We start from the raw sequence: 286,568 nt of genomic DNA on the forward strand, positions 1-286,568 counted from the left end.
TACTAGAAGTAGGACAGATAATTAAAATAATAGCTATTTGTAAAAAAGGATAATCTTGAGGCTTTTATAAGTAAATGGAGGCAATTTGAAGTCTCGACTATACTTATAAGTGAAATAAATCAGACTCATATTTGTAAGTATTGTATCGTCTCTCTAGTGTAAAAAATAAATAATAATAATAAACTGAAAGAGTAATAATATTCAAAATGTACAACAGATACTGCAATAATGAAAGAGAAAGAAAGTGCTCAAAAGAAAAGAACAACCTGTAGGTATCTACATATAGCTGTATGCATAAGCGTGCAAGATAGATAACCATACTATGAATTCTCTGTTAGTTTATCAAAAAAGAATAGTTTATGCTGTCATTGTTTGATTATCTGTTCACTTTTTATGCTTAGATTTTGTAACTTGAACAATCACTTCTCAGAACAATATGTAACATTAGTGTTAATTTCTTTATTTTTTGAAATTCGGTATTTACTCTTTTTTCTATTTTGCTTTTAAAAAATAAAAAATTAACAAAGATCAATTGGAAAAGAAAAAAATAGCTATGATTTATTACTGATTTTAGTTTGGCTACTGTACTAATGATATAAAACATTTCAGATGATATCTATTACTGTCCTATAAATTGATGCTAACATTGTCCCCCTTTTAGAAATGAGCATTAAGAGAAGGTAAACAGAAAACTTAAGTATCATCCAGGGGACCTGCTCTCCAGGTGTTTTCATCTGAAACAGGCACATCTATTGGAAGTGAGTTAATTTAAGTGTCAGTCAACTAAAAAACAACAGTGGAACTGAGCACACACCATAAAGGAGCATCATGCTGGGCGCTGTGGGGAAAAACACAGGAATTAAAATGTAGATCCTAACCTTGAGGAATTTGCTGTGATAGAGAGGAAATAAGGCATGGAAACATTCTGCTCTGCGACTTGTGATTTTCTCCATCACTCAAAAACTTGAGCTATTTCTAAATCACAGTTCTTTTTGGTACATTTCCAAGAATAAAATGAAAGGAAAGGCATACTTGATGATAAAAATAAACACAGAATAAGTAATATTCACTTAGGGAAAATTTTTCCCATACCCTTAAAAATTTGTTTGATACAATCTTGGTTTTTGGTTTTTTTGCCTATATTTTGGGGATCTTAGCCAAGAAATGACTGGCCATACAAATATTGTAGCACTTTTTCTCAAAATTTTCTTTATAATTTTTATAGATTCAGGTTTGTTTGTGTTTTTAATTCACTTTGACTTTAATTTTATATGCAGGATTACATGGGGGCCTGATTTCTTCTGCCTAGGGAGATCAATGAAGACAGTGAAAAGAGAGCTTGCAAACTGAAATAAAATGTTGGCAATCAGTGTCTGTGATATGGAGTTACTTCCTAAATACACAGACATTTAGAAATATCATACTCAACAGCCAGATAACCTCATTAATGCATGGACAAAGATGCAATAAGATATTTCTCAAAAGAAAACCATAAAAATGATTTAAGGTACACAAAAAATTCTAAATAGTGCTATTCATTACAATAACACAGTCAGGAACACAATTAGATATCACCAGTTTGTACTATCAGAATGGATAGGGTCAAAAAAACACAACACAGCACAACGAAACACAACAAACACCAGAAAGAGTGAGCATTGGCAAGGTTGCAGAGGCAAATGGACCATTCTTCACTAGAAGTGGGAAAGTCAAGTATTAAAATCCTTAGGAAAACAAAACCTGGAATTACCATGCGCTCCCACCATCTGAACAACCTGAATTTTGGATGTTTAGCCAAAGTATTTGAAATTCATGTGTGGAGGAGAACTCGGTATGCCCATGTCCATTGCAACCCTGATTTCATGGAAAAGGAATAGAACCAATATTGGGCATCAGCAGGTGGATCATGAAAGAATGTGTGCTGCTGCGTCTGCACAAATGGGACACTGCTCAGCCTGAAAGGGAAAGGGGTACCATCATTTGCAATGGTAAGGATGGAACCAGAGAAAGTTATAAAAATAAGTGAGACACTAAAAGACAGTACTGCCTAATGTCACTCAGATCTGAGACCCAGCACTTTTCAAATCATAGAGTAAGATGGTGTTTATAGAAATATAGAGTGGACAAAAAGCACAAAATCTCAAGTAAGAGGAACAAGAGTTTTTAAATTCTTTTCCACAGTGTGATGAATATAATTAATAATACAATAGTGCACATTTCATATTTGCTAGGAAATTTCAAGTTTTCTCTCAGTAAAAAAGGAAGCAAAGTCCTCATAATAAATATGTGATAGAATAAACATTAAGTAGCACTATACATCTTTCTTACTGTTCTGGGCAACTCTGCACATAAACAGGAATGATGGGGTTGATGACTTTGGTAAACCTTGTACATGAACCTAAGCTGAACCTTCTCAGTGATCACCAGCTTCCTTTTGGAAGAACTGTGCTTTTTGAACCCGCTTTGAACATTCCCACTTATTCATGGCACATACCATTCAATTTAATTGACTTGAACTGAACCATCTGCTGTCTAATTGCCTCATAGCCAGTGGGATTTATATAAGTAAATGAATATCAGAAGTAGAAAGAATACTAATGTGAAATTTATGTTTCATTAAGCAAGCCTTCTTGTTCATCGACAAAAATTAAATGTTGTAATTTATGCAAAGTAAAGGAGCCACTTTTAAGATTTCCAGTCCTAAGATGGAATGACAAAGAGAGATTTACTTGCCTAAGACATTTAACAAGTAAAAGGAATATATGAAGAAAAAGCTTTCAAGACAGTGGACATCAGCCAGAGACAGCGATCCAATGATTGAGAGATAGAAATAAGGAGGACCAGCCTCTGACTGCCTGCTTTGCTGTTGGAAGAGCCTTCCAGGTGACAGAGAGGAGAAAGCAGTGGAGCCCTGGGCTTGAGGAGACGTGAGGGTGGGGTCTCTAGAGACTGCAGTGCAGAGTCCCAGAGATTGGGCACTCCCTGAGCTGTGAAATGGGTGCTGCTCAGCCCATGAGCCTGAGAAGACATCATGAGACCATGAAAGATCAGAGGCCACTAACCTTTGCATTACACAGGGCTGATAACAAACGCCCACCTCGTAATCACCATGGAAACCCCAGAAATTCATGCAGTACCATGTAGTATACTCAGAAATGTTTTACCTGCACTCTGGAGCAAGCTTAGGCATAGGCCAAGTTTTGCCCTTGTCCTACCTAACAAAATTTAAAGGCAATAAGCAAACTTGAACTGTGAGAGAAGATAAAGCAAATCTTTTAGTGAAAAGTACAATAAAACCAGAGGAGGATGAGGACTCTCAGAAAGGAATTAAAATGCTTCAATTTAAATTATATTTTTCTGCTTCTTTTGCCTTGGATTTTGTACTATTTGTTAGATATTGCAAATAATTTGTGCTTTTTGGGGGGTTCTGGCTTCTTTGCCATTCTATGAAGGTTCCTGAGCTTTGTTCTGGAGTGTGATTAAATTTCTTGGAAATACTTTAATCCTTCTATATCTTACTTTAGCATATGCTAAAATTCATAGAGAAAGATAATAGTACAAAATTTCTCCTAGGAACATTTCTCTGCTCTTGTTTCCAGTGGTGAATTTGTCTTTACTATGATGAGCCATCCTTTGACATATTTTATCAGATGTCTATTTAAAACTGTCTGATGTTGTTCTGTTACAGAAAAACCAATATCAAACCAAATGAAAGACTGCATCTGGGAGTTAGAAGGCAGCTGTTTATTTAGCTAGCGGGCTAGTGGGACCAAACCCAAATTGCTAAGGAAGAGCCAGCTTTGAGTCCAGTTTAAATATGGTTTACAAGCAAGTAGTACAAGGCATTACATGATTGGTTATTTGGGTTTAATGAAGTCATAGATTATCTGGGAAATTAACTCTAAATATATTTGCTTAAAAGGAAAATTTTATCATAACACAGGAACATCCTGGGGATGAGATGAGAGGGTTTAAGAGGAACAAGCAGAGTTTGGAAGTATCTTTGACTGACAAAGACAAAGTTCTTGAAGTCAGTTAGAAGCAATATATTTTCTTAATTAAGCGAAGCATAAGCTGAGAAGAGTCAAATTGGTCCAGCACATTATCAGAAGGAAAGCAGCTGGACCCAGACAGTCAAGGCTGATGGCATTTAGCAGGATGTCTACATGACAACATAGACAGAATCTACTGTTTGATTTTTAACACTGTAACATGTCTATAAGTTTTTTATTCTATATGCCTTTCCTAATCATCTTACTGTGCTCTTGCAGGTATGCAGTCACGATGACTTTTTCCATCATGTTCTCATAGGTTTTATGAGCTGAAAATTTCTGTAGGTCCTTTATAGAACTAGGAAGCGAATTTTGTGCACCTGAGACAGATTCCTGAACTCTTTTGTGGAGTCCCACTCTCTTTAAGGAGATCTTGGAATTTAACCAGGAATAATGCAATATAAAACCCAAAATATTTTTTAAAAAAGAACATTTGGTACTGGATTATCGATAATATTGGTTCTGGGCATGGGTATTTTTCAAACTAAAGAAGCCCAACTCTCAAATCGCATTCCCCAGCGAGGGTATTGTAATGTTGCAACAAAGAAAGCTCTTGTACTTTAATCCATATTGCACTGCATGTGAAATGAGGAAAGTATTATAAGTTATGTTTGATAAGTTTGTCCAAGACCACAATTGCTCTGCAGCAAGGATTGTTCCTGGTTACTGAACAACAGAGTAGACGAATGCCAGATTCACTCTGCTCTGCACCATGGCCTTATAATTTCTTGTACAAAGAAAAGAAGGTTTATGATATCCTGTAAAGAATCAGTTTGGACTCATCAGTGTATAAACATGCTACTTTCATATACTTACATCATTTTAAAATCTTTGACTATATATGAAAACAAAATGTTATGATATTCTGAGAGGAATCAATCTCTATTCTTACAACTCCTCTCCAAATATGGTAGTACCTCAGTTAACAAAGTTAATTTTTCCCATGTTTCTGGTCACAGAATTCATTCAACAATTCTGGTTGCAACCAAGTTTAAGTGTAGCATAGGGAAAGAATTAATATTTTTGAACCGAGGTACCACTGTATTGTGAAATTTCTATTCATGTGGGTTTTTTATTAATACTCAGTTCTTGTATACCATGTAGGTAGGGTTTTATCTACCCCAATTATAAATAATCAGACTGTGTTGATATTTAATTATTCTAAAAATAATCCTTGCATGGTACATTTTGTCTAGAAGCTCTATGTCCAAAATAGGTCAGCATGTAGAAAAGTTGTATGCTGTATGTAATAGAAATTAAAGGAATTTCCTCTGATAAGGTTTACAAATAAACAATTACAGAAAAAGATATTGGAAAAGACTAAAGAGTCTTAGGAATATTTGATATTTTGTGCATTCTCTATAAACCAAAGCAAATAAAGTTCATCTCATCTTGAGGATTCATTTTTATATTCTAGTCTCAAGTTTTACATTCTCAATATCTTCCTTCATTTCGGGTACCGTCAGGCAGCTTTATTTTATCTGGAGGGCACACATCAGTTTCCATTTCTAGCTGGCTTTATGTTCTTCTAAGTCTCTGGAATATGCAGTCACATTTGGAAGTTTATAGATTGGCAACTTCTTTTTCCAGTTTATATTTTCTATATTCTTAGGTCTGTAAACATTTAATAGAGGGCACGGATCCTTTTATGCTGACTTTAACAGTAGTTCAAAATACTCTCAAAATACTCTAAAGCCCATTCTCTTATCTTTTTTCACATTTAAAAATGTTTCTAAAGTATTTATTATAAGGAACGACAGCGTTACATTGAGGATATTTAATTTTTTTCTTGTCTATCAAGGTCATTTTTGTATTATGCACTTCTGAGTTATTTGAATCACTTTTTCCATCATAGATTAATGGGAAAATGAACATGCTGATACAGATTTGACTGTCCACAAGATTTTTTTAAAATCTATAACTTACAGCTCTTAATGTGATTTTTAGACTAGGATATTAAAACCATGTGTGACTTCAATCTGTAATAAATTCTTTAAAACTTTTAAGAATTGTATTTGTCTTCTTATCATTAAAATAAAATAATGATAAAACAAACAAAGAAGATGCAGAAAAAACTCTCACAGCTCTGTAAAAGACATCTCAGGACTGATCTCTGGGAGAAGGGAAATAATGAGAAGCCAGCTGCATAACTGTTCTGGCTTGGTGCCTAGATCCCAGTCAAAGAACATTTGGGCAGAGAGGTAAACCCAAAAGGACCTTGGCAATCAAAGTCAAAGGGAGATGTAAATAAAGGATTGGGAATACTAAGAGAGCTGGGAGTTTTAAAAGCAGCGTTCTGGAGACTAGGCGACAAACAAACAAAGCTCCAGATTAGGAAACAACAACAAAAAATAAATTTAAAAAAATTTTTTAAAAAACTCCAGGAATTGTAAATAAAGGGACCTTATCTTTGCTGAAGACTCAGGTGGGTAAATATAGAGTAAAGGTCCATAATGCCAGGAAAGGAATAGCCAGGAATCTATAAGGGAGAATTTCCAGAGCCCTCATAAGGCACAGGCTGTGAAAACAACCTGAGCTCAAGCTAGCCAGAGAATGGCGCTCCTGATGGCCCCTTGGCATATTCTTAGGAATATGGGCAAACTGTCAATGGAATAAAGACAAGACTGTGTTAACCTCAGCTTCAGCAAAAGACTCAAATAGATGACATTGACCTGCGAGTACCTCAGTCCTTGGGCAATACAAAGCCTAATGCTTTTTAAAGGAAGCAAAAAATTCAAACTTCTGCCAACATCAAATTTATTACACAACATATAAAACTGACTTTTTATACTGAGCAAAAAGATGTAATCCTAAACAAACTCAGAAAAAAAACTTTAAGAAAAACATCACTGAATATATCTCTATATTAAGAGCAAACACAATTTGCAGTTTATAAATATTACCTGAAAGAACACCCAGTTCCACATACATTCACAACTAAATTCTATAAATTGTTGAAGCAGCTGTGGCTCGGGCAAGCTGAGACCACTCCAGGGAAAGAACCATCCAGCATCTCCCAAGATCTGCACCATGTTGGAACATAGTGAGCTGGGAAACCAAGCAACCCACTCACCTCCCTGGTAAGCTGTGTGAGCCTACCAGTACGTAGGCTGAGAATCAAACATCCCACCCCTCCTCCATTAGCAATGGGAGCCAGAGGTCTGAGGGTCTGAGCATCTCTTGGGAGGTTGACCGCATGCAATATGGCAAATAGGGGGAATTTACTTCTACCATCTCTTTGAAGGCAAATATTGTTATCACTGTTTTGCTTCGTTCTGATTAATTGTATTGCTCTATTCAATATTCTGTTCTGATAAGTTCTACAATGTTCTGTGTTTTGTTTGATTTTGCTATACCTGATTGAAAGAACAGGTATTGTGAAGATAACGAGATATACTGTGGTACCTATTACTATTATCTGGTAACCTGCTGTGATGTTGTGTACCAATTTCACTGCACTGACTCAATTGGCTTTGTTCTGTTGTATTTTAGTACCTTCAAAATAATAAAAAAAAATTAAAATTCTATAAATTGTTTAACAAAGTGTCGCTATAATTCTTGCACTTTTACTTTAAAACACAGGTTAACAGTTCAGCATTACCATGATAAACTTAGCCAAAATAATTTTCAGGAAAATACAAGTGAAACTAACATATGCATGAAATGACATACAAACTGTTTAGCAAAATATTAGCATAAATGCCTTTTCGTGACCAAGTCAGTTTTATAGCAGGAATACAAGCTTTATTAAACATTTAAATATCACCCTATGTAATTTTCCATACCAAAAGATTTCTTTTAAAAACTGAAAAATGCAAAAACATTTTGAGAAAATTCAGTGCCCATTCAAAATTCTTTTTTTTTTTTAAATTTTATTTAAGGAGAAAAGAAAAAAAAAAAGCAGGGAAAGGGTACAAGTTATACAGATTTACAGAAAAAAAATGAACAGTAGGAAATCACTAGTTAATGGATTACATATTGTCATCTTAGAAATAATTGTTCAAGTCACAAAATTAAAGCTTGTAAAGTGGACATTCCATCAATGATACTGCAAACAGTTCTGTTCATTGATCCAATAAAACTCTGTGATATCATTTTCTATCTTATACACTTAAATATACATGCAGTTATATAGTTTAGAGCACTTTCTTTTCCTCTCTTTTGTACCATGACTATTACACATTTTGGGTTTCATTGCTCCCACGGTTCTTATTACTTTTTTGGAAGAGAGTAAAACCAAATGTGACATAACAGAACAGAATCGGTCAAGTCAAAAGGGTGGACATAATAGATAATGTAAAAACATAATACAGGTGATCAACAATGGTTACCATAATGTCTCCCGCTATCTCTAATAGAATTGCCTATATCATTAGTTATAATACAATTGAACAAAACAGTAAAGAATAAAACCGACAAAACCAAAACATTGGAGACATTGTAGGTCTTCAAAAGTAGCTAAAAGTCAACAAGAATGGGCGTCATAATGAATCTCATTATCTTCACAGCTGATGCCTAAACTTTCGAACCTGATACTATCCAGCAAAACAGAATAGGGGAACATCAGTTAAAAACCAGATGGTGAGAGTAATACAGGGCTTTAAATCAAGGTAATGAAAAGTCAAAATGGGTTACTATAATATATCCTGCTATTTTTTCCTTTAATTAAAAGGATAAAGATAAAAAAGTAAATAATGGAGTGGAGACTGAGATAAAAGAGGGCATAACAACAAAACAGCGCAGATCAAAACATAACCATTTAAGCAGAATAGTGTTTCACCACCAGATAATCCTAACCTAAAAGTAGTTACCATATTGTTTCTTTCTTTGAAATCCTTGAGTACAACTTCGTATACTGTAGCATTAAGTATATCAAAACAATGTAAAACCATTCAAGAGAATGACAGCATTACAGAGTATTTAGAATCGACTAACAGAAAATGAACAATGGTTTCTGTATAATCTCCTTGTCTTTAAAAGGTTTTTGCTTATACTATCGTACATAATAAAATCCAATAAGATACAGCCTATTTAGACCATTGGAGACAGAAGGACAAAAGCTAGATGAGACTTCAAAACAAGATGATACTAAATCAGTATTACCTATTAAGATGTCATTTTCTCCAAAATAGCTGTTCCTATCATCCAATCTTCTCTGCCTCATTTCTGTTAAGCTCTTTTTCTGTCAGTAGCTGTCAGTTTGTCTTCTTCATTTTGTTCTCTGCTCCATTTGTTGTGGCCTCCCCGCCACTATTTCTGGGTTCTTTGTATTTTTCTTTTTTTAGAATATCCTGCAATACTTTCTGTAGAGTTGAATTGGTGGTTGCAAATTCCCCCAGTTCCTCTTTATCCTGGAAGCACCTTGTTTTTCCATCAATTTCCAGGGACAGTTGTGCAGGATATCTCAATCTTGGCTGGAGATTATTATCTTTCAAAGCTTGAATTATTTCCCCCCACACTCTTCGTGATTTGATGGTTTGTGCAGAGAAATCTGCTGTAATTCTGATGGGTGTTCCCTTGTAAGTGGTCTGTTTCTTGTCTCTTACAGCTTTTAATATTCTGTTCTTGTATTGAATTTCTGGAATTTTTATTATTATATGCCTGGGTGTTGCTCTGTTTGGGTTGTAGGTAGCTGGGGTCCTGTATGCCTCATACATCTCAGTATCTTTACCTTTTGCTAAATTAGGAAAATTCTCCTGGATTATTTCTGTGAGTAGCTTTTGTAGTTCACTTGTTTGCATCCCTACTTCTTCTTTTATGTTCTTAATCCTTAAGTTATGGATCCTCTTATCATCTTCTTATCTTTGTATTATTGCTGTTTGTTTCTTTGTTATTTTTAATAAGTTTTTCATTTCATTCTCCCATATTACAAGTCTGCCCTCCAGTTCAGATAGTCTGTCCTTAGTTTCTTTCAAGCTGTTATGCCAGTCTTCGATAGACTTCTTAGTATCTTGGTAGTCCCTTTGAACCTGCTTCACGTATTCTATGCTTTCTCTGTTTTCTCCATCAAACAATTCTCCCCTTTTTTTCTGTTCTTCCATTCCACCACCTGTTTTTTCTTGGGTGGTGCTTAGCATTTCTCTAACTATTCTGCATACTTCTAGCTTCAGGTCGTTGATAACTTCATTCCTGAATTGGTCTATGAGGCTCTCTATATGGTGCCTTATGTGTATTGGTGCGGTGTCTGCTATTGCCTGTTTCTCAGAATTGGGGGCCGAGGAGCCTTTCTTGTTGCTGCCTCTTCCCATGCTGCCTCTTCTTCTCTGTTCCTTATATATGCAAGCTTATATAAGAGGCCCAGCTTCTCGACTAGTCAGCCACAGCCTGATCGAATTGCACCAGTTAGGTGTTCCCGCTCACCGCTGCGCACCAGGGAGTTACGGACCAGGCAGCCTACGCGTCTCCCCTCCCAGCCACCGTCAGGCTCTGGGATCTGGGTTGGGACAGTCTACCAGGTCCGCCGGTCACGCAGGCCAGGCACTTTTCACCAATCCCGCCCGAGAGGGGGATGTGTGGCTGGAGTCGCCACCGCGCCCTGCTCCCGCAGGACTGCTCGGGCCCAGAAAGTCCTCTGCTGGAGTCAAACTGTGGTAGAGTGTCAGTTTCTCTCACTCACCTCACCATAAGTCAGTGCACGCCTCCCTGCCGTTCGCAGATTGCCGTTCTCAGAGCTTCTGCGTGTCTCTCCCCTTGCCGAGCCGCTGTAGAGGCAGCCAGCCGCTGCGCGGCGGGAAACCCAAATCGCGGCTTACAATGGCGCGGTTCCAGCCTCCACACCGAGTCTTTTCTGTTCCTGTTTTAGCACCAGGACTGCATTCCAAGTTGGCTTCTCTCAGCCCAGTTCGTTCCTGAGTCAGCAGAGCATATCTCCACCTGCTTATGTCTCCTTAGTCCGCACCATTCCTGGCTTCTGAGCCGAGTCTTTCAGAGAGCCACCGGTAGTTGCTGTTATCTGTCCGCCATGTTCTCCCGGAAGAGTCAAATGGCAACTTAATTGTGTGTACTGAGCAATTGGCTAGATCTTACATCTTTGACATCCTCCATAATATATTAAAAGATCACTGTGTGTCTTTCCGGTCTGCAAGAGTCCTTCCATGAGGCCTGTAGGCCGTAGAAGTCTCAGTAAGCAGTCTAGCCGGGACAGAAATTCTCAGCACTACGTTGTGGTCAGGGCAGCCATGACACCCCCATTCAAAATTCTTAAAAATTCTCAACAAGTTAGTAATAGCAGAGAGTGTCCTCAACATGATCAAGGGATTCTGTGAGAAACTATAAATTCATATTTAATGGTTCAAATTTGAAAGTTTCCTATTAATCTCTGCAACAAGGAAATGATTTCACTTTTCTTTTGAGCACATTCAATAAGTCAAAATGCAGAAATGTATGAACATCATAAAAAACAATTAAAAATTTTCTCTATTCACATGCAATCCATGCAAAAATGTTTATGCACATAAAATCAGAGGTCTATACAAAACTACTATAATTTGTGAGTTAGCAAATGCTACAAGAGTCCAATTGTATAAATTATATTTCAATAGCTAGTAATAAATAGAAAGTAAAACTTTAAAAATATCAGTCAAAATAGCATAAAAACTGTGACAGGTGATATATTTAACAAAATATGTGTAAAGCCAATATAATGTAAACTAAATGATGGTGCTAAAAGAATTGTGTCTTAGCATCATCCTCAAAGTCCCAGAGGGCTTAGTTGTTGAAATTGACACTCTTATTCTAAAATATACGGTATACTCAGGGTTTACAAGAGAAAAGATTTAATATAGTATACATAATTTATAAGTTTATTTTATAATATTCAGTCAAAGAGTCAAATGAAAAGGTGCAGGAGCTCTGTCCACACACTAGAGACTCAAAGAATTCAGCTGAGGGCCTTGATTCCACAGCAGTGTCCTTCACAAGGCCATCTGGAGGCCTATAGCCCATGGCAATGTCTCATGCAAGTCTGTGTCAATGATCTGCACTGGGAAGGCCTAAAGGTCAGTGAAAGAAGCTAGAAAGTCTGCACCAGCAGGATGAAGGATCTGTGCCAGCAGGCTGAGGGATCTGCACTGGAGCCAGGAAGTGACACTCAAGGTAAGGACCAGAGCTCTCCTGAAAAGAACTGCAGTCATCTTCAGTGACAGCGAGGATCCAAGTTGCTCCAAGGTGAATAACTGAGTTCATGTCCCGAAAGCCAGCTTGATAGTTTCTCCAGGGGAATCAACAGCACCCCATCATCACCTCCAATTCTCCTTTTTTATGCTGTTGGCAACAATCCTCAGGTGGGCCATCCACACCCAGCACCGTGCTGATTCAGCCATAACTGACCATTATTTAATCCACTATATGATAATGGAAACACAATAAATAGATAGTTAACTTTTAACCACTATCCAGTCCAGTTATTTAAATGCTGAATAACCAAAAAATTGCATTTTTGTTAATTTTTATAAGATCATATAACAGGAAATATTAGAATGATCGTTTCATCAAGTTTATTAAATAATTTTTCTGTATATGGTATATTTTAAAACATAATATGTAATATTACAGTCTAGACAAAAGTATCCAGTCTCTTTCTAAATTCTTTTTGCACTACTGTTTTTTGCTGACCAACACATTTTGTGCTTTCCTTTTTTTCTGTAAGTGGTATAATTTCAATAAACTGCCTACCCACTAACTATAATGGTAAAGACTTCGATGATACAGACATCCTGGTGGGCATTTCACCATCCTTTAATTTTTAATTGTTTGGCCTATTGCACATAATCTAAATTGTAAATGACTTTTTAAACCTCCTTATTCTGAATAAATGACAAACAAGTTCCATATTGTTTGGTCCAGAAGGTACATAAATATTTCATAATAATATTTTTCCTCATTTTTTGATTATAGGTTAGCTTGTTAGATGTTGGTCAATTCTGTAAATTCCACCCATTTAATTATTATAACCTTGACCACTACTGGATGTTTTTTAGTTTCATTTCTTCTTCTAAGTTCTACCATTTCTGTGCTATGAATAGTTGACAATAAAGAGACATGTTTTTTTTTTTCTTTTCATTTCATAACACTGACATTTCCTCTCTGATATGCTAACATTTCTTCCTTTTTTAGTTTGTTCTTTTGCATATCTTTTGGAACTTCTCTATTCAGTCTCAGTGTCTCAGTGTATTGTAAAATAAATCACTGAGTTCTGGAGAAGTACAAGCATTCTATGTAAGGTACTTACAATAAGAGTTTTTATAGATTGTAGCACAAAATTTAGGTTATTTTTCACAAAGAAAATAAACACAAATTAGTAAGAGAAAATAACCCGGACATATTATTAAAATTCACAAGATACAAATGTCAAAGGCAAATATAATATTCTAAATTTTTAAAAGTTTGCAAAAAATAATCAATATGGAACAATTAAAGCAATGTATGAGTATATCTCTTGTAAACAAGAATCGACTGGTAGCAATGATACCTGCCCAGGCTGTGCTCAGGATGGTCAGCATGTTAACAACCATGTGGAGTAACACTTGAGGTAAACTGTTCAGTGGTTAAGACTAATTAATCATCATCTTATCTATCAAACTTTGGAATATTGTTATCACAACTATGTAAGTCGTGCATAAAAAGCAGCATAAATACCCCACCAAAATTATATTGACCAAGATAAAGCAAAGATATCTATTAGTGGGTAGAGAGATATGCCTAGAGAATTCCTGTTTTGGTTCAAGTATATAGAGAAGTCTGGAAATGTAGATTCATTTGATTGGAAAGTCCATACATGTTTCAATGAGCTCAATCCTGGGACATTATGTCCAAATACTTTGTCCAACTATGAATCTTCAATTTGGCTACTGAGACACACTGTCCAAATTTTGCTTGAGCTAAGAGAAATGTCAAAGCTTTCTTAGCCACAATTGAGGTATATCATTCCTATGATGCATCCCTCAAAATTTCGTGCACTGCACACTTAATTTCCAAGTTGCTGTCTTCATGATAGGTAGACATGGGGCCATTGGGAGATAACTGGGATTAGAGGAACGCCATGGATTAGAGGAAGAAAGACCTGAGGCTCATGCTGGCTCTACCCGACAGGGTGATGTCCATTACATGTCACGAAGCCCTCACCAAATGATAGGTAGATGCTGGTGCAATGCTCTTAAACTTCCTAATCCTACACACTGAGAGCCAAATAAACTTTTATACTTGATAGATTACCTGTATATTGTCACAACAATGGAAACTATTTAAGCAACACACCACAAAACTGATTCTATATAACTCAAAAGTGCGCACGCTAAGGCAGGAATCTTGTGCCACATAAAAACATTAAACTGCCTAATGGACTGGGACAGATCCCTCAGCTTTGATTTCTCCCTCCAGTCAAACTGAAATAGAAAGCATTATTACAATGTGATGTTCTGCACAGAAGAAAAGCCCAATCTACACCCAGTTTCATCCAAGCTTAAAAGAAAGCCCCAAAGCATTAATTTTGCAACATGTAGAGAATACTAGATTCAGCAGTCTTATATGCTTTGTTAAAGCTAATTTACACCCTTAAAATTACATCTTACCCAGGAATCCCCTTTGGGCATTTTGGTTGCACCTACTTTTCTATAAAATAGCTCCCCTCACCCGTCATACCCTGAGGAATTGTCAGTCTTACATGCTTTAGAAAATTTGCCTGTGAGTAGCTCTCGGTGCCTTTCACATTTCTGAGCTATTCTTCCTGTAAAGCACATGCATTATGACATTCAGTAGGGAGCAGAAATGTTCCCTTTCCTGGGCCTCTGTCACAACGCAGAAACAAACAAATAAACAAACAAACAAAACTAATAAAATAAGCAAGAACTTGCCATCCAAAATCCACCCATAAAACTAGACTTGCAAGAGAAACAAACATCTGTTTTCTATTGCATGGTCCAATCCTAAAAGGCATATTTTGGGATATTTCAGGAGAATTCTGATCATTTTATCCCTAATCCTTCTTAATGCTTCCATTTCCACAATTAAATACTCAGAGGTTTTCTTCATCTTGAGTCTTTGATCTAAGTAAAAATGCAAATATCTCAAAGAAAAGTTCAAGTTCATGGTTATGGTGCATCTGGCCTGCAGTCCACTAAAGCCGGAGGATATGGATGAGATTTGAGGGGGAGAGTTCCCCTGAACCAGGGCCACTGAAGTCCGGGAGTCACGGAGCTCTAATGCTTCAACAATGCAGATGTTTGAGCTGCTCATTACCATGGCACAACCAAGACTGCAAAACTTGCTGCCAAAAGAACCAGAAAAACACTAAACTGAAAGAAAGTGGAAAAAAATGAATATAAATAGTATAATAGGAAACAAAACCCTATAAATGCACATATTGACAAACAATAGTTGATTCTCTGAAAAGACTGATAAACATGTAAGACACTGGCAAAGCTGACTCACCCAATGAATTGATTGTCTTCATTTCAGGTAACACTACAAATGTGTTTATGCATCTAGGGTTTGAACACAGCTTTGCGGGCGTGCGTGCAGGACAAGTTCATTCTAGTTTTCTTCAGTTTTTTCTTGACAGTTTCCCATTAAAACGCCACTTTCCACATTTACTCATTTCCTGTCTTGCTTTTATCACAATAAACCTCTGGGCATTACAGGTTTATTCTTTCCACAGCCACCTCCTGAATTACTCTTGATGCACATATAACAACTGAAAAAGAGCTTTCAGGAAGATTGATTGCCCTATGATGTTTTCCCTCGGAATACTATGTTCTTAAGGGGATTAAAACTTAATGGCATGTTCTGACTCGTTAATTTTACATGTTGTGAACCTTTCCCAGTTTTCAACAAGCAGCAACTTTAAGTAAATACTGTATTTCGCCCTTCTTCCAGGGATGGAGAAACCAAAGTGCTCACAGTTAGGGGCAGATGCAATTTAGGAAGCTGACAGAGAAGGATTTTGTCAGTGCGTCTTGGACCGACATCCTCTTCCAAATTAGATTTGCTCATCATTTTGTTTCACTTCTCTAAAGGTGGAAGTGCTCATGAGAGGAAGCCAGCCCCATTAGCAATGTTCTGAGTTTTAACCTGCAAATTCTCATGCAGCTTTCTCACCAGCAGATATGGTGACGCTTAGAGGTCACAGCCAATGACCCAGCTCTCACTCCCCCAAAGAGAGAGAGGGCAGTTTAGGGAATGTGTGAGGTGTCCAAAAGGATTCCAGGCTGAGTTAAAATTAACTGAAGCAAATGTTTATATCTTGACTTCCTCTTGTTTTAATGTTGCTCTTTAAATAGACACTAATTGAATTATAATAGCCCTCTGAAACCAAGCAGCAGGAGAAGGAGTCTGAGTTTTACCTCTGGAGCGTCAGGGAATGACCTGATATTTTAACATGAGTAAGAGCATATAGGTGTGGACAGAAATCTGCGACTTTCCAAAAATAAACACACCCATCTTCAAAGCTCTTGAGAGTATGTTTTTTTTTTTTCTAAGAAAGGACAGGAAATTTTTAATTTTTCTCCTTTACCTTTTTTTTTAATTTTAAAAAGCAAAGCAGAAAAAAAGACAGAAATGATGCAGAATTTCAAAAATAGTGGGAAATTAACACTAGTTAATATATTGCATATTATTATCTTAGAAGTAGATGTTCAGGTTATAAGATTTAAGCATGAAAAAAAATGATCAAACAAACAATGAAAAAAAAACCGACAGAGTAGTAAAATTTAAAATGTACAATAGATACTGTGATAATGAATGGGGATGAAAATACTCTAAAGGAAAGAACTGGGATGGGGGAAAGCAGAAATGGAAGAAGGGAAAAATTATATATATAAAATGATAGATAACTATACTACTAATCTCTGTTAGTTCATCAAAGGGAACTGTTTGTGCTCTTCCTTACCTTTTAATTTTAAAATGTACCACTGCCAATATTAATATAAACTGCCAATATTAATCATTTAAACAGATACCTGACAGCTCACTTACAAACTGAGAACCACGTTAAGTGTGGCTTGGTACACACATTGCTTTTCAGAGCTTCAGAGCTTAAGCTAAACTTTAGAAAAGGAATACATGGTTATTATGCAATATTGCATGGCTTTGTGAGAATTTTAACACAATTAAATGATATTTAATGAGTTTAAATCATAACTCTCACACAAATGTAAAATAGATACATTCCAAGATTTTATTTAATTTATTAAATAGCGAATGGACACACAAAATCCAGTGATGATTTCAAAGAACAATTTCTGGAACATATACTTAGAGTCAATTAGAAAACTGATTTGTGCCAGGTGGAAAACCACAAGACAATAGTGTAAGGATCTTCACCACAGACTGGATGTATTCCAGTGGGCAAGAAAGGTTCCCATTTGTGTCAGCTTACTATAATCTATGGAGCTATAAAGTAATTCTATGACAAAGAAAGGCAGAGATAAACAAAACGAGTATACTAAAACACACACACATGCAACCTGGTAATGTGTTCTCAAGATTGATCAAGTTTTTATTTTACAACACAAAGAGAAACTTCTTCACAACCATTCCTTTACGGTCTCTACCAGGCATTGCAGCAGTATTGCGTTTCTGGGATCTGTTGCTGAAGTTTTTGTATTCTTCTCCCTAATGGTGAGTCAGTGCTGTACCAGTTGACAACCTTTCCCTACTGTTCACTCCATGCTGCTTTCCTTAGATTCTGGTAATTTCTGTTTTACTCTCAAATTCTATGAGATCAAACTTTTAAGAGTCCACTTATGAGTTACATAAGGCAGTATTTGTCTTTCTGTGCCTAGTTTATATAATTCAACATAATACTCCCATAATTTTATCCCTGCTAGCAGAATGATAGGATGTTACCCTTTTTACGGCTGAATAGTATTCTATTGTGTGCCTGTACCACATGTTCTTTATCTGGTCAGCATCTAATGAACACTTAATTTGTTTCCATTTCTCAGCTATTGTAAATAGTCCAGGTGTGAACATGTTTATTTGTGCAGATATTTATCTGATGTGTTATCACCTTAAATGTGTACACAGTAGTGGTATTGCCCATTTTAAAATCAGTGGATTTGTAGTTTTTTCGCTATTGATATATCTTTTGAATGTTACAAAAATAAGTAAACAACTCAGGCAACTCTGTGCAATCTCAGTCTCTCAAAGCTAGTACTTCCATTTTTACTATTCAGTTACTACTTTTGTAAATAACTTACATTATTATGTCTCTAGTTTCATTAATTGTAGATTCACTGGATTCATATTTTGATGAGAATACGTTTTCCAACATCATCTTTGCCCCTCACTCCTAACAGCAAAGTTCTTTCCCCCCAAGTCCCTAATGCAGAATGTATCTCATGGTCAGCCTGGCCTTACTTCTCCACAGCAGTCCACAAATTAATAGCATTTCTGTGCAGGTCACCTGTCTAACCTGGGTCTGATCATCTCCTTCTTTTCCACTCTCTCGCAGGACTTGCTAAGTTAAATACACCGCACTTACAGTTTATCATTGGCCTTTTACTTGTTTATAATTATTTTATAGTTGCTTAGTTGTTGTTATTGTTATAATTTCCCCTACAAGATGGTAAGCTAGGCCAGAATCATGAAAATTATGGAAATTAGTGATGGATTAGAAACCCTCACTCTTAGTAAGTTTCTTCCCTAATAGAAATTAGATGTATAAATATTTTTATAAAAGGTATATTTTAAATGTTTAAAATTGTACACATTGTTTTTAGACCCTAGTTATCACACCAATAAAATAAACGGAAGTCACTTTTCATGAAATTAAATTTTGTCTTTAATATTATAAGTACTAGAAAAAAAATTAGCAAGCAACCATGGTAAGTTACCTTAGGAAGATGCTGAGATCTAGAAATCCTTAGTGATAAATTACAGGAAAACTATGAAACATCTGTAACACATTTTAAAAAATAGCTATACCAGTCTGAAGTAGCTTTGCCTACGGACCAAATGAAAGAGTTAAATAATAAATGTTTCTGAGTTAAATAGATAGTGAAGCCACTTATTTCAGAGTGTAAACAGTTCTTGAGTTGGAAACCTCTATGATTTGCCTTAAATATGGACCCAGAGAGGCTGGGGCATCTTACAAACCATGTGGTGTGTTTCATTCCCAGTAAATGAATGGTTTGTCTGTGCCCACGCAGAAACATGAAAGAAGATCCATCTGGATACCGCATTCAACCTAACTGGGTCACAAGATTTTCCTTCACTTGTGTGACTGCTCTGTTGAGTTCTATGCCTCCCTAAGCCAGTGAAGATACAGTGCTTACTCTAGGGAAGTTACAGTAGTTGGTTTGTATGAAAAATAACACAGTGAATCACAATGAAGAGGGGAAATGCATCAATGCATAAAAATAGCGTTGACTATCTTCCAGCTCTACATGGTTGGGAGGATCTGGGGTTATGGAGGGCTGTTTGATGGAACACATGGGCACAGTTTAGTCCATCTTCATTAACTGTGCATTGCAAATCAGCATTTTCATAATGAATTTTTAGATTATTTTTCTCACTGCTGCAGTGTGAGAATTACCGAGGCCAGGCTCTCCTCTCCGTAATTATGGGTGGTTTTTTACCCCTGCTTTTCAGCTTCTAGCAGGGAAAGCCATGGAAGGTAACAAGGCTGGCTTTGTTATTTCCTTTTACCTCAGGGGCCAAGAATATCAATTTAATTCAATTAAAATTATGCTCAACCAAAATTGAGCACAGATTTCTGACTTGCAACAGAATGCTTCAATCAAGTTAATTTAAAACTTTTGTAAATGTCTCCAATGCCTTGGGCGCTACCAGCTCCTCTCCCTCAGTGTTCTTTACTCTTTGCCCAGTTATCAAAACAGAGCAATGAAAGACATTCTTTATTCTTTTTTTTTTTTTTTTTTGTCTTTTTTGTTTTTATCGGTACCAGGGATCGAACTCATTGTTTTTGCCCTTGCTTTTCCCCACACACATGGTCACAGCATTCTGCAAATTCCAACAGACTCTCTGGCCTCTGCCCCTTTCCCTCAGGGCAAGCCTGAGTCTGGATACAATTGCTAGTCAGTTTCCCTGCCTCCAGTCTCCTCCCCTGAAATTCTCACTCTGCTCCATTGCTTTGGAATGGCCTCCAACATTTCTATTTGTTCTTCCTTCTTCTCCCCACCTATTCCCATATCCTGATGGAAGTTATCTTTATTAGCATTGATTCCAGTGCCTCAAACACATATATTAATTTTGAACAAATGGAAAACGTTTTCTTCAAAACCATCACTCTTGAGTCCATTTTTATCATAAACTCTTCTTTTGAATTCCATTCCAATTAAACATCTAACCAAAAAAAGATAAAATATAATCAATGCCTTTAGCAGTGAAGACTACAGAAATACATTAAAGTCCTCCTCTGTTTTTAATGTCTAAAGCAATGAAAGAAGATACCAAAATAATTAAATTCTATCTGTGCTAAAATTAAGATCCATATCTCATACTATCATATCAAGGAAAATCAGCTAATAAAATCACATCTGCTTTTCATATCTCTTGGTTAGCATGCATTGGTTACACAGAAAACTGGGTCTCATTTGGACAGATTTGTATATGGGAATAACGTATTTTAATCATTTTCACTCTCACTGGCTTCCTTGATTCACCCTTTCCCTGGTTTCACATTTTTCATGGATTTCAACATATGTAATGTATTTTGATCATGTAAAAAAATCTCCCACCAAATTAGAAGATGATAACATAAATAAAACGCCTTTGAATTTCCTGGGCCCAATGCAATGGCTTCAGAATTAAATTGGGAAAGTGTTCCTAATTCAATAATATTGAGTAAGAGGATGGATGTGGGCGAGGTGTGTGGAGGTCAGGGTTAATCCTACTTGGACTCTGGAAACAAGTGTGGCCCCATCACTCAGGGATGCAGTTGAGCTGGTGTGCAGGTGGCATTGCTGCTCCAGGGTACAGAGTAGGACAGTGAGCTAGGTAGACAGTGTGATGTGGGAGTACAGACCACAGACATCTTTGCAGGTATAAACAAGCAAATATTTGGAGGCTATGAGGATCATTTTAACCTGCTCTCTCATTTGCAGATGGAGAAGCAGATCTTCCTAGAGCAAGTACCTCCCAGAGAGTAGGGTGACTCTCAGGCTTGGGAAAGAGGCTGTCCAAAGAGATTCAGAGATCCATAAAAGAAAAAGGGGAAAGTCTCCTGCACAATAAGATAATCAGAAAACACAATTAGTTTGTCAGTGGTTGCTATTAGTTCTTGTAGACAGAAGTCATATTGCAAATAGCTTTGATGTCAAGTGACATTAATACTGTTGAGTAATAGTAATGAAATAATTCTCAAAATCTATGTTGCTTCCAAATGCTGAGAATTCATCTAAAAGATAGAAGCTAACCCCAATAAGGCAAGTGTGATTAGAATATATGGGCACACAACCTGGGTATTGTGATGTCCATCATGAGATATTTGCTGATTGAGGTTTCGGTAAAGATGGCAAATAGATAAGAGCAGGTTAGAGAGGCTCCCTGAGATAGTCAACTTAGATGTCAAAATAACACAGGATGAGGAGTCTCAGACAGAAGAAGATGGATCCTCTCAACCCAGGAAGAAACAAAGGTGAGAAGAACCAATCAAACACGCAGTCCCAGTGCTACTATTAGAACAGCTAAAGGTTTGGTGTTCCCACTGAAGTGCCAAACTTGCACGGCAGTGATTCTCACTGTTTTGACTCACTGGAATTGAAGTTGCACCGAGATCGGGGGTTGGTGGACCCAACAGAGAGCAGAGCTGGCAGGGGACCTGCAGTGACCTGCAGTGAGTGCCAGGAATAAAACCCTTCCATGGAAAAGGGTGTCATTCCAATGGGATGACATCTGGGAACTGGGCAGGACTGGCAAGAACAAGGAACAACAGTGGCTTCAGTCAGTTGTTCCCTTCCCAGACGGGATTGGTGGGGTATGCTTGGCCTGGGTCACATCCCTGGCTGAGACCCAATAAGTTGTCCAAAACCAATTCCCTACATGCGGAGCACACTAACACAATGGAGGCCTCAGCAGGTTTGATTGTCCTGGAAGGAAGGGGCTAGCATACATTGCCCCTGTTTACACCATAATAGCACACCGAAGGGGACAGTATTATCTAGCCAGCACTTCAGAAGAACCATAGCCAACAAAGAAAGAGACTGGGGCCTCCTCTATACACCTGTATGGCAGAAACAAAAAATATGAGAAGAGGAAGCAAAGAGAAAAAGTCCCCAGGCCCAACCCTGAGAACACTGATCCAGGAAAGGTAAATACAAAGAAGACTGAGGACAAAAAACATTCAATATCAGACACGGCACCAGTGGACATAAAGAGATATCTTTGGGACCTCATAGACGAGTTCAAAAGTGAAATATTTAACCAAGTAAAGCAAGATATAAATAAATTAATAAAAGAAATGCTAAGTACCTGTCAAGAAGACACAGACAGAAGAATGGAGGAACACAAAAAAAGGAGTGAATCATTTGATGAAGAAAATACATGAAGCAGGTTCAAAGAGATTATCAGGAAATTAAAAACTCCATTGAAAGCTGGCAAACTGATTGAAAGAAACTAAGGATAGATTATCCAAACTGGAGGACAGGCTTTGCCATGTGAGATCATAAAGGAAAATTTCTTAAAAATAACAAGGAAAGAAGCAGTAATAACACAAAGGCTAGAAGACTATAAGAGGATCTATAACTTAAGAATAAAGAATATGAATGAAGAAGCAGGGGTATAAACAAAGGAACTACTAAGGCTATTCACAGAAATAATTAAAGAAAACTTCCCAAACATAGGAAAAGGAAATGATAGTCAGATGTATGAGGCATATAGAATTCCAGCTACCTACAACCAAAACAGAGCTATACCCAGGCATATAATAATCAAGATTCCAGAAATTCAATATAAGAACAGAATATTAAAAGGTGTCAGAGACAAGAAACAGATTACTTTATAAGGAAAACCCATCAAAATCATGGCAGACTTCTCAACACAGACCATCAAATCAAGAAGAGCTTGGAGCAAAGTATTCTAATCCCTGAATGAAAATAACCTCCAGCCCAGATTGATGTACTCTGCAAAACCATCTCTAGAAATTAATGGAGAAACAAGATGCTTCCAAGACAAAGAGGAACCGGGGGAATTCGCAACCACCAATCCAACTCTACAGAGAATACTGCAGGACATTCTAGAGAGAGAGAAAAGCACCAGGATTCCTGGAACAGTGGCAGAGAGTCCTCAATGAATAGAGCAGAAAGTGAAATGAAGAAGACAAACAGACAACTAATGGCAGAAAAAGAGCACAACAGAAATGAGGCAGAGAAAGTTGGCTATAATCTCTAATATAGATGGCCTTGATACACTAAATAAAAAAAGAAGAAAATCACAGGCAGAATAGATCAGGAGGTAGATCCACTAAGATACTCCTTGTAGGAAATATAATTAATCTGAAAAAGGATATATGGACTGAGAATCAAATATGAGAAAGCAATACTCTATGTGATAGGGAAGCAGAGAGTAATAGGGGCAGCTAGACCAGTAGCTGTGGATAGGTTGGAAAGAGAGGCTTTAATAAGTAAAGGAATACAACTAGAAGTCAAGTCCAGGAGGGAGAAGGTTTGGAACCACTTAGGTAAATAGCAGGTTGCCCCCCCCAATATAAAACCAAGGGTGTTGGTGAGTCTCAAAAATGCACAGTGCACCCTGAGGTAGTGAAAGGGGAGGGAGAGTCTTAAAAAAGATGGCAGAAGATATTGTTAATAGTGTATCAGGAATTAAAACTCATATTAATTGCACTGCTCTGCTTAGATAGAATTTATTCTGTTCCAGTTTGTCTACATGTGCTAGATCTCAGGGCACAGACAGCTCTCCCCAAAATATCATGATATAGCACAGGAATCATCTTTAACTTCCTATTAACTTAATCTGGAGCCCTGTATAACTTATACTGTTTTATCATGACTGATCTTAGTTAAATCTGGTTTGTTTGATTGCTGTTTGGTATCAACAGATTTTATTCAAAACTGTTATGATTGATAGTATCAAGTCTGAGAGGATAGGCAACTATACTGAAGATGACAAAATTCACTAAGATACCCATCCTGGTTTGATTACTACCTGTTTTTTGTACTTTCACACTATCTACAAGTTTTGTTTTTATTAATACTGTTATATACTGATATATTCAATTATACTATGTCTGATGATATAGCCAATTCTATTGAAGATAACAAGAGACAACCATGGTAGAACTCCTTGTACAGTGGTTTTATGTGTCTTTTTTCATTTTATGTGTTTATAGGAATATGTTTTGTTTTGTCGCTTTGTTTTGTTTCTCCTTCTAATTTAGAAAGGATAAAAATACATGTTAAGACTCATGCATGTGTAGAACCTATAAACAGTTTACAAGAACTGATCTTATGACACATGATGAAATGAACAAATACTTTGAAGAAAAAGAGACACTACAGTACCTAGTGCTGATCCCAGAGTGTCATGATGTGAAATCCAGCAATACTATTATTCTTTGTTAAGAGTGATTTTAGCCTGCTTTGGTTTGTTTAATCTCAATGTAAATGAAGACATAGATAACATACATGGATAACATGTATGTTTAAGTGTATAGGATTGATAACCATATTACTAAGTTTTTGTTGGATAGTTGAACAGAACTGTTTACAGTCTCACTGTTTGAATCCCCACTTTATATGTTCCACTCTTGTGTTTTGAACTATTTGTAAGAGGACAATATATAAATATCAACCAGTGGTTTCTTACTGTTTATTTTTTATTTGAAAGTATATGTTATTTCTACCTGTTTTCTGTTTTGTTTAATCTTTCTTTAAATAAAATTTAAAAAAAGATGTTTTCTGATCTAACAGAAGTACCTCCTAATATGGATCACACAAAAAGAATAAACTTTATAAACAGTGTCCATAGAATAAAATGTAAATCACACCCAAGTAAACCATCCTGAAAGATCTCAATGGAAAATCAAATTATGAAATATGATATTATTTTACCAAAAACCAACATAAACCTAGAAATAACATAAGAATCTCATCACCTTAAAAGCAAAACAATATTTTTTTAAAAATTAAAATATTTCTTTTGAATATTTCTTGAACCAATAATAGAATCCATATCACAATCTAAATTTTACACAATTCCATTAAGATATAATTCTTATGATCTATAATTCATTGATTTAAAGGCTACAGTGAAACATTTTTCAGTGAAATTACAAGATGATTCAATAATCATTGTAATCCAATTTTACAGTACATTCAGCTCCCCTAACAGAAATTCATAACTTATCAGTAGCTGTCATTTTTTCTCCATATCTCATATTTCTCCTTCTCAGTTATTAGTAAGCACTAATCTACTTTCTATCTTCACACTATAACCATTCTAGATTATTTTATACAATGGAATTCCGCAAACCCAGTCTCTTGTGACTACATTCTTTCCCCGAGGGTAACATCTGCAGTATACATCCATGTAGTAGGATTTGCCATTGATTTCCTTTTTATTGCCAAATAATATTTCATGGTATGAGTATACACATTTTGTTTAAGACACACTTAAATTGTTTCTTAAAGTAGCTATAATTTATAGTAAACTTACTTTTCTTGTACTTTGAGAATCCTAAAATATGTCTGAAATTTCATTTAATGCTAAGTTTCTGCCAGCCTCTGCAATATCAGCACTCTGTACTACAACACTTGTAACATTACATCAGTAAGTTTGCCTTCCCCAAGTTTCTCTGGTTGTAAAGCAGAAATCTCTGGAATGGCAAAATTTCAACATTCCACTCAGATTTTCCTTTTATGCAGTACATTCCACTTCCAGCTTCTCTGCTGTAAGTTCATCTTTATTGGTCAGTTATCTGTGTTATTGTCTATGTTTTTAAGTCACATTTATTTACTACTGGGAGATGAGAGATTTATTACTGGATATGCTGGGCTGAGAACTGGGTAGCAGGCAGGTAGTGACTTTGAAAGTAGCTTGTAATTGGTCACAGATCACAGTGCACATCAGCTGTCAGTGATTTGGGACTGAATACCTAGCAATAATGTCTGTATTTGATGGGACCATACCCATAGACATCCTAGCAGCTGAAACTCAAAAGCTTTTCTCTAACTAGATTCAGAAAAATAACAAATTCTTCCGTCTTTCACTGGGTATGATTAGAATAAAACCTACTGAGTCCTCCACACATGCAAATACACCTTAAGACACAATAAAAAAGATGAATATTACAGACCAGAGATTTCCTAAAAGCTCATTGCCAGAATTCAAACAGTATTCTGACAGCTAATGTGTTATCCTGCTTTTCAAGGACTTTTGAATTATAAAACACAAGAGCTTTGTAAAGTGCCTTCCAGCTGAGACATGGTTTCTATGCCACCGTATTTCCTCACGATAATCATTTTCGTCAAGGCCATAAATAAAATTAGCTTTAAGACAAAAGATCAAGTGGGCAAGATTCACTGCTTTTGTGACATTGCTTTCCTGCAGGCAGCCAATCAGAATCTACTTATCACGTGCTTTGCCAACCCTGGCCTCTGGAATGGCCCATGGCTTGAAAATTAAATCCATGAACTAATGTACGGATCTCTGTGTATCATAATCTCTGAAAAATTATCTTCTTCAGAATTTTATTTTATATTTCATTTGTATCTTTGCTTTTAATTTCTTTAAGGTGAAGTCTGTTGCTGAAGCTGCCCTGGGTCCTGCCCAATATTCTGGCGATGGGCAAACCATTCATCCTCATTCCACAGGGACAAAATGTCTTTGGAGAAATTTCATCAGGCTAATGGAAACCACCGCCAAGGCACCAGTAATCTATCTTCCTGAGAATCCACTGAATAAAGCCACTGCGCTTATAAATCCCAATTGTGGTAACAGTGACACAATATTGGACCATCAGCCCCCTCCAGGGTCTTACAGTCACAAGCTTCATTTTGAGTGATCCGCTAAAATTGCCATACAAAATAAAAGTATTTTGTTGCTTGGAAAAAATGACATATTAGCCAGTTCACATATCAGCAGGAAACATTTTATTAGAGAAAGGCTTTACCATTCATTGGTAGGAAAGCATGGGGCATTAATTCACTCCACAAATTTTTTAAATGTCTATATGTGAATCTCTGAGAAGCTAATATTAGAATTGGAAATGAAAGTAGGAAACTGCAGTGATTAACCCTGCAAAATGTGTATAATTTGGTTGTTAATCATTCTGATCCATAGTTAAATCAATTATTCCAAAAGTTTTGCAAATGTGAGGGCAGAGAAGATATTGTTTACTAACTGAATAAATGTGTCCCCTTCCAAAGCACTACTATTTCATCATCTATACACCTTGCTGAAGAGAAAAAAGACAAACTACTTCAGAAGTATATGTATTAATTCCTTTACTTCACACAATATCTGCCTCATTAATTATCAAGATTATAATTAGTTCATTGGTAGGGGTTTGTGATATACACTAGATTATTAAAAGCTCTGCTTTTCAGAATAGTATTGACTATTGCTACAAAACTTTCAGAAATGAATGTTTTCATGGAGAAGGTGATGTAATCATTGAGCTTGACCCATGCCTGGGGAATATGAAACTAATATCAGAAACCAGCATGGTTTCAGAAATAAACAATCAAGAAAAAGTTGGAGATGTCATAATACCTGGCTTCAAAATACACTCTAAAGCCATAATAATCAAAACAAAAAACACTAGAATAAAAATAGACACAGAAATCCATGAAACAGAATACACAGCCTAAAATAAATTGATGCATTTATAGTTTGCCTTGGAAAACCATGGCAGGAAAACATAATGGGGAAAGAAAATATTCTTTGACAAATGTCTTTGGAAAATCCATATGTAGATGGATGACACTGATTCTCTTTTTCACATTACATACAAAAACAACATCAATTGAAGTAGACTTAAGCATAAAAGTATGTGTATCAAAAGCTGTAGTCCTACCAATTAAGATCTAAAATGAATTATGGTTCATCAGAACTGTATACAATGGAAGCCAACATGAAGATATCCTTTTTTATTAGTACATGTTTGCAGCAGGTGATGAATACATTCATTGATGTCAGTTGGGATATGTACATGACAAAACTTAATTCATTTTTAAAGTTTATTGGTACAATTTAAATATACATAGTAATCATCTTCATCATAGGGAGTTTGTACCTGTATGACATATCTTGATTCTTCTGTTTTGCCCAATCCTCTCCCCTACCTTCAACTTCTCTTCCCCTCTTTATCTATAAAGCTTTGCTTCTATTTTGTCCTTTTTTAAATCATTTTTTCCTTTTCCTTTCTTTCCTCCTTTCTTCTCTTTAGTTCTTTCATTTTGAAAAAATATTCATATTTCATAATGTTTATTGTACGTTTTGGGTCTTTGTCTTTTTCCTTTTTATCGGTACCAGGGATCGAACTCACGACTGCCTGCTTGCAAGGCAGGCGCTTAGGCCGCTGAGCTAAATCCCCAGCCCCCTTTTTTACCTTTTTTTTTGGGGGGGGGGTCTTTATTCTTTCAATTTCTCATATCAAGGAGACTACATGATAATTACACTTGTATGTACAATTTATTTCACGTAAAGCGTATGGTCTCAAGGTGCACCCATCTAACTAGAAATGTTTCAAGTTTATCCTTCTTTATGGTTGGGTAGTACTCTATTTTTCCTTTCTCTTCCCTCCTCCATGTCCTGATCCCCTTCCCATTTGAAAACAATTTTTTCCCATTTCCTTTTATCTTTTATTTTGCTTGTTAACTTATTTATACTCTGGGTTTCTTATATAAGAGAAACCAGGTAATATTTAAGCTTGTATATCAGATTTATTTAGCTTAACATACACTGGACAAAGGTGCATTTATTTTCCTACAAATGGCTTGACTTCATCTTTTTTTATAGATTAGTTCTCTACTGTGAATAAATACTACATTTTCTTTATCCATTCATTTGCTGATAGACATACGGGTATCTTCCAAGATTTAGTTGTGAATTGTACTGCAATAAGCATGAAAATTCATGGATCTCTGTGATAATGTCTGTAACTCTTTCTGCAAGTATGAAAATACCCTTGAAGGAAACATTGCATGCAATTAATGTCTCCAATTTCCCTTGATATTTCTATGCTCATTACTGTGTATACTATTAAAACTGTGACATCCTTTAAAACTATGAAAGATGAAAAACTTTGATCACATTTACTTAAAAACCTTAACAGAAATTCAGATGGTACTAGAAAAAGGTGTTTTGAGAAAGGGATCTCCCACCTTGAAATCTTCATGAATCACTTCTATTTTTATAATTAGGAATAAAATTTTATTTTTTAAAGTTTTTTTTTACTTTGGCCTAAAGGGTTAAAAATGACTGATTTCTTTAAACAATTCATTCAGCTCAGACTCTAAGATTAAAATCCTAAGAATCTTTCATAGTACTTTTTTCTGTTGGGTTCCTGGTGACCTCCATCTGCCCAGTTTCCTGCTGCTACATTGGTCTGCAGACCTCAAGTGACTTCTCTTGTCTGTCCAAGAAAGGTGACCTGAGGCAACCTGGTTACTTTACCTCATTCTTGTTCGCTATAATTTGGATCATCTGTGCTATAATTTTTCTGGAAAGGGACATTCAGCTCTCTCCAAAAATGGCATCAGGAAGTTATTCTTCATGTGCTTTTTAAAAGGTCCATTTCTTAGGTCAAAGTTCCATCATTTCAGTCCAGATGCAAAGAATGTCTCTCCATGCTAGATTACATTGTTATCAATGAACCAAAGAGGTCCTCAAATATAAACAACTCCTCTTTCTAGCTTCCAGCTTGGTTCAATGCTCATTTGTAATAGCTTTAAATAAAACAAAGATGACCAGTAAGTTTGCGAGAGAGTATTTTTTTTTTCAAATTATCCAGGTTTGTTTGTTGCTTTTTGTGTTGTTTTTATTTTTGGCTAAAACAAGAGAGCTCCCACTGTCGTGGGATTGTCCTGGTAACTTTGGCCTTTTTCTGTTATTAAGATAATCATCCTTATCTCCTTCTCTAGCTATAGACCTGATTATTTCATTATGAACAAAGATGATCCATCCAAAACTGCAGTGAAAACCACAATCATAATATGAATGAGAAACTACAAAAAATGGTTTCTATTTGTCAGAACATTGTAAGGAAAGTTTTGAGCAGGGAAAATAGCAGAAGCTAACTGGGTACAGTGTAATACAGATTAAATGGTACATTGTAAGCCTATGCAAGTTAGTTTCCTTATCTGTAAAGTAGGAATAATTTGACCCATGCCTGGGGAATATGAAACTAATATCAGAAACTAACATGGTTTCAGAAATAAACGATCAAGAAAAAAGTTGGAGATGTCATAATACCTGGCTTCAAAATACTCTAAAGCCATAATAATCAAAACAAAAAGCACTAGAATAAAAATAGACACAGAAATCCATGAAACAGAATACACAGCCTAAAATAAATTAGGTCCTCACCACCTTGAAACCTTCATGAATCAGTTCTATTTTTATAATTAGGAATAAAATTTTATTTTTTAAAGTTTTTTTTACTTTGGCCTGAAGTGTTAAAAATGACTGATTCCTGAAGACAGATCATAAGTCAATCCTGAGAGTCTGTGAGGTCCAAATATGTCTTCACACATGCTCCAGAGCTTATCTATGGAAAAGATAGGAAAAGCCATCATCATAGCTAGTTTTAAAAATAACTAAAATGTTCTGATGGTTCATCTAGCCCCTGCCCTCTGCTGTCTTATCCTGAATACACAGAGACCTCATGGTCATAGGATCATCCAAACACAGCACAGAGCTCTTTCACGGTGTTATTCTGGGAGCCAAGCTGCCCTCTCAAACGTCCTGGAATTTTACACACATAAGTCATTGAACTTCTAATGAAAGTCATTTGGAAAAATTTGCCTTGGTATTTAAAGAGGAGTTATTCAATGTAAATATTAATGACCCTTGTGGAAACACTGGTTGCCTTTTCCCTGGCTTCACCCTTTGAGACCTAACAAACAGAAACAGAAAAGGAGGCCATCACAGTTGATAAGGTGACATGTGCATTCGTCAGCCTTTTAACTGGAGTTCAACGTGTCAAAAATGGAAATTTATTTCCTCAAGCAACCCTGAGTAGTATTTAATAGTCTCCCATTTAAATTTAGCTCAATAAGTATCCTGAAGATAGATGCGTGACAGCAGGAAAGAAGCCCTGATTTACAGTGATTTATATGTGTAGTTCATAAGCAAACACCTGGAAAACTAAGTTGGCTTTGATTGTAATTTGGGAAGAGTTCATTTATTTGTGAATTTTCTTACCTTAATACTGTGAACATCTGTGTAACTCAATGTTAAAATGAAATTTCCTAAGCAAGTGCAAAATAACCCAACAGGCATGATTTTAGGTCACTCTGTTATTTTGAATTTTCATTTTACTTCCCTGGGCACATTCTGTGACTAATAATCTAATATAAGTAGAAATGTTCTTAGCATTACTGCTCTACATAGCAGCTAATATTGGATACTGCTACCTTTGCTTCTACTCCAAATTCCGACCCTCACATTTCCCTATACCAATGTTATCAGCATGTGCTGCTATGGCAAAGTCTCTTTTATTCCCTCTTGTGATTTATGCCTACACAAGAATGAAAGTGGTTGTTCTTTGCACACTGGTGTTGCTGTTATGTCTGGGATCAGAGACTCTCCTTCCTGTTATGTATTTGTGTTGTTATTGTTGTTGAAGAATCAACTGAGTCCCTGCTGTACTGTTCTTACAAAACTCCCTGATGTAGAAAAATATTTAGTGCTTTTGTTCACTACTCAGTGTTTGATTTAAAAAATACTGAGAGAAATATATTTTAAAGAGAAAAGTGGAAGACAGTGTTTTTCCCTTTTGGCCTCCTAGTTAGATTTGGAGAGAAAAGTATCTCATCTATCCAATACAGTCTGGTCATGTAGTTAGATTTCTCAAATTCAATAGAGAGAGACAGGGTACTAAATTCCATCCTGAGGATGATTTTTATGGTGAAATTTTTCTCTATGTCAGGAGATAATATGAACCTAAGACCCTGAAACGTATAACTGCATGATTAAGTAGACAAAAAATTAGGAAGAAAGACACCTATGCAGAGATCCTTGCTCTACCAGGGGACAGGATCTCAAAGCAATGAGCTCCACGTCACTAGCACATCTCACACCTCGATCGTGGTTTCTAACTCTACTGCCCAACAAAAGGAGCCAGGGCTTCTCAGAGAACAGCTGGTTCTGGAGCTGAACCAGAAGGAATAGAGAGCATGCAACAGAGCCAGAAAGAAAAGAAATGGCTTGGAAAACAATGCTATAAACAATAGAAATGTATTTATAGTGATAAAAGGGAAAAACTATTGCATGCGTCTCCCACAGCCTTTATCTCTATATACCCACTACTGGATCCATGATTCATAGCCCATGGACTGCATATTTCTCTGCATGGGTTGCAATTCTTATCTGAATGAAGTATAAAGCCCTTTTCTCTAGGCTCATATAAATTAAGGGAAAATCTCATTTCTGTTTTACTGACTCTAAAATTACAGAATAAAAGGGGTCTAATAACTCTGGTTTTAACACGATCCCTTCCCTGTTCCCCGACTAACTGAAGCATTATCTTATTTTATTTTGTGCTTCTGTAACAAAATGCACCACACTGGGTAACTGACAAATGACAGAAGTTTATTTCTCACAGCTCTGAAGCCTGGAGGGCCAACATCAAAGTGCAGTCCTCTGGTCAAGGCCTCCTTGCTGTGTCCTTCCACAGTGAAAGGAAGAAGGGCAAGAGAGAGGGACCCCCCTGTTCACGGACACTTTCAATAGCAGCATTAGGAACTCCTGATACTGGGGCCCTTGTCACCTAAGTATTTCCCCAAGGCCTCACTTCCCAATATCAAATCATTGCCAGGCTTAACTCTCCCTTGGAGAATATACAGGTCATGTGGATGTGGGGTAATGTTTATGGGTCCCAGGATTTTCACCATGGTAAGCAAGCACTGGCTCCTGCCAAAGTCCCAGTGCATTTGCCCCAAGCGAGAGAGCCAGCTTGGGCTGCGAAGCTTTGCATCAGACAATGACTCCTCTCTGGCAAGTGGAGACATAGATGTGTCTTCCAGTAGAAGGTGTCAGGTATGTGTTGAGAGTCTGTTGCACAGGGTCCATCTCTGTCAGTGACCTCAGCCAGGTCTTGTAGAGTGCTACAAAACAAGGTCTGCCTGTATATACACAGGTGCATACACGCTCACCAGGAACACTATGGGAGAACTGAATATTATCATCTGCATTTTATAGATGAGGATCACAGTGAGGGAAGGGACTTCTCAGGTTGCACAGCCTACAGCTAAATGAGCAGAGGGAGCAGGCAGGGAAGGTGAATACAGACACCTTGCTTCCAGCACTGCAGCAGGAGGAGGAAGCAGAGCTGAGACAGGAACCAGCCCACCGAGCCCCTCTCTTTCCCACAGCATAGCATTTACAGCACTGGACACAATTACAGGATCTTATATATTTCCAGAAAGCTTTCTAATGCTGACTTAAAATTCTGCTAAAACTTTCTTACTGACATAGCACACAGCTGCTTAGTCTTTTGTTACCCATGTAAATTTTAACTACAAAATATTTTTAATGCAAACAGTGTGTTTGTTTTAAATTTATCTACTTCTAAAAAGTTCTTTGACTTCCTGAGGGCTACTAATTCTTGAAATTCATAATGAGTTCCACAGTAGCTGATGGTAATTATACAAATCTACAATTATAACCCTGTGTGGGGAATAAGATGCAGGAAGAAATGAAAATGAAAATTTATAAAAAGTCATTTTTGTGATGATTATTTGTAATGAGCACTAAGGCAAGAAGAAGCAGTGGAGACATATACTAAAAATAAATGCATCATTGAAATCTTTCGAGGGGCATCAATAGCGGTTTAAGAAAATAAAAGCACTGAAAGAATTTATCTCCATACATTCATCTTGCTTTCATAAAGAAACCAATATTCAGGGAGCATATTAACACTACAGATGCTTCTCCAAAATGTCATAATAGCAACCATATCTTTAATAATTGAAGAAGATGGGTCTGTACAGGAAACTGAAGAGGAGAGTATCAAATTACTTTGGTGATATTTGTGTATGTTTCAATAAATTCTTGAAATGCTGTTAAGGCAGTATTCGCAGAGCAAAAAGAAATGCTTTTGAAGTTTATGAATAGGAAATAAGTCACGGAAGAGAATGTGAGATAATGACAAGATAGCCCAAATCCTGAGTAATGGTAGGAATAACAAAACAGTGATGGAAAGAGAAATGAAATTTCTTCCAGTCTTTAATATCTGAGCTCCTAATGGAAGCAGTCACTCTTGAAACAACACAGCCCAGGTCTTTTCTGTATGTTGAATGACCACTGCCCTCAGGGTGCCTCTCAATGCACCTGTCTGATTCTTCCTGACCTGGTAATAATCCACTTGTCACATCCCCAGCTGCTTATAAGAGAGGACACTGATGAGTGGCTGTGTGCCAAACACTTGTGGGCATTTTTGACATTCTTAACATATTATGGGAAATAAACTTGTACTGACATCTTTGCTTTTAAGGAAACTAAGGAGCACCATCCTTGACCCACGCTATGCACTTGTCCAAGTCGCCTACTAAGTTAATTTAAACTTAATTAACACACAACTGAACTTATACTTGTGTTCTCTTGAAGTCAGGACTTTTTCTCCTTGGCTCAGCACCGAGCTCTGCCTCCACAGTGTCTGGAGGAATATCAATGGGCTTTTATTTAATTGAAGCAGATGATATACTATAATACCTTCTAAGTACAACTGGACTAGGAACCAAGAGCTTTGGGATCTAATCACTGATTGTGAATTATTCTTGAGTTTGTTCTCTCTGCCTGTTTTCATACTGTATTGCATCAACTGTGAAGCTGTGATGCAAAGATTGTTTGGAGGGAATATGCAGATTCTCAAGCCTGTGTGAGGTTGACCTTCACTGGTGATGCTTGCCACCCTCACCAGACACAAGTCCATGTGGAATCATCACTCTGTCACTGGTCAATGGTTTGAGCCTCATGCAGTACAACCATACTCTTTTGTGGTCCTATCCTTTACAGGGTAGTAGCCACAGGAAATTTCCTTCAAGAATGCTAAGAGGAAATCTAAATTTTTCAACCTAAAGTTTAGGATACAAACAAGATCAAGCTTGGGGTCCCTTCTTGTTCACAGCCTTTCTTTCTGTGAGTTCATTTACTCATAGTCAACCATTATTCATTAAGTAGAATAGTCTAGAAATATGCAGCTCATAGTTTTTAATAGCATGCTGCTCTGAGAAGCATGATGAAATCTTGCACTATGCTGCCCTTCCTGCCCTGGACTCACTCTCCTCCCCCAGCGTGCCCAGCTGTCTGTACTTTCTGCCTCTTGGTCACCTTTCAGCTGTCAAATCAGTTTTGCAGCCTCACAGAGCTGTGTCCAAATCACCCTTAAGCTACATCATTGTGGCCCCTAGGTGCAGGAGTCATGATGACAGCGACTCAGCTTGCAAAAGAGAAGCTGTAAGTGAAAAAGTAGAAGTCCCTGACTTACAAAGAAAGAACAAAGCAAGCTGAGGTCACTATGGTCTGTAATACAATGACATTAAAAGTTCCGTCCTTGAAATTGAAAAGAAAAAAAAAATGTGTGCTACTCTTAACAGTAAAGTCTGTGTGGAAAGTGCTTAGTTACAATGGAAAGAGCATTAAATGTATGTATGGGAAAACATAGTACGTAGAATTTGGTATTATCTATGATTTCATTTACCTACTGGGAATCTTAATACACTCCCCTGCGGATGAGGGGGCCATTGTAATTCACTTCTTTTTATTAGCTAATCTTCATTATATATTTTAAATTCATCAATACATTAAATTAGCTGGTAATTTTATGAAATTGTCACACAGGTATTTACTATGTTGTGGATGTCCTAAAAGTAACAATAGTCCTTTACAGTTATCACTTTCTGTAACACTCTGAAGTGCCTATACTGAGTTTTTCTAGTTCAGGACTTAGTTTGGAGTAGGATGGTCCTTTTCCAATAGCATGGAAGGCATAAGATAAGAACAGCATAAACCACTGACACTCCAAAGTTGCTTTTGAAAGTGGTCCAAAGTTGAATTTGCACATATTTTACAGCAGTATGAACCTGGCCGATAGCATCTTCTTCCCCGATCTTTCCCATCCCTTCTTCCAAGATGAACTCCATCTAGAGCATGTAGTGGGTTTAAAATCCATTTTAGGAGACATAGCTGGAGAGGATAAGCCACTGTATTAAAATGTACTTTTCTTGAAAGTTTGATATTTCCACCACAGCCTAAGCTTTCACATACTTGGATGTCATACGAATGTTGGAAATAAATGAGCTGAAAAATGGAAGTGTTAACATTTTAGGTTCAATCAATCAGGAAAACACTTTGTGCACATGAAATAGAAATTTTATGTATGAATATCTAGGCAAATGCTGGGAACTTTGGTTCAGTAGTGTTAAAGTTCAATAGCTTTAAATTTTAGGATCTGAAACAACTTCCAGGTGATACTGGAAGGTTGCCCAGTTCTCTTGCAGAGGTAGATTTGCCTTTGAGGACAGAATTCTCCTTTGTTTTGATCTTCTTTTCCTTTGGATTGGTGTGAGCTAAGACTGAGCCACTGGGGTCTATCAAGATACCAGCTTAGCTTGGTTGCTAGGAAGTATGTGTTATCTTTGGGTATTGGTTCAACTTCCATGGTGGAACATTCTAGTTTTAATTCTCTTCCTCCAGAGCTACACATTTTAGACCGCTGTGACATATAATGGTACTATAATTTTATTTTAGAAGATTTGTTGCCTTCTTAGCAGGGAAGGATTGCTGCCATGGGTAAGCAAATGCAAACATAAAAATGCACTAAAAATGAATAAGCTATTTGGGCTATTTTAACCCCTGGCTCACAAATATCATGAAGTTATAGTGAAAAATATAAATGAAAAGAGCAAGATCTGGTGAGAAAGTCTGTGTTAATCTGGGTAGTTTGTGCTGTCTTCATGGATTCAAAATAAAGAAATCTAAACAACTGAGCCATTTAAGCAAAAACTCATTTTGCCTAAGTTGATAAATCCATCCCATATTTGCAGGATGCATGTTTGCATCCTCTGGGAAGGATGGAGTGGACCCTCTTTTCTGTAGTTTGTTTCTCAGAAACAGTAAATTCTACTTGAGGACAAACAGCCTTGATCAGCCCTATCAAGGGTTTCTTCACAGCTCTGCACACTGAGCCATTTCTGTGCCGAATATGGGAGTTCAAAAAGGTAACAGGCAAGTAAAGACCCTAATCAAGATTAATCTGCTATGTTCAAATTATTTCAGTACAGATCAGAACCTTTCTGTCTCTATCATAAGAGAATATAATTTTCAATCAACAATATTATTAGCTTTTCAATACCAATTCTGGCTAGCTTCAGTCATCTCCTAGACACTTGATTAAAGGTTAGAATTGGATAAATATTAGAATTGTTTTGCTCTGATGTTAATTGTATAAATCCAGCCTTTACCACATCATGGTGCCTTTTAGATGCGAGGATGTTTCATTTTGTATATAAAAACTCTGTTCAGATAGTTAAGAAAATTTCTTAAGATGAAAAGCTTAAAGATGTTTGGGAGAAAAGGGAACACAGTGTATCTTACAACACATCAATAATGAACATTCTGATAAAAAATTATAAAAAAAGATCTCATGTAGGATAGTTTCAAGTTAGCTAGGGATAAATTTAACTAAGAAAGTGAATAACCCCTGTAAGAAAATTACAAAATGCCAATGAAGGAAATTAAAAGGATGAAAGAAATTGAAGATGACATTTTTATGGATTCAATCTGTAAATCACTTGGGGTAGTATGGACCCTTTAGCAATATTAACAATTTTAATTCTTCACAGACCTGGAATGGCCTTTATTTTAAGACCAGAAAATATAACCCTAAACTTGTTACAGAAATAAAAAAGACCCTGAGTATGTAAAGCAAACTTAAATAAGAGGCATCATCACAAAACCATATTTCAAGACACACATTAAAAATTTAGTCATCAAAACAAGATGGTATTGGCATAAAAAAGAGATACCTAGACCAATAAAACAGAATGCAGATATCTGAAATAAACTCATTCATTTAGAACAACTACTTTTTGACAAAGGTGTCAAAACCTACACAGAAATAATTGTTGCTAAGAAAACTGGAAATGCACAGACAAACTATTGAAACTTGATTCTTATCCCTCACATTATACAAAAATAATCTCAAACACTTATCTGTAGGAACTGAAGTATGAAATGCTAGAAGAAAATATAGGAGAAACATTTTAAGACACCAGCATAGGCAATGATTATTCTTCCCTAAAACTCCATAACCACGAGCAAAAAAAGCTAAAATAAATAAATTGAATTGCATCAAACTGGAAAGCATATGGGCATCAAAGAAAATAAGAAAGAGTAAAGAGAGGAGATAATATTTACATCTATTTACGTGAGAAAGGATGAAAATCTAGAACATATAAGGAATTTAACAAAAAATACAAGCAGTCTGATTTTAAAATCAGCAAGTGATCTGAATAGATATATCTCAAAACCAGAAATGCAGAAAGTCAATAAATATATTAAAATGTTCAGTATTTTTAACCATCAGGAAAAGACAAATCAAAACAACAAGATATTACCTCACTTCAATAAGAATGGTTATTATCAAAAATAAAAACAAAATTCTGATGTTACATAACACAAAAGAAAGACTGCAGTGAACATAACATGTATTTTCTAGGAGACGAGTTCAAAGACCCAGAATATAATGACAAAAATGAAAGGAAATGTTAATTATATTGAGTTGATAAATGTTGTGCTGAACTCCATCAAATATGTGCAATTAATAAATGTCAACAATATATACACATATAAATATGTGATACTTAACAGTTTTTAATTTAATAGATAAAAATCACAAGCCATAAAAATTCATTTAATCCTATGAACTAGAAAAAGAGTTGGTTTTGAGTTAGTGAAGCTGATTTGACAAACTAAATTAGTTCTTCCGATCTTTCTCTGAGTTTTTGGGGTCACAGCATCAGTTACACTGAATGTCATTAAGCAAACAAGATTGATTCTTTCTGTTATCCCTGGCAATACATTCAATGTGACATTGCACTATAGGACAAGCAGACACAATCCTTCTCCTCCTAGAGTTTTTAACTTAGAAGCAAAACTAGGAGCTCAAATGCATTTTGCCAAAATTCAAATCTCAGGTTTATTATACAACAAAAACGTGAAAATTGTTATTTTGTGCCTTTAGTAACTTAAAAGTCTGAACATTTTGTAAATTCAACCATCAGTTCAGATCTTTTCAAACTTTCACTGTTCTTGTTTTGAGGCAGAAATCTACCACTTCCCAACTAATAATAGTGATAATACTTGAACTTTTTAAGTATATTTATTGACCTTCTCTATTTCCGGTTTTGAGATATACCTATTCAGATCTCTTGCTGATTTTAAAATCAGACTGCTTGTGTTTTTTGTTAAATTCCTTACACATCTACTGTAAAACTGGTCACCTTTTTACTCAGTGTAAGCAGTCCAAAACTGCCAGCTCTATGTGGCATGGCAAACATCTGTTACCTGCTTGGAACACGTAGTAAGTGGGTGGTATTGTATAAATGAAAGTCAAACTCTGAGTAGAGCCCATCAGTCTATTATTAAAGTTTAAAGAGAATAAGGTTCTAATAAAATAAGTGCTGTGCCTGACACCTGTAATCTAGGCCTCCATCAGTTCGGGCCCCACAGGCAGAAGCCAGTAATTTCTGCAAAGCGGAAGCCAGAACCTAATGAAGACATGAGCTTCTCCTCTGCTGATTCATCCCACAAACACTCACTGGCTGGGTGAGGGGCAGCCAGAGGTGGAGACGGAATTGAGGGCAGCCTGGGGTGGAGACTGGGCTGGGCCCTCGCCTTCCCACACAGGGCCAGCTGTCATGATAAGAGACACTGCTAAACCGTGGAGGCCTTCAAGGGAAAGAAGGAGACTTTCACCCTATTAATCCTGTCTTCAAAAGAGAAATCATTTCTCCTGATTTGAAAAGCAGCCTGTTTCTAAGCCCCTTGTGGCCCAAGTTGTAAAGAGTTGTCAAAACACTTTCTTCATCAGGCTATAAATGCCAAATGACCATGACATCCTCCTACTGCCTGTTAAAGCAACAGAATTAAGCAATTAATCTCAGAGTCCTCCAACTGGCACCTGTTTCTCCTAAGAAGAAGAAGTAACATCAGCTACATGTATACCAAAAAGCTGGAGAGAATGCAAAGGTGAAATGACTAGACGGGCAGTGCCAACACCTTCTGCCTGATTTTCATTTCGTAAATCAGCAGTGCCAGGCTCAGGTGGTACTTCTCAAATAGCTGTTTGGTCAGTGTAGAGCCATTTTCGTTCCTCTGAACATTAAATATTGATGCCTTCGTATAGTGGGGCAAGGCAAGGCCTTCCTCTTCACATGTGTGTTAACTTCATTGCATCTCAGTTATCACTAGATGTTTTCTCATAAGGTTTTCGTTTTTGTCTCTAACTTCTGATCAATTGAGAAATCTAATAAATCATCATGGAAAAACATGATCAGCTTAAACCTCACGGCCTGCTAATTTCTTATTCAGTCTTCCTTAGTAGCAAATGATATTAATAATAATGGTCGTTTTCTATTTTATTCAGGCTTACCAGGCTCTTGATAATAGTGTCAAATAGAAGCAAGACAGGTAGAGGACAAAACCTATTTGATGTACTTGCTGCTATAGAAGAACAAGTTGAAAGTCAAATCAAAATAAAGTCGAAGGATTGATCCACAGCGATCACTGTTTCACACAGTTTTTTTTTTTTTTTAATAATTGGCCCTCAGGCCTACTTTTCAATCTATTTTTTCTATCCTCTTCCAATGACTTCTAGCAACAAAAGTACACTATACATCACAGAGTGGCAGCTTGAGCACACTAATACACTTACCCGATATCCTTTGGGATCATTTATTCTTCTTTAACAAACTTATTTTAATAAATATGTTCATAACATTACATGAACACTTATGTATCTCAAATATGGAAGAGAAGTTATACAAGAATTATAAGAAAGCTAGACTAGTAAAATTAGGTCCTTTTGTGGCTGATTCTTTACTTTGATGTTCTTTAATGGCTGGATTCCTGTTCACTCTACTACTTACCTTTGTATGGCTCATTAACTACTTAAACTGAGTTATTATTTCTGCTTAAGTGGAAACTAAAGAATATACTTGAATTTTCTTCCTGATAACTTTTTAACACCTGGATGGATGTTTGTCTGCTTTAGACTTCATAATGAAAGTTTTAAGGGCCACATCTGATATATCCTGGGAAACAGTGGGATAGAATTTCCAGCTGAATTGGGTATGGAAGGAGAAACACCACTCTGACTTGGTGCCTCTCCTGTATTTATTCAGATCTTTATATTTATGTTCAAGTGATCATCATGGCTATCTATTTTAATTCATAAAATGGAAACTGTGTTGACATTTATACTAAATTTTCATACATGTTTACCTTCAAGGACTGGTCTTAAGAAATGCCCAATTACAAACTCAAGCCTCTAAATATATGGGCAGAAGTTGAGTTTCCAGTAGTTGTTACAGAACTGAAGCTATATAAGATTGTCGTTGGCCTTTGGGAAGTAACATAACCCTGACACCAATCACCAGATGCTGGACACAGCACAGAGTAAAGGGGTCGTGATGTCTCTCCCAATGTCTGAGGTGACAACATGCTGAGCTCTCTGTGATAACCAGAGGCAAAGTGAAGAGACGGAGAGACTCAGCACCCATTCGTTATTCAGAGCACCACAGTCTGAAACTTTCAGAACAAAGACAGCTCTTACTATTCCTGCCACTAATGTCCACGCAGTAATAAGCAGAAGTTTGGTTTATCACTGTGAAAAAAAAACCCTGAAGAAAGTCTGTTTAATGTTTACATTCCATTTCAAAAATTAAGTGGATTTAAAGTCAACATCTATGCACTTTGTTTTACTCACTCCTGTAGGCTTACTTAGGTACATACCAATACTGCTAATATTTTAAAAAATAAAATTGAGAGGTCGTACTAATTCAGGATAGATTAATTTCCATAGGACCACTGCTATTTCTTCTAAACTCTACCCTGTAGAGGATGCCAGGCAGGGCTGTGTATGATGAGTTTGTGTTTTCATGTTCCTAATTTTGATGTTTAAGGTAGCACTCCCTGGAGGAGGGTCTGAATTTCTAAAGCATCTCTTAACTAGATCTATTCTCTTTCTTTCATTAGGATTATTTGCCTCACTTCAAAGTGGCATACACTTTGTATGTAGTCCCTCCGAAACTACGTTCCATTGTCTTTCTGTTATTTATAAGATTCTCCAAGAAGTAAATTATTCCAGTAAGATTAAATTTCAGGAACTTTCCCCCAGATGAAGAGAATAAGATTGTATCGTAATGTTAACAAGTTTTATTCCTCAGGTCCTTCTGTCTTAGGCTTTTCTCTCTTAATTAATCCCAATTCATTTATTTCTTGTCATATTACTCAGACACACATGCATGCAAACACTCCCTCGCATACACATACGTGTACACATGTGCACGCACACACACACGCACACACACACACACACACACACACACACACACACACACACAATGACTCTTACTTCTCCAACAAGTTCCAGTGGCTCAATAGACATGCAGGAGAAGCCAACGTAGAGTGGGGCTACATATAGAGGTTTTCGTCAAATATTTCTGTGGCACGATCTCTCCACAAATAGAGACAGCTGGTCTCTAGATTAATGTACGATTTTTTTTCATCGAGTCCAGCTTGTGATTTGCTAGGTTTGTTCAGTATGTAAACTTATGTATTTTATTAAATTCAAAACTTTGTTAGAGGCACACATATGTTCCCCTAGGACAGTATGGTGAACCTTTTAGAAATAAGTACCTGAACTGCAAGACCAACCCCACTGCCACTAATGTCCACGCAGTAATAAGCAGAAGTTTGGTTTATCATTTATCATTAAGTGCCAACACTGTAATTAAATCTGAATATTGAGGTTTTAGAGTAGAAAAAAAAATCTCATTAACATTTTTGTTTTAAAAGAAAAATAACACACCTGCCATAGGGTCCCCCTGTTGCCATAGGAAATAGTGGCTTCAGCCTCAATCCATCATGTCCTCTAAGAACTTTCACTCATCTTTCATTTATTTAGAGCCCTGACTCTGGATGGTTTTGCCTGTTAAGAACCTTGAAACTGCATGTGTTCTCAACATGTTTTAAAGACAGTGTCACTAGTTCTTCAAAGAAACAGGCCAACAGGCTGGCTGGCTGGATAGAGATGGGTAGGTGAGTGGGTAGATGGGTAGATGATGGATGATGGCATGGTGGGACTATTGTGTCTGGAGAGTAGCCCTGCCACAGGACACCTGTGACTTAGGGATGCCAGTAATAGGGCTCAGTCCAAGTCCAAGGCCTCAGCCCCAAGGAGGTGGATGATGTCATGCACTGAGGCAAAGGTCTGAGACCAGGACAACAGAGGCAAGTCTTGAGTTGCAAGAGCAGAAAGCCTGGAATTCTGACGCCACAGAACAACAGGAGGAGAGAATCTCAGCTCTGGAAGAGAGACAGGAAATCCTTCCCTCTTTTCTTCTGTCCAGCCTCAGCTGAGCAGAAACTCACACTGACAATAGATCACACGTTGATCCACCCAGCATCTGTGCTACATGGGTCTCCAGGTTTTCCTCAATGCAGGTGGGTTGACACCTGACTATCATCACCAGCATCTTGAGTCTGCAAGAATTTCTCTTCTCTTTTTAAGGAAATAGCTTCCTCGTTTACTTTCTCCATCAGTTAGCTTAAAACTTAAGGGGAGGTTATTAAAGAGAAGCATGAGTAAGGAAAGATGAATTTTTATAGAACAAATATTAGAGATTACCCTTATAGAGCTAGTCAGCCATAAGACAAGAAAAATCTAGGCACTAAGAAAAAAGTGTGAAAAATGCACAAATGGAAGAACTGTCCCAAAAAGGAAAGGATGTATTTGGGTTCTCTCCTACTTAGCCTGCAGAATGGAACAAGGTCATAGTGTAAACCTTATTTTGTCTTTTGTTCATTCTCAATAAGAGAATCATGGCCTTTTAAAATTGACCAAGAGTGGAGGGCTTTTCAGGAGTGTCCAATGAACTTGTAGGAATTATTTTTGAGGTAATGTGGAGGAATACTATTCTCCTGTGTCTAATCCTTTTCCTCAGAGGTTTACAAGAAGACAATGAGGTTTGACAGAAGTGGATAGGACTGTTTCAAAGCCGAGTCAAAAAGATAGGACCATGTCCTGACAAACACAAACAGAAACCTGCTATCTAACTGATGAGCTACCTAAAAACCAGGTGCCTTAGCTTCATACAGCATCCAGGTGCCTGTAGCACCGGCAGACATCTGCAATCTTAATGAGACATCAGCCAGAACCACACAGCTTTACGATTTCTGACCCACAGAACTGTGTGAGATAATAAATGTTTATTGTAACAGCACTATTTTGAGGAGGGACAATTTGTTACACAGCAAGAGACTAATAATACAAATAACCCACATGGGTATTAGAGAGCAGTTCAGGAGAGGAATGTAAGAGGCAAAGCAAATCCACAGAACACTAGAGCTCCTTTATAGCTGAGCATTATTCTCAACAGTCGTCAGAAGTAGTCCTACCATTTGTATTCTGGGTAACTGAGCATCTGTTTAAAGTCCTTAAACAAATCTGGAAGATGTTATGGTCTCTTTTGCTACCCCTCAAAAAATGGTTTTTTGCTCCACCCTGCATATTTCTTCAGATTTTGGAGCTACATCATTCTCATCTGTACTCAATAAGTTTAACAGTAAGAACCAACTCCATCACTTACAAAATAATTTTCTACTATAATAAAAGCTAAGTCGTCAATAACATTAATACATAGGTCATTGTGGAAGTAAAGAATCCAAGAAAATGCAGGGGGCCAAGGAAAAATAACAAACTTGTCATGACTTGTAAAATGCACAATTTCTCATGCAGCCATTTAGGTCACCATGAATGTTCAGGACATTGGCTTTGAGTTAATATCGTTAGAGACTATGGGTAAGTTTAAGATCCACTCTGAGAAAGAAAGCGTTAGGTATGGCCTTACTAAATATGCTATTGCACTAAAATCAATAAATGATTTTAAGCACTGGAGGAATCACTGAAATAAAACTATAAAAAGTCAGAGTCGTACATAGCCATCTGGTAGACCCTGTAGCACTGAAGGAAAGTTGACTTCCTTCACTCTTCCCTGGCCATGAATATCCCCTCCATCACAGTTTGATGGGACATTTGTACAGATGATCAAAAGCTACACAGTGCCACACAGCACTTTCCTGAGATGTGGAAAACACGTTCAGAAGGTTATAAAAGTTTCAGGGAGGGTAGTCACATAACCAGTCAGGCTAATGATGTGCAGTTGAGGTTAGGGGAAAAGGGAAGGCCAAAATGAGACTTCAAGGCTCACTAGAGCTGAGAATGCAAGGGATGCTTGTTTTTTGTTATGCTTTAAAATTATTTTTATTTCCTTTTTCCAAAACTTTGTGATAAAAGTTTTTGTTAATGATATGTCCTTGAACCACACAATGTCTTTGCAATGATTCTATTCAGTACCAGTGTAGAAATATAGAAACTAAATTATGAAAGTTTATTTAATGATGATAGAGAGAGAAAATGTAGACAAATCTCCTATATTCTGTGTAGATTTTCCTTTAGATAAAAACCTTCAATTATTTTTAATGTATATTTTCTTAAGATTATTAGTAGGCTGGATGAAAACTGACAACATTTTATTGATTGTAGAAAGATTATTTTATCTTTTTGCAAAAAGATAACCACAGGGTATATTTCAATTAGAATGTCTATTGTTTTGATTTAAAAGCTTTTAAACTTTGAATTAAAATGCAAACATTTAGGGAAAATTAATAAAGAAATATTTCTCACATGCTGATATTGACCTTTAATCTGTTCTCTGTATTGACAAAAATATAGAAGGAAAAGCATCAATTGTTGGACAGTCAGGAAACATCTAATATACACATTAAAATTAAGATGTTAAATAGATAGTTGATGGTTAAAAGGTTATAATGTAGTAAGTTTTTCACATAAACAGGCTAGAAAGTGTTTAGTCAAAATAGAAACTGATGATCAGGAATCTCATTCATCAGCAAACCCTTTGAATCACTTGCTGTATTCAAAAAATAATGGAGCATAACAGACCACTCACCTACAAATGAATGCAGTGGACTTCTAGATCTCTGAGGAAGCAGAGACAGAGACATCAAAGAGTACTGGAGAATACAATTTTGCAGTCAATTCATCCCATAACAATGACAACCTCAAAAGTCTCATGATTAGAAAGAACGAGAATCAGCTGGGTGCCCTTGGTTCTTTCTTAGTCTCCTTAAACTGTGTCATATATTTGGAATTCTCAAAGCACTTCTCAGACTGACTCTGCCGTAGCTCTTTCCATTAACTCCTTGGCAAAGGTCTTTAGATGATCTATGACCCCCAAATCATCCCCATCAGTCACGATCATTTTTCTGAGTCCAAACACGTACATGCAATCAGCCATTCACTGTGTCCAGATGCAATGCCCTAAAGGAATTTCAAACTCAGTAGGTCCAAAGAAGAATTCATCACTTTCTCCAAAACTGCTTCTTAGCTAAGACAGCCCTATCTCAGCACAACAGAACAATATCATTTGCTAAAATATAATCATTGTAGTTAACCTGGAAATAGATTGCTGTATACCCCATCTAACAACTTTTAGGTCATTTTTGACTTTGTTCCTAAATCTTTCTAGGATGTCCTTTCCATCTACAATATTTCCAGCATCCTTGTCTAAGTTAGTGTTACATCCCATTGAACTACCACAACAGCCTGATTTCCACCCTCCACAAATGCTCCAGAAATCCATTCCCCAAAAAGTGTGCAGAAGGAACTTTCAAAAATGAAGAACTTATTATTCTGCAGTCCTCAAAAAATTTTACAGAGGCATTTCTTTGTCATTAATATAAAGCCCAAAGTTCTTAAAATAACTGAAAGGCTTATTTTTTTTCTTACCACTTTTCTTCCACCTTAGCCTCATCTTCCCCCAGGTCCAGTGAGGCTATTTTTCCTGCCATTCCAACTTTGGCCCCATCTTCCATCAGTCAGCAAAGCGCTCCTCAGAATCACCTTGCCTGGCCAATTCCAACCCGTCCATCCAGAGGCGATCTCACCCCAGTGGCCCTTCTTCAGGAAAGTCCTGAGCCCTCAGGCTAGACGCATTCCCTACTGTGTTACTCTTTTTCACTCACTGTGCTCATCACATCTCCCTATCATGCATTTGTGGGATTATTTGCTTCCTATCCCTTTGCCACCCCCTTCCCATGCTCCTGGTCCATGAGACAAATCCATGTTTCATCTGATGACCTTGTTCATGGCACAAATAGGCTGAAGGAGGGCAGAAATAAATGAGAAGAGAAGGAACAAAGCACTGTGTACAGAGTTATCTGAAAAAGCCAAGTCAAGCATTGTGAAATTTACAGCATGAAGACTTAATTTTGCCTGAAGTCAACTGACAGGATTACTCTGAGTCATAAAACTAATAAAGACTAAATTAGTTGGGTGAGTAATCTGCATTCAACAAGAAAAGATTAAAAGAAGAAGAAGTAAAAGCAAGACTATTTTGAACAATCTTAAGAATAGTATCAGTTTCCCAATAATAAAGCAATCATTAGATTCAATTTTGAAAATTCATTGATATGAACTCCAGGTTATATCTGATTTTAGAGTCATTTTAAGGACTACTCGGTCGCATCAGCTGAGGACCCACATGTATTATACTTGTATATAGGTTTTTTGTACAGTATTACCTTTGACCACTATAAGGAAGGACACTCATTCTGTCTTCCTCATCATGACAGATGCTACAATTTATACAGTGTGATTTTCTGTCCCTCTAGAGGTACACTGAAACAAATACAAGTAAACTGTTAACTCAGAATATGCAAATTTATCACTCCAAATTTCCATCTAATTCTTCACATTTTCAGTGACTTTTCAGTGATATGTTCTGAAAGAATTTTGCCCCACTTGGGACACTGTAGCCGGTAAAGCCTTGGAGGTGGAACCAAGGGGCTCTATCTTCCTCTCCCCTAGAAATTTACCTCTGGCGCAAAATGAATACCAATGGGCTACTTGTGCATCACTAATGCCCCTTAGGCACCACCCCAAACCTAAGCTACATGTATGCCCCCCCAACGTGTTCCACGGAGAGAATGCCAGCCCCCGGAGACAATGCCAGACCCCAGAGGGTCAGAGGATCTCTCCCCACATTCTTAAAATAAAGGTCATTTATATTTCATAATTCTTTTCAGCTGTGCCAAAATTCTATCATGTTCAATGTCTTTGAAATCTTTCTGACAGAAAGTTACTGAGTGCAAATAAAACAATCAAATTTGGCAAGCAAAAATGTCATTATGAATACCAGGGCTGAGAGAAAGGAGAAAATAGAGTATTGCTTAGTTCATATATATTGTCAGCTTTCCACAAAGAAAAAGTTCTAATCTGTTAGCATAATGTGCATATAGTTTTTTTATTTAAAGAAAAAATCAGAAGGGTAGAAATAATACAAAATTTCAAAAATAAACTAAGAAATCACTAATTGATAATTACATATTGTCCTTTTACAACTAGTTGTTCAAGTTACAAAAGTGAAGCATACAAAGTGGACATATAGTGAGACTGAAAACAGTTCTGTTCAATGATCCAACAAAAACTTAGTAATATGGTTATCAATCATATACACTTATTCATATATGCAGTTATATCCTTTACAGCACTTTCTTTTCCTCTCTTTTTTACAATAGCAAGTACACATTTTGGATATGCATATAGTTTTGAGTGTTGTATTGTGCGTTTAGAAACAATTATGGAAAATTTTGGTATGTGCTTTATTTTCTTTTTTTAGTAAATGTTTGGGATTCATAATGGATACACATCATAGGCAGATGATTCATATACCTATCACATCTTAGAACTATTTATGTCCCTTTTCTGTCCCTTCCCTCTCCTCCTTTCACCCTTCATCCTTAGATCCCCTTCTCATTTGCAAGAGAGTCGCATCAGCTAAGGATCCATGTGTTTCTTATCACCTCTTTTATTTTTCTCTTTAAATTATTTACAATCTGGGTTTCTGACATAAGCAAAAACATAACATTTAACTTTCCATGTCTGATTTGGTTTGCTTAGAATTGTGATTGCAAGATGCTCCCACTTTTTTCCTACAAGTGACTCATATTTATTCTTTATTACAAAAATAGTACTCCATTGTGTATATATGTCATGCTTTTTTCTAATCATCTGTTGGTGGATACAAAGACCATTTCCAAGATTTAGCTACTGTATTGTGAAGTTGTACAGCTATAAACATGTATACATGTGCCAACGAAATATAGTTTTTTAAAAAATTATTTATTTAAAGAAAGAAGGAAAGAAAAAAAATATAAAAAAAGATAGAATAATAGAGAATTCAAAAAATGTTTTCAACCCTTTCAGAAAGATAACTAGAAGGGGAATAGTTAGATCAAGTGGAATTTCTATTTCTTTTTATTTTTTTGAGTACTCTGAAAACCATTTCTATAGTTTATATTCCCACCAACAAATAAGAAATATTCCTTTTCCTCCACAACCTCTCCAGAATTTATTGGCCTTTTGAGTTCATGATCATAGCTAATCTCTCTAGAGTAAGATGGAAACTCAATGTTGTTTTGACTTGTATTTCTTTATTGGTCAAAGATGCTGGATATATTTTCATGTAATTGTTGGTCTTTTAGTTCTTTTGAAAAGGGGCTATTTAAATTGCCCATTTTGATTGGGCCTTTTATTTTAGGGGTAGCTAAATTTTTTTTAGTTCTTTATATATTCTAGATACTAGTTCTCTGTCCAAGATGTACATGATGGATATTTTTCCCTTCTTAGGTTGAGTTTTCACTTTGTTGGCTGTTCCTTCTTGGGAAGAAGATTTTTAATTTGATATAGTCCCATTTGTTTATTCTTCATGTTATTTCTTGTGCAATTGATGTTCTGTTCAGAAAGTCTTTGCGAATTTGTCTTCAAGACTTTTACCTAATTTATCTCCCAGACTTTTATCTAATTTATCTTCCTGCAGATTCAAAATACCACTAGATACCTCACAGATCTATAGAAATCATTCCTAAAATTCATCTGGAACCAGAAAAGACCTAGAATGGCAAAGGTAATTCTGGACAACAAAGGCAAGGCAGGAAGCATATTGATTCTTGATTTGAAATTATACTACAAAGTTACTGAAATAAAATAAGCTTGGTACTGGCAAAAAAATAGACCTGAGGATCAGTGGAACAGAATAGAAGATATAGACACAACTGTAAACACACTCAGCCACCTTATTTTTGACAAAGGGGACAAATGTTCACCGAAAGAAGGATAGCCTCTTTAATGAATGGTGCTGAAAATCTGACTTTCCACATGCTGAAGATTAAAACTAGATCCATGCTTATCATCACACACTAAAGTCAAAATGGATCAAGGTTCTAAATATTAAAACAAAATCTTCAAATCTACTGGAAGACAAAATAGATTGAAATCTTAAAGACATAGTGGCAGGCAGAGAGTTCATGATAAAAACCAAACCACACAGGAAGTACTTCAAAGAATCAGCAACTAGTATCTCCTTGTATTAAAAAGTTTCTACATATCAAATGAAACCAGCAACAGAATGATGCAAGTACTGGGAAATCAGTGTGGAGATTCCTCAAAAAGCCAGGATTGGGTTAAAATTTTTACCAACCATCCCTCAGACAAAAGAATTCTATCTAGAATGCTAAAAAACTGAAAAAAATCAGATGACCCAAATTCAAAGACCGTGTCCAAAAATAGGTATCTGAGTACCCAAATTCTCAGATGAATAAATATAAAAGGTAAATAAATATAAGAAAAATGTTCATCATCATTGGTCATTAGAAAAATGGAAAATAAAATAATACAACAATTTCATCTCTCTTCAGAAAGAATGATCAAGATCAAGAAATCAACCAGTAATAAATGCTATTGGGGTTGTGGGGAAAAAGAAACACTTCTGCATTGTTGGTGGGAGTGTAGACTGGAGCAGCCACTGTGGAAGTCAATGTAGAGATTCCTCAAAAAGCTAGAATTCGATGTTCCATTTGACCAGCTATTCCTCTTCTGGGCATTTTCCCAGAAGAATTAAAAACATTGTACCACAGTGATAAATGTGTACCCATGTTTATAGAAGCATAATTTGTAATATCCAAATCTTGGAACCAACCCAAATGCCTGTCAACTGAAGAATGGATAAAAATGATATATTTTTATACAATGGACTACTATTTAGCTATAAAGAAAGATTGACTCGAGGTTTTTATAGGTAAGTGGATGAGACTTGAGATCATACTCATAAGTCAAATAAATCAGATTCACATGTGCAAATACTGTGTTGTCTCCCTAGTATAAGAAACCGAAGAGTAAATAAGATCCAAAATCTACAGTAGATATTGTGGAAGGGTAAGAAACTGCTCAAAGGGAAAAACACCTAGGATAGGGGAAAGAAGAAAAGAAGGAAGGGAAAAGGAAAAAGATATAAAGTTTTATATATAAATACATAAGATAGCTAAGATAATAATACTACTAAGTCTATTAGATCATGGGAAAGAACAGTTAATATCATACTATTTGATCAATGTTGCATGTCTACATCTGCTAATCTAAGCAACTCTTCTGAAGATAACAGTATGTGATATAATAACCATTGTTATATTCCTGTCATATTGTTTTGAAAGCTATATTGTTACTGTTTTGGATTTTTGTTGTTGTAGCTATTGCTTGTTTGTCTCTTTTGATTTTTTGTTTTCTTTTCTGTTTTTTTCTTTAAAATGAAACTTAAAAAATAAAAGGTCATAGATGATACTCAGTCACAAATTCAGCCTTAACTGAAAGATCACCAGTAGATTCCAAGAGTTACTGAGAGAGAAATTTTTTCCACTGCAACAATTGATTTTGCTTTCTTGTTGCTTGCTTATTTTAATCTAAAATAGTTAATTCAAGAGATCCTTTCTCCTGAATTTTGGAAAGCATCAAATTTCCACAAATAATACTGCATGGGGAATAAAACTACATCCAGTTCTAAATCATGGCTTGATGTAAGAGTCAGAAAATTATTTCTGAAAAAAAACGCAATTAAAACAAAACTGGTTGCTAAAAATCACACAAGACCTGAAATGCAAAAAAAAGGGAAATAGATTTGGGAAATTGAAGAGACATTCATGCTTTAGAAAAACTGGATAAAGAAATTTCCATCTAATTGTTGTGTAGTTATTTTTCCAGTGATGGCAGCCAATTTGCATGTTTAACTGAAAGAAAATAGCAAACATTTGAATGAAAGTAAACGTTTTGGCTTGTTCCTTTTAACAGTCAAGGGAAATAGTTGCATAAAACCCAACATTTAACACAGGAGTAAACTGTCAGCACTCAATTTAACAATGAACCTATTTCTGTGGTAGTTGTCTTTAAATGTGCATATATGTACACAAATACTTTGTAAAAGGCAATACAATATGTCATATGTCTGGATGAGAATCAAAGTAAGGCTGTTGTTATAAATGCAGCTGTCTGATCATTTTGACTGGTTTAATTTTATCCAAAATGTTCTTGCTCATAGCTGCTTAGTTAAACATTATAAACAATTGAATACGCATTGATATTTAGCTGTCAGGTCAAAAAAAGAAAGAACAACTAGAATAAGAATAAGAAGCTCAAGCCAAGATAATTTAGGTTGGTTGGTATTGGTTAGTCACCAAAAGAAATAATTTAGTGACAAGTTAGAAACTTCTGTTATACAGTCTTCCCAACATTTCTGATCAAATTTTCCAAAATGCAGTAATTACTCTTCTAGGTGAGAAGTTGGAGCGGGCAAACACTTTTATTGTGGTATAGAGATGAAAGCATAAAATATATAAAGTAAAGCTGGGATTAAGAAAGAGGACTTTGGTCTTTGGCCATTGGTTTCTGGTCTCTCATTCTGAATTCCTGGCTGGGACATTCCGGCTAACCTTCCCGTGAAACAGGACATCCGTCTAGTCTAGGGTTCCCACCACATTCCAGGCTTTCCTGCTATGTGCTTGTCCTGCTTTACTTCCCTGTCTGTCCTTGCTGCTTAATATTAAACTCTTAAAAGACAAGGTTGTTTTAATTTTTCACTATGTCAAGGAATAGTATCTCTTTTGTATGTTTGTTTGGTTTTACTAAATTTCTGATTTCATTCCATTTTTTTGCCAGCCTAGGAAGTTCCAGATCAATTTCCTCCCTCCTTAATTATGCCCATGTCCATTTCGGAGGTAACTTGCTTGCATAGTGTAATACTTAGCTATGAAACAGCTTAAGGTCTGTCGGGGTCGCTCCCGGCCGGCAGGAAAGACACACGACAAAGTCTGGCGGTGTGCAACCTTGCCTTTATTTGTCTCCGCGTGGGCCCCGCGAGGCCTCCTCTCTGCCACCAGCCCTTTCTCGCCGGTGGACTTTCTCTATCTCTCTCTGTGCTTCCTCTGTGCTTCCCTCTTGTGGCGGGAGAGGCATTTACTTTTATAGGGTAACAGTGGCCAATCAGTTCAAAGCGCGCGATGCGGGCTGATTGGCTAACATCAGTTGTTGCTAGGCAGACTATCTTACAGAGCGGGTTGTTTAAGTCGCCAGCGCAATCAGGGGGCAGGAAGCAGGCGCCAACTTGACTCACTCGATGGGAGGGGCAATCTAGCTCAGGCTCCGCTCCCACCCACAGGCCCTACGTCCGCCAAGTAAGGCGACCGGTGTCGGCGGCTCCCAACAAAGGTCCACACCCGTAACTGCCCTCCAATAGAAGTGTGACCTCCATTTGTGCCAGTGGCCTGACTATAATGAGGAACTAAAGATATTGTACTTTACTGTCATATTCCACAGAACATGACTCTAGCTCTTACACAGCAGTTACTACTATTAAACAGTTGACTCATGTGATTTACAATATTCCTGCAGTTAGGTCCATCAGTAGCATCACATTTAGACAGGGGAAAAGCTGAGAGAACGGAAGTCAGTTTGGCGTAGCTTTTCACCTGGATCTCTACTCTCAGACTCTGCCCTTTTAGATACATTTCTCCACAAGAGGAAAATTCCAGCCACCATTTGCCCACAAGGCTTTTATGGGGAGAAGGCGCAATGAATTTGAATGAAACAGTACATTTTGAGCCCAGAGCTCAAACCCAAGCAACTGAACTTGGTCAGCCACTCTGGGTTGACTGGGATATTTGAGGGTTCCCAGGAGCTGTTCTTTAATATCTACTCACAATATGTGAGCTACTCTTCCATGGGGTGCTTCTGAGACTGTTTGCTTGTCCTACATTTAAACTGAAACTTTCCAGAATCATCACAGCCTGAGAAGTAGAGAGGTGGAGAAAGTCTTAATAAACAAAAGCTAACTGGTGAACACAAATGAAACATAAAGTGCTAAATTGCATTTTTTAAATAAAGGTACACAGGACCAGTTAAAAATGAAACTTTTTCTTGTAAATGTACTTGCCCATTTTATAAAGCGGTTAACATTTAACTACAAAATGCACATTCGAAATCATTTCCATTTCCCTCCCTCTGAATAAGCGTACTCATTTTCATAGAAGCAGTGCAAAAATATTTGCTGTAAGATAAACCAGGAGCAATTGAAGACCAGGTTATGAAAAGAATTCCAAGTCTCAGTGTTCTCTGAATTGATCTGCAGCTGAGAAGGTGTTACTGTGAAATTACCTAATGTTTCAGGCAATACGGTTCTGTTCAATTTTCAGTAACACGTGGATAATAATGCTATTTCTTTCCAAATGTAGTTATGAGATTTTCACAAGGTAAACTATGGAAAGCATCTGGGAAAAGACAGGCCACCATGGGAACATGGCATCTAAAATTGTCATAATATGAACTGATAGGTAAGGAGCATTGTGACCATGATGAAAAAGGAGAGCTCTTTGGAGTGTCATAAATAATATACACACAAGAAAATCTGTCTCCAAATGTTGTGACAGAATGTCATTGCTTGAAAGCTACAAAGACTATTCAGTGAGAAAAATAAATTATATACAGTGGACTTCAAAAGACCTAGACTACTGACTTACTGGTCAGCTTAGAACTAGAGGAGATATTGATGAAGAAACATTTCAATAAGAAAGAGCAAATGAAACAAGGGAAAAGGGGAAATATAAAGTTTTGTTATTTGCAATGGATTTTCTTGCTCTCAGGCAAGAAAAGATTTACATTTACTAAAAGTTTAACGGGGCCTAATATTTCCCAGACAGAACCACAGGTGTGAGGAGACTCTCGTTCTGTGCCAACAGTAAAGGTGAGACCTGGTGGCAGCTTCTTTATATTTATTAAACATGTGATTTTGAAATAGTTATTTCAACTCCCTAGGCATCAGCTCCTTGATGGAGAAAATGGTGATCAGCGATCATAATGATAGCAATAGTGCATCAACACATTGAGGAATGGTGGCTGTAATTCAAGACAGTGTAGATAAAGCCCCTACAAAATGATCGTGATTGTGTTACATGAAAGAAACACAGCAATTGAAGTCCTGTTCCACTCTGAAATGAGTGCATGACCTTGGGAGAGTCACATCACCTCCATCAGGTCTCATTTTATTCGTATGACAGATGAAGTCTGCAACTGGTCACACAGTTTTCTATTTATAGATATTCAGGTGCTCAGTCCTCTGCAGAGGACAGAACTGGGCGAAGCAGCTGCTGTCTCTCAATAGTTAAGAGAAGTTTCAAGTTTTTCAAAGACACGAACGATAGTCCTATCTTTCCCTTAGACTTCTATCCAGGCATTTAGCATTAACTGTCCATGAATGTGCATCTTTAACCAGTGTATATAAGAACAGGAGTCTCAAGGATTTTATTTTGAATGAAGACTTTGTAACATATACCAGGTATTATTGTTGATATGTAGAAATTTTGAGTGTCTCATTCCTTGCTCGGTTTTTACTACATTTTTATGTAGAATTTGCATGCACATATGAAGTTGCAGTATATTAGCAGCTCTTCTCTTCAAATTTCATAACAGAGGATACATAAGACAGTGATTAGATTTATCAGTGATAAATATGACCCAAAACTAGTTCACATTCTCCCCTTCAAAGTGTGCCTTTAGTATTTTTTCTTCCTAATTAGAGCTCCAGTTATACAGAGTAGTGGGTTTAATTTTGGCTTATTTGTATGTGGATAAAACATAATTTGATCATTTCTCCTTCCTTACACTTTTCTACTTTTCTCCTCTTTCTTTAATCCCCTCCCTTTTCTCAAATAATACCTTTTGGGAATAAAAAAAATCTCCTTTAAAGTTTGTGGGGGACAGTTTTTGCTTTATGAGTGTTAGTGTTTTTAACATGTTCTTTTAAAGTAAATGATATTTACAGTTGGTTAGCTAAACATTTTTTGATCCTGTGTCTCACTTTATTCTGAAAGGTCTTGGCAAAGACAAGGTGATAGTCACAGTTCATGGGTAAAGATATCAGTGCAGCACACACAGGATTCAGTGAGGAATGGAAGGAGAGTGTGTGTCTCCTGTAACAAGCTCCTCTTTCTCATCTTGTTTTGGGAAAAGCTATTGCAAGCCTACTCTGATATACGAGGTAGAAAAAGAGGCTCTATTTTTTTAGGATCAAAGCAACTGAATTAATTTTCTTATGCAGTTATTAAATCAACAGACACTGAAAACCTTTTGTTAACATAATAAACATTTCATGGAGTTTAATTTCTTGGGAGTAAGGAGATAGATATTAAATCAGGTATGTTTCCTTCTTTGGGAAAAAAAAAAAAAAAAAAAAAAAACATGTAAAACATGTCTCCCAAAAGAAAACTGTTCTGAGTTTAGAATAGTACTGTTTTTTAAAGAACCAGATGGGACTTTAGTGCAACCGTTGGGATCTTACGTGTCTCCAATGTGTTAAAGGGTTGCTCCCCAGGTGATGGGGCTGAGGGAGGGGGTGAGACTTTTGACATCACTGAGGCTGTCCTGGCAGGAGATGTCACTTCCTCGTCCTCTTTCCTTGGCCCCACGCTTGAGTGGAGTGCTTTTCCTTTGCATGCCCTTCTGCCACAAAGACAGCTATGGACTAAAACTTCCAAAACTGTGACCCCAAATACCCACCCTCACTGCTGCATGATGGAGCTCCAGGCCTCCTGCAAGCTGAGCACAGGTCCTGCTGCTGAGCTACATCCCGTTTTCCTCCATATGAATCCATTACCTAAGATACTGGTTGTAGTGACAAAAAGTTGATTAACACACCTAAACATCTAATTATCTTGTTTTATAGGACATTGACTTAAAGCAAGAAAAATAAAATAAACTTCCTAAATTACAGTTCTAATTAGAGGCAGAACTGGCAACAGAAAATATGTAATTCTTTTTCCTGGGGTGTCATATTCATGTTACAGGACTATTGACTTTGTTATTTCCAATTTCCCTCTAGGGAAGACCAGAAACTCCTGTCTGAACATTTAAAAAGTGTTAGTGCAACTTGCAGTTTCAAATTGTAAAGTCAGATTAAAACGTAGGTATATCTTTTTTTTAAAAAGCCATCACTTCCTCTCAGTAAACACACTGTAACAGAGCTGGATGGATTCTTTGTCCCTCTTTTTTCTTGCAGTTTCATGAACTGATACACTAATTTGTATTTAAGCAAAGTAATTATGGAAGAGTTCCTTTAGACATGCAAATTTAATGGCCTATTTCCATGGTGCATGAAAGAAAACTCTTTGGAGAATTATAATATTAATGTATTTGAAGTTATCTTAAAAGAGTTTGCAATCTGCTTTCCACTTGGAAAAAAAAGAAGCATGAATTTTGAGCCAACTGAAATCTGAAATAAACCACTTCCCTTTCTGAATATTATCCTTGCATTCTGTCATTTTCTTCTCCCAACACAAACTCACACCCACCTGAAGTTCTCTGTTGTCTGCACAGATGCTTTTATTTAGTGACTGGAAACTGGAAACAGACTTGAGTTTCTTTTTTTTTTTTGGTTGTACATGACTGTGAATTAAAAAGTCAAGAAAGATGAAGAAAAGTGGAGAAAAAGTTCAGCCTACCCCACATTGACCTCTCGGTAGGGCTTTGAACTGACAGGAAAGGGACAGTGAGGAGCAGAGGCTGACGATGGGACTTTGGGGGAATTCTGCACATGCAAGAGCTTTTGGGGGGCCAAGAACTGAAGGGTGTGCTGAGAAACACGGAAGGTGTTGCTTCTGCAGACAGTACTACGGGACCAGCATCAGGAATGTCCAGATGTAACCTCATCCTGGGCTCAGCATCCCCATGGATGGGCTGGCTGCCATGAGGTGGCCTGGTTTGTCCCCCAGGTGTGTTCATGAGCCAGGCAAGAAAGACAGAAAAACAAGGCAAAGACAAATTGCTGATGGTTGGATGAGTTGCAAGTGAGATTCACTGTTAGTCCCTTGAGAATGTAACTGGAGATGCTCTGAGACAGGGCATTTCCTATGCTGTGCTGTTTCTCACTTTGAAGACTTTAAGGTGCTGTACTAATGCTGTTAAATACTATTATGACTTATTTTGTGACTTGTTCTTCTCAAACTGAGCTAACCATACACTGGATATGTACCAGAGTTCTATTTTAAGCTCTACACTAATCATAAGCTGAAGAAGATTTGAGGTGGAAAAATTAAGTAATTATAAATTATTTAAAATGTTACTTCCATATTAAAATGATTTTTAAAATTTTATAAAATAAAAAAATCAACATTTTTAGGAAAATATATACAAAAAGTGAAATAGTGTTAGACTGTAATGATGTGGGTTGTATTCCTGGGAGGGGCAGGTGTTGATGGGAACACACATAGCAGGCAAATGACTGAGAACTAAGCATTTATTCACTGATGACCAATCATGCTCTTCTGAGCATATCTAGGACTTCCCATGGGTCAACCAGAAGTGATCTCTATCTCTGACGTCACTTCCTGCTAGACCTCAGATTGCAAGAGGACTCTCCATGCCCAGCATTACCAGCACAGAAAGCAGGACCTCAGTTGTAGGGATTTCACTGCTGGTGGGTGACAGGCACACCCTCAATGAGATGTCTCACAGGGCTTGTACCTTTCTCAGGGAAGCCCTGGCTGATGCTGGTTCACATGAGGACAACAAGGCTCAGACCTCCTGCACAGTTTCTGATGTGTGAGTGGCTCCATGCATCCCATGGCAGGCCATTTCCTCTCTGGGCCCATCCTATATTCATGATTCCTTAGATATTTATCACCAGAGCATGTTCCCCCAACCTCTGCATGTCCCTTTGTTGTCTCAGAGATGCTCCTAAAGAGTCTGAGATATGACAGCTACTGAATTCATTGGGGCTCACAGATTTAATATTAAATATATGTCTGATTACAAGAAGGACTTACTAGGTTGGTTTCCTGTGGCCAACTGTGGTATCAGAGGTAGAGAATACAGAAAACCATCTGCATGCTAGGGAGCTGGAGGAACCGGTGAAAAGAAGGCCAAAGGCACGCAGTTCACTGCAAAGTCTGGTGTGAGTCTGTGTCGAAAGGTGAAGAGTGTGTGTTGGAAACTCAGGCTGCTGAAAGGCAGAATTGCATTACCATATGCAGACAGGCTCAAGAATACAATAACAACATTACGATTTAATAAAAGAAAGGAAAACTCCCCCAGCCCATTATGAACTATTTCTGATATTGTCTTCACTTTGCATCTTACTGTGGATAATAATCCACAGTTGCCTGTGAAGTTCCCATTCTTGCCCTGATCCCTTTGGGTTCCTTTATGTATACCTAATAATAAAAGCCTCAGCATTTCCCAAAAATCCTTCTCAAGGAATAGGAACACTAGAGCCTAGACTGTGAAGCTAGGTTCCCAAAGGAAGCATGAGACTCAAGGACCAGTTCATCTGTGTGCACCCTCTTCCTTCCCTGTAAAATGAAGATAAAAATAATGCCCAGTGGCACAGACTTAATGCTAATCTCAAGAGAGTTATTACACATGAAAATCATCTGCATATACTCACATGTGACAAAAGCCTAACCATTGAACGAGGTTTTAGAAAAGAGTACCAAAGAGTCCAAGACAGTGGTTTAATTCATGCCTCAAGAAAATTAGTAGTAACTACCCCACTGAATAGTACCAGATAAAATGTGAAAGTCACCTTCATGAAAGGTGCATAGAGGTAGGAACCACAAGGCCACCGCAGATGGAAATGTGAAAAAAGCAGAAAATGAACAAATAGAGATGTAGTCGGAGACATTTGTGAATTTTTATTTTAGTGGGTAGCCAGAGCAAGGCAGGCAGAGATCCAAACTGAGCCCCTCCCCTGGGTGGGGACTCTTACAGGACAGGCTGTCCCAGGTAACCCAGAGCAGCTGAGGCCTCATCCTCAGAGTAGAGCTGAGTTTTGCAGTCCAAAAAAAAAGGCGGGGGGTGGGGGTGGATCTAGAGACCACAGTGCTGAGTGAAATAAATCAGAGAAAAAAGGTTATGAGACACTAAAAGAAACAATAATTTAAAGAGCAAAGTAAAAGAAAGATGGTAGGAAACAGTGGAAATGGAAAGGTGATGTGAGGAAGGCATGAGAGGGAATAGAAGGAGTCCAAAAGATCAAAAATGACATAGGCTTCTTCTGGGAAGATGCCCAGAAGGGGAATAGCTGGACTGAATGGGACCTCCAGGCCTAGGTTTCTGAGGACTCTCCACACTGATTTCCAAAGTGATTGCACCAGTCTATAATCTCACCAACGGTGGAAAAATGTTCCTTTTCCCCCACATCCATGCCAAAATTTGTTTGGTTGATTTCTCGATAGCAGCAATCCTTTCTAAAATGAGATGGAATCTCAGTGTTGTTTTAATTTGCATGTCTCAAATGACCATTGATGCTGAAACATTTCTTCATATATTTGTTTGTATTTCTTTATCCAAGAAGTACATGTTCAGATCTCAGATGCCTATTTTTGGATTGGTCTTTGAATTTGGGGGCCTGATGCTTTGCCATTCTTTTTATGGTCTAGATATAAGTCCTTTGTCTGAGGGACAGTTGGCTACATTTTCTTCCATTCTGTGGGCTTTCTTTTCACTCTGTTCGTGATCTCTCTCTCTCTCTCTCTCTCTCTCTCTCTCTCTCTCTGATTTCTTTTGAAGTGCAAAAACTTTTTAACAAGATGAGATCCCAGTTGTTGATTCTTTGAAGTACTTCTTGGGCAGTTTGGGTTTTGTTCATGAACTCTTTACCTACTCTTATTCTTCAAAATTTCTATACACCTTGTATTCCAGTAGATTTAATGTTTCTGTTTTAATATTTAGATCTTTGATCCATTTTGACTTTAGTGCACAGTGATATTTGTGCACTCATGTTTACAACAGCACAATTTGTAATAGCTAAATCTTGGAGGCAACCCAAATGCTCATCAACCAAGGAATGGATAAAGAAGATGTGGTATTTTATACAATGGAATACTGTCCAGCTACAAAGAAAGATAAACTTGAGGCTTTTATAGGTAAATGGATACAACTAGAGACCATACTCATAATGAAGTAAATCAGACTTGCATTTGTAAATATCATATTGTCTCCCTACTGTAAATTTTAAAAAGCATAAATAAGATCCAAAATATACAGGAGATATTGTGAAAGGGAAAGGGAAAGAAACCACTCAAAAGGAAAGAACAACTGGAATAGGAGAAAGGAGAATAGAAAGAAGGAGAAAGATTATATATATATATATATATATATATATGCATACATATATAGATACACATATGTATGGATATATATGTGTGTATATGTAAATATATGTAATATAGATAAGTATACTACTAATCTCTGTTAGTTCATCAAAAAGAAGTTTGTGTTTTCCTTGTCTAATTGTTTAATTGTATTTTTCATGCCTAACTCTTATAAATTGAACAACTACTTTCAAGACAATATGCAACATATTAACTAGTATTAATTTCCTGTTTTTTGAAATTCTGCCTTTTTATCCTTTTTTGTTTGCTTTTAAAATTTTAAAAATGTTATATACATATGCACCAAGTTGCCTAAGTGCAATTATTATGCATTACAAACACATACTACTAATAAAACATTTTAAAAAGAACTCCAGACTTTGAAATGCTTTAAAATGGCTTTGAACAGGTGGCATCCCAGAAACCCAGGAATGGCAGTGACCAGCCTCTCTCGGGACCTCTGTGTACAGCAAAAGGTCAGCACAGGAAGAAACAAAGATGATACAGACACAAGCATAGACTAGAAGGCCTTCAAGTATGAAAATAATCAGGAAAGGACTGAATATCAATATTGCTTGCCATACTTAGATATACAATGAACAGTTTATATTACCTGCAGGAAATAGACAACTATAAATAAAAGAATCATTCTACATTTGAAAAGGAACCAAATGAATCCTAATATATGACACACACCGTATCCAAAAGTGAACTTCCCAAAGGCTCTATCTAAGGATTAGGATTTAAGCACATGAAGTTTAGAAGGACACAAGCATTCAGACTGTAGCAAGTTTCTACTGGGAAAATATCCCAGATCAAAAGAATGGGCTTTGTGTACTTTCTTGATTTGTCTTTTTATTTGGGTAATAATGTAATGTACTTGCAAAATGTAGTGACATTTTTTTACTCACTTCAATATTTATGTAAATTTATTTAAGATTATATTCTAATAATAATAAAGATCATTTATGAGGCACTTCAATGTGGCCATCATTGTTTTAGACTTTTTAAAATGCATGATTCTACTTAGCCATGATAAATTAGATATTATTAAGCTCAATTAAAGATAAGGAAACTTAAGCCAAATATCACACTTCTGGAAAATAACAGAGATAAGATTAAAAGTCTGTTCTTAAACTTCAAAATACACCCTTCAAACTAAACATTAGGCCCTGGGTTTATATTTTTAATTCATTCCTTTCATGCTTCAGAAATCATAGATACCACATAGGAAAAGGGGTCAAAAGACCTGCAGTGAATTACCAGCCATATTAATGAAGCAGTGAGCTATTTCTGCAAATTACTCTACTTTTTCAAAAACAGCAATTTGTAATTTGTTAATTTTTAATCAATTTTAATTAAGTAGTCAATTAGCATTCAGTGGTCAAGATGAGTTTATGTTTAATTTGATTTTTAATAGAAATAACTAACTGCTTCATACATCTTCCTATTAGGAAGATAATAAATACTGACAACATCGATCTATCAGTATTTACTTTTACAGTTTTGAAAAGTTATGTTTGTGCTCTGCAAATCTGGATAGGTTATACTTGCCACTGTAATATTTTTTCACCCACCTCACTGCTGGGTAGGGCAGGAGTTTCCCTTGTCCTTCAAGGCCCAGGGACAGAGTGATGTCTGGGAACTTTCAATCATAGCAATCACTTCCTCCTTTGGCTTCTTATTTGTGCAATGAAATGAGAAAATTTTATAAGCTTGAAAAATGTTTCTAGCTAGAAGAAACACTTCCATAGACAGTTCCCACCTAAAACAATTAATTTAGAAGTCAGGAATTTCTAAGCCTGCATGTCTCCACAGGAAATAATTTTTAATTTATGATCTGTGAACATCTTTCAATCTGGAACTTCCATCTCAGTACCATACTGAGATGGGTTGGGGTTGGCTTATTATAGAGCGTAAGCCAAGTCTCAGGCATGGCTCAAATCAAATAGTTTTTGACTATTAAGGGCTCAGTCCTGGAAAAAGCCAGCAGAAGAAAATTTGAAAAAGCCTTGTTATGTTGTTGTTATGTTGTTGGAAGGACTTTAGAACAGTTCCAGAGTGAAGACTTATCAGTTATCAAGTTGACACGATTCCTCTGGGGGCTCTGCAGAAGCACACCTTAGGTGAGAAAGGCCATCAGAGCTCAGTGAGGTTCTGGAGGCCACAGAGGGAACAGGCAGAGTAGGAGAGATCAACCCAATGGTGCTTTCTAGAAAAACATGAGAAGCTCCTTTCCTGCAACAGCTCATCTCTGGGCTTTGTCAAGCTGAGCAGGCCTTCTTTGCTTTCTTATTAGTTCTTAGAGATCTCGGAATGATGGGATGGGGTGAAATAAGTCTCCTGGGCAGGGAATGGAGTATCCCTCCAGTCTCCCATACCTGTGTGACTCTTCCTCGCCTCTGGAACTGTGGGACTCTGACAGAGGAACCCCTGCTTCATTTTCCTAAACTAGCCTACTTCAGAAATGACCTTCACAATTGACCACACACTGAACTGTAGAGCATCAGCAGTGAGAAAATCGTCACTTCACAATGCAGATTTTTATTCTTCTGTTCATTCTTCCTAACTGATGCTTACTGCTCACTGGGATGCTTAAAGATACGGTGAGACAGAGACCATTGATTGGACATTTCACCATTGAAAAAGTTTACACTGTCTAATCAATCAGACATGCATCACAGTAATTAAATTTCAGTTAAATATGGAAACACTGACAATTAAAGAGGATCACTGCACACACAGAGCAGGTCTTATTAATATAAATTAAAGCTATATGAGCCTTCAGAAGCTATACATCTTTATTTAAAACTATTTGGACATCAGCTTATTGCCTTAAACTCCTGACTCAAAAAATGGCCAATTCTGTCCTTGAGCATGTTTTTAAAATTCATTACACTAGAATATCAACTTTTGGTGAGTGAAACTACACTCAATTTAGAGTCTAGAAAGATGTTTCCATCTTTTTTCTGGCATTGTTTCAATAGTTCCTCTCCCTTTCTCTACATCCGCTTGTTAAGAAAAACAATAATAATATAATAACATTAGAGTCTGCATTGTTTCTCTCAGGTTAACAAAAGTCCATCTTTCTTACAAAGTCTCATCTGGTTCAGATCATGTTCTTGTCTGCTCTTAGTAAACACAGATTCTTTCAGTGTGATGGGCTGCATTCATAGCCCTTCATATCTTCTGAACTTGGACAGCCCCAATCCACTAGCACTGTCTGAGGCATTCTGCTCACACTTACTGTTTAGTGATCGAACAGTCATTGCTGAGTGACAGTGGGGTCACCATGACTGGAAGAGACTCCTTTAATAGACCACTTCCGTGAGCTTTCAATCACACCAGCCTAATTTATCCAGTGAGGTAGACAGTTTGCAATCCATATCCATTATCTGAGTGAGTCATCTTTTAATTTAATACATATTTGAATGGTTTTACTTATGTTGGGTTTTCCAATATCTTTGTTCAGTTTCAAATGCAGCAGAAGCTGTCACACATCTTCATGTCCCCTCATCCACCTTCCAAAGCTTCAGACTGTCTTCAATTTCATTAGCCATACACCAACAATTATTTGCCTGAATAATGCTCTTTTTGCCCCCTTTGGTTTTCTTGGTAGCAATTTTGTCCGGATTTACCTTGCTGCTGAAAAGCATCAACCTAGCAGTGTTGTTGCACGTCCTTAACATGGGAAGTAACAGAAGTTCTTTCGGGAATGTCCAAGGAGATTGTTTGGAGAAAAATGTACTACTGGTAGTACATTTGCACAATAAACATGCACTAGAAACTCTAGCCCTCATCAGTTCTGTGAGTGAGCAAGCCGTACGATGAGTTCTGTTACAAAGCCACAAAGTCAGGAAGCTCAGTTCCCAGCATCACCTAGAAGGTCAGGGACAGCACAGGAGTGCCACAGAACAGACTCTAGAGACCTGTCCTCGACCTCACATCGTCACAGTGCCCTCTGTTGTGAATCTGTAAGTGTCTGGCTTTACTACAGTCAGAAGAATGTTGCTGAATGCAAATCATTTGGTTTAGGTCTGAGATAACTGTAGGGCTCATGCTCAGGATTCATCATTTTTTCTGCTCCAATGGCTTCCATTTCAGCCGACTTGCCTTTCTGTGGATCACACACTGCCATCACCCTGGGGAATTGATGTCTCCCACCCAGGGCATAAAGCAAAATGCAGCGAGCACATTTGAGTTACCATCACAAAGCACAAAATACAAACAGGCATTCTGAAAGTTCCAGAAAAGCAGGAATTCCCAGAGCATCTCAAAAACTTGCTTCTTTTGGAGGCTGCACAAGGCCAGCCATGCTAGCGGCACTGACCTTGGAAGTGGGTATCTCTTTAAGGATTGGGGTTGCACAGACTGGCAAAGGACCTGGAGAACTTGCAATTTCCAAAGCCAGCTCCAACTGCTCATTAGAAATTTGGACCAGCTCGGTGCCTGGCATGCCAACCTCATTATTGCCAGGAAGGAAGTAGCTGCTCAAACGAAAAGGAGATAAATAAGCTTCTTTGTCATACTGGTTCCAGCAAAAATAACTGAAATTCTATTTAACATGAAGCAAATTAGCGTGAGTGTTTAGAATTTGTTGTCATTTAAAGGAGTCTGTATCCAGCTACTTAGGTCTCTGCAAAGAGCACAAGATATGGAATGCTGTTTAGTAAGCAATTTCAATGGCACTATTTGGGCATAGTATTCAATTCTACTTTCAATCTTTAGATACAGCTTAGCTTTGATGGTAGTTCTTATTTCCATTGTGTGAATATTGTTTGCCTTCTAACCACTCAAGTAGGTTGGAGAAGAGACTAGCGTTAGATCCAGAAGAGATTTGTGTTGAAAAGTTTCTGCAAACACCAGGTGGCAATAGATAGTATCAGGCATAAAAAATAATTCTCACAAGGGAAACATTGCTTCTATAGTCATGAAATTCCAGTAACCTTCCTCCCTCCATTCAGCTTGATGCTTTTCACTTTTTTCCCTAGAAGCTAAAATAACTCCTTTGATCACTATTTTGTACATAGTAGCCAAATTCTAGTTCTTCCTGCAGCAGTGTTTTGTTGGGAAACTGTTATTCATGACACATGATGATGCCTTTAGGGATGTTTCCTTCTGAATCTTTTCTGCTACCTGAGAATGTCCTTTGGGTATTTGTGGCTGGCAACTTTGAAAAGGCACATGGGCCATTCTTACAAAGGTTGGAGCATCTGACTGATACGTTGCTACTGACAGATGAACTGAGTTTCTTTATTAATAATCTCTTTCATTTTTTGTTTTTCCCAGCAAATCTAACTGTAGTTTGACTTTCTGCTTGCTACTCCTAAGTTCTATCTCTTTGGATACGCTTTAAGCTTTCAAAGAGGAAAACCTCTCAGGTGCTTATTTCAAATTGCAATTAGACTTTGGTACTATGCACTAGTTGAGGTGTGAAAATCATAGAATACATTCTTTAAAAATAAGGGAGTACTGCACAGTCCAAAAAGACCTATCAAATTTTTCCCTGCTCTTTGAGAAGTTATTTTGTGTTTAAAATTCATTTATAGTTATTACTTTTGCCACTGTGCTTATATTTCTCAAATACATTTAAATTTTACATCTTTATTCCCAAAAGGAAGCTAAATTTAATCAACATTTGTCTAAGAAAACTTCTTGACCTATGATAACATACTAATAGTAAAACTTTAAATTAGATAATAATGAAATATAATCATGAGATCACTAGCTGACAACAATGTATTTAGATTTATGCAGCAGGAATCATTTTAATAGGAAATAAATTTAGGGACTTTTTAAATTTTCACTCCTCTATTCATTTTGGTTTATACAACCTCAGGTTTTTCAGTTGCAAAAATCAAATAGTTCCACAGAATTAGAAAGTGGAGATGGAGACGGAGAAGTGGTTACTGAAGCCTGGGAAGGGAGTGGAGAGCAGAGAGATTAGAGAGGAGATGCTTAATGGAGATACAGAAATTGGAGGGAAATGACGTCCAACGCTGCAGAGCACGGTAGAATATTGATGGCTGACAGCAATGACTGTGTGTTTCCCACTAGCTCATCAGGGAGATATGAGAGCTCTTAACACAAAGATATTACAAATGTCTAAAATGGGAGATATGCCACAATTCTTAATATGATCATTACAAATAGTATACGTATTGAAATAGCACACTGCACCCTCCAAGTATGCATAATTATTATGTCTATCAAATATATAAAAATATATTTTAAAATTCAAATATTTCACCAATTTTTATTTCTAGTGCAATATACATTTATGGTAGCTTTACACTGATTATGTCCTTCAGGATCTGCACATTATCCCAGTCCCTTGATTCAGGTTCTTTGGGGCAGTACCCAGGCCCATCACAGGACTCCGTGCTCCTCTTATACTTGGTGTCTATTCTAAGTATGATAAGCTTCAAAGCATCACCCAGACACTGTATTCCCTTCTCTCTTTTCTCCAGGGGCAGGGTCCATGATTCTTACCCGTGTGCTTACATAATTTCCTTCAAAAAAGCAAAGCAATCACATTTCTTCTACCCACCCCCAGATAGCTCTTTTTCCTTTGCACTTCTGCTCTATGTTTTCATAATATTACTGATGTTTAAAAGTTATGCTATAACTGATTTGTTTATTGTCTATCTATCTATCTATCTATCTATCTATCTATATTTATCTATCTTTATGTACCTGACCATCCTTTTATATCTATCATGAGCTTCTACGGAGAAATGACCATGTCCTATTTGAATCCTCACAGTCTCCTATGATACCAGCAAAAATATTGTAAATATTTCTTAATAAGGACACCTATTTGAAGTCTGAGAAGCATGACAGGTATTCTAACACGTGACCTTCAGGTGATAATTTGAGGGCCAGTTCCTCACACACAGAGTGAATCCAAACCACTGCTGGCTTCAGACAGCATGCATCCTGGCAGTAGAAGCAGGATGTGCCCTACACCACCAACGCAATGCAGAAGCACTGTGTGTTTCGCAGAGAGGCTGTGAAATGGTTGTGTCTTATTTTAAACACTACTAAGGGTTCTTGTCCCACAGGAAAAAGAAGTATCCAGCAAGTCTTTTTTCTTAAGCACTATCCAAGGAAGTATTTATTGAGATTATCAGACATTCTGGGCACAAATAGATTTTCTGTAAGCTACGTTATCTCCATTAAGAAACTGTTTTAATGAAGTATACTTGGAAGTCAGAAAACAGTGTCATATAACTTGCACAATTTGGTAAGTGTTGATACATATCTACCCCTACAAAAAACTATCAAACATCAGGGTGATGAACACGGCTTTAATCTCCAGCAGTTTCTCCATGCTCCTTTATAAAGCAGCCTGTTCCACCTCCATCTTCAAGCAAGCATTCATGTGGACACAGCCTCTTTAGATTAGTTCACCTCTTTTACATGGCTTTATACAAATTCAGCTATACATATGTCTTTGTTTGACTTTTTTATGCATAATCATTTCGAGATTCATCTTTACTGCTGTATGTATCAGTCAGCATCTCTAAAGTCCTGTCCTGTTCTGTCCCAACATGGTTTCAGGGAGGCTGCATGTACTGTGTCTGTAATCTTAAAATATCACCTTCATCTGCTCACATTTATATCATTATTCTAGCTTCCCCTAATTGTCTTCAGGCATCAATCACAATCATAGTCCTTTGTGTGTTTTTTGAGGTATGAATTTCTGGATTCGATGAGATCACCTAGAAAACAAAGGTTTGCAAAGTGACTCCCAGGACCTGGGGAAGAAAAGTCATTGCAGGAGTTGTTCAAATCTCTTTACCTTGCAATGTCCTTAGTGGATTATAACACACAACACTCCGTGGGGTCTTTACAGCTTCCCCATTCTCTTATTCATCTAAGCAGAAAATTTCCTCCAAATGCTTCAAATACGTTCCCTCAGTGGATTCTTCTCATAAATCATGATTCATATTTTCATTTCTTTGCATTATTTCTTCACACATTGGTCCTTTGGCTAGATCAAAACCTTGTCATTCATCCCTGGAACCAAAAAAAGAATATAATGCTTCAGGTAGAATGTGTTCTTTTTCATCTCAAATGCCCTTTCCCTTTTGACCCAATGTTGACAACTATTTTTTCCCTTTGAATTACTTTCCAAATCTTCTCAAATCCATACATTTCAAATTCATTTCTTCTTTTGAGGAGCAATTCTTTATATACTACTGTTCCTAGCCCAGCTATATACTAAGTCCCATTAACTTGAGAATAAATAAGTAGTAGGAACATTTTTTCCTTATCAATGCTATACAACTTTGATTTATTTGAAGTTATCTCTTGTTGTGAATGATGCTAACTCATGATCAGTACATTATTTTATAAAGCAAACCTCTACACACCCACCCTCACACTTAGTTCTATTTGTAAGAAAGATAAAATGTCTCTTCTTGAAACTAGGAAATGGAATTTAAATTTTAATTTCTATGGTACTTAAAATATACTCTATGACTTGGGGTTATTTCCCTAACTGTGACTTCACACTTTTCAAAATAGGACAACTTGGACAGGTCCCTTCACCTTTGGGGATTTTAATTTTTCATAGAAAAATGAAGGGATGTGAAGTCGATGATCTCTGAAGTTCCTTTTATCTCCAAGTCTCCATGTATCTGTGACTCTATAATATGTGCCTTGCAGGAATTCTGCAAGAATTAATGTTTTCGAAATAATTTAAGACTCAAGGATGAAAGGTTTTAAGCTAGTGCCAAAAACTATTTTTATTAAGTGAAGCGTGCCAGGGAAGCCTGCTATGCCTGGGGACAGCTTCTGTCAGCGGCATCCCCAGCACTGCCTGTGCCCAGGACAGCTCCAGAAAGGGGGAGGTGGAGCCAGGATCATGGTGAGTAGGAACACAAACATCCCTGAAGGCCAAACAGGAGAGGTCTGATGGGGATACACAGATAGCAGTGCTCACAGAAAGCAGCTTGTGACAGGCTCTGACCCCTGTGGTCATCCTTGAGGGAAGGGCAGTTGGTGGCTCCCTGTCATCCAATGGGCATCCCTGTGACCATCCTCTGTTCTGAGCCCTGCCTCACCTGGTTCTTCCTGCGTGGTTGTAGCAAACCATGTGGTGCATTCACTTTAGCTACTGTGCACCTGAATTGGAGGCCAAATCATTGATGCTGTTTTTAAGAAAATTGATGCATTATTCATTTAAGTTTTCTTATTCTTGTTTCAGTTAACAGATTCACAAAAGTATAATAAATACATGATTACCCCAGATTAAATTGCTCATCAAGCAATGTTTTTTTTCACCAGAGTTTATTATGTTATTAGGCTCTTAATACCTCTCAGCATTGACTGAGCTAGGGGTAGTGAGTTCTCTAGCTGCACTGACAAAAGGCTTCAATGCTTTAGCCCAAAATTTTGAAGTGTGTCATGCAGGGTTCAGACAAGTCTCACCATGGCATCAGGGTGATGAAAGGGCCAAAGTCAGCCCCAGCTCCCTGCACCCAGACAAGCAGCAGTCACCCCAACAACGCTGCTTCTTCTCAGGTCATGAGTTGTGAGGCCGTGTGTGATACTGGTTACTTACCTTTCAACCTGAAAACAAATGGCCAAAAAGCTACATTGGACTATTTCTGTGAGGGTAGGTACACATCAACAATTTTAGAACAGGAGGCAGAGGTAGAATGTAGTCAGTTCCCCTGTGCGATATCTTCTAAGTCTCCATCTGCTGTGTGTACTAAGCCTGGAGATCTTAGCAAAGAGGAACTGGGCTTCAGTGGGCCTGGGGTCTGAAGACTTCATCCTTATGCAGTAGAACTCTAGGATAAAACTCCTCAAACCCCAGCACCCAGCAGAGTCTGCGGAGAGCTTTGAAAAGGCAGATGGTGGGAAATCCTCCACCCAACCCTAACAAACTCCCAGTGATGCTTGACTGAGTTTCTTGTTTTGAATACCATTGCTGGATGCTCTCCAGTGCCTTGTACAATTTCAGTTTTATTATTACCATCACCAAATGTTGCATAATGAAAATAATACTGCTTCCATTTTAGGATAAAGAGAGTAAAAAATCACAAATATATAAAACCTGAAAGCAACTAGAATATACAGATATTTATCTATCCTACCTCTCCATTCAGTTATTCTAAATCCCATTAGTTTTTGCCTAGAATTACCTGTCCTTGAGATCACCACCTAGAAGGAGATGTTAAGCTTTCCAAAAACAGATACTCTCAAAAATTGTTTACTATGAGATTTTCAAGGAAAATCAAATAGACCAAGGAGTTGTGTCAGGCACTTGTTTATAACTGTGAACCTGAAAACATTGTCATACACTGAAACTGTGGGAAAATGTCTTTCTGAAATATCGCAGAAGCAAAAGATGATTGAACATGCAATTGTCACCTTAGTCTGCCAGGAAAGAGGCAGCTGAACCAGGATTAGAGGGACAATTGAAGTCTGTGACTTCTCTTAGTGACTTCACTGAATGTGGTCCCCACTGCCTATGGACGCTCACCCCACAGCGTGCATTGCTGCACCCCTGAGCGGCAGGATGGAGAACTGACCTCCACTGGTAACTTGATTTTCCCAGGAAATAGTTATTTCCTCTTCCTGAGAATTATTTTTGCATAGTACAGAAAAATCACAAGCGTTGGAATAGGTAGATCTCAGTTCAAATTCTGCCATAGATCAATATTACCAGGAGGAGACCAATGAGCTCACAAAAAATGGCATCAAATATTCCTGCTTGACAGAGGGACTGGAGGCTTAGAGTCAAAGCAAGCTGAGTGCCTCATACGTCAGCAACGGGCCCAGCTGGTAGTAGGTAGTAATGTTTTCATAAGCTTCTCTGGGAATTTCTTTTCCTCCAGACAGATATCCACTGATCAAGTAAAAACAATTGTTAATTTAGAAATATTGACAAACAGATAATAGATAAGTAGACTAAAGAAGCTTGTGCTTATCTAAATACACATTTCCTTGCTATTTTTCATAATTCAGCTTGAGCTTTCTTTCTTTTTTATGGTACTAGTAATTAAATCCAGAAACTTCACACTGATCAGCATCCCCACCTGTTTTTAATTTAAGTCAGGGTCTCGTAAGCTACCTAAGCTGTGTTCCAACATGTGATCCTCCTGCCTCAGCCTCTCAGAGTGCTGGGAGTACACCTGCAGTGCCAGGTCAGCATAACTGACTTTGATTTGGAATTCCTATCATGGAACTTATTACTCAGTCTATAATTTAAACAGTCGTGAATTTTTATAATAGCACAGGTTCTGAATTAACAAAAACAGGGGCTTAATGTATTAGGAAATAACACATGCTTAGTGGAACTGCACTTGGTGAAACTAGTCTAAGAAAACATGGAGAGCAGTGGCAGACATTAAAGGGTAGATTTCAGTGGAGCCCCAACAAGATTCTCCAGCAGGAAGCCAGATAGGAAATGCAGCGGTGCCTTAATTCCAGCTGTTAATTGGTTCTACAAGGTATGAAGAGGACCAAAACCCTCAGAACCAGATTTGGCTGGAAAGGGCAGGAAGGCACAAGGCAATCAACACCAATGGGTTCTAGGTTGCATATAGAATACCAAACAAAGAACAAATACCACAAAAAAATTTTCATATTGAAATGCATTAAGTACCAAATTTGATGAACATTAAAGCTGTGGAGTACCAATGAATGACTGTGCAGAAGAAAAAGAAGAACAAATAGAACTAAAAAAGAGGACTGATTATATGGTGGTCCGGGATGGGGTAATTCACAAACCAGAGTCAGTGCAGAAGGCAAAGATGAGAACACGTGAGACATATGATTCCTGTCCAGAGATGGAAGCGTGATTGTCAGAAGCAACTAACACGTGTGCTGAATGCTGGCGTGATGACAAAGTGTCTTTTAACCCTCTCTATTTATTTATAGGTATGAGAAAAGGAATTGATACTTAAGAGCAAAAATACCTGCAAAATGTATAACGAGAGAGCAATTCCACAGAGTTGTGCCAGTGAGTGTAAGAATGAAGCCAATATTTTACATGTTCACTTTCAAAAGATTTTCAGGACAGTCCCATCATAGCTTATATGAGCACAATTGTCACTTGTCTTTACAATGACAAGATGGTTAAATGCATCAATGTATGTTAATGCATTTTTTAACACTCACTAGACTCTGCTAGAACAAAGATTTAGGTGGACAAGACCAGGTGTGACTCTCCACCCTGTGGTGACAGAATAATAAATTTTGAACCTGGGCGACCACTTCATTAATAACCATAACTTCTGAGGACCTCAGAGTCCAATATTATAGATTGTATTAAATAAACGGTATTTGGGATGTCCCTTTAACGTATGTTTTAATAAAAGTGCATCATGAATGTTATTGTACTTACATCTTATTAGTGTTTTGGGGATTTCTAGCCTTGCTACAATTAGTATCACTCCATATGGTCTCAGGATGCTTTTGTCTTCATTGCGGGCAATTTTTCAACAAGGTGTTGATTATTCATGATTTTTAAACCAGAGATTTGGACAAAGATTATGTGTTGGTAAGACAAGATATAATTTCAACTTTGTGAAATTCTCAGTGACTATTCCAGCCAGTTTTCAGTCTCTCAAACACTCAGTGGTGTTCTCATATGTTGAACTTAGTTGGATGTTTGCTGATTTTTCAGATCACAGCTTGTAAAAGTCACCCTCAAGAATGTACATTCACATTTACAGTCATCCAAATTTATCAATGGTCACTTCAGCCACTGCTTCTGCTGATCTGTTCCATAACCATTTTGAACATAATCCATGAATAGTCATTAGACAGAGACGAAAAGGTCAATTGCTTTTTATGGAGAAAAGGAGCATTTTAAACTCTAAATCACTAACTCATTTTAACAACTGGATTTTTCATTAGAAATATTTTCTTAAATTGAATCAAAATATTTATTGCACAAATTAATCAGTACTGAGAAGACTCACCTTTCCCCTCATGGGGCATACAAAAGGCTGTCAGCGGTAACCTCTAAGAAATACAAGAGCATTATTTTCCATTTTATCAGTTCAGCCGAGCATCGATGTTGCCCATGAACAAGCCCCTTGAAGGAAATGTCAAGGAAATAGTGATATTCAGGCTTTCTGTGTTGATGGCATTGTAACCTAGCATGCTCACTCAAAAATTTATTTGGATTTTTGAAAAAAAAATACGGTTATTGAAAACATGCAATTATTGGTTGTAAGTACAAGTTCTATAGCCAACTGGGAAATATATCATAAAATAAAGTTAATATTCTTATTGATAACTTATTTGTCTTGATGTCAATGTGTCCTGTATACTGCATGCTTTATCTGAAATTTAATTCCTTAAATACTAATATAGAATAACTCCATTGGGAAGAGAAATGCATAGACATTATAATTGACCCTTGTCATAGCTGCCCAATTCATAACAGCTGAGAGATGAAGAAAACAATAGGTCATAGAATAGCAGATCAATTCCTTTTGGATGGTGATGGCCTTTGTATTTATCTTATCTGCTTTCTCTTTTATATCGATATGTATGCTTTGAAGGAAATACATCTGCATTTGAATCCAGGCTCTGCCATCTAGTGGTTACAAGACCTTAGGAAAATTATTCACCCTCTTGAAGCCCCAGTTAATTCTTCTGGAGCCCTATAACAATTAACATTTCCCACCTAGGGCTTCTGTGAGGAGGAGCAAGAAAGTATATGCAAAGGTCCTGGCTCTTAAGTCACATGAATGTTAATTATTATGATTAGCACTATTGATATTTTAATTGTTTTATACCAGCACTTTAATAGACAACTTTGGTTTAACAAATTGTCATTTCATTGTTGAAAAATATAAATAAAGTGGTTTGAGTACCTGTTATAGAGAAAAGAATAATGAATACTAAATGTCAGACTTGGACTCGGGCTATGGGAGATATTGCATAGACCTAGGAGAATACACCAAGAGAAGTCAAAGAAACTGATACTGGATTCCATGTTAGTTTTTCTAGACTGAAGCCAGTCCTGTCCTGATTGCTGTGCCCATCTCAGCATGGGTAAGACCATGGCATGGGAGGGAGAAGAGGGTAGGAGGCAGGGAGTGGAGCAGGCAGCAGCCTCTCTGGCTCCCAGATCAAAGTTTTAAATGCTAGGTGGCTCCATCCCTGCTGGGAAGTCTGCTTTGGAACCATCAGTTCTTTTGTACTTAAGATGTAATTTTGAAAAAGTATACAGGGTGATTCAAATATATGGTCAATGTTTAAAATAAAAAAATATTGCACTTAAAGACACATTACCACGAATCACCCTAAAATCCTTGTCCTCTTTCAGCACACTTGTCCCAAAGTGCTTGCCAGTCTTTGCAGCAGTCCTGAGACTCCTCACACCACAGTGTCTTTTCAGGTCTGATCAAAAAAGTATGTGGAATGTACGGCCACTTGCATCCAAAGAAGAGGTGAACTGATAAAGCCTGACCATGTGTCTCCATCCATCTTATTCCCCAGGACAGGACTGGTGAAACTTTTGACTCTTTCCCAAAATGAAATGATCGTGAAAGGCAAATATTTTGAATAAATTTAGAATATTGAGGCAGCCATAACAGGGCAATGAAAGACACAAAAAAGGACTTTCAGAACTTCTCCAGAAATTGGTCAGAATGATGGAATGAGTTCAGAGCAAGAGGAAGTATTTCCATGGGGATTATTGGCAGTGTTTCTCTTGGTGTTACTTTGCTTAAACTTTTAAACATTCACTGTGCTTTTTATCATACCTCGTAGGAATTAGAGATTTAGACAACTAAGTTCTAGTTACTACACAATAACTAAAAAGATTCTTCTTATTTGCTCTTAGAAATGAACAAGCAAGCTGGGTGTGGCGGGTGTACCTGTAGTTCGAGTTACTGAGGCAGGAGGATCACTTGAGCTCAAGAATTTAAAGCCTGCCTGAGCAATGTCATGAGACCACCATTTTAAAAACCAAGCAAACAAGAATAACAAAAATGCTAGGGTATGTTTTAACACTTTTCAAGATGATCAAAACAGTAAGGAATTACCATAAAGAGTCAAAATGGAAATATCTCATCACCAAGTGTGGTGCTTTTCTCCACATTCTCACTTTATGAATGAGACTGCTTTCTGGATAAAATAAGAAAACCTAAGGGGAAATCATGCAAATGCTATTTCTCATTTGAATTATTCTAATGTCCCTACTTGTAGTGGACATAGAATTCTGAGATCATTTGTAAGCAGATCTCTGAGAAATATGTGAATCTGTGTTTTTCTTTCCACTTGCACAGTTCTCATTCTGTCCTACTCTTTTCTCCTGAGGAGAACAGAGAAAAACCAAAATAGTAAATAGCTGACAGTTTAAGTTTCTTAAAATCATTTTTCACTGAAGGACATACTCCTAGTGTAAGAGCTCTGAAACTTGCAGCCCATGGGCTAAATTCACATTGCTATCTGCTTTCATATGAATTATTAGCTGTGCAGCCTTTTCCTTTTTTAAATTGTTGAAGCAAAATAAAAATAATAATTCATGTCATGTGAAAATGCAAGTGAAATTCCAATCTTAGCATCCATGATTAGAGTTTTAGGAGAGCTCAGCTGTGCTGATTTATCTGCACACATGGCTGTTCCTGTGTCCCTGTCACTGCAGGACTCAGCAGCCGCCACACAGACCATGTCCTGTATTGTCCTGGCTTTGCTCTGCTGTTTGGTCCATTGCAAATCACAGCACACAGCCATTGTTCTATCCCAGATGCTATGGACAATGCCATCCTGTAGCACTTGCGTGACTGTTGCAGTTCATATCCAACGTGAAAAATGTGGACCTTGAATCTTATAGGTATGTGGGATAATGGATTGCAGGTTATTTCATGGAAAAGTTCAATGACAAAATAAATGTTGTAAGCAATGACATTTATTAAAAATACAGTGTTGACAATGCCAACATTAAGCACTCATCACATCTTTAAATCAGAGAATGGCAATATTTGGAAAAAGAAAAGAAGCTTAAATGATACATCTTTGCACAACAGAATTTGTTCACCAAAGCAAAAGGCAAAAGTGAAACTTCTCAGCATTTCTCTAGACATCCAAGCCAGAAAATCTACTTGCCAGTGTTGACATCCTAAACCATGATGGCAGCAGTGGAAGAGGGGGAGCCAGAGCTAATAATTAAGGTTATCAATGTTTTGGCAAGAACAGTTTCTCAGAATTGGAGACAATTGGGGGTTAGTTGTAAAACAAGGCAAATGACCTGGAGTTGTTTCCCTTGGGTCTTGTCAAGTCAACTGTTTGTACTAGTCAGTTGCTGGTAACTAGAGATGTCAATGATGCATTTCAAGTGACTGAGCAGTTCATCTCCATAAGTAGTCTGCATGAAATAAATAAAGATGAGAATAATGAAAGAAAACACTAGTTTAATAGTAGCTGAAGTGGAATCTGCTAGATGTGATTCCATTGATGATACTGAAGAGTCATGAGGACTCCAAAAGAGACTACTGTTTCTAAATTTAGCTTGTGAAGACATAAGGTACTTAAAGCCTAAAGAGGTTGATTGTATTGTTTATCAACAAATTCTTCACAGAAAACATTTGAAACGGTGTTGTGTTACCAAGCCAACAGTGTGAACTGTAAATTTCACTCACTATCGCGAACTTAACCATCAGATGAGTTTGAGCTCAGAGCCCAGATTGCATGGTTTCTGAATGAGTTCTTTCAACCACTGTTATCAAACACTGAATGGTTCTGACATTAGCTTTTTCTGAGGACTCCACCACGGTTCTTAATGAACATTAAGAAAGTCCGACTCATGCCTGTGTTGAAATGTATCCTTCAGTAGTGATTTCCACAATGAGTAAAGTTTTTAAAATAAATTTCAGTGAGTACTTTCTTGATTTTGTCTTGAAATTTTAAAATGACAATTATAACTTTTTCTGATGATAAAAGTAATGAAGTTTATCAGAGATATTTTAAACAAAATAGGCAATATAAAGATTTTTAAAAGGGATCTATCATCCACTGTCCTGAAATGACCTTATTAAGCTTTCAAAAATTTTTCCTTTGGAAATTTACTTACTGAATTTTTATCTGTACTACTTTTCTTTTTTAAATGGAGTTTACATTACCTATCTTTCTTTTCACCAATATGTCATGAATTCCTTTCTGTTGCCAAAGTAGTAGCTATGATAGAAAAGATGATGATGTTTACACTTTAAAAATTTATTACAGAAAAAGACATCATCCTTAACTCCCCTCAGAAATACTCCATCCTGCTCTCACATGCTTCTGCCATCCTTCTGCCACTTTCTAAGCACTTTGTCTTTGGTTGTTCTGCCACGGCTGTCTTGATGTTCTAAATTATTTCCATTATGTAATGTCAAATGCTTCAGATGCTTAATGTCGAAGTTAAAATATCTAGCTAGATCTTCATTCCTATGCAAAATGATAAACTACAGTTCTGGGCTAAAACACACTTACTACAGCATTTTCCTGGTTGTGATGAAAATGTGGAGAAGCTTTTCATATTTCAGCATCAATTTAGCCACATTAAAAGCCAAAAATCAAGAAGATAATCTAAGAGAATATAGAAATGCTTCCAAGACATAAATAAGTTCAACTCAATCCCATGCCTATACATTGCAATCAGTTTTTAGCGATCTCTGTATAAAGACTTTTCAGTGTCATTAAATATGTAAAAGCTCTCTCCAGATCACACTGAGATGAACATTCATGATCAATTTTGATACACAAGACTAAGTCTAAACCTAGTGGGTTTTTTATTATAACGAATTGCTACCAACTTAGTGGCTAAAGATGACTCTTATCTCACAGTTTGGTAGGTCAGAGACCTCAAGTGAAAAATGCCCACCAGAGTCCTCTGTTCAGACTCTACGAAGCCAAGGGTAGGGTGTTAGTAAAGCTGGCTTCATCTCCAGAGATTCTGGAACTGATTTGCCTTATAAACTCACTCAGATTTTGGACAAACCTGAGCAGTGTAGTCCTCACGAAACCACATTTGTATAGCAAGTAGATCATCTCTATGCAATAAGATAAAGACAGCCCTGCTTGACAAAGGAGAGGGGCCCAGAAAAGTAGTGAACTCACAGAAAGAATTGCATCTCCACTTCTGCATCTACTGATTTTGACTTTGTTTTGACAAGAAAACTAAATATCTAAAGGTTTACATGTTTTCTGGACACGTACAGTGCGTTACTGCATGCAAGCAGGTGAAACTTATTTTTGAAATGTTTCCACTCGAATATTAACTCATTTTGCTTACATTGCTTTTCGTGTCAGGAAGGCTATTCCCAAAGGTCACAGCAGAATTCTCCACTTTGTTTGACAGGCTGAAGATCAAATTTTTGAATGTCAAACAGTTTGAGTTTCTCTGTTGTCTAATGACATTTTGCTAGTTTTTTTTCCTACTGAAAAAACTTTTTCCTAGCAAGAAAACTATGTATGAAATAAATCATGTACAAATTCTGTGGCACCAGTTCTTCTGTATCTCCTCTCTCACTTTCTGTACCACCCCAAAGGGAGGAAAAAATCTTCATAAGGGATGGGGAGAAAACCACAAGATCATTTTAACCTTCTCCTCCAACCCTTCTCCAAATCCCCATCCCCATCAAAGCACATATACCGATACAACATAATTATTATGAATATAACTATTATGTGGTGCACACAGATAATAATTAAAATTAATATGAGCAGAGCCATCAGTCCTTCCCTGTTACTATCCCATATTGACTATGAATTCCATCCCCAGCTTCATGTATGTCAGGGTGGGAGTCTGAGCAGGGCAACAGTAGCTCCTGGGGCAGGGTCTTGTCCGAAATCAGGACCACTCCACACATGCATCAGCAATAATGGTAGTGGCATAGACACTTTAAAGAAATGGTGAAATGGACCGAAATCCAGTGTATTTTTTATAGGCAACACATCTTTTGTTTTTAAACAGTATCAGTGGTCCAGCGCTCCTGGTTTAGACCTTGACCTCTGTGTGATCCCCAACAAGGCCCCTCTATGGGCTGCATCTCTCTCCCTCCACACCTTACCTGGTGAGGCTGCCATACCAGAGCCAGGTGCTGAGCTCTCCTGTTGATGCCTGGTGATGCAATAAAAACTAGGGAGCTGCACCTTTACACAAGTCAACACCTTTACACAAGTGAGTCTGCTGCCCAAGAAAGGGCTTCTTAAAATTCTTTATTTTTCTCAGCTCAGATGGGTTCATTTCCATGGTCAAGACTGTGTATGGTAATCAAAGAAAATGCCTCCTTCAGGGGAAGGTTTTTCTCTCTGCACAGAAATACCACCAAAATCCCCTCTTGCTAACCCACAAAAGCACAAGCTCCTTGGAAAATATGTATAATCCCAATGGAATATATATATTTTTTTATGTTTTGTTAGAGACATTTCAGGAAAAAACAGGTCCAGATCAGTTTTCAAGACTTGGCAAGAAGTTTGCCTTTATCTTCACAATACTTTGGACTAAATATTGTTTCATTGTAAATTGGACTTGCAATCATTATCATGTGATTGATACCCACTTAGGTTTTGGTGAAAAGTGACTTTCTGTACATTGATTTGGAAAGATCTCTTCTCCTTAGTGTACAATTATTCTTCCTAATGGATCTTTAATAGTACTTCACATTAGCTTTTCACATGATCAAAATTAAGCAAACATGCTTGTCTTACTTCATTTAATCTATCTAATAAAAAATTAATACACTTTTGATATTGAAGAGCACTTTAAAAATCAACCATGGAGTCAAATTTCCCACTGTTGAGATTGTGAGGTTGCAGGCACTTTAGTGAACTGTGCAGTAAAAGATCAGAGTCAGAGGCATCAATGAACTCTTCTTTGGTCTCTGAGAGTTGTCAGTGCACTTCTTGTGGGATATGTGCACACGCTGATTTGTAAGCACCCTGCTCTGTCAATTGGGAGGGTTCAGAAGCCAAAAAGCCAATAGCAACCAGGAGCTTTTGCCTCCAAATCTTTGTTTCTAATACTCCTCTCATCCAAGTCTCCTCGGGGAAATGGTTCCTTCTAGAGCTGAACCTGGGAAGACAGAAGATGAGCCTGGAATCTCATGCAATACCAGAAAGCAATGAAAGTTTTATAAAAAGGAGAAAAACAAGTACAAAGGTAGGATATGTTGAATGAACACGGAAGTTCACTGAAGGAACTCCCAATGGCTAAACATCTGGACAATGAAAACAGTATTGAATTAGAATCCAAAGGGGAAAAGATATTCCAATGACATGTATGAGTCTGTATCAGTATAAGAATGAATGAAGAGAGCTAGATGTAGTGGCCCATGCTTATAATCTCTCTGAGAGGCTGAGTCAGGAGAAGATTCAGACTAGCCTGAGCAGTACAGTGACTCGTGGCAGTGTCCTTTAACATGAAGAAATGACAAAAGGGATGAGGAGACAGCTCTGCATGAGGGCCTTGGGTTCAATACTCAGTATAACAAAACAATAGCCACAAAGAATGCATGGAATAAAAATCAAAGAATAGAAAAACGCTTGTGCAGAATTAATCTCATTCTAGACTTCAACCCGAAGGAAGAAGATGGGCCTGGATTCCCTCAGTGTAACCTGCACACCGTGATTCTCTCCAAAGAACATGGGAGGGAAGGTGGTGAAAACCCGCAGCCCTCTTCAAGGAGAAGTCTGAGGAGTACTACCCAGGACAGTGGCTGGGTTCAGGGAGGCAGCAGCTCAACAGTGTATCCTTGAGGGTATAAAAATGTCCCTTTACATCTGATTCTTCCCCTCTAAACTCCTGAGCCCACGAGAAACATCATGTAGTTCCTAATTGAGGGAAATGTTACAAAAAATGTTAATACTCCTCAAAACTGTCCAAGTAATCAAAGACAAGGAAAATCTGGGACGCTGTCACACTCAAAAGCGGTGGAAAGACAGGACAGCTGTATGCGATGCGGTGTTCTGGATGGGACCCTGGGATGGGAAGGGGACAGAGACAGAGGCTGAGGAGACTTGAGGAAAGTGTTAAGGATCAGTGTTGCTTTGGTGACTGTAATAAATGCACCATACTAATATTAGATTCACAAGAAGGAGAACTGGATGTGGGTGTGAGGGACCTTTCAATTTTGTCTACAAATTTTCTCCAATCTAAAACTGTTCTGATACTAAGCAGTTCTTTAAAAGTCACCATCGTCCAGTCAACTAGCAATAAACAGAAACATTTTCATGCAGGCTGCATTTTTTTGGATGTGTATAATTTTGTTTTTTAGTGTAGTTTCATACTGTATACAATAATTTTTTTATACCTTTAGTGAATGTGTTTTGGTTTCCCTGTTCTCCTCTCCCAATTTTACTGAATTTGCTGGGGGAAACACGTGCAGGAAATGGAAAGAATAAGAAGACCAAATGATTCTGACATAGCTGTCTGTTGGAAAAAAAAGAGTAGGCCAATTCGCATTTAACAGGGGAAACTCAGGAGCTGAGAAAGAAAACACCCAAGCGAACCCACTTTGTCCAATAATTAGTGCTCTTTTCATAAAAGGGATTAGCTAAGTTATTCAAGCATCCATCCCTTAAATCTCTTACCACATAGTTCATGAAAAGACTACTTAGAAAATTTCATGGAGAGGGTAGGACCTGAAGGACGCCGTAGAAAAACGACATGGAGACCCGGCAGTTGGAGTGAAGGGCACCTCTTGAAGGACAGAAGCCTTGCTTGTGAGTGTGGCCGGGAGACCTGGCACAGCTGAACGGAAGGAGGAGGCTCGCAGAAGAAGGTGCTTCTAAAACACTGGTGTGTTCTTAGGGTTGGGGAGGCTGTGGCTGAGCCAAATGGAGAACCAACAAGGACATCCCAGAAGAGGCCCTGCACTCAGGAACAATTCAAACTGAATGGTCACCAGGTCACTTTCAATTTAGAGGACTGGACAGCTTATTGAATCTACTGATGACAGCATCCTTCAGATTCTTGTCCTCCAGGGTCAGCCCTATCTGTAAGCCTGCTGGCTCTCATTGAAGAGTGAATTCCACCAGTCAGTAATTTAGCAGATGAGTCCTCCAGCTTTTGTACACAGATGGGTTCCTCGCTAAGTCTCCAAAGGATGCAGGTCCTTCCGTGGTTACGAGTACAGTCATTTCAAAAAAGAAAGGAAGCTTTGAAAAGGTCACCTGCTCACAGTCAAACGTCAGGACTGTTCCTCATGATTTCTTCCTATTCCTCGACGCTGTGGAGAACGTTTTTTGAAGCCGATCTGGTCTGCAAGTGAGGTCTCACTGTCACGTGGCCGCCTTCCTCCTAGGTGCAGCGCACACGGGTGTGCAAACCCTGGAGCCCCCACCTGTGATCTTCATGTGGGAGGACCTGGAGTGTGTTCGAAATGCTGGATTCCAGAATTCCTCCCAAGAGAAATCGAGCCTACAGAGAAGGCTGGAAAGGTCCGCAGAGAGAGAGGAGAGGGTGGTGACTCAGAGTCCTATTAAGGACCTCTGTTCTGCAGAGCACAGAACCAGCGGTTGTGTTCATTAACAACACCTTGCTGCGGGTCTCCACGTTGCAACACGCACGCGTGTACACACTTAGGTGCACACACATACTCACACACACTAGCGTACTCGTGCACATAAGCGTGTACACCCGTGCACACGCACATACCCAAGGGCACACGCGGGCACCCAGGCACTCAGCCTCCTCTGCAAGGCGCTCCACGGATCCGGTCCTGGGTGGCCAGGATGCCCGCACTCCCTTGCAGGGAAGCCTCACTTTTCTCTTTCGGTTTCTAGATAGCTGAGTCTGGGCCGGGGACTGCGGCCCTGTGCTCTGTCCCCCTGGCAGCACTCGTGTCCCGCACCCAGGACTGAAGGATTCCCGCGCGAGGACAGCCTTGGCCTCCTGCACCGGGTCACTGCAGCCCGCCTCCGTGACCACGTGTCCCGAGCGCCTCGCTCGGGACCGAACTGACAGCGGAGGAGACCGAACCGGCGGCCGAATGCGGACCAGAAAGTGAACTGCAAGGCTACAGTGCGCTGAGAGCAGGGAGGCCAGAGCTGCGGTTTGGAATTAAGGGTTAGGGGTTGGTGTGACAAGGCGACTGGGCGGGGCTTCCATGGGGCGGGGCGCCCAGGGTTCTGCAAAGTTCTCGGCCGGGCCTCCTGGGGCTCCCTGGCCTTATGGGTGGCGGGTTAAGAAGGGGGGGTGTTGGGGACCTGCGGTGACGGGCCGCCAGGCGTTAGTAGGAGGCACGTGGAGCTTTAGTGTTGGAGGCCTTGGGGACTGGGTCGGCGGGGTGTCCAGGATTAGGGTATCAGAGATTTAGGGGGTGCAGGGTGGGGTGACTCGGTGCCAAGTGCAGGGTGTCTGAATGTCGGGATCTGGGAGACAGGGTATTTGGGTGTCTTGGAGTCGGGGGGCGGGGTATCGGGTTTCGGGGATTTTGGGGCCGAGTGTCTTAGTTTTTTTGGGGGGGACAGAATGTCTTGGTGCCCGCACGAGGACAGATAGTAGGGTGCTGGGGCCCCCGGTATCTTGATGCAGAGGGGGCGAAATGTCTTGGTATCTGGGAAAGGGGTGTCTCGGTGTCAGGGGGCGGGCTGTTGGTGTCGGGGGCGGGGTGTCGGGGTGCCGGAGGCGGGGTGTCTTGGTGTCGGAGGGCGGGGTGTCGGGGTGCCGGGGGCGGGGTGCTTTGGTGCCGGGGGCGCCGCCGGCCGCGTGGGCACCGCGTGGAGTGGAGCGGCGCGGGGCGCGCGGGGCTCGCGGGGGCGCGCGGGGAGCGGCGCGGGCACACGCGCTCGTCCCGGGCGGCCCCGCGGTCCGCACCCGAGAATGCTGCGGCAGGCGCTCCGCGGAGGGCTGCGGGCGTGCGGCCGCGGGCTGGGCGTGTGCGTGGGCCGGCACCCCGTCCTCTTCCTCACCGTGCCAGCCGTGCTGACCATCGCCTGCGGCCTCAGTGCGCTGCGCCGCTTCCAGCCCGAGGGCGACCTGGAGCGCCTGGTGGCCCCCAGCCACAGCCTAGCCAAGATCGAGCGCAGCCTGGCCGGCAGCCTCTTCCCGCTGGACCAGTCCAAAAGCCAGCTCTATTCGGACTTGCACACCCCTGGGAGGTACGGCAGGGTGATCCTCCTCTCGCCACCCGGGGACAATGTTTTGCTCCAGGCCGAGGGGATCCTGCAGACCCACCGAGCCGTGCTGGAAATGAAGGTGAACCACAGGGGCTATAATTATACTTTTTCCCATCTGTGTGTGTTGAGAAATCAGGATAAGAAATGCGTGCTGGATGATATTATTTCAGTGCTAGAGGATCTCAGGCAGGCTGCCGTCTCCAATAAGACAACAGCCAGGGTGCAAGTGAGGTATCCCAACACTAAATTAAAGGTATGCTCCTCCTGCATGCTCCTGCCGATTAAAGAGGCAGCACTTCATTTCTTGCCCTAAACAAGCAAAGAAAATGCAGAGGTCTCATCCTTAAGACTTGGAAGCAGATGCTTCTTTCATTTCTGGGGGGGAAAGATGGGCAACTGAGTGAAGAAAACAGGCAATGAATGGCACGACTAGACATTAAGAAATTCAAAGCCAAATCGAACAAATGCCAAAAAAATGAAAAAAGAAAAAAAAAGAAAAAAGAAAAAAAAAGAACAAAAAAGTTTCTGAGACCCTGCAATTACATCTTTGTTCAGGGTTAATAAATCAGTGAATGGAAGGGGGTGGGGGAATCCTGAACAGTTGGGGGATTTCTTTTCATTCTGGGGCTCACTGTATTTCTTATTACTGATTACACATCCACCCAGTGCCATGTCCACTGTGTACCTCTCCAGCCTGGCTCGACTGTGACATGCAGAGAGTTCGTGTTTGCTGTCCATGAGTGTGTGTGTGAGAGAGATCAATGGGTTATGAATGTATCAGTCATTCCAGGAATTTGTGTGTGTGCGTGTGTGTTTAGCAAAAGCGGTAGAAATCTCTGTGTGAAAACAGGAGCGTGCACCTGACTGATGCATTGGCTTGCTAAGTCCTTTCCCATAACAGATCTAACCCCTAGCAAGATGGTTGTAACAGGCCAATAATAAAAGGAAAGGAAAGAAAAGAAAAAAGAAAAATCTTCAATCTGCAAAAATTTCAAAGAATGATTTGTATCAGCATTCAGTGAAGCAGTGTGTGGTTTGGTCCCTCCATTCAAATCTTGTCCCTCAGATGAATTTTCTAAATTCATTCTACACTGTCAGTCAGGCTGGAGCTGCTGCAGGCAATGAGGCATGCAGTCTCCAGGTGACTGAAGTTTCAGGGACAAATGTGACTTCCAAAAGAGTCACTGCACCATTTGTGTGCTTGACCCTGTGCATGCTCAGAAGCTGCACAACCACAGTCTCCAAGACAGGTGTTTCCCGATGATGATGAGGAGGAGGAGGAGGAAGAGGAGGAGGGCTCTTCCTCCTGGTGTGGGTGAGGACAGGGTGTCTTCCAGGGCTGAACTGGACAAAGAGAGCCCCTAGGCTCAGTAAATTAAGGTCCTAACTTGGAAATACACTCACTGTTTTTTAATTTATTTAACAGAGTGACCATCCATGTTAAATAACTTTCTCAGAATTTTTGAGAGAAACCAAAGCCCTGTTTTTCCCTGAATTAAATAAAGGAGGATTTGGTTCACTTAGGGGACCTCATACACTACCTCTTTTTCAAACGTAGTATCCTTGTTTGAATGGATCCAGAGGCTGATAAAGGTCTCAGCTTCATAAAGCTTCATAAAGCGTGCAGCCCTGGAGATGCAGTGAAACTGGACAGAGGATTCACCAGCTCTCAAGCGAGGGAGGGTTTGGCTGTTTCACACTGACTGATGGGTGCATGATGACTGTGTGCCTGGGTAGCATGCTTCTTGCCTCCTGAATCCTTTGCCATGACCATTACTGCTTGCTCAAGAAAGGATGTGGTGGAGAGGTAATCTTTCTAGCCTGCAGTCTTTCTCTGGGTTCTTTCCTGTGCCAATTATCTGGAGTAGAGAAAGATCGGAAACCATGTCATGTTTAAATCTCAGTGTGCTTTCCCCACTGAGTCAAGTGTGCAGTTCATTACTATGTATGATGAACTGGGTCTCAGCTGCCTGCATTCAGTGGCACTCTGCAGGTGAAAGAGCTGTGTCCAATCAGCATTGTGATCATTCTGATAATCTGGGGAAACCATTTTAATATGTACAATGCAAATCCCTGGGGTATTCATTTTACTCATTGGTTGTATTCATATGCTCTACTGTGTGTTCTTCTAGGCATATGGGACCAAAAAAAGTAAGGTTCGGACTTCCCTATAGTTTATAAATAGATGCCAGCACCCTCACCCAGAGTTACCTGGAGGTGGGAGCTGTATGATCTGGGGTGCATCACTGAGCCAACAGCCTGCTGGGCCTTTAACAGGTGCTTCATCCAAACTTCTGACTGGTTGGCTGGCTGATACCCATCTTGGTAGAAGTCAGTGGGTAATCACAGAAGAGGATTGGTCTATTAAGTGAACAGAAGCATTGCATTTGGGCTGAAAATCCCTATTCTTCTGCCTATTTATATCAGGGTCTCCTTGAATGTGTGTATTTGACTGCACAGTGGTGGTCTTGAGGGATGTGGAGTAAATGGGCCTTTGAGACTCTCAGAGAGTGATAGGCCTCTCAAGTCCAGGCACCATCTCACACATGCTCATGCAGTGTAAAATGTAGTTGAGTAAGAACCATGGGTGCTTAGAATTCTGCCAAGGGGAGTCCAAAGGCTCCCAGGATCAGGGCTCCCTGGTTGGGAGCCAGTGATATGGCATTTTGCTGTGACCCTGTATCATTTGGAAACATTTTAGTTCATGTGTGGTGGTTCTCAGTGTCTCCATGATGCTGATGTATGTTGGCGTCTGATAACTGCTGGTATACAGTCTGTGTATGTCCAGTTTTAGCCCGTTAATTCATTTTGCTTTCCTCCAGCGCACACTGGTCACCATTCTTCTCAACTCTGCCCAAAATTTGGGGACCATAAAATTCTGATAATCTGGGGAAACCACTTTAACATTCATGGTGCAAACCCCTGAGGTATTTATTTTACTCATTTATTACTCGTTGGTTGTATTTGTATGATTTGGTGGAGAGGGGCTGTGAGTTGAGGGAAACGTCAGTGGCAGGATGGTAGGGGAAGGAAAAAGCAATCAGTTCACGAGAGAAGCAGGAGGTCAGTGCTGAGAGAGCGTGTGAAGATTTGAGAGTGATCAGAAACCGGAGTTATGACAGTCAGAGGTCATCTTCTGAGTACCATTAAGCTATCCAGGTCATCCTCAGTACAGACAAGGTTAAGACTTCTGATAGACATGATATCTTGACAAGGTGATTCCGACAAGCAGGGACACAGGAAATTGCCTTCTGTAGGATCTAAACAGAGGCTTAGATAAATCTCGCATCAAAAAGCAGCAGGAAGCTTATACTACAGAAGAATGAATCCTATACAACTTTTCAAGAGCCGTGTAGAAAAGATGCCAAAATCTGAAGTTCCTACACCTGGATACAATACAGATCCTACAAGCTGCCCTTCATTATAACTCTGAATAAGGAGATCGTACTCTCCCTGTTTAAACACAAGGTTTATGTTTTATATTGCTTTTACAGTAATCATTTCCCCCACCCCAACCTTGTCAAGGTTCAGAGTGTTCACAATAGATATTCATTGATGGGCTTTATAGATTAATTTCTGCATTTGTTCTGTAGCATCACAAAATTGTCACTTTTTGAACCTCTGTGGAATACTTTTATTTAAAGATAGTTTTTGTATTCTAGGTTTCTGTGAAGTGCTATTAACCAGGATAATTGAGAACTCTTTTTGTAATCTACTAAGAAAAAACATATATGTACGTATATTTTCACATAAGCAGCCTCAATGTGGCCAGATTGAATTTTTAGGTGAAATATTTAACATACTGCTAAAGTTAGTCTCATTATTAAAGTAAAACAGGCCTTTGAGATCCTTAGGCGAAGACTGCTCTAGATTCCAGTGAGGGTTTCCATTGTCATTCAGGGAGCTCTGGTGGTTACAGGTGACCTTGATCTGCTTCTTCAGTAGCCACGAACCTCACTTTTCCACTGGCAGGTTCCATGAAAGTGACGATCCTCATATATCGCTTTAGCGTCAAGGACAGAGGTAAAGACGCAGCAGACCAAAATGTGGTCTTTGGAAATGGCTTGCTTCCAAGTTTAGATGGCAACATTCTAGCAAACAGGAAGCGGGCAGAGTGATCACCTGTCAGATGCTCTTCTATGAAACCCAATTAATAACAGCACTTCCATGCAGATGTTCAGGGGAAGTCAGGATGGACATCCTTACACTACACTCGAGGACAAGGGTCAAGAGAGAATTCTCTACTTTTTAACAGGAGAGAGTTCCTTTGGGTGCATCCTCCATGTTGGAAGGTGTTGTAGTTAATTCGTTAGCTCTGATTTCAGTAGAAGGACAAGTTCAGTAAACATGAAAGGTCACAGCTGGTATTATTTTTAGAGATTCACAAAATAAGGTATTCTTCATTTCCCCCCAATTTATTATAAAATCTCTTAAATACATACATCAGGATCTTCTGTTACATTTTTATTTACACTTATCTTTCTAGTTCCACCTCTTAAGATGCAAAAACATGAACTCATTGAATATTCATTTCATAGCATAAGTATGTCCAGTATTTTGTATTTTGTATACGGTATGTTATCTTTTTTTTTAATAAGGTTTGGAGTCAAGAGATGCATTTCTGTTCCAGTTTTGTAGATGAAGACCAAAGACCTTAAGTGAATTCCATGAGATTCCAGCAGTACACGGTAGAGCTGGAACTCAAATCTAGAGCTGTCGGTTACCACAATACCATACTAGAAGTGTGATCACTTCTTTCACTGCTCTCCATAACAAACGTGTGTACAAAGAAAGAACGAGGTCCATACTTTCTAAGCCACCTCTGACCCGTGACAGAGGAGGAGACTGCTGCTCTAGAGTGTAGAATCTATACAGAGTGACTGGCTGGTGGAAAGGGCCCAGAACACAGCCTCCACAACTCTACCATCTGCCCAATGTAGAACCTGCAGAAAGAGTGTCGCATACTCATTAGCAAATCGTTTTTCCTTTAGCATCATTTATTATAGAGTCTGAACAAGCTAGAGTAAGGCTCCAGGTTCAGCTGTCCTCTGGCCAAAGGAGTTTATGTGCCACACCCTTGGACAACTTCTGAAATTGGTATTAAGGAGAAGGAATTGATGAGATTGTGTGAGATAGGAAAATGCACCTTAAATTCAGAAATGCTCGGGAGACCTGGTTTCTAGCCTAGATTTTTAAAGACTGGTTGAATGACATTATACAGATCTCATCATTAATTCAGTTATAAGGACTTTCCTCTTGGAACATGACAGAGCCAGGCCAGGAAATTGCAGGAATTTTTATGGAACAGTGAGATTCCATCATTCTTATGTAACATTCTACCGTATAATCCATAAGATCCATGTATAATGACAAATGGATACAAAAATATATCCTAAAATATTTTTCCTCTGGGTAAAATAGATGTACATCATTAGACTTAAATGATACTGTAGAAATGTGTAAACTACACTGTCCTGAATGAGTCACTGTACACTCTTCCTTGTCCTCACACCAAGGCTTGTTTGTTCACTAAATTTTCTGAATCCCCGAAGTGGGTGAAACTTCCTTGGTATGGGGCTTGACTCCTGCTTCTTGACTTCAGCAAAGACCTACTTTAACCCAACTTAATGTTCATAATTGCTTATATATTTCTTTGGAATTCAAGGATTAGGGATTTAAAAAACCAAAAAAGAGCCAGGTGCGGTGGTGCATACTTGTAATCCCAGTAGTCAGGGAGGCTGAGGCAAAGAGGATCACTGCGAATTTAAAGCCGGCCTGGGGTATGCAGTGAGTCCATGGCATCCTCAATTATGTAGTGAGATCCTGTCTCAAAAAAATGAAATTAAGAAAGAAAACCCCAGAAATTCTGTACATTCTTGGTCCAATTTCCTAATGCACTGATCTGATGATGTTTTTCTCAGTGGTTCCGGACTTGCAGGGCTTGGGATGGAAGTGGGGGAAAATCAGAGCCCTGCATGATGCAGGTGTGTGAACAAACAAAGGTCATTCTTCTCTTCAGACAACACTCTTTAACCCCTTCCTAACATTTTAGGCAAGAATCCATTCTAACGGGTGTTTTTAATCTTTTCCACTTAAAAGTTACTATAACTGAAGTGTTTATATATAATATTTTTCAAAATATATGGTGTTCAGAGCATGTTTTATATTTTAACCTCATGGCTGTGACACCCTTCCTGGACCACGTGGCTTTTAATGCTGCCTCAGAGTTGATCAGTGTATGCTCAAGCCTATCTCAGATATGCCCGGATATCTTTTGCATATACTCAATATTATAAACATTGTTAAAAAAGAATGTGAAAATCCCAAACTTCTGGATTGGTCCAAGACACCTTTAGGTGGAACAGCAGGTCAATTTCTTCCTTGTCTTAGTCATACGAATCACCCAGGCCCCCTCAGCAGGATGAACACATAGGCGTGACTCATTTCTGTGGGAGGGAGTCACTGCGAGGGAGCCAGTGGACAAGGTTGCGTTTGTCACAGCCCTGGGAGGGCTCTGTCTTAATTCAAAAGCATGCCAAATTGTATCATAAGCCACAAAATGAGCTATATCTTTGGTTTCTGAGACCTTCCTCCTGAAAATGTTGAGTAGATTGTGGAGTCAGCCTCACTTGGTGGGTTGTTAGAAGTTCAAACTGGCCCGGTCTCCCCAGCATCTGCGTGCTGACCAGTCTCTGTGCAGCTCACATCCACATCAGTGCTGGAGAAGTTCAGGTCTAAAGGTTGAACTCAGTCCCCCTGACTCACAACTGGAGTTTATGGAGCGTGCATTGTTTCAGATTTAACATATCCTAAGAAGACCCGAGTAAGGGAGCCTCTTTCTGTTGAGGCATATGGTGGAAACATGATCTGAGTGTTTGGCAGATTATTGAGGGGCTTTTCCACATCAAAAACCCACATGCCTGTCCTCTATGAGGGACCTGTCACCTGGATAGACTTAGAGCTGATTACTATTGTGTGGTATTTTTCTGAAAATGTCAAAATTAAACCTAACGATCTAAGACAAAATTAAAAATCAGCAGTTTTTTCAAGCTTTTTTGTAGTTATTTCACACTAACTATTAGTCCAATTATGTTATTATATGAGAACATAAGGTATAGGAATCACACATAGGAGCCAGAGTGTGTGTGTGCGTGTGTGTGTGCGTGTATGCGTGTGCGTGTGCGTGTGCGTGTGTGTGTGTGTGTGTGTGTGTGTGTGTGTGTGTGTGCTTGCATGTGGCATGGAATGAAACTCAAAACCACAGTGGAGTATACCTTTAAAGTGACATTGTTACATACTTTAGAGCTGTTACAAATCATTAGAGCTGAGTTGTTCACTGAAATCAAAGCTCATTCTCTGGCACTGAGACAAATCCAGGGGCTCTGGAAGGTACCTGATGAGTGTTACGCAGCACTGGCTGGCCTGTGGTTAGTCACAGGATGTCTGTTGGAACTGTCAGCATCTCCTCTTTGGAGTCCCCTTCTGACACAGAGAAGCCTCACCTGGAGTCCCTGGCTTCCCTGTTGTCTCTGGAGCACAGGGCACAGTGCAGGTGGCCCTCAGGATCCCTAATCCCGACAACCATGGAGTCAAGCAATGGTGAATGGAAAACATTTGAGAATCAAATGCATTAGAACCAAACATGTGGACCTTTTTTTTTTCTTTTCATCATTCCCTAAATAATACAGCATAGAAACCAATTACATAGCGTCTGTATTTTATTAGATATTATACCTAATGTAGGGATAATTTAGGAAGTAGGACTATACCTGTAGTTTAGATGCAGACACACTGCTCTACATTAGAGACACGCGCATTCGTGGATTTCTGACGTCTTTGCAGGCAATGGCCATGTGGGTACAGTGAGCAATGCCCAATTGAGTGGGTGAGATTCCAGGCCTCCCATGTACACTTTCCTACAGATAACTATTGTGTTTGCTGCATGTCAGGCATCCTGTTGGTATTGGCCATTAGAAATTCCATGAGAAACAAAACCCATGTAGTCCTTATTCCCGTGGGCCTTGGATACAGTTTTCAAAAGTTATACATAAAATTCATAATTACCAATGACTGCAATGAACAATTCACTGTACTATGAGAGTAAGGAATCAAGTCTTACTGCATTAAGAGCTGTTTTCCTGAGGGGGTCACTGTGCGCTGCCGACTGACAGGTGCCAAGCAAGACTTGGATGGGGAAGACCTGGCGCCTGGCAGCACTGAATTGGAACCACGGTGGGCTGAAGTCAGAGTGACCAGGTCAGAGCCATGTTGAGAATGTTTTAAGAGTCATTGTAGATGGCCTAAGTTAGATCAGTTTCGTGGATCCAGACTGTCCAGGTTTGCATTTTACACTGCCCTCATTTGCTGGACAACTTTGGGTTCCTTTCTAATCCCTTTGCAACTCAGTTCCCTCCGTTTCTTAGTACTGCATGTATTAAATGGGCTTGTGATACCTAAAACAGTGCTTCTTAAGCCAGTTGTCACCTGAGGATCCTGTTAAAGATACAGTTGTCTTCAGGGTTCAGAGTAGATTAATATTCTGCCTTTCTAGCATGCTTCAAGTGATGCTGTTTCTGTTTCAAGCCCCATATGCTGTGGCTGAAAGATATCAGGCTAAGAACAACATTTGCCTCGCTGTAAATCTGTTAAGTGCCAGTGGTTAACTCTTTGAGCACTGCCATTTTCCATTTTCCAAAGAATTGCCATTAAACTAACTTTCTTATGAGCTTAAAGATAGATATTTTAAAATCCCTTTCATTTCAACTTTGAAAGGTGGAACTGCCACTACTGAATGGAAGTCTTCACCATTTTCTGAGTAAGGGAAAAAGATAGACACAGACTCCTGGATCACCATCCTATTTGCTTTGCTAAGAAAAGGAAAGAGTAGAAAACAAAAGATGGCATCTCTTGTTCTGGGCAGGCACAGTCTGAAAATTCCTCGGAGGGTGTATCTTGACGATATACTCCATAGAGCAAACTTCAGCCACTTACTCGACTCTTGCATTCTGTGATGTTCCTGGTTCTCCTATTTCTCTGGAGATTCCCTGCACTTCGCCAGCTCTTTCTATTCTCCTATGTAGGATTTATTTCCTATAAAATGGTCTTTTGTATTATCTGCTTTCTCAGTATCCTCATCCAGCCAAACATGAGTTATCCTGTCCATGTCTGTAAACCATTTGCAGGGGCGGGGATAGTATCTCATCAGTTAGCACATCCTGATCATGTAGCGCACAAGCTGCAAGTAGACTCCCTGGACCAAAGCCTTGACTTCAGATTGGAACTTGTAAGAAAAGCAGACCTGCGTTCCTTGCTCTTGGTCCGCTACAACTCTAGAGGTGGGGCTGGTGAGCCCTTTCGGTGACTAGTTTCTGCTGAAGTATGAGAACCCTTCCTCCAGGTGCTTAATCATAACCAAGTGTAGGGGACACTGACAGAGCTTAAAAACACTGATTTGTGGGTCTCCTCTCCCAAGATTCAGGGTAATTCATTGAGGAGTGGCTGGGCATTGCGACCTTTGGATTTCTGGTGCAAGATGTGATGAATTGCCAAGGCTGGGGTATAATGCTTCCTCTTTCATTTTCCATCCCCTGAGCCTCTGCCTTGGACCTCATTATGTGTTACCTATTCTATTTATGTCTAGGCTTACACATTACAATTTCTCACAAAACCTAGCCTATGTACAAGCCTGTGAATATCTCCTGTTGTATTTCCCCTAACCAGTATTTACAAAAGCTTCCTATAGCCTGAAGAGGAAATCACACACAGCTTACCACGATCACTGGGGACTTTCCTTGGCTAAGCCCTCGACTTCACTTCTAGTTTCAGATCATACTAAATCAAATGCTGCCACAAACCAAAGCAAACACATTCTAAATGTTCCTGTTTTCACATCTTCATTTGTAACGTTCCTTTTGCTTAGAGTGTCTTTCACGCTGTCAAAATCATACACATCTCTTAAAAGCTGATGCCCAAAAGCCACTTTCTCCAGGGAGCTTCTTGAAGTGTCTCCAGAAAGAGAAAGCACTTTCTTGCACTTCGGGTAGTTCTCTTAATCTCAATGTGACATGGATCGTAGATGTGTGGGGAGTCTGCTAAAATACCACTATGTATGCCTAATGAATTAATAAGGTAGGTAGATTTCTCTGCATAAATTAATTTGCCTAGTGGATCTAGCTGACAGGATGCAGTATATAGGGCAAATTTTGAGAAACATCGTGAAGAAACAAGACAAAGGCCCACTCCAGTCTAACCTGTAACTTGTTCTAGAATGATGTCCTTAAAAGCTGTTTCCATGACTGGTCCTAAAACACCTGAGTCAGAAGCACCATAACTTTGGGTTTAGAGAATGAAGGTCCTCCAGGAAAGGAGGGGAGAGCACTGTGCCTGCACGGTGTCAGCTCAGGAGAGGCTACAAGAGAGCATGACATCCCTCAGACACCAGCAGGGCTGCCAGAATTAGCAAATGAAAACACAGGACACAGAATTCTAGATAGAAGTATGTTTTTGGTGTAAGTATGTAAAAATCCTGCATTCTTAGCTTCACTGAAATTCAGATTTAATTTTCTGTTTGGTACATGATCTGGCCATGCTAGCATTAGGGGATCTCACAGCATCACATCTGGAGTGCTGGCTTCAGAGTTTTGGGAGCAGCCAGTGTTTGTACTCACTCATGGTCAGGGCATCACTGGGGACTGAAGAGAAAGGCCAGGAAAGGTCTAGCTGGAAGCTGGTGGAACATGATAAGGAATCCTCAAAATGCTCGAGGAAAATTTTCACTAACTGGTGTCCTGTTAGAGTGGGCTTGAAAACAAAGGAAGTTTTAATCTTCATCTGACCTTACTGTAGCCTCAGGACTAAGAAACACTAGCTGCACTCATTGTTTTAATGGTACCAAGACTACCGAGATTATGTTGGATAGACTCCACTGAGCCCAAATGCCTTTTGTTTTATATTTTAACAAGAGAATATGGAAACTATATATGGATATGTGAACTGTATAAATATATATTAAAATTATATACATACGTGTATACATATGTATGAGAAAATTTTCACTAAACAGATGATGAGTACATCCACATGAAAATATGTAGGGTAGAAATATTAACAAACAGAAACTCCAAAATCTTGGAAGGATAGGTTCCCCATTTTTTGCATGGAACCTTGCATTAAACACAAAGGCAAAGCAAGCTGCTAACATGTCTACAAAGATGTCTGTGGGGTCTTTAGAACCTGTCTTAAGAACTTGTCTTACTTTCAAGATTGCAAAGTTTATAAGGATGGATGTCATGCCTTGCTTACATGATTATTTAAAGCCAGAATCTTGCATATGTATATATATATTAAACTGCTGCAAAGTGAAGTAAGCACAAAAGTATTTGTTCAAGATGGGGACCATCATCGAGTGCTGGCTTGGGGTAGCTGAGTCTGTTTGATTCAGCATTTTCCATGAAGAGAACACTAGACACCACCTGAACATCCCTATACAGTTCTCAGGTAACTCTCCGTCCTTGTGGGAGAAGCCTCCTCTGTCTCCTCTACTTCCCTTTCCATGCAGGGAGCTGTCAGTCACTGAGCTTGGGCGAGTGATGTGTACCCTGAGGCACCAGCATGAATTCAAGGGTTGTTGGGCACCAGAGAGCATCCCAGAGAGGACTCTGGGCAGGAGCCCCACAGGGAGCCAGAGGAGCTTGAGTCTGAACTAGTTCACTGACTCCCTTTTATAGATAGTGCGCGCCTCTCTGAGCAAATGGCACGAGGCCAGTGTTCTAGCATGGCTCTGACTTTTGTCTCATTCTTTCCAGCCACTTTTTACCTTGGGGATGATTTGTAAGAAACTGAATTTTTTCTAGGCTGTGAGGATGTAGACACATTTGATTAACAGATCCCATCTTATCAGAGGAACTCTTCTAGGAAATGTTCAAATTTTATATTTTTAGAGCTAACTTGTCTTTAAAAGGTTATTATTCACATGAAGATGTCATCTTTTCTACCATCCTCCTGCTGCAAAATCATTTCGGTCACTGATTGCTATGTTGATACGGGCTCCCCATTCTGTCTTTTGCTTGGTTGTTTTCTGGTTGAATTGTAGTATCAAACTTGCCAGGGTTCATGGCAATCTGACCACTGAGGCTAAAGGAACAGCTGTTTTTATCAAGGGGGCCCTGTTTCTTTATGATTTAAGATTAGACAGTTGATTATTGAGTCCCTGTTTTGAATTTTTAAGATAATGATGAGGTAACTAGTAAATAGGAAACAGTCAAATGTATTTGAATTTTCTATTTACTTATGTGACTTCAGGTATATTAAAATTTTTCCTTCAACTCTTCTATAAAAGAACAATTTTGTCAATACCAATCTGCACATTTTCATAACATCTGGTACTTGGTAGTCTGATAACAACATGTAGTTTTTAAGTAATCTAATCTCAAAACCATGACAAAATTACAAAAAGTTAGGAAACCAAAATCGTCACTAACCATTCCACTCCACATGTATATTCCTACTCTTTAACTGTAAAACACGAGGTTGGCATCATAGTTTCAATATCTTTTTTCCTATTTTCATTGTCTAATAAACATATTCATAATTATTCTACTGGTTCCACACAGTTCAGCAAGTAGTTGTGACCCAGATTCTATAAGCCTTCATTTAATGTTATCTCTAGACTGCTTCTGGACAATGTTTTGGGGATGACTTTCACATCCCTAAATGGGCACAAGAAAGAAAATGGACCACCTGTCTTGTCACTAGAGTCTGTAGGAAAAGTGCATTTTTTTTGTGCAGTAGATCCATTTGTAAAAGTAAAATACAAATGTAGGTCAGCAGGTTTCAGGGGAGCAAGCATCCCAAGAAAACCCTTAGATAGAAGTCAGGAGGACCCGAGTTATTTACAAATGAATTCCCACAAGCTGTACACTGCAAAGGACCACATTCAAAAGCAGGGTCATTAAAGTGTAATGCATATTTAAGCCTATAAGAGTACCTGTGTCTTATCAAATTGAGTAAATTTTACTGATTTCAGGTTGGGGATCAACGATTCTCCAAAGAAGCACTTCAAGAACTTTCCTATTACATGATGACCAGGGCTCCTCCCCAAACCAATGAAATAAGAAATCTCTGGGGAAAGGACCTGTTATTTTCAAGCTCCTTGAATGATTCCAGTGGACAACAAGGCTGAGAAACACTGGAGGACCTTCTCTGGTGGAGATTCCTCTGTCCCACCCAGTTCTTTTGTAGACCAGGTGACAGGATAAGGAAAAGCCCTGGTTAGGACCCACACTGTTTCCCTGAAACTTCATTTCACAGTTTCAGGCCTCAGATGATCAAATAATAGGGACTTATGTCACAGATGACATAGAGACCATAGTCCTGTTTCTCCCAGGTAAGCCCCCTCTGTGGGAGCTCTGTGGCAAAGGAAGCAATTTCTCTCCTGTGCTTCTCTCGTCTGTAATTGACTGCCCAGAAATATGATGTCTTCATCAATTTGTTATGCTCCAAAGATGACTCAAATTGCTCATCATTGGAAAAATATATCCCTTGACACTTTTAAAGGCACCCTCACTGAATGTATTTCTGTAAGGAGCTTAATAAAGAAAAAACCTGTAGGCAGATGATAAATATTTATTATTATTATGGTGATAGGGCCAAGTGTAATTAACTTCAATAGCTCAAAGAATGTAATGCCAAGACTTGAAATAGACTTTCAGTTTCTATTAAATTGTTATTAGTTCCTTAATTTCCATCAAGATAACCTAAATTCCAGGGCATGCTGGGAAGGCCAGTGTTTGCTACTTTTTAAAAACCAATCATTATCCATTGTGAACTTCTACTTTTGATAAGGATGGAGGAAAAGGTAAATAAATATGTGTCCAAAGACAGATCAGGAGAAATTCATCTTGGCTTTTTAACTGTAACACTCTGAGTATGAAAAGCATGATAGAAAAGAATTTTAAAATAGTTTAAAACTTATTTGAAAGTCTTCCATCAAATTGTATGTCTTTTGTCTTGTCACTTGCAAAAAAGATAACATAATTATTTTCTAGATGTATCTACTAGTGTTAGCCAGCTTGAAATCTCTAACTTGTTTGTAAATAGATTCAGGCTTCCTCCAATCAGTGTGGCAAGCACCCATATTAAAACAATATTAACAGAATGTCTAATTAAAGAAAAAGTATGTTCATTTAAGTGTAATGAATATTTAAAGTAGTTGCAGCTAAATAGGGACCACAACAATCTAAGTGCCTGTCTTGGGTCACTGGAAATCTTCATTAGCTACCCAGTGGATTCACAAATCATAACACTCTTCATTGTATTTAAATGATGTTTATAAATCATTGTGTACATGAAGTGTAAGGATATTTCCCCTGAATATGGGGTGTACACCGCTGGCTACTAGTAGCTGGAAGTTATACATTGAAGAAAGAGCAGTAAACTTGTAATCTATCACTGTCTTTATATCAAATATCTTTGGCTAAAAGGTAAGAGCACTTTACAATGTAAGTATTTTTTTTCCGAGCTATATAAAACAAAGAATTAACTCTTCTATTTACTGTTCCAAAGAATAGGAAGTGGTCGTGACTACCTTAAATGAGTTCAACATATTTTGTGCATATACTGCTATAAGACTTCATAGAGACAGCCTTCTAGAGGGTTATCTAACCAACACACTTTAGAAAGCTTTGTTATTTTTTAAATCTCTTAGTAACTTGGTAAACTCACTGTTTAATGTCTCTCTAGAAGAAAATCGTTCTTTGTGTCTATTTAAAACAAGATAATTCTATGTGCTCTTTTTCCAATAAAGAGAACCCTGATGGTGCATTTTTTGAAACTTCCTCTACCTGTGACCTTCAAAATGGTAATTATGTCCTCTTAGCCACTTCCTCTCTGACTGAACAGTCATTTACACGTAGACTTCATACTTGAGCTTGAGCTTTTACCATTTTGATTTTAGTAGCTGAAACATAAAACTTTTAAATTCAGGGTATTGATGTATCTCCTAAGTCTCTAACACTTATGATGTGTCATTTATAAAGGTACCAAATGTTTTCCCAGCCCCAGCTTCCCCACTCCTGCCTTTTCCCATCTTAATGAACAGTTTTACTCAATAGACATTTATTCCATGTGTGTGTTGTTTTAGACTCTATGAGAGGCACTGGGTTACCCAAGGCATAGGTGCTTTTCAGAAATCTAAAGTCAGTGGGGAAGGTAAACAAGTAAATGGTAACAGCACATCTTGGAAATGAATTTTAGAGTTTATCCAAAGTGATCCAGAACTCTGAATAATGTAGACTTGGTACTTCATCATATTTAGTTTCCTCAAGAGTTTCCTAATGAGACAATTTTTTAAAAGCATTATTGACATGGGGGAATCTTTCAGTGATGCATATTTCAATTGGTAATAAATGTTTTCTTTTCAAAATTTATTCATTAAATGAGGTCAAGCTGCATTCTGTAGGCAGGGAAATATTTTGCTATGATCAGTTACTCTGAAGGTTATGAAGTCAGCATAAAATCCCAATAATGCTATAGACTTAAAAAATGAATACTAAGCAGGAAAATTTTATGGGTATGGACCAAAAAATACCAAGATAGAAAAAGTGGGTTATTAATCATACCTTGGACCTGGCTAGAAGATTATTAGACAATGAAATTTTCCATGACCCCCAAAATCATCTATCCTTGGTCTTTCTTTCCTACTATGTAGTAAATGCTTAAATGTTTGTAGGATTATCTAGTCAGGAAATGTGAAGTTGTAAACAAGTGCAAAATATCTTTATGAGTCAAAAACCATCCACCAAGAAGATGGTGAAATTGAAGGGACCACCACTAAGATAGGAGCATTTTTTTAAAGGACACAGAATGAAGACTTAATTTATACCTTTGTGTTAGGGAAATCTGGTATAATAAACACCTGACTTAGTGCCCTTTTAAGTGGTAAATTGGTATTTATATTCCCATTAAAAGAGTTTTTTTTATATCTTTGGCAAAGGTCACCTTCAATCTTTCTGGAATAGGATGGATGAAGGTAGTTAACAAAAACATCCCACATTTTACTGATCTGCAGGTTGGCTGATGTGTGTTGCTATTTTTCTACAAATTGTTAGGACCCCAGGTCTCTATGTTATGAAACAGGCCCTGGAAGTGTGCACGTTTTCAGTGTGCTTCTTCACTCCAACACACGTTAGTGTGACATTAAGTGACTGCCCAATAAACTTAATCATCACAAACAGAAAATCTAGACACTGTTACCTGAAGTCCTATGATTACACTTTTACTTGACATATCTTGGTAATTATTTCAGTTCCCTGCTTTTTGTCATTATTTGTTTCTTCTAATGCAGTCATGGTAAGAAGGCAGAATGGGAGGTGTGTTTCTCTGAATATTTTGGGTGCAAACATACCTGGTGTGGACCTGTGAGATCCACCAAGTTATGGTGATGTGAGCTTACCTGGAGTGAGAGGCCCCATCCCTCCTGTGCTCCTGATAGCATGCAGAGGCTTATTTGATTATCTCTAGTGACAACCAGTAAGGACACTACTTCAAATTCCTCTCAGTTTTAACAGCAAAGAAACTGAGATATAGTTAGTTTTAGAAGAACTTGTCAAAGTCCACTCAAACTAAATGGAACCTGTATTCTTACCGCAGCTCTACACTCTTCATTATTAAATCATGGATCATCCAATTAGATCTCTCAGTTTTTAGTTTGGTTGCACATATTATATTTAAGGTTATTCCTAATAATTTTCATGGGAGGAAAATGAAGATTAAAAGTGGAGAAAGATTCGCTGGGTCATCAAACTTATCCTCCTCCAGAACTAATAAAACTATACTCCCTGTAGCATCTTCCCCCAGAAACAATTTAGTCAGTTTTATTAAGTTCAATTTATGTGCATCTCACTTAATTGATGGAATTTCTGCCACTTTTCTTGGAATACTCCTCCAAAGCCCTAATAAACCTGACTAATAACATGACAGTCTCTATTATAAAACTATTTATCTTTATTATGATAGGCTATTGTTCTTTTCTCTATAGGCAATATAGAATGACCTTAAATAATTCATTTTATTCTAATAATTCATACTGATACCTCATTTTTATGAAGGCCAGAAATCAAAGAGCACATCTTGGCTTTGTAGAGTAGGAACCATGGGAAATAAGAACATCTTTGATGTAATTTACAATGAGTTCTTTCTGCCACTGATTTAGATTGGGGAACTCTGGCACCCAAAGTTCTTCTAATTTTATTTAACAGTCACTACTGTGAGGATCCACACACTATCCGAGGACATGGTGAATAAACATTTATGGAGTTCTTACTGTGAGCAAAATAATAATTGTTGTGTGCTTTCCAAGCTTTATGAAATAAAGTCCCAGCCCAGCATGGAATTTACAACTAAATTTTCATGTCACATGTATACAGTGAGTCTGCTCGACAGTAAATGTGTGCTGAGAGATGGAAGCACCACTGCCCCACATGCAGGTGCACCTGACAGGCATGCAGCTGACTGACTGTCACTTTCACTGTCCCCTAAGGCTGTTTGGATGAAGAAGGGTGTGAACTACTTCCAAATGCAAAGGGTAGATTAGAGATGGAGAAATGCAAGGGGTGCACTTTGGGTAAAAGAAGAACTAGTCTTTAGATCACTGTAAATCAGTGTTTTTATCCTCGGTAAAGAAGAGACTAGGTCAGTTTCCTAGATGAGGCCAAGTCTGATTACAATGATAGGAAGCACTATTGAAACCCCCAGGACCCCCAAGTCTGCCATGATTTAAGTGAACTAAAAAAATAAATGTGCAAATTCTCTGGAGCAGGGTTTCTTAACCTTGATGTTGTTGATATTTGAGGTCAGATAGTTCTTTGTTGTGGGGGCTTCCCCATGCATCATTGTATGTTTAGTAGCATCTGTGGCCTCTACTCACCAGATGCCAACAGGATGCCTCTATGTTCCCAGTTGTAAAAAGCCAAAACAGCATTCTGGCCCCAGGGTTAAAACAAATTTCCCCTGCTCCCTTCTGAGAACTACTGTCCTCACCCCATGAACTTTCAGGGTACATGTGCACTCAGAGGTCTACCCTTCTGTCACAGGGGCCATCAGGAACACTATCTTTGTACTGAAATCCCTCCTATCATAGGTTGCCACTGTCCTCTGCAGAAGCCTCAGAGTGTGTGGTATTCAGGCTGCTTGGCAGGAAGCCAGACACTAATCTCTGGAGTTTCTAGGATGGCCAGTGAAAACAACCCTGAGATGCTCACTGGTGCTTCTCAACAGCGGAAAACATCTCCAGGCTTGTTTACTTGTCAAAACTGTGGTCCTATTTAGGTTGGAAACCTATTGCAATTGTAAATCTTGTTGGTGGAGAACACTCAGTGTTCAGGAGAGAACACAGCTGGTGCTTCCTGGATGTTAAATAATTCATCTTCTCTATTTTGGAGTCAGAAACAGTGAGCTGAAATGCTAAATCCTCGAGGTAGTACTGCACAACCCGATCACTGGCACTAGGAGGTGACGGTGTACTGAATCACAGCAACCATCCTTCACAGCTCCAGGAAGGGCCACAGAGGAAACGTTCTTTGCCTACTTGAATTTTTTCCATTATGGTAACATAAAGATGACAGATTATCCCTGAAAATCATATGAATCTCAGCCAAGGAAAATCAGTCTTTTCATTTTGTATAAGGTGACACCTGTGTCACTCATGCACATCGTATGATTCTCAAATGAAATATTTTGATCTTTCTAAAAAAATATTTTCCTCTTGAAATCATAAGGGAATCATGGAAACAAGCAGCCATGTGTTCCACTGCAGTTTGTAGAAAACAGATGATATTTGATCCATCTCCTGATGTTGCATATTGCTCATTTTACTCTCTATTGTCAAAGTTATGTACTGCATGATCCATTTTAGTCCAGATTGCCCTAGTACCCATTCTAGGTTCATCTTGTTTTTATTCCTCTGGAAGCTGAACTGTGTTCTACTCAATGCTCAGCTCTGTAAGTGTTCATTGACAACTCCTCAGGTAACTGCTAACCGTAGCATGTCTGTGTGTGTGTCTTGGAAGGAGGTGACAGTCTCTACAGCATGTCCCTCACAGTGAAACACGCCCTTATCCACAGATGACAGAGCTATAACATATGTGTGCATCTTTCTCAGCATTGCAGTCTGCTGTAGCAAAAACAACATCAGCAGAGTGACATAAGCACTAAATCATTTCACACAGCCCTGGAGGTTGGCAAGGCTCTGATGGAGCTAAGTGGTGTGCAAACTACCTCCACCCTAAGGTCTCTGTTATAAAGGCACAAATTGTATTCATGAAACTCCATCTTCAAGCCCAATTCACCTCCATCCCAAACTCCAAACACTGTCCCAAGACTATACATCCAAACATAGCCTCAAGGAGTTTGGAATCTCAGCATAAATACTCAGTCCACTGAGGAACATTAAAAGCAAGTTTCTTTGGCTGTGAAAGACAGTAGAATTTACAATGGTGAGTGATCTCAGAATCTTTTACATTGCAGTCTCTACTGTTTGACTGGTGGATTCTTTGTGACAGAAACAATCAAATGCCCCCACTCGCCAATCTCTGTCTATTTGCTGAACTCTACTAAGAGTAAATGGAGGACAAGGGAAACAGTAATAGAAGTCTGCTGGCAACAACTACTATTTTCAAGGCAAGGCAAGCTTCTAACCTAAATGATGAATTAATTCTTCATCCACAGGGATATTCTCAGGATTTATCAGAGACAGAAATTGAATTTCCCAACTGGAAACTGACCAAGAAAAGTTGATAACTGCTACAGTCTTTCAGGGAAACAAAAATAATGTAGTCAGAGCAAGGCAGAGGAGAGGAAGGGGGAGTTCTAATAAACAAAATCTCAGTTTTAGTTCATTTATTAAATTCTCCTCCTGAGGATAAAGGGGAGAAAATATCCTGGTGATTGGACTCGTAAGCCAAACAACCCAATATCCAGACTCCGACAGTGAATCCCAAATTCGGCAAGTAATACTGACCAACGGTAGTGATGCCAGGCGAGGCTTTTGAGCACCCACACTTTTCTCCTGCAAGATGTTCTCTTCCTAAGTCACAGATGCATTCTGAGCATTCCCCAAAGAGAGACGGTGCACACAGCTTCCATTCTGTTACATTTCAAACATGTCTTCCTTGGGGAATTGCATTTTAAGTGAATTTACTTTTATTTGAAAAATTAACAAGTTACACCATCAATTAGATATTCTGAATATGGTATATATTATTGAACAAATTACAGGGACTTTTAAGAGTCAAAACAATTGAAAAAGTGGTTCCAATAAAACATTAGTAAATTTAGAAGTCTTTAGTGATGAAATGAATGAATTAAAATAGAAATTTTGAGAGAAGTTTAAGGGTCCTTGTAGATAAGATAGTTAATGCAGTTAATTATATAACTTTACTTAATATTTAATATTATAACTCACAAGTTAAACTATATCAATACATTCTGATTAAATATGTAGTTATTTAAAATAAAATCATGGGGCTGGTATGCAGCTGATATATTAATCTATGTCAGAATTCCCTTCAAAGGAGACAGGGGATTCACTCCAAAAACTGGGCAGGAACACAGCTCCCCAGTACAGCTCTTTCCTCCTCAGTTTTATTTCATAAAGAGTAAAGGAGCAGCTCCAGAGCACACAAATGAGGTTGGATATTTGAACGCCAGTGAATGTCTGGGAGTCACTGATCCAACACAATGGCGTGGAGGCATCACCATGAAGGGAAGACACTGGGAAATTGTTTAAGCTCATCCACTGAGGGCAAGTTTTAGCATGGTTACCGATCCCCCCCCCCAATTTACATTCATCATTTCCATGGAACCCTCTAGTTTACCAGAGTATTTCTTCCTCAGTTTTGCTCTATACTGGTTGGTTGTCCAATTCAAACATCTTGCAAAATAGTGCGAGTAGGTCAGCTGCAGCTTAATCAGAACACAGCTTACATTTGGCCTAAACTCTGATCATCTTGTCAAGGCTTTAGCCATCCATCCATTCAATACGCATTTTAATGAAAAGCTCTTGTATTCCTGTACCTATCCTGGACCTTAAGAAAGCAAAGGTACCTTAATCCCAGACTCCCTCTCTAAAATGCAGAGATGAGCTTACAGAAAGCTTAGTCATAGTATCAGACAGACCAGTCACTGCATCCAGCTTTGTCCTTTCCAAGTTCTGTGGTACTACACAGATGAGATTATCTTGAAGATGTGGCTTCCTCATTTGGAAATGGTTACGATACAAACTTCCATATAGATCACCAGAAGGATTAAAGTTAGACACATTTTTCAATGAATTTAAAGTTATACAGTGAGCACATACTATTATGTCTACAGGGAAGAAAAAACAAATAAATAATAAATGCGGTAAATTCACACAGGTCTCCTAGATGGGAGCACTAAAACTCTCTTGTCACCTTAGCAACAAGAAGAATAAAAATGAGCTGATTATTCCACCAAGTCTACACTAGTTGAGAGATCACTGGAATAATCAAAACCTAAGATTTTAGAAAAATTATAACTCAGACATTTTAGGTGATATTAAAGAATTCCTTTTCATTTCTATCGAGGTAAAAGAGAGAATTATAGAGTAGTAAGGCATTAGGTTTAAGGAAAACTTTCTAACTCCAAAGGTTGTTAGTAAAATTTATCACCTTGCAAAGATATTTTTAGAACTACTACTTGCATTTGTCTCCCAGGGTGATTTGGAGGCAGGGATGAGTGGAACCAGAGGAGTGAGATCGTTTTTGCTCTTCCTCTCCTCCCATGATTGATGCAGGGATGATATGCAGAGTTGACAAGTCATAATAAAACACAGCAGCAGAGATGGAAAGAAGGTGGGGAAAGGTCAGGAGAAATAGGTGGCAGCTCCATTTCTGTAGGGAATGGAGGCACAGTCTGTCATGTGTGGCGATGCGTAGTCTTGATGTGGAAACAATGAGGTTTAAATTCTGTTTCCAAACCCTGCTGAAAACTGCAGCCTCCAAGTCTTGGTGTCATTGCATTGAAGCCCCATAGCATTTCCACTAATAAGATACCAAAATTTGACAGGATTGAAAGAACATCACATATTGGCAAAAATATTTGAAGGTTTAAACCTCTAAATTCCTATGTTCTTTCCCTTTCAAAATTTATATATGATCGTTTCAATAGAAGAGGATACTAAACATGATATAAAGTGGGAGTAAATAAAATCAGAGCATACAGAGGCCTGTTTTTCAATTGCAGATCTGGTGTCAGCAAAATTCTCTGCAAAGACAATCCATGAACAAATGGATATGGCTGTGTACCATTAAGACTACAAGTGTTGATTTGGTTGGGGGGTGAATTAGTTACTTTTTACTCATCACTGAGACAAAATGCCTGATGCCCAAAGTTGAGAAAAGAAATGTTTATTTCTTACAGTTTGGGGAGGTTTCAGTCCATACTCAGTTGGCTCCAAGGCAAGGTGGCATGGCAGGGCTGCAGTTCATGGCGGCTGCAAACAGCAAGAAACAGGCAAGAGGGCAAGACACCCCTTCTTCCTGCCATTACATCACATCCTAGGCGGGTGTAGCACTCACACCCCCAATCCAAGCATGAGATAATAGATCAATCGCAAATGCACAGTGCAAAATGCATGAGGCCTGGGGCCACCAACATAGACCATGACAGGGTGGGTAGCTGTGCATTGCTAATCTTGGCTTTAAATTTAAAAAAAAAAAAACGTTTTTATATGATAAGTGGTATTTTTCTTCTACTGAATGTTCTGTATTCTTAGCCCCTAATGTGGGTTGTTTCCTCCTTGTCTTCAGACTGTATCGGCTAAAGTTATAGTTCCACGAGGAAGACCTTGCTCTATGATGAAATTAAACAAATAAGCATTCAGGTCCCTGTTACGTGCATGAGTCTATTTGAGAGTCATTGATAGTTCATGCAAGGATGGGTGAAAAGATTGCAGTCTCTGATGAAATGAGAGTACCTTCATGGCATGTCAAAATTTTCTAGCAGCAGAGAGTGAAAAATGTTAAGTTTTTCCTTTTTTGTGAAAAAAAATTGTTCCCTTCATGAAACTGCCTCGGGATGTAAGTGAAAAATTAAAATATTAATGAAAGTGCATAAAACAGCAACATTCAGCTCCCCCCTGGGAGAGGGCTCATAAAACACGACTTTCCCTGGGCCCTCTAATGAAGCTTCACAGAGAAAGCAGGATTCCTATTCTTAACTCCTTTCCTCTGCCCTTCTCTTCACATGTCTTCAGTTTTACATTCTAATTCTCAGACATTGCAGGCAATTTTGCTGTAGATTTTGGATCAAGGGTCTAAGCCTGGAAACTCTGCTTCTGCCTCTGGCTTAAGTAGCTTCTCTTCTTTAGACTCAGTAGTGCTCTGCTGACTATGCGTCTATGTCTGACGAGCTTTCTTGCTCCAGGAGAGACAGGATCGCTTTTACAAATATTTGGCATCTGGGAGCATGCTTTGATTTTTTAAATATTGTTATGAGTTGCCACCTATTTTTGGTGCCTTTCTTAGAGTCACTGTGCATAGAATAGCAAGCACAAGCTGTGGAGTTCAAGGAGTGATAACTCCTACAGGTTTCAGAGATTTTATCCATACTTGACTGTCACTTGCTGGGTGTGGTGGTGCGCACCTGAAGTCCCAGCACTCTGGGAGCCTGAGGCAGGAGGATTGCAATTTGAACCTAGCCTGGGTAAATAAGCCACTTAGGGAGACTCTGTCACAAAATAAAAAATTTTTAAAAAGAGCTGGAAATATAGCTCAGTACAAACACTCTGGTTTCAATCCCCAGTATTAGGGGAAAATTGCTGTGTGATAAACTGGTATAAATTATTGCTCTAATAAAAACTAAGGAAATGGTGAGTACAGGCAAATATGCACAAGACAGAGCTTGAGGTTAGAAATTTTTAAAAGTGAGAAAATAGAATCTAAAATCCCAAGTTATAAGCTCCTGCTTTTGAAGGTCAAATAATACCACTTCTTCACATATAAAGAATAATTAAATTCACTCTAGGGAATGAAAAATGTACGTAATTGTGGGAGGCATATTTCACAATGGCTTCTGGAAATTATAAATATTGTTGTGGACAAAAAAGAGAAGTTTGGGCTAGAAAGTTCTAATTGTTGGATATTCACTTTGGGAAATTTTAAAGTTAACATAAAAATGTATGGCAGTGCTTGATGTATTTGTCTATATTAAAGGTCTATGTTTCCTTAGAAGCAAGCATCGTTATCATATGGGTCTGTTTCTTTTCTTTGGTCATTAAAAAGTATACTGTATTTCTTTAGTTTATTTCCACTGGATCTAATATATGTTCTCCTATATTATCAGCTTTGCCACTAATACTTTCTGTCCTGTACCCAGTGGGCAATCAGCAAATACGTTTGTTGCATTGCTGAGGAACTAGACCCAAAATTGCTCACATCTGTCACATCTCAGGGTTGGCAGTGCTGTGGTCATCTTTCTTTCTGGCCAATATCCCTGGAGGAAAAAATTAAGCCAATGGTTGAAGTCAGGCAGCTGTTTAAAGTATCAGATTTTCTTGGCAGTGGCTTCTGTGTAGTCACTGTGTTGCTTGATATAATATTTTGACATTCCCACAATGTCAGCTCTCTGCTTATTATTTTGGGTGAAAGCAAGAACTAGAAACTGCAGAATAGAGGTGCAGGGTAGAAAAACGAAAGGGCAGGACCTGCAGTGCGGTGGTTTGGGGAAGTTGTGTGGAAAGGCAGCTGGCAAACAGGGAAGGAGCCAAGCCAGGGAGCAAACCAAACCAGAGAGTTGTTGGGAAGGGCAGCTGTCCTCCTCCCGGCCCGTTTCGCTGTCCAGAGTGCTGAACTGACAGTGCTGTCCACCTTTCAGCCTCTGGGAGAGTGGCTCCGTGGGAAGCAAGAGCTTTTTAGACAGAAGCCAGAGTTTCCATTTTGATTCATTTGGCACGGAGTGTGTAGTGTGCTGAGTGGCAGTGCCCTGTATCAGTGCCCTTGTTCCAAAAGCTGAAAAAGGCATCTGATTTCTTCAAGGACACAGGCTAGGAAGGAGTGATCAGAACACAAGCCTGCCTCCAGGTTCAGATGTTCACTGCTTGCGCATGCTAAGAGGTTGCATGAGCTTTGTGGGGAAGTTTCATACCCCCTGGTAGTCATCCCCTACTTGGAGGCTTGAATTTGGATCAAAATTTTTCAACACTCATGATGTTAGTGTGAAAGCAGATCGAAGAAATATTGAAGAGTGGCAAATCTTTTATTCTCTGAGTCAGTCAAGGAAAGTAAAGTCTTTACACTAAACAATATATCATTGACTCCTCTTAAGATCCCACCAAGCACAGGCTATAGACTCTGATATGAGAGAAGGCCAGGCTGGCTACTTCCTTACATCTATAACCTTGAGCATCATGATTCTAATTAATCTGTCAAGGTTTCCCTGCGTGTCTTAAACTCTACCAGTCAGCAGAGGAATGTGTAGCCATCTCTTCCAGCACACTAAAGACTTTAAGTGTTTTCCTAACTATATAGAGATTTTAAAATGATTTCAAATAGATACAAAATACAAGAAATGGGGATTGAATGAAAGAGGAGAATAAGGATGTGGCCACACATGTGCCCCACTTGCTGATGATAATGGGTAAGTCACTGCCAAGGTTCAGCTTCAAATTCAGATTAGTTTTCTAGATATCTGATAAGACTAAAAAAGAAACCATGATTTGAAGTTAGGGGAGTCACCAGCTTTTCCCATCAGTGAATCATAAAAATGGATGAGCCAGGGGCTGGGGATTTAGCTCAACAGCATAAGTGCCTGCCTTGCAAGTGCACAGTTGTGAGTTCAATCCCTGGTACTGATTTTAAAAATGGATGAGCTAGACAGTAATATGGTTACATTTTAGTGAGCACAGAGGGAAGTTTTAAAGAGGCATGGCCATTGGTAACCTAAGTTGAAATTGGAACGCTCACATTAAAGCAATTTAATGAGAGGATCTCTGAGAGAGGCTAAACTGGCATCACCAGGTGTATTGACTTCTCACATCCATTGGTGCCAAGCAGCGATCTTAACATATCCTGTGGAGTGAGTGGGCACTGTGTCCTTTAGGAGCCTTTACCAACTTTGCTTTATTTAGCTAAATGTTTGGTAAGAGTTGGATTTCAGTGTCTGAAGTTGGCTCTTTGATAGAGTACCAAGAACTGGTGTCCTATATAAGAGGAGCAATGTGGTCAGAACCAGCAGAGGCAGGAGCAAGATTGGTACTCTGTAATGAAAACTGGGAGTCAAGCTTGAATCTCACCTGGGGCAGGTTTGTGCCCTCTCTACTGTTTGGTAGGAATCAGTTGACCCACTAAGTTGTGCTTGTTACTGCTGAGTTTCCCAGGAAACCCTCTTCAAAACAAAGCTCATTTCATCAAAATACAAAGAAACTTGTACTTTGCAAGTAACAGTATTTGCAAGTAATAAGTAATTGGATTCTAATTAAAATGTGATGTGTTTAGATGGATAGCAGCCCTAATCACCACCACAGATATATATATATATATATATATATATATATATATATATATATATATAAAATGTGCCCAATTATTTTGTTTGATTTTTGTTTTACTTTTAGTTCTGTATTTTTGCAGTGCTAGGGATCAAACCTACAGCTTACACATGCCAGGTGAGTATTTTACCCCTAAACTACATTCTCAGTCCCAAAGATATAGTCTTAAAGATACCTCTGAATGCTTTAAAATCCCTGATGCTTCACCACAGTGAGACTGCCTCTTTCTAGCTGTGTGGTGAGGTGGGTGTGGGGAGCTTCAAGGAGTACCAGATCTTGAATTCAGACAACTGAACTCTAAGCTTGACTTCATCTATTATGTAGGGTACTGTCTTAGCCTTTTGACTTTCTCTATGAACATATTCATGTACATGATAATCATGCCCATCACAGAGTTGCTGAGGTAATTAAAACATTGGAATATCCCAAACTATCTGATATGTACTAGATAATCATTAGGCTCTTTTTCATTCTTACCTATTCTCATCAATGATAAAAAGTTGTCCATGCTCATGGTTTAGAACCATCCCGATGAGCCTCAAACTGATCATTATGACTCAAGCATTATGGGGACCACAAAAGAAGACACAGCCAACTCCTGTCATCCCTTCTTGAACCTCTGAGACAAAACTGACTTACAGTATGAATGTCACAGAAGGAGGGCAAAAATGGCCTGTGACCACAAGGCTGTACTTTTTGCTTCTCTACTGCAAGGAAAAAGTTAGGATGTACACTTTCAGAGGTCCATTATTGCATTTCAGCATGAAAGAAAATAACGTCACTGTAAATAGAGATGAAAGAGTATAAATAAGGATGGAGAGGAGAATGGAATCAAAGGGAAGTCGGACTGTCTGGACTGGGAGACCATTCTTACTGCTGTGACTTCAGAAGTAGGACACTGACTCATGCATGCAACTGAATTAAGAATTGCAACCATAAAATCATTAAGTTTTAGGATCAGGAAAAGGTTTAAAGCCTACCTCTTCTTTCCTACCCAAAGGGATATCCACTCATCTGCAACCTCAGCATCACCTGGAGTGAGTTAAAAGCTCAGTGTCTCAGACCCCAAACCAAACCCATTGAACAGAGCTAGCATCTCCACAAGGTCCCCAGTCTGCTCTTCTGCAGCTCAGCATCCTGCTGGCATCCCTCCCCAGCCACATCCCCTTTCTTCCCCCTACTGACAATATCCAAGAAAGCACGTCTTTCCTGATTGTCTCTCCTTTGGTTTCTCTCTCTTGTTTTTCCACCTAAGCATGCATTACTAAGTAACACGATGGTATTTCAGCTATTTTTGAACATTACATAAGTGGGCTGCTGTGCTCCTTGTGTGTGTGATGGATCCATGTTGATTTGGTAGGCTTTAGCTGACCCTTTTGCTGTGCTGCTGCAGAATTTCACTGAGTGTTAGCCTGAGTGTGTCTCTCCAATTGATCATGGACAACAATGTTTGCTCTTTGAAGCCATTAAAGATTACCTGCCATAAATTCCAAAGTCATGGAATCTCTGCACTTTTGTTTTATTTGATAATGCCAAAGGTTTTCTGAAATAGTTGTATCAGTTTACATTTACTGCCCAAGAATGTTTTCAGATGTGGGCCCCAAAACCAGGGGCATCACGCCCTCTGTGAGCCTTTAGGATATCAGTCTATTAGCCTATTTAAAACCAAAACTAAAACCAACAGTATAAACTGTATTTTCATTATCCCTACATCCTGTCTTAATTTCTCACCCAACATTCCTTAAAATATCAAATCTTCAAATCAACATGAATCCTTACAAGTCTGCATAAGAAATCCATTTCTTTTTTTGAAAAATCCAAATTATATTTGCTGTTTCCAGGCTTCTGATGCCCTCTCAGCTCACTGTGGCTCCACCAGCGTCACATGGGCAGCTCAGGGACTGTGTGTTCCCTGAGAACTGTGGGTGGCAACTGACTCTTGGTCAAGAGATAGCGATGATCCCAAGGCGATGTTCTCTAGAATTTTCATTAGCTTCTACTCTTTGACTTCCGTTCTGTTTTCCCTACATTTCTTCTATTCTCAGTGAAAGAGAAGTTTTAGTCCTCACTTTTTCTTCTGGTCAGCTACCAAAAAAAGCAGTAGATTTATTTTTTCTTAGATCATCTTTTTAAGGAAAAACAAAACAAATCAAACTTTAATAATAACAAACAAAAGGAAATTTTTCTTACTCTTAGGATTTGGTGACTTCTTGCAAATTTAGCTTTCTGAGCACTAGCTTTTAGATCCATAATGATATTTAAAATTGTGTGTTTTTTGTTATTTGGGACCTGTCCTTTTAAGAGTTAAGCTCACTGGACCTATTACCTGCTATCTCATTTTCTATAGATTTTTCCACTTTTCTTTCTGTAGTGGAGAGATGTCTGTTTTCATAGAACAGTATTTCTGAGACATTGCCAACGTGTGATGCTCTTTTTCTAGTATGGAAGTTACCTGTCATAGAATCTGTCAACTTTTCTTTTAAACCTCTGAAATCTTCTTTTCTAAAGTTCATAGTGCATATCTAAGCCTGAGCTTGATCAAAATGAGATTTTATAAAAATAAAAGAGATGACAAGACACAAATCCATCTAAACTTAGTTTAGGATTAAGAAGGACCCTTGACATCTAGATTTTACACATCTTCATGCTTCTTCTAGAGCACATGTCATCTTTCACCACTATGGATTCTCCCTCTTTTCCAGAGCATCAGTCACCCAGAGTCTGTTTCTTTTTTTACATCACATTCCCCCATGTCCTCTTCTCATCATCTTCTCTGCTTTCATGCACGTCCGTAACTTCTCAGTAATGACCACAAAAGTATTACACATCCTACTGTGTTTCTGGTGTGAAAGTTGACTCATTATCATCAAAAAAACATTGCATGTACTCAAGAAAGAATTTTCAGACCAATAGTTCTCAAATTCAAGGGTGCATATTTTAGAGGAAGAATGTGCTTCATGTACTCCTAAAGAATGGCAAGGCAGACTTTCAGGGTTTTAACAAGGTAGGAGCAGGAACCACAGCAGTGGAGTTTTGCAGTGAGGGAGAGAGATTGGTCTCAACTCTAAATACAGGAAGGACAGGGGGGTTTATAGCTGTGTCGGCCAGCTTTCCCATTGCTGAGACAAAATACTTGCCACTTGCAACTGAGTGCAGGTTTATTTGGCTCAAGATTTCAGAGTTTTAGTTAGTGTTTGGCTGGCTCTGCAACAGAGACACTTTAACAGAAGGGTCTGGTAGAACGAAGCTACTCATGTAACGTGGCCAAGAAACAGAACACAGGAGAGAAGCACCAGCAAGAGACGCCCAAAAGCGGTGCCCTGGTAACCACCTCTTCCAACTGAGCCCCACTCTTGGGGCTTTAGTCAAGTCTACAGTGGAGATTAGCTGGGACAATATCCAAGCTGCAGGAGTGTGGTGGTGAACAGGAGTTAGTAAAAGAAAACTTCAGAAACTTGAGAATCTGGCTCACCTGACCCAGCAGGATTCCTGCTGACCGTGGAGGAGGAAGAACATCAGGTATCCAGAATGGTTGTATCACCACATTGGGGAATCCTTGTTCAGCTTATTTAGAACAACCCTTAATAAAATTGGACAAATTCATACATAAACATGAAAGCTCAGAGGTTACGGCCTTTTGAAAATGAGCTTAGCCTAGAGAGTTTAGTTGAGAAGAGATTCTTTGCCATCTTGAACTTGCCTGAGAACTTACTAACATAGATTGGAATGAGGCCCGACTCTTTGTGTTTCTGACTTTGAGACTCAGTGTTGAAAGAATTTGAAATTGTACCAGATTCCCAAGTGAAGTTGTGATTGTGGACTCAGGGAACACACTTTGAAAACCATGGTAATAGAATGAAGTGTCAGCATCTCCTGGAAGACTCATATTCCTAATTTGGAGTAGCCCAACATATCCTCATATTTTATCACAAATGATAAAGTTTGAGCTGTTGGTGTGGGCACCAGTGTTGTCAACCTCTGTATAAGTGTTTCAGTGGTATATATATAAGGAAAAATCATAGCATCTCTGCAATGCATTTTTTCTTTTTTGCAAAATGAAGACCTTCTGTCACACAAATAATGAGGGAAAGACATGATTTAAGGAATAAGAGTGATGTAAACTCATGTACAATTTGCATTTGAAATACATTGTAGTAAACAAGAAAAACAGAGCATCAACACAATGGAATTTGACTTTTGTGAGAAATATGTATCTTTCTCCTTTTGGGGGTGGTGGTGAATGTGGACTAGATTACAAAGAGTGATCCTGGAATGACCGCTCATGCCCAGATACCATTAGCTAATATTTTACTGTTACTAACTTCTTAAAGACATTGTATCTCTTAATCACTGATTGAGGAGTGAGACCACTAAGGACTGAAAACTAAATTCTCACTGAGCAGAAAGAGTTTCCTCTGATAAGGGACAGGTTCTGAGTAAGGATCTCACGGTGGTGGTGCTGCTGATGGTCTGGGAAGTTGTGAGATGCCAGTGTCCGAGTGAATGATGCAGAGATGACAAAGATGTGAGGACTCGGGGATACCCTTTCCTCTACCTCTTGACCTCCCTGCACCCTGCTCTCATTTTCCCTTTTTCCTTCTTTTTTTGCTTCTTTCTTCTTAAGATTTCCAACTTCCTTTCAAGTATCAAAAATACTGTAAATCTCTGATTCTAAAATAAATACGTTTTAATGTTCTCCCACTGTCATTTTAACTAGAAGATCCTTGTATAATCTTTATATTTTTCAAGGAAATCAAAAGAACACAGTGGTCAACCACTAATAATCTCCTCTAGGCCCTCTTTCTTTAAGATGGCCCATACATGATCTCTATATCATTGTACAGGTTCCACTTTGGCACCATGTGTGACCTTCCCTGATGACTGTCCAGAGACACGTCTCCTTCTCTGAGTGAGGCACTTGTGAGCTCTAACCTCCATGGTGAAGCCTGTCATTTTAGGCTGTGTGGAACACACAAGAAGTAGGAAGCTAATTTTAGTCAGAAAAGTACGAAATACTTATGCTCCATTTCTTTTCCTCCAGCACCCATTGACTTCAGGATCCCTAAAACATCATGCCCACCATGCTTCCAGGGAAGCCTCACCTGAGTCCTCAGCACCTGCACTTTAATGGAGGCTACTTCAGGGCTTCACTCTGTGCTTTCCAAAGCAGAAGAGTTTTCTTAGAGCTTCCCCCTAATGAGAAAGAAGCAGCATCCAGGTTAACTAACCCACCCGCCCACTGCCACCCCACATTAATATTACTCAGAGTAATTTCCCTACCTTGTTGTCTAACACATAATCGTAGTACCTAATGTTTCAAATTTCAAACTCAAATTTGAGGTGAATTCAAAGCTGTAGAAACCCATAAAGGTGTTTCAAAGAAGGCAGGAACCATTAAATATAATTGGTGTTGATCTACTTAACATTTTGGTATTACAAAAAGAGCTACTGGGATGTGAGGCCACAAGTCTCCATGGGTCATGGGAAGACTTTCACTAGGTACACCATTTCGTAGTATCTGGCTTCACCACCTGGACACCATGGAAAAGGCTGGGTATAGGGCTGGGTGTTGTTTATGAGAGCTCAGTGCAGACCCCATAGAAAGCAGTAGAGGGCAGGGCCTCAGCACCTTGAGGAGAAGCTTCTAGATCAGCACTCTTAGGGAATTTGGTGATGGAGGCAGATCTCACAGGACTGGACTTGAAAGATGGGGAGAGGAAGGTCCTGACCTTAAAGGGTTGGAAGAAATCAAAGCACCACAGATTCAGAGACTCTTGAGCTTCTCCCTCCTGGATTTCTTAAATCTCCATAAAATTAAATATGTCAGATTCCCCCACTTACAGTATTCCACATGGGATTTCTGTGAGTCGGGGAAGGATCAAGTCTTTTTTTTTTTTTTAATTGGTACCAGGGATCGAACTCAGGACTGCCTGCTTGCAAGGCAGGTGCTTATGCCACTGAGCTAAATCCCCAGCCCTGAGTAAGTCTAAGTAATGTCCCAGGGATGGCTTACTGTAGTGATGAAAACTAATTTCAGACTCAAGAATTTGACATGGAAAGTAGAAGACCAGTTGGCTTTGTTATATAATTACAACCTTGCTTTTTTCTTCAGAAATGACACTTATCAGATAAAGGAAACATTGTAGCTGATGAGGTCCATACCACTCTGTTCACAGGTGCTTTTTAAGAAGCTACTCTGGGCAACTCCACAATAAAGCAAAAGCATTTTTCTGCCTTTTAGAAGTCTCCAGTAAACAAAAGGAGAAACAAAAGCAAATACTATATAATAATTATAAATCACATGAATAGTCCAGAAAATGCCACAAGACTTCATAACAGAGATTTCTCCCAGTTTAAGGTCATTGAAAATTGTGTCCTTTTTAAAAAATTTACTATAAATAGGAAATTATTTTATAAATTAATTGACATCGCAGGGAATAATGAAGTTTCCTCAGAAATACTGTGCATACTGATCCTACTTGAAAATTTGTCAATTGTATTATAGCAAGTAAATGTGTCAAATTTATTCTTAATGCAATATACTATCACTTCACAAATAGAAGTTCATTTCCCGTTATTTCTTTATTATTCAATTTTACATTTACTCCCATCACACACACATACACACACGCACACACACACATACACACACACACACACGCACACAGTGTCTCCTGTTAAAAATACACACCTGACTACTGTAGCCCTGAATAACCAATCTCCCTTAACACATAATTCTTAGCACATTAGCTAATCCAGTCTAATACTAGGTTAGTGAGTAGTTCTGTCCTCACAGACAGATGCTTGCTATGAAATGGGAAATCTGTAATGTTGCCTCTAAGGATTTTCTGTATATTACAGCCCACAGCGAAGAGCCTGATTTCTTCCTGTTCACTTTCTTTATTTTCTTAATGCCCGAGATGTTTTCTGAAGTCTGTCATTACTGTATGTGTTGAGTACACAGTCCAGAGAAGTCCCTGCTTCTGTAGAGATTTAATACCCAAGTCAAGGACAGCGGGTACATCGTTATAATGAAATGCAAATTTCTAATTAAAAGGCGAATCCTTCATCTCAAAAGGTTGAACAGGCTGCAACTTCAGCTTGACTGGTGGGAATTCCCTATTAAAGTACTGAAGAACTGTTCCAGCTAAAGGCATTTCTTAAGATCTGAATTGCTTTCATTTTAATGAATGAGAAAATTTGAGTGCCTTTAAGCTCATGTCCTAAAAATTATTTTGAGATAGCTAAATAAATGTCTGCAAATGGCTTGACAGCCATTATAATTTCTCCCTTGTTTAACATATTTTTTCACCCCATGCTTAATATATTTTTGTTGGCTCTATGGGAGGTGTTATTTTGCAAGGGCTTTTAAAAATGAATTTTCAGAGCTTATTTTCCTTGTTGTGCGACTTCTTGCAAGCCTCTCCTCTGCTTAAATTACTCTCTCTGCACGAATGTTGTCTTAATGGAGTTTGCAAAGTGACGCTCCTATAGCTTTTATGCTCTTTTAAAAACAAGTTATCCGTGACATTTGTAGATGACACTAAGTGATACCCTGTCCAAGGGGGATATCGCAGTAAGCATAAGTACCACTGTGATGACATTTCTTAGATAGGGGGACAGGTTAAAGTCTGAATAGAACAGAGGAAAGTGGGGACTTACATACAAAAGCAGGTTGGATGTTACCAGGAGACCAGTGTGTGAAAAATTACCAAGAGGAACATCAGGTGTAAGGGAGAATTCTGCCTCATGTGACAAAACAGGACTCATGCTGAGGACCGGCCAGCATAGTAAGACTTCACCATGGGGTTCTTGCTAAATTTTTTTAGCAAGATTATTTCTAAAATTGGATTTTATGAAGAAATCAAAAAATGGGTCTCAAAGAAATTTCAAAAGCCTGACAAAATTTTGGGAGTGAAGAATCTTTCCAAGTGTGCAAGTTCATTTTTTCATTCATTTGCCTTTTGTTCATTAAGGACCAGTTGCCAGGGCTTGAGAGAGAGGAGACCGCCGATGGTGCAAACCACCAGACATGGCCAAAGAGAGTTTCTTTGTAAACAAAGCAGGCCAAGGCAGAGCAGTTGGTGGGGAGGAATTCCAAGTGTTAAGTTTAAAGTGTCCTTGTTAGATGCTGCATGACGGTGACAGTCTGATTTCTGATCAGCAGTTAAATGCCTTCCTTGATGTTACCAGGTGTTCTGGTGCCTGTTTTCGGTATCTGCACCACAGAAGACATCAGTCACCTGTGCCTGATTTGTTCTGAAAGTTTCCTCAAAGTTTATATCAGTTTGTTCAATGTCACCTCGCAGGGCTTTGTACAAAGGAGCATTTTAGTTTATAGCAAGGCCAAGTCAGGCAGGAGGAGAGAAAATGGGTATGTTACTTTTGAGAGTTGCACCAGTTATTTATAGAAACTCGAATGTAAATCCATTCCAGCTCACAGATGAGGAACAAAACCTTAGAGACAACAAGCTGCACTAGAATTTCATGTAGACAAAAGGGTTCTCTATTGGAGTACAACATTCTTCTTTCTATAGCCACTCTTTTTCTTTCAAATATAATTATAGTAACACTGAGTTGCCTGTAAAGTAAGTATAAGCTCAATAAATGTGGCCTTGTAGAAATGTAGCACAAATGGTCACTGACTGCAAAGGTACTTTTTTAGTTTGCTATGCTGGAACTTTATGTGAGAAATCTCAGATTAGACTTTTTAAAACCAAGCCAGGAATTTTTATAAATTTGGGGGAAATCCTGATTTTCCTGAGGTTCCCAAGATAACCTGATGTTCCTAAGAACCTGACTTGTACTCACCTATAAAACCAACAACCCTGTAAACTGAATTTAGTTAAATATGTATATTGCCATGAAAATAAACGCACTTGAAAAGACCTCTAAATTCTAGAAGGATCAGGTAAGGTAGAAAAGTAATAGTTTTACCTTTGTTTACAAGGATAGTCTCTTCCTAATTGTTATAATTTATAGGTAGTGTAAAATAAAAAGAGGAATTTCATCTATATCTTTCAAATAAATCCTCAGAGAACTTGCAGTGTTTCAGGCAGAAAAACCATAAAAGTTGCAGTCAGCCTCATAGGTTGACTCGATCTAATATAATTAATCATTGCTTTGCTTAAACTCAGGCTGGAAATTTTATGAATGTATCAGTTTTTCTATTAGTTCTGGAAATTCTCACCCAGTGCACTGGCATGATCGCTAGGCTGTGAAGCTTACATTTCAGGACATCTTTAGAGTCTACTCTGTGAATATTTTGAGGATAAAACATTTGGCCTAAAGTTGATCTCAAATGCTCTAAGAACAGACTGAGCAAAAAATTACCTGTGCATGGCAAAGGACTTAAAATGTCTGAGGTCAGAGATCTGATGAGGTTCATTTGATAAGGGGATTTGGTCACTTTTCTGGTATACAGTGTTTTAAATAATAACTGGAATTATGATGAATAAAATTATACCAGGACATATCATATTGCTAGCAGTTTCAGGAACACATTTGTCAAAAACATACAAAACTATACTGAAAGTAAAGTTTAAAATCACTTCTTCTTTGACAATGCTTCCCATGGAATTTAACACAAACCCAATAATTTTTAACATCTCTTGTTACTAGATGAAAGAACAAGTCCTTTAATGATTTTCCAGGAATCATCTCAGAAGTCTTAAAATTAGTGTAACTCAAAAATATTTTATTTAAGATTTGATTTTGAGAGATTTATAAAAAAGTCAAAAGCGTGAGAAATTTTAGATAGGACCACAGATCACTATGAAACAACACCGAGGATCTCTATAATAATCAAGAATGTGATGTTTATCATAAGACACAGAAAATTACTTTCCCCTGGGAAAAGTATTCACATTTATTTGCTTATTTATTGTTACAGTTTCACATTGACTCTTGGGTTTTGTGTTGTCTTTCTCTTGTGACCATGTTTTTCTTTGTTCTTATTAATGTAAATATATAATAATATAATACATAATAGTGATGTTCATTTGGCAAACTGGCACATACATATAACATGTCTTTATCATCTTTATTTCCTTTAAATTCTTATCTCATCTCAAATGGGAAAAAAACCATGAAATGTTTAACTTTTGAGATACCATATTTAGAGACACCATCCCCATGTTTAGAAGCAGTGCAGTTTACAAATAGCTAGGCTGTGGAGACAGCCTAGAGGGCAATCAATGGACAGATAAGAAAAATATGGACTATATGCACAATGGAATATTACTCAGCTACAAAGAACAGTGCCTTGCCAGGATAAAGGATGGAGCTTGAAACCATAATACTGAGCAAAACAAGCCAGATACAGAAATTATTTTGAAAAAAAAAAAAACCATAATCCTTTTTCCTAGGAAAATTACTTAAAAGGTAAAGAAAAAAGTTTTTATAGTTTCTCAGTAAGAACAAATAATCTACAAATGGTTATTATAACAGAAAAGACTTTTGCTTTCCTTAGTGGACTTTGTCTTGACTCTCTTTCAAAGAGAAATTATAAATAAGTCTACTTGAATCTTTGCTGGCTTGACCTCACAAAGAATTCTTTTTCAGGATTTCTTTTCCACAAACTTTCTAGAGTTGTCTCATATCCATCCCAGTTTTGCCCTTAATTTCTTGTCTTTTCTCATTCAGAAACTACAAGTCATTCTACCCTGGAATAAAATTACTGTCTTCTGACATTATCAAAAACGTACCCTTTGTGTTTTATAAATTTCCTTATCAAAAATAACCCCACACTGGTTTTCATGCACTGTGTTTTCCTTTGCTGTATGATTTCTAGTAGTTGTGATTATGTATGTTCAGAGAAGACTAAGTACACAAACGTGAACTGTCTGTCATACACCAGGACTCCATAGAAAAAAGAACCTGTTATGGATGGAGAACCCATTTTTATAGGAATATGCCTCATCACAGTATAATGGCTCCCATTGTAAGAGATCAAAATATTTAGCTTTTCTGTACCACGTGAAAACAAATTTCACAAGCATAGACATTGAACATACCTTCAGTAATGGATGTCTCTGGAGTTTATTTTATTTAAGAATGGTCTATGTTTTTAGTGAAAAACTATTATTAACTTAGCATAACTAAATGTACAAGTTACCAAAAAGATTTTAGGCATACATAGTACTAGGCATTACGTAGCTGTATTTTTAAGCATACATAGTAACTGCTTTTAGGCAGGAATAGTATGACATTAAACAAAACTAACCATCATCCACTTATTTTGTTGTCTGTTTTACCTATATTTGATTAGCAAATTGAAGTAGAATAAAAATCTATGTTCATATTTTCCTTAATACTGACAACTCTGAAGACAGAGCTGTTTTATCAAACTGGCAATGATAAAATAATCTCATTTATCAGAGATGTACCCAAGTCACATGGACTTGAAAAAAATCCTTTGGGATTTTTCCATATTCATGGACATTTTAGGTATATTTAATTTATGTAAACATTCATCTCTAAGTCAATTTACATGGAATTTCTATGAGATTTTTTTAAAACTAATTAAGTATTATCATCTAAATATGAAAAAATACCACATACACATAAAACATGCACATAAATAGATTTACACATATATTAACATACATAAACATGTACACAGGTGTGAACGAATATATGCTTTTATTCTTAAACTTTAGTTATAAATTGGGGAAAACACAGCAAACTTCCTGCTTATATAGGGTGATTATATTTTATTTGATCTTTTCTCTATTTCATACCTGTAGCTGAACTGTATTTCTGACCAAAGCAAACAAGTTGAATTGACCTGCTCAGCAGGAGCTGAAGCTCTTTGCTGGCATTTTTAGAGAAGACTTCTGAGGTTTCCTGTTGCCCTGATATTTGTATGATCCCATGGAGGCTGTACACTGTCTTTTTGCTAAGGATCCACCTAGTAGCTGGCTGGATGTCTACCCAAACTGAGTAAAGCAACTAGTTTATTCCCAGCAAGCCTGGTTTACCCTTCCAGAGTCAGTGGCTACTTTTGCAAGGCCTGGAGCACCTTGAGTGGCTCCAGTGAAGGGCTGGGGTCTGAAGGTCAAGCTACTGTAGGGGCCGAGGAATGACACGAGAAGGGAAAGGAAGACTGGAAGGCACAGCAGGATGGAGGGGACAGGACTCAAGAGGGATTTACCAATTCATTAAGAGTCAGAAGTGTGAGTGCGGGTCCTGAGAAGGGAGAGGACTAGGGAAGGCATTTGAGGAGACCTTAAGTTTCCCACAGAGTCACTAAAACTCCAAATTGGTGTCACCAAAATCATGCCAGCAAGAAGGAGGGCAGAGCTGGTGGAGGGCTAAAGAAGAGAAGGTTCAATCAGAAGTCCCTGGAGGGAAACAGGATCACACAGAAGAGCACAGAGAGCTCACAGAGAACCAGGAAGGGTGACTTCCAGTTCCGGAGTCATGGCATAGTCTTCTTTTCAAACTGAACCAAGAAAAGAGCTCCATCCCAGGAGGCAGGGATTCATCCCTACTCAGAACAAAAAGATCTGGCTCAGGAGGAGGAACCCTGGGGTTTTAACCCAGCCTCCTGGAGCACACTCACCTCAGGAGCCACATTTATCCTGCCTAGCCTTAACAGGCATCTGCCCAAAACAAAGGTTTGTATTTACCAGTGGGTCCCTGATTAGTCAGCAGTGAACACAGAGATTTCAAAGGTTCGCCATTAGAGCCCTGGTGAGAGGTCTTAGAGTCCAATAAAAACCTTACTCTACCTCGGTCTTGGTGCAATAGCTATCATATGATTCTTGGTACAGTTTAGGTGGTAAAGAAGATGCTATTCAAGGGGATGCTATTGTGGTAGGATCCAGACTGCTGGAATGGGGAGTTGGTACTCACCTCAGAACACAGCCAGGGCAAGTGGCAATTTACAGGCAAGGCGAAGGGTGGAGATCAGCAGGTAGAGAATCAGCAAGAGGCAACATCAAGACTAGGGAAGAATTCTGTGAGCAGGGTGCCAAAGGCTTTCTTGCTGAAGACAGGCCAGGGAGATCAGAAATCACCCAAGGGAATGGTGGCATCTGAGAATCCCAGTGAGAGATATTGAGGGTGGGGTGGTCTTGCTAAAATGTGCTAGCAGGATTCTTGCTAAAACTGTGATAGCAAAGTTAGAAGGTTCAAGAGTCTGACTAAAGTTTGATGAAGCAAAGAATCTCCTCATCTATAGCTCTAGTCCTTAACAAACTACTTATGCTTTTACTTATTTGTAAGTTTCTCCACCTTGGTGTTTTTCAGGTGCCTAAAACTCAATATGTAGCGATCAATTCCTGATCCACTAATCTCATGCAAATATGGCCTTCAGCTCAGTGCATGCCACTGTTACCTGCCAGGTCCCCGGGCCACTGCTGTGGAGTCTTGTTCCATCCCCTTTCTTGTCCTTCATTTCCCACATTTAATTACCAGATTTTACCCACTGCACTTAATTAGCCCTTTTTTTAAACCTGTTTTCTCCTCTGTTGTCACTTGATTAATTCAGGGGTCTCCGCACAGATAGCTACTAGAACCTATGAAAAAGTCCTGACACCTACATACGTTCTTCACGTTGCTGTAAAAGGGAATCTGTAGCTCATCCATTCCACAAGATGGTCTCAAAGGTCTTCAATTACTACTGTCACAGATCCCTAAGAGGGTACACAAGAGCCCCTGGAGTCTCCCTTGGGTCCTTCCTTCTTCTCTGTTCTGGATGTACAGGTCACTGCTCAGACAGCTGATGGAAGGTGTGGGGGAACTCACTGCCAGTTCATATCACAAGTCCCTAGGTTATCCAAGCTCCGGACCCCAGTCCTGAGTGCAATTCCATTCCCCCAGCATCACTCAGGGACTTTTTGTAAACGGATCTAGTGAGAAATAGGCAGCTATCACATCCAATTCTGAGGGAGTGTTGTTTTGATGTGCGTTATGATTGGTGTTTTGAACAATGTGTTCACATAGCAATATGCATTTGAAAAACCTTCCCCTAAATACCTGCTTATGTAACTAACTGTAGTGGTTTCAAATAGCCCTGAGATTTCAGTCTAAACAGATACCCACTTACTGAGCTGAAGTACCTCTGTATAAATGCAAGATGTTAGGTTATTTTCTCTACATAACCTCTCACAAGAAGGGAGCCTCTCACCTTGTGAGGTATCACATAGTCGCCTTGAATTCTCTAAATACTTGCGAAGTTATAAGGAACTAATTGTGTTGCTCTAAGGGAAAGTGACACAGAATGCTTTTAAGAACAGTGGAGCAGCCTTGTATATTTCTGTGCCTGTAAAATAGTTTATTTGTAGCACACGTTCTCAAAACCTTTTCTTCTTCAAATGTGTCCAGTTGGATGCAGCAACGATTTGTAGTGTTTCATATTTGCATTTCTTACTGTGTATTTTTTCAGTTTCTTCACATGAACATAAATGAGTGGTTTAAATTAAATCACAGCTATGGGAGGGGACAGGAAAGCATCTAGATGGTGTCCTTAGCATTCTTTAGCAATGGCTGTGACATTACAGAATACTGGAGGGATATTTAATGTCCATAGCAAGCATAAAATATCAAACTAAAATAGATACATTTAGCTTGAAATGTGCTGGAAATGGCCTTGATGAAATTATATTCCTCCAAAAACTGTGGCATGGTGCTCAAATAATGGCACAGCCAACACCGCATGAAAGAGTAGACTAGCTTCACACTTCCGTTTTATTTATGAAATTTAAACCCAAGTGATTTTTTAAACAAGAAACTGTGAGAGGTTTCTTCATGCCACACCAAATGCTCTAGTGGCAGAAGGGGCTTTCAGCTGGGGGCCCATGTACTAAGGACCAGGAGGGCTTGTCCTTTCGTCCGTCCCTCATCTTACCTGCAGAGAGAGACTCTCTCCACTGTGGAGTTTGTCGAACTCCAAAGTCCCATCTGTTTGATGCCTGGAATAAAACCAGATGGCAGCGCTGCAGACCTGACTGTGTGTGACAGGGATCCTGAGCAGGAGGAGGATGAATTCTGTGTGCCCAGTTGCAAGTTTGGACTTAGAAGAGGCTGTTTTCCAGATTACAGGCAGCCCATGCACAGGTGTTCATTTGAATGTAATAGAGGGTAATAGGAACCAACTCTTTGGGCTTCTCCCGAAAGATCCCAGACACACACTGCTGAACTCCGGCCTCACTGTGGATAGCACATCCACGGGGATGATTGTTCTCACTAGAATGAGACTGCCTGCCTTCACGACTTCCTCTTTGCATAAAAGTCCAGATAAATCGACTGTCAAAAAATCTTTTGGGGTTGTCTACTTATTTACACTTTTGCTTGTGGAATTCCTTACCTCCTGACTTACTAAAGTTACCATACTTTCCCAAGTAAAAATGGGACATGAGGATCAAATGAAAAAAATTTACTTGTGGATATTATTAGTAGAAAAGCCTGACAAAGGGGTCAAAGTAAAAACACCCGTAGAAATGGGTTCCAGGAATCATTCTTACTTAAATAACATGACACAAAGGTCTGCCTTCCTCCTGAGGTTGGCCTGCAGTCCTTAAGCACAGCTCACGTGCTCCTGATTGATAGCTGTGCTCACAGTGTGCTCAGCTTGGCAGAGTTCCCTCTCCACGTATCAGGGCCATGCAAGGAAGTTTAGTATTAGTTTCCAAGACAGCCAGAAGGGTCCTGTTCTAAATAGTTAGTGAATTTTGGTTAACTTTGCAATACAGCAAATCATCATGCAAAAAAAAAAAAAAAAAAAAAAAAAAAAAAAAAAAAAAAAAAAACCCTTGCAGTTTATTTTGAAAGGTTTTCTTTTAATTTATTTAAGTATCTTAAAAGGTTTTTTAAAATATTACCATCCAAAGGGCATCTAGGTATTTCAAGATATCCAACAGTATAAAAATTTAATACAAGGACCACCTCATGCTATTTCTAAAATGTATAAGATAAGCTCATAAAATGTTAATATACTTGGAAAGTTGAGGCTCTAGTCCCTTCTTTCCCATGCTGATTATCTAACTCCCACACAGAGCTATGAGATAGGATAGCATTTACTTTCTTGGTGTTTTAGTTACTTTAATAATCAGACTGAATATCTCAGTCATAGTAAAAAAAATTGTATGGGCTACATTAGGGTGCATATCACGAAGTATGTTTTCAAAGCATACGTGACCTTAGGGGTTTCAAAGAAAAGGAAATTTAGGAAAGATACAGGGGATTTAATCAAGTGTGGTTTATCTGGAATTTCACTTCCATAGTTCAATAATTATTCCTTGGTGTGGCTTTAGAGCAGTTATCTTTCTGGGGGGGACAGAAATGAAAAGGGAAGAGAAGGAACAGGGAGAAAGGATGAGAGGAGGGAAAGAGAGCTTAGTGAAAACAGAATTGGTGATAGAGGGAAAGGGAAGGGAAGGAGAAAGGAGACGAACTAAAGAGGAGGTCAGGAGAATGCTTATATAAAACAGTGAGATCTGAACCACCTCCAGTATGGATACAAGGGAGTCATTTTTATTACGGATAAAGACTCAGTCCACCTCACAATGGTACATGAAGACCATCACGCTATATATACTATGTATTTCACTTTGTTCCATTACATTTCCATTCTCCTATATTTCCCATATGAATTTCTTTTATTGTGAAAAAGATACCTTCTTCATTCCTTGTCTTCAGTGTACTTAGTAGCTGGAATTTAAAAGATACTCAGATAACAATGATAAAAAATAACATGTATTAATTATCAGAAGTCCGTTTAAATGAAATATGATACAATCTTAGAAAGCAAATCAAAACAAGAATTAGAAAAGTGGAATTCATAAATGCAAATGCTTCCTCCAAATGACATAAATCAATGGCACATTTCCTGGAATTTTATTCAACTTTATAATCTATGCCTCTGTGATTACAGCTATCTGGATAATTCTGGAAAAAAGATGGATTTCACTCAGCATGATGCTAAATGCAAATACTGTACTAAAAGGAGGTATCATGCGGCCACATGCTTTGACCTTTGTTAATCAAATTAAAGAATAAAATGACTGGGATAGAAAAATACAAAGGCAAGAGTTAGAAAGAAGAGCAGGAGGGACTATTTAGAACTCAAAACAGAGTGATCCTGACCCACCAGCTTCCCCTCTTCTTTGAAAGGAATGCACTATTTTATCCCAGAGCAAACTGGGTCAGCTCATGGGTAGAGTTAGCATTTTATCTGATTCTTAGCAATCCAGAAATCTGCGGTTACTCACCTGTGACCTCATGTTGCATACCTCGCTATGTCTCAGTGAGTAAAACCATGCAGTCTGAGGTGGAGAACTCAGGTTGTCTTAGGAACTGTGCAGCAGATTGTGCAGAGCTTGAGCCTCAGACTAAGGAAGTACTAATTTTTGCCCCACCCGTCCTGCACGTGGCCTGCTAAGTGAAATTATGTTGGATGCCATCAGGAATTCATCCCTCCCATTCCAACCTACCCTGCGTTCAATCCCACTAGCAAACTTTCTGTATTATTTCTGTTTATGAGCCGGTAGTGCTTTGTTCCTACAAGAGAAGTATAAAATACTCACTGGGAAAGATTTTTTTCCTTTTATGGGTCTTTATCTTGTTTTTACAATGAGGCTAGCAACCTGCCTTCCCAGATACTCGGTACAGATATTTGTTCTAATTTACTGGAATGCTGGGAGTCATTCACATGAGCGTCTCCCTTCCCACAATGCTCACACCCCTAAGGAGGAATTTTTTTCCCCGAATGCCTTTAGCACTCCAGAAGAAGCACTACTTTTTTTTTTTTTTTTTAAAAGGCCTGCTCTGGGGACATTTTATTTTCAGAATGTGTACATTGTATAAGATCTGGAAAAAAATGTCTTTTTTTTTGTTTTTTGTTTTTTGTTTTTTTTTGGTACTCGGAATAGAACTCATGACTTCATGTTTGCCAGGCAGGTGCTTGTGCCACTGAGCTATTTCCCTGGCTCCAAAAAATCTTTTTAATGATCATACAATGTTAAGTGAGACTTGCTTTAGAAAAATCTGTAAGAAAGATTACATGTGTGTATATACATCACAAAGAACCACATGAGGACCTATGTACTTGTGTGAATATGTACATACATGTAAATATATATCTATGTGTATATAGACATGTGCATTTATATACGTGACATGCCCTTCTCTATGCTCATTTCCATCCCCAAGGGGCACCAGAAGTCCAATTTTCACACTGCAATCAAAGCGCACTTTTCAGTAAATGAATCTTCACACACGTCTCCTCCCAATTCCTGCACCATCACCAACTCAGACCCTGGATTCCATGCTTACAGTCCCAGAGGCACAGCACCACAGCACGGCCATTCTCCAGGCCAGGGCTGCCTATTGTGTTCCCTACAGGGGACACTTCCTCTTCTCAGGTACCCACCAAACCTCCCTCTTTACTAAAATAATCACTGACTGCAGGGCCTCCTGAGCACCTCGAGGACAGGTGGCTCCACTGTGCTTTCTTAGCATCTTGCCAAATCTTGGCAGCCAGTCAGCCACAGACTTTAAAAATCTCCAACCAAGTCTCGGTTCATTGACATGCTGGATTGTTGTTAGGCTTATTTCATATTCTGGTGGACTGAAGTTTATATTTCATTTCAGTAACACCGAAGCCTTGTTTTTAAACCATTCTCTTTGGAAAAAAAACCTTTGAGATACACCACCATGCTTTCCCAGCTTACTAATATGACAAAAGAAATTCAGTTCATACTTTATTTAAAGGCATTTTAATGCTTTGAAGTCTTCATTTTGATTTGTTTTAAGTGAATACCCTGGAGGGACTTGCTTTTTCATTAGTTGCTTCTTTCTACTAAATAAAATCTTGGAATAGAAAATCAGGATGACTGATGGTTCCATTTTATCCTAGTTTGTGTATCTATCCAACAGTAGAAAGGAAACTGAGAGATGCCAGTTAGAAACTAACACAAGGAAAAATCTTGTTCAAACAAACAAAGCCTTATTGTTCCTTTAGAAACGTTACCATCTATTATACACAAAAGGTTTTATTTTTCGGCAATAAAAGACAACTGACTACCTAAAAGTTTGCAATATCCTTCCAGTTCCTATCTCATCAAAAATCAATGAAATCTGAATCACAATCGCCGTGCATAGCTGAGCTGCCAAATTTCTTGCAGTCATAGACAAGTACCCAAATTTTAACCTAGCCTACATATTGAGCAGATATTAGACTCGTTTCCCTATAATTTCACAACATCATCAGATAATTCCTTCTCTGCATGATTATATACGACATTAATGTCTCCATTCTCTCCTATCTTTAAAAATTTATTACTTGATCTTATCTAAGAGTTTAATTTTCTTTTCACTGGTTAGGCATGGACTGGATATAAAAATCAGAAATTAATGACACAAAATAGTAACCTCAGACTAAATAAAAGCCAAAAAAAAACCAAGACTGCTTTTTTTCCAGCATTATTGCTGCTAGAGAGATAACATAGTGAGATGGTTTATGGCTGTGAGATAGCATCATGACCTGCAGTTTTATTGATTCACCTTGAAACAATTTGCCTACCAGAGACTGCCTCCCTGACATTTTCGTATGCCGCATCGAGAACCTGAAATACTGCAGGGGGTTTCTTGCTGAGCCCTTTCCTTCAAAGGCATCCCTCTTCTTAAGTCTGTTTTTCCAGGGCACTGAGAGCACTCCAGAAAAGGAAATCAAGTCCTTCTTCTGAGATGCCACCAGTGGTTTTGTATTGAGAGCAAGGAAGCTGTGGACCTTAGCAGGGCATTCTGCATCCTTCCTGAACAGCCTCACATCTCACCACTCTCTTCAGAGCTGTGAGCATCGCCTGTCATGCTAGCTCTCGGGGCCACGAGTCATGTATGCCTTTCTCTAGTGCATCCTGTGGCCTCGTCTGTCAGCTGCTTTGCTGCAAGTGTCTGGTGCACGTGAAAATGGAACAGGAATATGTTTTTGGGAAATGTTACATGAGAATAAGTAGACTGAGAAAAAAGATAAATGTGTGTCTTGTATTTCCTGATTTTAGTGAAACTGCCTTTCAAAAACACCTAGAATTATGAATGCACACTTTGAGGTAATTCACTCAGTTAACAAAAGTGGAGAGTTTATTAGAAAGAAAGCTTGTTCCAGATACAGTACAGCAAAGTTATTAGCAAGATAGGAATGGGCAGCTGTCAATGCTGCACCTTGCTGCAGAGACAAAGAGAAGTGGTTAAATCATTAAGAGACCACTTCAGATAAAAATCCCTAGCAAGAAGAACACAACATAGAACTGTAAAGTAGAAAGTTTGCAGGGAAGGAATGGTCTGGTTTAGATTGTATGGTACAGTTTCTTTAAAGCTAATACCTTCAACGAAGGAAGTGGTCTTGGCCCTAAGAAGAGTGTAAGAAAATATTCCAGCAGCAGGAACCACAGACTCAAAAACCTTGAGATGGAAATCAATTTGATGTTCAAGAAATAGGAATGGAGCCCAGAAGAAGGGGAGAGGAGGAGACAAAAATCACACCATGCTTCAAACGAAAATAAACAAGCTTGAGGAGCAGTGTGGGTCCACTGGTCAAGTACAAAGTGTACTGCCTGCTCTTCTGGACAGGATTCCCATCACTTTTTCCAAAATGTACCTCCTTCCCCTGGGCACCCTTGGAGCTTGACCGAGAGAGGATGTCGGGAACTTGGAACCAAACCTTCGTTCAATTTTTATAAAGAAGAAAGATGAGGAAATTACAAAGATCCTATGAAAGTGGGCAGTAACACCGAGGGGGAGGAGATTCTCAAATCAAATTGTTCTTAAGAAGTACTGTGTTCATTGAGAATTAGTCAGGTTGAGTTGATTAGAATGACTGCAATTATCTAACATCTAGGGAGAGATGAGTATTTGGGTATGAAATTTCATTTTTGCAAGCACTGATGATTCTACTAATAGCATTTGCACCCTCAGTAAACTTTACCCTTTCATGTACTTACAAATGCTGTTAAATGTTAGGATGCTTTGGTGCATATCAAGAATACAAATATCAATACCTCAGATGTAGGTGTTTGGATTAAGCAACCCCTTAGTTCCTGTAATTACCAGATTTCTGATGGTCCCAAAAATTACTCCTGGTTATGGATCCATCATCTTTATCTGCTGCTCTGTCCATAAAGAGTTGTTTCCCACCATGGCTATGCTTTCTAAGAAACTTTCATCTGGACTGTTTTGTCCAGTTTAGCTCATATGCAGTCTACATGGGACATAAATTCACCCAGGTGCCTGCCTCGCACCTGGGTTTTCAGGGTTATTCTTCATCTTACATCCTGCCCCCAGCTCCAGCATTCTGAAAATCACTCCCATTGCAGTGTATGTCAGTAGTGGCAAAGATTAAACTTCCAAATTGGTTAGGATTTGGTGACAGCTGTCAGAGCTTCTTTCTGAGTGGTGAGGCACCCTGGAGGAGGACCGCTGTTCTGAGCCTGTGTCTGCTACTAACCTGCTTCCTGGGGTGCCTTACTGGAGAAGGGGTCTTCTCTAGTTGGGCTTCCACCCTTTGTACACTTGCTTACCTCATGTCACACTCTAGAGCTGAGGTGAATTTTGGCAACCACATCCAAAAATGTGTTATTAGTCTCTTGGGAGCATTGCCACCGTCATATAGGGAGAGATCAGCCTGCATCCGAGGCAGGTGTTTACAAGAAGATGGTAATGAGTCAAGCAGCAATCACATTACACGGTGCATTTCAGAAATCTGGTGAATGATTAGATGCTTAAAAGATATTACAATGAAAGATGTGGTCCGTCAATCTCCTCACCGCAAACACACTCATCCCACCATTCTTGACACTTTCTAAAGCAGTTCTAGAAGTCTTCTTTCCTGCGTGTTTTTAGTTTTGCTGCTGTGACTGCCTTGGTGTTCTAAATAGATGCAAAATATCGACCTCTTAGGATTATTTTGATGTGGTGGAAGAGTCAGCAGTCACACCGTGCCAGATCTGGTGAATAACGTGAATGAGAACACGTGGCAATGTTTTCACAGCCTGTCTTTCCATTGGTTGGCACTGGGAGCAGCATTTACCATATTTTTGACCAAGACATTCTTAAAGACACTCATGAAAAAAGACTTCCAGAGCTGCTTCAGAAAGTGACGAGAATGACAGAATAATTATTTTAAGTGCGGAAGAATTTGGGGGGGCAGTGCGGATTAGTGGTGATATGTCTCTTAATATAATACATTTTTTTAATTTAAACATTCACCTATTTTAATCAACCCGTGTATATTTAGGAAACATTTCAACCTAAGTAAACCAATTGCAAGAAACATTATTTTTGTACTGTTCTGCATTGTGTTATTATATCACTAAATACAAAGAAGGAAGGATATTCATGTTTGAATTTGTATGTATGTTGAAGTAGGAGTTTGTGGGTCCCAGAAAGTTACACATATATTTATACAAAACATATTTATTTATATTAAGTTTTGAAGTGTTGTTAGGTCACACCATGCTTCACTTCTGGCAAAAAATAATAAGCTTGACCTTCATTAAAGAGCCATAATAGATGCTACACAAGGAAATGGTTGCAGTCAGGGTGTTTGGGGATCACAAAATAATATTTGTGAACATTTTTCTATGCATGTGGCGAGTCTCGTGTAGTTCTATGATATTCTTTGCATTGTTTCTAACCCAGATTATCATGCATGGTGTCCCGTGTTGCTCCGCCAGGTTGATTATGTAAACTCCTGATTTGCCTCTCCACCTACATCAGTTCCGAGTGTCTAGCATCCATCTTTGCCTTCCTTATGCTCCTTTACTTAGAGTAAGACACTGTTTCCTGGGACCTGCATCCTTCTGGTAACTTAAGTCTCCCCTTTTCATGTTTTCAAGGATGGGAGGAACAGTTTTATTGGACATCAGCTGGGCGGGGTAGTGGAAGTGCCCAACAGCAAGGACCAGCGGGTCAAGTCTGCCAGAGCCATTCAGATCACCTACTACCTCCAAACCTACGGCTCTGCCACCCAAGACCTCATCGGGGAAAAGTGGGAGAATGAGTTCTGTAAGCTTGTGAGGAAGCTCCAGGAGGAGCACCAAGACCTCCAGCTCTACCCTCTCGCATCCTTCAGTCTCTGGAGAGACTTTCATAAGACCAGCATCCTAGCCAGAAGCAAGGTGCTGGTGAGCCTCGTGCTCATCCTGACCACAGCCACGCTCTCCAGTTCCATGAAGGATTGTCTGCGCAGCAAGCCCTTCCTGGGCCTGCTGGGGGTGCTCACCGTGTGCATCTCCCTCGTGACGGCAGCAGGGATCTTCTTCATCACGGATGGGAAGTACAACTCCACCCTGTTGGGAATCCCGTTCTTCGCCATGGGTAACTATCCATCCTTGTGGTAATCGGATTCTTGCCATTTGGTGGCAAGGTAGTACATTTCTTGAATTCTTAGGTGGAAATTTTAATTTTGCACTGGTGTGTCTGTGTGATGATGTGAAATGTTTCTTGGGACTGTCTGTTTCACCACATTGTGCCTTTCCAGGAATTATGGGAAGACTACACCACCTTGCCCTTTAGTTTAATGCTTTCAAATGTTTTTTAATTTGTACTACATTGGAATACTCTACTCAGCTTCCTCAAAGAAAAAAATGGAAAGCCAGAGGTCCTGGGAGATGGAATTAAGGAGATATAAGATTTATTTCCAATTTAATTTAGTGTCTCATATTTACGAGCATCCTCACTGGCAGCAGTAAAGAACAATTGTCATGGAAAGACAATTCTGAGGACCCTTGATGTATCCTTGATACATCCTGATATTTCCCAAGTAAACTTTGGTTGTTTCATTTCAAAGTTTTTGCATAGAACACTTTCCACTCCCTTGCTTTACACAAGGCGAAATCTCCCAGATGCCTCTGAGCTGCAACCTCTAATTTTATTCACCTCTAATGAAAATAGTTCATGGGCACCCTCAGTCAAAATTATCTACTCTTGTGAGTTTTCCTCCAGCCATACATGAGTGACTTCCCAAGAATACATACACACTGTGCACGTGTCTCTGGGTGTATGTGTGTTCTTGTGAAACAGAAGATAAAGTCTGAGAATAGAAGTGAGTGAGGATGCAGCAAGGACACTGGGGAGGTCATGGTGACCTCGATGGTGACACAGAGGTGCTGTGTGGTGAGGTGTGATGTCTGTGTGAGGTGATTTAGAAATGAGCCTCTAGGTGCTGAGCTGACATGAGCAAAAGAGTAATCACTGCGACTCCTCGACTTCACATTAGTTGTAAATTAGTTTATTATTAAATGAAAAAAAATGCCAGCATGTGATCCAAAGAGTCTAAGCCATAGCCATGCTCCTTTTTTTTAATCACCTCCTCAAATATCTTTGAAATTGAAAACACAAAGAGAACTCATTGTGTGGATGTTAGTTAAGACTTCTTTACTGGTGAGCCCAACTTGAATTTGGCCCAGTTTTTAAATTAATTTATTTCAGCAGGGTCCGGTGGCATAAACCCAAAATTCCAACTATCAGGAATCTGAGGCAGGAGAATCAGATCACAAACTGAACATCAGAATGGGCAGCTTAGCAAGACCCCGTTTCAAAAATTAAACAAAGATGGAGATGTAGCTCAGTGCTCCCTGGGCTCAATCCCCAGAGGATAGACATACAGAGAGAGAGGAGAGAGAGAGAGAGAGAGAGAGAGAGAGAGAGAGAGAGAGAGAGAGACAGACAGAGACAGAGAGACAGAGAGACAGAGAGAGACAGAGACAGAGAGAGACAGAGAGAGACAGAGACAGAGAGACAGAGAGTTCATCTTCTGAAGTTTTATTTTGTCCTTGTATATGATTTGGGGAAAATAATTTTAATCTTCAAATGGTTATTTTTAAAATGTAACAGAATATAATTGTTGCTCCTAACACATAATAACTAGTAAGTATCAGCAAGTCCCTTCATAGTGTTAGTCTGGTGTGTCAAGTACAGAGAATTTTGTGGTAAGCAGGCATGGACTTTCGTGTGAAGGAACAGAGCCTCTTAGGCTTAGCATACCACCTCTCAGTGCAAATCCACCTTGCTAATAACAAGAGTCTTTGCTTTCCCCAAATAACTGCATGACCATCTTTTGTTACCACTGATAAAGAGCAGACTGGAAACCATTTAAACTTGTTATGTTTTATAGGTTCAGTCTCAGGACTTGAGATAGTAAGATGTGTCAGAATTGCACAGTTTGATCACAAAGGAAATGAGGCTTCTCAAGGTTCACAGACTGAACTCCTTGGAACCCAGAAGGGCTCCTTCTAAAATTAACAAAATAATGGACAGATTTTTCACAAAAAAGATAACGTATATTCTGTATAAATTGGGAGAAGCACTGCCCTACCAATGCTGGGTTGATACATTGTCTCCACAAGGTCACAGCTATGTTCTTATTCTATAAACAAAAACAAAGAACCCTGACCACCACAATGAGGAAAAATCTCTGACTTTGCAACACACACTTTGCTCCTCCTAGGGCCCTTTAAAACCTGTTGCCAACCCTGGATAGGGTAGTGCAGATTTGGCAGCTGCAGTTCTGAAAGAAACATTTCTGCTCTGTTCTGAAATCATCACAGTGAGAAATCCTTAAGAGTTTTGTTCTACCAGTGGGGAATTTGCTTTGCTGTTCTTTGTTTTGTCTACAAAATGGTTCTACTAGTAAAGCTCAGGAGATTGAGAAATGGTGGTGTGGAAGGGATTAGAATGCCTGGATTCCAATCCCCATTTTTCTTGCAACTTTGTGTTGCACTGAGCAGTTGTGTATAGGCCCTTTGTCTAGGTCTTCACATATAAAATGAAGCTGGGGGTCGAGCTGGGGGTGGTGATACATGCTTGTAATCCCAGCACTACTTGGGAGACTGAGGCAAGAGGATCATTGCGAGTTCAAGATCAGCCTGGGCTACACTAAATGAGCTTAAGGCCAGTGTGAACTGCGTAGGGAGATCCTGTCTCAAGAAGATACAAAAAATAGTAATAATAAAAAATAAAATAAAGAATTTGGACTAATCACTCTGACATTTTGAATTTAAAGGAATATTAGTCATTTTCTTGTTTTATTGAAGTTGCAATTTGATCATTTCTTTATAAAAAATTTTTAGAGTATATACTAGCCTTATACCTCTCATCTCTAATATCTAAACTCCTTTGTTGCCTTCCCTTCTGGGAAAGAGAGAGACATAAGAAAAAATCACAGCTTTGCCCTCAGAGCCTCAGACACACAAGGTCAGTGAAGATGGGGAGACAGAATGTAATGAAAAACACAAACAAACTGAGCTTGAAAGGTGCATGTCTGCCCTACCTGCAGTGCTGTATCCATGACACTGCATGAGGCCAGTCCTTTGGTGAGTTGCCATTTGCATGATGGTGAACTACATAGAGTCAGATGGATAGAAAGGAAGCTCTTTTGCAGACCTGTTCCCATCCTAACTTCATATGAAGATGTATCTGAGTGGGGGTGAATGTGTGCTGTTTTGTGCCCAGGCTGGAAATCTTCACCCTTGTCAACACAAACTAAACAGTAAAGCTGATTTGTGGCTACTCATCCAGTTAATATTTTAATGCCCTTTCAGAGACATGTTCTATGAATAAATAGCTAGAGCTATTAGACTTTGTCCTGGCTTTCCCAAAAGTAAATTTTTATTTGTCAAATTATATGTTCTAGTTTTGGGGGATTTAGCAAAGAAGATAATGATGATAGTCTTTCTCGAAATGTAGTCAGAGATAACTCTAAGATTAGAATACAAATTTCAAGTTACTTGAAATCATTCAGCTCCAGCCTAACGTCCTTTATTGAAGCACAAACCAAGGAGAGTGCCACTAATTTAATTTATAGCTCATTGCCAGCCTTTTTAGTTCTCACCTCGTTCACCCCCCTCCACGCTCTCAGGGGATGTGCTTCATCTGTCTGTCTGCAGGAAGAAATACAGGCTAACAGTCCACCCAGAGCCTAAGCTGGCACAGGCTGCACCACGCTGGTCTTCCGTAGGTAGCCGTCAAGGCACTGGGAACCATGGCGCCCTCGTGTTTTTCTCAGTTCATTCCGAGCTTGCATTACACGCTGCAGGTTTCCTCCTAGACACACACAGGTGACTGGCTTTGCTGGTGATCTCAGCGTTTCCAGATACAAGGTTTTACCTTTCTGCACCTGAATCCCATTGCCATCTACTTATTCACTGATTTAAATTTTTATTAAACATTGCCTGTGTTCAAGGAATTCTGGGTCCTGGACCAAACTAGTCAAGTCGTTACCCTCCAGGATGTTTACAATTTGGGATTGAAGAGGGGAGGAATAAGACACCAAATATAAATAGAACAAAACTATGTTCTATTGTTGATAGGTGATGTGAAGCATAAGAATAAAGCGGACAGGAGGCCATAGGTGACCACAACAAAAATTAGCCTTTGTGAAAAATAAAATTGAATGAGACATAAATGAAAGGAAAGAGGAGCCATGTAGCAACCTAAAGAAAGACTGTTTCTGGCCACAGGGTACACATGCAAAGACTCGGAGGTTGTGTTCCCCAGAGAAACTGAGAAAAAACAAGAGACAGCAGGGCTGTATAATACAGTGGGCAACTGTGTGAGGTTTGGAAGTAGCATGGGAGTAGGCATGTGGGTTGCAAGAAGTGAGGACTTCAGGTGTCCATCTGGATGATTTGGAAAGCTATCAGAAGCATCATGCAACAGGAAGGTGTGTTCTGACTTGCATTTTAAAGACTTCTTTGGTTCTAATATATAAATTAGTCTGAGATAGGGAAAGAATATTTTATGGGGTGACTATCTAAGAAATTATTGCCCTACATGTCCATTGACATATTAATGAATAAAGAAAATATATATGCATATAATGGAATATTAGTCCTTAAGAAAAATGAAATCATGCATTTGCAGCAAAGTGGGTAGAAGTAGAAACCATCATTAAATGAAAGTTAACTAGACTCAGGAAGTTAAATATTGCATACTTTCTCATATCAAATTTAAAAAATTAATAAATAATTAAAGGCGAGAGGATTGAAAACCAGGAAGTGACTTCTGAAGACAAAGATGAGAAGTAAAGGAAAAATGAATTGGAGAAAGGAGAAATGGAATTGAAATTGGCTAAGAGAGGTTAAATCCATGTATCAACCTTCTAAAATCAGCTCCAACATCATATAAGATTAATACACACTAATAAAGTATAACAAAAAATAATTTATTGCAAATTCTCCTGAGCTATAATGATGGTATAAAGTAGTGTGGGGGTAGCATGGAGAAAAGGGATTAGACTCAGATCATATATCTGGGAATAGATTTGAAGGGTTTGCTGAAGGCCTGGATGTGAGTAGGTAAGCAACTGCTGTTTCCTGTGACAGACAGAGCATGGGAGGAAGGAGCTGTGTAGGGCAGGAGCGGGAATTCAAAAGTTCAGCTGTGTGTCTGCTAAGTTAGAGGCACCTGTTTGGCATCAAAGTGTAAAAATGCGGAGTGAGCTAAATAAGATGGTATGAAAGTCAAGGTCAGAGGGAAAAATCTGTAAGTCAGAGGTGGAGGTAGAAATCTGGAACTCACGCTGCACAGCTGAGATTGAGAGGCATGGCTGATCATCAGATCAACCAGAAAGATTAAAAATAGATGGGAAGTTGAAATCTGCACTTTGAGCCATGGAGTATTCCAGTGCTCAGAAGCTGGGAAGACAAGGATGATTCAGAAAAATAACACTAAGAAAAATCAAGCAACCAGTGAGTCTGTGAACCAAAAGAGGCCAACATCCCTGCAGCAAAGCTAGATGGTTCACAGAGGAGCAGGAAATCAATTGTCCCAAAGGCTGCTAATAAATTGTCTCCAATGAGAACTGCAAAGTGGCCATTTGATTTAGCAATATAAAGGTCAACGGTGACTTTGATGAGAGATGCTTGGGGGAATGTGGAAGGCATGAGGGTCATTGACAGAGGTTTGATAGAGCTTGGAGGAGAGCAAGCAGAGAGTAAAGGTAATTCCTACAAGGAGTTTTACATTCAAGAGAAATTGATGATACTTGGATAATGGTGGTCAAGCACAGGAGAGGAGAAACTTCATAGTCAAGCAGAGAGGGGTAAATGGCAGCAGTGCCATGATGGAGTGCAAGGAACTGTTGGGTAACAGGAGGGATTGTTAGCTTTACATAAGAGCAGATGATTCACCTGAATAAGGAAAGGACAGGCACAGTATATGGGCAGATGGGGACAGATTGGTGCGTGGAGGCGTGGGGCCTGTGGAAACTGCTCTGGCTTTGGCTTTGCTAGTCAACAGCTGAGAATAAACTTGGGGGAAATGAGTGTTAATTTTTGGCAAATGAAGGAAGTGTGAAACATCCACTTGAAAACTGGAGACTGAATTAAACACGAAAATCGAGAATAACCAGAAAGCACTAATGATCCACTTGAAGTTTGTGTTTATGAGTTAAAAAAATAAATCAGTGAGAGAGGTTGCTATTTTTTTTAATCCCCAGCTACAAATAGCTGGGTGGAGGAGTTGAGTGGGCACTGAGTTAAATTTAATTAGAGGAAAAACAGGAAAAAAAATGGGAGTTTACAATATACAAAGAGAATGACTGTAACAATAGATCATGAAAACCGTAACTAGTCAGGGTCAGCAAAAGTATTTTGCAGGAACGATTAATGCCATAAATCTAATTAACACAACAGTGATGTATTTCTCTCCCACCCTGCAGTTGGCACAGGGCAGGGTAGGATGCTGTCCTCCACTGTTCCCTGCAGGCAGAGATGCAGACACCTAGTCAGCCCCATCTTAAATCTCTGCCTCATTGAATCTGTTCTTGTGTCAAATACATGAAAGAGTGCGTGGTTAGAAGGTGCACATCTGCTTGTAACTACCTTGACCTAGAAGCGTCACAGCTTTTGACTGGCCATAACTATTCACATGGCCACAAATGAACAGAAAGGGAATGTAGAAAATCTAAGAGGGAAAGGGATTATTTTATGAGCATGGATGGTCGGTTCTACATGAATGAAGCAAAATAATAAATGAAATGATGAGATTATCCCTCATCACCATAGTAGAAAAGCGATGCCAAGCTTGATTCTTGTGGGGCCAGGGATTGTTTTAGGTTGACATCTGTTCTACTCATTTATGGTGCATAACAAACATCACAAAACTTCATCATGTAGAACATTCATTTCCTTGTGTGTGTGGATTCTGCCTATCAATAACTGGGAAAAGGCTTGGTAGCATCTTCTCATGTATCTGTCTAACCTCTGTGATGTCTGAGGTCGCAGCAGAGACCACTGTAGTGGCTGAGAGTGATTTGAATGCCTGAGGCTAGACAGCGGGAGCTATAGCAATCACTTTCACAAAGACTTCTTTGCACGCATCACTAGTGCTAAGACTGGGATCTCTGACGGACAGTCTCCATTTCCACTGTAGAGTAGAGTAGTTAATATAAGCTATTCAGACATGCTGGTCACGGAGAAGTCAAGTGGTTTCTGCAGTGGCTCTGAGCTCCACAAGAAGATAGTGGGGCAGAAGTTTTCAGGCTGGCTGAGACACAGGATTCCCACAGCACCGAGCAGCTGTATTCTGGCTGCCTGTGACCCAGTCACTAACACGAGCTTAGGTTCCAGGAGGGCTCTACCTCGTGATAGGAGCAAGGCCAGGATCACACTGCAGAGGAGCATATAGACGTGAACCATCAGCCTGGACCTCTTTGGAGGTGTAGGTGGCTGTATGATAAATGAGCCAGAAAGACAAGGAAGAGCCTAGAATGCCTCTTATAAAGGTTGAGGAGGCACTGTTCTAGTCAAAATGACTATAATTTGATCAAATGGAAGGTGTGAGAACATTAGAATTTGAAAGGTCTAAGGGGTCTGAGTAGAAAATGGACTTTCCATGTAGAATTTTAAATCATCAAAAATTATGAGTGTTGTGACAGCCACAGACACAGTGAACTGCATGTTAAATCTTGAGCAAACAAGAGAAACTGACCCTGAAGTCTGCACAAGAATGCAGAACAAGGAAGAGGAGTAACTGGTGCAGTATGTCATAAATGCCCCAAAGTATGAGTGTTTGTATGAAGGATAAAGAAACAGTATCAAGGATAACATCTTTAACACTCTCAAGTCTATAGTATGTGAGAGGAGGAAGAGTAACGTAGCCTGGAGAGGACTCAGGTAGCAGTCCATGCAAGGAGCAGCAAGTTTTCCTTAGAACAAGAACATAAAGTTAGTACTTGCAGAGAAATTTTGGAAGCAGGGAATCTTGGTGATGACAGACTGACTTTTAGAGAACACGCCAGTGTAGACTGCTACAGGAAGGAGCATCCCAGGTGAAGAGGTGACTCTCAGAGGCCTTGGCCACTTTGAGGAGAGATGTATGACAGCAGGATCGATTGTCTCGTTAAGGGTTTTCCCCCTCTGAAGCAAAGAGAGAGGCACAGAGCGCCAGTGATCTCCAAGATCAACTGATCTTGATCTTAGGTCCATCAATCTCTCTCTGACTTGTGTATTGCTTTTTTTTTTTTTTTTTTTTTTTTTTTTTGTACCAGGAATCAAACTCACAACCACACATTTGTCAAGCAGGCACAGTGCCGCTGAGCTGTATCCCCGGCCCTGACTTGTGTGTTTACCTTCCCAGGTCTTCATGTATGTCACCTTGGCAGTAGAAACATCCTTGGCCAACTTTTGAAACCCCAAATGCTTCACCAGCACCTCCCTTCTCCCTCTCTGCTTCAGATTTTTCCCGAGAGCTCACAATTATCTAAGATAAATTTCACTTTTCAATTCATCTGTTATGTTCCTCCCATCAATAGAACATAAAACCCACAGGAACACACATTTAACTGTTTCCTTCACCACTGCTTCCACAGTTCCAAACTATTAGAGAATTAGCAAGCCAATGTAATGTACCATAGACAGTGTTTATATAAGAAAAAGAAAAGATAATAGGTATGGATAGGAAACAGGCTGCATTGCACACTGTAAAGTATTATATTCAACTGTGTTTTGCTTTAATAGCTAGCTACCCAATAGATCAGGATGTGAAATGTGTTTCCTAAAATGGTCCACTGCCAATATTGGGTGTTTTTTTTAAATCTTTCTAGAAATTTCTGTGGACTGATTCCTTAACTATGTAATGGGGTCAGATGAGGATTTATTGATAGGCAAAGCAGCTGAGGAAATCCTCAGAAGCACTGGAAGGTGCCCTTCTGCCCTGCTGGGAGCAGAGTTATGAATAGGTTGCAGTGCCAGGGACAGAAGAGCAAAACTCTGTTCCTTACAAACTTTTATTTCCCTAACAATGAGCCAGCACAATGTTTTGCTCAGGGTGGAATCTCTAAGACTTGACTGACTAAAGTTTTTAATGATTATGTTATAGTACTGGAAAATTTCCCAGTAATTTTATGCTGCCACAGGGCCTGTTTTACTTAGGGTCATTAAATGCATCCAAATCCTTCCCAAAATAACTCCATTGCTGGAGGAAGAGAGAGGACCTTATTACGGCAAGAAGAGTGTTTAGTTGAAACTATTTGTCAGCCATGTTAATTGCAGTCACGCTGCTTTGCGTGGTAAGCAATTATCTCCTCTGGGAGATGCTGGCTGATGATGTGAAAATGTCCCTGTGCTTTGGGACTTGGAGCCAGAAGACATGGACTCTGACCAGGTTCTGCCTCTTAGCTGCTAGATGACTGGGCTTCCTTTTCCTCACTTGTCCACTAGATGAAGAAATTGGGCTGATTGTGTTCTGCCACCACTTCCATTTTATTGTTGAACCATTGCATCCCTTATTTGAAACTTATGGTACAGAGCATTTGGCTGAGTTTTTAGCTGATTGTGGGCTATCCTATGGTCTCCTTGGTATCTCTGCAATTGTCTCAGTCAGCCCCGTAATGATCATGTATCAGTCATGAGTCCTCAATAGCTTTCATATGTGATAGAGGTCTTAGGGCAAGAGAAGTTCTACCTTTTTCTGTTTTTCACTGGGATGTCTTAATGGCCCTTATTTGTTTTGTATTTGTTTGTTTGTTTGTTTTGATTTCCTTATATTGATCTCTGTTCTTCTGTAGCTTTGACATGGGCTTCCAGAGTCAGAGTTAGGCTTTGTCTCACTAATTTTTGGGGGTAGACCTTTTGAAGGAAGAGAATTGACATAATTAAAAAAATATAAATTTCATGCAGGCTTTGGTGGTAGCACTGTACTTTTTGTTGTATGACACTAGCCAATGTTAGCAGGAATTATGCCCTGGTGCCTAAAGGTTCTACGTTATCTATGGAATCTGCCTCTGTCTCTCACATATTTGACTGGCAATGAGCATCCTTAAGTGCTGAGTGGAGTTGAGGAATGAGAACAACTGTTGTTACATAGCACGATTTTACTCAGAGTGAGAAGCATATGGATTTATTTTAGCGATCATATTTATCTCGAGTAGTTGATTTGTCAGCTTAGATTTTTAACATGGAAAGATGTGTAAATATGCCTCATGCCATTCAATGTGTGCTGTCTTTTGGTTTGCACTTTAAATCAGATGATGAATCAGGATTGAATGCTGTGGAAGCAGGGAAATGAATTCACCATCATTTTATCAGTCCACACCAGTGACATTTCCACTAATTGTTTCCATTTAAAGTATAACATCTTGAACTAAGTCCTGTGTTTAATAAGTTAGCATGATATTAGTTAGGAGCATTTACCAATAGTATTTCAGATAACATAAGAAAAGATGAAGAAGAGGAGAGCCATGTTAGTGAACAACAGTAACAGTGGCAAGAAAAAAAAGGATACCTTTTTACAGCAAAGAATTTGGTTTGCATTGGATCAGACTGCTTTTTAGTATGTGTAGGAGGACACAAATTAAATGACTGTCTTCATCAGCTCAAAACTAGAAAATATCTCAAAAAGATCTCAAACAACAACAAAAAGAGATACCTGAAATGTGCATCACTTGTGCGGTTTGGAGAAGATGGAATGAACTAAATGTGACAGATGCCCTCTCTGTGATTTTGTCTCATGCTCTCCTGACCCTACGATGGTCAAGTGTCAGGGCAAGTTTATACACATTACTGTGGTGTCATGTGCTTGGCGAATAATAGATGTGCTTAATGACTTAATTATCATGAAATATTATCTCAAATAATTATAAAGCCTAATTATTATGTACTACTTCACAGCAAAGAGTTTTTAAGAACATAAATCTGAGTATGAAATTGTTAAACTCTTTCAAGAACTTCAGAACAGTGGCTTTTCAACAAGGTTGAAAAGTGATTCATGTGATGGGGGAATTTTGGATTTTCAAATGTGAGAGTGTATAAGTTATACCTTCTCTTCACTGCTCCCTTGTGTACTTGAAAGTATGCAAGTGGCCAGTGAATTACAAGAATTGATTCCTTACTCACCAAGAAGTAAGCAGGGCAGCTGTTTCCATCACATGAGTGAGTACAGTTACCAGAATCCCCCTAAAAGGCTGTTAGGAACCAGTGTCAGCCTGTATTTCTTTATTTTTCCTTAAGCTGTTCTCAAACTCAGTCCTGAGGCTCTTCAGCGTATGCAGGAACTGCAAGGTCTGAAGTAGTGGCGCTAACTAGATACTCCCCAAGCTTCTGACCATAGGCCCACCCTGACTTTCTTACATGACGATTTCCCATAAAGATTTAGTTTGAAATAAAATTGGCACAGATTTTTGAAGAGTATAAAAACGAAAACTCTATTACCATTTTACACTGCCTCCTTTGAAACAGAAGGGAAGCAGAGACTGAGATGAGCTAGCAGTGCCTCTTTAGTTGGCTGTTCTTTAATCAACTACTATATCTCCATGCTTCCTGTCGGCAGTGTTTGAAGTGTGCTCGAGGTGTCCTTTTTACTGGACACCCGCACTTTCTCTCCAGTAGACAGGTTAACCCAATTCAAAGGGTTGGAAACAATGAGGGCTTGTTGTTGCCAGAGAAATCTGAATAAGATTCAATTACAGAACTATCTGCTCCCTCACTGTTGTTCAAATTTAGCATGTCTGGCTCACAGATCAAGAAATTTTATTGTAAAGGCACAGTGGCAAGAGCCGATTCCCTGTGTAAGCATCCCTTCACCTGGTTGAGAGATCTGTAACCTCCCCACAAAGTGGGTTACATAGACCCTCTAATTTGGCTTCAGTTGCTCAAGACGTGCAAACCAACCAGTTATTACTCAGAAGGCTAGTGATGAGCATGCCTGAGGGGAAAGTGGTCCTGAATCTCCTGCTGCCTTCCGAGAATGCTGACAGAATTCCCACCTGGCCTCCCAGACGCAGTGCCATTCTTCCCTGGAAAGTTCCAGGCCCAGGAAGCTGCTGCCAACCTCTCTGGGAATCATTCTGTGGAAGCATCCCCAATTTGTGATAAACTTTCTCCAAGACAATACAGTATCACTGACCAGATGAGCAACTGAACTAAGCACGTAATGTTTCTGTTGAAACAAGGAAACCTCACTCCTTCTGATCAAATGAGTTTTGTGGTCATTTTTTCAAGGTTTCCAAATGTTTGAGGTGCTTTCCAACTGTTTCTCCTGGTGAGCTTTGTGAGATGTCTTTCTTTGTGTGTATGTCTGTACACCTTATATCCCTTCACCCATTCTAATTCTTCTTAATCTTATCCTCAAATGTGAAACCTGTAAAATGATAGAACACTTCAGGTGTCAGATTCCCACACCACTCTCACCCTGTCCAAATACCATCACCACCATGCAGCTACCTCACAGCCCAGCATCCTCTGCTTTACATTGGTCTAGTCAAGCGAGAGAGGCTCATCCATTTACCCCACATAGCCTCTAGAGGACCCAGAATCCCCATCCCCTCCATACTACATACTCTCGGTGTTATACTAGATAAGATACGGTGCCCAGGATTCTCTTGGGTCAGAAGGCTTGCCCTGACTCTTGCCAACTATTCTTCCTCCAAGGCGATGAATCCTGCTCTCTGCCACCCCATCTCAGCCACCTGGGGGTCAGGGAGAAGTCTACATTGTCTACCTGACCTCCAATGTCCACTGGCATAGAGACAGCTCTGCCTCCATCCTCTGCCTGCTATTTGGATATCTCAAATTCACAACATCCTCAATACAACGGGCATCACATCTCTTTTCAGAGGCCAGTTTTGTGTTCAGGTCTACACCACTTTTATAATTCTTGGATTCTCTTTTATCTAACAAGTGGAAGTCCAGAGGGGAAAAACTTCCTGCACAGATGTATTTTTGGATCTCTGTTGGCTATTGTGATGAATGTCTGGTTTGAGAAAGAGCCTCATAGAAATTTCTCAACAATGAATGCTTTTACCATCAACTTGGGGAAAAGATGGGTATCAATGGAGACCACCCTCTCTATGCAACAAGAATTTGAAAATTGTCTCGTGGGAGAATTCCATTTTCCCATTTTTAGGTCATCATGGCTATTTTCTTCCTCTTAACTAGTTTAAGCTAAAAGTAGTTTGACATAAAATTGTTGCCTTTCAGTCAGATTTTCCAATTATACATAAAAGAAGCTGCCTGGCCTTGTTTTGTGCCATGGCTCCTGTGCTTTGCAGCTAAAAATAGCCTTGGCACTCATCCCTGGCACACACACCCCGCGTTTCTAGCTAATGTGCTGTCCCCTCACCCTGCCGCCCTTCCAGCCTCGCTGCTTTCCAAGTATTTCCTTCTCGCTGAGTATCTGCCTCACCTCCCACGAAGCTGCTCGTTTTCCGTGTTCCAGAGTGACACATATCCTTCTAGTGACCTTTTTCTAGAAACCTAATTTCTATTTCTGAATAGCAGTTGTTGTTTTTTCTCTCCTGTTTCAAAACCAAGGCATATGCATGATAGTAAAACATGCAAACAAGGACAAGATCATTTGAGACAGGAGATGACAAAATTCTTATGTGTTTCTTGAATACATCTTTATACACTTAGATAGAATGGAAGATATATATATATATATATATATATATATAGAGAGAGAGAGAGAGAGAGAGAGAGATGTATAGAAAATAAGATATATATAGATATAGTTATAGAAAAGACAAAAATAAAGTCACTCTTCATAGATACCATCTTGGAGCCTACTCCTCCATTTATTGGTAGATCAAGAATTTTCATACAAGCAGGAAATGTATGGAACCTCTGGGCATACTATTTTTACTTACGGTTTCCTGCCAGCACATGTGTGACTACTCCTCAGATGATGGAAGAGAACACTGCCAGCACTCAGCAGCCTCCTGAGCCTGTCTTCCTAACTAAACACCCCCCTTTGTGATCACCAGGATTCTGAATTTCATATTAGCCAGGTGTTAGTTTTCCTCTGTTCACTCCCTACACATTGTGATAAACAAAAAGTCGTGAACGTTTAAATTTTAAAAATTATTACATGAAAGACATATTATCATCAGTCTCTCTCAAAACACATCTGCTCCCTTCAAAGACGCTGTCCCATCATTCTTGCTACTATCTGGAGCAGTTCACAAAGTCCTCTCTCCAAAGTATCTTGAGTTGTGCAGTCCTGGCTGTCTTGGCAACCTTAACAGATTTAAAATTTTTACTGTTCTTGGTCATTTTGGCATGGGGGAAGAGCCGGAAGTCAGGTGGTAGCAGATTCAGTGCAAAAGGTTCAAAAGGACATACCGTAAGGCGTTTAGGAGGCTGCTTTTATGTTGGATCACACTAGATGAAATCACTGCCTGTTTTATCACACCTTATAAAAACACTCAGGAAAGGAGGCTTTCAGACTGCTTCAAAAAATGGAAAGAATATGAAATGAGCATGTTCCAAGAAAGAGGGATACTGTGAGGGAAATTAATGGCAATGTGTTTTATTGTAACTATTTTTATCTAAACCCTCACCATATATTATGTCACCCTTGAATGTTACTATGTGCATGCTTTTGTCTGTGTGAGTGAATGATTTCTTCTTGATGACTTAAAATACTTCATTGATATAAACTCATTATCTGTGGAAATTGTTTTATTTTAAAGTAAATATATCAGAGTATTTTCTGAGATACTAAGTATATGTTTGCTAGTCTTTCAACATTAACCTGTATTCTCAGATTTTCTGTTTTTTCATTTATATTAAATTGTATACAGCTGAATATGGAAGCTTTTCCAGGCTAAAGATTTTTGCCTCTTTGCTGAAGAATTTAACCCTTTAACTCTTTCAATATAATTTTGAATGTCTTTGGATTTAAATCGAACAGTTAATTTTTCTGCACTCTATTGTCTCAAAACCAAGACATGTTGACTTTGGTGATTTTCTTTCTCTCTCTCTGTCTCTCTGTCTCTCTCTCACCATCTTTTGAATTGAATCAATATATTTCTAATTTCATTTTTTTCTTTTACAAGTTTCAGAATTAAAATTTTGTTTTTGATTTTGAAATTGATTTACAAAATACATTGAAAAATACTTAATCACCCAAAATCTAAAATTACTCAAAAGCTTCATCTTTCTACCTTATGTAAAATATACTTATCAAATGATTGAACTTACTTAGACTCTCTCTGACTTACATGTCATTATCTAGCACTTTAATTCTTTAATTCTAGTTTTGTTTTTTAGCCTCCTTAGCACTATACTTACCCCCCAAAAGTTGATTATTTTCTGAGTAGAGAATTTTTTCACTACATTGAAAATAATTCTCTATCTTTATTTCATTACCTTTTCCCTCTGACTGCTTTAAAATCTTCTATTTCTCTCTGGATTTCTACAGTTTCCCTATATCTAGATATGTAGGGCTCCTTTTTGTATTAAAGAAGACTAAAAACCACTGACAATTCAATGGTCCACCTATTTTCTTGAAATCTTGCATTTTACAAATTTTAACAATCATTTGCTTACTAGTCAAATATTATTCCCATGTTATTTTTCTCTTCCTTCTTGAGCCCCAATCACATAATATTAAATCTTCTCCTCTGTCACACCCCTTCCCAAATTTTCCCGTGGTCTCTGTGCTGCCTCCCACTACTTCAGTTCCATAGAATAATTCTGTGATCTTGTCTTTTACTGAACTTGCACTACTATGAGCATACCCATTAAAATTTTAACTTTATTGAATCTTCTATTTCTACTTTCTTTAGTTTTTTTGAGTCTCATATCTTTTCCCTACTATCTAAAGACACTTTTAAGGTGAGAATATATACCCCTTGTTTCCTCGTGTGTTCGAATTTCTAACACTGAGTGGTAGTCCTTATCCTTGGGGAAAAAATTGTCTGAGTATTTCAGACTTCCAGGATAGTGTTTTCTCTCCCATTGGGTCTGTATTTGTGTCTTTCTGTGACCTAAAGATGCTACTTGCTGGAAAACATCTGAATTCTAGCTCATAATTTAAGGTTCTGTCTAGTGGGCAAGTACACACAAAAAAACAGTCTATAAAACTTTAAATATCCTCCACTTGGCAGTCTTTCTTTGCCTGCTCTGCTCAGCATACAGACACGCCTTTCTGAGGAGCTTAGTGATTGGTGCAGGTGGGGGCCAGCTGTCCTGTCCCCAAAGCCATGTTCCAAAGCCGTGACTTCAAGCTGCCAGATGATGTAGAAAATGTGTCACAACAAAACTTCTTACCCTGGGTTGCCTTTGAAACTGAGTGTATGGTTTGCATCATCCATTAAGGTGACCAATTTGAAGCCCAGTGGTGAAGTATTACAAACAACACTCAGAAAATAAAATATAGTTGCTAGCTGTGAAATTCCAAATAATTCCCCCAGATTTGGTTTCACCTCAATAATTTAGCCTTTAAGTTCTCCATATTTGCAGCTCTTCTGTGATTACCAAATGATAGAACTAGCATGGTGGTGTTTGTTGTTCACGAGCATTTTTCCTGTTCTGAGTTAACAGAGTGATGCAAATAATAAAATCTTATAACATCAAGAATCAGAGGCAGATAAATGACCCTTTGAATGACTAGATATTGACCTAAGCCTTGTTAGAAAACCACCATTTTTGTCTCTTTCTGATGTGTGTGTGTGTGTGTTCTGTGCTTAAAATAATAATAATTGTCTTCTAACACAACTTAGACTGCACATCATTTCTTACTGATATTTTATTGATTATTTTTAGTTTCAATCCAGTAGATAATACTCAAATACAAAATTTTTGAAATTGAGAAATTTTCAAGATTACTTTTATTGAGGACCAGTTACTACTTTCCTTTGATGCCCTGGCCTCATCTCTGCCACTATGAAAACTTTAATCTGAATGTACAAACAAAATGCTTCAAAGCAGAAGACACAATGGAGTGGGTTTATCATGCAACACTGTGATACCATCTATGTGGAGTGATATTAAACAGGGCTTCCCTCGTGCAGTGACTTTCATATCTATGATCACAAGATTGAGAAGATACCAATGTGCGAAGGTACAGAAGGTACCAATCTGTACATCAGTGGACTAAGTCATTGGTAATCCTCTCTTATGACTTTTTGAGGAACATAAGGAAAGACAAGAGAAAATGTCCACAGTGACTCTTACAGCACATAGTTGAAAAGGTGGATTATTTGAAATACCCTGGGTTGGAGTTTGATAAAAGCATACTAATGGAAAGCATAAGATAGCCCTGACAGATTCAATGATTTGATGACGGTAAGTATCAAGTCACTGAATACAATGAGTACTTACAAATTATTTCTTATAAAGCTGTTTAAGATAAGTAACAGCAGTTTATATACATTTCCATATTGGGAGGTTCTGAAGTGAAATGGGCAGGCAGCTGGTACTGACACAGCTGACACTGATGTATGCAGTGGACTCCACAGGACAAGAAAAAATGGGGACATTTGTATACTGGAGAGCATGCAAACTGCAGAAAGCATTCAAATTTAACTTTTATGAATGCACCATTGTAGCAGATACTCCTCCACGCCAGATTTTGTGCTCAGAGATCCAGGGTAAATAACTGACAAAGTAGTTCGGATGATAGCTGAAATGTGTTGAGCACTTGCAAGGTCTCAGTGAGGGGTACTTTATAACTATTAATTGACTTCATCTAATATATAGCAATGACTGGTATAAATTGAGACAGCAAAATGCAGAGAATTTTAATCACTTTCTGAAAGACACATCACGTGTGACAGAGCTCCTGCTTCGTCTACCATCTCCCTCCTAAGCATGTTGTCACCCCGTGTCTTCCTCAGTAGCTAATTATTTAAGCTCATTAAAGTTCTGCAAACAAAGTTCATGTCATTTACCAGATGCTTTCAATCCGTGAATATTTTTCCCATCTCACTTTTTAAAAATGGTGTCAGGAAGGTAGGAAAAGAAACTGGCTTCACACAGTGAGTTTGGGTCAAAGAAAATGAGTAAAACAATGCAGCCTACAGAGTGAGGATGGACCACTATGCGAGAGTGGACACAGTGGACTTCCGATTTCATAAAAGGGGAAGTCATATGTGTATATGTTGTGTTGTATTAATATTAGAGTACATTATTAATGATACTACGTATGCAATTGCTTGGCTCAGCATAGATTGAAATTTCTCATGATGCAAGCCTGCTCTGGTCTTCATCCAAAAATAATTTAAATACTGAAAGTCAAGCAGGCCAAAAAGAACAAAATTTTTAAAACTCTGTCACACCCCTTCCCCCCTGCAAGATAACATCACTGCAAGATTTTCTCACCAAGAACCTTCATGGGGATATTGCTTTTTAAAAAACGTTTAAATGATAGTGTTGTTTCTTTTAAAATGAATAGTGAAAAAAAGAGTACAGCCATAAAAAACTGCGTGAGTATGAACATAAACCATGAATAGCATGGATTTTACTTAATTAAAACTAGTTCACTTTTCACTAAATGAAGGATTTCTTCTAAGAGGAGAAAATTAAACAAGGATATTTATATCATAAATTGTTCTTTCTCTACTTCTTTTATTATTTCCAAGTAATAGCATAAAAATATTTAAAGACTAAATGAATGGTTTTTATACAGGGTTGTGCTGTCTACACATATGCTTTGGTACTGCAAATAATTTTATTGCCACCTGAAAATATTAGCCCGATCTAGTTAATTACCTCACAACATTCCATCTATGTCTTTACATCTGTCCGTGTACCACTGATAGGTTTTGATGTGTTTTCTCTATTTTGTGCTGCGTGGCCCTTTTCCCAATATTTATTTATGGCTCAGAAAGCCAATCCTGTCTGCGTGATAGTTTTTGTTCTACTGTGTCAGCTCAAAGGAGCAGTAGAATGGAGCCACACATAAGGAAGGCAAGACTCAGAAGTTAGCTTCTCAGAATAGTTCTGGGGAAGCACACAATTAGATTTGCAATGTCGGATGAATAAAGATCAGTTCTCACTGATCTTTAAGGCACTTGAGTGGTCAAGTGTCTTTAAATTTCCAAATGATGTATTTCACTGCAGAGCACTAAGCCGACCTTACATTCATACTAATGTCATACAGAAAGTCCTAAAGAGAAGATGTGAAATTTTGTCTTTAGAATTTAAGTAAAATTTTGGCATAAATTATATCATTATTTTACCCACCTTTGTAATTCCTGTTACTGAAGTTATACTGCATATCTATTTTATTTTAAATCTCTAGTGGTATTATGACAAATTATCTGTGCATCAAAATTAAGTTCTAAAGTAATTGATTAACACTTATTTTCCTTTCTGATGCATAATTATTGCTAAACATCTGAAGCTGTACTCAGACATCTACTTTAAATATTCCTTAAATATTTATTAATCTGAACTGAATGTTTATATGAAATGGAATCTTTTTTATTTAAAAGAAGCATTTGTTTTTGCACTGAGAATTGAACTTACAACCTTGTACTTGCAGGCAGGTGCTACACAGTTGAGCTACGTCCCTGACCCTAAAAGAAGCATTTTAATGCAATCATGCTTAAGCCAGTGTTTTAATATATAACTGAATATATGAAAAAATAGAGAATCCTTGTAATTTTGTGTAGTTTAATTATGAAATCAATTATCAATTTATAAATATATTTGTTATAGAAACATTGCTAAAAACATTGTTTTAAGACACTGGTGATCATTGTCACTGTTTATTTAAAGCTTTCACTTACATTCTAATGTACTGCATTTCCAGAGAAAGGAAATCAGTCCTTTCTGCTCAAATATTACATATGCAATACTGTCATGAAGTTATGTAGGAATTGGATTAAATGCTATTCCATTTACTGATAAATGTTTGCTACTTATGATTTACAATATTTTGTACATGAAAACTGGAATTATCCGATTTTAATACTTTTTAACATTATAATGTGGGCCTATATTCCCACAATAGTCAGAATTTTGAATTTGAATTTCATATAACTTAAGCTGCTAAAGTATTTTCCTGAGTTTATTAGCAATTTATTATCCTTATTCTTTTCAAATATGCTAAAATAATTTTAGGCATTTCCAAAATTTTACCTTATCACACACAGACACTGAATTTTATCTTGTGGTTGGGGTATGGAGTGCTAAACTTGGAAATCTTAGTTATTTGCCCTTCAAATGTTGAAATATCAACTGTGCCTTCCAAGAAGAAAGGAAAATCTTTCAAAACCATTTTAATGCCATGCTTTTAAGTGTACTCAGAATGTTGTCTGAGCATTGAAAAAAAACTAAATATATAAACCACCAAGAACTAAACTTCTCTTTCAAAATTCAGGAACATGACTTGAATCTTAACAGCAGCATTAGAACAACAACATTAATACTTGCCTCCATCACATTTTTAATATAATGAAAACTCACTTCTGCAGAAATAAAGAGCAAATTTTAAAAATCTTTGCATACTTTAGTATGCAATGTTTTTCTTTCCTCCGTTTTCTATCTATCATAGTTATCTTGTCTATGTCTTATTTGATTTTAGTATCTACATTTTACAACTTTATCCTACATTTCAGGAACATATCATCTATTTAATCTATCTTCAAAAGTATTTCTTCATTTATCATCTTATTTCAATTCACTTATCAAAGTATTGTTTATTTACTTTCTGTTTGTCATGTATACAACATATATAATTTTATTGTCTTTAAAGCATTTGAAAATCATCTATTTTTACATACATTGGAACCCCTCCAAGATAATGTAGTCTTGTTTAGAAGTCAGTTTGTGGCATACATGAGTTAGTTCATCCTTTCATCCAATATTCTTATTGAACACCTATCATTTGCTAGGCATAGTGCTAGGAGAAAAAAGGTTAAGCCCTTTGTTAATGGAACATAAGTGCTATTGTTTACATATATGAAAAATTTAAGATGATTTAGGACATAATAGGATACAGACAGAAAATATTAAGCATCGTGAAGCAGCCAGAAGGGGATAGATTAGGTTATAGAAAAATTTTGAATGGAGGCAGGACTCAAAGTCAGCCTGACAAGTCCGGAATGCATCACACTAGAGATATGGCTAGAGATGTTTTTCTCTTTGTAAAGCCCTAGAAACAGCCAAGGAAAGAGCCACAACCCCAAACTATTTTATGAAGACTATCTGCTATCCTGGCCTAAGATGAAAGAGAGTGAAAGACAATGTATGTCCATCTCCTTGTATTTATGTCAGGTTGGAAATCTGACAGGTAATTGTGACACAGGAAGGACACAAATCATCTTTTAATACATAGAGGGATACAGTGGAGAAGCTGTGGCAAGCCTTGGGGGAGACAGCAAGGGGATCCATCAGAACCTGGTCTAACACTGTAAAATATTAAGGGAAAGGGAAGAGATGGGAAGCAGGTTTCACTACTGAAGGGGCAGGGGAGAGCTGGCAGAAAAGCCGCATGGACTCCACCCTGACCCACAGAACTCATTGCATGGAAAAGGTCCCTGCCAGCAGTGTGGACCGGGTCCTGAGCTAGGGAATCCATTATTTAGTGAGGATCTCTGCCGACAGCATAGATACCTCCTGATCCAGGAGTTCATGCCTCAGTGTATGTGCACTTATTAATGAGTATGAAACTGTGGTGCTTTGTGGTCTAAAAGTTATGAGTTTATCATTTTTCTATATAAATTCCTGTCAAATCATCTTCATCTTCCTTCATATTTCAATGTCTCTACACATAATAGTAGAATTATTTCCCCTCTGGTTTTTGACTGTAACACTGTGGGAAAATATTTTGTGAACTGTGAATGAAATAAATTCAATACAACCAAGTCTTTTAAAGATGTCAGGTATACTGATGTGTCTGTAATATGGATTCTTAAACAGTTTATTTAAAAACAAAGTAGAAATAATATTAATATGAATACAATGTTACTATGTAGCAAAAATCAGATTTTTCTAAGAGATGCATTTACTGGGTAATAAACAATGAACAGGTTTCTGTCACTTAAGAGATTTTTTGTTCCCTATGTGTTTATTATGAAAAACTTAAAACATATCAAAAAAACCTGAAAAAAACTGCCCCTCTCACCTAGATTTTTGCCATCCAATACTTTCTACACATGTCAGTCTTCTATGGATCAACTACCTTATTCTTGATGGATTTTATTCTTTACTTCAAATATTTCAGTGTACATGTCATTTACTAGAGTGCAGTGTTGGTTTACAGCTATTTTTTGTTTGATATAATATATACATACAATAAATGCACGTGTTAATTGACTTCAAGAAAAAACAATACATCCATGTTTGTAATCTCTAAGACTATAGAAGGTTGATAACCCAGCAGTCATGAAGATACAGATCATTCCATTACATCTTCACAATCACTCCCTAACACTGCCCCTCAGAAGCAACGATGGTCCAGAACAAATCTCACCATTGATAAGTTGTCCTTTCTAGAACTTTATAGACACAGACTCCTATAAGAGGCTTTCACAGATGGCTTCCTTCATCGGGTGATGTTTTTTTTTTTTAACTAACATTCATGAGTACATTTTTTGATGCTAATAAAAACTTAGCACCAGTATTTTAATTAAAATATTAGAATGAGTAGAATATTCTGATTATCTCTAAGGTTATAAGAATCTTGATACAACATAAGAACAGAAGATGAGTCCATGCACTTCCTAATACTTTTTTCACCAGTGTTATAAATCCCACACTCAAAACATGGAAAACTCTGCTCCTGAACCTTTATTTGTGCTGCTGTTGCACTGCGAGATGAGTAAAATTACTTTCACTGGCCTCAGTTTGCTTAGTCATCATTGGTAAAATATCCATCTCACAGGGTGACTGTGAAAAGTAAGTGAGAAAGCATTTGTAAAGTACTTGCAAGCAGGAAGGATAAATACCTGGTTGCTTTTAACCATTCAGTGATTAACATGGATAACAATATAATGTCAACATTTATTGAGTTCTTATGTGCCATGGTTCTATGTGAATTAACTCATTTTCTTCTCAAGAAAATTTAAAGAGGATGCTAGTACTGTCTCCACCTTCACAGGATGCAGCTGAGGCACACAGAGCTTAAGTTCCCCTTCCAGAATAAACCTTCAGTGAGGAGTGCACGGAAGCAGAATACTCTTGACCACTGAGGGACAATGGAGCAGCAGCTGTGGAGGGTGCCTCAGAATAAGACCTGCGAGGATCGGTTAGGCAGAAGAGGGGTGGGTTGATGCTATGGAAAATGGAAGGAAAGGTAGGGATGCGCCATCTCAAAGAGCACTAAGAAGGAGCCTCTAAACCAAAAGACGAATCAAGGGATAAAATGAAGAAGGAAGAAGTGAAGCCTTAATTTCTACAAAATTGTTAAACTATAAAATTGTCCTGAAAGTCTTTTTTACGGCCTCACAAATACACGTACATTCCAGTGCTTTTTGTTATTTAAAATTATTTAAGATCCTATGTAACTTGTTATATGGATGAATGAGACAATGATCAGCCCTCTATAGTCTTAGTGGTTGCAAGGTTGCAATCACAGGAACTTAAAGATAGATTCTCTGAGTTAGAATCTTGGTTCCATTGTTTAGTATCTCTAAGACCTGGGGAGAGCTACTTCACTTCTTAGTTTCTTTACTGGTGAAATGAAGTTAATAATAATACCTGCTTTATAGAGTTGAGATCAGTTTCCAACACAGTGAGAACTGAATGGATGCTATTATCATTATTTTCACCATCATCATTATTGCAATTAAATTTTAGCTCAGCGGCATAAGCACTGGCCTTGCCAGGTGGCGGTCGTGAGTTCGATCCCTGGTACCAATAAAAAGTTAAAAAAAAAAAAAACACTATGGCCATCACTGGACATGTGATTTTATTCACCCTTTTCATCCCTTATGACAAACTCCTAAAGTTGATATTGCTAGGTTAAAAAATACATATGCACATTTAATGCTGTCAAATATTACTTTTCAACAAAGTTATTTTGTCTTCTCAGCAGGGCAGAGAATGGTTGTTTCACAAGTTCTCACCAGTTCATGAAAATTTCATCTTCACAAGTGATGATAACTTGAAAATCCAGAAACATTATTGAATTATCATTTTAACATATATGTCTTTATTATTGAGAATGAAGTTCTTAGACCTATTGACAAAATAAATTTCTTCTATCAATGACCCGTTCATATTGTTTTGCATTTTAAGTGATACATATTGTTTGGATTATTAAATTTTAATTATCTATGTCTCGAAGAACACCTCTCAAAATACTGGCGCTCTGATATTTTAGCAAACTTTCAGCAACCTAAGAGAAATCATTTCTCATAGGGAGCAGAGCACTGAGAAGATGCTATGGAATTTTGCCTTTTATTCTGGAAGGTAGAAATGTGGCTTGGACCCTGCTCTTGAAAGAAAGATCAGAAAGTACTGGTTTTCTCCCTGCTCCCTGAGGGTTTTACAAAAACTTAAGGGCTCAAGCAACAAGCTGAGTAAATGGTATTAATAGGACAGTGGTCTTGAGAGTACTTGTTAAAGCAGAGACCTAAAAAATTAGAAAAGGATGTGTTCTACAAAAACATTCACATGGTATTGTGAACCTGAAAAGACAGGATGGATGAAGCTCTGAGTCTTCTAATGACAGAAAAGGATCAAACATAGCATCAAAGGACAGGGAGCAGAAGACTTACTTGAGGACTGACTTCAAACCAGTGACCCACCCCACTGACATTTTTCTTGCGTACTGATGGCCTAACGCATATGTATAACAACTAAAGGGCCCAAGACCACTGGGGACTTCCCAAGGGCAGAACCCTCCTTGATTGTCTGTGTCAGCAGAGTGCTGAACATGGTCTGTAACTCAGTAAAAAGCACTGAAGGATACTGGTTCAACCAAAGAATGAGAATAGAGACACAGTTCAGAAAAAGCCTAAGTGGGGGCAATAGTGATACTTGGGTGGGTGCAAGAAAGGGGCACACTAATGATCAATGGCAGAGAAGCTATCAAGGTCAGCTTCAGAAAATAAAACTGATATGCCAAAGGCCAGGCAAGATTAGTAGTTAGCAAACTGCCAGGAATTGAGAAATCCAAGGTATTAGGGATACCAGTGTTAGAAAAAATAAAGCAAAACTTTGATATTTGGAAAAAGACTTGCCTCAACCTAAAGAAGTCATAAATGTTAGAATGCATAGCAGGAAGCAGTTTCTGAATGGCCTAGGCATTCATTTACTTTCTATAACTAGACACTTAGCCTTCAGTGTGACAGAGCATGCCCCTCACTGGATGAATAATGTGAACAAGGTGTACCCTGTGACTTCAAGAAAAGCATAAAAGCCCAACATGCAATGAGAAAGAAGTTTTGAAGAGTCCAGCAGGGGAGCCTGCCCACGCAAAGGATGGAGGCTTCTGAGGAATGAGTCAACTCTCTCTCTCTCTCTCTCTCTCTCTCTCTCTCTCTCTCTCTCTCTCTCTCTCTGTTGAGTCCCAGTATCTAGGATGGTGCCACATGAATGACAATTCATGAGAATAAATGAAAGGTGCCACTCTATAGTTTGATTATACACGTGTAGTTAGTATGACATGTTTTAAATTCCAAGTTGGTGTCTGGCTGATATTTTTATGTCTACCAGCCAGCTTCTATGTTTGTCAATCAGTTTGGGTTAGCAAGTAAAAATCAATGTTAATATTAGCCTACATTAAACATAATTAAAAAGGCAATCTGCCAGGAGAAAATGCTTTCCCTTCCAAAATCAAATATTTTTCATAGATTCTTACAGTGTGCTCAACTAGAGGTAATTCTGCTCCCCTAGGAACAGTCAGCAGTATCTGGAAACATCTGTGACTATCAGGACAGAAGGAATGTTACTAGAGGGTAAAAGACAAAAAAGGTTTCAGCATACACAGATGACCCCACAACAAGGAAATAGTGGCCCAGGTTGTCAGTAGTGTCAGGGATGAGAAAACCTGGATTTTTAGAATCAGGGTTTCTGCTTATTTGGCACAGGTCATCGAAACAATTTTATTTTCAAACTCCCAAAACTTTTAGCTGTCAAAGCCCATGTTTAATTACAATTAATGCACTTGGCTCCTTAATAGCGCAAGATAGAGTAGGAGGCAAGAGGAGAAAATGAAATTTGTATCTGGAGCAGAGGACAAGAAGGATTTGCCATTCGCTGGCTGCTGAAATGAGATGAAATATTGGAGCCAACGATTCTCTTGCTTTCTGTCCAGAATGGAGCCAGGGAAAAATTAGCAAGCAGAAAAATGGTTGCCTCTGGCATTTCTCCTAACTCATTTCTGATCGCCTCCCTGCACATCTCTGTCTTGTCTCTTCATATGCTATCAGCCCATCTGTCAAGGGCCCATCACTTATACTGTCCCCCAAACGCCCTCCTGTCTTGCTATCCTGTTCTTAACCACTCAAGAGAGCCCCACATCAGTGTCAAGAGCTGACAACAGCTTTGACTTTGCTGCCCGGTAAATGATTTCTAAGAGAAAGATAGTAATGCTTAACCCAAAATAACTGATCAGGGATGGTGAGATTTCAAGTAGTGATTTATAAGAGCTCTTCAAAGTATGGTTTGAAATTTGCCTTTGTTCTTTAGGACTGAATTTGTAGGTAATATCTAAGCATAAGATACCATAGCCAAGGTTGGTCTTTGACCTTGAGATAGTGCTGGCTGTGGTAAATCACTGGTAGTAGTTAAATTACTAAAACATTTCCATGCTGATGGATTCATAGCTACTGCTCTAGGCTTCCTGAATGCTGGAGAGCATCCCTGAGCAGACCCTCCTCCGGTTCTCCAAAGTTCAGCAGCTTCTGCTTTGACTGGCTGCCTCCAATTTCCCCTTCTCCTGCTTGTTAAATAACTTGAACATAGTTGAGTGCCTTAATTAGATCCCCAACTATCACCATTACCAGAGAATTCTCAGGGTCCTTATCCTTGGCCAAACATGGAGCTGTTTTCATCGATTCCTATGAGTAAAAACAGGCAAAACAACTTCTTAATAATTGCCTACTTGTTTGAATGTTTCCAAGGAAAACAGAAAACTTTATATATAAACCAAAATTTGACCTTCTATGATAACACCTCTGAAAGTCTGATAAATAACCAAATAGTCATAAAAGTGCATAAATACACATATCCCTTTTTTTAAGAAAGTTTGCTATGATAAAATATCGGCTGCAAAATTATGACCATTCTGCTGGAGTTCATTTAAAATGAGAAATACATGCAGGGTTATAAATAACAGCATAGCTTGAGAATACTTTTCTGACTCACAGGCATAAGAAACATAATGTAATGATGTTTACATGGACAAAAAATAGTAAATGAGGAAATGAGCCACATGAAACAAGTGGTTTGATTGTGAGAGCACTAAAAGCATATAATGAGAGATTGCAATGTGAAACATGGTAACAGGGAAATGACATCATTCAACTCGCAAGGCTTACAATTCATTCAAAGCCATCATTTTAATTTCAAGTCTCCAAGATATTTTAATACGGATACCACTATAATAAAAAATTCCAACCAATACAAAAAATAAAAAGACAAGAGTTAAAAATAATTGTAAGTTTCATCACTAAGCACAGCTATCGTTTACATTTGATGAACTTCATTCTGGGTTTTTTCAGTTAGCTTTATGCAGAAGCAGCATGGATGCAAAGATGCACGCATCAGGTCAGGGATTTAGCTCTGCCTGGCAAGGGATAAGCACCTGCCTGGCAAGCATGAGATCACAACTTTGATCCTCAATACCAAAAATAAATAAATAATAAAAAATTTTTAAATGCATGCATGGCTGGGTGCATGAAGGGGTAGATGCATAGTTGAGTGAATGAATGGATGGGTGCATGGATGAATGATAGATGGATGATGGATACTTGGATTTATTTATGGAGGATGGATGTCTAAACAGGTAAGATAGGTAATAGCTTCTGGGGAAAAGATGACAAGAAAATAGCAGAGATGATGAGAGACAGGAAAGACCTTTCCACTGACTCCCTGCAGACTTATACTGTAGTTTTATGATTGACTTAACAATTGGACACTATCTACTGACTTCCTACACCAGACTGTGAAGATCAGAACAATTATACCACGTCTATCCATATCCTCTCTTTATGGTTACATCATCTTTTTTAAAAAATATTAACAGTTAAGTTAGTATGACTATGTAAGTACTTTTTAAAACTGACCCGTGATTCTACTTCTCTGTTGCTTAGTTTTTCCCTTGAGTTAGTAATTGCCTTTTTTTTATGTTACCCCCACTGACTCTTTGCAGATCCACTATTACTTCTCATGTGTCAAGTATTAAGTTGGGTCCATTTTTCCTTTCTGGAGTCCTCGGTCTTCTTGAGCCCTTTTCTGATTGCTCTAAATCTTCACTCTTCTATTACCTGAGAATTCCTGTACCTCGGCCACTGAGAACCCTCTTCTTCTACGTCTTGAAATGGTGGCTCCCTTTCCCAAATCTCCTATCTTCTTGTTTACACAAAGAGACTACTTTGAGTAACAGAGCTTAGAGAAAAGAATTCTGAGACCCTGTGTATCTGAAAATGTATTTCCTCTCTCCCCACACCTTAAAGACTGGGCTGGGCCTTCGTCAGAAACTTCTTGCTGAAATTGGAAGCATTTTTCTATTGTTTCTTGGGAGCTGCACTGTGGCTGCCGGAATCCCAGGTGACACCATGGTTCTCTGGGTTTTATGTATAACTTTCTCCACCTCTCTTAAGCTTCACAATTCTGAAATCCAGGGCCTGAGTAGGGCAGGCATTGTGTTTTTATTTCCATGCTTTTTACACAGGGTCCATTCCAGTTTGGCTGACCTTCCTGTGTAATTCTTCCAAAGGGTTTTTTCTTTTAATTTCAACTAGGATGGTTTCAGTTCCCAAAGAGCTCCTTCCTGTTTTCCTGCTGTTCCTTTTTTCAATTATCTGGTCTGGGTTCATGAATTCATTCTCTTTTTTTGGCCCTCGTCTGTATCACATTTCTCCCCATGTGCTCTTTTCTGTTTGGCTTTCTGTATGCCCATGGTTTCCTTGAATATCATGCGATGCTTTGTGAGTCAGGCATGTAAAGAGGGTGCTGGACATTCCGTACGCACACTCAGGGTTTAGCAGTTGGCAGGCTTCATGACTGAATGAGGAAAGATTCAAGATCTTTTGGGCCAATCAGCTTGGCAGACCACATTGACTAAAGAGCAATTGCTTTGGGTTGCATATAAAACACATATAATAGTTCATGCCGAGAAGCAACAAAATATACTTTATACTTTTATTATGACACAGGCAAGTCTGACCTGTGGGCTACAGGATGGACACAGCTGTTGGAGCACTGCTGGTCAAATCTGTACTTGAGACTCATACTTAAGTATATTGAGTCGCCTAGAAGAATTGTAAAACAAAAACACATATTTTGATTCAGATTCAAAGCCTGAGAATTTGTATTTTTAATAAAGACCCAGATGATATTAGTGTGACTGATCCACAATTTAGGAAGTATTGGTTTTGAGAAAACCCAGAGTTCATCCTTCTCTCCAAGCAATCACCCACCATTCTTCCCCCTTTTTATTTCTCCCCTTTGTTAACATTTCATCCATTAATTGTTTCTATTTGTTTTCTTTCTTTCTTTCCAACTTTTATTCCTTAACAAAACAATTTTTTGTGTGTCTTTTTCCTTTTTATCAGTACCGGGGATCGAACTCACGACTGCCTGCTTGCAAGGCAGGCGCTTATGCCACTGAGCTAAATCCCCAGCCCCAACAAAACAATTTTGTAATTGAGGCTGCTGGCGGGAGTGAACATCAATGCATGTGAGCAATCTGCTCTGTCTTGTTAGAAAACTCTTCTGTCTTCACTTTTCACTCCCTACCTGCTGGTGATTTCCCAAAGCTAGAAGAAAATCCAGTCATAGAGGTGGACACAGTCCTGGGGATGTGGTGTCTTTGTAAGGATGTGGTCCTTTCTCAAGTCCTGCTCCCCCTGTGGTTCAGGATGTGCATAACTGTAGGGACCAGCATGGGCCTCTTGGGGTTTTTGATAGTTTTGTGCCAAGGTTCTCAGACCCTGCATCTACTCTGGGTTCTAAATGACGGTGTTTTCTGTACCATTTGTTGTGTTGTAGATATGTTCATATTTCATTGATGCTAAGTTTTTCTCTAATTTTAATTTGCTGTGAAATTATATTTATTATATTATATTAGCAAATGTCAGGGAGGCAGAGCAGAGCAGAAAATTGCATTTTGTCATCTTTAATTGAAATTTCCATTTCCGAGGATTCTTAAAAGGCAAGTTTTTATTTAAACTAGCTTGAGGTAAGACAAAAATTACCTGCTAGGTAATTCTTCAAACTCCCTGAAAAAAAGATCTTCTAATAATTATGTAAATTTCTTTCATTTTTTTGCTTTAGTTTCATGCTAGTGAATTTAAATGTTGTAGTATGTTACTTTAACATTTACATTTGCTAATTCTTGAGTTTTAAATAGTAATATTTCTTTACATATAATTTATGATTTCTGCAGGTGTAAGTCTTTTAAAAATTCTTTTAAGGATGTCAATAATCATATAACAAATATGCTTTGCTGATTGTTTTAGTGTGAAACCTGCAAGTATTAGATGCTCAAAGATGTTACCTAATCAATGAGTGTAAAATGTATGCCATTGAGGTGAAATGTCTTGTCCTCCCTCACCATTATCAGATCACTCATATGAGTATTCTTTTTCATTAGTGGTATATGTCTGTTATTATTAGGTAGTTCATACATTCAACTGAAGATGTACCCCTGCCTATTTTATGTGGTTTTTCTCAAGATCCAATGATGTTTTCTGAAATAAGTCTTACTAATGTCATTATAACTCAATTCATGAGAAACAAGCATTTCTGAATTTTTATGAAGTTTATGGACTGTCACTGTTAATTAAAATCACCAGGTGCCTATTAAAGAACTCACTATGTCATACTTGGGATTTTTCTGAGATTATTTTAAAATAAAATGGAAATACTTCTTCTTCCAGATCCTTTAAGATACCTAATTGCTTTTAAAATCACAAAAGAACAGGGATACAGAGAATAACATCAAGCTTGCACATGTGTAGGGGATAAAGATGTTAAGGAAAAGTTATGTACCTTTAAATATTCTAATGGGTTTTGATTAAAACTCAGCCTAATTTAATACATGTTCAGAGCATTTTCAGTTGTTTACTGCAGCACTGAGTGGAAGAAAATTATGTCAAAGGACCTTTTCCTCTTTAAAAATATTTCCCATTAATGCCCCATGCAAAAGGTATAAAGTAGTAGTTAAATGAATACAGAGTGTCACCAAACTTCTGAGAATCTTAAACAGAAACCTGAGCCAGATATTTTCCAACTGATGGCTGGGAGGCACTTGTGTACATACACATACTTGCGTACAAATATGCACTGGCACTTATAAATACCTCACAAGGTACTTCATTACAAAAAAAAAGGTGCCACTTGTGTGTGCTACTTTTAAATCTTTGCAGTACTCTCCACTGCAGTGTCACACTGTATAGGAAATAAAACGTTATTTCCAACTGAACTTTAGTGTTTGAGCAGAACATATTCTGCTAATTATTGCCAAGTTATTGTCGCTCTCAAGCAATCAAATAAACTATTAAACAGAATGTGGGACTTATGGTGTTGACATAACTGTGATAGGATTAAACCACTCGCTTCCAAGATTCAACTACTTTGTGTAAACGTGCTGCTGTAGGTCTTGAAAATTACATGACTTGTGTATGAGCTACGAAGTTTAGAATTGTCAGTCTTTTTTTTTTTAAAATAAAATAGAAGTCTTCCAAGTAGTGGCATTGAATATGTTATCCATCTGCAGCAAGGACATTTATGTTACCATGTAGTTTCTAACCCTTGGTAGGAGAACAGATTCAGTAAGTGTGAGGACAATGGGGGGTGTGGTACTTCCAGGAAAAGAGCTGTGGGGCCCATAAGTGATTATCCACCCCCAATTCTTACTCAGCTGCAGCAAATGTGGGATCCATAAGGTTTCAATGCCACTTTTCTTTTTAATATAGGAAGAATGCAAGCGCAAAAGACAGGATTGCTACTTTAGGCACGACGGTATGGGAAAGATCTCGAAAAATAATCCATCTGTCACCCCTGAAACTTTATCTCTATTGAACAACATGTCCCTGGCTGTTCCTGGTACCCATCTTTCTGTTCTCTGCTTCCACATAATGCATTTCCTAGATAATACATTGCAGTGGACTCACGCAGTATTTGTCTTTCAGTGGCTGACTTAGTTCAGTTAGAGAATGTGCTCTAGTTTCATCCATGTTGTCAAACACAGCAAGGTTTCTGTATTTTTAAAGGCCAGTTGATATCCCATTGCATGTATATACCGCATGTTTTTGACTCAGCTAATCACAAACACTTAGATTGCTTTCATTTCCTGGCTTTTGTGACTAATCATGGGAGTCCGTTATGCCTTGAAATACTAATTGCTTTCCTTTGACTACATTCTGAATTATGTAGAGGTGCGGTGTTAAGGTTGTTAGGAGGTTTCATACAGTTGTATCTACTGGCTGCAACATTTTTACATGCCCACTGCCAGTGCATAGGGGGTTTCAATTCTCCACATTCTCACTACACTCATCATTATGTTTTGTTCTGTTGTTTTCTTGACAGATTCAAGGCATTGTCTCATATGATTTTGACTTGTGGTATTGGTCAGATTTGCACATGGTCCTTTGGATAAAAGTTTAGTGTTTACCCTTTAATCAGGTTATTTGGGTTTTTGTTTGTTTACTGTTTTGTTTTGTTTTTCCTATTGAGTTGCAGGAGCTCCTCGTATCTCTTTGATGTCAACTCCATGTGAGATATGTGGTTGGAGATGTCTCTTTTGTACTCTGCAGGTTGCTTCTAAGAGCTGATGGATTCCACAGCCTCAATGTGGCAAAGTCCTCTTTACCATGCATCAGAAATGAATATGGAATCTTCTTTGTTAAGTGACTGGGAAGTATTTTTGCTCTTTTGAATTATTCAAGAAAATTTGTGTTTTATCTAAAGTGAGTCACTTAAAAGCATGAGTTTTTCATAATATTTCCCCTTCACATGCTCCTCTGTGGGATCCGTGGTGAGGTCACCTGTCTCAGCCCTGAGGCTACTGGAAACTTTTGTCTTCTCTCTTTTGCACTTATTACTTCTGCATGGAAGTTATTTGATTTTTTAAATCTCAGTATAGAGATTTGTTTTCATAGATGTCGCTACAATTTTTATATTCTATTTTCTTGATTCCCACTCTATTTTATTGTTTTCTTTCTTCTGCACATTAAAACTATAATTTCATATTTTAAAATCCACTAATTTGGAAACTGAGATAACTGATTTGGTATTTTGTTTTCTAACATAAACATTTACTGTATTGCCTCGGGGCATGTATTTTGATAGTATATTTAATTTTTATTCTGTTCAAATCACTTTATATTTTTATGTTTCTTTTCACACAGAAGTGTATTGACCCAGAAATGACTAAGAACTGACCTTATTTAATTCTTATACTTTTCCTCACACTAAAATTTACATTGTTGAATGTTAATATCATCATTCCAATTTGGATAAGGATATGATTCATAAGTGTCATATTTAGCTTCCAGTGCTGGGGATTGAATCTGGGGCCTTGTCCATGCTGACCAAATGATCTACCACTAAACTCCACCCCTAGCCCAGTTATATTTTTGAGACTGGCTTTCCTTATGCTTCCCAGGCTGACCAAGAAGTCTTGGTTTGAGTGATGTTTTGCTCAGACTCTGAAATAGCTGAGGAAGGCTGAACAGCAGCACCTTGCTGTTGAAAAACTGACACTGATTTTTCTGCTATTGATTTCCTAATTAAACAATATTTTAGTTAGAGAACATACTCTGTAGGCATCGAGCCATTTTTGAGACTTGTTTGATGGCCCAGAATGTGCTGCCTTGATAAATACTCCCTGTGGATTCTGCTGTTGGCTACTCCATAAATGTCAGCTATATCAAGATAATTGATAGTATTTTTTCAGTCATCTATCACGCTATCAATCTTTTGGTCTATTTGTTCTACCAGTAATCAAGGAGAGGACACCAAAATCTCTGATTGTAATTGTGACCTTGTCTCTACCGCTTTAGAGTTCACTTTCTCCTGCACATATAAACATTTAGAGTTATTACGTCTTTCCTGTGTTGCTCCAGGAATGACTATGGGACAGGTCTCATTACCTCCATGACTTTACATTGAAATTCACTTTATTAGAAATTAGTGCAGTTACTCTACCTGTCTCTAGTAGAGTCATGGCAGTTGTTCTTTTAACATATTTTATATGCTTGAATTTAAAGTTAGCTTCTCAAAGACATCATATAGCTGGATTTTCCTTTTTTAATCCAACATGATGATCTCTGCCCTTTAACACGAGCATTTATAGTGCTTACATTTTATGGTATTTTGATGGGTTAAGTCTGTTATTTGCCTATTTGTACCATTTTTTTATTTTAAAGAGGGTAAAATTAAACACAGCAAAACAGAACATAAGAAAGCAATGTAAGAGACATAAATTTCAAAGCAAGACAACCAGAGATCTTCACTATCTATCATATTGTCTCTTGTTTTCTTGCAAATAGTTGTCCATATCTTCACATACAGTAAAATAAAACAAAACAACATAATATAAAACTGATCTGAACAGGATGATGAAGGCATTTTAGGTCTTCAAAACCAGACAATAGGGAAGTCAACAATGGCTGTCATAGTGTCTTCTCGTTCTCTTCAAAATAGCTGTCCATACCTTCACGTATGTTGAAATTAAACAAAACAAAACAGACTAAAAGCACTTTGAACAAAGAATAATAGTATTGCTGGATTTCACATCAGGATGTTACGGAATCAGCACTGGATACTGTAGTGTCTCTTTTTCTTCAAAGTAGCTGTTCATTTCATCATGTGTTATATAATCAGTTCTCATAAACTGTTTATAAATTTTATGCATGCATGAGCCTCTACATGTATATCTATCCTTTCTGTGTTATAGAGAGAAACAAAACAAAGCAAGACAAAACAAAACAAATTCCTAGAAAAACATGAAAATAAAAAGTCATATAAAACTGCAATACAAGGTGATATATAGTGGTTACTATCATGTCTCTTGTTATCTTAAATAGAACTATCTATATCATCAGGCATAGTATAATTGAATATAGCAGCACATAACAATATTAATAAAAATGAAATATTGAAGACATTCTAAGACTTCAATAGCAGGTAATAATAAACCAGAATGGGTATCCTAGTGAATCTTGTCATCTTACACTCTCAGACTTGATGCTATCAATCATAACAGATTTGAATAAAATCAGTCAATACAAAATAGCAACCTAACAAACCAGATTCAAATAAAATCAGTCATAATCATACAATGTAAGTTAAACAGGGCTTCAGATTAAGTTAATAGGAAATTAATCATGCTTACCATGCTATATCCTGCTATTTTGAGGAGAGCTGTCTGAGCCCTCAAATCTAGTACAAGTAGACAAACTGGAACAGAGTATAATCCATCTAAACAAAGTGGTGAGAGTAATGTGGATTTTAAATCCTGATACACTATTAACAATATCCTGTGCCTTCCTTTTTTAGACAATTCCTCCCCTTTCACTCCCAAAGGTACACTGCACATTTTGGGTCCCAACAACTCTGTCAGTTTTTAGATTGGGAGGGCAATCTGCTGTTTACCTAAGTAGTTCTGAAATTTCTCATTCCTGAAGTTGATCTCAAGTTGTACGCCTTTACCTACAAAAGCCTCAAGGTTTTCCTTCATTATAGCTGAATAGTTCTCTACTACACAAAAGTATCATGTCTTTCCAACCTATCTGCAGGTGCTAGTCGAGTTGCCCCTATTTCTCTCTGGTTCCCTGTCACATAGAGCATTGTTTTCTTATATTTGATTTTTGGTTCATAAATCCTCTTTCAGGTTAATTATATTTCCTATGCAGAACATCTTGATGGACCCTATCTTCTGATCTACTCTGCCTGTGTTTCTTTTTGTTAGTATATCAAGGTCATCCATGTTAGAGATTATAGCCTACCTTCTCTGCCTCATCTCTGCTATGCTATTTTTCTGCCATTGGTTGTCTACTTTTCTCCTTCATTCCACTGTCTGCCTGGTTCACTGAGGGCTCTATGCCACTGTTCCTGAAATTCTGTTATTTTTTCTCTCTCTCTTTCTAAAATGTCCTTCAGTATTTTTAGTAGGGTTGGATTGGTGATCACAATTCCCCCAGTTCCTCTTTGTCATGGAAGCATCTTATTTCTCCATTAATTTCTAGACACAATTTTTCCAGGTACATCAATCTGGATTGGAATTCAGGGTTTGGAATATTTCGCTCCCAGTTCTTCTTGATTTGATGGTTTGTGTCGAGAAGTCTGCCATGATTTTGATGGATTTTTCTTCATAGGTGATCTGTTTCTTTTCTCTGACAGCTTTTAATATTCTGTTCTTGTGATGAATTTCTGGGATCTTGGTTTTATATGTCTGGGTGTAGATCTGTTTTGGTTGTAGGTAGCTGGAGTTCTGTATGCCCCATACATCTGAATATCGTTTCCTTTTTCTATGCTCGAGGTTTTCCCTAATTATTTCTGTGAATAGCCTTTGTATTTTTTTTGTGTTTACCACTGCTTCTTCACTCACATTTTTTATTCTTAAGTTATAGATCCTCTTGTCATCTTCTAGCCTTTGTATTGCTACTGCCTGCTTCCCTGTTATTTTCAAGCAATCTTTTCTTTTGAGATCAGACATTGCAAACCTATCTTCAAGAGTTGTTAATCTCTCTCTAGTTTCTTAGGCAATTTTTCCAGCTTTCAACGGAGTTTTTAATTTGCTAGTAATCTCTTTGAATTTGTTTCATGTATTCTAGGTTTTCTTCATATTCTTCATCGAATGTTTCTCTCCTTTTTGTGTTTTCCTCTATTATTGTGTCTTCTTGAGATGTGCTTAGCATTTCATTTATTAATCTTCTTATATCTTGCTTTACTTGAATTAATATTTCAGTTTTGAGCTCATCTATGATGCCATGAAGATATCTCTTTATGTCCACTGATGCCGCGCCTGATATTGCATGTTTGCTGCCCTCAGTCTCTTCCGTATTTGCCTCTCCTGGATCAATATTCACAGGGTTGGGGGCTGAGGGCTTTTTCTTATTTCTTTCTCTTGTCATATGTTTGGTTTCTTCCATATAGGTGTATAGTGGAGGTCCCAGCCCCTTTCCTTGTTGGTTATGGTTTTTCTGAAGAGTGCTGGCTAGGGATGTCTGCCCTCTCCAGTTTGCTGTTGGTCATTGAGATGCAAGTAAGGGTGGTGTATGCTGGCCCTTCCCCTCTGAGCCAGTCAACCAGTGGGGGCCTTCAGCACATTAATGTGTGCTGGGCATATGGAATCAGTTCAGGACAGCTTATTGGGTCCCAATCAGGGGCATAACCTAGGCCAAACAGATCCTACCAATCTGTTCTGGGTAGGGAGCAACCAACTGAAGTCACTGCCATTCCTTTTTCATTCCTGTCCTGCCCTATTCCAACATGTCACCCAATTGATAACCCCTTTCTCATGGGAGGGTCTTATTCCGAGCACTCACTGTGGGTTAGTGTAAGTCTTCAAGCCAGCCTGGCTCTATTCTCTTTTGGGATCCCCAATCCCCATCTTTAGCACAATCATGGCTCCAGCAGCAAGCACACAGCGACCGTGAGTTTGAGCGGCTCCAGTGAAAGCATAATGGCTTTGAATCTGAGCTACACCAATGGTAGCCCCATGACCGTGCATTTGGCCAGCTCTTTCCCCTTTAGTTTCTTCCTGGGTCAAGAAGATCCATCTCCTTCTGTCTCGTCCTCTCCAGGATGTTTTATTCCAGCATCTGAGTTGTTTCTCTCAAGGAGGCTCTATATTTTTCTGCTTACTGATCTGCCATTTTTAGCTCTGCTATTGTACTGTCTTTTCTTTATCCTTCTTTTTCATCTTCATCAGCCTACAGGTATGTATTTTTATAATTCTATCTTATCTCCTTAGCATATTAGTTACAATTCTTTGGGATTTCTTCAGTATTAGAAATTATAGCATAGATCTCTAATTTAACACAGTCAAGTGACCTTACCCTACTTTGCATATATTAGAATATTCATAATATGCATATATTGAATATGCATATCTCACATGCCTGGGCCTTGTCATCACACTGTAAAATCTGTATTTTTCTTTCATTTCATCTATTTTCTTAAGATACAGAACTCTAGACTGAAAGGTTTTCTTTGTCTTTTAAAAATGTTGCTCCATTGGTTTCTTATTTGTGGTTTTCCCCATGAGAGCTTATATGCATCCTTATCTCTATGTGCTACATTCTTTTTTTCTGAGTGCTCTCAAGATTTCTCTCTTTATTCCTGGTTTTGAGCAGGTGGAGGATGATATGCCTCATGTGATTTCCTTTATGTTTTTCCTACTTTAGTACCTCAGGTCTATGGGTTTAGAATTTTCATCAACTTTCAGAAACTTGTGGCTATCATGTCTTCAAATCTGTTTGTATTTCCATGGATCATCCAGGACTCCAGTTTCACATACATCAGGCTGATTTCTGTGGTCCCATTCCATGTGTTCTTTTTCCCATATGCTGTTTTAATGTTTTTTTCTCAATTAAATTCTCTGTGGATGATATCTATTATACATCTTCAAGTTTACTAATATTTTATTCTACAATGTCTAATCTGACTTTAATAACATATAGTACATTTTATATTTCAGAAATTTTAATTTTCAGTTCTAGAAGTTTAATTTTGCTCATTTTTTATATTGTGTCTCTGCTTAATTTCTCAAGGACATAAAATACAGTTATAATACTCCTTTTAATGTCCTTGGCTGCCAAATTCAACATCTATGTCATTCTGGCTTAGCTTCAAGTCATCCCTTCTGATGCTCATACTGGACCATATTTTTCTGGGTTTTTTTTAGTGCCTGGTAATTTTTATTAGATCCTAGAGGTTGTAAATTTTGTTTTGATGGAATCCATACATTTTTGCATTCCTGTAATTATTTTACATTAGGACACAGTTTTACTTACTTGAAAATCATTTGATCTTTTTAGTTTGCAATAGTTTTGTTAGGTAAGATTAGGGCACTGTTAGTCCTGCGCTAATCTCCCAACACTACAGATTTGAGGCCCTTTTATCAAGGAGACCTTACCACTGTGACTTGGAGAAATAGACACTGCTCCAGGTCCTCTGTGAACACAAGGCTCTGTTTCCTCTATTCCTTTTGTATGATTTTCCCCCCGGACTAAAATAATCTCCTTGCATACATGTGCTGTTTGGTGCTTTGCTAAGTTCTAAAGAAAACTCATGCATCTGCAGTGCTTTGCTAAGTTCTTGAAGAAAACTCACACATCTGCAACTGTTGTGTTTCCAGGATTCTGCCCTGCAAATTCTGACCACCTTCATCTTCCCAAGTTCCAAACTGCACCTCAATTGAGGGGTGTGCAAGCATCTTCCTAGGGTTCTTCTACCTGATGGTCGCCTAGAAAGTCTCTGCATGAAGTGAGCTACAAATAACATTTTGTGTCTCCCATTTTGTGTCTCCCTCCATTTAGAATCACTGTGTTTTATCATCTGATGGTCACATCTGGACAGCCATTTCTCATGTAGCTCTCCAGTTTGGGGTAGTTTTTTGGGAGAGAGGAATGTTAAATCTGGTACCTGTTATTATAACTTGACTGGAAAGAAAAGGCCAACATCCTTGGGGTTTTGAAATTAATTTGTTGCCAATAGGACCTGGATCTTCCTGACCAACATATATATATATATCACCCTGAAATTAGAAAAAGCTATGAACATGGTGCATTGGATTTTAGATAAAAACAAAACTCATCATAAATTTATGACACTACAGTTTCTGAACTTACTATAGAAATACATCAAGTTTCCTACTAGTGGTTAGAGAGAAGGTTACTTTAAGGATCAAAAATTCCAAATATTTTGGAAATATAATGTGGAATTGGTTCTCTTGAGCCCTCAGTGAACAGACTTTTTCAGCACTGGTATGAATCTAGTCTTAAATTTGAATGTGAAAACCCATTGACAATATTTCTTGGGTTGGAGGAGGTAGGATTCAAATGTTCTCAGATTAAGCTTCATAATTCATATTAAACTTTATGTAAACTGCATGGTATGTTAACTGATCTGAAAACTCCCAACAGGAATAGAATGTATAGCTTTAGTAACGGGATTTCTGTATGGAAATCTAACCTTCAATAACAGATTTAGGTTAGACAGTAAGTCTCAGCATAGAACTTGAGAAACTATCATCTATGCAACAAATTAGAATCTTTTTGCTGAAAAATATTGAATATATTAATGGCAGCTTAGAAAATGACAGAAACCATTACTGTTCACCCACCTTAATCATTTCCAAATGTTTATAATCTTTTAATCCTTATTGGGGCATTCCAGTTTGAGCAAAAATATAGAGAGAGTATTGTTATAGCTTGAACCTGCATCTCCCCCAGTGGCATACACATTGAAGGTTTCTTTCCTAGAGCAGCACTGTGATGGCTGTGGAATCTTTAACAAGTGAGCAAGGTAGGAGGCCCTCAGGTGACTTTGGAGAGGGTAGTGAGGCTGCAGTTGTCTCTGTCTCTGACTCTCTGTCTCTGTCTCTGACTCTCTCTCTCTCTCTGGGTCTCTCTCTCTCTCTCTCTCTCTCTCTCTCTCTCTCTCTCTCTCTGTCTCTCTGTCTCTCTCTCCTCTCCACCAAAGAGTGAGCAGTTTTGTTCCTCTCAACATGGTATGATACCACAGGTACAACCAACTGTGAACTGATACCTCTAACACTATGAGCCTAAATAAATCTATTGTCTCAGGGGTTTGTTACAATACCAGAAAACTGATTAACACAAGTAATGTTAAGGAACTGGGTTACATGCCACACAGGCTGCCTTCAATTCTTACCCTGTCACTGCCTAGGTCTTTGGTATTGGGAAAATTTTATGTCTTTGAGCCTCATTCATATTATATGGAAAATAATTAGTGCCTGTCTCATGAGGAAATTTTGAGGATCTAATGGAATAGCATTTCTAAGGTAGTTAGACAGACTAAAACATAATGTGCCTTCACTTAACATGAGTTACTGATCTCCAGAGAAACAGAGCTAGCAGCAGGTACAGATACACAATAAGACTCCAAGTGAATCATCTCATGAATTTATTAAGGCTCAGAAGCCTCACAATTAGCTGTCTGCAAACTGGAGATACCAAAAATGCCTATGATGTGACTCAGGCCAGGTTCCAAAGTCTTAGACACAGGGGAGTTAGTAGTGCAAAGCTCAAGACAAAAAGAAAAGAGAGGAGACACCTAGCTCAACCAGTAGGGCCAAAAAGTGGGGAAATTCCTCTTTTCTCTGATTTGGCTTTTTTTCAGACTTTCAGAGGACTGAGCAACACTCAGACTTTGGGGAAGACAGCTGCTGAGTCCACTGGTTTAAGATTCTTTTTCTTACCTCCCAGAAGCCTCCTCACCTCCATGCCAGATATAATGTGTACAGTACCACCCCAAGGCCCATCAACTGGACACACACAAGTTAACCATCACATTGTTTATATATTTCTATTGGTTCTTTGTGATTATTTTACTAGCATTTTCTATCATATGAAATGTCCCCATGTAATTTGTTGAATTAATCAATAGTTTTATAGGAATCATTTACAAACATCACTGTGCATAACACTACATAGAACATCCTCACATGCATTTCTGTATTTCTGGTGAATTATGTAGTAGACTGGTGTTACTGTATGCAAGACTTTGGATTGTGACTCCCTCCCCCCCAAAAAACGGGTGTAGTAATGTGTAAAGGTCTCTTACACATATGATTTCTAATATGATTAATTAGTTCAAGGAAAGAGTTGAATATTTTCATAATCTTAAACACTTGAATTCTCAAAATAATTTTATCCACAAATCTGGATTATTAACTTTTTAAAAATCCAGACCATTATGAAAGGCTGACTAAAACTTATAGACTGGTAAGCTTGCCCTACACCCATGTATAATGACGTTCAATGAGAAAAGTATCTCACTGAATGGAAAGAATATCCTCATTTTCTGCATATTTATTCCCAGAAATAAGGAGTGGGAACAGAAGAAACCCAAAGAGGACTAGATATGTATTCTCAGATGTCAAGGACTAACATATAGCAAAAATTTCATTATGTGTTGATTAAAATAAGTATTCTCCCCTAAGTAAACATACTTCATAAACCAATGACACAGAATATTAAATTAGATAAAAGTTATAAGGGTCTGGCAGATGGCTCTAGAACCATAGAATTTGGAAGGGACAAGGAAGTCTCTGGCAACCAATCCAGACTTAGCCCTACATATGCACACCACCGTGATTCTTGGGCACTTTTTAATTGAATCACAGTCAGTTTATGTCATTTTCCAGGTCACACACTTATAATTCCAAATAAAAATTTTACAACACTACCCTTACTCTTAGTAGGTGCAATAGATTCCCCTCTCCTCTCCTCTCCTCTCCTCTCCTCTCCTCTCCTCTCCTCTCCTCTCCTCTCTTCTCTTCTCCTCTCCTCTCCTCTCGTCTCCTCTTCTCCCTTCCATTCCATTCTGGTTCATTTTGCTTAAGTATTAGCTAATGCTTTAAATAACTCTATGATCTACTAGTGATTCTGCTTCTATTCTAGAAGTCTTCCTGTACCTCAGCAAAGCTGGGCCACTCCTTACTCACTCAACCCTCAAGTCCAGTTATCCCTGGTTTAAATTTCCTCTGTGTTTCCAATGACTTTACTCTTCCCCCTCCACATTCCAACTCCACCCTCATGAATTTACATGGTCTCCTTTTCATTAAATCCAACTCTTAACTCAAGAGCCTTCAACAATAAGAATTTAGCTCCATTTCTCTCTCCCTGCTTATCCTCGCCCACTCAATGAGATCCATCCAGCTGTGTCTGCAGCAGTTCCTGTGTGATATTACATCTGTATGTTACAGTAAATGTTTTTCTCCTTTACATGACAAATGTTTACAACATACCATCTCTACCACCAGTATGACAACCTTACTAAATTTTCAATTGTCTGTTGTTCAATTGTCTGCTGCACAGTGATAAACCATCTTAAAACTTGCTTACTCACAGTGCTATGATGTGGGCAGAGCTCTGTAAAGCTAGCTCCTCCCTGCTCTCCAGCAGGCAGCCCAAAGGTGAGTGTGTGGAGGAATACACTCTTGTGTGTGGTGTCTTCCCCTCCACGCGCTCAGGCTTCTCCCACGGAACAGTGAGCCTGCGCTGCTGACTATGTCCTGGTTTTGGACAATGTACTCTGCTGCTTCTCCTGCTTTCTGCACTTTGAACCATCAGGGAGGCCTCCTGAAAGTTCAGAGAGGAGACAGAGACTTTATGTGTGGATAAAGGACTGGCAAGGCTCTAGCAATACCTGCAGGGGCCAGCCTGTGGCCATGAGTGGGATACACAGTCTAAAGGCTAGCACTACTGCAGTAATACTAATGCCGGGACACACTAGCAGTGCCAACTCACAGAAATACAATACCAGTGCCACAATCAAAGCCTACCTCTGCTGAGGGCTGCCGAAGGTTACTGTGCCTCTCCATGTTCTTGTCAACCCTTTCAGGGGATGCAGTTTCCCTGGGAACAGAATTTGTATCTGAGTCATTTTATTTTGAAACCTTAGAAAAGTATTTAGCATGAAATAGTTCAACATGTTTGTAATATGAACGAAAAGTCTGACATATCCCAAGTTTAAAAAAAAAGACAATGTATGTTTTCCTGTCTTGCTCAAACACTTCTAATTTTTTAATAAATTTCTAATGACTGCTTTTCAGCTGTAAAGAGGAACAGATTATATCAAAAGAGGAAACATTCAAGGAGTTAAAACATAGCTCTTCTTAGCTGGTGAATTAAAATACAAACTCTTTCCCACTGAAAATGTTAGGGAGAAAATTATACATTCAGAAGATACTCTGATGTTTAGCGTCTGCTCCTGCAGTTCATTTTGGCAGACAGCATTTAAAACTTACAGAAGATTCCAACTTAGACCAGACAGTGCTTTTTGTAGCACAGGCCTGTCAGTGTTTTCCTAGGAAATTATGTCATAGTCCTCAGTCACATTCATCATTTTCATTAATGAAACCATCACACTCATCACCCACATCCTCATTTTCCTTAACGAAAGACTTTTTCATAGAGAACACTTCAGAAAAGATAAAATGGCTTCTCTGCTTCTGTGTCAGTGCATTTATGTTATACCCTCTGACTTCAATTTTTCAACAACTACCCTGATTTTGATCTAAATCAATATAATGGCAATCTTGTGTTTATACCACTATCTTTATAAAGATAGCTCAGCATTTAGCCTGCCAGAATTCTTTCAGAGACACAGTGCAGTGGTGGTTTTAGTTATATCGTAACTAGTACATAGCATAGAGAGATTACTTCTCAATCAAAATCTCAGCCAGACTCAGAGATAATTCTGCACTTGGGTACAGGTAAGTTTCTCAGAATGGCTTTATTCACAATGCAGTACTGTTAACTTTTCAAAAGGATGCTGACAATTTGAAGTGCTGCTTCTTTGATAAGGACCTCACCCTCAGATTAAAAACAAACACATTGACATCAGTCCTGCAGTTATGCTTTTTCTGCACACAATTACCAAAATTTGTCGCATGCCAGGAGAACATTCATTATCAAAAATGTAAAGGCTGGAGCTGGAGTAGAGCCTTTTAGTCTGCAAGATATATTTTATCATTTGCTTTATCAACACAATCATTGGATGCTGCTTCTTTAGTAGTTTACAATTTTAAGTGTACTACATGAATCTCTATCTTTGGTTTTTAAAGACTGACTTTCCATATGTTCATATGTGTGTGCATATATACACATGTATTTGTGCTTATTCCAAGTAGTTTAACATTTACCACTGAGTCTCTTTTGGATGCCAGTACTCTCAGAGAGTGTAAGAATAAAAGGAATGAAATGTCCTCTTGAGGAGCACAGATTCACAACAAATAATTACAGGAGCACAGATATTGACAGATTCACTACAAATAATTACAGAGTAATTGGAGCCCTAGGCCAAGAGACCTATATCAGAGATAGACAAGAATCTGTAGCAGCATCAGGGCCCAGGAAACTGCACTAGGAAAACTCAATCCAATGGGCAGGAAACAGCAATATTTCACACATGAAATAAACTCAGTTGCATTACCCCAAAACCCACTATTTTCATTGTCATCCTTGCTGGAAGATTTTAATTCTGTCTACTTCATTCTAATTTTTTTCTAATACATGGATACAATTAAATGTATCTTTGACCCATCGTATCCCATATTTGTCTAACAAGAATAAAAAATCTTCTGCTATAGCACAACACAGGGCTTTGCTTTGCCTCTATTCTAAACATCTTTCTTGAATATGGGGTGTATTTTTTATCCTAGAATGCTGTGGTAACTTTAGTGATTGGTATAGTATCATAGCATGTTATATAACATTGCAATCCAGTTTCTCATTTTTGATCTTGAGTGACTTTTCAAAGATTTCTGTAGTATATTCCTTTGCAAATTAATCCATTTTTGCTGGTACATTTGTGTCTTTCACATCTGTGTCCTTAATACTCTTCTGCAGATTTCTGCAGGCTGATGCCTGAACAAGTAACATTCTATGATGGAAAGAATAATTTTCCAAGAGAAGTAAAAGGGCTACATTATAAGGAAAAGGATGTAGAAAAAGTTTCCAGCCTTCCTTAGTTCTTCAGTTATGCAACAGATAATTCCTGAGTGCAGAACTGGCCACATAACTTACCGAGCTTGGTACTAAGTAAAAGTCTGAGGCCAAGCCACATTTTTATGCAACATGATGATTGCATGGATTCAAAAATCTAAAATTTCAAGACTGCAACAGCAGAACATTAAAGCAAACATGAAGGCAAGTGAGAGATTCTTCTAAGATTAAGGCTTCTGCATAATTGCATGAAGAGAACCCTGTTTCATACAAATAACGTCAAGTGCCATCACTAGGAAATGTCCAGACTATCAGAAAAATCAAGAAGAACTCACCACATGCCAAAAAGACAGATGAGTAAACAGAAAACTGCATTAATAATAACTTAGAGCTAGTAAATCTCAACTGTACAGCATCACAATCAATAGAACTATTACCTAAACTGTCATCCAAACCTCCTCTGTGTCTGCCACCTAAAAGGCATTACAGAACAATTTAAGTGTCTATTGAGATCCCTCTAAAGTGCCAAATGGAAATTGAAGAGAAAAAAAAAAGTTAGGAATTCTATTTTATTTTGTGTTTAACATTCCAAGTAGGATGAGATCTACTCTAAATTTTCCATTTTAGTGAAACTCTTCAAAATGGTATTTCCAACTCACCCAGAAGGACCTTCTTCTTTTTCTCACTTTCCCCATTTTTTTGGATCTCCCCTGCTCACAGAAAGATGCCACTAAGTGGCATTTCCGGTGAACATCAATCTTTTCCTTTTTGCACTGACCCCCTGAGAGAAGAAAAAAAGGTATCATCTTTCGCTCTTTCTCTCTGAGTGGCATCTGCCAGTAAAAAAAAATGTGTGCTTTCCTTTGTAAAACAGAGCAATTTCTGCAAGGGAAACATAGAATGTCAAACACTAATTTGCCTGGCAATTAGAAAAACTACTTTGTAGTACCAGATGTTTTTCAAGCATGACCTTTCAGTTGAGTCTGTGTCTAACCTTAGGGAAGCTTTGGCAGTCTTTACCAGTTGGAGCAAAGCCACAGAGAAAGACACAGCCACACTTTCAGAGCTGGGATGAGTGTGTGTGTGTGTGTGTGTGTGTGTGTGTGCGCGCGCGCGCGTGCATTGTGTTTTGATTTGCTACTCTCTATTCTTACAGCAGCCCTGAGAATTTCTGACAGACAGCCCCCACATATTTATGGATTATTATAAACTACAAAAATATTGTTCTTTAAGTGCATTAATCAAGAGTTCTGTGTTTTGCAAGATAGTTCTGAGGTTACAGCTTATGCCAGTGGCAGTGCCATGCTCTTGAGAGCATCTGCTGCTTTTTGATTAGAATTCGTTAGGGTTCTGTGCAGCAGTATTTTGAATGCTTCTGAGGATCATAATGTTTTACTCTTTGAGACTGTGTTTGATTCTGTATAAAAAGTTCCCCGTCATTGAAAGTAAAGTAGATGCACATGGTGAACAGCCAAGTTGGGTAACACAGCAGGCCACCCACAACTCTAGTGGGGGCTAGAAGGAGATGAAACTAGGAGACAGAATGGCCCACCAGGCCACCATCTGCAATGGCTACTTTTCTGCTGTGGCTATTAGACAGGACACCATAACAACATCAAGAATGTCTAACTTACAAGAATGTTAAAGTACTGGGAATTAGTGTCTAGCTTCTCAAGACACTGATTTTAAGGAATCGTTGATCTGGGTATCTATTCACAGTTTTATTTTTATTTACTTTTCATCATAAGTTTATTTTTGATTGGTACAAGAGTACATTAAAAAACTGTACATATTGATGAGGTACCGTGTGATTCTTTAAAATACATATGCACTCTCTAGTGTACAAATCAGGATAGACCTATCTATATCTTCAGACACTGATGAGTTCTTTCAAGATTCTTTTATTGGCTTTTTGAAACACACATTGCACTATTAATTTTTGGAGGCTTTGCTCATCCCTTACCCTTCGTTTCTTTCCCAGCCGCTGGGAACCATAAAATCTATGAGATCAGCTTTGCATTTATTACACAGGTGAGTGAGATTGTGTGGTTCTTATCTTTCTATGGATGGTTTATTTCATTTAACACAGTGACCTCCAGTTCCATGTCTTCACAAATGACAAGACTCCATCTGTCTTTTTAGGCCTGAATACTATCCCACTGTGCATCTGTACCACATTTTCTTTGCCTTCTCACCAGGTGATAGACATTTGGATTGCATCCAGTTCTTATCTATTGTGAATAGTACCTCAATGACTTAGAAGTGCAGATATCTTTTGCATATACTGATTTAGCGTGTGTACTTTAATTTTTTAGCAACAGTCATGGAGTATGAAACCCGTGTGAGATCCTATCCCATATTTTGCAGCTATTAGATCATAGAACCAATTAGCAAACCTGTGAAATGGGCACTATTGCTATTACCATCGCCTTATAGAAGGGCAAACCCAAGTCAGCTTCTCCCAGGTCAAACAGCCAAGTGTTATGTTCTAGTTACTCCACTCATTCAGCTCAAGAGTACTTAATGTTTCACCTCTTTGAGGCTCTGCATCCCAACACACCAATCTATTCAACATGGTCGCATGAAGGAACCTTAGTCTCCCAGTCCACCTTCTACTACCTAATTTGGATGCTCCTGAGTTTCTGTTAGAGAGAAGAGGCATTTTAATCCAGAATAGACTTAACAAATGGAGAATTAAGAAGGTGACAACAACCAGAATGACCAAAGGACAAGGGAGATCCCACACACTTACAGAAAGTAAAGACATGGCAGCCAGCAGGATGTGGCCATAGTGGCCCACTACTTCTGCTCCACGGGGCTCTTCCACCAGAGTGCTCAGCTCTGCTCCCTCTAGAAGAATACAAGATTGTCACTTGCCTAGCCTCTCCCACCCAAGAGTTTCAGAAGTGTCTGTCCTTGACGGATTGAATCAGCAAGCCAGTAAGCAAGGATTCTGGAGGATGGATTCCTATATGTAGCTTCATAAGGGAGAAAACCTATACAGAACAAGGATGCCATGTAACTAATAGTCAGCCTTGCTGAAAATCAAGGAATGTTAGTTCCAAAATTGTTGATGTTGTGGCTGTATCCTCACCAGGTGCTGAAAAACCCATAAGTTAGCCTTAGTGTCGGGGACTCAATATTTATTCAGCAGTCTGCTGTAAGCCAGGGCTCAGAAAGATGCTATAGGAGATATTAGCCTTATTCCAGATTTCATATTATAATATTAACTTGGCTATTAGCTTGGGATGCCCAATTTTTACTTCCTGAAATTGGACAGAGAATCATAAGAATCTTGATATTCAGCAAGAATGAAAAACAGAAAGGAAAGAAAAATAGAAATACCTAAGTTTGTGCTTCTTTTGGCTCAGTCTCTGGGTGAGTGCTTTTAAGCCATGTTTTTCAAAATGCTGCTTTACATATAAATAAGCACCACAAAATAGCACAGGAACATGCCTTTTTCACTAGCTTTTAAAGAGTTGTGGAAGCTAAGGCTTTAAGTATTTATGGTTTTAATTTTAGGTTTAGATGGAGTGCGGTGACCTAGAAAGACGGAAGCTTTGTGGTGTTAAGTTTGAAAATATTCGCTGAATGACTCTGGGGAAGTCCCTTTGGAAATGGGGGCGGGAGGAGGAGCATTTGTTAAATGGCTTCTCTTTCTTTCTCTCTTAACATCTCCCTATCTCCACTGCTGCCATACAGGTCCTGACCAACACCATCTTTCATGATGGTCCTTCAGAGGATTCCTAATAGTTTCCCCACTTGTACCCATGTCGGATACAGTCCATTATGAAAAAGCAATTGGAGTCCTCTGAAAATATCAGCATGTGTCACTCTTCCTTGGCACAAAACCCCCAGTAGTGGGTTCTGATTTGACCTATATGGAGGTTCAGAGTCCTCACAGAAGCCTTCAAGGTGTCCCGTGATCTTGAGTCCTTGTCACTCTGAGTTTTCTGAGACCGAGTATTGTATACTCTGCCTTAATGGCTTGGGCTCTCTCACTATTTTCTCACTCCCCGGGAGCCTTCCCATAGCATGCTTACTGTATTTATTATCCTTTCTGTTCTGCTGGCAAAAGGGCTTTTGTCTTTGGTTGATGGATATGTTCAAGCAACTTAGAACAAAGCCTAGTGCAAGACAATTCATTTTTGCAAATGAAAACATGATAAATGAGTAAGTGACCAGTGTTGTGCTTGTGCCTTGTGGGTACACCTTGACCCTTGGGATTTAGAAGAAACAACACTGGACTGGAAGCCAAAAGACCAGGTCTGAAACTCTGATTTTGCCACTGCTATCTGTGGCTTTGAAAAAATGACTGAAACTTCCTTGGCTTTTGTCTTCGCCTATCACAGGAGAATTGTGGAATCTATCTTACCAGAGGCTTTTAAAACCATATTGGAGAAAATATTTTTGAAAGTATAAAGTGTTTATAAACAGAGGAGTATGAAGTTTATTCTCCAAACAGGATGCTTTGGAGAGTAGAAAAGGGCACTCTTAATAACTATAACTAAGAGTGTCCAGTGGAGACTTGGGAAAAAGGTCACCTTAAATGGACTGAATCCTGCTGGATCTATCTTCTAACTATGTGTTTAGAACCTCATGATTATCATCCCTTCCACCCCCACTGCCTAGCCCCAGCCACTGTGTTTTGGCAGCGGTCAAATGCAGGAACCTCCTTCTTCCCTCTCACGTTCCCTACAGCATGTGATTCCCGCCCCACCCTAAGTACTATCACTAAGTGACAAGCACAGCAGGTCATTTTTCTGCTTCAAATGATTCTGGAGCTTTGGCTTTCATTCAGCACAACTTCTTAACATGACGGATGAGGCCCATTATATCTCTGACCTTCACTCCTATGTCTTCCCCCAAAGGTTGCTCTACCAAAGTCCCCAGTGTCCCACACAAGTCCCTATCTCAGGGCTTTCCACTTACTTGCTCTGAAATACTTGCCCTTGCCTATTCACATCTCAGGGTCTCCCCGCTCTGTTTACATGTCACCTCATCACCCTGTGTACTAAGTGGGAAGTTCTCCCTCTCAGCCACCCCGCTATCCCCCAGTATCCTCTTCCTCTGCTGCATTAGTTCCTTTTTCTCTGTAGCTGTTACTCCTATTTAACATTATATGCTTTACCTATGGTCATTTATTGCCTATCTCACCTATCGGAATGCATTATCAATAACAGCAAAAATTTCTCCTTTTCTGTCGCTGTATCCCAGCATCTAAGACAATGATTAATCCATTACTGACAATTGAAAATTTTGATGAATGAAGAACTTGAAGGCATGCATGCATTCATACAGATCAGATACAAATGGACATGTTCCAAGCAGGAACCCCAAGCTAGGCCACACAGTGCACTGGTGCTGATGAGTCCTCTCAAGATGCTTTCTTGTGTCTGAGCTTCCTCTGGTGCACCTTGGTAGCTGAGAAGTTCAAGACAGTCTTCACCCTGATGCAGATGAGAGCTGGCGGAAAACATAGAGGAGACCCAGGGGTGCTGTTCCCCTGGAGCTCAGGCAGCTGCCTGAGCAGAGCAGGCTGCCCATGGCATGTTCCTGACAAAGACACCAACATATCCACTCCTCCTGATTCACCCTCATCAAAAGGGCGAATCTCTGCATACAATTTATAGACACAAGTGGAGAGTTTTTACAGGGATGATATACATTCTCAATGTTCATTGGATAGTTTATTTATTTAATCTAGAGCCGAATTGTCTATGGGGCACAAGGTTGTGTGCAATATGTGAGAACAGTATGAGAAAAAAATGACTTTATTTCTGTGACAAAACTCCTTAAGAAGGCCTCAATCCTAAATCTGTGACTCTATCACATGAAAACAACTTGCTGGACAGGAAGAACTCACTCCAAAGCACACCAACTAAGTAATCAAGGGAGATTTTTTTCAATTGGATTTATTTTTATTTGAACACAGTCTTATTTAAATTTTAGACATAGGTGAGATAAAATACTTTTAAAATTAATTTAATAATACTGTGCATATCCAAACATTTCAATGGTTTTGTAAAGTCCCAGACATTTGGGAATTTATTACAATGTTTCTTCTGATAATGGACAGAAGTTTTATAGTCGAATATGCACAATAATCTTCACCAAGAAATTAAGATAACAGAATCAGAGCACATGAAGTGAGGAAATGCCTAAATTTAGAGTTCTGCAGAGAGAGATTCACTAAAGACCTGCCATTTTGGTGCAATCTCAAACCCTTTTTGAAGCAGGCCCAGTTTTGGGAATTAAAAAAGATATTTAAAAATAAATAAAGTTGAAAAATGAACTAGGAGTCAAACCAATCAAGTACAACAATTCATACGTGCTTTACAACAAAGTTGTATATGTAAATATATGTGCATACCTGTAAATATGTGTGTATGTGCCCCCATTTTATGTGTAGATAGATCTAGATATATGCATATACATATATACATATACACACATATACAGTGAGTGAATTTAGACCTACCAAAACGTGCTAGAAATCAAACATAATACTAATTTTTCTTCACATAATGCATCCACAAAGTTTGCATCTGTATAGATTAAACGCAATAGTTTTATGAGGAATCTGGTGACAAGAATGTACGCATACATATACCTTATAATTTAAGTTGTAACTTAAATTATAATTTAAGTTGTAAACAAATTACCTTGGTGTTACACCAAGAAAGTATAAAGACAACACCCTATCAAAGGAAACATAAGAAGTTAATCATGTGACACTTTTTAGAATAGCTCGTTTGTTTTGTAATGCATAATAATAACAAATAGCCTGTGGGCCAGGAAAATAACATAATCATCATTTGGATTTTTGTTGTATAAATGGAAAGCACATGCCATTATTTTCACCATTGTAGATAAAGCATCTTTCTATCATAAGTGAAGATCAGTCTAAATACATAGCTAGTGCTAGTAATTTTCAAAAGAATGGGTCTGTAGTAACTACCCTACCTCTACAAGCATGACTTCCTAATACAATACTTCACCAGCTTTTGTCTCGCTGCCCTACATAGCAAGTCAGAATCGGGGCACCTAATGGTGTATTTGAAGCCAGTTCATTGTGGAGGAATTTGTTAGACATTTACAGCACCTGAAATACACTCTGGTTCCTTATTGAAATTTATGGTCAGGATGGGTAAATGCTATGCAACATTCATTGTGAAATTTCCCTGGACTAAAATAATTTTCAGCCAAGCTCTCTCTGATGTATGGAGTTCAGGTCCCTGAAGTTTTATATATTCTTTAATAGACCTAGACTCCTAGGAAAAAGCTGGATGCCCCACAAGACTATGTAGAACAACATCCAAGCATAAGTGTAAATTGGTTTCACACTTGTTCTTAAAAATGCATGTGAAGTTTTGCACAGCACCAGTGGAGCTGGGGCGGGTGGGCAATAAATCTTACTTATCATGTGTGCAGCTGAGCTTCTGAGCTTTCACTGGCATCATCAGTCCAGCTTTTCCCTTTCCTGATGATCACAACAAATGATTCCTCCGTGAGTCAACCATTTGGCGTCTTGGGTCCCTGTCAAAAGTGTAATCTCAAACTCATATCTCCTGATCATGACCAAAAATGCAGCAGCAAGAGCTTTTGTTTATTATGTGTGGCATAAATAGCCCTTCTCCTAGGTGACCTATGCTTCTTCCTTTGATCAGTAATAATGAAATCTGTACACCAATGCACAATTCCAAGCCTCCACTCTTCCCTCTAATTTGATCATTACAATAAACCTCTGAAGTGCATGATACTGTCACTCTCACTTCACAGATCCAGCCAGACAAAGGAGGTAATTTGTTCAATGGTGCACAGCAGGAAGTGGGATCCAGCCTCACGTTAGTTTGTCTACAGAGCCCATTTCGTTAGCCCTCACTAAGACACACAGCAAACCCTGAACCCTGCTTTTCGCTAGCTTTGCTGTGGCATTGAGCCTCCTGTTGCACTTTGGGCTACTCTAAGAAATAACCTTATGAAAATCACTATGGCATTCACTGAAAAGCAGTGCTCTGAGCCCAGGTCACTAGCTCATGCTATGTATCCTCGCAGAAAAGAAATTTCCCCAGGGGTCAGAAACAAAAAAGTGGCATCTTCACCCTGGACTTGAACTGGACTTGAATTTGAGCTTTGTGTTTGTTCCATTTAATGCAATTTTAGCAAGAATTTTTCTGAATCAATTTAGCAGAAATTCCACACCCTTAACCCCTAATCAAATTCCTTCTACGCCACCCCTGATATCTTATCACCATGACTGTTATCAGAGAGATTCCTGCCAAGTCATTTTAGCCAGATTTCTCTTGTCCCTGGCAGGCCCTCTGAGTAATTTTCCGTTCACTGAGCCCCATCTTACACCTTTGCTATAAACTCCGGCTTTTTCTTGCTGTGTTTATTGTGAAACTCAATCCCTTTCCCCCTGCTTTGGCAAAGCTCCACCACTGCGTTCCCCACACCTGGCATAATGTCCTGGGTAGTCCACCTACCACGGTGTGACAAGTGTGATTGACTCTTTTTCTTCTTCTTCTTCTTCTTCTTCTTCTTCTTCTTCTTCTTCTTCTTCTTCTTCTTCTTCTTCTTCTTCTTCTTCTTCCTCCTCTTCCTCTTCTTCTTCTTCTTCCTCTTCTTCTCCTCCTCCTCCTCCTCCTTCTCCTTCTCCTCCTCCCTCTCCTCCTACTCCTCCTTCTTCCTCCTCCTCCTCCTCCTCCTCCTCCTCCTCCTCCTCCTCCTCCTCCTCCTCCTCCTCCTCCTCCTCCTCCTCTTCTTCTTCTTCTTCTTCTTCTTCTTCTTCTTCTTCTTCTTCTTCTTCTTCTTCTTCTATCCTTCTTTGTTTAATTTTATTTTATTTTTTAAAAAGGGGTAAAACTAAGCATTAACAAAACAGAACAAAGCATATCAGAAGAAAACAATCTAAGTTACACAGATTTCAAAGCAAGACAACTGGAGATCTACAGTGGCTGCCATAATGTCTCTTGTTTTCTTCTAAATTGTTGTCTATATCTTCACACACAATGAATTCATACAAAACAAAATAGTATAAAACTGATCAGAACAGGGTAATGAAGGCATTACTGGCCTTCAAAACCAGACAATATGAAAATCAACAATGGCGGTCATAATGTCTCTTGTTCACTTCAAAACAGCTGTCCATATCTTCATGTATGTTGAAATTAAACAATACAAAACAGACTAAAAGAGCCCAAAACAATAATGATACAGGCTTTCAAAACATGGTGGTAGGAACAGAAACTAAGGTTGATATTTTACATAGTGATCTTCAAAAGTTCCTTAGGTCACATGATACAAAAATTGTTCCAGTCCTATGATTATTAACGGCTTTGTTCCTACGAGCTTGTAGAATCTGTAGAACAATCATCTTAGCCATCCTAAGTATGTTTATACAAATTTAGATATTTTTTCTTTTCTTTTTGTTTTTATTTCTTGGTTTTCCCTGAGATATTATTTTCCCCCTTTGAGAAGATTCTTAGGGCTGGGGATTTAGCTCAGCGGCATAAGAACCTGCCTTGCAAGCAGGCAGTTGTGAGTTCGAACCCTGGTACCAATAAAAACGAAAAAGACCAAAAAGAGAGAGAGAGAGAGAGAGAGAGAGAGAGAGACTTTTCACTGTATTTATTGAGGATTTTGTATCTTACGTACTCTTACCATTTCTTACACTAGGGAAACAATACAGTATTTGCTCATGTGAATTTGATTTATTTCACTTATAAGTATGCTCTCAAGTTACATCGACTTATTTATAAATATCTCAATGTGATCATTCTTGATAGCTGAATAGTACTCCATTGTATAAAAGTACCACATCTTTTTTATCCATTCCTCAGCTGATGGACATTTAGGTTGTATCCAAGATCTGGCTATTATAAATTGTGCTGATATAAACATGTGTGCACATATATCACTGTGGTATGATGTTTTCAGTTTTGAGAATAAGCCTAAAAGTGGAATAACTGGGTCAAATGGGACTTCCAATCCCCGCTTTTTGAGGAACCTCCAGACTGCCTGCACAGTGGTTGCACCAGGCTACACTCCCACCAGCAGTGCAGAAGAGTTCCTTTTTTCCCCACAGCATCTCCAGCATTTGTTGTTGATAGTTTCCTTTATCCTAGCTATTCTTTCTGGAGTGAGATGGAATCTCAGTGTAATTTTAGTTTGCATTTCTCTAATGACCAATGATGCTGAATATTTTTTCATGTATTTACTTGCTATTTGTATTTCTTCATCTGAGAACTGTGAATTCATCTCGGATGCCCATTTTTTGATTGGGTCTTTGACTTTTGGAGATCTGATTTTTTTTAATTCTTTATATGTTCTAGACAGAAGTCCTTTGTCTGAGGGACAGTTCACTAAGATTTTTTCCCAGTTTGTTGATTTTCTTTTCACTGTGCTGGAGATTTCTTTTGACATGCAGAAACTTTTTAATAAGATGAGGTCTCGGTTATTGGTTCTGGGAATTATTTCCTGTGCAGTTTCATTTTTGTTCATGAATTCTCTACCTCCCCCGTGTCTTCAAGATTTCCGCCTACTATGTCTTTCAGCAGATTTAGTGTTTCTGTTTTAATATTTAGATCTTGGATCCATTTTGACTTTAGCTTAGTACATGGTGATAGGCATGCGTCTAGTTTTAGTTTTTGGCATATGGAAAACCATTTTTTGCAGCACCATTTAACATTTTTGGCCCCTTTATCAAAGATAAGGTGGCTGAGTGTGTTTGTAGTTGTGGTTGTATTTCTAATCTATTCCATTGAACTTCAGGTCTGTTTTTATTCCAGTACCTTGCTGATTTTATTACAGTAGCTTATTAGTGTAAATTTAAGTCAGGGGTTGTGATGCCTCCTGCCTTGCCTTGGTTACTCAGAATTGCCTTTGTTATTCTAGGTCTTTCTGGTTCCAGATGATTTTAGGAATTTTAGGAATGATTTCTCTAGGTCTGTGAGGTATACTAGTGGTATTTTGGTGGGGATTGCATTAAATATGTATAATAATTTTGGGAGAATGGCCATTTTCACAATGTTTGTTCTTCCTATCCATGAAAAGGGAGTGTCCTTTCATTTTCTGAGATCCTCTTAAATTTCTTTTTTAGGGTAATATAATTTTCCCTGAATAAGCCTTTTACTTCTTATCTTAGATGGATTCCTAAGTGTTTCATTTTTTAGATGCTATTGTGAAGGGTGTGGCTTCTTTTATTTCTCTCTCAGTGAGTTTGTTGCTTGTGTATAGGAACGCTATTGATTTCTGAGTGTTGACTTTGTCTCCAGCTAAATTACTGAATTTATTTATTATACCTAGAAGTCTTTCAATGGAGTTTTGGAGTCGTCTATAAAGAGTATCATGTCATCTTCTTTTCCTGTCCTTACTCCTTTTACTTCTCTCTCTTGTCTAATAGCTCTACCTAGTATTTCCAGCACTATATTGAGTAGGAGTGGTGATAATGGACATCCTTGTCTTGTTCCTGATTTTCAAGTAAAGGCTTTCAGTTTTGGGCCATTTAATGTGATGTTGACTGTTGGTTTGTCATAGATGGCTTTTATCACATTGAGGTAAAGACCATATATTCCAATTTTCTGTAAGGTTCTTACCATGAACAAGTGTTAGACCTTATCAAAAGCTTTTTCTGCATCTATAGAAATGGTCATGTTATTCTTATTTTTTGTTTTATTGATATGGTGGATTGCGTTTATTGATTTGTGTATGTTGAACCATCCCTGCATTCCTGGGATGAGTCCCACTTGGTCATGGTGTATAATCTTCTTGATGATTTGCTACACTCTGCTTGCCAATATTTTATTGAGAATTTTTGCATCTATGTTCACTAGGGAGATGGGTCTATAGTTCTCTTTTTTTGTTGGATCTTTCTCTGGTTTTGGTATTAGGGTAATATTTGCTTCCAAGAATGAGTCAGGGAGAATTGTTTCCCTTTCAATTTCATTGAAGAGTATTGCCATTAAGTCTTCTTTGAAATTCTTGTAAAATTCGGCAGTGAATCCATCTGGACCTGGGCTTTTCTTTGTTGGTAAGGTTTTAATTACATTTTCAATTTCATTAATTGAAATTGGGTTATTCAGCAGTTTTACATCTTCTTGATCCAGCTTTGGTAATTCATATGTTTCTAGGAATCAGTCCATTTCTTCTGTGTTATCAAGCCTATGAGAGTAGAGGTTTTTGAAACAGGTATTCATAATCTTCTGTATTTCCACAGGGTCAGTAGTGATTAACCCTTTTCATTCCTTATTGCATGAAGTTGAGCTTTTTCTGTTTTCAATAAGGTTGGTTAGGGGGCTTATCAATTTTATTTATTCTTTCAAAGAACCAACTCTTTGATTCATTGATTCTTTACATTGTTTTCTTAGTCTTTATTACATTGATTCCTGCTCAGATCTTTACAATTACCTCCCTTCTTTTGGCTTTGGGCTTGACTTGCTCTTCTTTTTCTAGATGTTTGAGGTGTAACAGGTTATTTGTGTTTTTTCTCTTTTCCTGATATGGGAATTCACTGCAATAAATTTTCCTCTGAGAACTGCTTTCATTGCATCCCACATGTTCTGGTAAGTTATATTTATATTTTTATTTGCTTGCAGATATTAATTTCTTCTTTAATTTCCTCAGTGACCCACTGATTTCTTAGGAGTATATTATTAAATTTCCATGTGTTTGGGGGGTTTTGCAGTTTCTTCTGTCATTAATTTCTAGTTTCATGGCACTATGATCTGACAACATGCATGGGATAATTTCAATTCTTTTGCACTTATTTAAGCATGTTCTGGCCTAGTATATGGTCTATTTTAGAGAATGTAATGTGTGCTGCTGAGAAGAATGTATATTCTGATGTTGTTTGGTGGAACACTCTGTATATGTCCACCAAGTCCATTTGTTCACAGGTGTGACTCAGTTTTGTTATTTCTTTGCTGATTTTCTGTCCAGTTGACCCTTTGGGTCAATTGGATGTTAAGGTCTCCCATTGTAATTGTGTTACTGCTTACTTGGTTTTTCATTTCTATTCATATTTGTTTTGTATAGCTCGATGCTCTCAAATTTGGTGCATATTTATTTAAAATTGTTCTCTCTCCCTCTTAAAATTTTCCCCTAACTAATATGCAGTGACTTTCTTTATCTATTTTGATCATTCTTGGTTTTAAGTTCACACTGTGAGAGAGGCTACCCCTGCTTTTGGGGGGGTTCTTGTTGCATAGAGTATTGTTTTCCATCCTTTGACTTCAGTCTTTGAGTTTCCTTTTGGGTTAGAAGTGTTTCTTGTAAGCAGCATATGGTTGGATGTTGTTTCTTGATCCATTCTGCCAGTCTTTTAATTGGTGAATTGAAGCCATTTACATTAAAGGTTATAATGAATCTTAACCTTTCCACTCTAATTGTTTGCCTTGTCTGTCTTGTTTTCCTATGTCTGTCTAGAATGTCTTCCAGCATTTTTTGCAGGATTGTTTTGGTGGTCATGAAGTTTTTTAGCTGTTCTTTGTCATGGAAGTGTCTTATTTCTCCATCCATTTTGAAGGATAGTTTTTCAGGGTACATCAGTCTAGATTGGAAGTCATTTTCCTTTAGGATCTGAAATATTCCACTCCATGCTCTTCTTGACTTCATTGTTTGTGTTGAGAAGTCAGCTGTGGTTTCTAGTTTCATGGCACTATGATCTGATAACATGCATGGGATAATTTCAATTCTTTTTTTTTAACTATTTCTTCTTGAGATGTGTTCAGCATTTCTTTCATTATATTTATCATTTCTTCTTTTACCTGGGAGATTATTTCTGACCTGAGTTCTTTTATAGCTTCCCAGGTTGTTTCTTTACTTCAGTTTCTATTATTTCAGGAGTTTCAGGTGTATGGCCTACATTTTGTTCTATGCCCATGTCACCTAGGCTTACTTGAGATGGGCTGGAAGTTTCAGATTGCATTTTGCTCTTTGGTTTGGTCATTGTCCTATAATCCCTTAAGAAAGCCAAATGCAAGGTCTCAGTTGTTCCTTGGGTTGAGAATACCTATTCCTATTGCAGGGAGTTTCCCCAGTTGAGTGGAGGTCCTCAGACAGACCTTACCAAATGGCTCCAGCCACTTTGTGTTGCCAGGCAGGGCATTACCAGTCTAGGTGCAAAGTGCCAAAACTTCCCCATGGGCTGGAGAGCAATGTGCACACTTTAGGCTTGAGAAGCAAAACCTATAGGTAAGGGTTGACTCTTGCATGTTCTGCTTGAAGCTCATGGCAACCCTGCTTCCTTCTCCTATACAGGGCCGGGACATTAGGCTTGTGTGTAAAAACTGAAGGGAATTGGAGGAATCTAAGATCAAGCCCTAAAGGGCCCATGAAGAAATGGTGTATGCAAGGTAGTAGAGTAGGAAAGAGCTCTGAAAGGCAAGAGCTGAAAGAAAGGAATGAAATTCTGGTCTCCAGCTTATGATTCTTAACAAACAAAGTAATGCTGGGACAAAATGTCTCCTCTGGATTCTATTGGTGCCAAGAGAATTTTATAATTGAAGAGAGATGTCTCTCCAATGCCTCTCCCAGAATCCAGAATCCAAATATTGGAGATTTATTTGGGCAAAGCACTCGTAGGAGGGGGAGACTGTCTATCACATAATTAATGTAACCACTGCATGTAGTCAGCCTTCTCATACCTTAGTGAGACTAGTTGAGAGGTCCAGTGTTGGTGGGAGATAAGAGAACAAGAGCAACAGCTTTGGAGCATTTTCAAAGTTTTTCAACAGTTTTCTCCTTTCAAAGCAAGTAACTAGGGTCAGTGGCTGCTTAGGGGAGGGTTTAGGATTGGGGAACCGTATGGAGCACTGCTAGATCATGGTGAGTTCATTGTGCCTTTGGGAAAAGTGGGCAAAGTAACCACTTGAACACACTGGATGGTTCCAAAACAGGTCCGGAAATAGGTTTCAAAATGTTCAGCGGAGAGTTTGCAGTCATGGGAGTGAAAGAGGGCATCGAAGAGTAGTTGTCCGTTGAGCATGAAGAGAAAGGGAACTATTCAAAGTCCTATAAATAGGGATGGAGACAACTGAGATGATCTAGCAAGCAAGAGAGGATAGTAGGAGAGAAACAAAGGCGTAGGGGAAGGGAAAGGAGAGAAATGGAGATGGAGAGTGATGGGATGGGGGGAGAGGAAGAAAAACAGAAACAAACCAGGCAAGAAGTGGAATGGAAACCAAGGTCTACCGTGAGTAGTAATGACCTGATTCATTTCGGCCAGAACTGTGATGCAATAAAAATATTGTTCTCTCTTCCTCTGCCCATAATTATGTGTATATATGAAATGTGCAATGTCACATGCTATTTTAATGACACATGATATAATTATCATATATTATCTGTAGTAAGAGGAAGCAGAGCCATGCTGGGTGACAGGTGAAGTTCACCCTTGAGTGTTGTGGCATTGGTGGAATTCTAGGGGTTCAATGTGTTCCCAGCAGTCCCTTCAGCCCCTGAGTTATTTCACTTTGGACCTCAATCTCTGTACCAAGAGAAGCATATCCATACTGACTTCTCCCCTCCTCCGCAGAACACTGGGAGGATTTATAACTCTCTACTTAGGAAAATCCCCAGCCCCTAAGAGAGAAATATTGTTATGATCATCCTATTATTTTTGCCATCATTGTGCCAATACCTTTCATCATATTGAAGCCAAAGAAAAACTTGTATGTTCATGCAAAGAATACAGTCTAAACTTGCACTGGACTCTAGTGCTGTCTGCAAGTGAAGGAGTACAACCACCAGCCCCTGAGCCCTCCTGGGAACAGGACAGCAGCCAGAGTGAGGCCAGATGGGCTAAGGCATGGACACAGCCTCCTTGAGTGCTCACGGTGACAGGAAATGCCAAGCAGAACACTGCTGGTCCCTTACTCAGGACAACAGGAGTCTACTAATGGGCTTTTGGGAAGGATGCTGTGTTATATAAAGTTAGTGTCAAGTAAATCAAAATACACTCCATAAATCAACTGGAGTATAGCTGTCCAGTAGCCTGACAAATATTTCATGATTCACGCCAGCTGTCCTTCCTGCTCAGTCAAAAGGAATTAAAAACCCTCCAGGGCAGCATCATAAGGTACTCAAAGTACTCTCCCTCTCACTCATGCTCTCTTTGCAGGCCTTGGCTTCCAGCTGCTCCAGCCTTCCTCCTTGGATTGATGACTTAACACTCACCTCCTTCTCTAGGGTCCTTTCCCACTCTTCACACTGGAGCGCCTGAGACTCCCACTGACAGGCCCAATTAATGTTTGAGTAAAATCAATGCAAAACAATGTTATTTCAGGTTCAGAGTAAAGCTCATTATAAAATCTTTGTGTCTGTAGCACATGTGCACACACACACACATACACACACACACACACACACACACACACACACACATTTAAAGTTATTTTCTCCCACAGTAGGTAATAGCAAAGAGATCTTGGATGGGTGGAGGGCAGAAGCAGTCCCAGAGTTCATAGAAGACACCTTGGAGACGGAGGAAAACTTGATGGAGAATTTATGGATGATGGAGGTGGATAGTTTAGAGGTCAGAGTCCATCATCTGCCTGTACAGAGAGAATATGGGACCTTTCTAGGGACCCAGATCAGCTTCACCCTGTTGAGGAAAACTCTGTTTCAAAACTTGCCAAGGAGTAAAATAAAAGACGCCTCTGCCATCTGACAACGCTCTGTTAGAGCCCAGTGCTTCTGGGCCCAGAGCTCTAGCACACCTCCCCAGGAGCCCTACCCCACTGCACCTGGCTGGCTAACCTGTGGTCCTCCTGTCCTGACTTTCCATCCATTGCTCTGAATGTGTTTAGTCTTATATATTTACCTGTGACTGTGTCTGTCCTTAGAGCATCCTCTGACAAAAGAAATACCATCCTCATGACATGCACATTTCATACCTACCCACTGGAAATAAGTTTCTGGAAAAACTGTATGTATAAAGTACTATATTGTCTTGCTGAATAGAAGTACTATAAAAAATGACTTCATTATTAAGTTTATTGAACAACTCTATCAGACTCTGTGGGTGACCCAAAGTAGATAAAAGTAAGGGTACTTTCCTTAAGAAATTTAATTTTAGAACAGTTGCTCAGCCCACTACCCATGACACAGTTAATGAATATTATTGGCTTGTTTTCTTTAGTAATACATGCCACTAAGTAGAAAAAGGAAGATGAATGTCATTATCCCAGAAAAAAGTCAAACTGCATTTGTTTTTGCCAGAAGTCTATAAATGATGCAATCCAGAACAGAATGTCCTCAGTTACCCAAATAATTGTTGCTCTTGATTTCTGAATGTTTAACCATTTTCGAACAGGAGAGAAAATCACACAGAAATTCGTATCTGGACACAATTCCATATGGAGCTTCTAGTGGCAAACACTTCTCCACAAATGGCTAAAAGGAAAGTTAGAAGATATAATGCACACTTCATGAGTACAGTGACTAATTTATGATACTGATATTTATAATACAGAAGAAGAAATGTCCCCAGGTCTTTTCCTAGTAACATGCAGTTGCTGACACTCTTCGCTCAGAGCCAGTGCAGAAACCTCCTTTACAGTGGAGCTCTGTGCCCCATTTAAGTATGAAGTCTCCAGTTTTGATTTCATGCAAGGAAAAAAATCTTCTAAACATGTTTTCTTTAGTGGATGCTATGGATTCCTGGGAATGTATGCCTGAGAGTTCACAGAAATATGAAAATCTTGTATACAGAGGTAGCTAAGATTTGTTGTAAGGACTGATGTTGCAGAGACTAAAATGATCTTTATTTGGAGAAATTATACTTTAAAATCTATGCCTCTTCCACAGAATTTGTATAGAGACTCAAACACTTATGCACAAAGCAAAATTTTCATACAATTACCTGAACAGTTTAGGATGGATCTTTGGAACTATGTAATATAGCCGGATGTTAAGATATAACATGCAGTACTTTCAAAGAGCTTTACACTTGCCCAAATGTGGGGCCTCTACCACTCCTTCATTTTCCTCTTTTCTTTGCTTTCCACCTGCTTTAGAAAATTCATATTATTTTCCAATGGCTAGTTTATGGCCGTGGACTCAACTTCAGAAGCACAGCATGGAGCTCAGTGAAAATGACCAAAACAAGTTTGTTGTTAAGTCTGCATAACTTCCAACTCTACATATTTGTCTTGTAAAGAGCAAATCTAGCAAGCTGTAGGAAAATTGCAAAACTCTTCATTCCACAGGAGCAGAATGGGACTTACAGCTTCCGTTGGCTCTGTAAAGAGCTCCCTTCCAGGGAAATGAAAAAGGGGATGCCATTCAATGCCAACCCATATCTGTCAGTGAGCAGAAGTGTCCGAGGCTTTCTTCTATGGTATGTGGCTGTTTCATACTCTGTGAATATCCACAAATCATCCAGGAAACATCATTAGAGCATGCAAGACCCTCCCCACCTTTGTCAGGCAATGATTCATACTGCTCACAGCAGCCCAAAGCTCCTCTCTGGAAATTCATGTGAGCTATACACATATCTGGCACTGGAGTGTCATAAACCAAAAAGCAGTGGTGACTTGTCAATGTTTACAACTCTTTACCTCCTGCAAGATGAAAGGGCTAAAATTATTTTTTCTTTAAAATAGATGGGAACACAAAATGCTTGCAAGACTCAGAGAGGAAGAATCATAATAAAGTGCTACAGATACATCACCTAGTCAGATACTTTCCCCTTTGTGATCTTATTAAATATAAATATAAAAATTAAAAACAGTAAGTTGCCCTCAGGGTGCAGGAAGAATCTTGGTCTTTAGTGATCATTAGGAGTTTTGAAAAGTAAATCATTTTTTATGTTAAATCTTCTTGTGCTTAAATCCTTCACTCAAATGAAAATTTTCATTTTGGTTTGTAAATTGTCTTTGCATATTATTTGCTTGCATTGCTACTTTTTTTCATGTATGTTTTATGAGCTACATATTGCATATTAAGGTGCTTATAAAACATTTGGCAGGAACATACATTATAATTTTGTAGTTATTAAGGATTAGGTACTAATTCATGATTTCAATAACAACTTCATTCTAAATGTATCTGTTTAGAGCTTTACTATTTAAAAATTTTCCCCATACCCTAGATGTTGCTAGCCTCAGCTCAAATCATTTAGAAATGTCTACAGTAATGTGGAAAACTCATGAATAATTATACTTCGCCTCTCAAGTACTAACATAACAGCTTTCTGATATTATTGGTGTACTGCTCATTAATTACTCACTCAACATTAAAAACACATTGATTGCCACTTATACCAAGTACTACCTTACTCATTGAAGCACAAAAATGTTTAAGACATGCCCTGTGTCTTCCCAGAACTCACAATGAAGGAGAATAAGCAGAAACAGGAGAATTGCTGCATGGTAGGAGAGATGCAATAATGTGATAGAGTTATATGCAATACAATAGCACATAGCTATGACCAAGATGGAAAGGATCAATTCTTCATGATTGCAAGGAAGTTAAGTAAGAAACCATTTAGGACACATTCTTGCAAGAAAGGATGTGAGTTAAACAATAGGCCAGTTTTCCACTGATATCAAATCAGTAAAGGCTAAAGAAAACATTGAGAGTAATTCAGGGCTTTTCTCTCCCTGGTCGATTAGGGAAACCTTTTTTGGAACGTTATCCCCGTCCTAACACCCTGCTTTCACATCCACTCTCATTCAGCATTATTTTAGACCTCTTGGTTCCATTCTCACCAGCTTTCTTATTTATAGAAATAATTGGCAGTCCCAGTTGTAGAAGCTGTTTCTTGCTAAATTTGGAATGGAAATCTTTCATTCATCTTAGATGAGGAAAATGCCTTTCAAAATTATTTGGGTAAGGTTTCTTTACTGCCTGGGAGTGGTTCTTTAAAGTGCAGTCACCTGGAAATCTCCAAGCATGTGTGTGCCTGACAAAGGTAATAGTCTAGAAATGCACATTACCAAGTGAGGGCATCCCATCTAACTCATGAAGGCTGCACATCGTTTGCATGAAAAATGAGAGATTTAAAAGTCACCTTTTCATCTAAATGGATTACACCAAGGATGGGGATGAAATGTACCAATTCTTTACATAAGTTTTGGGCATTTCATCTCAATATATGTGAAAGAAAAACATCAAACCACTGAATTTTTATTCCTGCCCAAATAAAGGGTTCTAGCAAAAGCAAGTGGCATCACTGGGGGCAGCAGGATTGGCCATGATGGTGTGGTCAGTTTGGCGTCTGCATGGATGCTTGCTGGCCTGAGAAGATAAGAGGCCTTTGCACCATAAGAAGAAACAACTCACACTTTCAGCCATCTGTGGTCCCCTTAGCTGGGCCCTCCTTACTCGGGCCCCTCTCACTTGAGCGAGCAGATACCGGGTGGGACCAGACACTGGATCTGGTTGGGCTTGGCCAACCCTCTGAGTGCCCTGGGACAGGTCCGCCAGTCTAGAGATCTCAGAACCTGCTCCCTGAGATGATAAGAAGTATGTGCAGTCTTGGCCAGGACAGAAGGACCAGGCTAGGAGCTATGCTGGCCTCCTGAGGAACTCACTGCAGGATTCCCACAAAATATGCTCAAGGAGCAGAGACTCAAGGGTTCTCTAACTAGGTAGCTTTTAATCAAACAATAATGGTCATCAGAATTAGTGCCAGACCTTTGTCCAGCCTTAAACATGTAACTTTAACATGTGCAACCATCACACAAATGATCTGACACACGTGATACATACATGACTTTCACAAGTTTATCCTAACGTGCATAACCTTATCTGTATAACCTTAATATTTGTAATCCTTACATATGTAGCCCTAACATGTACTGTGCTTACGTGTGTAACACAATACGCATAAATATATGTGTGGTCCTTACGCCAGCCCCAAATGCAAAAACCCTTACATGTTGACTTTACATGCGGACCTTTGTGTACTTCACACAGGTCACCTCACATTCCTGCCTGTACTTGTGTCCCCTGTGTCACATGTTAGGAGGTTATGTTCACTTCCCAGAGGCGGAGAGCATGGAGCTGAGGCCCAGGAGTGGTCTGCCTTCCCGCTGTGTTCATCCGCCACATACAGTGTTACACTGCTTACCTCAGGAGATAAAATCATAGAGCTACAAAAGGTGAGTGCCAGGCACCACAATGGTATTCTCTCAGTTAACCGTAACCCTGTGACCTGGGCCAGCCACGGCCATTCCTGAGCAACTCCAGCCATGCACAGAAGACCAGACACAAAGACATGTGTCTGATGTTGATCCAATAAATTTTGTCCAGAAATGGTCCTATTCTATTAGAATAATAGACTACACCTTGGTAAGCTTTCTGGAGAAAAGAAAAAAGTGTGTGTACATATCCATGTGTCAACCTGGGAATCGTCAGTCTCCTCCCGTGCCCTGAACTCTCCTATTTGTATTAGGAGGTGAGGATGTCTCCTTCACATGCCTTGGTCACAAGGTCTTGTTGAGCATACCTCTGGATGTAGAGAGAAATGAAGAGGAGATTTATATGCAGTACTTCAAAAGATCTTTCCGCCGGCCCAGGATAAACCTATAGCCTCCACAGGACCCAGACTCATTAGCAAGGGAAGTGCCACAATCCATCCCCAGAAACAGATCTTTGCTCAGCTGAAGACTGATGAGAACTCATGTGTCACTGGGTGCAAGTTGGCAAATGAGCCTGATGAATTGTCCCACTGGGACTGAGAGCAGAGTAGGCACAGCGTGAGAAGGAAAGGCCTGGAAGGTTTGCTGGAAAGCAACGAATGTGAAATCCAACAGTGAGAACTGCAGGCACCTGCGGATCCTCACTCTGGCTCTGTGTTGCTGGTCATGGATTCCAAGAGACGGGACCTTAAGAAATGAAAGAGTCATGATGCTCCTGTCTTTCTAGGACTGCAGGAAGTCTAAAAGGACCTATCTGATTTGGGGGAACAGCCTGTGCTTTGATGGTATGGGTTAGTAGCAGTATCAGAAAAGAAGACTTATGACCAGAAATTCTCAGATTAACTAGTAAAATGCACCAGAAAGTGATATGTAAAACTCTATGTAAAAATAGCTTCAGATATTCACAACAATCTATTCATAAACATTAAGTAGGAATAAATGGTTCATCTTCATTCACTCAAATATTCATGAATGCCTTCTTTGTCCCAGACATTTTTGTGAGCACTAGGGAGACAGCAGGAAACCAAACACAATGTCATCACTCATCAATCTGGACCCAGGTGAAGGCGGAAGCCACCAGTAGTAACCAGAGAAGGGGTAAGAGGCTAGTTATGAATGCTATAGAGAGAAAAACTCAAGATAAGAGGAAAAAAATTGACCACAAATGCTGTTTGGGGTCAGTCTAGGTGCCTGGGGAGAAATCATATGAGTAGAGATTTGAATTAATTGTGTAAAAAGGACAGAAAAAAAGTATAGATTCAAAGGACTGCATTTATGTTCTTCACTTGAAAACATACTATCATCTCCCCCCAGCTGAATTTTGAACACAGCCTTGGTGGACATTGCTCGGAATCAGAAGCACAGAGTTGTTGAACTTGCTGTTTGTAGACACAAGTTACAGGACAAGTATTACAGGGCAGACTCTGTGTTCCACAGATCCTATCTGCTCTAAAAAGTCTATAAGGGAGAAGCATGATCATTGCTTTACAAATGAGATAACTGAGAACCATGGGGGTTAAGAGTCCAACCTCAGACATTCATTCAAAGACAATAACAAGTTCTGATCCATTCTGGGTTCTTCATCTGCCTGCTCTTAACCAGCATACACTTTTTCGCTGTGAGAAGGTCCATACACTGAATTCAAAACCATTTTCATCTTCATTTTGGTACCTTGAAACAGGATATCCTCTCCTCCCACACATACCCAATTCTAAAGTGGATTCAGTATCTCTGGACTTTGTCCACACAGTCATGACTCCATTGTCTCGACAGTGCTGGCCAGAAGTAGTTGGAAATACTGAGACTGTTATCAAGAGAAAGAAGGTTCAGAAGAACTGTTGGACAGTATTGAAAATTTTTAGATCGTTGCAAGTTCGAGATCAGCCTAGGCTACAAAGTGAGCTCAAGGCCAGTCTGAATTGCATAGCAAGACCCTGTCTCAAAAAGACAAAAAATTAAAACTTTTCATATGTATTAGCATTTCATTACTATAACAAAACACCCAAGAAAATCAACTTAAAGGAGCAAGATCTATTTTAGCTTCTGATTTCAGAGGTGTCAGTCCATGGTTGCTAAACCCTTTTGCTTTGGGCAACAGTGATGAGGTCAGCACCCATAGGTCCAGTTACCTCTCCAGATCCCACTGTAAACATTGCCAGAGTAGGGAGGAAACCTTCAATACATGAGCTGTAAGGGACACTTCATTGTGAAACCATAGCACTACATAAAACCAATTTGGGATTTAAAAAAAGAAACAGCAAGCAAGAAACACACCAGACAGATGTAGATACTCAGGGTAATTTTAACAAAAATTATGAAGGTGACAAAGAAGCTTTGCCCTCCATAAATGACTCTTGTTTTCTACTTGCTCTTTGTGATGCTAGCTCTTGGCCCAGTACTGCAGACTGACAGATATCAGGATCAAGGGGTTATGGCCCTTTGCTGGGACAAAGAGAGGGCACATGCCATGACAATGAAAGTGACATCTGTGGCTCATCTGAGTGATTCTAGGGTCCTCTGTAACTTTCCAATTAAACCTTCTTAAAGGTTTAGACTCATCATCGTGTTCAATCGATGAAAGCTGAACGGGGGAAACTTCACAAAAGGTCTATGCCATTTACGATGGTTTTACCATTATTGATATGACACAAACATGGCAAACTGTACATTGCCTCTGCTCTTTCCATTTGTGGCCAAAAAAACGAGATCAAATGAAGCCCACAGAAACCCCACTGTTAGATCACACCAAATAAAGATAACAATGGTAAAATGAAATCCAAGAGCACCTGGTTGAAATGACAGAGAAGTCAGGCCAGCCTTGACTTTGTTTTATTACATGCCCAGGACTTAGAAATGCAGGGCAGGTGTCAGAATAAGCAAACATGTGTAACAGAAGTTAGGAAAAACATGGTCAGCAATAGAGACACTTGGAATCAATCAACACACTAAGACTCACAGATGTAACTGGAAAAAAGATGATCAGAGAAAAAGTCATATTTAAGCATGTAAAGTTAGGAACAAGAAGCATTTGGATTCTGTGTGTGACCAGGGTTCTCTCCTATCCATCTTGTTTCGGTGTCCTGCTGCAGACAGGTCAAACCTTTATGTAAAGGACTGATCTGCTGGAAACACATGCATATAGTTTATGGCACAGGGCACCTGACCAAAGTAAGGAATAAGGCTAAAACCCAGCCCAGGATCTGCCTGCCAACCCAAGTATTCTGTGTGGGACTGGACCACGGGAGAGGACACCACTTCCTCATCTGCACAGTCAACATTCTTGCCAAGCCATGAACAGTGGGTTGCACCGCCGAGAGGACTTCTTACTGTAATTCCTGCAAAGAAGCTCGTGGGGCTGGCAGAGGCTCTGGAAGGAAAGTGAACCCTCATTCAGTATGGAAAGATGACAGGGATGGGGACAGCGTGAGGGTAGAAAAGTGATGGAAAGGAAGTATCAGAGCAAAAGTATTAGTCCAGCAACCCAAGATGTTACATCTGAAATGTTTTCAGATGAGTTTATTCCATGGTAGCTTCTGACAGTTGCTTTGTATGCATTTGAAGCTGAATTGAATAGTGTTGGCAGTTAACATTTGCCTTATCTGTAGACAACAGGATCTGTCCTTCCCTCAAGTCAGGGCCAGGTGTGGGTGGTGCAAGGCTGACATAGGGACCTGTCACCTAGAGACCAGTGCTTTTGCAGGCAGCCACTTCTGAGGAGCCCTGGTCTTGGGATCCAGGATGGAAACATAGCCATTACATTCACGCTGTAAGCAGGAGGACAGAAGGAATGATTAAAGGATCAGGGCTTTAAACATGTTTCTCAAAAGTGTCAGGGCATATCTTCAATTAACACAGTGTTGGCTAGAATTTAGTCACAGGGCCACAACTCACTGAAGTGAAGCTAGGAAGTACTATATTTTACATGACCTTTAGTGTGAGAAGCAGGATCTGCAACACAGGTGAACCAGTGGTGGGAAGGGGGATATTTGAGCAGAAGCCCAATCTCTAATAGAGAACAAAACCTGATTTTTAAAAACAAAGCCCAAGATATGACTAGTTAACTGACAAAAGATAAAATAGGGGAAATGAGTTACATACTACTAATTTTAAAATATAGATTAAGCAGAGGATTGACAATTTGTCTCATCAAATTAGCTCTCAAAAAAGCAAAAATGCTGGATAATCTAGAAGAAAAAATGATAGTTAGCTGTAGTTGCCTTGGAGCCTTGGAACTACAAATTATTTTTATCACAAAGGTGTGTCTTAAATTTAGAGTAGGGAAAGTATTCTCTTTAAATGTCAGCAAGCGTTTCATTTATTTCCTTGTTTTAAAGCTGTGTCTCTTGGTTCAGTTTTTAATAGCAGACAGTTTTAGCTCATGTCTCTATAACCTAAACCAAGTGCAGGAAATGGAATTGCCTTCAGTAGTCATCTTTTCTCCTTCCTCTTCATATAATCTCAGCAGCAATCAGCAGATCCGATTTAGCTGAGCTTAGGAGGCCCTGGTCTTCTTGTCTTTTTTTTCTTCCTGACACTTGGGTGGCAGTCATTGTCCTCTTAAGAAATGCGGTTTTAGCTGAAAAGCTATCTGTCTCTCTGTGAGCTATTTATCCACACTGGTTAACTTGCCTGTCCAGACTCCTGTCTTGCTAATGATTCTAACATGATTGTACGTGGAGATGTGAAAGTTCTTGCAGCCGTGAGACATTATGAAGGGGTGGGAGTGCCTATGAGGAAACAACCCATTCTGCAGACAAAGCTTTGATATGCAAGTATTGATTGAATTCACATCAATTGAGTGATTCCAATCTTTTTACTTTCAGCCCTTCTTTTTCCTCTGGGATACTGATTCATGCTTCAAAAATTTGCTTTTTGAGGTCTAATTAAGAAAGTAAAAATATATCCCACCCACAATAAAATCCTTAATTCTTTGCATCTCTGTGGACTTGCTCTTCACATTTTCCCTACCCTCAACCCCCAACTCAATTCCCACCCCCGAAATTGTGGGCTACACAATAGCTTAAGTGAAATCCTAGAGAACCACACTCACTCTGTTCCTACCCTTGTATCTCAGTCCCACCCATTGGCAAACCCCTTTTGCTGCACTCTCCAATCAGAGCTTAGGTCCAGTTGCTTCCTTCTATCTTTGGTCCGTTCTAAAATAGCAGCATTTCCAGCTCAGATGACCTCCCTTGCTATCTGCACCAGTCAGGGTATGTTGACTGCTTATGCAAGTGGCACCCCTCCTGCTGCAGCTTACCACACTAGAGAAACACGTCGTGCAGGAAGGTTATGTTCCACACCGGCACCCAGGAGCCAGTTTCCTTCAACCAGTGATCCCACCATCACCCAAGGCCTCAAAGTACAGCATCCAGCCACCACGCAGTGCAGGGAGAACTCAGGCATTCACGTGAGAAGGTGAAGATCAAGACCCTAATGCCCAGGGCTCCAGCAAGTCACGTGCTCTCGCCAGTTGCAAAGGAAACAGAGCAATGCAGTCTTCCTATCTAGTCATAAAGAAATTAAAGACATTTTGATAAATACATAGCATCCCTGCGTCTCTACCAATTAGGACATCTTTTCTAAGAAGATTAAAAATCAGAACCTATCATCGCCCTGTTTACAGCACTGCAGTAGCTTCCCACTGTAATTATGTCAACTGCAAACTCCTTGCCCTGGTAAAAATCCTACATGGTCAAACACCTATGTGTCTCTCTTAGCCCAGATACTTTGACATTTCCTTGTGTTTACTGTGTTCTGATGCCTTGGGTATAAGCTGATCTTTTGACTCTTACTCTGTCTCCAGTAGGTTATAGTATTTTGTTTGTAGGACTTATAAGATATTATATGATATAGTATTTATTTTTATCTGAAACTCCTCACTTCATTAAGAGCAGGGATCTTGGTAGGTTTTGTTTATTGTTAAATCTTCCATTTGTGAGGTCTGATATAAAGTAGCAATTTGTTGAATGAGACACATTAACAAATGAATGAATGTGTATTTTAGTTAAATATGAACTGGGTTCAGTTGCTAGAAAAGAGACTCAAAGTAATCAATCTTAAATATGTACAAAACTTATCGCCCTCTCAAATACTGCTGGTAGAAGCATGCAGGTACAAGTGTAAGGCTCGATTCAGATACGACTGTCTCAGTACCCAGCCTGGCTGTCGGCAGAGACTTTGCTCTCAGCTCAGCACCTGGGACTCAGCAAACTCAGGACGTCATAAAACAGATCAGGTGGAGCATGGAATCTTGTGAGACACCCAGACATCTGAAGACACCCAAACATTTATAGTGGGTTCCTTGGGTCTTTGCCCACGGAAGCATGAAACATCCAGAGAACTTTGACTACTGAGCTTTGCTAAGCTCTTCCTTTCTAATGCCCCTAGCCTTCTTTGGAACCCCAATTCTCTTTGTTCCCTACAGACAGCCCGTCTGCATGCAGGCACAATAAATTGTACTCCATGTTGCCCTTACTCAAGCTCAATGGTCTCAACTGGTCTCTGCCTGCTAAAGCTTTAAGCTTCCTTGTAAGCTTCACAGATCAGCATCCCAGCTCCCTCATCTTTTGGGGTGTGTTGTTCCCTAATCTGATTGCTCTGCCATAGCTCACACCTCACCCACATTCCAGCAGAGCTGAGGAAAGAAGATCCAGCCTTCTCAAGCCTTAGAATCAAACACATCTTCTCCTGTATCCCATTGCATACAACTTCGTTGGATTATCAAATTATAAGAGATTTAACCCATGAAGCCATTGTGCCAAGAGGGAAAATGGAGATCCGTTATTATAGAAGGAGAGAGATGCTTGGAGAAAGCTAACACTCCCTGCCATAACATTCGAAGTGATTATTTTGTTCCATTTAGAACCTTATAGGGAAAAATATCCATTAAGAAAACTGAATCCAAAGTACGGAATGACTATAAAGTATTTGGAACAGCTAAATATATCCACAGACAGCCAGCTACAAATATTCTAACACTGGCTAACTATCAACCCCTTTCATTTAATTATGAATCACAACAAAAATGGCATAGGACAAGCACCGTCCTGGTTCTGATTCAATCGCTCTGGCATTCCATTGCCCTGATTCACTCTGGGCTCAGTCCTGTGTGCCACAGTGCCATTTCCTCCGGCTGCTCTTGAGTCCCTCTGGTGTAGAGCTGACAAACTAATTGCTGAGAACTCTCCATTTCAGGTTGAGCCTTTGAAATGCAGAGAGATCCTAACTTCACTGCAGTGACTTATCAGTGACCTTTCCACTGCTTAGGCCAGTTCTTTCCCTCCTTAAAAATGCACTATTATGTGCAAATCAGAGCTAAAGGAACACAGTGAACTTTCTCAGCTCTAAGTGTCTGCTGACGCCCTCTGCAGTTGGTATTGCAGGGGATTTAAGAGGCTTGCCTGTTAAAGGGTGATCTGTAGTTTGAGGTTAGAAATCAGGAACTGAAGAAGCTTTTTTCCTTCCTTGTCTCCTCTCAGTGAACCCCAAACCCCCCCCCCCATCCTGTGCCAAACACCATCAGGTTTTCCTCCTTCGGCTACTTTAGTCACATGTTCCTTGAGATGAAATTCAGATCAGCTATGGTTTTAATTTTTCTTTCTCATACATATTTAAAGTGGTTATAACTGCATGGCTCACCATCTTAGTATTTAGATTTACCTTTCTTTTTTCTGTGCTTTGAGAACTCAGGAAGGAGTTAGGCATTTCAATTTATTATTCTTCAGCTTTACAATGGTGTGAAAGCAATTTGCTTTCACTAAAAATCACACCTCAGATTTTGAATTTTGATGTTTCCTTGGGCTGGCACCATGATTAGGATCCCCTCCATGATGCTGGTGGTGTGGTGAGCTGCAAACCCTTCAACCACATGAACTTGGGGGTAAATAGCTGGGCCTCTGCACGAGACTGTGCTCCTCAACTAGGATGTTTGATGGGTTAAATGCATTTTTGACTCATGATATTTTCAACTTATAGAAGTCATCTCACTGTAAGTCAAAGAGCATCTGCAGCATTGAAAGACAAAATCACTGGATATATAAATCTTTTTAAGTTCCCAATATTCTACATTCGGAACATACATTCTAGACACCCACTTGATACTTGTAAACCTTCCAATCTCTTTGCCTCAGCAAACCTCTCAATTTATTTGTGCTTGAGGATATTTACAAAAGACTATGTATAGTACAGTCAAGTGTTTCTTCCAAGATGATTGATGAGGTAAAACATCCATGGCTATATTAAAGAAAGAAGGATAAAGAGGAAAATTTTAAGGCCAGTACAGTGTATTTTATAGGCTCCTTGTATTTTTTGAGTACCTGTTGACTAAATACTACACATGACCTGTGTATTTAAGAGTCACTATGCATTTCCTTGGTAATGAATTTCCATCAGTCTGACTTTCTTTACTTAGATTGTGTAGGATGATTGATAACACATTGGATCCTAAACTACTTTCAAATCATGCTGATTGAGAAATTAAGTGTGGCATACGAATTTTGGAAGGAATGACTAATACTTTTTACTCTGGTTCTTTTAAAAACAGTAGCTACTTTACACAAAAATAGTATTACTGAAAAGATTGGTATCAACTGAATTATGAAGCTATAATCATGTTTTAAATGACATCTCACTAAAGGGTATTTTATATTATGGTATTAGTGCATAGAGAAAGAATAAGGGAAATAAACAAATGGATTTTATTTAAATTCATTTTCTTTTTATAAAATCAGAGAAATTCTCTAAAATATTTAGGAAGGTATGCCAACCCAAGGAGATATAAATAGAAAATGGTTCTATTTTTCTCCAATGACTGTCTTCAATTTGAACCTTAACAATTTTGGTCATAGTCTAAGATTTCAGGTTAATTTCTGGTATTACAGTGTAGCCTTTTCCACTATAATCCTGAGTTCCTGTCATGTCAGCATGTGTGTGTATGCTGAAAGTGTGTGTGTATGTGTGTGTATGCTGGAAGCTTTGGCTCTTCTTGGTCCAGCTCCTCTCTAGCTGGGAATAGAGAAGAAAAATTAAGATGGGCCCATCTTCCTAAACAACTGGTGGTGGCAGGAGGGAGCATTCTTGGTCTGATTCAAAATGGTGCCTTTGCTGTTGGAGGCATCCGTAGCTGTGACAGGCAGAGGTGTTAGAATCCTCTGAAGATCCTAGCCTCAGCCTCATCAGCGTATGGTCTGGGTGGCTGCAACCTCTTCAGGGACATTTATGCCTTGTCATTGATGACCCAAACCTCTACAGTCTTCATGATTTTGTAGTGAAACCAGAGGAACTACTAAGTTCCCTCCCTCTACTCAACCACAGAGACCTAGAGGAGGTGCCACCACCCTTAATCCCACACTGATTTTAGCCCCCTTATTACCATGAACATGACAGATCCCCAGCAGCCCTCCAGGGCTCCCTGGGACAGGCAACCCAGAAGCAGCCACCATTTCTCGGTTCATGGTCACATCTTCAGGGAGTACACACACATAGCACACTGCAGAAGACTCAGCAGGCACCAGGTGTCAGTGCTGGGAGAAGCTCCATATTCTGTAGCTCAGCTGCCTCCCTGATCTGTAAGAAGGATTCTGAGAACACCATCAGCTAGTTTATCCCTATTCCTCAAATTTCTGGTTTCTTCCTAATGCTTACAGACTCAATGGAGGAGGGTGAGGATTGTCAATGATTCTGTGCAATGCAGAGGTGTTATCAGGGGACATTGTGCTTCCTTATCCCAGGAGGGATAACTTGAAGGCAGCAGGATGTCCCAGTCTAGGCTCCTAATGAGTGCAGTGATTACAGATCCACGCCCTGTGATTTTTTTCAAAGTTTTGTGTAAATAGAGTAGCATAAGGAGTAACCTAAATTGAAGCGTGTACCTGTCTTCTTAGACGCAAAAAAGAACCTGTTTCGTATTTACTATTTGTCTCTTCTAACAACTCAGACAGAACCTACTGGAGTTACCCACAAGGTCACCTCAGAATCCATGTAACTGCCTCTCCTCTCAGAAAGCTGCTTTCAGTAAATTCATTCATAATTCTCCTACACATCTGTGAGTTGGCATTACCATGAAGCGATCTCTATAAAAATTTTTCTCCCATTTTGACATATACTTAATTTTAACTAGGCTTCAATAATGATATATATTATAATGTAGACCTTAAAAATAAATCAACATACCTAGTAATGTAAAGAAATGCTGACAGACTGAATATATCATTTTCTCAAATAAATAAGGAAAGATTAAAGATTTAATATCAGCTTCTAAAATCCATATTGACAAGAATTTTGGAGAGCCTGAGGCCACCCTCTTCATGGCTTTACATTTTAAGCAGGAAAGTAGTTTTAAAAAAAAAAAAACCTGTGACATTTAATTAGGTTTCTGCTCCTTCGAATCACCATTGTAGACTTTTCAATCTTTGTGGTTAATCACTACTTTAGGCAGACTTATTTTACTGTCCCAAATCTAAAACGAATTCTATTAAGAGCTCTAGAAGGAGCTTTGGAGACTGTTGACAAACTTGATGAAAGAAGAGAGGGAAAAAAGTGCTTTATGATAATTAATATAGTTTTTTCACGTTCTTTTTAGACTGATTTGTAGGTGCTTATTGCTTTTCTTGTTCATTTTTTATTTTGTTGTCTTATTTGACTTTAATCTCCAGAGAAACAGAACTAATAGAATTATTTACTGTATTAGTAGTAATTACACATGAGTATCTATTATGTGTGCTAGAGGAGGGGGAAAGGTAGGACAGGAAGGAGAAGACAGAGGGATAGAGGAGAAAGGAGAGAGGAGGAGAGGGGAAGAAAGGGAGGGGAGAACAGGAGAGGGATGATTTACTACAGGAATTTTCCCAGAAGACAGTAGAGCCCAAGAAGCCCTACAGTATCGTTCCGGTCTGAGCACAGAAGCCCACTTTTGTCCCAGCTGGAAATCAACCAGAGAAAGCAAATTCTTCCTCACCTGCCCCTTGTTCTATGTAAGCCTCCACCAGGCTGGATAAGGCCCACCCACATCAAGGAGTCCACTCAGTCCCCTCAGTTTACTGACTCAGATGTTAACCTCACCCAGAAACACCTCCCAAAGATGATCATAATAATCTGTCTAACCCATCTGGCCAATCTGTGGTCCAGTCCTGTTGGCATATAAAATTATCTATCAGAATGACACTTAAGAAAATACTTAAACACATGCACAAAAAATACTGGCAGGGAAAATAATTCTGTTATCCGACAGATATTTTGTGCATATAATACCCAAAATTCAGATATCTGTGGGTATTTACTAAGTAACTAAGTTTCTCCATTATCTACCAGCCAGAACACCAGGGAGGTGGGAGAATTCAGTAGTCAGCCCTGGCAAATAATGGAAATTCATAGGTGATCACAGGCTAGCAGTGGGGTGTTTGAGCATCTTGTCCAGAGGGTTTGAGTCAGGACTGTCCAGTGCTTGTTAAAGTGGGAGTTTCTCAACTCCGTGCACAGACACAAGCCCAGGAGAGGGCCCTTAACCAGAATGTGCATGTTAGTTCCCCTCCAGCCTCCTCAATCACGCGGAAGTTCCAGAATCTCCGCTTGCCTTCAATGTGAAAGAACTGCAGCCTTAAAATGGGAAGGAATCTGGTCTCTTTGTTTGTGTGGACTGGGCCCCCAGCTTGCAACGATCATGCTTTTCCAAGGGTTTTTTTCTGTTTATTGCTATATCAGTCTGGTCCACAATTTGTAATAGTTTCCATGATTTTATCTCACTGAACACTGGTTTGCTATGAAAATACAAGGCCTCTCAAGTCAAACTATTTTTCTGATTTTATATGGATGGAGAGAGGGACATTATTTCAGATTTTAGAAGTAAGACTTGGTGATTACAGGTCATTCAGATTGAAATAAGGTTTAAAAATGTGAAAATACACATCATCACTGGAGGGATAGTGAGGTTTTTTTCTCTCTCTCTCTCTCTCTCTCTCTCTCTCTCTGAATTGGAGAGGATATGCGATAAAAAGCAAAGTAGTGAACAAAGTTTGTGGAACACACGCTACCAGGACTCTCATGCGTAATAAAGTCCTTGTGCCAAGCAAAAGAAAAGAAACACTGACAGGAACAGAGCAGCTGAGTTAATTATTGCTTATTGGAGAAACAATTGTTGTACAAAATTCTGCTTGCTGAGTCTGACATTTAGCTCACTGCTGGGAAAAACTATTTGCTTTCTTTTGAAATTTTGCAGGACGGAAGCATCCAAAATTATAGCAATGAGGATAAAATAGGAAATTTTAAATACAGCCAAAAGTCATGTCCTGAAGTCCTTGGTAACATGTTAAATGTGTATAACAAGGTGAAGACAGAAACACAGAACTGCATTCAAGGTAGTTCTAGTCATATGATCTCCAGTATAATTAAACACGTACCTCAAACAGGGAATGCAGAGAATTCAATGCAGAGAATTTGGCACAGAATCTAAGAAGGAGTCAGACATGGTGGTGAATGCCTGTCATCCCAAAGCAAGACCCTGTTTCAAACAACAACAAAATAATCTAGGGCTAGATCAGAAGTAGAAAAAAGATCCCGGAGGTGCAAAAGATAGGAAGGTTGATGCCCAGCCAGTAGAGGCTCTTGTTGTGCTGGGCTGAAGCCACAGTGTGACACCTGGTGCCACACTGCCAGAGAGACTGGCCCCCAGCACTGACTGGGACAGAAACTACAGCTAATATACATAGCGGTCCATTCTGTGGCCACTTTCATGAGTGCTCTCTACTGCTGCCAAGAACTCTGTAGAGCTGTCAAGGAAGAGGAGGGCCATTTCTCTCTTCCACTAGTCTCTGCCCCTGGTAGAACATAGGCTTAAGCTAGCATCGAGAAAACCTGGAAAATGCAGTCTGCAGACAACCACCCATCAAGAACTCACTTGGAGGACCCAGGAAAGCAGACAGCAGAGAAAAAAGCAACGCAGTGGAGAAGGAAGTCAGCCTCTTGAGGCTGCAACAGCAAGTGGCTGTCAGAGACTCAGTGCAAATCGACAAGGAATTATTTATGTATTTATTCATTCTAAATATTATGGCTTTTTTTCTTTGGTTGCTAGGAATCAAACTCAGCACCTTTCACTTGCCAGGCAGGTGCAGAGTCACTGAGCTATATTTCCAGCCTATAATGCCAATCAATCAGGATGGTTTTCATTTTGCTTCTAGAATGACTGGTCAACCTGGCGTCAGTGCCTTACTGAAAAATACCTTATAATTATTTTAAAAACTCATTTTTTGAGCTCAAATTATGCTTGGGAAAGCGTGCCAGTTAAGGCCATTGTTTCCCACAGCTACCGCCAGTGGCATTTCAGCTGAGGGTATGAGGTCTGGTCCTGTTTGTGCCTCCCAGAGATTTCTGAACTGTCGCCAGGACACATTTACAGATGTCTAGTCAACAAGTGTTTGGATCTAAGTTAGGCCTTTTACTATGAAGACTATTCTAAAAGGATGAATTTGCTGAAACTTTTTAAAAGACCAGAGCACATGAATAATCATACTGAATAATAGCATATAATATTAAATAATAGCCATTTAAATGATGAAAATCACTTATTTTCTTGAGTATTTGCTGGCCTCCATTGTCAGTTTTCTGTCTGTAGGACTTACATTTCTGCTGCCAACATCCAGGAAAACTGAGGCCTCCACAGCCTCCTGCCTCCTGCTGCGGGGTCCCTGAGAACAAAGCCTTCCAAACACTCGATAGTTTTAAGGACTGAACTGAATGATATTATTTGACAAGATGAGTTCATTACCTCCCATTGTTATAGTTCTTCATTGTGTATATTATTAATAATGCTGCTCATTTTTATTTATTTGAAGTAATAAAAATATGGATGCATAGAGAGCATGAGGGGAGGTGATTCGTTTTACTGAGGCAATAGAAATGTGAATGGGAGAAAGGAGCTGTGTATGGAGAGACTGCTAACGAAGTATAACTACCTTGGCGTTCGGTGCTAGGGAAGAGGTTCTACTGAAGACACCAAATGTCCTGTAAGGCATGGGCCAATTTTTCCATGAAGAATTTTCCTTCTCAAAATGTCACAATATGCCCAGATGAGACATGTTGGCCTAGGTTTACAGGACAAGGCACAATAGGCTTTCCCAGTTCTAGAAAGCTACTCTCCACTGGAGTAGGGAACAGAGTTGCTTTCTATCCAGATCAGTGCTTTCTGACAAAGTGAAGAATGTGCTCTTTCATTTGGTCCCCCAGATCAATTGCCTGCTCACCCTTGAGCAAACCCCACCACCATCATCACAGAGGCCGCCGTGCAGGAGTTTACAATGAATCTCGTGGTCGATTCTGTGCCCCTTCTATATCAAACTCAGAGCAACCTTGGACAGAATTAATTGTGCTCTCCACAATTGTGCTTGCTTCCCTTAGTTTCTTGGAGCCTCGTTTCTCCACTATTTCCCCACTTTTCTGAATGTTTTTTAGACTCTCTTGCAGAATCCTCCTCTGTTGTCTGGTTTGTGAAGACTGACTTACCTCAAGGCTCAGTCCAAGCTATCTCCAATGTCTCACTACAGTTATTCCCTAAATATCACTCAGCACCTATCTACATGTTCATGGCTCCTAGCATTAATCACTAGCTCCATCTTCTCCCTTGGACTCTGGACATATATATCCAAAAGACTGCCTAGCATTGGGGTTTAAACATCTATTAAACTCTCAAATTTAACATGTACAAGTTCCCACTTACCCTGTAACAACCTCCAGGACTGTTGTTCTTTATTAGGTCAGTTTCAGACCAATGCATTATGGTTTAGATCTAAAATGTCCCCAAAGCTTCATACACCTATAGGTGATTGGATTGTGAGGCCATCACAGCTGATTTTGTCATTAGAAGGTGGGGTCTGATTGGAAGAGGCGGCTCTCTGTGGGCTGATCCAGAAGTTTATATCTCTGCTTCTGATTCCTACATTGGTGCTTTCTCGGCTTCCTATCTGCCATTCTATGAGCAGCTCTTCCTTGGCCATACCTCTATGCCAGGCCATCCTGCCTTGGACCCAGTGAACTCTCCATTGAGAACTCTATAAAATGTGAGTCATATTGAAACCCTCTCCTTTAAGTTGTGGGTGTCAAGTGCAGTGCCTCCGCAAAGAGGAAAGTGGCCCGTACGTAGTTCCTAAGCCTGGGGTCATCCTTTCTTTCACAGTCTACATCCAGTTCAATCTACTAATTTCATCAGCTTCACCTTTATTAAGTTCTAGCTGTACTTGCCCTGTCTCATCAACTGCTCACTTTGCTATGCAGTGTTCCCAAATACGTTGTAGACAAAGGGCTTTCAGGCTTTTACTGAGTTCCCTAGACACAGTGTCAATCTAGCCTCCATGTCCTATCCAGAGTTCCTTTTCTCTAATTATTCTGATTGCTCTTGTGCAGGATCTGGCCATGCCATCTGTCTAACCTGCTTTCCACAGGTCTTTGTCCCGTGTTTCTTCCCATTACTCTGATGGGCAGAGTACATTTCCACCTCAAGGCCTATTCAGCACGATCTCTCTAAGCTGTCATCATGGCTTATGCCCTGGCGCATCAAGGTCTCTGCTCCAAAGCCACCTTCCCAGAGAGGTCATTTCTGGCCACTTTCTCACAGATAGAATGACCTTTTCTCTTTTCTCTTCTAAGTGGCACTGTTCACAGAAGGTCCACTATGGAAAACTGTTTCCTCCATGGAACCCAAAAGAAAAACTGTAATGTGATTAAAGGAACAAAGGTGTAGGGAGAAACAGAGCAGAGATGAGTAGGAACAAGATGCTGCTCTGGCTGTCAGTGCTAGTTGCAGACAGTGAAGAGACAGTGTCCCCAGTGCAGGTTCTCACGAGAGGGGGTGGTGAGAGCTGACACATACAGAGTTGCAGAGCAGGATGGTAGCTTCCATAGAGGACATTCAGCCCCTGCTGTCTACAGTAGAGAAGGGAGAGAAACTCTCTGGACTTCCTTTCTTCCTATCTGTGCCCTATTTGAGACCACCTGTGACAAAGCCAGCTGGAAGCCAGAGTGTAACTCTTGGAAATGTGTCTTCAAGGAGAAGGGCTGGTTTCTTCTTGGCTTCAGACATTCAGCTACTTGTTCAGTGCCTGTCTTCTCCTTTAGACTGGAAGCTTCCTAAGAAAATCTAACCTTCCAATTGTGTTCATTTCTTTATTTCTCGTGCCTAAAACAGTGACTGAAAAAGGGAACCACACACATGGGGGAATACTTAAAATATTAAGAGTATGCCCTTTTAGCCAAAGTCTCAGTGACGGCATTATGACTCAAATATCTTAGCATCTTGACACACATGGTTATCACCAACCAAGGGAGAAGACTGCATGTCTCTCAGAACAAGGGGTCTCCAGGGAGAAGATGCTGAGGCTTAGGAGAGGTCTGTGAATAAAGCCATCCCAGAAAGGAGAAGACGTGTGATTTTTGAGCTGGTCACTCGAAAGGATGACCTTGAGCTGAATGACCAGAAGGGTTTCCAGCACAGACAGAAGAATGTATTTTTCCAACACATTCTCTTTTTTATTTACAAGGAAGCAAGCAGGATAAGAGAATTAACATGCAGTAGAAATCTCTTTGAAAATGTCTTAATCAAGTAAAAGGATTGATTCCAGTTATCTAGGGAGAAATAAGAAAGAAAATAAAGGAGAAATAAAGCTGTGTTTCTAGAAGCAGAAATACAGGAGAGAACAAGCTGTGCCACTTCCTTTAGTGCTGCTGCTGTCCTCTTTCCAGGAAACACACAGGTTGGAGCCTAGGGAGGAACTGGGAGGGCCTAGAGGTCCCCAGATGTCCCAGGTGAGAAAGGGAATAGACAGCATCTCCATTGGCTGACCCATACCATGAAATGTAAACACAAATACTAAGACATTGGATCATAAAGGAAAGTAACACCATACCATTATCTGCATCAGGAAAATCCCAAAGGGAGCAGTATCCACATCCAGCGACAACAGGAAGGCCATAGTCTGTCACTTGCACTGGGCTCACTACCTCCAGGTGGATTCTACGACTGTTGATTAGTTATTAGTGAGCTCTTAAAAGCAGGCGAGTGCAAAAGTATTTATTTAAATCTTAATAGTGAGCTATTTCAGGGTGCCCCATAAATATGAGAAGCATAAACTTTAGATGTTGAACCTCACATTGTCCATGTCACATCAGAGCCAACGCAGTGACGTAATGTTGTAATACCATAAAGGAGAAGGAAAGGATGGCTGGGGGCAGATTTCACTAGAAAATCTAAAAAAGAAGTCAAAAACAAGAAAAACTAAAATTGGGAAGACACAAGTGTGGCATGGATTGCAGAGAAAGATCAAGGCGGTGGAAGAAGAAAGAGATGGGATTGAAATGAGAGCTGTGCACGCAGTGGTAGCAGATGTGGGATCGAAGCAGAGCAAAGAGAAATGGCACAGCTTCTTCCCCGCTGTTGAGGTCTTCAAATGCCTCAGGAGTGAAGGTTGTGGGAGAAGGGGGTCCTCCCCCATAAGCCCCATGGCTTCTGATCTAAAGATCAGGGTACCCATGGCCCTGCTTTTGTACTGTGTTCACCACTGTTGATTTCCAAAGCAGTCATGGAATAGCCCATCCTGTAGAAGATGGTGTCACCAGCATTTGGGAATCAGAAAAGCAAGTGCTGTTCCTTTGTCCTTCCCATTGCCAGGACTCAGTTTCAAATCCATCACACTGTGATGGAATGATAAAGAGTAGTGCAAAGTTAACAAACACCAACTAGCACGGAAGGCAAAACAGCTCCTGTAAGCAAAACAGGATACATATATATAGGAAATATAGAGAGAGAGAAAGAGAAAGAGAGCTATTCATATATATGAATATATATGTGTATGTGTACAGAGAAAGAGGTATCTATAGACATAGACATATATTCTCCCAGCTAAGTTCCAAGTGCTGGCTAAGGTTTAGAGTGAGTACATGTATCCTTACTGTGTGTGCTATATGAGCATGTGTGTGCCCGTAGATGTGTCTCCGTGTGTGTAATTGTGTCCGTGCATCTCACCCCACCCTGACTACTGTTCAGCCATTCTTCCAGGAGAACCTCAAAACAAACAAACAAACAAAAAGCTGTTACTATCTGAAGAATGCAGAAAATGAAACAAAACAAACCATACTTTCTACTAGGTTATAGTATTTAATGCCAGGTAAGATCTTAACAAACCCTGTAATGCAAAATTCTAGTTGTAAACAATGAAGGACAAAAAGCCAAGTGAGACCCTCAGCAATCCCACTTGGTGAAAAAGGAGCAGAGCAGTATTTTCTAGTTGGGAAGACTGAGAAGCCAATCCTCCCATCAAAGGAGCCAGGCCAGGAGAGCAAGGCCCTTGCACCCTGAAAGGCCATCTGGCCTCCATTCAGACAGGGCATGTGTACAAGGCCTGCAAGCAACAGAGACTGACACTAGCAGGGGTAAGGAGTGCATTCATCTGTGTCCCACTGTCCAACCTCTTGACCCCTGTGCTTGTTTCTTCACTTGTAAAAGCGGTGAATCACAGTTTCACATCACTTCAAAGAGCCCTGGACATGAAAAATCAAAATGGAAGTGGTATACCAACTGAGTTTATATAGAAGCTAATAAGCCATCATTAGATGACTGAAGATAAAAACATCTGTCGTGTGGCTTCTAAGAGCTATTTTCTTAGTCTTAAAACATTGACCTCCAAACCAAAGAAAGTATGCATCTTAAAACTCAATCACATTAAGCTTTGTAAGGCTTTACTCAATATTAGTAGCATTTGAGCATCTGAGGGTATTGTATCTAAATGTATAAAGGAATGTACATGGTATTCTCAGTGATACACAGTGGTGTCACATGAGTTTAGCCTTGCAACTTCCCATGAGGTGAGCATTTGGTGCTTTTCACTGATCTTCACCCTACAATGTGAACAAAATATTTAAGTGAAAGTTTGCCTGAGGTTACAGAACTTGCATGGCTTTGCAGAATCTGCAGCTTATTGGTGGTGGCGGTGGTGGTGGTGGTGGTGGTTGTGTGTGTGTGTTCTTGCTGGTATTTAAACTACCTAAAATCACAATGCCATTTTCTCTCTCAGGATTGCGTGGTACTTTCCTTCTCAATTTCTTGTTGACCATCTTTATAAAAGTAACATTCACACTGTACATGGGTGTATACACATCACCCAAAACATAACTTGTGGTTTTAATTTCAGTAAATATACATTAGCACTCACTGTGTACCAGCACCCTGCTAGGTATTCTGACATTTAATTCATATAGTGTTCCTAGGGGGTAGGCTTTAAAGCAAGGGAACCATTATGTCTTTTCTGTTTACATCACTAATGCTATTTCACTGTTCATGTGTTGTAATTTCAAACAGGTCATTAGCCACCTACAGCTTTTCATTCACTCTCATGGAAAAAAGTTTATTAAAATTGGTATTTCATAATTGAAATTATGAAAATTGAAGTTAATAGGAAAGAAATAAGTCCTAGGTAGTGGAACTTATAGCTCTGGCATAATTAGATATGAGTTAATCCATCTTTTGTGATGTAAACCATGGTATTTCCTTAGGAGAACACTGACAGAAACTGGCTGTGGTGTTGGTATTAGGGGTTTTAAATGGAACAATTCTCACAGAGTGGATTGACAAAAAGAAGCATAAATGAGCATGACCTAGTTCTCATCTTCTTTTGAGCATTGCATCCAAAAAGCACTCACCAAAATGGGGTGGTAGCATAGTAGTTACGTCAATGTGTCACTAGCTACAGTGAGATCATTGCTAAGGACAGGCGGAGCAGGACAGCTGCTCTCCAAGGCCAACATGTTAGAGGCTCAGCCTGGAATCAGGACTCTAAGTTCTAGCAGAAGAAGGAATACAAAATCCCAAATCATGTACCATGCCCATGAGTTGAGGGCAGGACTTGGGGACAACTGGCTGATGGCCATTAGAGTGTCCATTGCTCCCCACTAAACAGAACCTGGATGCTTGAAGCACGTGATAAAACTGGGTCTAACCTTCCAGCAGAAAGTCCTCTTTAGGCTCTTCTTGCAGATCCTGATCTACCTTGTGGGCGGTGGCACAATGAGACTTACCTTTCAGAAACTTTGCAAAGCTCCTCTAGTTGGCATTAACCAGTCTCTGTGGTGGCCATGGTTCAAACTATTCCAAGGATTCCACATATGAGTTTTTCAGCATCTTCCCATTAGAGATTTAAGGAAAGTTTTCCCTCTTTCTCCTCTCCCCCACTCACCCTCTCACATAACTGGAGTCAAAAGCTCAAGTCTCTCTGACAGTCCACTGACATTGTCCTGGCTACAGGGAATCCAGCTCTCTTGCTGCCTGCTATCCCCAAAAGAACTGCAAATCCAAGCCAAAACACTCTCCTAGTACCACGGAGAGTGGGATCAGGCATGGTTATTTTTCATAGCATTTGGCCAGAGTAGGGTAGATATTGTTCAAAAGCTTGCTATGCACTGGACAGCCCATTTTCTAGAATTTTGTCTAGAGAGAGAGAAGCCCTCTCTATGGACACTTCAATTATGAGTTTTGTCATTCCCAAGTTAGAGACTTCTCTGGGTATAAAAAAAGACAAAAAGGAAGTACACAACACTAATCCCATGTTGCTAAAATTCCGCTGTTTAGATACCCTTTTTATTCCTCTTTTTAGAGTCTTTTTATGTTTGTTATGTTCAGGGTTTTTGTCATTACATTTAGTGGAAGAGTTTCCTCCATCTTATCCATAACCAAAAGTATTACACTATTCATTTGCAATCATCAACAAAACACATTTTGTGTAGTGTTGTGCTTCTGGGACCCTGAATTACCATAAAAGAATATTTAGGCCATGTCGCTGCTAGAGTCCCAGTGAATTTCACCAGCTCAGAAAACTGCTTTTTATTGAGAAAAATAGTTCTCAATTCCAGGATAGAATCAATCTCCAAGCCTCTCCCCACCAGGTCCTCTTGGCCCCCAGAGAATCTAGATTTGATGGTATGCTTGTGTTAGGGGTATTCTGTGTAAAGGGAACAAAACACAGGCAGTATGCTGATGCTTGCTGTCAAAGTGGTCCTGCTTCAGCAAATGAAGGTGGAAGGGGACATGTCAGAGCTGAAGCATTGTATTCTTTCCTAAACTGATTTGCGGCTAATACCAGGTTCTGCGTGATTAATGACATCATAGCTTATTATCCAATAATACAGTAAACCCAACATAACTCTGTTAGTATGGCTTAAAAGAATCAAGGACACATCATTTGTAAAGTCAATTAAATGAGGAAGCTGGGCTTGCTGGGGGAGGCCGCCAATCTCCTTAGATCTAGGCTTTGCAGATTGGAGGGGTGCTACTCCAGCTATCAGTTAGCTAACACCGATCTCACATCAAGGTTTACACTGGGGCTACATCCTGTGTGGATGGTTTCATTTTCCTCCTTCTATAAATATTGAAGACATTAATTCAGCAAATTTTAGAAATTTGACCAAAGTTGTGCAATCTGACTATGGCAGAGCAAAAAGAGAAAATGAGAGCCTGTAAGCTGTACAGGCTGAGTTCCCATGAGTACTCCATCCTGCCCTGAAAGAATGTGTGTCTGTGTCTCCTGACCCAAATGTCACTTGGTGCTATTACTTGAGCTGAGTGATCCCATGAGGGCAGAGGATCTAACCTGGAGGGAAGGGAAACCTTGGCAGTGGGAGGATGTATCCATGAATGGTCTCACCGTGTAGGTTACTGCTGTGAATTGGCCTAAGACTTCATCACATTTTGCTCCTTCGTTTTTGGTTCAACTGAAAGTGCAAGACACTGTTGGAAAGGCTGGACTCTGCTACTCTCCTGGAGATCTAACCTGAACTGGACACGTCTAGGCCACAATCCAATATAATCGTATTACATCCTGGACTTCCGTCAACTGTGTTAACTTCTTTGGAGCATTGGCTTCTTATTCTTTAGCTTTCTTTCATATTATGAAGATAGATAAAGATTGTTTTTTTTTATTTAAAGAGAGAAGAAAAAAAAGAAAGGACATAAAAACTGCAGTAAAAGGGTACAAATAATACAGTATTTCTAGAAAAATATATATAGTACGAAATCACCAGTTAACAGGCTACACATTATTTTCCCAGAAACAGTTGTCCATATCACTAAATTAAAGCATATAAAGTGAACATTCATACAGTGAAATTGGAGACAGTTCCATTCAATGATCCAACAAAAGCTCAGTTATATGGTTTTCCATCCTACACTCTCGAACATACCTGCGGTTATATCCCTTAGTCCACCTTACTTTCCTCTCTTTTTTACAGTAACAATTAGACTTTTAGGGTTTTATTACTCTCACTGTTCTTATTACTTTTTTGAAGAGAATAAAAACAAATGTGACTAAGCAAAACAGAGTCAGTTAGAACAGAAGGGTAGGCATACCACGTGATGCAAAAATAGAATACTAGGTGATCAAAAGTAGTTACCATTGTGCCTCTTGCTATTTTTAAATTGAATTGTCTATATCATCAGGTATAATAGAATTGATCAAAACAATACAGAACAAAACCAACAAAACCTACACTGAGGACCTTACAGGACTTCAAAAAAAAAAAAAAAGGATGATAGCCAATCCATATTGGGCATCATAGTATATCTTATTGCCTTCAAAGTGATTGCCTATACCCTCAAACTTGATACTATCAAACAAAATAGAATATATGATAATCAGACAGAACAAGATGGGGAGAGCAATACTGGGGTTCAAGTCAGGTTAATAGGACAACAAAAAAGTTACTATATGTCTCGTTATCCTTTAGTTTTCCCTTAATTAAAAAAAATGAGAGAAAATAGATTAATTTAAAAATGGGAAGATTGAGATAAGAGAGGACATTGTAATAGAACAATGCAGGGCAGAAATAAAACTGACTGTTCTCTGAAGACTTAACAGAGAGCAAGCAAGTGGCTCTGGGAGGAAAGCAAGTCAGCCCTAGCCCATATAAGGCACAGATGGCCTGCAGGACATGTGACCTGGACAGGAGGAGGTGGCAGCAGGTTGACTGCTAGTAATGGAGCTGCACAGAGGAAGCCGGGGCTAGGACAACCCGTCACTCAGATGATTGTGTTCGGAATGGTAGCTTTAGATCCTTGACTAAGGACATCCTCCCAGTGCTTCGGAAATCACTGATATTCGTGAGTGCAATGATTGATCTTGATTGTCACCCTGATTGGACTGAGAAACATCTAGGAAATCAGGAAGCACATTCCTAGGGGTCTCTATGAGGGTGTTTCCAGAGTATGCATATTCTTCACTGCAACCAGAATACTCTGCAGAAGGTGACACTTCTCATGGCACTGTTGCCTCATACCCTGCAATGACTCCAGAGTGGATTTATAATAAGATCAAAACTCCTTCACATGATCTACAAAACCCATAGTTTTTCAACCTGCTCTGCTCCCCAATCCCATTTCATGACACTTTCCTCATTCTCATCAAAGGTGCCGCTGTGTGTGTGTGTGTGTGTGTGTGTGTGTGTGTGTGATTGTGTGGTCTGTATTTTCTCCCCAGTTCTTCCAGTTCTCCAACTAATTTATGACCTTTGTACATCATGTTCCTCAAACACGGAATCCTCCTTCCTCGCCTTCTTCCCACTCTAGGTCTCAATTCAAATGGCATTTCCATCAGCCTCCCCATATCAGCCTGCCCTCCCTTGTTCTCTTCATCAAAACCTAGCCGTTGCTTTCCTAGCATGAAGTGCTTTTGTAACTACAGATTTACTTGTGTGGTTTTATACTTCCCCCACTCATTAAACTTTAACTGTTAAACATTTTTGAAGACTATTTCCAGAGGGACTAATGAGTGATGTTTAGTATCTCACTGAAAGGTGATTCTTTTTTTCCATGATATTCCATTCAGTAGAAGGCAGAAACAATTCTCTCTACCTTCTAAAGGTTTGTAGACCACACAGAATTGAAATGAAACAGAACAATGGTTTGCACCTGTCTTGCTTCATGCACTCAGGAGGTATTTTCCTTGGTTTCATCCTCTTCTCAGAAGGTCTAAATCAGAGGTGATTACGCTTTTTCTGTAGAAGGCCAAACGCTAAAGAAGCTTTACTGTGTTAGCCATATGGTCTCTGTCACAGCTACGCAACTCACAACTCGGCTGCTGTGGAGAGGAAGTGGGCTACTGGTGATATGTAAATGTATGATGACTCTGTTCCATTAAAATGTATTTCCAGGACAAGCAGGGAGCTGATTTTGGCCCACAGGCTGCAGTTTACCAACCACTGTTCCTAGTGCCTGGAGACACTGCTGTAGAGGCACATTGTTACCGCCTGAGTTATAGCAGAAGCCTCCTCGCTGTTGCCCACTGGTATCCTGCCTTCCACTCTTGTCACCACTGTCATCATCTTGTCCAAAGGCATCTCATCTTGATATAGAAGCCAGGCTGTCACTGTGACCATCAGACTTGTCTGTCCCCAACCCTCATCTCCCATCTTTCACCAGAACCTGCTCTTCAGTCTTGTCCAAACCCTCCTCCTGGCCATGAGTTGCTGTTTGAATAAGTTAGACAGGCCTCTGAGTCAGGGCCTTTGCAAAGGACATTATGGGCAGCTTCTTTGCTTCTGGGCCAGCTTCTAAAAGAGATCTTCATGGGAAAATTGTTCTTGGATGCTCCCTCTAAAATCTCCCAGCTGGGGCTGAGTACAGGGACAAGCATTGGTAGTGCCAGCTGCTTGAGAAGCTGAGGCAGGAGGATCAATGGAGCCCAGAAGTCAAAAGTCAGCCTGAAAAGCATATCAAGATGCTGTCCTAATTAATTATTAAATTAAGTGCTCTATCTCTGCTCAGATACTTTGAACCCCCTTCTCTAATTAAGTTCAATAACTTATCAACACACAACATGTGACACTAGTACCGATATTTTTTCTTTCCCTTTCAATAGTCAAGAAAATCAGTCAAAGATTTAGCAAAAAAGATTTGAACAGTGTGCTCATCTTAAAAATACAGCCATTGATTTCCTTCTGAATTATCTGTATCCACTCGAAGTGTGGATATGTAGGAGAGAGGGTAAAATTGCAAAACTGAAAAATAAGATGTATTTTTTCCCTCTCAATTCAATGAATGTATAGACACTGGGAAATATAGAATCTTATATAAATTTTGGGGGTGCTTATGAATGGACTGACCAGCCCCTTCACCCTGAGTCATAAAAATGCCATATAAATTCTTCTGAGGGAGCTCCAAGGACAACAACTCATTTCGTAACTGTAAATGAAAAGCAGCATGTGACATGATGCTTTTGCACTCTGGAACAAAAGAAAACGTTGCCGTTTTTTTAATTCAAAAGTGTACATGAGTTATTTATGAGTATATGAAATCAGCACGAGGTCAGACATTTTACAATGACCCCATGGGGGCAGGACAAAATCAGAATTTGAGTTTATTTATATGCAATGAAAAGGAGACCAATGTAAGGAAAACTAGTTGGCATTTTAAAAAAATTGCCCACTTTGAGGAGGAATGAAAATTGTTGCTAATTAATCTTCAGGCTGAATGTAAAACTGAATCCTCCCACTTGTTGATTACCCCACATCTTCACTTTGTGTGAATGTTTCATTTCTCTAATGTCAACTTTCCATTTACGAGTTTCCCCTCATCACTGCTCACCTACAACACCTGCTACATATTAGGTAGACAGCAAATGTTCATTTCCCTAGATTAACGTGCCTTTCAAATGTCTTACATGCTTCCTTATCTCTTAAATAGATGCTTTTTCTTAATGAGACTGTAACCTCATTGAGATAGAAAACATTTGTGCTTCTATTCCTCTATGATCCTTCAATATTCAGAACACAAATAATAGTGAGGAACCATTCATTGGATTCCTCACTAAGTAAGCTCCAGGGCATCAAATACACAAACTCAACAGCTGAGGTTCTGCAATGTTTAGATAGACTATTTCAACAAGGCTTCGTATCACTAGGAGAGTGAGATGTTTGACGTCTCTAGAATCAGCTTACTTTGTTGTAAAACTCTTGGCATGCCACATGTTTTCACTCTAGTAAAGTAAGAAATACGAGTTAAGCTAAGAAAATGACACTTAACTCTGCTTTAGTTACTAACTCACACGCACTATTTTTAATGCAGCAGGGGTTATCTGACTTCACTGCAAGCTAATAAATTTAAGTTTTAAAAGGAAAGAGGGACAGAGGAAAAGTGTAGTGGGGGAGCAACAAAGAAGACAGAAGAGGAGGAGGAGCAAGGGGAGGTGAAGGAGAAGGATTTGGACTTCAGGTACAAAGACTCTTTCTAGAGTCTAAAAGGTAGGGTTGCCTGTCACTGCAATCAGTGGTGGGCAGAATGCAGGGGCCGCCCGGGTTGAAGCGCCCTTCAGGCCCATCTTCCCCCTGTGCAGCTGCACATCTGCACCACACAGCCTCTCTGTCTGGCACCTGATGTCTCTCATGGGAAAACTAAATTGGTTTAAATCATGTGGGAGCATGATAAATACTGTTTAGTGATGAGAATAAATTGGTTCAAATTGCATAGGTACCTCGCTAAGTACTGACTGATGAGGAAGAAATGCGCTGTAATTTATAAACAAAATGAAGGAGATAACCTGGAAAGACATAAGAGGAAGTAACAATTTTCATACTTAAGAAATTTAAAGAGAAGAGGAAGGAATGTTTTCCAAATCAATCCACGAGGACGTTTTATCAAGATACCAAAACCAGACAAGACATCCCAAGGAAAGGAAACTCACAGGCAATATCTCTTTTAGTTCATGTTCAGAAATCCTCAGCTGGCCAAATTCAATAACATTTTACAGGATTATAAACCATGACCAAATGGGCTTGGTGCCACAAAAGCAAGAGTATTTTAACATCTGAAAATCAATACCCCATATCAATAGAATAAAGGTCAAACCCTTTATGAACATGTCAGTAAACACAGGAGAAGGCACTTGGTAAACTCCAATAGTTTTTATAAAAACACTCAGAAGTTATTAACAGAAGAGAACTTCCTTAACCTGAGGAGAGGCATCTATGAAAAACCTGAAGCCAGCATCAATCTTAATGATGAAAAATTTCTTTGCTTTGCAAACAGGAAGGAGGCAAGGATGTCTACTTTCACCATTTCTATTCCATGTTGCCTTGAAGGTCCCCAGTCAGGACATTTTGGCAAGAAAACAGAGCCAAGTATATTCACATCAAAAGGCTGAAGCAAAACTATCTTAATTTGGAGACAATATGACCTCATATATAGAAAAATTTAATTCACTGAAAAACATTAGGAAAATTTAATCCATTAAAAAATAGAACTAATTCATTGAAAAAAGAACATTAGAGCTAAAACAAGGTTGTAACGTACAAGATCAGTACCCAAAAATCAGTTATGTTTTTATATGATGACAATATATGATCCAAAGTGAAATTAAGAAAATAATCCAATTTATAACAGTGTTGAAAAGAATAAAATCTTTAGGAATAAACATATTGGAAGTGGTGTAAAAGCTGCTCTCTGAAAATTAGACGCTGTCAAAAGAAACCTAAGATGTATGTAGGAAGGTGTCCCTTCTTCAAGACTTAGTATTGGTAAGACGATAATACTGCCAAGAAATGAGGATCCCTCCTCATTAGCGGACTCAGACACCACCGAGCTTGGGCACTCACAAGAACACACTCAATCCTCAGTTTTACAGGAAATATGTGTCAGGTTCCATGGGAATCAGTGGCATACGAGTCATTTGCACAGCAGTCACCACCCTCAAGGTCGTCATCTCATCACAGTGGGGTGGGACACTGAGAAGTAGGTTCTGGTCCTGACTATTAAAGAACTACAAACCCATGCATCCCTAATTATACAGCAATCTTTACTCTTGACCATCAAATAAAAGAGAAAAGTAATACATCTACCTCACAAGGAGTTCATAAGACTCAGATATAATAGTGTCCCCAGAATTCTTTTATATACATCTGCTTAGGCCGTCCTTTGTGCCCACCCTGTTCCCAACACACATCTTAAGGAGAAGAATACTCTTCCACCCAATGAAATTAAAGATGGGTATTCTCAGGAATGTTTATATTTCTGTGGAAGAAGAATGCCTTGCATTAAATCATTTCCACTTGTAGATTTCCACTCGGTAGCATTTTTTCCTAGTGATGTTCTAAAGCAACAGACTGACAAACGAGGCCAACCCTGTTTTGTGGAGAAGGAAGAGCCAGTATGGAAGACCTGTGAGTTCCCTGATGGACTTCAAGACTGTATCCAAGATCATTCTCAGGATACTCTGCTCCCTGAGAGAGACAGAGACATTCCTTTGAGGACTTCACAGTTGTTAAGGAAAAGCCTTGTGTAACCCTAACTTGACCGTATCTATCACAGAAATTACCCCAACCTTCTATTAAAAGTGTCCTCACCCACCACTATACAGGAGAAGACGGGAGGACTGTAAGCCTTCCACCACGCAATCATTAGTCCCTGGTGACAGGGACGCACCTGAGAACAGATTCTGGAAATTTCTAGGTGACTATTTTAACTCTACATATGGAAGAATATTCCCAGTTTTGGGAGGCGTGTAGGCAGTATGTGCACTTTTGGGGATGCAGGAGACAGCTGTGTGCATTGGCACAAGGCTGAGAGCATGCTAAGTGCCGTGCCTGGCCTCAGCTCTCCACTCACAGTGACTGAGTCACATGTTGGCATCTTTGCACGGTGAGAAGTTTTCCTGAAAGTTCCTGTGCCCCTGATACGCAAACTCATAAGAAATCTCAGGAATAGTCAGAGGGTGCTACATTTTACAAACTGTAGACAAGCCTCTAATCAGCCATTTATTACCATTTCTGGGCTCTGTGTTGTCAAGTGAGAATGTTCTAAAGAAATGAGAACCTGTCTTGTTTTGTTTTGTAATTGCTTAACATCCCCAGAGTTCTCGTATCTCAAAGCACTGAAACCTTCAAACCCCTTGCCTATGCTTTCTGATGGTCATGTGGTCACACATTCATCCCTCCCTACAGTCTACTTAGCTGTTTTACAGGCACAGTCTGTGAGGATTTAAACTATTTCTTTTTTTTGGTTCATGATGAATCTCTGCCTAATGGAAACAGGCAAGGCAAAGTCCTTGAGGATTATTTAGATGGAAAAAGGAATAGATTTTACTACAGGAAGGCAATATGTGTCCCAGTGTGTTACCATTACTAACTCATTCCTGTTGATAACTTTGAGAATGAATCTCAGAAGTCTCTTTCAGCACACTGTGAATGTATAACTAAGGCCTCAAATGAGTAAAAACTGGTGGCTGGTATTTGTTGAATGTTTAATACGTACCAAGGGCCATGGTAAATGCTAGAGGTGGATTATTTATCTATCTCTCTCAGCAATGCTGTGAGACTCGCAGAAAATGATTGTGAGGGAAGAGGCTCCTTGTTGAAGGTGACCTGGTGAGGAAGGATCAAGTTGGATTGGAGTCTCACCTGGCAGAGCAGAGCCCAGAGTCTGACAATCTCTGCAGTGCTGCTGTCCGCTCACCCCTTATTCTCAGTCCTCTACCTTTGGAGATCAACGCCACACATATTCTGACTCAACTTCTGTTCATGGCTGTGTACCGTAATAAGGCCTGGCTAAGCTGTGATCACAGGGGACCTCTGAAAGCAGACACACCGCAGGAGATGATGGTGAGGAGAGATTTTCAAGTAAGGAGGAAGTCTGTGCTCACTGGAGGTACGCTTGTGGCAACATCCATTCCGAGGTCCTCTGCAGAGGACCAGTGCTGGGATTAAGTGTTTCACTTCAGAGCACGTGTTTGTGATTGTACACAGACATACTTTTCTCTTCCCTCAGCCCACAGCTCGGCTATGTTCTTCCAGGAGCAACTCCTGTTTGCCCTGTGGCTTACAGAGTGTCTTAGAGACTACAAGTTCATTTTAGCCTTCCTCCTGATAAGAATAAACAACTCTCAGCTTATTCTGAAGAGCACGCGTGTAAATACCTCGCTGAGTTGAATTCAGTTACCTAAAACCCTTCGTTAACTAACATTTTCTTATGATTAACTTCCAAGGAATAAAAAACCCAAATTTCAAATCAATCATAGAAGAAAAGCTTAAACGCTGCTCTAGGCCCAGTCCACATTCAACCAAAGCCCCTACTTTGCACAGCTCACGCAGTAGTGGTTGACATCTAGGGATGCACTAACGGTGTACTCACAGATCTGTGCTAGGCTCTCCCAACATTGCAATCCTCTGAAGCAGTTATTATTTTCGTTTTCTAAAGATTAGCAAGCAAAGCCATAAAGCAGCTCATGAGCCCCAGCCCACACGTCTAACAGACAGGAGCAGGGTCCACTATCTTAACCAACCCGCCACGCTGCCTCTTGACCACTGAATTTTACGATGCAGACTCCGAAGTGCGCTGTCCATCAGACAATAACAACAGTAGCATCCACAGAATACCTCCTGGGTGCCAGAAACTGTTCTAACCACAACTATTACTGCATTTTAACATCACACCAGCCCTTTAAACTTTCCCAGACCAGGAGATTAAGGTACTTAGAGTCTCATGCAGTGACAAAGCCAGTGTTGGATTAAGTGTCTCACTTCAGAGCACGTCCTTCTGATCACTACCCATATAGACTTATCTTTCTCCTTATATAGGATTAGACACTGAAGAGGGCACAGAAAAATCTTCTTCAATAAAGTTAACTAACCAATAAAAGCAGAATCAGAAAAGAAGTTCTGGTTGATTAATTTAAATGGTCAGAGGCATCCTATTTCTGAGCTTTCTGGTTAACTGGGTTTCCACTGGCTTTGGGCCATGCAGTGCAGAGAATTCCAAGCACAGAATGCTGTCATTTCATCCTTGTAAGTGAGAAAGAGAAAAAAATACTCAAGGAGACCCTAGAAACTGCCCTTAAAGCATCACACCAAACATCAGTGTCATTACTCTGAAGATTTTCTCCTGAATCATCATTCAGGAGACACCCGAATTGTACATAGTTTAAATGTACTAAGTAAGATTCCTTTCATTTCAAATATGTTTCTTAATGATTGAATCAGACATTTTAAAAGCATGTTCCAGCTCTTGGTGTTACAGAAATCCTAAGTCATCATCCATTTTACTGTTTATAGAATTAAAAAAACAAAACTTCCAAAGTTTGTGATTAATGAACTGTTAAATTCAGACTTATGGATGTGACATGGTTTTCAAATGGGACAAATAGAACTGATCAAACTTCAAAGTGATGGCATTTTACCATATCTTTTCGGTGGGAGGCACTCAGGAAATAATCTGCAAGTGAATGAATTAAATTTCCTAATCAATTTTGTTCTTTAAATGTCTTTAGCTCAGTAAATGCCAATTATTTTAATTCTCATTCTTACAGATTCTCGCATTTATTACTCTTCTTTAATGTGATCCTTTATTCTAGGTATGATTTCTTTCCTATACATTTGTGTTTAGTCTGTAAACTACCAGTCCATGCCTCTTGACAACTGCATGATTTTCTCCTCCTAATTCTCCCTTTCATTGCTCTGCCTCAAGCAGTGAATTTTTGCTTCCAAGTGGCTCTTCCTCCCTCCTCCTACAGTGACCCCTCTCAGAGGATCTTCCCACATCTCACTTGCCAATTGGCTTTCCCTTTTCAGTGAGGACACAGCTGAAATTTTACTCCTGAGTGAGTCTGTTTCCTGTAGTTGTGGTGTGGTTTGGATGTTCAAATCCACCCAGAATTACTTCTCACTCAGTGTTCCTGTTATAACTCCTATACTGAAAGAAATCTTTGGATAAGGTCAACAACAACAACAACAAAAATTTAATATAATTCAATTTTTTAAAGTTATTGTTATAAAACACCAGTGCCACCCTGCCAAAGCCTAGCAGAAATGTTACTGCAATCGTGCAAAGTTGATTTTGCTGAGTTATTGCATTGAGGAGCCCCCATGCCATAGAAGACCCAAAGCATTTTAGGAAGAAGGCATTTATCGATGTACTGTGTTATTTTTGCCAGTGTTAGATGACTTTGAAGAGAACTGAAGAAAGAATGATTGGTAAGTGACAAGAGGACACAACAATACTGTGATCAGTCATCTCTGTACTTCTCAGGCCTGCACTGAGAGAAGGTCAGGGTCAGTGGGTTGTTGGCTAGAAAAGTTTAAAGTTTTGATGTGAAGTCAAATTAGTGACTTATATGCTAATTTCCAACAGGGTGCCATTGACATTTGTCATCACCTTTTCCATGAAATCCTAGAGTAAAACTCAGCACACCTCTTCCTCAGTAACATGAGACAAATTTATTTCATCTACTTCACAAAATTCTATGCTGAATATAGAGATGTTAATAGTAACTATTCCAAGAAATAATAGTAAGTGTACTTATTATTAGAGTTGTAACTCATATTTTTAAAGGAAGTTGAAATATATAAATTATAAATATGTAAACAGTGAATGATATAAAGAAAATGTATACCTAAACTATAACTGATATTAAACAATCTGTTGTATATTAATTAACATTTTATGATGGTGTTATTACAACAACTATTACAAAAAGGATGCATCACAGTAGAGGTTGTCATGGCTAATTCAGTTTCACAAGCATCTACTAAGCACCAACAAAATACCAAATAGGCCTCAAAAATGAAAAAGACTACAAGGAACTTTTACCAATGTAAAGCTCTAACTGGGTGCAGTAATAAGTACCATCGTGGGTGCAGGCTTGGGAGGCAGCACTGAGCAGCTCCCAGGCTGGAGGGTGGGGTGAGCAGGGCAGAGGGAAGGTGTTAGCAGCATGCTGGCGCCCTATGGTGAGGGGGAGCTTGAGCTCACGCTAAGTAGGAATCAGCCACCTAAAGGAAAGGAAGAATGAACCTGGAACCCTGTAATGCAAACAAATGAAAGACAACTCAAAATGTTCATGTACCACCTAGATTTTTTTTTCACCTCTTCAGCAGATTTAATGGACTAAAATTTTATTTTTCCCTATAGCATTCATTTATGTGATGGCCATAAGGATGTCACATAGCCTGAGAACCTAACAATAAGCCAAAAGGCTCTTTCCGCCTGTGCTTAGGCATGATTTCCACAAACATAGTCATTGAAAGAGCAGGTGGTGAAGCAAAAAACAGCTGCTAAGGGAAAGCAAGAAGCTCTCTCAGATCATCAGGTCATGGGAGTTGCATTTTCTAGCCTCTGTGGCTTGGGTCTCTGATGGAGGTGTCAAGCTCTCATATTCTGCTGAGAGAAAAACATGCTCAAGAGGGAAGGGAGACCCACAGAATGTCCTCCCAAGGGAAATGCATCCTGACTCCCCAGATGGAAAGAACTGAGACCCACAGAGGGTGCTTATTAAAGTGACAGACCAAAGAAAACCCTGCAGGGAGGGCCAATGGAGTGAGTCAGTTATATCTAGTTCCATCAGAGTTGATCCTAATTAAAACTATTTTCTTTGGATATGGATTTTGAAGAGGTTGACTTTGAGGTAAAAATAACATGTGTAAGGGGCTGGGGATTTAGCTCAGCGGCATAAGCGCCTGCCTTGCAAGCAGGCAGTCGTGAGTTCGATCCTTGGTACCAATAAAAAGGAAAAAGACAAAAAAAAAGAAAATAACATCTGTAAAATTTATAGTATATTTATTGGAGGACACAGTTGTTCTAAATAAAGCCACTTTCCGCCTCCCCACCTCACCAGAGTTTTTCTACAGTGGTATGAATGCGGTCACAGGGGGCAATTTACCCAGGGAGTGGCACAGCATTCAGGAATGTTGGTCCAGGTGGGCCAGAACCGGTTCTGAGAGAAGACCCACCCTTGTTTCTCTTGTTGGAGCATGATTCCTTGAGTGCCCAGTGAAGCTAAAACTTCTCTGAGCATTATCCATCTCACTCTGAGCTCCTTCCTTGGAAACTTTTTCTTCTTTTTTTTCCCATATTTCCCTATTTGCTTTGATGGATTTGTGCCACCGTGACCAGAGAAAGAACCTGTGTGATCTTCATTTGTTCATTTCTTGATTGCACACAGCAGAGCTCTTTAAATCACTGTTACATGCGATGTGTTAACAAGCTGCCATTGAAGCTGTCCTTGTTATTACTGAGAAGGCTTCTACCTGCGTTCACTACAATATCCCTTAAGACTTTTAAAATGGTCAGTTCACCCCTTTGTACACACGATCTATTTTCTTCACAATCTCCCCTCTTTCCAACTCTTTGCCATCCCTGGGAGTCCTTCCTCTTGTCTGTCACCAAACTTTTGCAAAGGAACCTTAGTGGGAGACTTGGATAGTTCAAATATAGTTTGCAAATGCATACTAAGATAGTACAAGGAAGTCATGAACAAAAATTTGAAACTTTGACTAAAATATATATTTGGAAAATAGTTTAACTCACTGTACCACTGAGTTAATCTCTGCCATGGGAAAACAATTATGTACATTACCCTCTAACTAGTCAGGATCTTGAATGGAGTTTTTCCTAAAACAAGTCATGAATTTTGGTGAGGGCTAAAGTTTCGGTGGAGAGAGAGTAGTCGGTACTGAGGTACCAGAAAGTAAGATTCATAATCCAGATCACTGTACAACTAGATGACTGATACTTAAACATTTATCTTTGTACACTCATCTGAGATGGTTAACATGGTTTTTGGGTACATAAGTATCTTGGTTTGAGTGCAATATTTGACTTGGGGTAGGATTTTCAGAATATGACATAGAACAATCAGAAATAACAAGGAGGAAAGAAGGAATTAGAAAGTACTAGAAAAAATAAGACTAAACATGCCATGCTTGGAGATCATGTTTCCAGTCTCTATCACAGTAAACCTAAATACAGTGTAGCTACTTTTTCAAATGTACAGACCTTTGTAGGGTCCAGAGCAAACATCTGGCCTACATATCAGTTTCCCTAGGGTTCCACTAAAATGACCATTAGAGCAGGCCAGCCAAATTTAGACAGAGCAACATGTAATCTCCCTAGTGCCTACAAAGATAACAAGAGCCCTCATTTCCAAAATGAGGTGCTCTAATTAAATAGATACCTTACCATTTATTATCATGATATTTTATTTTTATCTAAGAAATAAAGAGAAAAAGTATTCTATTCTGTCAAGGGGTCTTTCAGAAGACAGAAAGGAACAATCCCTGTTATTTGTTAAGAACCATTAGATTTACTTCAATATGCATATATTGAATTCATAATTTAGTGCCAGAAGGAGTGGATCATTGCCTCAAAAAAAAGGACAGAAAATATTTGCCTTTCACTCATCCCCAGTTTTATAATTCTTTCTACTTGTTAGGATAACTTTATCTTAGAAACCGAGACAGAGATTTTTGGAGAATAAGCAGTCTTTCTATTTGAGGTAAGATGAACTCTAATGTCTGCATCCTTTCGTTAACAGTTGATGATAACAATTCTCAAAGGATTGGCCAATGAGCCTTTAAAGTTAGAATTTTAAAGAGATTAGAATCACATGGAATTAAATCTATGACTATTACAAAAGTTAATTGTACAGCAAGATGTTTTAGATCCTCATAAAAGAGATTTTGGTAAATGTTAACTTGTCTACAAAATTTCTTAGAGATAGGTTCAGCTGTTTACTCAGCAGAGATTTGGTTTTCTTAAAGGAGAATTCCAAAGAAAGGAATGCTGGAACTCTTACTAGAGACACTAAGCTATCATTTAGGATTAAGTGCTTTCTGGTTTTCTAGTAAGTATCCTTAGATGGCTTGTATTTGCAGTGCATTGTTGAGAAATATGTCAGGTGAAACATATCTAGTTGAAAAGCAGTCTGGGAAATAAAGTATTTACTACAACCTCAAAGTAAGGAAGAAGGAAAGAAATTTTGGTAGTTAGCAGTCTCCAAGTAGCACAAATTCAGGAGGACCATGAGAAGATGCTAGTTATCATAATATTTTCATTAAAACACTGCCAAGTGAATTAGGTATGTAAAATATAAAACCAATACCTAGGTATCACACCTGGTTCATTTTCCAGGTTTTTGTGAACTGGGTCACTTTGTGCCTTTAAGCTAAATCACTGTCTAATAGTTTTCTTGGACAACATCCCAGCCACATTGTGTAGCCACGTTTAGGTTCATGTTTAGGACTGCAATGCCCATAGGGTGAGGGTAACCTATGAAGATTTCTACTTACTCAGAAAGCTGCCAGTTAATATATTGTGGATGGTGACTGGCAGATCCAATTTAGGAAAGTAGAGAAAAGCAAAGATTACAGATCTAGTGTAACATCTTTGCTTTCCAATTACTTTCTTCTTTTGCCAATAAAGAAGGAACGCTATCTTAAGAGCTGTCAGATTCCTGAAAATAACAGCTCAGAAGCTCACAGTCTGCCACATAATTACTTTTCAAGTAATATTTGTTGAATAAATCTTTTCTCTATTTACCCATATCAAAGTGTACACAGAAGTTGGTTAAAAAGAAGTGTTCTTCATCAATGCAAAACAAATGGTAAAGACAGTCACCACGTACTTCTTTCAAAGAAAAGCTCCTTTAGGAAGCTGGAGAGATTGTTTGTTATGATCTCTCACTCTGAAGATCTTTCCCCATCTTTTGTGCAACCTGGAAGACCTTTTTGATACACATGGATCATTAATTAATCAAATCTCTTGGGTATGAATTGGTTTATGAGGCATTTGACCACCAAGTAGATTATTAATATTGTAAAATCAATTTCAATCCATTTTAAGTGCTTAACATCATCTTATAATTTCCTAGACCAGCACATAAATCAGCTCAAAATGAAGGTTAGAGAGGACAAGTCCCTGAATCAGTGGACTGAGTGCTGGAATTGAAGTAAAGATGCACCTGTAACAGCCCTGCTCTTGGGACTTGTGATTCATCTAGGAAGACAATGTGTGTGCAGAGGAAACGCATGTGATAATGTAGCGTCATGTCTACAACTTGTCAGGTTAATAGAACAAACAATGAATGCTTTGTTTTGCTCAAGATACCAATAAATATGGGGTTTACTAAAGTGGAAATAGGAACCATTTACATCCTGTATGTAACTCAACTTTTGAGATGCTAATGAGAGGATCCTAGAACCCTGAAAGTTAGAATATGTGCTGGGAGCATAGATAATCTGTAATTTGCCATACTCATAGGTGAATTCAACGTGCATGAATCATAGGAGAAAGTAATGACGATTCTTTTTTTTCTTCTTCATCTAATACTAGGTCATGGGACAAAAGGAGTCTTTGAGCTTCTATCTGGATGGCGGAGAACTAAAGAGAATTTGCCCTTCAAAGACAGGGTGGCGGATGCCTACTCTGATGTGATGGTTACCTACACCATGACCAGTTCCCTGTACTTCATCACCTTCGGGATGGGTGCCAGTCCGTTCACAAACATCGAGGCCGTGAAGGTCTTCTGCCAGAACATGTGTGTCTCTATCCTGTTGAATTACTTCTACATTTTCTCTTTCTTTGGCTCCTGTCTGGTTTTCGCTGGTCAACTAGAACAAAACCGCTACCACAGCATCTTCTGCTGCAAGATTCCATCTGCAGAGTACCTGGACCGCAAGCCCGTGTGGTTCCAGACAGTGATGAGTGATGGACACCAGCAGACATCCCACCATGAGACAGATCCCTACCAGCACCACTTCATCCAGCACTTCCTCCGAGAGCACTACAATGAGTGGATCACTAACATCTATGTCAAGCCATTTGTGGTCATCCTCTATCTCATTTATGCCTCCTTCTCCTTCATGGGGTGTTTGCAGATCAGCGATGGAGCCAACATCATCAACCTCCTGGCCAGTGATTCCCCAAGTGTTTCCTATGCCATGGTTCAGCAGAAATACTTCAGCAACTACAGCCCGGTGATAGGATTCTACGTCTACGAGCCCCTTGAGTACTGGAACAGCAGCGTCCAGGAGGACCTTCGGAGGCTCTGCAGTGGCTTCACCACAGTGTCCTGGGTGGACCAGTATTACCAGTTCTTGAAAACCAGTAACATCAGCGCCAGCAACAAAAGTGATTTCATCAGTGTCCTGCAAAGCTCATTTTTAAAAAAGCCAGAGTTCCAGCACTTCCGAAATGATATCATCTTCTCCAAGGCAGGAGATGAAAACAGTATCATTGCTTCCCGCTTGTACCTGGTGGCCAGGACCAGCAGAGACAAGCAAAAGGAAGTCATTGAAGTGCTGGAAAAGCTGAGGCCCCTGTCACTTTCAAAGAGCATCCGGTTCATTGTGTTCAACCCGTCCTTTGTGTTCATGGACCACTACAGCCTGTCTGTCACTGTGCCTGTGCTGATCGCGGGCTTTGGTGTGCTGCTGGTGTTAATCCTGACTTTCTTCCTAGTGATCCACCCTTTGGGGAACTTCTGGCTCATTCTTAGTGTCACCTCAATTGAGCTGGGTGTTCTGGGCTTAATGACATTATGGAATGTCGACATGGACTGCATTTCTATTTTGTGCCTTATCTACACTTTGAACTTCGCCATTGACCACTGTGCACCCCTGCTTTACACGTTTGTATTAGCCACTGAGCACACCCGAACACAATGTATAAAAAGCTCACTGCAAGAGCATGGGACAGCCATTTTGCAGAATATTACTTCTTTTCTTATTGGGTTGATCCCCCTCTTCTTTGTGCCTTCAAACCTGACCTTCACACTGTTCAAATGCTTGCTGCTCACTGGGGGTTGCACACTTCTGCACTGTTTTGTTATTTTACCTGTGTTCCTAACCTTTTTCCCTCCTTCCAAAAAGCACCACAAGAAAAAGAAACGTGCCAAACGAAAGGAGAGAGAGGAAATTGAATGCATAGAGATTCAAGAGAACCCCGACCATGTCACCACAGTCTGAGAGCAGAGTTTTCCAGTATTTTCTTTTCCAGTATTGCACAAGATGCAGGAGGAGGAGCTCAGACCTCAGCTGCTTGGGCTGGCCAGGGGTAACAAGGCAAGTCAGACGAGAGCACCCCCGTGATATGCAGTGTCTGCCTCTCAGGGGGAAGAGAGAATCAAACAGGAGGAATGTTCTTTGCAACCTTGTTCTCCATGAAAGATAAATCTCCGGATGTGATCTTAGAGCTCTTCCAAGGAATGGCAAAAGAAGCAACTGCTTTTAAAAAGAAAAAGCTTAGGAAATACGGAGAAGAGAACAAAGGTGGCCTCCAAATAGGGAAAGCGACTTAGGAAATATCCAAATTGCCACGTCACGTTCTGTGTTTGCTTGTCGAACAGGTTGGTCAGAGGAAACCTATGCACTTGGGAAGTACATATTTAATCTCGTCTAAACCAAAGGACTTCCCAATCCATTGTATGTGTACATATATATATGTATATATGCCATATATACATATGCTTAGACTTATCTTTCACATACATTGATGTTTGCGTGCAGGAAGGTGCCCATTTGCAGACAGTCTGGCCTAGACCAAGAGTCAAATCAACTTTAGCCAAATACACACAATTCATTGATAACCATGCACAACCAACTCCGGGGTCTAGGCAGCAGCCAAGTGGCATGCAGTTGTGTGATAAGTGAGGTACAAAAGAGATTCCAATTAGACTCCATATATCGCATTGCTGGTCATCAAGATTCTAGCTTGGGATGATTTTGCATTAGCACTACTTACCACACAGATGGTATTTAAAGGTTCACACTAAAGCTACATAGTTGATATGGCTTTCCATTGGCCTTTAATGGTTCTCTGCATTTTGGGTGGGGGCTGGTGTGGCTTCTTATAGAGCGCTCACACATCTGCAAATGGACACTTTACACACAATGTCTGTAAGTGTACACAAATGTGAGTGTGTGTATAAGAGAGAAAATTCCATAATTATAGCTTTCTTATTTTAGATGGTGAAAATGTACTGCCATGAAATATAATTAACACAGAAGAAAGGAAACATGGCTGGGAGTCACCACAGAGTGAAACAGAATAAAGTGACCCTCACCACTCGTGGTGCATCATCAGTGGTTCCCAGTGTAAGGAGAGTGTTTGAATGTTATTAATTCTAGTGTGCTCCTTGCACTGATTCACCCAGGCCATGGTCACCATAACTGCTGAAGTATCATTTTGTAGCTTCTTGCAATATCATACTTGTCGTTTAGGGAGTAATCCTCAAGATGATCACAGCTCTCCATAGATGGCATATTAAATGTAACCACTGCTAAATTCTTTCTTTTAAAAAAAATGGTACTGAGGCAAATGTTTCCTCTGGGTTAAACATTTAAAACTCTTCCCTAGCAGACAGAATCTGTCTGCTGGGTGCTTATTTGGATTAATGCTATGCTTGCTGTTGGAGGAAATTACTAAGAAATACCTTTTCCTATGCCAAGCAGTAACATAATTTATTTCCAGGTAGGACAGAACAAATTACCAGTGATTATAAAATCTGCTATTAAGCTCTTTTACCTGATGAAAGCTGCTTTCCCCCCCCCCCAACACTGGTTGTATGTTTTAATTGAATTACCTGAAACAAAACTCATAGTCTCGAGAAATTCAAACCTTTCCATCCTTCCTACAGTCTTTGGAAGTGGAGTAGATAGGTTCAATAATTTCTTAAGACTACTTTCACAAATAAAGAGTTTACAAGAACATGAAGGGAAGAGGGAACATGTTCTAAAGAAAAGCCTGTGAGTAAAATTTTATTCATTGAATGGAATTTGTTTTGTCCCACCTTAAAGTGATTGAGTTTCAAGTAGAAATGATTCACGTCTTCAGAGTTGTATTCACTGGGTACAATTTCAAAAGTGTGAGGGTGGAAAACAATGGCCCATAGCCATAGGTTTATTGCTCTCAATGTGTTTGTGATGTCGTGTCTAGGGAAGCCTAGCTTTTACCTCATGAACTGCTCTGCTGGGGTAAACAGGTGTTTGGATCAATGGATCCCCAGGTCATGAGCTAGTATTTGAAGTGGAAGTTTCTGAATCTGGGATTTAGGTTTTGGAATTGGGAGGTGATCTTCTTTCCCAGATCACCTATCATTTGTGAATATTTTTGGTTCCTCTTTCAATAGATGGAAGGTACTCAGCTTAAAACTTCTGCATTTCTTCCCATGGTATGCATGATGCCATTTACTCCTCTGTTTTGTTTTCTTTTGTTTTGATTTGTCAGTTCAGATTTTTTGTCTTGATTACCATAAGCCATTCCTGTTGTGAAGCTGGCAGGCTGAATTATAAGAAAGAGTCAAGCAAACCCACCGCTGAATTGCAGATGGGACAGCAGAGTATCCTGCCAAATCTCCAGGGCATTTCTAATAGTGTCTTTGTCTAGATTATCTCTATTTGGATTGAGAAAGTTTTCTATTTTAGGTATCTTCAAAGATCAAAGTGTCTAAAATAAATAAGATTTTCTCACTGTTCAACTGACTAGAGAATGGCATTTTGGAAGGGACATTATCTTTTCCAGAACACCATGGTACTCTTTAGCGGTCTGTAGCAATAACTTAATGAAGTGGAGCTCTTTGTTCTGGAAGAGTTAATACACCACCCCAAATGCCTTAACTAAGTCCTAGGAAGCAATTTAAGCCCAGAAAAATCTAACTGAGCATTATCTGACCTCCCAACTTCACTGTGAAATACATATTTCCAAGAGTCCCATTTGATGAGTGCTAATATGCACCCTAAAATATATGATCATGAGTTGCAGGTGATACCCAACCTCAGCATGATTTGATAGCTTGTGTGCACCTCCTTGTAGCTTTTCAAGGTTACTTTTATTGTTTTGCCCCTTTGTGATCTATTGATGGTATTTAAACTAGGAACTCGTCTACTATTAACAGATTACCAATCAAATCTAAATGAGAGGAAATCTGTAGGAAATATCTTACAGTTGTGGAATATTTTATATAACTGGAAAGTGTTTTTCCCTTAAGGTGAGAGATTTTTAAAGTTTTCAAAATCCATACCTTTTCTGTATTGAAATTGGAATGTGAATTTGTGCCCACCCCATTAGAATTGAAATTGGGAATAGAATACACAACTCAGCCTCAACTGTCCAGATTCAAAAGTTTCCAAGAGACACGCATGTAAATTACAGAAAGAGATTTGGCTGATAAATTGATTTCTAACCCCCATGGTTAAAGGCAGTCATAGGCTTTACCCCATGCTGAACTCGCTTTTCCCCAAGGCATCATTGAATGAGAATTCTCACCTTGAGCCTCTTTGACTATTCTATGGTGAAATTCTTTCCTCTGTGGTTGTGTCTTGTGAGCTCCTCTCTCCCATTCATTCCTATTTCCACAGAAATGCATTCATTCACAGCTTTAGCCTGTGATGGGAAAGAAGGAACTGCAATCTGTGTCGCCCTTGTGATGCTGTAACAGCCATCCTTCTCTGTTGGACTTCAGTGTGATAGCTTTGTCTGTTCTATAGCTATCCATACACTTTCCCAGAATCGGCTAATCCTTCCAGACCTGAGGGCAGCTCTAGGGATTAACTATTACCATTCAGTACTACATATATCTTTATAAGTTGATGATAAATATCATATTTACAGTCACATATTTTTATGACCAAATAGTTATAAATGCACGGCACTATGCATGGATTGTTACTAATAGTATGTAGATTATTAGACATGATTTTTCAGGATTATTACACCTTTTATTAAAATGTTCGTAGCATCTATCATAAATGCCTTGTGGCTTTTGGTCTCCATGGTTTAATGTCCACAGAAAGTTCTGTCCTAAGGGAAATAACTTGCAAATTGCCTTCCCTGGTGTGAAAGCAGCCACTATTCCAGAATGTCCTCTGGATAACAGGGTCCACTTCAGCTTCCAGGGGAAAGGCCTAGCAGATTCTTATCAGTGAGTCATTAAACACACTTCCATGTCCCACATTTGCTAATATCCTAGTAATCCAAATGATGCAGTACCTTGAGACTGGAATATAGATATTGTTTCCTATTAGGGAATTAAAGATAAAAGATGTTGACTGACTCACAATGTATTGATGACTGAATTGAATTGCCCTCAAAATATCCCCATCATGAATCTGAAAACAAAACAGCACTATCATTGTGGCTAAGTCCGTTATGTTGACACTTTTAAGCAATGATTGGCAGATACATTGTGTGAGGGGGAAAATACACTCATTTTTTACTGCTTTACCTTTCAAAGGACTGCAATAATATCCTGGCCCTCTTGAAAGCAGCACAGCCTCTATGTCTGAGGTCCAGCATGGGCCTAACTGTATAGCACAGTAGCAGCAGTGACTTCTTTTGATTTCTAAAGGACTAAGGTTGAGCCACCACTGTGTTTTAGCAAGGATAACAGGAGGTAGTGCTCTGTCTCTGAAGTACTTTGGAGTTGGGTTAGATGAAGTCTGGAATGAGATTGGGAGACTATTGCAAGCTGAGTCCACATCTAAAAAAATGGTGACGTCTGATAGAATAATTGACATAAATCTTGGTATCATGTGGGTTAGAATAAAGCACAGAAAATTGGATGGTGCCTCATAACAATAGATTCTTAACTGCTCGATGCTTGATTATATGCAAAAATATCCCATTTGAAGAGTGTGTTATCACATCCAAACCCTGATCTCTATAGGAAATGTGCTCCTGAATTTCTATGCTTGAATCAAACCCTTGGACTCTTTTGTGAATTAAAATGAGATGGTAAAGAGACTTTGAAAGGGGCTTGGAGAAACATCAGAACAACATTATGGATTATGACTGCCAGCATCTTTTGAGGGAGTGTCTAAGAATAATTGTTTTGATGTGTCCCCTCTACACTCAGTGAAGACTTCTCTATTGCTGATAGAGAAGTCATTTCCTTTTCTTGTGAAATAAAAAACAACTTAAGGAGAGTAGTATTTGAGATCTGACATACTGACAGTGTAGGTGGTTAGTTTACAGATCACTTCTCTCTTCTGCATTTCTAAAGATAATGCGGAAATAAAATGGGCTTAGACTCTACACTGGAAACTTTTATTAGATATTTTTAATACAAGTATTTATAAATAAAATCATTGCTAATTTTTCTCTTTTATAAATTAAAAAAAGCTAGTCTATACTATTTTTCCCTGTTAAATTTTCCCTGGGAAAACTCTTGTAGGTCAGGCAAATTATGAAGTTTTACAATCACAAGGAAAATACTGGTTATAGGTAATGCCTGCTCCAAGCTGTGTGTTTTTACTTACCTGAGAACCTTGGATTTTGTATTTAACTGGGTACCTGTAACTGTGTTCTGATTTCTCACCAGCTCATGGCATAGCCCAGGCTATCTTCTTTCTGCTTTGTTTTCGGTTATGGAGCAACACTTTACCCACAGGGCTCTGTCAAATCCATGGGGAAATACAAATTTTAATGCTTTGGGGGATTTAATTGAAGAATTTCGTAGGAATAACTAGGAGAGGCTGTCATGGGTAAAAGATAAGTGCAGTTTTTTGTTTTTGTTTTTTTACATTCCAGCCTGGAAGATATTTAATTCAAGCTGTTGTTAATTTTGTTCAAGAGGTATTTAAATAATTTGAATGTAAGATGGTCAATGCCCTCGCCCTGGAAATGGAAATAATTTCCATCCTTACATTCAGATTGGGATGACTATTGAAAGCTGAGTCCCCATCTAAAAAACGGTGATGTCTGATAGAATAATTGACCTAAATCTTGGTATCATGTGGGTTAAAATACAGCACAGAGAATTGGATGGTGCTGTAATCACCATCCAATCACAGGTTATCAGTAACCATATTGAAAGAGTCGTCATGGTCTTATATCTCCAGTATTGTATGTAACATCTATTTTAATGTAGAATCAGGACACTGCAGCAGCTTTTATTCTCAAGCATAAAAGTGCTAGGTACTGATAAATTAGACCTTGAGTTCACCAGTGCAAATATTTTGAAGTTTCAGAAGAGTTTAAGCAATAACTTTATTATACTTTCCTGTTGATTATACATATTTTTCAGCAGTAGACTTTCTTGCTCATAACAGGAAATCTGTCACAGATTGAAAAGGTCAGAGATCTCACTGGGCTACCTCAAAGGATATTTAAAGACAAAATGGTATCCAATCTTTGATTAAATGGCAATGTATTACATCCACAAAGCAGTATTATTTAGTCACCTCTCCTGATGATCTTTCACTTTGTGACTTTAGGTCAGGCTAAATTCTGCAGTAAACATCCCAAAGGCCAGTCACATTGGCCCATTCTGCTTAATAAAATATTCATTGCTACAGACTCACTCAGAGACATAGTTTAGCTATTTGCAGCAACACAAGCACAAAAATTGGTGCCAAAAGGGAGCAACCTGACACTGACTTTGAGACAATAGTCCCCCTAATAAGATGCACATTTGGGTAATCTGTGAATAATTTCAAGGAAAGTCCGAATACTGGAGCAATGTTCAGTGGTAGTGCTTCTCTAGCACGTACAAGATGCTGGGTTTGATGAACAGTAATGAAAATAGCAACCGCCACAGCAGAAAAATTCAAACGCACTTCTTATGAGTAAAGAGAAAAAAATCAATTTGTTTAATTATCCCAGACAAACAGAAAGAGGCTGCGTTCCAAGGATTTGGCATCTTAAGTTTCCCTCTCCAGTGAAAGCTGTTGCTTTTATTTTCAGTTAAACCAAGGCCTAAAATACTGGCCACTTGAAGTCAGTGAGAAGAAACCAGTGGAAAGAAACCTTCTGTGCAGAAACAAGGGATAGGTGAATAGAAGTTAAGCATTTTTATTTCTTTTTCTTTCCTAAAACAAAAACTCACTTGTTGATACTGGCTAAACAAAATACTAATTTCTATCATAAAATTAAGAAGAATGATAACAAGGACAAAATTACAAGATTTCCATATTCCAGCAAGCTAAATCTCACGGCAAACCATTTCCAGAAGGCTTTCTAATAAGAGCATTGTTTTTATAATTTTCTATTGCATATAAATTCTTACTGCATGCTGCTCATGAAAACAGCTTCATTTATCACTCCCGAGAGAGGACAAATAACCTCATGAGCCATTTAACATTCCCTGTGCTTTACACCTTGGGCTCTAAAACCAAAGCTACTGGTTTGTGGAAAGTTTAAAAAAGGATTTTTAACAAAAATTTCAATATCAAAAGTTTACATAAATTCCATTTAGATATGAAAGTTTCTTCTCTAACATAGGGGCTACTATTTTATTCTTAACAAGTCTTAATGCTTGAATACCCATTTTAGTCTTAATAAGAAGCAAAAAACAAAAGTTATTCCAGAATTTCCAAATTGCCTAAATTTGGTTTGTTGTCAAAATTTATCTCTATTCTTCATAAAAAGAAAATTTATGTCAGGTATTTATAACTGTAATGTGAATGAATGAATGACTCCTGTACAATCATCGTACATGCAAACATATATTCATTTATTAATTAAATGAATCTCATATACATTCAAGGGGAATTGTATTCCAAACACTTCCCTATTTGTACAATTATTTTAATACTTTGGACACAATGAGATAATGTTTTAGTGGAATAACTAGGGACTGCTTTGCTTAAGAAACCTGTGATCCAAAGTTCACAAGTAAAACTCTTAAAGAAAACAACAAACTCTTAGCTACTTGAGAAAAACATTCTCCTCTTTACTATGGAGCCATCATATAGAATTACTTGCAGGATTTCTGATTCTCTGGACCTTTTGTGTTAATGACGACAAAAGTCTAGTTCCATTAGATATAATAAGGACACTTAGTATTAAAAACAGTGATAAATTATGCAGCTATTTTAGAGATCTGTTACCATTAACAGTTCATTCATGCCCAACCCTGCATGCAAGGAAAGCATGTAGTTCTTTGGTGTTCACTTCTTGTTATTAATAGCAAATGTCCTACAGAATACGCTAACACTCCATGCATGTATCTCACCTCAGTGAGAGCTCTGGACTTCCTAACTGTTGGGGAAATATCACTCTCGGACAGGAATTGAACTTCCTAAATATAACATCTCATATAACAGTATGACATTTATAATCTGCACAGTTTTAATCTTTTATTTAATGACAAGTTCTAAAAATATTTTATCTTTCAGAACTTAGGAATATATACACTAAACATAATATTAGGACAGTGCCTATTGATTATCTCTACATGGTAATGAAAAGGCATTATTTTGAAATAAATACAAAAATATAGATAGTTTTGATGAGTCCTTCAGATCATAAATTTCTCTGCAACATGTAAATCCCTGATATATTACCAAAATACCTCCATTAACTATATTAATTTCAAACCTAAGGCAATTAATTTACTGAAATACCCCACCCATAACTGTATCAATATAAAATCTTAGCCAACTTACAACTGGTTCAAATAAAGTCATGTAAGCCTCCTGAATTACACTATACTTTCTGATAAGATGAAGTGCTACCACCTAGAGTTGTACACATCTTCACAGTTAAGTCAAAAGGAATAAGAATTGACACAAAGAAAAATGTGTAAGGACAAAGGTGATTTTTTAAAAGATGTAAGAAAAATTTAAAAACCAATGCAAAACTCTTGAAAAGGAGGCTAAACATCTGAGTAAATTTTTTTATTTGGTTTCTGTTTGTTCATTTAATTTGGCAACTGTTTATTTATTTTAAGTGTGTTAAAGGGGTCAGAAAAATCTTGACATACATAAATCTCTGCAAGTTTCTTTGACATTTGTCCCTTTAAAAATAGGAGACCTGAGAGTCACTTGTATTTAAAGATTAAGATTTACCTGGGGTGGTTTCTGAAGCTCTCCTCAAATGCCTTGGATTTTATTCGTTTATTCAGTCAATGCTTAGAGGCACCTCTGTTGGTCTCTGTGATAGCTAACAGAAAAGCACTAACATTAGAACTCCTGACTCAGAAGCACACATCATCTGTCTAAGAAATTTCTGAAACGAGTTGAAAGGGAGGAAGGAGTCATGATTGGATCCCCCATGGAAGTTTCAATGAGACTCTGGCAGATAGAGGCAGAGGCTGGCCACTACATCTGGGAAATGGAAAAGCCTAGAACAAGCAGGGGGTCCAGGAGGAAGGCTGTAGGTGAGGAGAAAGTAGGAGCAAAAGGTGGCCTTGGAAAGAAGAATCTATTGTCAGTGATGTTGTGAAGGATTACAGGGAATGAATGCTTCTTGGAGAGGGAGGATCAAATCATAAGGAAATAACTCCATTCCTGTATCTGCTAAAATCGAAGAATCAGAACCTCATAGCATCACATAAATCTGTAACCTCTATTGCTTAGAGTTTAGCTCTACTTAGAAAAGCCCATTTATTGCATGCATTTGATTTTTCTGATGGTGGAGTGCATATGTGTTTTGTTACGGATGCCATAGCTCATCTAAGACACACTGGTGACCTCAAGGTACAAGAGAGGAGACTGACATGGATGCATAGGATCCTAACCTTCCATGAGCTCAGGTGCAGCATCACTGGACTAATCCCCTCTGGTAATGTTAGTTTACTAGTAATTAACAATATGCCTGTCTAATATGATAGGCATCATCCTCCCTGCTCTAGAGATTGTTTTCAGAAGGGATGGGCTGTAAAGAAGCTGGGTGTTCCTGTGGGAATGATGCATCCTCTTTTTATCACAAATCAGTATGAATATTGCCTTGCAGAGCAGTCCAAATGCAAAGTTTATGTGATGAGAAATAACTGCACAGGTTTATCCCCGCGTATCCTTTTCTAAATACAAATTTTAAGACAATTCATTGGTTAAAATGCTGAACGTATATTTTTTAAAGTATCTCATTTATGATTCATTCATTCTTCTTTCAAAATCACAGTAAGGTGTAATATACATACATAGTTTTTAAGTATAGAGTTAACTCAGTGATATACAATGGTTTGGGGTTTGTTTTTTTGTTGTTTTTTTTTTTTTTTTTTTTTTGCAGTTTTAGTTATAATAATTGGTGCTTCGCAAATGAGTAGTCAGGACTAGAATAAAATTTGGTGAAATATATTTGAACCTTTACCAGTGATGTTGCTTTGAGTTCTAGATAAGATTGGAGTTGGTCTGGGGAGGCCTTGTTTTGGCTATTATACAAGAAGCCATCTGTTCAGAGCTGAGATAGACAACAGCACCAACCAAGAGACCACAGGAGACTAAGGCCAACAAATGAATGCAAGGAACACTTTAGATAATCTCAGGATTAGCACAGCTGGTGGTTCTACAAATCTGCTGATATCAGAACAATCTAGAGAGATTTTTAAACTCCCAATGTCCTGACTCCATATAAGGCCAATTTAATCAGTGGCTCTGGCAAAGGGAATCGGTCCCAATAGTCTTACATGGTCCCCTGGTGATTCCAAGGTGCAGCTGAATTTGAGAATTAGTGGCTTAGATCACCAAACCAACAAACATAATCCAATAATTACTAATGAAACCCTTACAGTGGGTGAACATTTAAGAGTCCCAAAAACAAAAGCATGTATGGCATCCATAATTAGAACACAATGCAGATCTTACAGCATAATAAAGGGGATCCCCCAATGATAAAGAGGTTATTTCTAATAGAGTCAAACATAATGGGAGTTTGTTAGATTCATGGATGCATTTACAGTGGGGCAAGAGTTTCAGTCTGAGCATCTCATGGTGGTGACAGCCCAAGCAGAACCATAGGGAGCAAAAGCACAGAGAATGTGTTCTTGGATCAATCAAGTCATTTGAGCTTGGGTGTGTGTTACCAGTAGAAAATCTGAATTTGCTCAACCAGGAAATTCAGTGTAGGAGTCCATCCATGAATGTGGACTGAAGAATTTGTACTTCATTGGTGGATTCTTCAATTATTTTTAAAATTATTCTTATCAGACTCAAAACTTAGAAATATTAGTCTGCAATGACATGAGCACTGGATGGACAGGACATCAAAGACATGAACCAAGGATGTAATTAGGACACGGTTATTGTCACCAATGTAAAAGGTATTAATGGCCTGAAAGGTTGTGCCATTGTAGATTTTAAAAGGGAAGGAATGAATAGATGGAATTCAGCAGCACAAAAACCTCTATTCAAAATATAATCTGGGCACCCAAGATCTTTTGAGAATGGAATACCAGAATAGGGTGTTCTAGCATTAAATACACAAACTAACATATGTGTTAAATCAAATTAGTGTACAGGACCTTGCAAATGAATATTTAAGTTCATGGTCTCGATAGAGTATTACAGGAACAAATTGCTCACGCCTCATATAAACTGCTTAGTAGTATACTCAGATGGGTATGTTAATTATTATTTGCCTGTAGTTTTGACCTGCAGAGCCCCTCATTTTTAGAGAGCTTCAGCTTTACCATAAAATATCAGCAAACCACTCTACTTTGTAGGATGATTGGTTTCTTTATCTGCATAGTTAGCTTGGGAAAAAATGGTCCACTTTACTGAGGTCATTTAAATACATTCAATAAAAGATTAGTCAAAGGGGAAAGAAGAAAAATATTTTTATTCTGTAAATCTGTATAACTTGTACCCCTTCACTGTTTTTTTTCTTTCTTTTCTTTTCTCCTTAAATAAAAATTAAAAAAAAAATGATTAAGTACATCTGACCTTTTGCAAGATTGTTGGGTTTCCAGGTAACTATATATGATATCTATTATCTATCTATCTATCTATCTATCTATCTATCCATCTATCTATCATAGCTAGAGAATCTACAAAAATAAATCAATCTACAGATGTAACTATCAATTTAATTAGGAAATTTTTAAAAATGTTTCCTTTTCAGGGAATTTAGCAGTTCAGGTGACTTACAAGTATAAACAAGATCACTGTCTTCCCATAAGTAGAGATCTGATTTTCAGTCACCTTCTCAGAATTTTGCATAGTAGAGATCTGATTTTCAGTCACCTTCTCAGAATTTTGCATAAGTCCCATATCTTTATTCTATCTTAAGTATGATCATACTATATTTAACCATCAGCATTGATAAATGTTGGATATGCATATAAAATGTTTCAACAACGTAGCAGCATAAAGCAGTGATAAAATTTGAACGATGATCTATCCGTCTTTAGTTATTGCAGACATTTTCCTATGGAATAATTTTACTGTCAAATATTTCATACTCATAAATATATACTATTTACATCAGCATTTAAATGTAATTCATACACTCTATGAATCCTCAAAGACAAGCTAAGATACAAGAGAAAAGAGAGTCCAAAAGACAAATTAAAAGCCATAAGAATGGTTGGGCCTAAGAGGCAGTGTCATGCCCTATATCCTTGAGTCATGGCTTCCACCAGATAGCTTACTACACAATTCCCACCAAGTCTTTCATTCCACAAGCATCTTAAACCTCCTGTATGTGCCAGACTTGAGAAGGAATTCAGCAAAATCCAGGGCAGCTGCTACCCAACAAAGGATTCAGAGTAGGTACAATTGCTGTAACCAAAGGAACAGGTGTCACTAGAGGGCAGTGATTCTCAAGCTGGAGATGGCATCAGACCACCTGGGAGTCTCATCTGATCTCAGGTCACAGACAGCCTCCAGAGTTTCTGATTCATTAGGTCTGAGATGAAGCTTGAAAGTTTGCATTTCTTACAAGCTTTCAGGTGGTTCTAGTAGGCCTGCCTTGGGGAGGCATATTTCACTTTGTGAAGAGCAGTGGCTATTCTGAGAGTAACCAAATTAAGTCTGCCCAGGAGAGGAGGTAAGGACCAGGTCAGCTCCTCATCAGCAGGGTTGAAAGGCCACATATTCTTGATGTGCAGCAGCGTTCAGGATCCAGAAATGAGGCCCTTGATAAAGATCATTCTGGCCAAGTCAGCCTGCAGATGGGATTCATCAGAAAGCTTGTTATACTCAGGGCTGGGACCATAGAACTTCCATTTATACCAAGTCCCCCAAAGAGTCTGCACACACAAAAATCTTAGGACACAGGGAACCAAGGTACGGAGTAGGACAGAATACATCATTGTTTGACAAGTGGTAATGTAGAAAATTTGACTAGAACACAGAGGTTACTAGATAATTTACAGGACATGAGTTAACTTTGAAAATAGATAAATAATGGATAAAATTTTCAGTGCAAGTTGAGTTCATGCAATGTTCGGGACCTACTTACACTAAAATTATTCATCATTTAGCTGAAATTCAAATTTTATTGAGCATCCTGTATTCTTATATCTTGAATCTGGCAACTTGAAAAATGTCAGATGTGTATCAGGTTGGAAGAATAACCAAAAAGAACAAAGCTGAACATTAAATTATGCTAAATGATAAAATATTATAATGCACATAGTGAATTTCAGTAAGTTTCAAGGGGCTTCGCTAACATCAGTCCTCCCAAGCCCTGCAAATTTCCCTCGCAAGGCTCACACCACCACCTACTTGAACAAAGTTTACAGAGTAAGTTATCTTTGTATTCTGTTTCTCAGTAGGGGCCATCCCTCCATCCAGCCAAACTGACAACCAAAATTAAACACCCCAGACCCCACACACCAGACTACAAATTTTTTATGTGTCCCAGCATGTGGGATCATCAGAAGTATCAAAGAAAACACAGAAAATGCAATGATAAACACTCACTCTGGGGGGAAATGCTAAGTTCAAACTTAGCAGAGCATTTGAAGGTCATTTTGTTCCTCTCTCCTCAAGAAGCACTTCTTAAAGTTCAAATGGTTCAACACTGACAAAAGGTAGCCTGCTCTTTTAATTATTTTGGATATGTACATTGAATTTCTTAGTGGCATTCTACTAAATAGTCCACTTCCTAAATATATTTGAAGTTATGTTCATAGAAGATCTAAAGGGACCAGGATACCATAAGGCACAGTTTGGATAAAGTCTTACCAGAGGAGTTTATCTTTGTTATCAAAGTACAGAGGGTTGTGCATTAAAATGCAAAAGAAGTGGTATTAATGGGCCAACGTGAAAATCAGTTTTATTTCCTATACGAAATTGTTGTTTTCTAGATAGCCAACTGGTTTATTACCTCACAGGACACATTAGGAAAGATAACTTGAAAGTATGGGCACCTGGATTGAGAGTCTGGGCTACAATTAAGACAAGACAGAGCTGATTTTTCCCTTGTGTCCAGCAGAAATTTGAGGAATACTGAGTAAATAGTAACCAAGTTGAACTAGGCCGAAGGAGTAAAGGTAAAGAAACAATTTCTAAGTAGAAACTAAAATGTACTAGTGGTTCATTTTATTTTTCATTCTTTAAAGAGTTTTGTAGCACTGTATCATGATCAGGAAATTGTGATTTTGAACAAAACACTTGAAGAAGGATATTTCCTTGGGAACTTTAATGGGGAGGAGAATAATTAGCCTACATTAAAATGTATTTTATGCATTGAAAATAGTTGTGGGCAGATCTTCGGTCTCTACCAACAAGTAAGGAACTGTGGCATAAAACAGAATAGGGCTATCAGTAAAGAAAAGGAAAAGAAGGGAAGGGAAAGGAAGAAAGGAAGGGAAGGAAAAAAGATTAGTCTAATTAAAGCAGTAGTTGGAAGTCTCCATAAGTTATTAACAATCTTCCAGGCATCCAAATGACCAATTTAGTCAAACCAACTAAGTTTCAATAAATGGTTGAAACGCATGTTAGAACACAGAAAAATCCATCTAGAGATCAAAGATCTCTTACCAAACAAACATTTCAGTAGGTTTATTTTATGAATGATACATAAATACTTGGAGTTCTTCTTTGCTTTCAATAATAGGCAGTTAAAACTAAAGACTGTAAGAGAATGATTATTTATTGGAAGAAATTTTTCAACACTCAGAAATATGAAGTCACTTAGGTAGGCAAGTAAAAAGGAGAAACAAAGTAGTTGCTCAAACTGAAATAGTGTGTTAGAGATTTTATATCCTGTTGTTAACCTAACCTAAAAAATGTTCAACATTCTCACTTAATATATGCATGCCATAATGTGGAGAAATACTCTAGAAATTTTTGTTGTTGTTTGGTTTGTTTGTTTGTTGGGAACAAGCACCAATGAGATATATTTTGTACAAAATAGTAAGGTAAGCAGTGACATTCAATCAATTGAGTAATGTATAAACAATATACAAGATAAGATCTTAAGAGTATAAATCTTTCTGCTTAAAATTAAAGCAAATTAGTATGCACAAGTGCAAAGAGACTCCAAACCCCATAATTTGACCCAAAGGAAGAAATATTGGTATAATATAACAATCAGGCAAGAATCAACAGAGAAATAAAAAGGAAAATTTTTAAAAGTACATCAGAAAAGCATATGAATAAGGAGACATTTCCCAGCCTCTTGCCATCTCTGCTCTTAAATCACAGCAATGACTATAGCATATTTCACAAGGATGGCTTAAAGGAAAGAAAGTTATGACCAATTTGGGAAAGAAAAATTCCTCTAGGGATAGAAAGAAAAACAATCTTGTTCCTTCTAGCACTAGGTTCTGTGGTTCACCTAGCTTGAAATTTAGCACTGGAGGGATTATGAAATCTCAAGCATTAGACTGAGACTAAAGTCTCAGTCGTGGTTGAGCGGTATCCGGGTTCTTTTTTTCTTTTTCACTTAGTCAGCATGGAGCACCAGCCAGATTATGAAAATGATAGAGCTTTGTCCCAGGATAAGTGAGTAATTTTTATGAAAATATTTTTATCACCCTTGTTTCTCCATGGCCTGATTATGCAAATTAAATTGGTGAATCCCAGGCAAATAGTTAAACTAGTTCAAACAAACTAGTGGACTAGTAGATGCTTATCCTTTCATTCATCTGTCTTATGTATTTATAAATTTATATTATAAATTTATGTTTATTAATTTATATTATACTTATAAATTTATTTTGTGCTTTATTGATAGCCCTGTGAGGTATCAATATTCTGAAGATTTTGAGATAGGAGGTCAGATAAAAAATTCAAAATGAAAGCAGAAAGTCTGGAGATTGAGGAGGAATATTGAGAAGAAAAAAGAACATTGTGTAGATGAGACTTTCATTTTTTTACAGAAAAAAAGAAAAGGTCAATAAATGTAGAGCTTCAACCTCGAGATTAAGACAAGCAATGATGTAGATCATTAAACAAATTCAGAAGAAAATGTGTCTATGGAGTTGCAAACTAAGGCATTTATTTTCATACTATAGACTCAAATTTTCCTGATTTGTCTTAATTTTAAACCATAAACTTCTCTATTGTCTCTTAATTAACAAATAATTCTAAGAATATTTTATCTGATTATTTGAGCTCATGATAATGCCCTGTAGCGGGTAGACAAGTTGTAATACGTGGTTTCTACCCTCAAGTTTCTTGGGATCTATATGAAACTGCTCACAGAGGACACAGTCATGAGCAATGAAATGCACAAAAAATAACTGATGATGACTTTCACGGTTCATACTTTAGAAGTCAGAGAGTTGATACCAGGGAATACTAGCATTAAAGGGAAACCCTCATGAAGAAAATGCCAATTTCAGGAGCGTTCACTGGGGTGTAGAATCTACCAAAGAAAAAGACCCAGCTCTCCACAGACATTAATTAACTCAGGTAGAAAATTGACAAAGAGGGGAAGCCCTGTCCAACCCCCACCTCCTCCTCTACCTCTTTGCTTCTGTTTCCTTTATCCTCTCCGCAGCAAGCATGCACCTCTAGGAGATGCTTCTCTTCCTTGGATACTATCTATAAGCCTTCCTCCCTCTCTTCTGTTAGGGTTTTTCTTAAATGTTAGATCAACATTTGTCATCTCATAAAAATATAATAAATCCCCTACCCTCCTTTCCTAGTTATCATGCAATCTGTTTGTTGACCATTTGCCCCTAGTAGATGGAAGTCCACAAAGGCAGTAATATTTTTCTACTTTGCAAACTATTGTAACTCCAGTCCCCTAGAAAAGTATCAGGTACATATTTGGCATTCCATGAATATTGAGGAAGAGAGGAAGAAAAGAAGGAAAAGGAAGTGGAAAGAAGGAAATTCAGTGTCAACCTATGTCCTGAAGATCTTGAAAGTATCAAGTGCTTCAGTTATGAATCCTTTAGCTGAATCTAATTCGTTAGTACATATTTTTAAGCTAAATTCACCGATCAGTTTGGAAGTTTCCTTGCTGTTGAATTCCTTACCAGGTAATATTCACATACAGCCCCGCAGTTCCTTAAATATTTATCAGTAGATTCACTTTTAACAAAAGCCATGCTTTCCTTTGACAGAGCAGGGGCTGTGCTCACAAACCAACTTGCCGATGGAAAGAAAAAGAAATGTAGCTGAAAAAGTACAAAATCATCACAGTAACCACAAATTGAAATGGGCACAACTGCTATGCTGCTTCTCCTCAGGCTAAGGAAGTTAGGGACCTGCCCAAACTCCATCCTGGCTGGAACCATTAGCAGTATGTACACAGGGGCTGGGGGTTTAGCTCAGCAGCATAAGCACCTGCCTTGCAAGCAGGCAGTCGTGAGTTCGATCCCTGGTACTGATAAAAATGAAAAAGACAAAAAAAAAAAAAAAAGCAGTATGTACACAGCACAAAAAGCCAGGCTGACACAAGCCTGAGGGAAACACCTCACCAGATACTCAGGAACATCTTCTCCCTCTTCCAGAATGAATAATTCATTGGCATTCTACCTGCTGTTTTCAAGCTCATAATAATGATTCATCAAAAAGTCTCAAAACAGATGTTCATAATTAATTCATGGATTATATAAGATCATTAACTAGTCTTCTAATGGGTGAAAGAATTATAGAGAAACTGGGTGTTTAAAGTCACTGATGCAAGAAGGTATTCAGGAGGCACCTCCTGTACAACTGTAGTATTTCTGTATTGTTTTTCTTTCCCATAGAGATTGCTCATCTACTAAATTTTCTCTTTTGTGAAACTTGTTTTAGTTTCCTTCACACCAGAAAATTTATCATTCACATCCATCCACAGGAATTCTGACTCACATGGCTAATGGGGTAGAGCCTGGTTGCTTGTTCAAATTTCTTAGTTTTCTTTTTTATGTCTTAAGTTTGTCCTTGTCAGTATCTCTCCAAGATCGCACATAAATTATGTTTATGTGCCAATATTGCATTGTTACTAGCAGAAAATGCATTATTAATTAGCATGGGTTTCAGCATGCACAATATTCTCTGAAACTGTTGTAGGTGACAGTGGCTTGGAAGACGTGGTAACTTATTTCCACCAATGTTCTCCTTTCTGTCTTGCTCTCAGTTGAAATCTCTACTTATATGTTTACCTACTTGAATCTTGAAGTTGAAATAAGCTGATGACATCCCACTTTTTTTCTTATGCATTACATTGTCCTACATAAAGAATTTATTTATGAAGTAAATATTGTAAACTAAAGTCAGATTTTCAATGTCTGTCTCTAAATCCAAAATTGGGGAATGCCTACTAATAAACCTAAGTGTATTTCTGTCTGAGAACCTTCCCTCTCCTACAACCTCTGGGGTATTCATTCAGAACTGTCACTTCCTGTATTATTTCTAACCAAACAATCCCTAGGGAATATCCAAAAGACCACCTGGGCAACACTTAAGTTCAAATATCTGCAGTTGGTGAGATTATACCACTCTTTAGCTTACAAACCAATTGACTGAAATGTGTCAGCCATGTTTATGTTTGGATTTGAGTTTGGGGCAAGGGCCAGTAACATCCTTAAATGTGTTATCCGCAATCCTCAAGGTACTGCTTTAGAATTATTTATCATTACAGTATGGCCAAAAACTATTAGAATGAAGCAAACTTCGAAATATAGGTGTTAAAGTACCGGCTTGTACAAAACACTTAAAAGCAGTCCCTGGTGTGTTTAGTATGTTTGTGCTTAATGTAGAGACTTCTTTGTTAGGCAGCTTCATCACAATTTTTCATTACCACTTACCAGATGACAGTAAGCAGTTCACAAACTGGTTTACAGCTCTTGCATTTGGATACTGCACAGAAAAGGGGGAGGGGGTACTTTCAGCCAAAAGACTGAATTAAGATGTTTTGGTGATAGTAAGAAAATAGGACTAAACTACAATGCAATATTGAAAAAAATCTAGAATGCAATAATGAACTGTAGCTATCACATAGCTGACTACTTCATACTCTACAGATTCTCCACTTGTTGTTTGGACACAAAAAGTTTTCCTTTACATTGCCAAAAGACCAGGATACCAAGTCAGTATGGTACGAGCTTGCTCCAGGACAGAGGCTCCAAGAAGCAAGATATTTTTAAAAGTTGTAGAAGTCACCACCAGGCAGAAGCTGACGACCAGTTGAAAATACACATTCACAAGACACTCTGCATGTCAGTGTCCATTGGTTCCTGAGAGTCTGCAGAGAAAACAAAAATAAGATTTGCACTTTTCTGCTGATCCAGTTCCATTTCCCATAGGCAGCACAATACACCAGCACACAGTTAGCACCACTGTGGTATAAAACTGTTGAAAGTAAAGAAACATGGATCCTCCTTAAAGCATATAAAAGCAAAGTGATCATAAGTAATATGTTTCAGATGGGGCAATACTATATAGGAAGAAATCTTATGTCTAGTTTTCCTCCAAAAGATCATTTTTGGATGGACTCAAAAGACTCACAGATTCCCTAAGCAATCTGGATCTTATATTCTGTCATGCTTCAGCTTGTGGCAGTCTGGAGTCATTGCCAATTATTAATACCATTATTTAAATACAAAAACTGTCCCTTTCCATTCCGAAAAGCTACTACAAACATATATGGATTTATATAAAGGTTGATGACTATATGCTTTTTTATATTAGAAAACCATGTGAACACAAGAATTAATCTGATGAATGCTGTTAATTATTTTAACCTTTTTTATTAGGTATAAAATGTTCATAAAATTATTCTCTCTATAACTTACCAAGATTTATCAGCTTGTATAATTTTTGTAATCAGAGGAGTCTGGTTTTCTAATTAAAGTTTTGTCAAAGAAAATGAATTGTGTGGCTGTTTTCTTCCTTGGAGGCATATTATTAAAATGCCAGGAGTCGAGCCCATATTTCTCTCTTCTTCTGTGTGATATGAAAGTGACATTGCATGCAGTCCACATACCGGGATGTGAGGCCACTGTCAGTCTGATCATTGGGGTAAAAGAAAAACAGGATTCCTGAATGCCTCCCAAAGAAGCTAGAACAAAGAAACACACGTAGTTAAAAGCTGATTATTTTGGATTGTATTGCAATGATGCTTCCTTAAAAGCTATTCTTCCTGCTTGATTAACGCAGCAGCACAAGTGCCTGCCTGTCTGGCAAGTGCAAGATTTTAAGTTCGATCTCCAGTAAGGAAAAAAAAAGTTATTCTTCCTATTTACTGCCAAATTCAAATTGGAAGAAAGTCCTAGCATGATACTCTAAACATTATCAGTCTTTCTCCAGAGTTGTCAGATCTCTGCATTTTGAAAAGCTTCATTTACCCATTCCAAACCCAAAATGAAAGCATAATTACTGTTAGCAGAGATGTATTTAGAGAGTCTCAAAACCACAATATTCAAGGAAATAGTAAGAATAACAACAAAATCAAAAAGAAATAGCAAGTACTAAATTAGCACTGTCATTATCAAACTGCCTATGCAACCAGAAACTAAAAATGAAAATATTCTCAGACAGAACACTTCTCGAAAAACAAAAACCCACCTTACCAATCTATTGGAGCAAATTGAATGAGATCAATTAGAAGAATCACAACCAAAAGAAATATCTCCAAAAATATGAACTTCAAGGAGCTAGCTTTACTCCTCTGATCTTGAAAGCTTACCAGTTCATTTATGATTTCCTATCAAAGGTCTTTTGAAAAAAGTGATCAATATTGTGAGCCAATAGAGGTGAACATAAACAGCTTAGTTATCCATTTGGTCATTAGAATCTTAGCCAGGATTAGCAAAAATGGGTTACCTTTTCCCCCTTGGAGGGACAAAGTGTTATTGGTCTCACTGAAAAAAGTGAGTTTAGTCTGAGTCAAGACTCATCTCCTCCAGAATTCCAGGGCCACAATTCTATTCCTTTTTCTAAAGTTAATTGATTATAAGTACTTGCAACACGAGGGTTACATGTCTCAAAATTCTCAAAGCTACATAGTCAAATGTGCAACAAGCTGCCAGATAAATACTTTCATACAAAAAAAGAAGTAAATTATCCATTATTACTCACCATACTGTAAGAATTGAGCTCTTCATCTAGGCTTATAGTTTCAGTTACAACCTCTGTGCATATATATATATATATATTTGCGCCTCAGTGTGAGTGCTTATCTAGGTTATACTGAGCTCACCATATCACTGTATTTAGAAATAAGTATAATGTGTGTCTTAAAAAGGTGGTGGTGCAAGGAAAAAAAAGAAATGTTTTTGAGCAACAGAGATCTTAGTAACTGGTATTTACAATCACAGTTCTGTAGACAGTCCAGTAGTAGAGATAAAAAAATGGTATCTCCTTTCAAAAGATCATACATTAATTTAAAAACTCAAGACGGGAGAGAAAATGAGTATGTAAACAATATGTTCCTGTAATCAGATTTTAGGAAACATTTTAGATAATATTACCAGAGTCCTACTCTCAAATTCCCTGGGTTCTGCCCTTCCCCATGGTCGGTAGGCTGGTGACTACATAATGAATAGCAAGGAATCCTGCTGAACCCCCAGAGGTGTCATCCATACCCTTCAGAGTCAAACGATGTTTTACATCTTCGTTATTGATCCAGAACCACTGGTAAATGAAATGTGCATAATCAAGCAGGCAGTGTTCCTAAACTTCATGAGAAAATCAAAAACTATATGCACAAAGATATCAAAGATGCAGACTTTGAGGAGCTCAAATAAATTTAGCTATGAAACATATAAGAGAATTTATCATAATCCCTGAATTAAGACACACACACACACACACACACACACACACACACTCGTGTGTGTGCACACAATGAAACTATCAAAGCGGAACAAAGACAGGAGAAAGCAAACTGAGAACACAGTTGTAATATTTATAAGCCATAAATAGACCAGTGCTATTTGGGATTATTGGCAGTATAAACCTGAGAAATAAAAATGCTTTTTATATACCAGTGAAATGGAGAGAGTGGGCCACTTTCAAATTCAGAAGAGCTTAGGAGGAACAGGAAGGCTCCATAGTGAGAGAAAAGCTTGGAGGCGGCAGCAGAGTCTACATACAGAAATAGCTCTGGCTCAGGAGACATGGAGCAGTGATCCAGGTAGCCGAGAAAGTCAGGAGGAGACAACAGCTTGGAATCCTGAGCAGGGGACAGACACTGCCTGCTCACTCTGCTGTTCATTCTCTGCTGACAGCACTTAAAAAGGTGTCGATGGCATTTCCAGAGGAAGGGATGCACGCCAGCACTTGCTGCTGTGAGGACCACAGCAGGCAGAAGCAGTGCTGTTTGATAAACCAGAGTCTCTAAATTGCCCTCTGTGGGATCCTCAATGTGTGGAACAGGTGAGCCTCAGAACTGGGGGCCCAGGAGCCTGTCACCCTATCACTCTGCTTCCAAACCCCTAGGCTTCTGGAAAATGTAGGAAACCACTGGTGAATGAAAGAACAGAGGCTCTCAGATAAATCAGCCTCCCAGGGGTTGGCTGACAGCGGTGAACTTTTCTGTGAAGCAAATTAATTCCACCAACGGCCTCTCCAGCTCTTCTCCTCTCTGCCCCTGTGGGAGATGCTGCTACAAATCTGGCAGTTGAAAACCACGCACACTCAGACTGACTGAACTCTGCCAGAAATGGAAACCCTTTTCCTAGGTCACCTTCCCCTCTGTGCTACACACATTTATTTTATTGCCCACCCCTTTGTGTTTTCTCCAGACATCTAGCTTCTGCTTGGATGTGCCCTTGCATGGAGGGCTCATTCCCATGTGAATGAACATCTTGCTCCCCACACAACTGCTGCCGTTAGCAATGTCCTTGCAGTGGCCTGATATGAACATTCACTCTTCAGCCTCATAAGAATAAAGCCAGCTCATCTTTCACATAGCAGATGCCCAGATATTTGAGGAGAGCTCTCTTGTTTCTCTAAGGACTCTTGTCTTTTAGAAAAACAAAGGAAATAAAATTTCCTTCCCTCCAACTACTGTTCAGATGGCGTGATCTCCAGGCACCCATTATCCTGGTGACTCCCCTTGATTGTGGTTCCTGTCACCAGCTACTCTCTGCACACATCTTGGCCACCACTGCACCCAGATCTTCAGCTGCAGTCTGACAGCTTAGGATCCAGAAGGCACATTTATCACTTACCTCATGCAGCCTGAGGTCGATCAGCTGTCTCAGCAGCTGCATCTCCTTGCTGGCATAGTGCATTATCACACAAGTAGAGCTTTGTCACTTTTCAACTGCTCTTTGGTTGTCCTTTTACTGATGAGACTGCTCTGTGATTTACTGATAGGCACAGAATGGGGAAAGTTCTGGGTGGCCATGCCAGAGCTGGTGCGTAATTTCCTGGAAAACCAACACCTACCACAGAAAGAAGTTCTTCCCTGCCAGCTTCCATGACTCAGTCCTATCCAACATCTTTCAGAAGCTTGATACAAAAACAATTCAAGTTTGCCTGCTCTGTCAAGAGTGATACATTCATTTATAGAGGCAGCCAGTGTTTACCAGGTGTCCCCAGCTGAGGATTTAATGTCTGATGTGAAGAAACCCTTGAGCATTTCTAGGCTGTGGAAGGGAATGAACATCAGATTAAACCCACCTTCTATTTTATTAACTGTTTTCAGATTTGCAGCACAATTCACCAGTTCTCCTTAGTATGATGCCATAGACATCCTTTGCATCCTCATGTGGGAACCACTGCTATATGCACTGTGATCAATGTTTGCGTGTTTAAAAATATTTATTACGGTAAAGAATATATCATCATGAATCTCCCTGAAAATCCTCTTCCTTGATTCAAATATACTATTCCCTCACTATTGTTACTTTCTGCAGCAGTTCCCAAAGACCTCTTTCCTGTGTGTCTTTAGTTGTACTGTTCCAGTTTCAATGTCCTGAATTGATTCAACATATTTACTTTTGATGGTCATTTTTACTTTGGAGATGAACCAGAAGTTGCGCATCATCAGGTCTGGTGAATAAGGTGGATGAAGACATTCTGTCATCTTTTTTGTGAGTAAAGACTCACAAAAGAAGACTCAAAATTGCTGCGCAAAGTGTCAAGAATTGATGGAAAGCATGTGTTTAAAGTGGGGGAGGTTCAGAGGACTAATGGCAATGTGTCCTTTACAGTAATAAATTTTTTAAACTTAAGCATTTTTAAACTTAAACCTAAGCACTGTATATTTTAATCCCTCCTTATATGTTGCGGCTGCCACATCTCAAGCAGTGATGTTCTGAGTGCTTGTCCTCAGATATCAGAAGCTATGTTCCATCCCACATGTGAGGAACATCTTCGTGGGAGTGTTGTTCATAACAGTATTGGTTTTCTCAGAAACAGGTGGCAGGTTGACCTGTGTGTCCCACAATGGTGTGCATCTCCTGGCTCTGTCATTTGCAAGCATGGATATTGACCAACTGCCAAACATTCTGTGCTTTTTGTCCTCATAAAGAAAGCAGATTTAGTAGTAAGTATGAAGCCAGAACTCAATCTTCATTTCTTCCCTTTTCCCTCTGTTACCTGGAATTCTACCTCTTAGTGCTGTTCTGAATGACACGCATATGCATTTATCTCTGTCCTCATGGAGTGAAGATCCTGGGATGCCACTCTGGGTGCCTCGCTATGGGGGCTGCAGAACGTGAACGAACCTGAAGCCACAGAAGGCAACTTCAGGACAACATGCATCTCAGGTCCCCAGTGCTGCCATCTGAAGTGATTTCCAGACTTTTACTTAGTCTCCCACACTCACAAAGCCTTCACGGAATGCAGAACTCTATGACAAGTTCTGAGATGTGCACTAGAGATGTGAACACCTCACGGTAAGTAGCACATGGGTTAGCAGAGAGAGACCAATACAAGTTATTAAAATACTAAATGGAATAACACGTGTTTAACTCTGCACAGAGTACAGAACACAAAGAGAAGATGTTTAATTCTACCTGAGTGGAAGATAAAATTAGGAGGACATTGTATGGCCTTTTTGGATGAGATCATAAATTCTGGGGGGAAAGAAATAGGTCCTGCTTCCTATGCTTTTCTCAGGAGCCTAACAGAGGCTGAGACAGAGCCCAGGAAAGAGACTGAAAAAGAGAATACGTATATAGCTCCATGCATAATTATGAGAAAGACCCTGACACAAGGTCTCAGGGAAGGCCTGGAAATCCACACAGTCAGGACAATCCTTACGGAGTCCCTGTTCCTGAGCAGCACAGGTCCCTCACTACTTTGGACCTTAAAGAGCATAGATTTAAAGGTGAAGAAATGGTGTGGTCTAACGGTGTGATAGAATCTAGTGGATCACTGCCTGTCACTCCTTGCCATCACTGTCTTCACCTGTCATGTCATCTGCCATCCTTGCCCCTGTCCACTGGTCCTACCAGTGACCTTGAAGAAGGGCTCAGAACATCTTTCCAATTTCAGAAGAGGGGGAATAAAAGCTTCTTTAAGCATTGTGAGTGTCAGATCACAGGAGTAATTAGAAAGAGAGAGCAAGGTGTATTTTGTTCAAACCTCCCAGCACACAGTGAGGGATGCCCCAAGCCCTGTATCTCTTTCCCCACCTTCCCAGCTAAGGGTCTGCATCTCAAATTCTGGCCTCTCAGGGCTCTGTTAGCCCCTTAATCCTCTTTTGTAGGGAGTGATGATTTGTCTCCATGCCACGTCCTCTACTTTACTTAAGCACAGACCTCAAAAAAGAATATTCTTTCCAAAATCCAATCCTTACCTGAGAAGGCAGTTGGAGGTTATAAGTAACACAAGAAATGTCTGCTTACTTCACTGTATTTTACTGAATACGATTGAAATTTTGCTTGACATAATTTTATTTTTTCAGTATCTCTCATTTCCACATTTCCAGTTTTCATCATTTTACATTATGGTGGTATATCTCTCTAAGGTTTAGCTTGGGAATTAAGCACACAGTGTTTGAAATTTGAATATCTGGATTCATTTCATATTTTTTTATCTGCTACTCACTTACTTGCATCTGACATTGGGAGAGACATTTTACCTTCAAATGCCTTGTCTCCTTATCTCTTAAAAAAATTAATGCATGGATTCAACAAATACATATTGAAAAATTTCTGTCATCTAGATGTATGTTAATGTATTCATTCATCACCTATTTATTGGATACACTCTTATCATTGTCCTTGAGTTTGCATAAAGTGATTAACATAAAGCTCTTCACATAGAGTTTTACACATGTTGAGCAAGTTGTCATCATAGTTACTGCCCTAATTTCTTCCATTCTTGAGAAAGGAAATTTCCATGAGGAAAGTATTTCTGCTGATATTTGAACCTGTATCCATTCTATCAAGTTCCCTTCTGTTTCTTCCCCTCTGTTCATTCTAGCCTCAAATTAGAGGAAATCATTCATACTGTAACTTTTAGACTATTGGAATCTATTAGCTTGTCTCATCATTTCAAAGAGTCAGGAGATAATGACCATCATTTAACATCAGTGCTGTGTTAACTATAGCATACTCTTTCTCCAGTTCCTTGAAATCATATACACAACTTTTGTTATTACTATCTTATAGATACATGGAATTTGAGGGACAAATGATCAAGATACAAGTTAGTTTTATTGTCCATCAATGATGAAGGAATAAATTTTATCAGTAATGATTTAAGAACTCCAAAATTGAATTTTTATTTTCCTTTCTTCCAACTTAACCTTTCAGAATGGACATGATAGTAATCCGAATGGTGCTCACAAGAATGGAGACCAGCATTCTCCGTGGATCTGGGCTTGCATGTCAGATCTCTGAGGAAAAGAAATTATTGCTTTAAAGCGCTAAGTTTTTTTAAGGGTAGAAATAATATATAATTTCAAAGAAAAAAGTAAACAGTAAGAAATCACTAGTTGATAATTATGTATTGTCCTCTTGTAAATAGTTGTTCAAGTTACAAAAGTGAAGCATACAAAGTAGACATTCAAACAGAAAGACTGCACACAGTTCTGTTCAACTATTCAACAAAAACTTAGTAATATGGTTATGAATCCTATACACTTAAACATACATGCAGTTATTCATATCTTCATGTATGTTATGATTAAGCAAACCAAAGCAAGCTAAAGTCAGTCTGAACAAAGAATAATAGTATTTCTGGATTTCACATCACGACACCATGGAATCAGCACTGGGTACTGTAGTGTCTCTTTTCTTCAAAGTATTTGTTCATTTCAGCATGCATTATAAGATCAGTTCTCCTAAACTGTTTATAGATTCTACACTTGCATGAGTCTCTACATGTATTTCTGTCCTTTCTATATTAGAGGGAGAAACAAAACAAAGCAAGACAAAATAAAACATATTCCTATAAACACACGAAATGAAAAAGTCATATAAAACCACAGTACAAGGTATTCCACAATGGTTACTGTGTTGTCTCTTATTATCTCCAATAGATTTGTCTATATCATCAGGCATAGTACAATTGAATATAGCAGTACATAACAATATTAATAAAAACAAAACATTGTAGATAGTGTAAAACTTCAGAAACAGGTAATATTCAAACCAGACTGAGTATCATAGTGAATCTTGTCATCTTCAGTATAGTTGCTTATACTCTCAGACTTGATACTATCAATCATAACAGTTTTGAATAAAATCTGTTGATAACTAACAGCAATCTAACAAATCAGATTCAACTAAGATCAGTCATGGTAAAACAGTATAAGTTAAACAGAGCTCCAGATTAAGTTAATAGGAAATTAAGGATGATTACTGTACTACATCCTGCTATTTTGGGGATAGCTGTCTGTGCCCTCAGATCTCGTGCAAGTAGACAAATTGGGACAGAACGTAATCTATCTAAATAGAGCGGTGTAAGTAATGTGGGTTTTATATTCTGATACACTATTAACAATATCTTCTGCCTTCTTTTTTTAGACTGTTCTGCCTCTTTCGCTCCCACAGGATGCGCTGTGCATTTTTGGGTCCCACCAACTCCCTCAGTTTTTAGATTGGCAACCTGCTATTAACCTAAGTGAAAATCACTAAGTCTTGATGTGATTGCTGAGCAGTAATGAATGAACAAAACACCATTATGTTGTAGCCTTGCAAATCATGACAGGCAGAAGACTAGGACTGGCCAAACTCTGAAGACCATACGGGAAAGTCTTTCACTTCTCACTAATGCTTTTCCAGGCTCAGAGAGGTGGATTACCTGTGATCAAAGTCATGAATCAGAACAGGATATATGTTATTCTTATTTTTCCCCATTATTTATGGCCTTTGTTTGGACTGGTTCCATTTTTTTTTTGTCTCCTTTTGTGTTTTCTGCAATGATTTTTCCTTATTTGAAATATTTGCCTTCACAAAATGAGTCAGGATTTATCTTGACTCTATTTAAAGACCTATAAAAGGGATAGTACACAGTACATTTGCCTTAGCTTTTTAAACATTTTCATTTTTATGAATACATAATGACTCCACTCTGGGAAGGTGGCACATGTACATAGCACAGTTTAATTCTTCCCTTTCCCCGTTCCCTCCTCTCCATGCCTTCCTTCCATCCTGTCCCCTTTCTCATTAGCAAAAGCTCTACCTTCCTGTTTCCTATTATCTACCTTTTGTTTTGCTCTTTTATTTATTTGTGCTTTGCTTGTTCTGTGATCACCTAAATCAGAGTCAAAGTTGGCAGTGTTTGCCTATTTGCTTTACATAGTTTCAATACCCCCACTTCTAAGGTAGAGCTGTGAAGCTTAGTGTTCCCAAAGGAATTTAGCACAAAAGGAAAAGACTTCTACTCCGTTCAAGCTAATTGAAGTGCTAAGAATATCTAATATAGAAGGGGACATCTTGCTAGTGCATTTTTTGATAAAAGTAACTGAGGCATGTAACTTCTCTTTTCACAACATCTTTGTGCAGGAAATGTAACGTTTGTAATCTTCCCTAATCGAACTAACCATCATTCCAAGACCCCACTTCATGCCAGTCAGTTCAGCACCTTCCTCTTATCATACTGTTTATCTTTGATTCCTAGGATGTGCTGGATGTTTAAATAGTGCCCAGCCATGAGGGTTGTAACCCAGAGGTTATCAAAACCATTCTGACACCCACAGAGATGACTGTTCTTATTTGGCTTTGACTCTCGAGTTCACATAAATCACTTTAAACCACCCCAGTGTCCAGCTACAAAGCTCTTCAAAGACAACATTACTCTGAACTAACTTTTTTCCACTATGAAACACGAAACAAGTCTGCAGGTAGAAGTAAAAATTTCAGAAGTGCTGATGTCAAGGACTGGAGAGAGAGGTGGAGAAAAATGTCACTTGATGTGTGGATATTAAAGAACTGAGAGCTTGGAGTATTCTACAATCCATTTAGATGATCTCATAATCATCCTAAGCTGTAGAAGAACTAGATAGAAAGAGGAAAGCAAGGAGAAAGAGCTGAGCTCTTTTAAGACAGTGCAGACACAGAGGCCAGCAGACAGCAGCAAAGTGAAGAACAGGGACAGAACAGCTGAATGTCCCAAGTTTCAAGGGCAGGAGAAGGGGCCTGGGCACTCTCCTCTCCAAGCCCCCCATTCCCCTGCCCACTCTTGCAATCTGATGAACAGGTTTCAGTCTGCAGTGGCGCCCTCCTCAGGGTATCTAGATGGTGCTCTCCACCCTCCTCACCTCTTTTCAGGATCTGTGCTCCAGATCTAATTAGTCCAGAGCCTCAAAGCAAGAGGCTCCTCTCTGATTAGCTGTGAACATTCCAACACCCACCAAGAGAGCTCTCTCCCACACACCTTCTTCCCATCTGCATCTTCTCTTCTTGTTTCTCCCCGTGGACATAGTTTCTATAATACATGACTATGGTTTGATGCTCCTCTTATTCTGAAAGGAACAAACAGCGGTTACAAAGCATAGGTTACAAAGCAGAAATGAATCTTAAATAATCCTTTCAAAACTTGAGAGACTTTCCATTTATCCCCTTGCTAGGCCCTGATTAAGTGAAAAATAACTACTGCTTGTTTACAGATCACCAGGAGCCATTTCATCTGACTTCATCCTCAAAAATACTCTACAAAGAAATTCTACTCTTTGACCTATTTTCCCAATAGGATGATTCCTGAGGTTCAAAGAAGTTATCACATTTTCCTGAGGTCACTGTCGCAGGATAGGATAGAGCTGGGGTTTGAACAGCCATGTTCTCCAGGCCAAGCCCCTCCCTGACCCCCACAGTCAAAGGGAATCTGTGTATATGTGCTTGTATCTACAGGCAACTGAGGTCAGTTTTCCAAATCTCAGAGGCTGCAAATAACAGGTCATAGCAGGTGAGTGGAGTGACAATGCTTGCTGAGAAGATTATCAGAAAAGCCATTCGATTTTTTTAATATAAGCAGTGATGATCATCACTCCAACATCTGCCCCAAGATAAAGAGCACTGGCCTCCCATGGATTTTCTAATGTATTCTGAAGCCAACTGGAAAGCGGTGCCTAAAATTAAAATTATGGATGAAGTCTCTGGAAGAACGTTTTTGCTCTGCCTTTCAAATCATGCTTTCAAGGGCATTATGCTCCTAGCATTAGGTTCACTGTTACAGTGGAAAAGAAAAAGAAATCTACTCGTGATGGTACTAGCACTTTTAGATCTGTCTGGCAGTAGTTTTGCTTTCTTAAGCATTTTGATTAGTTAACTTTGCTCGGTGGCAAAAAGCTCTGCCAAGAACCAATTATTAGTAAAAATTTAAGGTGCAATCACAGCCCAGTATCCTACTTCCAGCTGAGTTGACCTTGAAGGAGTATGAAGCTATGGCTGACTTAGATGGGGTAGAAGAGAATCCTTCCTCCTCCCAGCTCTGTCAGCTCTTCTTAATCAGAGGAATTTCACACCAAGACAAGCCTGTAACATAATGAAGACTATGGTGTGAAGCTCTGCAAGCAGTGTGCCGTGCTTCAAGGTGATGGGGCTGGAAGTGGTCTCCCCTAAATAGATTTTCACATGACATCCCTGTCAGTTTGCCTAGGGAAAGGAAGTCATTTCCCCATCACTCAATCTTTAGATTGGCCCTGAAAGAAAAGTGAAAAAATTCTTGGATCTATTTTTAAAGAAAACGTATTTTTGTATTTCATCTTGAATTTGATCTTCAAATTACATAAAGTTTTTATTAGTCACATTTTACAATTATGGAAAGAAAACCAAGAAAGGTGGTGATCTTAATGGCTACAGATATTTTTAAATTTAAAAAGAAAACCAGCTACATATTTTCACTTAGGATTCTTTAAAGGCCATCACAGTTCCTTCTGTGTGAACCTAGATAAGAACAATCATCTGTTAGGATCCACCACACACAGTGGGCATCAGCCCTTCTTGGATTCTCAGTTCGCTTTGTCTCCCAGGACAGCATCATTGACTCTGTCCTCACTTTATCCAGTACATCTTTCTCAGTTCCCTGATTCATCACGGTATTCTGCATGAGTCCTCCACTTCGCCCATGTGTGCTGCTACCCAGTAAAGTGTGATTTATAAAGCGCACTTTGCTACCTGAAGGCAAGAAGTCCAAGATCAATGGACACGCTTGTTTTCCCCAGCTTACGGTTAGGAATCCACACTTTTTATTATTGGTTTTTTAAATGCTTTTACCCTTGAAGCCTGGCACAATGCCTGACTCACAGCAGGCATACAACATTAAATAAATAGGTGATAAGATGGGTAGAGATATAGATAGATAGATAGATAGATAGATAGATAGATAGATAGATAGATAGATGATAGATAGATGATAGATAGATGATTGATAGATTGATAGATGGATGATTGATAGATTGATAGATGACAAAATAAATTCATTAATTAACATTTACCAAAAATGTTATCACCAGTTTTCTCTCCCTATTTCTTGGCATGTGCAATTGTCAGAAATGTTCATACCTTAATCGCTAGATCCTATAAATACACTGCTATATCACAAATGGAACTTAACACTGCAGATAAAAGTAAGGTTGGTAATGAGCTGACCTCAAAATAAATATATTATTCCACGTTATCTGGACCTAATATACTCATAAACAGTGGAAGTTAAATGGGGAAGAGGGAGACTTCTTGGAGAATTGAACCTGGACAGACGGCATCATGAAAGAGACTGGTCAGCCCCTGGAGCTGAGAAAGGCAAAAAATGGGTCTTCCCCCAAAGACCTAGAAAGGAATGCAGCCTGGAAAGCCCTGGATTTAATCGGGTGACACCTATTTAGAACTATTAACCACCAGAATGACAAGATAATAAAATCTGTGTTCTTTGAAGCTCTGAAGTTTGTACGAGTTTGTTAAAACCCACAGTGGAACTTCATTTAGGCTTCTGACCAATTTCCATCTTGGCTTGAGCTCTCACTCTGGAGAGATGTTCAAACATCCCTAAAAACAGCAACTGGCCATTCACTTAAGACCCCTGGCAGTACTAAACTTGGCATCCTCAGAAACCACTGAGTCCAAAGCACTCATTTTTAGACAAAAAAAAAAATCAAGTTGAGAGACAGCATTAGTCCTGTGCACACATGTGTGACAATGATAATTCTAATTCTGGTTTGAGTGCCTTCTGTTGTCACCCTCATTCTCTATAAGCAGGAGTGAAGGGCAAGTTATAGAAGCCTCACTGTAAAGAGCATGCGACTTCGATCCTTAGAACAATCCCTAACCTTCCAGCCTTCACCTTTGGGAAAAGGATTTGGGACCCTCATTAGCCTTAAGGATGCGCACGCTCCAGTGAATGCTTCAGATTTCCTAGCAAATGATCAAATCCCACAGGACAAACCAAGGTCCACAGAGCTAAACTGAGAAGGGACTGATTCCAGCAGGAAGAACTAGAACTCCTAGAGGGGGTTAATTAGGGAATTTATTGCACTCCAGTGCTGGGAGGCTTCAAAAGGGCAGTCAGCTATAAACACCATAGCTCCATGATGCAGGATTTTCCCTCTTTTTATGAATGAGATTTGTTATGGAGATTTCCATTTCTACCCCATCAGTGTCTCTGGCAGGCACCTGGGAATGAGGGTTGTTCCCAAACCCCAAAGCGCCTCACTGACTAGATCTTGCGAGCTGTCTTGGTGCACTAACCAGAAGAATCTTTTGGGCTGCAGGGGAACAAATCATGACATGGGTGCTAATGGCAGGAACAGGGCACCCATAGATGTCTGGCTGGCAGAAAGATGAGCTGTGACAGGATTGCTGTTTGTCCTCTGTGCCTTCCACCTCTCTCAATAATGAAGCTCCATGCTTCAGCCATGGGAGAACATATTCCTCCAACATGAAAATCATCACTTATCTGGTCATCATTACTAGCTATGACCATGTGACTATGATCTGGCCAGAGGATTGTAAAAAACAAATGACATGTAGGACTTTCACCCCCACCCTTTGTGGTATGTGGAGGTGATGGGAGGAGCTACAGCAACCATCTTGGCATTGAAGTGGATGCCCCATAGAGAATGGCAGAGTCACAGGCAGACGGAACGTAGGACCCTGATTCATCCTAATAGCGTCAGACCACCATATGCCAGAGAAATAAATTTCTGATTCATTTTAGTCATGGCGACCTATAGTTTCCATTTTCAATGTTAGGAGACTCACAGATACATCTGCTGACTGTATCTGCAGGCTTGTGGTGTCTACTCAGATTTAAGCAAAATAACACAAACTATAGTGAGCCTTAGTAATGTCATTTAATCTAGCTTTATGAACTTTATTTGGAGTCATGATTCCTTCCAAAAATGTTATAAAGGACAGAAATACAAATCATTACTTAGATATTTAAGAAAGCGGAAAGACCAAACACCTAATAATGGATCCAGCATAAGAATTTTTCAAATTTTATGCTCCTGATTTCGACTTCACTTCTTCCTTTCTTCTAGAAGTAACTTCATTCTGACATGGTCAACAGGACATTTCCTATCTCAGTCCTTGCCATGATAATCAAGTTGCACACTACCAAGAATTAGATCAAATGTAGCCACTGAGCAATGACATTAATTGAAATGTTCACTTTAATTGTTTATGGCATCACTTCTAAGAGTCTGAATTATATTTATAACATGTGGGAAATTTTAAGATTACCAATGACTTAAATGTCCACCAATAATGAACTGGTTATATAAACCAGAATACATTGCTACCCTTACTAACCATTCAACAGACAAGAGTAAGTAAACTGTATACTCAACCATGGAGTTGTTATAGAAAGCTGAGTTAGTTAGAATTTTGGTTTTTCTTTTTTTTTTTTTTTTTTTTTTTTTTGGTACCAGATGTCAAACTCATGACCTCGTACTTGCCAGGTGGGCACTGTGCCTGAGCTACAACTCTGGCAACCCTTACTTAAAAATATTATAGGCAGTCAGACAGGGATGGGCCCTCGAAGGAGCCAATGCAGAAAACTAGGTATTTGCTACATTAGAGACAGACACCTCTGACAAAAGACAAAAGACAAAACAGATGCACCCACATCCTAAAGACAAACTTCAGAGACTGATACTCTAACTAGGCATCAGCTTGATAACTTGATCACCTGAGGAGGCCAGAAGAAGTCACTAATCCAACACCCTACAGGCAAAGGCCCTGTTCCCACTTGCTATGTCACTTTCTTCCTTTTTAGGTCCCGATTTCATCATTCTTACCTGAGAAGTTATACTCATGATCCTATTGACTGACTATAATTCTGTCCCACTTCATGCCCACCTTGCGAGGCCCTATTTTTCCCCACCTTGGACATACCTCATCTTGGGGTTTTGCTCTATAAAAATCCCTAGAAAAGGTGGGGCCTTTGGCAACCGACTCAACCCCCTTCTTTCTCTCTCTTGGACAGAAACTTACTTTCTTGCAATAAATATATTCTGCTCTTAATCTCTGTTGTTCCTAAAATTCACTCTTTGATTTTAGAGAACACAAATTCATACTAGACATCTAGTATGTTGGGAATTTCTTTCCCCTATATAAGGGTGACCACCAAATTAAATTGTATTTTTTAAAATCAAGAACTGTAGAGATATAACTTTTTGAGCAAAGAACATAAAGTTTTTACAATGAATACCATTTACAATTATACAAACTAGTCCAGTAATATTGATTGCCTTTGTGTGGGTAAGTGGATGGGGAGGCTTAGAAGTGGTTGGGAAAATGTTTACCCTAGATCCTGTGTTATCCTTTGAAATTCCAACCTTGTGAGCATATTACCTTAAAAATAAGTCACATTTAAACTATAAAGACATTGTGCAGTCTTATGGGAGAGAGCTGAATGTACTTTACAGCTGTTCCACAGTTAGTTTGAAACACCGAGGGAGTAGGAGGTGAGTATTTTTGCCCCTCTTCTGTGGATCAAGAAAAGTTAAGCACCTGCTTCTGCAACAGCATGTGGTGGGCAAAATCCCAGGTCCTGGATCCAAACCCAGATCTGCTACTTACTGAACGAGTTCTCCATTAAATCTTAGTTTTCCCACCTGTATGATGAGGGATCTTAATAGTACCTTTTTCCTACATGTAAGATCATGTTCCCAGCATGTACCAATGACTTCTGTGTATTAGAGGATGTTCCCTATCACCCCTACTATATTTTAAAATGGGCTGAGCAGGCTGGAAAGAATATCAAGTTGATAACTTCATTTTCCAACAAATAACATGAAAACACAAACCACTTGCATCATGTGTTGCACAAAACTACTTCATTTTTCTGTATTAGGTCCTCATTTTTCTGTACTCTGTTGCAGTCAGGCCAGGCCCCACACCTCCATGATGGCCTGCTGAGGGGCAGGAAGTGGCACTTGAAAAGCAAGACATGGTGAAAACTCTGTCCCCAAGTGTCTGTCCTCACTTCTCCAGTGTGGGCTAGCTTGAGAGGTGGCCTTTGACTGACGGAGGTAACACAATAGATGGGAGAAGCCCAACCTCAGTTTCTCTGCACTCTGACACTAGATTATGATATAATCAAGCAGGAAGTTCTTATTATTTTAAACATTTGGACTGGGGCAATTAGGCTGGGAAGTTTTGCTTGCTAGTTTTGTGTTGTTACTAGAGCATAGCACACAGAGACAGTGTCTTACACAGTCTCTGTAAGGGAGCATTGCTTTGTTAGGGCAGTGTGCTCAGGGGTTTTAAAATGTGCCTGGCACTTCATGAGTGTGGGTTTACTCCCGCATATCTATAAGTCTGTGTGACTCTCTCTCTCTTTCTCACAAACACTCATATTCATCTCCTCCTTTCTTCAGTACTCTCTTCCATCCTTTTTGTTTCTTTCTTACACAGCCAGAATGTAAGATTAAATGTCTTCCAAGACACTGAGATTAGGGGACACCTTTGCTACAGTATGCAACGACTGCTCTAAACAAATACAAAACCAGCCCTTCTTGCCAGAAAATAGTGCCTGCTAAGAAGTAGTGATAAATATTACAGTGGAATATATGCACTGGTTCTAATTTTGAGGGTGTGACCTTGGGAGATTTCCTTCTGTGTAGGCAAGGAAGTCAATGGCCTAACTCATATGGATTTTCTGAGCTGCCTGAATGACCCCGGTGCTGCCAAATGTTTAGAAAGATTCTCAACCAGTGAGCATTTTCACCAGGGAGCATTTCCACCAAAGCCTTGGGGTTTCAGGAAAGTCCACACAAATCATCATTATGGGCGAACGGAGAATTACTGAATTGTGCGATTTGGCTGGTTCCTTTAATGTAGGGTACATTTATTTTAGTCCTGTCCAAGCCCCACATTTATTACTCACTGTATTGCTGAATCTCTAGATTTAAGATAAACAGTGCCAACAAAACCAAAATGAGTCAGAATGTCAGTGCAGTATATTTTCTTTATTGAAAAAAATGTACTTGAATAACACAACTGTGTCTTAAAAAGAAAAGAAAAAGGAATTATTTTAAATATGCAAATAAGAGAAATTGACAAAGATGGAAATAACTAATTCTTTTTTCCCCCATGCAATCATCAAACATGTTTTTCAGTCCAACATGCAACTGGGTTTGAACTAATGAGTCAAATGCAAAGACATCATCTAAATATTCTCATAGAGAGCACTTGCAAATTCTGTACACAAGTTGACTCGATAGAAGACGCTTCTAGAAGTTTCCCAGATACTATTCAAAATCTACCCATCTGCCAGAAGAAATGGTGGGTGGTTTCAAGGACATGTTTACAATGGTAAACGCATCAAAAAGCTTGATGACAATCACACTGAACATAAATCTTCAGCTACTGTCCTCTTCCCACTTTTTAGGGTGTTACTTTCCACCTAGGGTCATGGTTTTAAATCATTTTAACAATGAAAACGTGACCAGTCAATATACATTGTATATTTAGGATTAACTTCAGTGCAACACAATGGTCAACATGGACCTCATGTTTCCTCAAGCTTGAAAAATAAAGATGAATAACACATTGCATTTTTGAAGCGTTTCAGAACATACACTGGATCTTGCCATTTAGTTCTGGAGTCCTGGTGAATGTGTGTGGGGCTTCTCTGTCTCAGAATGTTCCTTGCCATGTACATCATCTTTCTTCTGATTCTCTTCAGCCATAGCATGGCTACCAGGAAATCTAGACTTACTGTCACTCAGAGAACAGTATTTTGAGCTCAACACATCCACTGGTTCCTATGACTTCCAGTACCTACTCACCGAGCAGAACAACACAGACGTTCTGCAACCTGGAACAACAATCCCTGAAGTCAGACTTGTTTGTCTATTCACACACATCTCAGTGATGCACACTTTGATAGGCAGGGAGTTGTTTTATTTTTCATAGAACAGCAAGTTTAATGCTTGCTCACCAAACTTCAGATAGATTCTAGAGCTGAAAGCCCACTGACAAGGAAAGAGTCTCAAGGGTAGCATCTAAATCCAGCTTAACTTACAACCAGAATGGCTTTAGTGGATTTTGTGCCTACTGGTGAATGTGTAGACATAGCCTATGCTTCTTCAAGAAAACCGATGACCACAAAAAATAATACCTATTTTTCCCATTTCAGAGAATTCCAAAAGTAATGCAATTGCAGTGGTACCTCAATTCATGACCTTCATTCATCCCATTCTTCTGGAAAAAATGGCCATGCTTGTGTTCATACTCATGTTGGAAAAATGGCCACAGCTGTGTGTGTTACTTGATATGGGTTTCACAAACAAAAACAAAATTGTGCCAAATGCTTCTGTTTGTGAACCAAATTGTCTGTAAACAAAAGCATTTGTGGACTGAGGTACCACTGTATCACAACACATCTTCATTAAAAAATTTTAGATGGGACAGAGATCTATTGTGTCCAAGCATACACAAGTGTATATAAACATACATACATATCTATACACATACATACATGTACAGAGCATGATATATAAATGGAAGGCAGTGTTCCCTCATCACCTCCCATGGAAGGGACAGGTATATTATATAGCTGCGTATAACAGTATTTGTCATCTTGCTATTTAGATTGTATGCATCATGTCAACACCTCCCACACAGACTGAAAAAAGTAACCCTGGCTCTGTGTGACTACACCCCATTGGCTATAGACTGAGGTGTGCTCTCTCTATGAAACAGCCTCCTTCCATCCCAGTCCTTCTCCGCATCACATGCTCTGGGCAGAGGCAGCAGGGTGGCTAACAGTGAGATCAGCCCGGCTGGCCCAATGTGCCTGCTTCAGATACCTCCCAGCCTTTCATCCCGAGAGTGCAAACCACACATAGGCAAATACACTAAGTCTTTTGCTCATCCTATTACTTACTCTACTTATTCTCTCTCCTTTGGAGCTCTAATTTATCTTTCTTTCTCTGGAAGTCAAGCTCATGTGTCTTTAGCTTTCTTTTCTCACCACTACACCATATACCTTGCCCACAGACACATGCTAAACAGTTGCGGGTGACGAGAGCTGTCCCAAGGACATGTCAGTAGTTGATTGTCACCATAAATGTCAGTTCAGTCACTCGTGTTTCTCTCTGTCAAGTACAGCTAAGAAAATCTGTCCAGCATTTAGGGTTCTAGAAATATCTTCTGACTACGTCTCTTTTAGTGCCCTTCCTTGGCATCCACAGCCTCTACCTCTGAACCGAGATCCTTCTATACTAAAATTCAACCCAAAGAAAGTAGTTTTGGTTACCTCTGGTTCTGCTGAAAAGTCTCAAGCACCTCGAGCTTTTCTGGTTTTGTCTAATATTTTGCCACTTTTAGCTTTCTGTTATGGGTAGGAATGAGGAGCAATGTGGAAATGTGCATGCCCCATGCTACTAACACCGAGATGATATGAGGAGCCAGAAAGCTGGTTATCTTTGTTTTTATACCTCTAGGTGCAGTATTGTTCTCTTCATCCCAGTGCGACTATGTTACTATTTTAGTTTAAAAACTTCAAGGAAAGCATTTCCTAAAATTATTCCTTGTATTTTTTTTTCAATACCTTTGATCTCTTTAGGGTGACATGAAATGTGTGTATATTTTCTCTCATTTTAACATTATCACATAAGATATAAACTTTGTTACATGGAAAGTAATTTCACCCCAAGAATTCAACCTGCCATTCAAATTATTTGTAATCTACCTCGAGCTTGTTCTAAAACATAACTGGAAATGTGACTTCTAGGGGGATAGCAGTGGAGATTCCCAAATGGCAGATTTACCCTTCCTAGGACGAGGATAATCAGAGCACAGTGCTGAAAATAAATTGCTAGAGTTTATTCCAAGACCACACTGGCCGCCCACCCCACTGTACCCCAGCCAGGAAACAATTCTGCAGAGCAGACTGACTCACCTGAGACTGACTGAACCTTTGCTTCTCTCCCCAAATAGAAGACACCTCCTCCCAGAGCTGTGCTCATGAGTCTCCCAGGATTCTAGTCAGGCATCCTCTGAATTTTGGAAAGATCGTGCACCCTATCGTCTCATTTAGGAAGCAGTTCCTGTAGACTTTCTATTCCTTTCCCCAGGTTTCTGCCAGTCTCTCTAAAAGTTCCCCTCAGCATATTCTTGACACATCCACCTACCTCGCTGCACGCTCAGCCTCCTCTCCTTGATAATGTTATGATAGGAAGGAACAGCCACGCTTGGGAAATTTTACAAAACAGTCTTTTAACCTTCAGGAGATAAAGCAGGTGGGAAGGCCCTGAGTCACAACACTTCTGCAGCTCCACCGCTGTGCTGTTTGGAGAAACTTTGGAGCTGCTCTCTGAGCCTTGATTCCTCAGAAAAGAGGTGCAGATAAAAGGGTGAAATCCTTTATCCACAAATGATAAGCAAATGGGTACTTTAGATTTTAAATTATTTCAATGTTCGATGTTAGCAAGAACTCCTGGGGAAACTAACTCTGGATTACCATAAACTGATTAAAACAGCTAAAAAAAAAAAATAAGATTTACTCCCTTACATTACAAAGATCACTGACTTCCCAGTATACACACCTGCATTTTAAAAACCAGTTGGCCAGGCCAGATGAGAGGGAATCTTTCCTTCCTTTTAGGTCTCAGATCCCAAAAGTCACTATTTGCTACCTTGCACCTCTCAGACTGATGGCCAGCATCAATTGAATGGCTGTTTCATGCTTCCCTGGCCCATTTCTCCTGCACACACTGACCCTCTCTCACCAGTACAGCCAGTGTTCCTGCCTGTCCCCAAAGAGCAGGTCTCCTGCTGGCACACTAACACACCCTATCCCTTGCTGCCGCCTTTCTGTTGAGTTCAGTGCTCCCATTTCTAAACCAACATTATTACAATTGTGCATTTAAGATTTCACAGGCCCATGTATTATTGGATCACTGAAAAATATCTCCAGGATTTGCTAGCATCTCCAATTTTCAAATAAGTAAACCAAGCCTTCAAGAGGCAATTATTTTTCTGAAGCTACTACGTGAAAGTGTTAGAATTGCTTTCTTAAAGATTGTTATATGATGCTGGAACCCAAACTCTGCTGCCTATGCCACGGTGGCACCACATTTTGAATAGTAAGGTTTAAGTTTAGCTCCTCCCTTCACGATGAGCATGGCCAGAGTGAACAGCAAGGTCACAGCTCCTTTCTCTCTGCAATCTTTCCTCTTTAATCTGTCCAGAGACATTCCTTTTTTTAATCATCTGCAATGAATGATTGTTCATTACATAATTTTATGATCCAGCTATATACAGGACAAAATTTATTGAATTAGTCCTGGTAATTATAGCATGTGGAGAGAAAGCCTATCACAGTTGCTTACCTTGACCTATTTAATGAAGTGATAATATTCATTATTTCCAGCCACACATCCAAATGTTCCCTATCTCCACGAAAGTGTGTCTCGGCCGGAATAAATGACCAGTTAATCAGAGGTGTTTAGTTTGTCTTACAAAAGCTGTAATAAGCTGGTGCTTAATTCTCTGCGGCTGTTACATAACTGTCCTGCTTCTCATGATATACTTGAATAATTGTATAATTATTTATAATTTTTGCATAATTTTGTACACAAGAGATAATAGGCTTACTATGTCACCTTGAAGGCAATACTTTGACCTTGACAAGGAAATAGATGGCAAGTAGCTGCTCTCCAGTGTTCTATTCAGCCCTCCTCTGACCTGTACCTGGGGCAACTCCACTAAGGACTGACTGGCAGGTGCCAGGGACCAGAGTTTGACAACAGACAGCCTGTACGGGTGACCCACCATGCACTGGAGAAAAGGGATAAGTGATTCTCAGATTTCCTCAGAAAACTAAATCTTTACATTTCTCATTCCCTACCCTAAAACATGCAAAGCATGACCTAGATTCCAAGGGAACCCCAGACTGCCTCTAGCATGCTGTGAAAAGTGTGCACACTACAGAACCAGTACTGTCAGGTAAGTCTGGGCTCAACCAGGACCCTCTTTGCACTCCTCAAAAGGACTGAGGATAGGGGTGGACCCTGTTTGCCAATGCAGTACTTACTGCAGAGTCATAAGAACGTTGCCCTGGACATACAAGCCCAGAATCTCATTCTAGCTCTGTAGTGAACTTGTGACCTTGGGCCAGATACACTCTTCTCTGTACCTAGCCTCCTCTTCACATAGGCACTGGGAAGTTCATCGAGGACAACAGAATGGAGAATAATCTACAAAGTGCAAATCATAGTAGAAATAGAAAACATCGTTACTAAATGAAATCCTCAGATCAGTGACTGGGGCCAAATGTGTTTTGGTGCCCCTCTGTTCTTATCTCCATAACAAAGCAGGAGAATATCAGAATTATCAGGGATGCCCAAGTTATCAGCGACTGTGTCACCCAGGGCTGGGTGAGTCCCTGCCCTGCTCATCGGTTATGTGACCATTGCCAAATTATGTTCTGAACTTCTGAGCTTCAATATTCTTGTCTGAAAATGAGGGGATACATTCATTCACATTTAAATCCTAACCAATAGGATCATTTTAAGGATTAAATGAAATTTATGAAATTATTTCACAAAAAGCCTGGCACTGGTGAGCGTCTGGTCAGTGTTATAAATAGTGTCTCTTAACATCTCTTCCAGTGATGTAAATAGAATCTCCCAGAAATAGATATCGAGGCTCAAATAAATTTGGAAGACACTGGTTTAAAGAAGTTCCCCGTGTGCAAACCTCTCAGAACTATCAATGCTCATGCTCAGGGTGACTCTTCAAAACAGAGAGATGGCGTCTAACATCTGCCCAAAATATCTGAAGATTCTCATCCTTTGTTCCTTTGGAACTGCAGAACTGGGTTTCTAGAGGTCATGCTCCAGGAATCCTGTTCTCATGACTCCCACATTCACAACACTCTGATGAAACCCCAGCAGGACATTCCCTTCAAAGTAACGCAGGGAGGTGGGGAGGATGGCCTGGACCTGGTAGTGTGTGTGCTGGCCATTACTGAATTGGGGCCTGGGTTTGTAGGAGTTCATTATGCCTTTCTCTTTCTATATGTTTGAAAAATTCCATTAAAATGTCTGGAAACTATAGCCAGAAACAATCCAGGAAAATGCAAATAGACATCCACAAGTGATGTCTCCTAATTCATACAACAGAGTCTAAGAAAAACAACCAGTCTCCTGATCCATTCATGCAAAAGTAAATTATCCACTTTCCTCACTAGCTGGGAATGAATGAAACTCTAGTCATACTTCAGCACCAGAAGATGCCCCTGGCGGTGACAGTAGTCAGGGAGAATATGCCAGGGGTACCCAGAAACAAAGGCTGTTTCTAGTCATAATGTCAACTTTTTGCATTTAAAAAAAAACAGAAAGTAAACTGTATTTTAATTATTTTTTTAATATGCCCACTACATGTGCAACTATAGTCAAAATGAACTGAAAGTTTGACAGGAGATAGATGGAATGTGTTGGGCACCCAAGGGACTAGAAGTGACAGCAGACTTGGCTTGAAACTCATGCTTATCCTTCCTCTTAACTGCAGCTGTCTTTGGGGACTATCAAAGTGTCCAGAGCCATAGAATCCTAAGGCACTGCCCTTGGCCGAGAACCCGTGTGACCTGCCAAAGTGCTAATTTATTATATTAAAGGAGTGATCTCTCCAGACAACAATGAAATCATCAAGCTACTATTAACTTTAATCTTTTTAAGAAATAGTCTCCCTAACTGCTCTTTTGTTCCAAATGCCACTATTTTAAAGGTATCTCATTATTTTCAACTATGCTCAGTTTAAGGTACCTGCATATTTTGAATCGGGTATTTTAGGGCTTATACTCAGGTTGGTTTATTAATAAGATCCTACCATTGTTCATTCAGTCTTCAGAGTGTGTGTGGATTCCCCTGCCTGTCACCAGGATTTGTGTTCATGCACTAGAAATTTCCGCAAGGACCGTTTCACAGGCTCCCGGAGGCAGCATTTACTCTTCATCTGTTTCCCACTTACAGTCCACCCAGACTCACCAGCTGTCAGGCTAGCCCCAGCCTCGGAAGCCCCTATTTCTACTCTCCCTCCAACCAGGCATCATGACTTTCTTCTTCACCTAAGAATTACCTTTAGAATTAAGGGAGCCTCTTCTTGTTCTATTTCTGTTTTGTAGTTCCAAAGAAAGAAAGAAGAAATAAAGTTATTCCACTGAGGCACGGGGATAATGGTCCTTAACCTCCTCTTTACAGAACAATGGATTTGGGGTTTCGCTGGTTTGGTTTTCCTTTTGTCTGAAGATGTCTAAGAGGGGACATTCCCAGGAGGTTCATAAAGAAACAGCAATTCGCTTGCAAGAATTGGATGGTTTATGCCCACATGGACCTACGTGGCTGGGACTCAACAATAACCTACACAACACTGCAAAGAATGAGGGTGCCGTGAGCACAGAAAACTCAGCAATCCTCACTGAAACTGGAGCAGGCCTGGAAAAATCCGAGCTGCTCAGAGACTGTGGCCTGAGCCTCTCCCACTGCTCAACCATCAAAATATATTTTGGCCAATTCACAGCACCTCTACCCCACGCTCCATCTGCAATAGAACAAGGCAAGACAGGCGTCTGGAGTGAGCTGCTGGGTGGCCAGGCTGACCTCCCTTGTGAGGTAAGCTACACTGGTTCTCACTATCTCGGTTCACCACAAAATGAGGCCCCCCTCACCTGACTGAGGTGTGCCCTGCAGGACAGGGAAAGCATTACTTCTAGCATGATAGCTCTGTCACTATCCTGGACTGGAATAATTTAGCTACTTATTCTAAAATAGTTGACTTTGGTATTGCCAGGATACACCATTGCTTTGCTGTGTCCTTGTTAATACCTTTGCTCCTGACAAGGTAAACACCATAGAAGTGGGAAGACAGAAAACTCACATCTGTGCGCTTACATCTCTGCATGTGACAGACACAGTGTCCTTTTCACAACCAACAAGTTTTTTTCTCTCATTGTGAAGAAGAAAAGTGAGGCTCCAGGCAGTGGCACATCCACAGGACACTGATAGATCCTCAAAGTAAACTCAGACCCCAAACATACCCTGAACGTACCACGAGGTCAGGGAAATGTACCAACAACAGCAAGCT

General features: G+C 39.0%; 1 protein-coding gene across 1 annotated transcript; it reads left to right on the plus strand.

Moving 5' to 3' along the window:
• The first annotated feature begins 85,748 nt into the window (after window positions 1–85,748).
• Ptchd4 (patched domain containing 4) lies at window positions 85,749–243,125 on the plus strand. The gene is made up of 3 exons (XM_063238768.1): window positions 85,749–86,181; window positions 135,501–135,981; window positions 239,915–243,125. The coding sequence occupies exons 1-3, from the start codon at window positions 85,807–85,809 to the stop codon at window positions 241,546–241,548; spliced, it is 2,490 nt and encodes an 829-aa protein (XP_063094838.1). The 5' UTR covers window positions 85,749–85,806; the 3' UTR covers window positions 241,549–243,125.
• The last annotated feature ends 43,443 nt before the right edge of the window (window positions 243,126–286,568 follow it).

Source organism: Cavia porcellus, unplaced genomic scaffold (assembly GCF_034190915.1).
Source record: "Cavia porcellus strain 051 isolate PalLab524CR breed Dunkin Hartley unplaced genomic scaffold, mCavPor4.1 scaffold_28, whole genome shotgun sequence".
Lineage (NCBI taxonomy): Eukaryota > Metazoa > Chordata > Mammalia > Rodentia > Caviidae > Cavia > Cavia porcellus.

What these genes read in the sequence shown, in the direction of transcription:
- Ptchd4 (XM_063238768.1), top strand. Translation starts at nt 85,807, where the DNA reads ATGCTGCGGCAGGCGCTCCGCGGAGGGCTGCGGGCGTGCGGCCGCGGG. An exon ending in GAGCCGTGCTGGAAATGAAG is followed by an intron (nt 86,182 to 135,500) that starts GTGAACCACAGG and finishes CATGTTTTCAAG; the next exon opens with GATGGGAGGAACAGTTTTAT. An exon ending in AATCCCGTTCTTCGCCATGG is followed by an intron (nt 135,982 to 239,914) that starts GTAACTATCCAT and finishes ATCTAATACTAG; the next exon opens with GTCATGGGACAAAAGGAGTC.